The 288,358-nt window shown below is 45.4% G+C and overlaps 1 protein-coding gene across 1 annotated transcript; it reads right to left on the bottom strand.

The window, feature by feature from the left end:
• Positions 1 to 96,289: 96,289 nt before the first annotated feature.
• TTC5 (tetratricopeptide repeat domain 5) lies at positions 96,290 to 266,430 on the bottom strand. Its single transcript, XM_069244282.1, has 10 exons — positions 266,324 to 266,430; positions 241,431 to 241,563; positions 218,339 to 218,550; positions 208,111 to 208,261; positions 191,274 to 191,365; positions 178,288 to 178,344; positions 177,369 to 177,515; positions 153,288 to 153,502; positions 124,904 to 125,048; positions 96,290 to 98,581 (listed from the first exon to the last, which is right to left on the bottom strand). The coding sequence occupies exons 1-10, from the start codon at positions 266,357 to 266,359 to the stop codon at positions 98,462 to 98,464; spliced, it is 1,308 nt and encodes a 435-aa protein (XP_069100383.1). The 5' UTR covers positions 266,360 to 266,430; the 3' UTR covers positions 96,290 to 98,461.
• Between the last annotated feature and the right edge of the window lie 21,928 nt (positions 266,431 to 288,358).

Raw genomic sequence — 288,358 nt, 5'->3', positions numbered from 1 at the left:
CTGGCATCAGGGCCCTTGGTACCAGGGGTACCAGTTACAAGGGACTTACCTGGATGCCAGGGTGTGCCAATTGTGTAAAACAAAAGTACAGGTTAGGGAAAGAACACTAGTGCTGGGGCCTGGTTAGCAGGCCTTTAGCACACTTTCAAATCAAAACATAGCATCAGCAAAGGCAAACAGTCAGGGGGTAACCATGCCAAGGAGGCATTTCCTTACAATATGGGTCAGAACCACTTGGAAATGCAGGTGGGGCAGAAACCTGAATGCCTGTGCTTGTTAATGGCAACCTACTTTCTTGGTGCGAAACTTAGGTAGTTACACAACATAACGTGTATTCAAAGAATATAATTCACATCCGAATGCGGTCCCTACGCACTATTGACAGATAGTTTTTTATTACCCAATTTAATGCCACTCATTTTACTGACCTCCGAAGGATGGAAGACTGAGGGGACCCTCTAGGATTTAAACCAGTGACCAGAAGGTCAAACAGATGCATGAAGTGGATGCATTAGTCACTAACACACCCATTGTGGTTCAAAACTGGGGACCTTCATTCTCTTAACCCAGTATCCCATCATATATCTCAGTCATTCTACACATTCAAACTCCTAGGTAACTTCACACTTCTCCCGGGAAAGTCCAATTACATCTTGCGGATTAAAAGGCCTTCCTCCACAGTTAATCTGCTGCCATGAACAGTTAGTTGTTCCGTGACAGGAGGATGGTAATCAGCCATTGTCAAAGAGATATAATTTTAGATCAATCCCTGCAGAGTTGAGTAGTCTGCTGGTAAGCAACTTGTTTACAAAATCATGGAGAGCACTTACTGGGTGACTCAGGATTTATTTCTTCGGTGCAGGAAACAGTCTGTCAGACAATTGCATCCAGCTTGGCGTGCCATCGTTTTGTTACACCAGGGCCATTCAACCCTTTAATAACATACTCAGTTTTATTCGTACTAGTGCCTGTAGTCTATAAAGAAACCCATACACCTGGCCAAGCCACCCCTCTTTTTAAATACCCCCTGAGGAAAATAAGATTGGCTAAGGGCAGAGGGCTGTATCAGTTTTGTTCAAAGTGGTTTAGTTCTAAGGAATTTAGGGCCAGATGTACTACTGCCAGCTTATGTGACTCACAAATTGCGATTTTTAGCAACTCGCAAGTTCAGAATCGCAAAAGCTGACGTACAAACACTGTTTGCGATTTGCAAATGGGTCGCAAGGGATGTGCCTCATTAATATTTGAGTTTGGTTACAATTTGCTACCCATCTAGTAATGGCCAGCACTCACATGGATGGTGGCCTGCTGAGGCCGGCTGACCACTGTGTTTATGACTGCTTTTTAAATAAAGCAGTATAAAAAAATGCAGCCCTGTTTTCTTAAAGGAAAATGGGATGCGTTACAAAAAGAATGTTACCTTTTCATTTTTTCAGAGTAAGCAGTTGTCCATGGGAACCCCTTCCCCTTTGCGAATGGGTTGTCGTGGTTTGACTCTCGCTGTAGGCAAGACTGCTGGTTTAAGGATGACAGTACTTTTGTTTGTAGGCGACTATGCCTATCCTACAGCAAGTCGCAACTGTTGACCCAACCCTCCCGGCTCACAAGCAGTACCTCACCAAAAACTCAAACAGTAAAAGGTGATTTGTGGTAGCCTTTACACATGGACTCAAGAGAGCGACATCTCAGGGGAGTTTGGTTAAACGAGATTACCGTTTTCTCACATGAGCAACAAGTCTCAGTCACACACAAGCAAAGAAGGAGATGCAGTTCAGTTTTCAGTAGGTTTTATTCACAAGACTGCAATCTACTGTAAATGCATGGGCTGCAATGATTAGGATAATGAACAATGCAAGAAACAGAATTGTAAAAACGAGAGTCATGAATATGAAGACCCACACCATCTTGCAATAACATAAGATGATGAATAGGTGTGAAGTAGGCCCTAAAACCCTAGCATGGAAAACCTAATCTCTAACCTAAAAGAGAGCTAGGTGTGTAAAACCTAGTCTTCCAGGAAAGTGTCCATGAGAAGCGCCCCCCAACCCTTGTTCCCTTGGAATGAGGTCTCTAGGTCAGACTTCTTGGGGACACGAAGGCTGGGTCTGCCTCAAAGCGATGTGCTGCATAGATCGCTTTGATGGAATGTGGTAGGAATCCCTCTGATGGCCGTGTCTGTGTGAGATGTATTTATTCAGATCTGGTAGGACCCCTGATGCAGGTATGTTGCCAAACAGTAGATAAGACATGCTTGGGGCGGCAATTGTATAAACAATTTCTTGAAAAGCACATTGTTTACTGTCAAACGTAATTGGGAAAGTACATGACGTGAATACCTAGGTCTATCATTTGTTTTTTGACGCTGATAATGACGCCTTCACAGAATGACGCTGATAACATGAAATCAAAACATCTTTCGAACTATAAACATGGCAGCCAACTTAAAGGAAATAATTCAATAAATGTACTAAAACAGAGCAAGCTAAGTAGGGTAAAAGTTGCTAGGTGACAGGGGCACAGACCTGCGAGCCAAAGGCTAAGCTAAAGTCCTGATTCCCATTAATATTATATTGGATTCACTACAGGGTTACCACCAATTTGAAATTGGTGGTAACTGTGATTGTGTTGCGACCAGGAATGCGGGCGCAAAAAAAATCATACATCACCCTGCGACTTGCTATTAGGAAGGGATGCCCTTGGCATGCCCCTTCCTTATAGTGATTCTCAAACCCTATTTTGCCACCTGGTAATAGGTTACTGACTTGCAAAATAGGGTTGGAACATGGTTCAGGGCCATTTAGAGGTCGCAAAAGGCAAATTTTGACGTTTGCTACCACTGAATAGCTTTGTATATTAAGTCCTTACTCTCTGAAATACAAAAATTATAATTCTGGAGAAGATGATAGCCATGAATCTGTGAAGTACACAAGCTGCACTTTGCAATCATACATCATCCTGTCAAATAGGCAGCTACATGTCCCTGTGAACAGCACCAAACACCTTGAAAAGTGTAGAAAGAAGATGTTGAGCTCCAGCTGCAGCTACGGTAGAGCTCTGGGTCCATCAAGGATCTAACTGACCTCTTCTGGCACTTCCAGGCTGGGCCTCACAGAAGCTACCAGAAGGCATGATGGCCCTCTACTTGACCACAATAGACTGAGTTGAGAAGACTAAGAAGATACAGTAAAGATACCCTGGTGGTTGGGAATTTGAAGCCTGGGGAGAGCAGAGGAGAGTGGGATCTGCGTAGTGTGCTCCAGATCCAGTGAGAGGGGATGGTTGTGAATGCTACGTCCCTGCCAGCAGTGCTGGTGATCGGATAGAACATGCCAGATTACTTCATCCTTCGCCCCAGGCACTGAGCAGAATAGAATAGGATGGGTAGCAAAACACATTAGGAGTTGACAAAAGATGAAGCACAGAAGGAGGAGGAGAAAACAGCATGACTACTAAGCTGTGACCAAATATTGACCAATAAAATTATAAACAACTTTCAGGGCTCGCTAAATTAAGAACTGGTGGCTTTTCCCCCAATCACCCTTTGGCGGCGGCAGCCATGCTACTACGAAGTCAATCTATTTTATTTTTGCGACATCAGAAGTACAGAGGGTCTGCAGCATAGCGACACAAGGCCTGGAAAAGAGAACCTCTCTCAGTAAGGAAACAGGAGGCTGCAGAAAAAACGTGACCAGATTATGTCAATAGCCAAACTCTGACCACCAAGGCAGACTGTTATAAACCAGAAGCACAATAATCACCATTACAATAGGTGCAAGCTAAAAGCCACACTGGTTATTACTAACTGGCTGAAATTACAGCCTTTACAGCGAATATGGCAAAAGATTAAAAAGGACAGATTTTCAACCATGGAAAACTGGACAAATATGCTAGCAACAAAATTTTGCAACCAATGTTTTCAGAAACTGTGTCTACAGTAGTGATGACACCAGCAACGCTGGGAGAAACATCTGCAGAGCTCAGCCTTCAGGTAATACACTCCTCGAAGACTGCCCTAAATACGAAGAGCAGAGAAGTTGGTCAGGGTGTTTCTCCACTGCAGCAAGACCTGCACCAAGTGGTAAAAAAAAAAAGGGATGAGCAGAAAGTTCAATTTCAATGGTCCAAGCTACAGGCAACCAACAGGAGATATCTTCCAGGATACTAGAAAACAGAGCCAAAGATACTGAAGGAAGGGCCTAAAGGAACAACTTGAGGGTCTTGTGCTTCCCCGGGCTGGTGTAGAAACACCATCACAGATGGTTCTTTAAAATCCGTCTCAAACAAATAATACCTGCAGATAATCTCTCCCACTGCTTTATTGTTGAGAGAGCACACTGCGTTCTAGTTAGAGAGCCCAGAACCCACTCAGACTTAAGAAGCAAAAATCCTTGGAAAGATACAGGGTCGGGGCATAATTCTGCAGAATCACACTGAATCCTGGTCTTCCCAGACAGAAGTTGCAAGTACTTAACACTTATTCCACCAAGCCAAAACTGTATATTTTTTTTTAACACCAGAGGTTGCATGGTAATGTGTTGAGGAGCACACCACAGTGAATGGTAAGAATGTGGGATCAAACCTCCCAAGACATCAACCATTTAAACTGGACACTTGGCCCATATTTATAATCTGTTTGCGCTGAATTTGCGTCAAAGTTTTTGATGCAAATTTGGTGAAAACCTAACACCATATTTATACTTTGACGTCAAAATTCAGCATTGTGCGCCATTTTCTGGATGCGTGAAACCGCCTTGCTTTAATGACATGCAAGATAGGCGTTCCCGTCCAAAAAATGACTAAGGCATGTGCGTCTTATTTATACTCCTGCGTCATTTTGACGCACAGGAGGGGGCGGGCCCTAAAAAGTGGCGCCCAGCCTGATTTGTACTGTTTTTCAACGCCTGGGTCAGGGCAGGTGTTAAGGGACCTGTGGGATCATTTCCATGGTCTCTGACCATGGAAGCAGTCCACAGGTGCCCTTCCCTGCCCCCGGGACACTCCCTGCCACCCTCGCCCACCCCTGGAGGACACCCATGGATTGGGGGGGACCCATCCCAGGTAAGTAGAGGTAAGTCATTTTTATTCTTTTTTTAAGTGGCATAAGGGGGCCTAACTTGGGCCCCCCTACGTGCCCCCCTGCCCAATAACCATGCCCAGGGGATAGAAGTCCCCTGGGCATGGCCATTGGGCAGGGGGCATGACTCCTATCTTTGCTAAGACAGAAGTCATTTCAATGGGGGTTGTGTGTCAAAAAATGGCGCAAGTCCGGTTAGAGCCATGATTTTTTACTCTAACCTGACTTTACCATTTTTTGATGCACAACCGCCATTCTTCCCTACTCCTGCGTTGCCCGGTTAGTCATTTTTTTAATATTTTTTTTTTTACTCTAACCAGGCCACAGCGCCGGCTAACGTCAATCCATAAACAAAGGCGCCTGCCTGGCGCGTTGGAATGGCATTAGCCGGCGGTAACGTTTTTTACACAAACCAGCGCCGGCGCTGGTTTGCGTCAAAAAGTATAAAAATTGGTCTGATGGGCCAAGGAGGCAATCGTGAAAGAGGTGGTGCTCCTGCACCAAACCAAAGAGTTCTAAAGTCATCACTACAAGGATATCCACCTCAATTTGCTTCTGACAGACTCAGACCACACTGCTAAACCCACAAGGGGCAGTACCAGGGTTCCTCCACACCAAGATCAGAGACATCACAGAACCTCCCTCATTATAAATACGCATTGTTTTTGTTTTCTAGTGCAATTTCATTTTAGTATGGAATATATTATTAAACATGCAACAAACAAGTCAATAAATGTGATTCTGTTGAATGCTCTTTTCCAGCATATTCTTCTGTTCTGCCAATGTCATGAAGTTGTAATAAGTAAGCTTATGCAAACACATTCATAATAAGTAAACATCTACATGCCTTGGTTCTTGTTGTCTTCTAGATAGAAATACTGCAAAACAATCCAACAGTAGTTGCAAGGATATTTTTTCACTTTGTTTATAGTTTACTTTGAAAATGTTCAAGAAGCCTCGCCAAGGGCATTTTGCCATTCTGTTTGTTTACTTTAGGAATATTCAGCAACTTCTGGGAGGTGATGGAGTTTATCACACTATATGTGACTGCACTGCTTATACCAGCTGGGTATTTCAAATGCACCTCAGAAGGGTATATGGATAGACATGCAGTGCAGCTACATGTAAAACAATCTGAGCAAGAGAGGTGATGACTAGATTGACCTGTGTGGATATGACATGGATCACACACTGAAAATAAAATATTCTTGTCACTCATTGTTCCATGACATCTACAGTAGATTACATCAGCCTTTTGGTAACATATTGCGGTCAAAATAGACACAGCACAATAGTAATATAGTTTTCTGTTGGACCATTACTTTTTAATAATTATCATAATACTCTGTGTAGGTTTCCAATTTCCTTATGAAGACTATGTCCGCAGGTATTGCAGAATAAGGTGTTTCTTACTGAAACAGTTATTTTGAAACTAACTGTTGTACAATGTCCAATAGAGCTAGTGAATGGGAGGCTCTTAAATGTGTAGTGAGTGATGAATGCATTGGTAAAATAGTGGGAATATAGTAACAACTTAAGAAAGAACTGTCCCAACATAAAAAGTAGTGACCAGTTTACAAAATACGGAGTGGTTAGATGCAGCCACCACAGCTGAATCGATAAATGCCCAAAAAATACTTAGTGATAAATGGGACACATTAAATAATTGGACAATTGGATGTAAAGGATGGGAGGCGGGGCGAATACTGGGATGGGAGAAAAAAAACAAAACAAAAAAAACACTTAATGTTCTCCAACCTCGCTACTCTTCCGGTGTCCCAGCATTCACTGGGACACCAGCACAGGCTCCCCAGCAATCCTGGCGCTGCTTTCATGCCAAACCTAGGATGAAAGCAGCATTAGGATTGGTCTGAGTGGCTTGGACTGCCGCTCAGACACAACCCTGGGTTCTGTGCAGTGTCTCCAGTCCAGCTGTGTACACAGATGGGTAGGAGAAACCTAAGTGCGCATTTGCGTCTGGCCAGGCTAAAACGGCCGGCCAAATACACATGCGCGCTGAGGTGCACTCTCTCCTCCTCCTCCCGTGGCCCAGCCCCGCCCCTCCCTGCACTGCTGGCTGAGCCAGCAGATGAAAAATAAAACAATTGTAAGCTATCTTTTTATTTTTCATCTGCTAGCTCTTAGCCAGGGGGGTGACGCCCCCTGCTCCTCGCCTGATTATTGTTGCATAGACAGTTGCCTCCCGCCCTGATATAGATACTCATTAAGCCAGATGATACACAGCTTTCCATGGAGGCTACTATTCAAGTAGCGCTGCAGCAATATCTAGAACAATTGAATAAATGGCAGCACAGAGGAAATAAATCCACTCCTAAAGATTATTTAGCTGGGACTGCACTTCTAACACTTACAGATACTCAAAAGATAGTGATGGAGCTCACAAAAAAGGAGCCGGTGGCAGCACTGAAGAAAATGCATACAATATAACACCAGGCTTGGATGGGTTGCCTCCAGAAGTATATACATTTTTTTTTAAATCTCTTTATTAAATTTTGCAGTTAACAGCTCTTACATTGATTTAATAAACAGTGTATTTTTATGCAATTGTGAATTTCTTTTTCTTTTTTTTTTCCATTATTTCGCTTCTGGTCATTTTATACATCTTGTTCTACATATTTTGCAGTTAGGAACTTTATTGCATTTGGTTCAAAGAGCATTGTATAAGTAATAAGAAGAACTGGGAAATGGAAAACAAAGTAAAGAAGCCAAAATAGGGCTATGAAGACAAGGTTATATATATAATGGGTTGGGAGGAGGTGAGAAAGATGCTAGTGATGTAGATGCGATGGTGGGGGAGTGGACGGTTTCTTTGTGAATGTTTGTTAGGTTGGTGAGGTCTGTGTGGGTTTGGGGGGATTCTGTGTTACAGTCTTGCGTGCTTCTTTTAGTGGAATATTTAGAGTACTTGTATATGGTTAAGGTTGTAGTGTCTTGTTGCTGCAGTCATTTGCCGTTATCTTGCAGCATTTTCCTAAGGTGGGCGGGTATCATCCTTCTTGAGTAGCTGCTCTACGAAGGTGTCCCATGTTTCCGCATTTTTTACTATAATCCCTATATCTTTTAATGAGTCCAATACATGTTTTTCTGCGTTGGTCCAGTGTATTAGGTCTTTATGCCATCTGTTTATATCCAGAGTGCCAGGAGACTTCCATTGTGTTGCGATGAGGCGTTTAAAGATAATAAACGCTAGGTCTGCGCATCTATGCTTTTGTCTGTCTTTATTGAGTCTGTCGTATGCCCAATATGCAGGATTCGGGTGTAGGATTCAGTTTTAGTCCCGTCCATTTATTGTCTGTTGTGTGACAGTGTACCATATACGAAGTAGTGGTGGACAGCTCCAGGTCATGTGATAAAAATCTGCCTCTGTGGTTCCGCAACGTGGACATTCAGATGTTGCTTGTGGGAACATGCGTTTTATACGGAGTGGGGTTAAATATGTCTGGTGTAAGTAATTTAGTTGGGTGTATCTGAAGCGGGCATTGCAAGAAATTTCTCGGGTGGTCGTTAGGGCCATGGTCCATTGTTTCTCTGTGAGAGGTGTTTGTAGAGCCTTATCCCAGTATGATTTGGCTTGTGTTTGTGTTTTTGCAGGGTAAGCTTGTAGTATGTGGTATATTTGTGATATACTTGGTGTCGTGTTAATACCTGCTAGTAGCTCATGTAGAGCGGGGGCTGTTGGTTCTGAGTTGCTTTGGCTCCATACTTTACGTATCAGTCCTTTGATTGCCCCGTATGTTATAAATTCCCCTGGCCCTAAGTTGTGTGATTCTGCCAATTTTGTGTATGTTATGTATTGCTCGTCTACATATAAATCTCCGACCTGCTGTATATCTTTTGTTATCCACAACGCTAGATATAGAGTTTCGTGCAATTTATTTATTCCTGGTATGGCTAGTAGGGGAATCTTTGGTGAGTATTGTGGTACGCGGGTTCCCTTAGATATATATCGATTCCAGGTGCATATGGCAACTGTCATTAGTACGTTTTTGTGATGTGGGGTGTGCGTCCCTCCTATGAGCCAATCTAGTATCTTTATTCTCCCTAGTTGTGTTCTCACTTTATGGCCCTCCGAGCTTGGGGGGTCTTGTATCCAGGTCATGATCCAATGTAACTGTGCTGCTGCATAGTAATGCTCGAGGTGCGGTAACCCCATTCCTCCCTTTTCCATTGGGAGGTAGAGTTTATCAATAGCTACTCTTCTACGACCATTCGCCCATATCAGTTCAATCAATAGTTTGGTTAATTGTGTGAAGAGTGTTTCTGGTAATATTAGCGGTAGTGTTGTGAAGTAATAGAGTAGTCGAGGTAGTACTATCATTTTGGCCAGAGCCACTCTTCCCATTAGTGAGAGGGGTAGTGAGCACCAGAACGGTATTGAGCTTTTAATTGATCTAATGGCTCTGTCCAGGTTGCCTTCCTTTAGGTCTGTAGCGCTTTGATAGATGTGGACTCCTAAATATTTAAAAGTGGTATGTTCCCATTGTAATGTATCATCAGTTGGCGTTTCGGCGCGTGGTGTTGGGTACGGGCACATAGGGAATATGCATGATTTGGACCAGTTTACGCGCAGACCGGATAAGTCTCCGAACGTGTTAAGTAGTTGTAATATGTGTGGTAGAGATTCTTCATAGTTGCGTAGATATATTAGTGCATCGTCTGCATATAGTGATATTATGCGGAATTCTTCGCCATCTGGGATACCCCATTGTATTGTTTCATTGCGTAGTCTTGCCGCAAGTGGTTCTATTGCGAGTGCAAATAGTAGTGGTGATAGCGGGCAGCCCTGTCACGTTCCTCTACCTATGTCGAATTTCTCTGAGATGATTGCGCCGGTTTTAATCCGTGCTTTGGGGTTAGTATATATTATGGATATCCAGCGTGTAAAGCCAGCGCCAAACTTCATTTTTTGTAATGTTGCCATCAGAAATGGCCAACCTAGAGTGTCAAAGGCTTTTTCCACGTCCAGTGATACCGCCACACTAGATTGATCCTGTTCCTGAGACATGGATATAATGCGTACTAAGTTTCTTATGTTAATAGCAGTATTTTGCAATGGTATAAAGCCAGATTGATCTGGGTGTATCAGGTCAGTCATTGGCGGCAGGAGGCGATTGGCTAGGATTTTCCCCAGAATTTTATAGTCCGAGTTTAATAAAGATAAGGGTCTATAGGAGTGGACGTTTAAAGGGTCGCGGCCTTTTTTGTGTAGGACTACAATTGTCGCCTCCTTTTGCGTTTCTGTGAGTTGTCCTCTTTCATATGCTTCTTGTAGCATATTTTGGAGTGATGTAATTATCTGTGGTGTGAACGTTTGGTAGTATTCAATGGGGAGACCATCTGCTTCTGGAGTCTTATTGTGTGCCAACTGTTTTAATGCCTGTAGTATCTCTTCCCTTTCGATTGGTCTATCAAGGTAGGTTGTTTGTTCTGCCGTTAGTCTTTTCATTGGGGCTTGTTGAAAACTTTGCCAGTTTTGTCGGGTGTGGGGGTGGTTCTGCTGTGTATAGTTTACTATAGTATTGTTTGAATGTATCGTTTATCTCTAGTTGCGTGTTTATCATTGTGCCTGTGTCTTGGCGTATAGCATTTATGGGAGTGACTTTCTGTGTCCCTTTTGCTAGCCACGCTAACAATCGGCTAGAGCGGTCACCTTCAGCGTGTAGACGTGCTATGTAGTGTTTATGATCGAATTTGCGCAAACGTCTCGTTGCGTTCCATTGATTTTTGAGGTTAGCTAGCTCGTTACTTTTGCCTCTCCCCATAGCCAGTTCACATTCTATGTTGCAAATTTTGTTTTCTGTTTCTTGTAGTTCTGTACTTAATGCTCGGCGGACCCCTCCTGCTGTTGCTATACACATGCCCCTTATAACTACCTTGTGACCGTCCCATTCTACAGCATGTGATGTTGTTGTCTTTGTATTAATTGCGAAGTATGTTTCTATTTCTTCTGCTATTTTAGCGTGGAAAGGGGGATCACGAAATTGGGTAGGTTGTAGGCGCCATGTTGGTATGCATGTTAATTGTCTTCCCCATTTTAATGTTACTAATAGTGGGCAATGGTCTGATAGGGTTTTGGCGTGGTATGTTGCGTTATATATCATATGCGCTAGCCCTTTAGTGCATAATAATAAATCTATTCTCGTATGGAGATGGTGTACTGGTGAGTAGAAAGTATTCTCTATCTGTGGGGTGTAAGCGTCGCCATATGTCTTGTAGTTCTCTTTCTTGTATCCATTTATTGAGTGCACAGGACTGTGTCTTGCATTGCGTGTCTCTCGTTGGGGTGTGTGATCTGTCTAATGACATCTCAATTACACTATTAAAGTCACCTCCCCAAATAGTAGGTATGGTCGGATCATATGGGATTTGCGTGGTCCCATGTTGGGTGCATATAGTCCGCTATAGTTAGTTGCTTTCCGTCTAACTCTCCATCTAGACCAGTGTATCTTCCATTGTTGTTTGTATGTACATTTTTGACAGTATACGGTACACCCGGAGCTATCCATATTAATACTCCCTTCGCATATGTCGAGGTTTTGGTTCTGTGTGTTATTCCCGACCATTTTTCATCTATTTCAGACAGTTCGTGTGCTGTGGCATGCGTCTCTTGTAGGATAGCTATATGTATTTTGTGTCGTTTAAGGTATGAGTGTATCTTATGTCTTTTAGACATATTTGCTAATCCCCTTACATTCCAGGTTACTATATTGTATATCGTCATTTTGTGTGGTTTGCTTAATATAGTGTGTTTCACGTGTCCCGGTTCCCAGGCCGTTACACCCGTCACGCCCCAAATCTCCTTTGTGTGGGATATTAAGCATCTTGTGGGAAGGAATAAAAGTAAAAGAGAGAGTAGAACTTACATTGGTTAATCTTACTGGGGGCTGCAAGGCACAACTGGTGCAAATTTTTACATTTGCTACTGCAAGGTCCTTTCGGTTACCCATTGGGTTGGGGGGAGGGGCGTTGTATTGTTTCTCAGAGTGTCTCTGATTTCCAGCCCGGTAGTTTGTACTTGCGTCTCCTCACATGTTCTATTTATGTCAAGTCTGGTTTTTGCTCCAGGCTTACTTGATTTTTAGGGAAAGAGTTTCTGCAATATTTTCATTGTTCTGCTTTTGTTCCTTGAGTTCTCGAGTGCGATTTGAGGATGTCTCATTATTGCAGAGTTAAAGGTCGTCCGCTGAGCGTGGGGTGACCATTAGTCCTGCGGTTAGTCCTTGTTGACTATTCGTTGAGTCTGAATCTGAATTGTTTGTGTCTTGGCTGGGTCGTGGTTGAATGGATGAAAACCTGTTCGGCAGTTTTAAGACTTGGAGCTGTTCCGCCTCTGCTTGTGATTTCGTTGGACCCAATTCTGTTTTACGTGTTGATTTTCTTTTGCGTCGCGGTTGTGGAGTCAGCCACTCTTTTTTTTTTTCGGGTCTCAGCTGTTGGGTCTATCAGTCCTTTCGCATGTATCCAAGTCCATGCATCTTCTGATGTTGGGAATATATGTGACCTTTCGCCGTCCACTACCCGCAGTTTAGCTGGGTACATCAATGAGTATGAATAGTTTTTATCTCTCAATATTTGTTTTGCTGTGTTGAAGGTAGCGCATTTGCGTTGGACTTCAGCTGTGTAGTCTGGGTATGGCGTGATTGTAGTATTCTCTATTTCAATTGGGCCTGTTGTTCGGAAGTTTCTTAGTATCTGGTCCCTGTCTCTATAGTTGAGAAGTCTCGCGATTAGTGGTCTCGGTGGGGCTCCCGGACAGGGAGGGCCTCCTGGAACTCAGTGTGCACGTTCCACTATTAATAGTGGTGGGGGGTCGTTTGTAAATATGTTTTCACTAAGCCAGCGCTCCAGGAATAGTTCTGTGTTTGGGAGTTCGATCTTCTCCGCGAAACCGAGGAATCTTACATTGTTGCGGCGAGAGCGTCCTTCCGCTTCATCGGCCCGTTTGTTTAGTCGTAGTATTTCAGTTTTTTGTTGTTGAAGCCGCTGTTTTAGGTCTATTATGTCTGGTTGCTTCGATTTAAGTGTTATTTCAGTTGTTGCGACCCTTTCTGTGAGTTTTCGTTGTTCCATTCAAATCGTGTTGACTTCAGCCACTACGGTGTCTATTTTTCCTTCTAGCGATGTTTTGGTGTCAAGAATTGCTTGGAGTACCTTTTCCATTTGCACGGAGTGGGCGGCTAGGGTCTCTGTTACTCTGTGTAGGACATTTGGGTGAGGTTCTATGTCCATTTCTGAGGCTGATGAGGGTCCAGTTTCAGTTTGTGTTTTTTGTGCTTTCGGTTTCACCATTTTTATATTAACCTTAAGTTATGTGGGTTGTCCTCCGCTGTATCAACTCGTCTCAAGACCGTTGATTAATAGCGTCGCTCTATCCGGTGGTTTTGATTTTATAATTGCGACTGCTCGTGTGTTTGGTGCTATGCCCCGATTAGGGGATTAGATGTGGTCGAGATCCACGCCTCTCCGTGCGTGCTTGTAGTGGTCGCTCCGCAGGACATCCAGCTCCACACTCGACTGTGTCTATTCTGTGGTATTCAGTCTGTGTCCCTCTATAGCTTTCACACTAGTGAGCCTCTCCGTGTCGGCCGCGGAAGAACCGTAGGAATGCGCAGCTATAGTGTGTCAGCGCCGCGTGTCCCGTCCGATTTATCGGGTTGATTTAAGCGTTGCTGCTTATTGCGCACGATCACCGATGTCGGTGTCGTCTACAGGTTACAGCGCGTTCAACAGCCAAGGCACGATATCACCTCCATCGTTTCTTGAGGCCCTTTGCTCCGTGCCGTCCCGCTGATCACGTCCATGCCTAAGCGATTTTGAGCTCTCGTCTCTAGGTGTTTCCACTTGCCTCGGGCCTAGCACCGCTAGTGGTTTCGGCGTTTGTGGTGGCATTCAGCTCCCCTCTCGGATGTGTCTATTCTGTGGCGTCTGGTCTGTGCCCTTCGATAACTTTCGCACTAGTGAGCCTCTCTGTGTCGGCCGTAAAAGAGCTGTAGAAATGCGCTACTATAGTGTGGCGGCGCCGCGCCGCGTGTCTCGTCCGATTTATCGGGTTGATTTAAGCGTTGGTACTTATTGCGCACGACCACCGAAGTCGGTGTCGTCTACAGGTTTCAGAACATTCAGCAGGCTGGGCACGATCTCACCTCCACCGTTTCTTTAGGCCCTTTTCTCCGTACCACCCTGCCGATCGCGTCCATGCCTAAGCGGTTTAGAGCCCTCGTTGCTAGGTGTTTCCACTCGCCTAGGGTCTAGCTCCGCTAGTGGTTTCAGTGTTTGCGGTGGCGTTAGCAGCGGCTCGAGTCAGGGCCTCGACATGTGTCTTGGGGTCGTGCGCTCCTCACCTCTGTTTCGTCCTGTTTCGGCGGCCGGATTTCACCCGATTCGAGTAGGCCCTCGTGTGGGCGCCACCTCGGCTCCTCCGCAGGTCGTCCGGTCCGCGCTCACTGTGTCGTGGGTTTCCGTTGTACGGTCTTACTTATTGTATTTTCCATATTGAATTCATTTTCAGCAGTTTTCATGTGCAATATCTGGGATTTTGTTGTTTTATCAGGATCTTTTGCCGGCTGTGGACGGAGCTCTCTTTAGAGCGTCCTTTCATGTCGCCATCTTGGCCACTTCCTTTAGAACCCTTAGCAGTAACGTAAAGGGAGGTGCTACGTAAATAGGGGATCAAGATAAGAGATATGACACATGCCATCTCAATGTATATAGATGATAGGTTGGTTTATTTACCTAATACATATGCATCAATGCCCATAATACTTTTCTGACTGAACTGGAGAGGTTTGGAGATGTTGCGGGGCTTTGTATTAATTGGATAAAGTCGGTGGGTTTTTCTCTGGGTAGATTCACTAGAATTGTCCCAGATCTACTCCCAAATATTGGGATATGCTGGGAAAGGGAGCAGTTTAGATATTTGGGTATTCAGGTTTCACCGACACTGAAATTACAATATGCAAATAACATAGGTAGAATTTGTCAGTGATTATGGAGATCAGTTAACTTTTGGAACACTCTCCCATTAACTGTTGTGTCATATCGCACTAGCGAAAATGGTGTTCCGGCCTTTAACACTTCCAAAACACGCAGTGTGAGCTACCACACACAACTTTCAACAAAACAGGCTCACTTCTATTATGACTAGTCTGGACTGGAGGTCTGGAAAATGAAGTAGAATTTGCCTGGGCACCTTAAAACAAGAAAGGGTGGAGGGGTTCTGAAACTCCCTAGTTTGGTTCTATATTACAAAGAGGCAGAGCTCCAACATGCAACAGTGGTGTGATGTCGAAGAAAACTGGGAGACGAGATTATTGAAATTATGCTGTGAGGAAGCACAGATCCCTGTGCTGCTGATGAGGCGGAGAGGGGTTCTACTCCATTACCCTTATGTGGTAGGCCAAACTGCTGCTGTTTGGGACTCCGCAGTGCTTTAGGCTGAATAGACATTCCCTGTTCTCTAGATCTTTGGAGTTCTGGTGGTTGCAGCATTATAGGAAAATGCCAGATACGACCATAGCCCAGCAGTACTAAGATGGGTGTTCTACACTGGGCACCCTAAATCCAGGGGACAACATTTTGACATTTGAGGAAGCACAGCTTAAGTTTGGGACCAGGACAAGTCCTTCAAAATTCAGACTGACCAGAATGACAAGAGACTTGGCTGGATTTCCCTCTGCGGTCCTGACTGAGCTTTGGAGCTGGGCCTTGCTACTCATATGGTGTCCCAACTTTACAAGGCACTGAAGGCTGACAAACAAAGTGATGTTAATGGTTTGGCAAAGATGGCATGTTGAATTGGAGGCACAGCTAACTGAACAAGAGTGGAACCAAACCTGTTAAAATGATCAGTCGATCTCTAGTACTGCTCAGTAGAAATTGACACACTTTAACTTCCTACGCCATACTTATTTGAAACCTTTCAACTGTCCAGAATATGTCTGGATAGAACATCAAAACGCCCCAGATGTGGAGAAAGAAGAGCTGACTTCTTGCAAATGTTATGAAGCTTCGATCAATTACAGGTATACTAGCAAAATGTGATTACTAAATTGCGTGATATTGTGAGCTTAGCGAATAGCCAATTAAGTGATGTATTATCAATATTGAACCTCAGCCTAAGAAACCCAAGTTTGCATATAAATTCACACTGGTGGGACTAGTGTTAGCAACATGCCGGAATGTCATTCGGTGGCTTAATCTACGCAGCCCAAGGATGGCCTCCTGGGAGACGGATCTCTTGGAATGGGGCAATCACAGAGAAATTTAGAATTAAAATGGTTCAAACAGATGAGAAACCCAGGGATGATTTATAAATATGGTCTGCACTGGTTTACACATTGTTGATGGGGACTGCAGAGGGGAGTTAGGAGGCTGGAGATCTCTTAATTGAATAAACCAACCAAAACTGATATCTTTGTACATGTCGTACTGGTCCAAGATACATTCTGTATTGTTTCATATGCTGCTGTTTTTTGTTGTTCGTAATAAAAGCTTAAATTCACTTTTTAAAAACATAAAAAGAATGTTCACCACGCCTCTGTGAGAGCACTAACCATTTCTCTGTGTTTTTTTTGTGTTCAAAGTGCCTCTCTGAGGGCGTTTTGCACCCTTAGTTTACTGTGTATTTTAAGAGTTTTCAACAACACCCTGATCAAATTGTATAAAAATACAGACTAAGAAAGCCAGAGATCGGAGAGGGCTTCATGCAGGCAATCAGGATAGGACGACCATGACCTCAGCATCCACCTGAACCAAAGGCTTCTGCGTGACATTCAGCCTTCGCTTGCCGATCCAGGGCTGTGTTTGTCCATGAATAGACAAGATTGCCCTTGCCTTTGTGACAGGAATAGCAGGACTGCTATTTCATATGGAAAAATAGAAACTGTTGTCCCAAACCAAGTATGCACACTGCATTTGAAGCACAAGAATAGGCTCATTATGTACTAATCTGCTTGAACTAACAGAACACCTAGAAACAGCATAATGAAAGTGCTTGAGTTCTAAAATTCAATAACCATTTTTTATATAACTCTATTTTTATTGATTTTATAAAACAGAACCAAAAAAACAACGGTGCTTATTAATGCAAGACATCACAAATATCGTCTCTGAGGACAGAATACATACATAGTCAAAAAATGTGTATCGACAGCAGCCAAATCGGTAATGGTTCCCCTCAGCCTCCCCTTCTCGATAATATCCTTATGTAACCAATCCATGTGTACACAATAAGTACCAGGGTTTCATCGTAGCTACAGTTGGTTGTCACCAATGTTTCTAACATGTACAATCAATTATTCACTCCTCAGCATTCATGGTCCATTCAGAGCTTAAATCCTCTGTGACCGTAAAGCATTCCAATAAACTTCCCCATGCAAGCAAGTCGATTAGTGCCCCCTCCTCCCTTCATGTTATCCGCATATGTTGTTCCTCTGTGGCTCCCCATTCCAACACATCTCGTACCCAGTAATGAGGTGATGGGCTTCTGGTGCTCATCCAGCTTATGGCCGCCCTGTGCTTAGCCAGGCCCAGGCTGTACCCTCTGACCGTTGCTGACTGGAGAAACGCAGTGAGGTTCACAATCTGTTGCAGACTGGACACAACCAACTTGCTGGACAGAGCGGTTTCAGCAACAGTGGCCCTGTGGGGCCACACCTGGCTGAGAATGTCTTATTTTTTTTGGGGGGGGGGGGGGGTGATGTCCAAACTTCCCTTATGGACATGCTGTTTGATTGAACCTGTCTCTTCGTAGACAAGGAAGTATTGTCACTTGAACACTTCAAAGTTTCCAGGGCTATGGCCAGGTCCTTGGGCTTCGCTGCAGCCCCTCATCCCTCTCAATCTGCCTTACATGGCTATGGAAGGGGCACCCAACTGTGCCAATTCCTGTCCAGCCTCTGTGTGGCCGAGAGCACGGAAGCCACCGACCTCGTGGGTCAGGTTGCCAGGGGTCTGGTCAGTATGCTGACCTTCACCCCACCACAGAATGCTTATTTTCACATCCCTGTCCTGCCTGTCCACAGACGTTACTACTGGTTCGCGGTAGGCCACAAATACTTCCAGTTTACTGTGCTCCCTTTTGGCCTCACCAGCACCCCTCAGGTGTTTAACATGGTGATGGGGAGGGTTGCAGCTCATTTGTGTAGATCAGAGGTTTCAGTCTTCTTTTATCTCAACAACTGGCGTTGAATGTGGGCTCCACCCAGCCTTTTGTCTTCCACCTTCAGATTACGGCAGACCTCTTGCATTCACTCGGGTTCACTATAAACATGCCAAAGTCATAACTGATCTCCCTCAAGCACTCCCTTTCATGGGAGCTGTTCAGGCTTATTCTTCAAATCGGCAAGTCCAGAATATTCAAGCTATGACACTGATGTTTCAGCATCTATCCTAAATTATGATGAGACTGACCCTGAGGCTACTGGGCCTCATGGCCTCCAGCATCCTGCTGGTGACACATGCCAGATACCGGCATGCGGAGGGAACTGCGAAACGCTTGCAGTGGTGGTTAACGAACCTCAATTGGGCCAGAAGCACATCACTATCCCTTCCCCACCCAGATCTGACAGTATTGACAGATGTGTCACTCTTGGGATGGGGTGGCCATCTAGGAGAGGTGGAGATCAGAGGAATCTTGTCTCTGGCAGAAGGGAGACTCCACATCAACTTGCTGGAGCTCTGTAGGATCCAACTAGCATTAAAACCCATTCTTTCCTCTATCAAGTATATAATGCAGGTATTCACGGGCAACACCACTGCCATGTGGCACTGCAACAAGCTGGGCGAGAGTGGTATCATGGACCCTAGGTCAAGAAGCTCTTTGCCTCTGGACATGGCTGTAACAGCAGGGCATATCCTTTGTGGTTCAACATCTGGCAGGCTCTCTGAACGCAAGAGCGGACAAACTCAGCTAAAAATGCCTAGCCGTTCACAAATGGAGTGGTGTAAGATTTCTTTCAACACTGGGGAGAGCCTGAGTTAGATCTGTTCGTCTTTGTCTAGAACACACAATGTCAGCAGTTTTGCAAAATGGAGTTTCCAAGGCGGCACTATCTCGGAGACGCTTTTGGCTGCGGACTGGGCATGGTTTGTCTGTTATCCCAAGTTGTTGAGCATGTCCATTGATCCTCTAATTAGCCTGCCCCTTGGGGAAGATCTTCTGTTGCAGCAGCAGGGGAGGGTTCTTCGTCCAAACCTGTCCACTCTCTGCCTTCTTGCACGGAGGTTGGCCGCTGGCAGTTGACCGCTTTTAACCTTCCAGCAGAAGTCTGTAACATCATCTTGGAAGCCAGGTGTCCCTCCACTAAATTGGTACACGTCTGTTGTTGAAAAAGATTTGTGGCATGGTCCACAGACATGTCTGTTGATACCCTTTCTGTCCCTCTTCCTGAGGCTCTACTGATCATCCTTTCACTTACCCAAAAGAGCTCTGCTTTGGGCACTCTTGAGGGCTATTCAACTGCCATTTCTACCATCTTGCGGTTGCCTGATCAATCTTCTTTGTTCAAGTCCCGTATTGTAGATAGGTTCCTCAAAGGTCATACTCATCTCTTCTCTCCATTCCCCACTCATTATGCCCCAGTAGGATCCTCATTTGGTTCTTACCTTTTTGATGTGTGCTCCTTTTAAGCCTCTTCACAACTGTCCCCTCAGGCTTCTCACATTGAAAACAGCCTTCCTTGCTGCCTTTTCTGCCAAAAGTGGTCAGGGCTTTTCATGTAGGCCAATCTATCACCTTGCCTACTTTTTACACCCACCCCACATGTCCTTCTAAGGAAGAGGAGAGATTCCACCCCCTGGACCCGAAAAGAGCATTAGGGTTCCACCTTGATCGTACAAGAGACTTCTGGGAGAGTGACAAACTCTTCATAGGGTATGTAGGTGGGAAGAGAGGTCGGTCATGTAGATGTTGACCACCTCCAGACTGGTCACACACTGCGTTAAAATCTGCTATGCACTGGCCATAAAGCTACCTTCATAGGGCTTGCAAGCTTATTCTGCCAGAACTAAACCTGTGACCATTGCGTTAGCACGCGGAGCCCCTGGTCCAGGACATCTGTTTCGAGAGCAATGTGGGCATCTCTGCACATGTTTTCCAGACAATACTGCCTGGACAGTCAGGTCCTTCGGGACGGGCAACTTTGCCAGTTAGGTCCTGTAGGACTTTCTAGTTTCAAATTGGTTCATAGACCCATTTCCAGGGATGGTATTGATTATCTATTCAAAGGTAAGGAATCTGCAGCTAGAAGTCTCTATCTGGTAAACAAGTTACTTACCTCCGGTACCACCTTATAAGGTAGAAACTACATGTAACTGCAGATTCCTTATTGACCCACCCATCCTTCCCATTCTGCAAATTGTTTGTTAGGGACAGGGACTGTCCTTTCAGAACCTTAGTTTTGACACATCAGTGGTCAGCGCTTATGGTGTGAAAAGTCGTGAAAAGTAACTGATGTCTGGGTACCTATATGGTGCCTATTTAGGAACTGTGATGTCATTTCTGGTACGCCCGATGACGGAAGCTGAGTGTTTTGTTTAATTGAACTGGTAGTTTCCTAAAACACATCTTAAGCAAACATTGCTCAATGAGTTATGTATTGGCTGCAGTTCTACTGGATTTCTGATTTGGCACACTGACTGAGCCCTTAGTGCCATGTGGTCAGAAATGTGAACCCTGTGATTCTAGATGAGTCCTAGATAAAGTATCAACCTGGAAGCTCAGTGGGTGCAAAGGAATAATGGAGAGGACCATTAATAACCATGAAAGACAATGGTCAACAATGAATCTATATTTGTGAACTAGATAGTGTGAAACACGAGGGATGCAGTGAAACAAGAAACATTAGCTTAAGGGACAAGGTATCCTGTGCAAGAGTCTTTGGAGTCCACAGAACCCAAAGGACGAGACAAACACATTTTTAAAGTAAATTTTGAGAAACTGGTCAAACTATACATTTTAGTGTTGGGATGAAGAGCACATCATGCATTGGTGGTAGGGACAGGGGTTGAGCAGTTCTAAGTCTATTGCATGGAAATGTGTGCAGGGGGGAGTTATGGTAAGTTGGTGGGAGAGCAAATGTGGCGCTAAGACAAAATAGAGACCCAAAAATAACAACCATCCAGCTGGTAGAAGCTAAGAAAACCAGGCATTATGCATCACAATAGGGACACTAATGTGTCTGAGGTGTAGTGTCAGTGGACTACTAACAAATTTATGAGAGCTGATTATGTAAAACATTATCCAACCAAAAATCTAACTTAATATTCCTTTAGGAGGTGCACCGTAAAGGTAATCAATGCAAGTTTATCGGAAGGGGGAAAATATAAAGTCCCATATTTATACTCTGTTTGTGCTGAATTAGTGTCTTCTTTTTATTGTTAATTCAGCGCAAACCTAACTCCATATTTATACTTTGGCTCTAGACACATCTAGTGCCAAAGTTATGGCGTTTACATCATTTTCTGGACGTGGAATATACCTTGCATCAATGAGATGCAAGGTAGGCGTTCCCATGCAGAAAATGACGATATGGCCTAAGCACCATATTTATCCCCCGTTCTAAAATCTAGCACGGGGGATGGGGCCTTAAATAATGGTGCTAAGCTTGCTTAGTGCCATTATTTAACACCCGGGTCAGGGCAGGCTTAAGGGGACCTGTAGGCCTTTTACCATGGTCAGAGACCATGGAAAGAGCCCACAGGTGTCCTTCCCTGGCCCCAGGGATACCCTCACCCACCCCCACCCACACCAGGAAGACACCTAAGGACAGAGGGGACCCCATCCCAGGTAGGTAGAGGTAGGTATGGGTAAGTATTTTTGTTTTTTTTCGAAGTGCCATGGGGGGGGCCTAACTTGTGCCCCCTACATGGCACTGGGCCCAATGGCCATGCCTAGGGGCAAGTCCCCTGGGCATGGCCATTGGGCTGGGGGGCGTGACTCAGTTAAGACAGGAGTCATGTCCATGGGGTTCTAACGTCAGAAAATGATGCTAGTCTGAGCAGAGGCATTTTCTTGTGCCTCTGCCTGTTCTAGCGTCATCCTCTGATGCTAAATCCCCTGTTCCCCCTATGCCTCCTCCTTTTCTATGACGCTAGCTGGGCCTTACCGCCGGCCAGCGTCATACCATAAATATGACGCCCTGCTGGTATCTTGGTATGGTGCTAGCCTGCAGAAAACTTTTGGACGCTGAACCGCGTTAGCGCAGTTCAGCATCAAAAAGTATAAATATGGGCCAAAAGCTCTCAGCCATTCAGAATCCACTACTGGGTCTAGAGTGGCGGTGATCCTAGTGAAAAAATCAGTTTCCACCAGAAGCAAGCCATGGACAGATACAGCAATAGATAACTAGTCAAATTGGGAGAATGAAAGGGAGAGCAGATACTGCTAATAAGTGTATATCTGCCACCAGGCCTATGGAATGGCATGATACAACACAAACCAAATTAAGTGAATTCATTCATGCCATCAGTGTGTGACATAGTAAGAGTACACCATACAGGACAGTGATTCTCTCAATATTCAGGAGCCCATAATTCTTATTCAAGAATTGACTGTTTTCTTACTCTGACAGATTCACAATCAACAGAGTCACAAGTATACTGACAAGGGGTGTTTCTGATCATTCTCCATTATATAAGGTGGTAATAAAAGGGAGGCTGATCTCTGGAGAGATGGGAGACATAAGAGGAAGGAAAAGACCGCCATCTACATCCGAGCACGATATACAAATAGAAGAATATGTACATATCCCCAGTGATAGGCTTCTGACACAAATAATTGCAAAGAAAGCTGAATGCAAATCACCTAACACAAGTGTAGACAAGACCTACTACATTGACAAACTTGGATGTGGCTCAGATATTCAGCCTACATCCAAGATTTCTATAGTTCTAAAACTACTGCAAACCTACGAGATGTGAGGGAATAACCGCTGAAGTGGTTAGCACGGACTTTGCACAACTACAGTCTCGGAGACACCGCCCCAAATAGACTACCTGTAGAATTATGTTTAAAAAAAAAAAAAGTCAGTAAACTTGCAATTTAAACTTTTATATGAAATACCCCCATTTGCCCACACAAATGGAAAGATGCTGGCAGACTTAATTGCAGCATTAATAGTTCTAATCCACAAAGATGGTAGTCCTATAGATGTATGTGAATCATATTCCCCTGCATTGCAGTTCAGATGTGAGACAAAAATCCTGCCCAAATTACTGGCCAACTGGTTGAAACCCATAATTAAGGGATTAATTCATACAGACCAATCTGACTTCATGCCCCAAAGATCTACAAAACGTAGGATGACTCCACAATAACCTTGCTGCCACAATCTGAGTAAAGGGACAGATGGCTGTAACATCCTTAGATGCTAATAAGGCATTCAAATCATATCAGTCTTTATTCAATAATACACACACAATTATAAAAGGCAATGATTCACGGGAAAATATTTAAAATTCTAAAAAGAAATCCCCATCATAAAACACATTTACAGGGCCATCTTTCACAAGGTGCTGCCCGCAAATCTTAAATTAATTCAATGTACAGTGATAAGACCTTTGCCTAATGGCCCGTTGAATATAGGCAGCTGTACTGTGCGAGATCCATGGATTTGGCAATGACGACAGCTGAAAGCCGTTCTGGTGAAACGATTATTAATTTGTTTTAAAAATGTTAAAAGGTAATGTTTCCTTAAGGCCACATAATATTTGCAAAAAAACATAAAGTGCTCTGTGCAGAACGGCCAACGCATGAGCAAGAAAGCACATTTTTTAAATAAGAGCTTTAAGTAGGGAAGGCTGCCAGAAAGTGTACTGGACCCAACCTCAGCCTGACTAACAGGAACCTATGGTGCTGATTCCCTACCCATGTTAAATATGACGCAAAGTTTGTGATCTCTACACAAGCTTGGACGCCTCCCTCTGAAGTCTAGAGTCCGTACAGTCAGCTAAGAATTTGCTTTTCAGTGTAACAACTGGAAGGATAAAATACTACCAGGAGTGACAAAAAGCTGCTCATATCCCAAGCTTCGGAGGGTTTGGTAAAGGTGCTTGATCCATGGGATTTTCAAGTGATAGTCCAGGTGCAAACAATCATTGAGGATGGCCCTATTAAAAACAGTCTGGTCCTTCATCCAAATACACGTCCACAATAATAAATGTAGCATGTTAACAATTCCCCAAGATAGTACAAACCCACCTCTGAATGACCGGTAAGGGAGCTTATGCTAGTGGGGAAGGATAGCAACCTTTAAGAAACCCATTTTCAACAGACTCCAAACCCCCTTAGTCATTATATGAGGTATTTAAATCAACAGAAAGCTATTTGAAATCTGCAATCTAGAGTAAAAAGGATTTGGCCCGAATTTTCACTCCTGGATTAAGCATCATACGATGACTGATTGCAAAAGCGTGGATAATGAAACTCAATCTAGAAGTTTCCCAGTGGGTAAGGAGACAAGACGGGTTCACACTATCCCCAATGGTTTTTGCTGTGGCAACAGACTCTAGCTGAATAGACTATTAAAGGCACCCAATTGAGGATGTGAGACATCCTCTTGTGCATCGTCAACCAACAGACTTCACTCATTAGGCTTAAGAAATTATTTGACACAAATGAGAGATTCTGGGCATTGGGCATAAATGGTGAAAACTCATTAATATTATCAGTTTGAGGATGGTCACCAAAAGATAAGCGCCCCATAGGCAGGGCCACTGGAATTATGCTGCAGTGGAAGACCCAATTATTGGGCAAAGAGGACTAAATTATACGGCAAAAAAGCAAATTAGGCATCGTTATGCAGTAATTTTTATGATTGTATTAATTAATTATCTTCTTATTTTCACACATGTTCACACTATTGTAGCACAGATTCACTTCACCAGTACTGCTTTAACACCCAAGTACAGCAAAAAGCAACTGAAAAGTGACCAGTAAACCTCTGTGAATGGCCTTCCTTTTGGTTAAAATTTGTAAATGATATATTATATGGCAAATCAAGAATTATACAGAAAATGCCAACGCAACAAAACTGCATAATTCCAATTACCCTGCCCTTAGATTATGAAAGGACACTTCAAATATCTTGGGATTGGGATATCGATGCACAAGCATACATAATACAAACATAACTTGGTACCATTAATATAGCGACTAGAGGAAGATGGATCTCATTCCATCACCTTCTGTTATTGCTGCTAGCGTGAACAGCTACTCATAACACGATATCTCCTCTAGCTTCATATACATATTACTAACTATACCATACAGTATCCTGTAGGGACGTTATTATGAAGTTATTATATTATCCTGAAGAGAGCCACCTCTGTACAGTAAATGAATGGGCACAGCCTCCCCTGGAGTAACATGCCTGTAAAATGGAGAGGTATATGATGGCCACAGGCAATAGATACACGTCCTTTTCAATGCTCCTTCTGCAACAGTCATGGTAGTGTGAACATTGAATAAACTAAATAAAGAAATGGGGTAGGAAAGTAGATTGACCTGTAGAATTCTGCTCTGGGTAGAGACAAGACTGAAAGCAGTAGCAACACTTCAGGGATATAAGAGATGGAATGACACTGGCATCTCAACATTAAACGAGGTGTGGGATGCAAATGGAAATATACTATTTACTCATTTACACAACCAGTAGGACGAGGATGGCTCCAAGACCTTCAAACACTTAAATTAAAAATGTACTGACCATTACTATTAGAATAAGTGAAGAAACCAAATAATATTGACCCCTATAAAGAAGACGGACAAAAATGACAAAAAAAAGCAATTTCCTTGACATATGACAAATTAATAGTAAACACCCAGAAGGAACTGTGATCCCTAAGAAATGGGAAAAGGATATCCGGGAGATGGAGGGTGACGGTTGGGGAGATATCATCAGATTCTGCAGTGATCACTAAAAGCTAGCATTAGACTAGTGCAAAAGAAGATATTGCATAGAATATGCTATGCAAGAATGCAGCTTTATAAAATTGTGAATGGTGTAGGCAGAGGGGAGTCTTACAATTTTCCGCGTGGGAATGCCCAGAGATAAAAAGGTATCTGCACCAGATAAAAGAAAGAATTCAGGCAACTGCAGGGCTGCCAATCCGGATGGACCTACCAACATTACTGCTAAGAACGTGAGTGGAAACGGATCCATCAAGGCATGAAAAGTTACTGGTGAACCAAGGACTGACAACCGCCAAAAGGGTTGTTGCAAAGGAAATGGAATGTTGAGCATCACTGAGCATCCAGGAGTTGAAAGGAAACATGAACTGGTGTATGGCTGCAGGCAAAGTGGTCTACAAGGCCAGGTGTAGCCCACAGATATATGATAACAGATGAGGAAACTGAGAAGTAAACAATGCAGAACATCAACAGATACACACTCTGTTATCCTAAAAAAGTGTGCATGGCCTTCGCTAAACAACACAGTAGATGGTGGATTCTGGACCGTGGGACCTCTGCAGATTAAACATTTGGGACACGTTCCTCCGTTGCATTAGGTTATTGTAATAATTTATAAAACTGAATAAAACGTATTTTTAAAAATCAAGCGCTGGGAAGAAGGTGATGGCTTCCTAAAGTGTTCAGTACATCGAGCTGATTGATCTAAGGACTGCTTTTCAGGGACTACAGGCGTAATCAAGACTGGGTTTTGCTCAGTAGGGTACGCAACCTACAATACTGAATCCCTTTGTGTGTGAGGAAATCTGGATACCTTGCTTGTTTTCTCCTGTTTTTGCTCTCCTTAAAAACCTGCATTTTTCTTTTGCTATGCTGTGCTTGTTGGATGAGAACTGTTGGACAGTCCTCCTTGTTCTGACTTTTAGTGGTAAGCTCTGGCCGCTGGGGCATCTGGCACTCGAAGAACACAATGCTCATAAATAACACATTGTCAATTAACAACAGAAGTCGCCATTATTTCACCCGGTTACTAATGTATCAATTATGACACCTTTAATGGGAAATGCCACAAAATCGACGTCTGTGCGACCAAGCTGGCAGCCTGCAGCCATTCCTCCTATAAATGTAGCAGTTGTTTGTCCTAGAATGGCTATTTATATCACGGTGACAGGGAGTAAGGAACAGTTTACTGCATACATGGTGTTATCCAGAAAAGCCCAAATTAAGAAACAGTTTTTTTTCTATTTATGTGATGTAAGAAGAATCACAGTTTATCTTGTTTCAATTCCAGGATGAATTTGCCCTTATGATTGCGACAGAAAATGTAATTTCTAAATTTCGATGGCCTCTTTCAGACCCCTTAGGGCTGACAATCACTGAGGGAAAAAGACCCAGTAAATGTTCTCTTTAAAGTACAAATTATGTGCTCTATGTCTTGCCTTCTCTACTAGTATTGAAGACTTATCCATCCAGCAGTGAAGCAGAAGATCCTCTGTTCTTCAAAGGAGTCTGAAAGGCAAATATGATTACAGCCTTTTGGCCTTTTGGGTATTTTGCTCTTGTGGGTTTTGTATGGCCTCTGGTAGACTTCTGGGCAGAAGAGCAGAAGTACCTTTCTTGGGAAGTAAATGCATCATAGTTGGGAAAGTAAAGTGTGGAAAATTTTGGATCGTTGGGTAGTAGCATCCTTAAAATACACACTGCCAGTGCTGCTATTTTTCAAAATCATTTTGGAACTTGGGAGAAGAGGGGCAAGCTCTGCCCTACAACCTCACCTTTAGGGTTATGCAATGAGGCCCTGTGAATATAATCTCCAGGAACATAGAAATATGCAGCCTATTTGAGCATTGTGATGTGGTAGAGAAACCTACGTCCTGAAAAAGAACGTAGGGCTTTTTTTGTTTCACATTTCTTTATTGATTTTTTTAAAAAAACTGAGGGTACAGTGGGGGAGGGCAAGGACATATAGGGAACTTGACAGTGCAAAAAATGACAGTGGTATTATTACACACCAGCAGTAAGAGGAGGCTGCTTTGTATAGGTCCAAAAAGAGGCACATGTTATTCAATAAAGCCTGAACCCCCGTGCAGAAACCCTCACATTATACGATCTATCATTATGACAGAGGGTGCTTTGAGTGGTAATGAAGGTGGGGTACGCCTGAGTGGGGGGAGAGCAGGGAGGTGGGGCAAGGTAAGAAGAGAGAGAGGGAGGGAGGAAAATATGAAAAAAGAAGGGGGAGGCGAGGAGAGGGATCTGCTCTAGGTAAGTAGAGAGATGGGAGAAGTATTTGTTGAACCTTTGGAGTCCTGTGGAAAGGGCGTCCACATCTGGAGGAAGACCTCAGTCCAGTCCTGGAGGTTATTAATGACACGTTCGTGCAAGGCTGCTAGGAACATTGACGATAGACACTCTTTGTGGGTGGGGGGCATTGGGGAATACCGGTGGTGGAGTACGCATATCTTGGCTGTGGCAAGGGCCGTAGGTAAGAGGCGGTGCTGGGGGCATGGAAGGTCTGTGAGTTTCCCGGGATTGTGCAAACAAATCAAAGGGTGGGGGAGAGAAGACCTGATCAGCAAGGTTTCCATTAGAGTGGACCTCATTGCATCCCAGAAGGCCGTATCGAGGAGCTGTCGTAAATGATGTGCAGTATGCCACACTTGGGCTTAGGGCAGTGCCAGCAATTTGCATGGGGCAGCAGGCCTACCGCTTGTAGTTTGGCCGGTGTCTAGTGCCAATCATGCAGTGTCTTGAAAAGGCAGAATTTCACATGTGCCTCTTTACCCACAGTCGAAATGCCTCCAAGAGTTCAGCCCAGTCTTCTGCCTCGTAGTCTGTGTGCAGCCAAGCCTGCCATTTGATACGGAGATTGCTGAGGAGAGGGGAGGAGAAAAGGTGGCAGGTCAAAAGGCTATAAAAGCTGAGTCCTGGGGAGCATATAGGCCAGTTAAGAGAGCTGGAGGGCCAGAGCATAGAGTTTAACTGAATGGAGCCCTAGGCTGCCACATTAACAATGTTCCAGGAGTTTGGCCCTGGCTAGGCAGGGACGAGCTGAGCCACAGACAAGAGTGAGTACACTTATCCACGGACTGGAGCAGGGATAGTGGTGCCAACAAGGGCATCCTGCCGAGGACATAGGTGAATCTAGGTAGTGTCACCATCTAAACGGCCTGTGCTCTTCCCCACATGGATAGCCCAAGGTGTAACCATTTTCCAAAGTTGAGTTTCATGCGGGCAATCAGGGGGTAGAGATTGTCTGCCACCATGCAGTCTAGGGCCCGAATTGACAAAAATCCCCAGATACTTGAGATGTGAGGGCTTACAGCCAAAGGGGTATCCGGATATCCCCGCAACAGTGGTTGTACATTAAAGGGGCAATGCCTCGCTTTTGTCCCAGTTTACTTGGTAGCCGGACATCGCTGCAAAGTCTTGCAATGCGCATCAAGGCCGCGATAGAGCGGGGGAGGTCCATGAGAGTGAGAAGTATATCATCCACATAATGGTACACTGTGAATGGGCTTCCTGGGATAGGGATCCCAAAGAGGAGTGGGGATTGACGTAGGGAGGCCACAAGCGGCTCTAGAGCCAAGAGGAACAGCAGGGATGACAGCGGACAGCCATGCCAGGTTCCCTTTGAATTGGTAATGTGTCTGACAGCAAGCCACCTCAGTTAACCTGCGCAGTAGGGGAGTCATAAAGTCAGTGGACTTTAGCTATGAAGCTATCCCCTAGGCCAAACTGGTGCAGATTTATGAAAAGGTACTCCCAGCCAATCCTGTCGAAAGCCTTCTTGATGTCCAGTGAGAGGCCAAGGGCTTTCACCTGTTGGTCTTTGGCCGCCAAGAAGGCAGGAGCAAGGGTGCGAAGGTGGCTCCTGGAGAAGCGACCAGGGACAAATCCCACCTCTATGTGGTGAATCATGGACAGAATCACCTTGCGGAAGCGGGCCACCAGGACACTCCTGAGTATCTTGATGTCCCCATTGAGTATGGAGATGGGCGTTTAGCTTCTGAAGAGTAGGGGGTCCCTCCCTGGTTTGGGGAGGACCGTTACCTCCGCTCTATTGGAGATAGCGCAGAGGGAGCCTATCTGATCTGTTTCATTGAAGGCATCGTAGAGGGAGTCGACAACATCAACTTGTAGAACTCTGCATGAAAGCCACCCTCCCAGGAGACTTTGTGATAGGGAAGATTGGAGATGGCCTGTGCGATCTCAATCTTGCTGATCTCCACAGCGAGCAATTCCCTACTAGACTCGCTGAGGCTAGGGAGGCGGATGCCTTCAAAGAAGGCCTCCAATCGGTCGGGGTCAGCATGATCCACTAAAAACCTGCATATTAGTTAACGATATCTTGTCGGCAAGTAAGGACCATGAGGCCTGACAACTCTATAGCAGGAATGTCAGGTGTTGCCTCCTGCTGACGTAGTTCAGCCACTAGAAGACGTCCTGCTTTCTCACCCTGTTTGTAGGGGCAGCCTTTAAGCCTCTTAAGGGCATATTCGGCTTTGGACATGAACAGAGTGTTGGGATCCATGCAGGCCTTTTCCAGGCAGTGGCGAGTGGGAAGGGAGGGCCATGCGGTGTAATGGTGTGTAAGGGTTGCTATCTCACCCTTCGGGACCGGCCACAATACTCTGTGTGAGAACACAAACCCTTGTTTTCCTCTAGGTATGTGGAGATGTGGGACCCAAGCTATGACTTACCCTGGGGTGCGTGGTAGCAGGATACATTCAGGTGCCATGGCTTCCAGCTTGGTGAAACAAGACCTAGGTCCAGGGAGAACAGAAAGGTGGAGTGGTCAAAGAGAGCCGCCACCAGTATCTGGGAGTCCCAGGTAATAGCCACTGTACATTGGGAAACCAGGAAGTAGTCCAGCCTGGAATAAGTGCCATCCACTGGGGATAAAAAAGTATATTCTGGTCTTCCGGGTGTGCAAGGCGCCAATGGTCCACCAGGCCATGATCAGCGAGTAAGTCCGCCAGAAAAGCCCTACACACATCATTAGCTACGTCCAGGGGGCCGATGCGGACTCACACAGCAGCCCATGCCAGGTTTCAGCTCCCCCCCACAGTAAAAAGTGGGAGGCCCCAATTTCTTTGAGAAGACGGTTGAGCTGGAACAGGAAAGGGTGCTTAAGACCTGTGGGGGCGTACAATTAGCCCACACAGATTGTCCATTCTTCAGTATTCAGTTTGGTAAGAACATATCGACCGGACGGGTCCGACCAGGTCTTGTGGTAGCAGGTAGGGACCTGCGAATAAGGATTGCTACTCTACATTGCCTAGTGGGGCCGTGATCCGCTGTCTCTGTTGTCGGGCAGCTGCTGTGGATCACCTTCCCCACTCCGTCTTGGCGCGGTTTCTCTGACTCTAGGTGGGAGAGGTATGTCTCCTGTAATAGGGCCACGTCCTTGCTCCCCTCAAACGCACGCATCGACAGACCAACACCAAAAAACCTCTCTGGTTCTCTGACACCCTCAAAGAATCAAAGAAAACTTGTCGTGCCCTTGAGAAGGCCTGGCGCAAGGACCACACCGCTGACAACATGACCGCCCTCAAGAACGCTACACGCGAACACCACCACCTGATCCGCACTGCCAAAAGGAACTTTTTCACCGACAGACTAGACAAAAACAGCCACAACAGCAGAGAACTCTTCAGCATCGTCAAAGAGTTCTCCAACCCCAGCGCCAGCGCCAACGCCGTCACGCCCTCACAAGATTTGTGCGAATCCCTCGCCACTTTCTTCCATCGCAAGATCAGCGACCTCCACGACAGCTTCGGACACCAGACCCAACCATACACCACTGAACCCGCTTCCCCGGACATCACCCTCAACAACTGGTCCCACATCAACACGGAAGAAACCAAATCCATCATGAACTCTATCCACTCCGGCGCCCCTTCGGACCCCTGCCCGCACTTCATCTTTAACAAAGCCGACGACATCATCGCCCCGCACCTCCAGACCGTCATCAACTCTTCTTTTTCTTCTGCTACCTTCCCCGAATGCTGGAAGCACGCTGAAGTCAACGCCCTACTAAAGAAACCTACGGCTGACCCAAGCGACCTGAAAAACTTCCGCCCCATCTCTCTTCTACCTTTCCCAGCCAAGGTAATAGAAAAGACCGTCAACAAACAGCTGACCACCTTCCTGGAAGACAACAACCTGCTCGACCCTTCACAAACCGGATTCCGAACCAACCACAGCACGGAAACCGCCCTCATCTCAGTCACAGACGACATCAGAACCCTGATGGACAACGGTGAAACAGTCGCCCTCATTCTCCTCGACCTCTCGGCTGCCTTTGACACCGTCTGTCACCGCACCCTAATCACCCGCCTACGCTCCACCGGGATCCAAGGCCAGGCCCTGGACTGGATCGCCTCCTTCCTCGCTAACCGCTCCCAAAGAGTTTACCTCCCTCCGTTTCGCTCAGAACCCACCAAGATCATCTGCGGCGTACCTCAAGGCTCATCGCTCAGCCCGACACTCTTCAATGTCTACATGAGCCCCCTCGCCGACATCGTACGCAAGCACGACATCATCATCACCTCCCACGCCGACGACACCCAACTTGTACTCTCCCTCACCAAGGACCCCGCCAGCGCCAAGACCAACCTACAAGAGGGTATGAAGGACGTCGCAGATTGGATGAGGCTCAGCCGCCTAAAGCTGAACTCTGAAAAAACGGAAGTCCTCATCCTCGGCAACACCCCGTCCGCCTGGGACGACTCCTGGTGGCCCACGGCCCTCGGCACCGCACCGACCCCCGCAGACCACGCCCGAAACCTCGGCTTCATCTTGGACCCTCTTCTCACCATGACCAAGCAAGTCAACGCCGTGTCCTCCGCCTGCTTCCTCACTCTCCGCATGCTCCGTAAGATCTTCCGCTGGATCCCCGCCAACACCAGAAAAACCGTGACCCACGCCCTCGTCACGAGCCGCCTGGACTACGGCAACACCCTCTACGCCGGGACCACAGCCAAACTCCAAAACCGCCTGCAACGCATCCAAAACGCCTCGGCCCGCCTCATCCTCGACGTACCCCGCAACAGCCACATCTCCGCACACCTGAGACACCTGCATTGGCTCCCAGTCAGCAAAAGGATCACCTTCCGTCTTCTCACCCACGCACACAAAGCCCTCCACAACAAGGGACCGGAATACCTCAACAGACGCCTCAGCTTCTACGTCCCCACCCGCCCCCTCCGCTCCGCTGGCCTCGCACTTGCTGCCGTCCCTCGCACCCGCCGCTCCACGGCGGGTGGGAGATCTTTCTCCTTCCTGGCGGCCAAGACCTGGAACTCCCTCCCCACCAGCCTCAAGACCACCCAGGACCACTCCGCTTTCCGGAGACTCCTAAAGACTTGGCTGTTCGAGCAGCGATAACCCCCCCTTTTCCCCCTAGCGCCTTGAGACCCGCACGGGTGAGTAGCGCGCTTTATAAATGTTAATGATTTGATTTGATTTGATTTGTTTGTAAATAGGAGAGCACTTTCTGACGCTTGATGTAGTGTGTCAGGCAAATGACATACCAGGAGACAGTATGCAGAGAGGAGGGGAGTTTGAGGGTGAGAAATGCCATCAGTGTGGGTTATAACTTAGCACCCAACTGAGGGTAGCGGGGTCCACAGGGGGTGATAAAGAGGGAAAAGGGAATAAAGGACAGCAGTGGAAAAGGGGGAAAGAGGGAGGGATGAGTGGAAAGGAAGAAATAGTGTGAACTGGTGATGGGGAGGGAGTGTGGGCGAACACGAGGACACCTCAGGTGCAAAGGAGGGGGTGTGTGACTGACTCGGGGGTGAGGAAGAGGAAATATTCTTGTACTGATCCGAGGATACGACCCAGGAAGACTGGGGACTGTGAACCATGGGTCAAGGTTTGAGGCGCCAGCACAGGCAGAAGTCCTGAGGGGAAGGAAGCTGTTGAGGGGCTGGGGGAACTGGGGAGCCAGAGAGCTAAACAGATCAAACCATGTGGGGAAACAGTGCCCTGGTGTCAAAGACGGGTACCAAGATGGGGGTGTGGAAGTCTGACATACAGCGGATGCCATGCTTTGCCATTACAAGGTTTGGATGTGGGTGTGGGTGGGGGTGTAAGTGGTGTGGTGGGTGGAGGGCACTGAGGGGGGAGGGCATGGGGTAAAAAGGGGAGGGAGGAGGTGTTGGAAGGGGAAGGTGCAGAACAGTGGCTTTGCAGCATAGAATGCAATTTGGGGCTGGGTGGCAATATATGGAGCAGGGCCAGGAGTGGGAAAGGGGGGAGCGGCATCAGAAGATTAGGCCTACAATGGGGGGGGGGGGGTTGGGCAGCCCAGAGTTCCTCCCCTGTGGGCAGGGCAAGAGCAAAACAACCCTATGCTGAGATGACCAGGGCCGCCAAAGTTCAAGAGGGCAGCGGGAGCCAGAAGCATCTGTAGCTAGATAGTGGGACAGTTCTGAAAGGGTGGCCAATGGTGTAGATGCAGCCTCCAGTGTTGCTGTGGTAATTGGGCGGGGGTGGAGGCCATTACCTGGGGAGCAAATTGGGGTGCCCCGGAGGTGGGAACAGCAGCTTTACCTCAGTGTGGAGGGGCTCAAGTGTCCCACTGCTGCCACCAGTGGCGGGCTGCCCGATGCATACAGTGTCCAGGGGGCAGACTGCTTTTCCTGGAGGTGGGCGGCCAGCTTCCCCACTGATGTCTGTCTGTGTGGAAGAGGACCAGGAGACAGGGACGAAGGCACCATGCAGTGACTGCAGGACCAATGTGGGGGCTACGGAGGAAGTTGTTGGCCTAGTGTCACAGCAGCTGGCGGGCTGCTCGATGCCCATTCTATCAGCCAGCCAGTCTGTAGGCCTCAAGATGAGCAGGTGGTGTGCCTCTCGGGCGGCAGTTGGGCCATCCAGTGAGGTGGGCAAAGGTAAGGGCCAGGCAGCAGGTGGGGCCCATCCACGGTAGGCCGTGGCTGGGATGCGTGTCGTCAGTGAAGGCTTTCTGAGTGAACCCAGACAGAACGTATTATGTGTGTCCCTCTCCGGCATGGCAGGCCATGGCTCCTGGCATGTCAGTAGGCCCAGGTGCGCAGCTGCTGTTGGGGGTGGCCGGGGCATCAGAGCCCTGTCCCCAGGGGCCACAATGGGAGCCCGGGTTCCTCCCTGGGACACAGCAGTAGAGAAGTTGATGGGCACTGTCACCCCCATTGCCTTGGAAGCCTTACCACCGCCTCCCAGGACCCTCTGGCACACAGAGCCAAACTTTCAAGCAGCCATCTCCAGTCGTGACAAGACCATGCCCCCCAAATGTGGGCTTTTTGTAAATGAGTCCATCTGTCTTGTTGTGGTAAGAACCTATCCATCAGAATGTTGTGTGGAGACTCCTATAGAGATCGGAAGACACTGACTTAAAGACTTACAGCGACATAGGACCACTTTAAAACTCTTTCTACAAGTCAAACCACTGTACCAGAGTTCAACAAGCCCTCAAGTGAGGATTGCAGCAGGATCACATTATGCATTCAGGCCTTTAAACCAGGCTTAAAAGCATCACAGATGAGATTCCTGCCTGCTTGAATTCAGCAGAAGAAAATTAGCAGCCGGCTTGATGTTGTTTGATCTTAAATGCTAAAGCTCTCTGCTTTCAGCTTGCACCATCTTTGCTGCCCAGTGGACTTGAAGACCCTATTTTCCCACACCCAGCTTACATGTGCATTCAACAGCATGGAGAAAGATACTCTTTGGAATCTCCTCTGGCACTACTGTGTGCCAGATAAACTCGTAAGAATCATCAGGAACTCTTACAAGGGAATGACCTGCAAGATAGTCAATGGAGTACAACTCACAGAAGCCTTGCAAGTGAGGACCGGAGTCCAACAGGGTTTTTTACTCTTGCCTTTTCTTTTGCTGCTGAACTATAGACCGGATCATGAAGAGATTCACAGCAAGGAGAAGTAATGAGATCCAATGGATACCTTGGATGCAGCTCACAGACCTGCACTTTGCAGATGACCTGGTCCTACTCTCCCTTACCCATCTGCAGATGCAAGAGAAGATGAACAAGTTCGCAGCCACATTAGCGCAATTTGGCCTCAACATTCACAGGGGAAAAACAAGATCCTGAAGGCTAACATGGCCAGCACAACTGCAGTCATCCTTGCAAGTGATGCACTAGAAAAGATTGAGGCCTTCACCTACCTGGGCAGTCTCACAGATATGGAAAGCAGGACAGACACTAACATCAAGGCAAGAATCGACCAATCAAGGGCTGCCTTTATTCTGCTAAAGAAGATTTGGAGCTCCAGGGATCTAACGCTGCAAACGAAGATAAGACTTTTTAACACCAACGTTAAATCAGTCCTTCTGTATGGAGCACAATCATGGAGGACAACAGTGACCACCGCAAACAAAGTCCAGACTTTCATTAACACCAGCCTGAGGAAAATCTTCCAAATACACTAGTCAAGCACGATCAGCAACAACAACCTATGGCAGCAGATTTTCCACTTTCCTGCTCATGAAGAAATCATGAAAAGATGCTAGGGCTGGATAGGTCACATTCTCTGCAAGCCCACATTAAACACCACCAGGCAAACCCTGAACTGGGACCCTCAAGGGAAAAGGAAAAGAGAAAGCCAAGAAACATTTGGCGCTGAGGCCTTGAGTCTGACTGCAAGGAGATAAGTTACACATGGAGTCAGATTGAAAGAAAGCCCAGGAAAGACATGGCTGGAGTGTTCTAGTTGTTGGCCTATATCCAAGGGGGGATTGTAGGCTTAAGTAAGTAAGCTTAAATGTGCCTTGATGGTTACAGATGGATAGAGATCCGACTGATCTGAGTATTTATCTCAGGCACTGTAGAGTTTCAAACCAGTACAATGGCAAACACATCTGGTTCAGTGCTTTACATCAGCTTTCTGTGTTCTTCCCATAGGAAATGTGATTGTTATTGCCTAACTTGAACATGGGTAGCCACATGTAAATCCAAATTCAAACTTTGGTCTCACAACGATCCTTTGTATCCAGTTATCCTTTCCCATAAATATGACCCTTGGTTTAGATAAGTTTCGTTTTGAGAAAACTGGGAGGCTGTGATCTGCAAGAAAGGGATGTAATTTTCAGAGCTCCTCCTTTGTACATTACAAACATCTCATAAAATACAGCACTTAGGGGTTTATTTACAAGCCCCTTATGCTGCCAGTGCATCTTTTTTTATGATGCTCCAGTGGTGCAGAGTGCACACCCATATCGTCGAGGCAACGCAAAGCCACTTTGCCTGTCTTTTCATGGCCTCGTATATACGGTGTAAGGCAACGCAGCTCAAGTCGCTGTGCTGCCTCACACTACATCTGGGGGAAAGGGGAGGCCCATGGGCGTTGTAGTGGGTTTTCCCAGGCAACACGGACGGGTTTTGACGCATTCCCAGATTTACAAGGATCCCTTCACAAGGGGAGGCATATCGAGGAGAAATATTTTTATTTCTCCTAGTTTTTTTTCTCCTTCAATGTGTGCTGCATTCTGCAGCACACACAGAGGTAAAAGCTTCCATGGATTGTTTTTGCGCAGGAAGGTGTGTGTGCCTTCCTGCACAAAAACAATCCTGCATGGTGCAAACTTGCCCACGTTGGCGATAGGCAGCAGATTTTGCACCTGCTGAAAGGACAGGAATGCACCGTATCTCATAAATATAGTGCATTCCCGCCCTTTCGAATTAGTGTAGGGCAGCGCAGCAAAAAGACTTGCAGAGCTGCCCTACACCAATTCATTGTAAATATGCCCCTAAGACTGTAACTAAATGTAACTTACTTGGGAAGCAGTTGTGAGCAAATGGCAGCAAGGATTTTGAAGAAGCTCCATTGCTATTTACCCTGCTCAGAGGATTAGCATTAGACTGTATAGTTTAGAGGCAAAGAGAAGATAACAGCATAAAGCTGAGAGAACAAAAGAAGTCTTTCAGAAGGTTACTCAGTAAACGCTTGTACAGGTGATGTGAATGGATACCAGACCTGAATGGATCAATGAGAAAACAGGGCAGCTTTTACTGTCAGATGGTTGTGGGGTCGAGGATGGCTACTATGAATTCTAAGGAGTTCTTCTATACAGTAAACATGATATTGCCTCTTACCAACAAAACATAAACTTTATTAACAACTCAAGCAGTAAAATGTATTGAGCCATGTCTGCATCTCTACCTATTGTAATCTCTGACCATTCTCATCACTTCTGTCAGACCTCACCTTCCAATTTTGCATCTCAATCAATCAGTTATAATAAAGTACTGCACTATCACCCCTGAGAGTATCCAGGCACTGCTGCTCTTAGCTGAACAGCCAGGTTTTGAGTCTCCTTCTGAAGTCTACCAGGGAGGGTGCTGCTGGTAGGTGGCAGGGCAAGTCATTCCAGGTGTGAGCGGCAACGTAGAAGGAACGGCCACTGGTGCGGCTGTGACAGATGCAGGGGGTGTGATCGAGGGCTACAGCGGTAGAGCACAGGTTTCTGGTAGGTCGGTGAAAGTTAAAGTGGTGGTTGATGTATGTTGGTCCTTGGTCCTATAGGGCTTTGTAGGTGTGTGTCACCAGTTTGAACTGGCATCTCTTCTGAGGAGGAGCTAGTGGAGATTCTAGAGGTGGGGGTGATAGGGGTCTGTTTGAGGCGGTTGAGAATTCGTTTTTTGAGGAGTTGAGTTGTAATATGGGAATAAAGTGTGTTGCCATAGTCCAGTCTACTTGTGACGAGGACCTGGGTGACAATCTTTGGTGCTGACGGGGATCCATCAGAAGATTTTTCGGAGCATGTGAGGGTGTGGAAGAAGGAAGGGATGACTGCGTTGATTTGACTCTTCATGGTAAGTTTGCTGTTGAGGATGATGCCAAGGTTGCAGGCATGGTCTGTGGGTCTGGGTGTCTGTCCGAGCTCAGAGGACCACCAGTTGTCATCCCATGGGGAGGTGTTCTTCCAGAAGATCAGCACTTCGGTCATGTCCGTGTTGAGCTTAAGGCAGTTGGTCTTCAGTCGCCAACACAGGTCATGGTGTTGTAGAAGTTTGTTCTGGTGGTGGCAGGGTCTTTGGTGAGTGAGAGGATGAGTTGTTTGTTGTCAGTGTACGATGTGGTGTTGAGTCAGTGAGTTCTGACGATGTCTGCAAGGAGTGTCATGTGGATGTTGAACAGTGTGGGACTAAGGGATGATCGTTGGGGTACACCGCAGATGATGCTCTTGGGTTCTAATATAAAGGGTGGCAGGTGGCTTTACAGCATTCATCCTGTGAGGAATGAGGTAATCCACTTGTGGGCGTTTCCCTGAAGGCCAATGCTGTTGAATCGGTTGATAAGGGTATGATGGGATACGTTGTTGAATGCCACAGAAAGGTCGAGGAGGATCAAGGCTTCTGTTTCTCCATGGTCGAAGAGGAATCTGATGTCATTGGTGTTGGTGATCAAGGCGGTCTCCGTGTTGTTGTTGGCTCAGAAGCTGGTTTGGGAGGTGTTGAGTAAGTTGTTTTTTTCTAGGTGTTCTGTGAGCTGTTGGTTGATAGCCTTCTCGAGGACTTTGGTTGTGAACGGAAGCAGCAAGATGAGGCAGTGATTTTTGAGTTCCCGGGGTGGGTTGAAGGTTTCTTCTGGAGGGATCCGACCCATACATGTTTCCATTTGTCTGGAAAGGCCATTGTTGGAATAGATCTCTGTAGAGTCATCCCAGACTTTTTGCCTTTTCCCTCCACGTTTTGGTGAATTTCGTTTTTGCTGGCTCTAGGACTCTGGGCACTTTACCACTGCTAACGATTGTTCTATGTTTAAAACATGCTAACATTGGCTTATCCACAATTGGCATATTTAATTGACTTGTTAGTCCCTAGTAAAGTGCACTATAGGTGCCCAGGGCTTGTAAATTTAATGCTACAAGTGGGCTGCAGAGCTGATTGTGCCACCCACTACAGTAACACTTTAAACATGTCTCAGGCCTGCCGCTGCTGAGCCTGTGTGTGCAGTTTTAAACTGCCATTTCGACCTGGCAAGTGCAAATACTTGCCAAGCCCAAACCTTTCTTTTAAGGGTCAAGCCTGTGAGTGCATGCGCTAGCGCATGTGTCTTGCTTGCAAGACTGTTCAATAAAGGGCTTGGAGTCCGCCTGTTGCTCACCATTTGTTGGCTTGCATGGCACTCTTCTTTACACCATCCTAGTTCGGAAAGACATGCCTAGCATCATTTCCGTTCCTCTGTGTGGAATAGGGATCAAGCACTGATTGATTCAATTTAATTAGTGCCTGTCTGCTCCCTCAGTCGTAATTGAGGTACTATTTTGTTCTTTTTAACTTCTAGTGCCCCGCAAACATAAGGCTTGTGACTGGCAAAACGTGCCCAGCAAGGCAAACACAATTGCAAAGTTTTATTTTTTAAAGCTAACTTTCCTTTATTTTGCCAAGTCATCTTTTCTCACTTTCAACTCATGTTTTCTTTTGCTCGTGGGTGCTCTTCTCAAAAGATGACAATTAAATATTGCAAAGTGATAGTGTTTCTTTATTATGTGTAACCTCTGAAATGATGCTTTAACACATAATCATGCAGTACACCCTAATCCACCCCACTTTACCCCACACCAATCCACCCCACCCCGCTCCAGCCCACCCACTTCAATCCTCTTAACCCACCCCAATCTGCCCCACTCCAATTCGCTCCACTTTTCTCAAAAACAATCTGCCACACTCCAAAGCAATCTGCCCTACTCCAATTCACCCACTGTAATCAAAAACAATCTGCACCACTCCAAAGCAATCTGCTGCACTCCAATTCACCCCACTCTAATCTAAAACAATCTGCACCACTCCAAAGCAATATACTCCACTCCAATTCACCCCACTCCAGTCCAAAACAATCTGCCCCACTACAATCAAAAACAATCTGCCACACTCAAATTTGCCCCACTCTAATCTAAAACAATCTGCACCACTCCAAAGCAATCTGACCCACTCTAATGAAAAACAATATGCACCACTCCAAAGCAATCTGTCCCATTCCAATTCCCCCCACTCTAATCAAAAACAATCTGCATCGCTGCAAAGCAATCTGTCCAACTCCACTTTGCCCTCCTCAAGTCCAAAACAATCTGACCCACTCCAATCCAAAACAATCTGCCCCCTCCAATCTAAAACAATCTGCCCCACTCCAATCTGTCCCACTCCAATCCAAAACAATGTGCCCCACTCCAATCCAAAACAATCTGCCCCACTCTAACCCAAAACATTCTGCCACATTCCAATTTGTCCCACTCTAATCAAAAACAATCTGCACCACTCCAAAGCAATCTTCTCCACTCCAATTCACCCCACTCTAATCAAAAACAATCTGCACCAATCCGACCCACTCCAATCCAAAACAATATACCCCACTACAATCTGGCCCACTCTAGTCCAAAGAAATCTTCCCCACTCCAATCCTACCTTCTCTAATCCAAAACAATCTGCCCCATTCCAATCTGGCCCACTCCAATCCAAAACTATCTGCCCATTCTAATCCACCCAATCCAGTGCGCCCCACTCCAGCCCAAAACAATCTGCCCATTCCAAACTGCCCTACTCCAATCCAAAACAACCTGCCCCACTTCAATCCAATACAACCTGGCCCACTCCAATCCATTTCAGTCTGCCCCACTCCAATCTGTCACATTTGAATGCAAAACAATCTGCCACACTCCAATTTGCCCTGCTCTCATCAAAATCAATGTGCCCTACTCCAAAGCAAACTGCCTCACTCCAATCCAAAACAATCTGCCGCACCCCAGTCCCAAACAATCTGCCCTACCCCAATCCAAAACAATCTGCCCACTCCAAAACAATCTGCCCCCCTCAAATCCAAGAAAATCTGCCCCACTCCAACCTGCCCCCCTCCAATTAAAAAAAATATGCCCCACTCCAGTCTGCCCCCCTCCAATCCAAAACAATCTGCCCCACTCCAGTCTGGCTAAGTCCAAACTAAAATAATTTGTCCCACTCAAATCCAAAACAATCTGCCTTACTCCAATCTGCCCCACTCCAATCAGCCCCACTCCAAACTAAAGCAATTTGTCCCACTCCAATTCGCCCCACTCAAATCCAAAACAATCTGCCCACTCCAATCCATTTCAATCTGCCCCACTACAATAGGCCACACTTTAGTCCAAAATAACCTGCCCCACTCCAGCCAGCCCCACTACAATCCCAAACAACCCACTTCAATCCAAAACAATCTGTCCCATTCCAATCTGGCCCACTCCAATCCAAAACAATCTTCCCCACTCCAATGCGGCCCTCTGCAAACTGCCCCACTCTAATCCAAAACAATCTGCCCCACTCCAGTTCGCCACACTCCAATCTAGAACAATCTGCCTCACTCCAATCGAAAATAACCTGCCCCACACCAATCAATTTCAATCTAGCCTACTCCAGTCTGCCCCACTCCAACCTGCCCCACTTTAATGCAAAACAACATGCCCCACTCCAACCAGTCCCACTATAATCCCGAAAAACCCACCCCAATCCTAAACAATTGGCCTCACTGCAATCTAATCCACCTCACCCCAATTCAACTCAATTTATCCCAACCCTCCCCACTCCAATCAACCACAATCCACCCCACTACAACCCAGTCCACCCCCACAATCCAGTCCACCCCAGTCCAATCTACCCCACTCCAATCTACTGCAGTCCACCCCACTCAGTCCAATCAACCCACCCCACCCCAATCCAACCCACCACACTACACTCATCCAACCCTACTCCAATCCAACCCATGCCACTCCAACAAACCCCACTTTAATCAAGTCCACTGCTACCCAAACCACCTCACTCTAATACAATCTACCCCACTCCAATACAATCCACTTTAATCCCCCCCACTCAGTCCAGTCCATATTAATCTACTCTTCTGCAGTCTAATCCACCCCCTCCAAACCACCATAATCCACCCCACCTCAATCCAGTACATCCCAATCCAATCCACCCCACATCAATCAAATCCACCCCACCCCACTCCAATCCTATCCACCCCACTCAATCCATTCCTCTCTATCACACCCTAATCCACCCCATCACACCCTAATCCACCGCATCTCAATTTAATCCACCCATTTATCCAATCCACCCCCACTCAATCAAATCCAACCCCACTCAATCCAGTCCATCCACCCCACTCCAATCAAGAGAACCACTACCCGATCCACCCTATTCCTGTCGAATCCATTCCACTCCAAACCACCTTAATATACCCCACTTCAATCAAGGACAACCAGCTCTAATCCAACCCAATCCACCCCTCTCCAATCCACCCATACCATCCCAATCCACTCCGCCCCAACCAAATCCACTTCACTCCACCCTAATCCACTCCACTTCACCCCAATCCACCCCACCCCACCCCAATCCACCTCACCCCATCACACCCCAATCCCGCTACTCAGTCCAATCCACCAACTCAGTCCACCCCACTACAATCCAATTCATCCCATGCCAATCCACCCAAATCCACCTCACCTCAGTGGAATTGACTCCAGTTCAATCCATCAATCCATCCAGTCCAATCCACCGAACCCCAATCCAACCCACCCCATTTCAATTCAATCAACCTCACTCCAATCCACGTCACTCCAACCCAGCCCACCCCATCCCAGTTTAGTCTCCAACACACCAGTTGAATACATCCAGCCTACCCCACTCAAATCAACACCAGCCCAATCCAATCCACCCCACCCCACCCCAGTTCAGTCCACCCCACTCCAGTCCAGTCCAATCCATCCATGCCGCCGCACTCCAACGAACCCCACCTCCATGCAATCCTCCCCAATCCAATCAATCACACTCCAATTCAACGGATACCACCGCACTCCAATCAACCCACCACTTACTCCAATCCACCACTGTACTCCAATTCACCCCACCCCATCCCATTTCAGTCCACCTCACTCCAATCCATCCAGCCCACCCCAGGCCTATCCACCCACTCCAATCCAATCGAATCCACCCCACTCCAGTCCAATCTAATCCACCCAGTCCAATCTAATCTACACCACTACACTCCAATCTACCCCACCCGAATCCAATCCACTCCATCACTCCAATCCAAACCACCCACTCCAATCTAATCCACCTCCCCATTTCAATCCGCCTCACTCCAATCCAATCCACCCCACACCAAACCATCCCACTCCACTCAGTCCACCCCATTCTACTCCAGTCCAATCCACCCCACTAGCTCAAATCCTCTCCAGCCCACTCCACTCTATTTCACGCCATTCCACGCCACAACACCTTCTGCCACTGAACCCTACTCCCCTCTACTCATCTGTACGACACTCTAATCCTCCTACTTCACTCTATGACATTCAAACAAATCCACTCTACCCCCCCACTCCACATCAACACTTTAAGCCACTAAGGGGCAGATTTAAGAAAAGTGGTGCTGCACCCAGTACAGTATGACTTTCCTTGCTCCCCACTATCACCATCATGTGTGCACCGTATTTAAAATACGGCGCACCATGTCGTAGGGTAGGGGGAAATAACGTCAGAATTTTTTACGTTATTGATGTAAGGTTTGGCGTTAGTGCTAACATTTTGGAGCTAACCCTGAACAGTAGATAGGGGCCCATTGTAACCAATGGTCTGCCCCCTTTTAACACATGCTCTGAGCAGGCGTTAACAATTCTGAAAAAAATGATGCAAAGAAATCTTTTAGATTTCTTTGCCCCATTTTTTCACCCCCCAAACCCTCCCCTCAATGGGGAAACGCGCCCCTTGCATACCTGATGCTGGCACAGGCATTATGTGGCGCAACAGCTTACAAAGTGGCACAATGCATACACTGCGCCACTTTGTAAATGTGGCGTGGCGATTTTACCATAATATTGCCATATTAGTGTAAAAAAATGACGCAAATTTGGCGATATTAAAGCGCAAGGGGCGCCTAAATCTGCACCTATGTTTTAGCCATACTGAACAGGAGCCACACTGGTGTACAACATGGCAAAACACATTGCCAAAGCTAATAGCTCTTGCATAGGCGAGACCTATTGGCTTTGCCAATGCTTGTTATTATATGTAAGTCACTCCTAAGGTAGGCCCTAATTAGCTGCAAGGGCAGGGTGCAGTGTTTTTAAAGTTGGACATGTGTCACTCTACGTGGGACAGGTGTGCCCAGAATTCGGTCCTGTGCGCCCCATGCCACTGGAGCCAAGCTAACCTGGTTGATAGAGGGGTGCTACCCCGAAACCAGTCCCAGGATGTTTCTGGTCCAGGGAGGACCTGCTAATAAACAGGAGGGACTGGGAGAGTTAAAGGTCCAGTATACGTGCTCCCTATATATACACCTATATAACAAAAAGTATACTGTTCCAAGAGTGTCTGCCTACGTTAATCATCACGGGCAATTAGTGTCATTAGGAGTACCCTTAAGCATCAATTGCGATGCTGAGCATCATCATCGGGTTGACTCCTCGCCGGACCGGCACTGCAATATCCGACGGGCCACCACTCAAAAGGTGGTAGGCTCTATGACCGAAAATTATGTAACTGATCAAGTAGAGTCAGTGAAATGTGATAATGTATGGTGGAAAGAAAGGAGAGTAAGCGGTGTATTAAAATTGGCTCTGAACACCAAATATCTTTAATACTATATGTAGGAGTCAGGCCAAGATTAAAAAATGAATCAGGGAGTCTATAGGGGAATAATGTACCCCACACTCCTTAACATAAAGTGAGGAAAGGAGGAGAAATACTCGATCCTAACACTAAGGGGTCGACATGTTTCACGCCTAAATGGTCCGTAAAAGATCCAGCGGCGTTTCTTCAGGACCTTAGAAAAGATAACTTCTCCTTAAAAACAAATAACAATAAGTGCTGGAAGGTCACTTACAGTGTATGCATTAAATAGTCGCTGTGAGTCATCTATTAGGTCACCCTGAAAGAAAGAGACACACAGACAGACGTAGAAAACAGCAAAATATGCATTGATATATGCAGGTGAGTCAAAAGCCCAGTGTCAACACAATAAAAATTCATCATTGTTCAAAAAACCGTGATCAAATTCATTCAGCATGGCATAAAAGGGCTTACCATCCCATTTTGAGAAAAGGCCTCATGAGGACGCTAAAATCCCGACCAGAGACGGAACCACTCTATCAAAGGTAAGTGAAAAATAGTACAAAGTATAGTCAAGAGATCATTTTAGTCAAAGATATGGTAAAACAGATATAGTCATCCATTTAATCTTATCAAATAGTCAACAATCCCTTTATTAAAAATGTACTATGAAGGTGGAGCTCGGTGCATCACTCCAACCTCGAACTACAAGCGGACTCATACCCCACACTCGTCTACAAAAACAGTTAGTTGACATGCAAGCATAAATACATAGACAGTAAATCCCGTCTATCTAAGATGTGCAATGTCCGGGGAGTGAGAAAACAGTGTCGATCTAATTCTGCCGCTATGCGAATCGTGGAATATACTGTATCGCGTGTTTCCGTTAGTAAAATGGAATTAGCCATATACTGTTACCGTGCCCGCTTGTTCGCGAGTACGCGAATGAGTAGAAAAGGAAAAACGTAAAGAGGTAACCGCTACAGCTACCTCTTCGTCAATGACTTACTTGAGTATGGTCACTGGTCAGCACTGCACCTACCCTGGGGCGCGTCCCCGAAGACAGGAAAAACACGAAGCCGGTGCGTTTTAAAGTTCCGTTAGTTCAATCGGAAGTGTTTCTCACGACTGACACTGAAGAGGGACTCAAAATAACATGAGAAGGTCTCATGAAAAAATGGCGGCCGCCATATTGGAGTGGTTTATAACCGTTCACAGCTGACAACTCGATCCACGTACTAGTGCGGAGTCTATTTTACTCGACTTTAAAAACACAAACAAAATGGCTCAAACAATTGAATTGTTGTATTCAGTCTGAAGTTGACAACTAGTTCATATTGATAATTGTTCTGGAACCCATTTGTAAATAGTACCATGTTGTATGTCTCAGGATTACTGTAACAGTACTAAACAAGGCTCCAACAAAAAATGTTTTTTAAAAACAAAAATTCTGAATGTTCGTTCTAAAGTTGTCAAAGTGATTCGTACTTATAGTTATTCTGGTCCCCATTAAAAAGTGATACCATATTGTTTGGCTCAGGATTACTTAGACAATGGCAAACAGCTATGGACTGAAGAGACGGAAAGATCGTGAGATCAAAACTGTACGTCATACCAAATGGTAAAAGATCCCTCAAAAGGGTTTTATCTGTCCCACTAACAGGACATCCCTAAGTTGTCTCTTAGATAACAAGTCAGTACAGAAAGATCATGTACAGAACTAAGTTTCTACACCGAACTTCAGTGTCAGTCATTAGGCAGTTACGATGAAAGGGTGCACCAGGGGATCTCATCATTGAGACCTATGTTAGCTGTTTTTAATTTGAAGATCCAGCGTTGTTCAGTCCTCAATAGGTATCTGGGATCACCATCGTTACGTCTGGGTACTTGTAGAACAACCCATCAAAGGTCATTAGGACCATGGTTCGCTTCTAAAAAATGTACGCTCAATTTTGTAGTGATTTTCGAGCATCTAATATTGCTACGGTGTTCGTTAATGCGTAGTTTGACTGGTCTGGTCGTCATACCCACGTACTGTAGATCACATGGACAGGTTATCAAGTGAATGCAATTAAGGGTGTTGCAATTCGTATGTTGAGTCAATCGCCATGAGCCTACATGTTTCAGGTTTAAAATGTCTACCTTTTTGGTTAAGGGACAAACATTGCAGGAACCACACGGATAATGTCCGGAGACAGGAGGTAGATTCCATAAGGTGGACTGCTCATGTGGTTTGTCCTATACAAATGGTCGTGTATGGATCACCATGTCTCTGATATTTGGAGATCTTTTGAAAGAAAACAATGGTTTCTCCAAAGGGACCCCTCCACTCTGTAGAATGGTCCACTGTTTATTGATAAGTTTTTTAAGGGTGTTGGACAACGGGGTGTAAGTAGATACACAGGTCAACCGTGTTAGGTCATTCTGTGTAGTAGGTGCCAGTAAAGCTTCACGGTGATTGTTGCGGGCTCTTTTATAAGCCGGCTTAATGACCTTGATGGGATAGTGTCGTTCCTGTAATTTGTTTTTTAATTCACCTGCTTGTAATTCAAACGCTTCTATCGTAGAGCAATTCCGGCGTAGTCTCAAAAACTGGCCAAAAGGTAAGTTGTCACGTAAAGCTCTCGGATGACGGCTCTCATAAAGTAACAGGCTATTCCGATCAGTGATTTTGTTAAAGGTATCAGTGACCAGTTTACCTTCCACAATTTGAATTCTTAAATCAAGGAACGACACTTGGGTCCTAGAGACATGAGCTGTGAACTTTAGAAAGGGATCTAAAGTGTTGATCCAGTTGGTAAATAGGTCAACAGTCTGTAGAGGTCCTTGCCAAATGATCAAGATGTCGTCTATGTAACGACGCCATAGCTTGATGTTGTCATAAAAGGGATTGGTTGATGGTAAAATGAAGAGTTTTTCAAACTGAAACATGTATAAACATGCCAGGCTGGGAGCGAAAGTGCTGCCCATAGATGTCCCTCTTATCTGATGATAGAGTGAGTCTTCGAATTGGAAGAAGTTTTGTGTCATAGCCAGGTCAGCACAATGCATTATAAAGTGTACCGGGGTCGAGGAAGTCCAAGGTTGATGGAGGACCTGGCCTGGCAATTCAGGCTGGACTGTTCTTATGGTGAGCAGGGTCAAGACTGATTTGCATATGACTGGTTCCAAACTAGAATGGCATGGGTAGCAAAAAAACAGTGGATTTAGGCTAAGATACCTGAACTGGGGCTGAATGTTTGACATTGTTCAGCATTACGATCATCACTTGTTCTTTTTGCATGCCCAGATGTGGGTCCCGTGCCCTCCATGCCACTGAAGTCAAGCTAGCCTGGCTGACGAGGTGTGAGACCCCGAAACTGGTCCCAGGATGCTTATTTCTGGTCCAGGAAGGACCTGGCCTGGAAGTTCGGGCTGGACTGATCCTATTGGATGGAAGGTCAAGACTGATTTGGATATGGCTGGGTGCAAACTAGAATGGCCTGGGTAGCAACAAAAACATGGATTTAGGCCCAGATCTCTGTACTGGGGGTGAATGTCAGATATTATTTAGCATTCCATCCATCACATGTTCTTTTTTAAAGAGTTGGACATGTACTTTTAAGCTTAACATGTCCAGATAGTGAAAAACTGCTAAATTTGTTTTCCACTATTGCAAGGCCTATCTCTCCCATAGGATACCTTTGTGATTATCTGAAACCTCTTTTAAGTGCAACTCCCAATTGGGAAAAGATAGAAATGTGGAGCTTGGTGTCTCTGGACTCACAATTTAAAATCACAACAGATGGTGAAGTCCGATTTTAAATTGTAAGTCTTAAAATGCCACTTTTAGGAAGTTGGCATTTTCTTACTTTTACCATTCTGTGTCTGTGCCTGCCTCTGAATACACGTCTGGGTTGGGTAACAGCTGGGCTCTGTGCATTCTCTCTAGAGATCCACACTTAATGGGAGATTAGGGGTGACTTGATGGGCCTTAATGGACCATTAACTGGCTTGATGGGGGGCAGAGCTTAGCACTGCCTCACTTACACCTGAATAGGCTTGCCCTGCCCACTCACAATAGGGCTTAACTACCCTGTATTGTCACTTCAGTCAGCTTGGAGCCAGGGCAGGGGAGGCAGGGAGTCTGTACATTTCAAAGGCCTGCCTCTAGAAGCTTTCCCACCTTGCAGAACCAGGGCACAAAAGTATAAATACTGGACTCCAAAACCCACCAAATCAGAACTTTACTGGAACCAAGGACACTCTGGCAGGAAGGAGGACTGCTGTGCTGCCAGGAGGGACTGCCACTCTGCAACTGCATTGCTGTGTTGGTCTAGTGCTTGCTGTATGCCATGCTGTAGGAGGGACTGCCAATTTGCGACTTACTTTGCTGTGTTGGCCTGCTTCCTGCTGCTTCTTGCCTCAAGTGAGAAGGACTGGACCTGTTCTCTACATTCTTGAACCCAAGATTCTCCAAGGGCTTGTTGGCTTGCCCACTGTTCTTCTGCAGTCTGAGGGATATCTAAGATTGCTTCCAACATACCTGCTACAGCACCTGGACTCTGCCATCTGTGAGTCTACCCTGCCAAGTTGTGCCACCCCAGTCCTGGACCCTTGCAAGCAGGCCTACGGTACTCTGCCTTCTGTGGTTTTCATTGGAACTGCTGCAAAGCAATGCAAAGCCTTGCAAAGCAATGCCATGCAGACTGAGTACCAGGATTTAAGGTACTATGTTCTGTGGGCCCAAGTGGGTCCCTGTAGCCGGTCCATGCTCCATTGCGGTCGGCCTGAACGTATGACTTTGTCCCGGACAAGTGTGACCAGATATCCACTGTTGGTGCTTTGCGCTTTTATACACTATTTTCACTTAAATCTTTAAAATTGCAAATCTCAGGATCTAATTCTTGGATTTTTGTTGTTTTGGTCTTGCATTAATCAGATAAATATTTTCTGTTTTCTTAACCTGGTGTTACGTCTTGTTGGGGGGTCTTTCACTGTGTTACTGTAATTAAGCATTGCACAAAAACTTCACACATTGCCTCTTAAGTTAAGTCTGAGAGCTCTATGCCAAGCTACCAGGGGTGATTTAAGGTGTGTATCAGACTAGCTGGGATTGTGGTCCCTACTTGTACAGGGTGCATACCTCTGCCAACTAGAGACCCAGGGCCAGATTTATACTCTGGTTGCGTAGAATTAGCCTCAATTATTTTGACGCTAATTCAGCGCAAACTTAACTCCATATTTATATTTTGGCGCTAGACATGTCTAGTGCCAAAATATTAGAGTTAAAGTCATTTTTTGCCTGTGGAAACCTACCTTGCATCAATGAGATGCAAGGTAGGTGTTCGTAAGGCAGAAATGACTCCAAGGCTCTAGAGCCTTATTTATCCTCCCGTGCAAAACTGGTGCACGGGAGGTTGGCGGGCCTTAATAATGTCGCTAAGCTTGCTTAGCGACATTATTTAATGTCTGGGTCAGGGCAGGCGTTAAAGGACCAGTGGGCCATTTCCATGGTCAGAGACCATGGAAAGAGCCACAGGTGCCCTTCCCTGGCCCAAGGGACACCCCAACTCACCCTCACCCACACCAGGAAGTCACTTAAGGGGGAACCACTTCCCAGGTAAGTATAGGTAAGTATTTCTGTATTTCTTCAAAGTGCCATTGGGGGCCCTGGAATGGGTTCCCATACATGGCACTGGGTGCAATGGCCATGCCCAGGGGACCCTTGTCCCATGTGCTGGCCATTGGGATCGTGGGCATGACTCCTGTCTTTTATACGACAGGAGTCATGTGGTATGGTAGGTTTAGAGTCAATAAATGACGCTAGGCTGGTTAGTCATCATTTTTTTGCTGGTTAGTCATCTTTTTTTACTCTAACCCGCCTAACATCATTTTTCAACGCTAAACCCTCTACTCCCATACTGCCACCCCCACCCGGCTAACGTCATTCTCCATGACATAAGCCCACCATTTGTGCAGGATTGGAAGTTGAAGTTTTTGTATATGGTGGCAATCTTACTACGGAAGTAGTTAAGCAGAGTGCCCCAGAGGTCTTGGAGGGGGGGAATGGTGTTCTTAGTGGCTTATGGGCAGAAGTATTCTTTCACTATGTTGAACAGTTCCTTGGTGTGGTTGGTGCTCATTTCAATGCAGTCTGTAAGGGCCTGTCTTTTAGTGTCCTTGATTCGCTGCTGATACTTGTTGAGGGCTGATTTGTAGGCAGCTCAATCACTGGGGTCTTTGGTGGTGTGCAATAGTTTCTTGATTCTTTTGCAGTTGCATTTGATGGTTTCGAGTTCCGGTGTGTACCAGCTTGCTTGTCTAGGGGTTTAGTGGGTTTTGGCTGGCTTGATAGGGAAGACTCTTCTGCATTTGGTGATCCAGTCGGAGAAGTTCTGGACCGCTTGCTCTAGGTCTCATGTGGCTTCGAGCTGTGTGGCATTGAGAGCCTGCGTTCACTGGGTCTCAGTTACTGTTCTCCAACTGCAGTGAGAAGGTCAGGGGGGCAAGGTACTGGCACCCTGGGAACCTGTTATCGTGAATTGGTTGATGGTATGGTTAGTCTAGGCGAGTTCGGTTGTGTGGCTGTATTTGATTCTGTCCCTGATGTGAAGATCGGGTCTAGAATGTGTCCTGCACTGTATGTGGGATCAGAGACCAGTTAGGTGAGGCCGATGTTGCTCATGCTTTCTAGGACAATGGTGGAGTTGGCATTGTTGGGGTCGTCGAGATGGAATCTGAGGTCTCCGAGTAGAATGTAGTGCTTGGAGTTGATGGCAAAAGGGGCGATGACAACGGAGATGGCGTTGAAGAATGTGGGTCTGGGTCCCTTAGGTCAGTATGCAAGGGTGCCTTTGACAGTTGTCTTGGTGCCGATTTGGAGGTGGAAGTTGAGGTGTTCCATGATGGGTGAGGTGTCTTCTTTGGTGGCGGAGCATCGGCTGGTTTCCATGTGGATGATGGCTATGCCTCCTTTATGTTTGCTTATGCGCTGTCAGCGGTGGCAATGTCGGGGTTGCGGAAAGGTTGAGCCAGGTCTTGGTAATGAAAATTGGGTAGGGGTGAGGGAGGTGATAGTGTCACAGATTTCTGTGGTGTGTTTGCAGAGGTAATGGGCATTGAGTAGGATGTAGTGAAGTAGTTCCAGGGTATTTGTGGTCTTCCTGGTGGATGTGGCGAGGGTTTATGTGTGGGCAGGCATGTGTTGCAGGACAAATGGCAGCAGCAGGTGAAGGGTACTTCGGCAGATTGGGGAGAGGAGGTGCAGCAATTGTTGTGGTGGTTGGGGTCCAAGGCCCAGAGCTTGGTGGTGGAGTATCAGTGGGTAACCAGGAGGCCAGGGTTCCTGGCACTGGTCACAGTCCAGGTGCGGACAGGCACAGACGGACTTCCTTTCGGCATGCTTTGGGAAGCTGGTGCGGCTGCATAGTAGCCACGCTGCGCCCTCATTTAAGTATGTCTTGGGGGAGGGAGGGGCGATTGGAGGCAGGAAATTCTTGGAAAAATGGCAGGAAGTAGGGCAGAATCAGGCTAACAGGGCACACACCAGGAAAAAGAAGGCTGACTTAAGACAAAACTGCAAAGTAAAAGTACAAAGATGGAACTACGAAACTGGGTACACAGAACAATGACCAATAATAGCAAAAGATAACAAAAGGAAGCTAAACAGTGCTGACAAAAGGCTGACACAGGTAAAAGGGGAAGGCGCAAGGAGCAGCGATGAAGTGGGAACGCAAGCGGCTATTACAGCGGTGCAAGCGGCTATTACAGTGGCACAAGCAGCTATTACAGTAGCACAACAGAGGTGTTGCTGATAGCAGTGAGGAGACCTGAGGAGGACGGGAGGGGGAGCTGGCAGAGGACTTGCTCAATGGGGTCTTGCTGCAGCCTCCATTAAGTAGGTCCTGAGTGAAGGGAGGGTCGCTTGGAGGCAGGAAACGGGAGGCAGGAATGCTTGAAAAAACAGCGGGAAGGAGGCCAGAAAGAGGCCAACAGAGCACAAACTAGGAAAAAGAAGGCTGCTTTAAGACAAAGGTACAAAGTAAGGCCCATATTTATATTTTTTAGCGCCACATTTGCACCGCTTTTTGACGCAAAAACGGCGCAAACTTGCAAAAATAAAAGTACAAACCTGTTACTACAAACCTGGGCACACAGAACAGAACAAAACAAAAAGGCAACATGAGGGGGCCTAAACAATGCTGATACAAATCAGAGGGGAAGACGCACAGCGAGCTCGGAGAGTGGCAAAGGGGAAATGTGAGCGGCTATTACAGCATCACCACAGAGGTCTCGCTGACGGCAGCAAGGAGTCTGAGGAGACTGCAAGGCAGGGGGAGCTGGCACAGGACCTGCTCAGATCTCACACCCAATACACTGAAAGAGGCTTGAAGAGGTAGGGATGTGACTTGGGTGCAGGTAGGCATGTCTGGCTGTTATGAAATCATCCTTTCATGTGTTTTCTAGGTCAATGAATGTCAGTGGGCTTCGCATCTTGTCTGGAAGGGTAAGGGGAGAATTTTTTGTGGCCGCCAAGCAATTCCCAAGAAGACCCAATAATGACAGGACTTGGAAGAAGGATATCAAAGCCAGTGGTGGTCTGACAGGCCACAATACAAGAACATGGAGGCAAGCTACCCAGCCGTTCACTTGAACAAGCACAAGAGCCCCACTAAAGAAGGGACTGGATAGTGCATACAGCTGATACCTCAAGAAGGAGTAAACATCTAGCAGTTAATGTCCAGGAATCTGGGCGACACTGTAGCTCCACTAACAAGTCAGGACTGTGGTAACTGGGTCCTAGAGACTGCTCGCCGGTCTGCGAACATGAGATGAGAACGTTAGGGGAACAGCAGTTGCACCAGACGATGAAAGAGACAGACACAGAGAGTCGCTGTTAATACGTTATGACCAACTACACAATGAAAGCTCTTCAGGAATCAGCACTTGCAATCCCATTGATCTAGCACTAGCGATGAGTGAGGGCCGCAAAGCTGAAGAACTTGCATTCACTGCTTCGCATTTTCTGAGAAATCACCACTTCTTATGTGTGTCACTGGGCCTGCCTTCTCCTCCTCGTCCCGCGCCTAAAGGTCTGCCTTCTCTCTCGCCTTCAGGACCAAAATACAAAAGACAAGGATAGCAATGCACGACTGATCGTGTCATGGTGATGCACACACCATTTTACAGGTACAATATTATTAGTCACTAATGAATGTATGCATGTACATCTTCATGGTGTGCATACCGTTTAACAAGGAAAGTGCATCTTGGTGATGTACGAACCTTGTCAATATTTATGAATTAACGATGTTATGCGCTCACCTTGTGAATATTTACATATTAACAATTTGCATAACACTGTTGCTACCCAGATTAACTTTCATTGTATCAGTGCATTTTAGTGATGCACACACCTGTCAAGATTACAAATTAATTGCAAAGTACTACGATTGTGCATCTTAGTGACATGCCGTGATGGTTGTACTAAAGTATGCATGACATTGTACTTCTTCATGGCAAAAACAAAAGTGACATTGTTTTATGAATTGTGTGAAAAGGTTCAAAATCAAAGTATGCATTGTAGTATGTATGTTAATGCAACTAAAACATGTACAATACAAAGTAAAAATTCCATTGCACAAATCTCCACAGATGTACATGAACTGATAAATCAACATCAGGATTTATTCAGGCAGTGTTATGGCCTATTAACAAACTTTGGTACTCCTTTACAAGAAAATGACGGAGCATGGTGCAGCGACAAATTTGGCAGCACCGCGCTCTGCCATTTTCAAAATGCAGGGATGCCCTGTATTAACAAGAATATGGCGCACCCATTTGTTTCCCCCTGCATTGGCGCTAAATTTGCTGCCAAGCGCCAACACAGCCACTCTTGCGCCATGGTGCAGGGATGGTTGTTAGGCGGGGGAAATTGTTTTTGTGCCAGAAGGGAATTCTTCCTGCACAAAAACAATCTTCAACCGTTATTTTCTGTTTCTGTGTGTGCTGCAGAAAGCAGCACACATAGAAATAGCCCAAAAAAACGAGGAGAAATGAAAGCATTTCTCCTTGTTGCGTCATGCTAATGCCACCCCTGGAGTGGCGTTAGATTTTAGTGCTACCTCAGATTTCCGAAATCTTGTAAATCTGGGGCAGCATCATAATGCAACAGGTGTTTCTGTGGCACGCCCACAGCAATACCCACTGCACGCCCCTTCCATGCAAAGTGCTGCTTGTGAAGGGCCATATTTCCAAGGTGGCATAACGCCACAAAAAGTGGCTTAACGCCACCTTGTAAATACGGCGCAGTGCACATGGCCACCAAAGCGTCACATAATGTGATGCCCCGATGGCGTTAGAGGTTCGTAAATGAGCCCCTTTGTATTAGAAATAAAACTCAAATATGGGGATATCCTGGTTGAAAACAAATTAGGTAATGCCCTCCTAAGCATAAATCAGGTGTTACCACATTCTTTGCATCAAAAGAAATTTGAAAGGGTAGTTGAAGCTGTCAGTTGTTCACTATGGTTTCCCTTATTGTAGTGACCCAACACTACCTAAAAAAAAAAGAACTCATAGTAAAGTGATGCAACACGCCTATAGCCAGCAGACTTTGGCCCAAATTTATGGCTTTTGGCGCAGGGCAGAGCATCAAGTCTCCTTGCTGTACTGCCATGCGTCAAAGGTAAAGGGCAGGAATGTTTCGTATTTAAGCAATATGGTGCAATCCTGTCTTTTCCCACAGTGCTGGTGCTGTTTTAGCAGTGCAACACCAATGAGGGCACCCTTGCACCAAGGTGCAAGGATGTCTCCATTGTAGGCAGGATTGCTTTTGTGTCGGAAGGGACACCTTCCTGCACAAAAACAATCCTGGGAGCTTCTCCTCTTTCTATGTGTGCTGAAGAATGCAGCACATATAGAGGAAAAAACAAGGAGAAATACAGATGTTTCTTCTCGTTGTGCCTCCCCTGGGGAAGTGTTCGATTTTTGCTGCATAACCAGGTTTACAAGATATTGTAACTCTGGGGATGTGTCAATCTATGGGTGTTGTGGGGGCACACCCACCGCAATGCCCATGGAACGCCTTTGTTGTGCAGAGTAAGGCAACACAGCGATTTGCGCTGCCTTGCCTTACTTCACCTCTATGAGGCCATTCAGAGCCACGCACAGTGGCCCTGAGTGGCCTTATAGATAGGGGCGAGAGGTTTGTGCTGCGTTGCAGCACAAAAAGTGATGAAACGGCAGTTCAGGGGGCTCATGAATACACCCCCAGATCTCCGATAAGCTTATCAGCAACTGCTGTTTTTCAAAGTGTAATGGAGTAAATGTTAGTTAAAATGGAAGGTGTTCCAATGTTCCAAGAATATGTTCTAGGAGGCGAAAGGACTGTACTGAACACAACAGTAGACTTTGCGCAGTTCTAGAGAATGGTTTGGCCCATATTTATACTTTTTGACGCTAAACTGCGCTAACGCAGTTTAGCGTCAAAAAGTTTTGCGCCGTCTAACGCCATTCTGAAGCGCCATGCGGGCGCCGTATTTATGGAATGGCGTTAGACGGCGCAATCAGACCGGCGCTGCCTGGTTTGCGTGGGAAAAAACCACGTAGACCAGACAGCGCCGGCGTAGGGGGAAAATGGCGCATGGGCGTCTTAAAATGGGGCAAGTCAGGTTACGTCGAAAAAATCGTCTTAACCCGACTTGCGCCATTTTTTAACGACGCCCATCCCCCATCAACATGACTCCTATCATTGTAAAGATAGGAGTCATGCCCCCTTGCCCAATGGCCATGCCCAGGGGACTTCTGTCCCCTGGGCATGGTCATTGGGCATAGTGGCATGTAGGGGGGCACAAATCAGGCCCCCCTATGCCACAAAATATTATTAAAAAAAAAAAAAAAAAAAACTTACCTGAACTTACCTGAATGTCCCTGGGGTGGGTCCCTCCAGCCTTGGGTGTCCTCCTGGGGTGGGCAAGGGTGGCAGGGGGGGTCCCTGGGGGCAGGGGAGGGCACTCTGGGCTCATTTTGAGCCTACTTGTCCCTTAACGCCATGCCTGACCCAGGCGTTAAAAAGCGGCGCAAATGCGCCGTTTTTAGCCACGCCCACTCCCGGGCGTCGCTTTTGCCCGGGAGTATAAATACCACGTAAAGGCCTGGGAGTCATTTTTTAGACGGGAACGCCTCCCTTGCATATCATTAACGCAAGGAAGGGGTTCACGCTAAAAAATGACGCACATTCCGGGAACTTTGGCGCTATTCGCCTCTAACGCCATAGTATAAATATGGCGTTAGTTGGCGTTAGTTTTGCGTCGAAATTGCGTCAAAAAAAACGACGCAATTTCGGCGCAAACGGAGTATAAATATGGCCCGGTTTGTGTTTTAGATGCAGTAAATGTAATTTTGAGCAGAAAAAAATGAGAGTACGTGGGACATTTAATCAGTGCTGATAATGTCTGTCCCACGCCTGATGGAATCTAAACTATTGAAAATGCCCCTCCTCCCACAAGCAAAGAACAAGTCATGCCCTTTGTATGACTACACATTTTATACACAATGTATACCCAGCGTTGCTACCATAGCTAAACAGCTGAACCCATAACTAGGCTAGTAACGGAAAGAACATAATTCTTTTGGGGGTAAAGAACAAGAGAAGGCACTCTTACAAACCACTTCTGAGTCATTACGTATACCTCTCATACAATGACTTGTTCCAGGGTAACCTATTAGCATTACGGTTGATTCCAGAGCTAAGGGTTTGAGTGCCGTAGTCATACAGAAAAGCACGACACGAGAAAACACTTTAGATTTTATATCACTAGCAAGAAAAGAGACTGAAAAGTCATATTTCGTTATAGAAATAGAGACGCTAGGCTGTACATGGACAATAAAAAATATCACAATGTTTCTGTGAGGTACACATTTCACCATTAAAACCAAACACAAGGGTGCGTGGCTGGCCTCCAAGTTGGAGAACAACATCTAGTTTAGAAACCGAGCACCACCCTATAAAACCCTTCCTCTGTTCTGTACGGCCATCCAAATTCCCAGAAGGCTCTAAAAACTGACTTGGCAGGGGAAGAGTGGAGACGCCGCCCCCCCAGAACAGATGAGCAGCACCTGTGGCAAAGGGCCCCGAGGAGGCACGCAGGCGCCCACGCACACGGGACAGAGGGGCTCGCCCATAACGGATGGATGGCGGGGGAGAGGTGGTGGAGCCACGCTACCCACCCCCCGCCACTCCCCGTGGGGCAGTAATGATTCATTCCCTAATGTTTGAATCGCCCAAAATATTGATCTTTCTGGTCTATACACAGGTGGAACAGAAGCAGAGACATCTATTTGTGGAAGCGAAACGGAAACTGCACATTCTTAAAAACAGATACAAAGGAATACATCCAGCTAATTTGAGAGTTCTTTTCCAGTCTGGTAATACAGTAGGCCGCTCCGCCCACACACTGATTGAAGGAAGATTTCCCAGCGAAGATGGATGTCAAAATGACACCGTTGGCACAGCCTTAACAGGAATAGATCGTGCTCGAGCCAACCTTTAAGATCACCTCCCTCCATGAGCCACAAAGTCTATTCAGGACTTGCGGGAGGATGACTGAGCAATAGAGATAGACACAATAGAGGGAGATGCAAATCGCACTGTATCCAAGACATGAACAGACTGGCTAGCTGCTATCCTGCGGAGTCCCTGCTGGATCGCCCCACTGGAGTGGTCCGAGGGGGCCATAACTGGAACTGCTCAGAATAAGGTCAATAGACATGACTGGGTCAGGGAGGTCCGGGAGCCAGTATAAATAAGAGTGGAGGGTTCATATTGAGGGAGAAATGAACGTGGACATTACTACACCCCACTTTTTAGGGGGAGCATAAGCGTACGGCCTCTTGTATACTTTTAAGTATATTTCTTCTGTGAGCTTCCAGCTCTTTCATTCATTAGTTCCAGTATGATTTAAAAATCCTTGCTTGCTAGTAGCCAGTCATGCCTCTTTGTCCCTCTTCCCTCTGTGTGGGAGCAGGAACCAATAACTATAGAGTTACGCTTTGTTCTCTTTATCTGTAGGGGACTTTTTTTAAACTTTGTTTCCTGCTCCTCTACAGGGAAACTTCCCTTTTCATTTGCAGAGCATTCTTCCTCTGACCTTAGCTGTAAACAAAGCTATAAAGCAGATTGCCATCTTGGTCACATTTGAACTTTGTGGGCTATCTGCACCACCTCTCAGGTACCTGGCTCCCGCCCTTTCTTGGCTTGGATTTCCTTTACCAAGTGTGCCTTCCTGTGTGCTGAGAGCAAGGGTGGAGGGTCGCTTATAATTGCTTACAGCTTAGGCAACCAGCTGTACCAGGCCACCGCAATCCTTAGAGGCAGTGCCCACTTCTGCTCCATAAGGAGATCCCACTCACAGCTCCATCAGAGCACCTCAGTTCACACACTCCAAGCTCTCAACCATGCCAGGAACCCCACACACGGTATCTGCCAGTGCACCTCAGTTCTTGCACTCTGCTACTCCAGTACTAGGACTTCGCACACAGCTCCATCGGTGCACCGCAGTTCACACACAAAGTCCTCAGCTGTGCCAGTGCTAGGAACTCCACGCACGCTGTCTGCCAGAACACCTCAGATCTCGCCGTCAGTACACTGTGCTGCTCCAGTGCTAGGACTTTGGTCGCAGCTCCATCAGTGCACAGCATTTCACAAACTCCAAGCCCTCAGCCCTGCCAGTGCCAGGAACCCCACACACGCTGTCTGCCAGAACACCTCAGTTCTCGCAGTCAGTACACTCTGCTGCTCCAGCGCTAGGTCTTCGCATGCAGCTCCATCGGTGCACCGCAGTTCACACACAGTCCTCAGCCGTGCCAGTGCCAGGAACCCCACGCACGCTGTCTGCCAGAACACCTCAGTTCTCGGAGTCAGTACAATCTGCTGCTCCAATACTGGTACCTTGGGCGCAGCTCCATCACTGCACTGCAGTTCACATAGTTCTCGCAGTCAGTACACTCTGCTGCTCCAGTACTGGGACCTCGGGCGCAGCTCCATCAGTACGTTGGAGTTCACACACTCCAAGCCCTCAGCCGTGTCAGGAACCCCACACACGCTGTCTGCCAGAGCACCTCAGTTTTTGCAGTCAGTACACTGCTGCTCCAGTATTGGGACCTCGGGCGCAGCTCCATCAGTGCACCACAGTTCAGACACTCCAAGCCCTCAGCCTTGCCAGTGCCAGGAACACCACACAGACTGTCCGCAAAAGCACCTCATTTCTTGCAGTCAGTACACTCAGCTGCTTAAGTACTGGGACCTCGGGCGCAGCTCCATCAGTGCACTGCAGTTCACACACTCCCAAGCTCTCAGCCTTGCCGATGCCAGGAAACCACACACGCTGTCTGCCAGAGCACCTCAGTTTTCAGAGTCAGTATACTTTGCTGCTCAGTACTGGGACCTCGGGCACAGCTCCATCAGTGCACCACAGTTCACACACTCCAAGCCCTCAGCTGTACCCGTGTCAGAACCCCACACACACTGTCTGCCAGAGCACCTCAATTTCTAAGCTTAGCTCTAAGCAAGGCTATAAATCAGGCTGTTATCTTGGTCACATTTGGTCTGCCTGCCTGTGGTCCCTGGTGCTGAGAGCAAGGGAGGATGGCTTATAAATGCTTATAGCCTAGCTGCCCAGAGCTTCTTACATCAGGGACTGCAACAAAATTAGCAGTGTTATCTGAACACCACAACATTGTTTTTTATGAATGTTAAAATGAACTGTGATTGCTTGACATTTCCTGCTTTCTTAGTCAGATGTGCCTGGCCTTTCCTAATTAAGTAATTCAGTGGTGCTGTGAATTAACCTGCTACCTCCACTTTTGTCCCAACAAGAATATAGGTACGTTTCCCCATCCAGAGGCCCCACTACCATATATAATCTGAAGTCACCTAGGAAACCCTTGTATGGAGTCCCTGCTCTTCCAGCTCTGCTACCCACATGTAGCTCAGCCAAAGCTCCTCCTTCCAAGCACTCCGTGTCCACTGCTGTTGCAGTGCCAGACACCTCACACAGTCCTACCAGTGGTCTTCAATCCTTAGAGACAGTGCCTACTTCTGCTCCATACTGGAATCCCACTCGCAGCTCCATCAGTGCACCCCAGTTCACACAGTTGAAGCCCTCAGCTGTGCCAGAACCCCACATGCTGTCTGCCAGACCACCTCAGTTCTTAGTCAGTACACCGTGCTGTTTCAGTACTGGGACCTCAGGTGCAGCTCCATCAGTGCACCTCAATTCACACATTCCAAGTCCCTCAGCAGCGCCGTGCCAGCACCCAACTCACACTGTCTGCTAAAGCACCTCAGTTCTTACAGTCAGTGCACACTGCTGTTCCAGTCCTGGGACCTCGGGCGGAGTTCCATCAGTGCACCCCAGTTCACACAGTTGAAGCCCTCAGCTGTGCCAGAACCCCACATGCTGTCTGCCAGACCACCTCAGTTCTTAGTCAGTACACCGTGCTGTTTCAGTACTGGGACCTCAGGTGCAGCTCCATCAGTGCACCTCAATTCACACATTCCAAGTCCCTCAGCAGCGCCGTGCCAGCACCCAACTCACACTGTCTGCTAAAGCACCTCAGTTCTTACAGTCAGTGCACACTGCTGTTCCAGTCCTGGGACCTCGGGCGGAGTTCCATCAGTGCACCTCAGTTCACACATTCCAAGCCCCTCAGCTATGCCCTTGCAGAACCCCCCACACATGCTGTCTGCCAGAGCACCTCAGTTCTTACAGTCAATACACCCTCATCTCAACCTTACACTGTACGCCCATTATTCCAATACCAGTGGTTACACAGCGCTCCGTTTCTCATTCCTCACCCGCTGCCTTTCTGTTATTCCAGCACTGGACCAGGACACAGCTCTGTCTTACCCCGAAGCCTTATCTGAAGCTCCTCAATATTGCTGTACTGGGGTACTCTGCTAATGCACCTCCTGCTGTTCTGCAGTGCCCACTGGTGTTCCACACTCTTTCTTCTGTTTGAGGACGTGGGGGAGCCAATTAAATCTATTCTTAGCGGTCATCTTTATTTAGGAAGTCTAGTTCATTTATCTCACTCCTGTCTTTCCTTTACTCTGTTTACTCTCAATGTTTTCTTTCTCCCCTACTTTTCTCTTTCCAGCTCTTCAAATCCACACGTTAACAGTTTCGCTTTTTCTTTCAACTGTTTATTTCTACTCCTCTCCCTTTTTTTTTATTTCCCTCTTCATCTTGCTACCTTCTTTTTCAAACTCGCAAAAACTTGTTTTTTTCTTTCCTTATTCCGTTCCTCTCTTTTTTCTTCATCAGGCATTCATACTTTCATTATTTTTTTTCTTCTCTTTATTCTTTCTTTGTCTTTTTTATTTGCTCTTTCCTTTCAGGCGGTATGCATCCTTTCACTTTTTTTTTTTAGATTTCTTCCTTCCTTTCTCTGGTGTTCTTCCTATCGTTTTCTGTCAATTAATGTTTTACTATAAATCCCTCTTTTTCCCATCTGTACGTGGAAGCCACAAATTACTTTTTAGGACCCAAAGTGTCAAAGTTGTTTTCCCATACTGTGTCTGTGGGAAATGTGTCATTGCATACATGCCCTGGTTCTTTCGCTGCTTGTTTCTCTCACCATCTCTCTTTTTCCTCTAATGTTCATTTCTCTCTTTCTTTTCACACGTCTTTCTTTATTTTTTCCTCCTTATCTTTCGTTTGCTCGCTTCCTTCCACTTTTTCTTTTGTCTCACACGTTTGCTCTATTTCTTCTCTTAATTGTGTTTTCATATTCTTGTTCTTTCTTTCCCTTCTTTCTTTTATTTCTTTGTGACCCCTGCCCTTTCTTCCTTTTGTCTGTTGTATTCCTTTTGCCTCTCTTTTTATGCCCCATCCGCTTTCTCTCCTGAGGCCTAGTTATCAATAAAGCAACAAGTGCAGTGGCACCGGGACCCAGAAACCTATGGTCCTCGCTCAACTCTAATTACTGCTGTATTGTCCTACCGAAATTGCACTTGACTATTTTTAGTACAGGGCCCATGACACTGTTACTACGCCACTTGTCTTCTCCATCTTTACTCCCGACTGACTTTTTTCTTTCACTCTCCAATTGGTCCCAAACTATATTTTTGCTATGGTGATCTGAGCATTATAATCTACTGCCAAAAAATTATTTATGCTAAAGATTTATATGATAATTGTATACGTTTTAAGGTAGAGGAAGAAGGGAAATGGAATTGCATTTTTTAAATGTTGGGTCACTTGAATTATATGGCAGGAAAAGACAAAATTATGAGGCAGGGTTAACCAATTTATGTGGCAAGAAAAGTCCAGTTATGAATTTACAATGGTAATCGCTCTAACTCAAGAGAATGCAATGACTTATTGCATTGCAAATGCTTGTTTTCTTTGTTTTTAGGGGTATTTCATAGTTTAGAGACTGTTGGGATAGGAACAGCCATAAAGGGCAGAATGCCCAATTGGCATCCTCCTACGTTCTATCCTGCAACATATGCTTCTACTTCTGAAAGTATGGAAGGGGTGAGGGGGGATGTCAGTTTGATTTGTTGGGTGTACACCACCCCACATGGCTGGTGACACCCACTCCTATGAACCCACAATTACTGGGAGGGAACTGTGGACCCAATTGACATATGGCTAGCATTATCCAATTCACTGCACAGAACCAGCTGCAGCTGATTACCTGGAATGTGAATGTATTGTTAGGTAAGGTCAAGAGGGGGGGCAGTGTTAAAAACAGCCCACAGGCTACACACCAACGTATTGTTTTTGCAGAATACGCACCTTGTGGGATATAAAATCCCGTTCCTGGCTAGATTGGGTTTTACAAGGGTGTTTCATGGAGGTTTCATGATGGACCCTGACTGCTTCCTATTACCCAGGCTGGAAGCGCATGGGGTGATTGGTGTGAAGATCCTGGTTCTCTGATCATTCCCGGATAAAACTGCATTGGGATGGGTAGAATACACCCCACAGTGAGTGGAGACTGAGTACTTGGAGTCTGAAAGACAATGGCAGTAGAAACCACATAGGGTAAGCAATTGATGCTTATTTCACATGCAACAAGGGCATGGTCACTTCCCCAGGAACCATGTGGGAGGCCTACGAGGGCAGATAATTAGCTATCAAACTGGCTGCAAACGTGAACAGACCATGGAGGTGGCCGAACTAGAGGCACACATCCTCCTCTTGTAATCCCAATACCTATTACATCAGGCACCTGAAATGCTCAGGGACATGTATATCCAGATGCTGCTCCGTCAGCTGCTGCAAGGGGAGGCCAGACAAGCCTGGCTGGCCTAACACAGTCATCTCTATCAATGGGGAGACAAGGCAGGGGAGATGTGTCACCATCTATGTCAAAATATAACTCGCCCAACCCCAATTACTCATACCACAGGCCCAGGGGGCAGGAAAGTGACAGTAGGGGGGCATCAGTGACCATTATACACACATAGGGCTGACCTGTCCTGCCAGGACAATAAAAAGGTTGTTGTTGGATCCCCCCCTCAGAGGCCTCTCTGACCAAGAAAAGACCTCACTGGAAAATAGCCTTAGCGCAGCCAAGCTCCAGGACGCACTAACCCACCTGAACTCGATAAAAAGACAGGCTTGAACAGTTATCCAGCAGTTATACCAATTCTGCTTGGGAGAAACTATTCCTGCCTTTAGAAGAGAACATACGCAAGGCTGTAGATGGGGGATCATACCCCCCACAACCTCCATCAGCATGAATTGTGGTTAACCTGAAGCCTCTGGAACACTGTTCATCTTATTGGCCCATCTCTTTGATAAATGCAGAAGTGAGAATTGTAGTGAAGCCAGTGCTTAATTTGTGCTTGTTGTTTCTGGTGCGGAGTACTGGCACTTATTTTGAAGGCCGGAGCTTATTCTTCTGCCTCAAGCATTTGCTGCGAGCAAAAGACATATGTGAAAGACGGATGAATGGAAAAGCGTCAGGTGAAGGTAGAAAGTAGAAAGCTGCTAGAGTGAGCTGAAGGGGTAGGGAGTGGCTTTATATGGATTGAAGAGGCCCGAGATGGCTTCAGGATTATGCCCCCTCAGTATTCCATGTTCACCGGCACCTTTTTATTTACAAATTAAGTACTGAGAGAAGCCCTGGCGAACTGACTGTTGTTGGTCATCCCCCTTGCTGGTCCAACCGGACTTGTCTAGGTTTATGCCTAATGGACTGCTCGACATGACATACGTCAACTATATAATGCATCGGCGGGTAATCTGGGGCAGCCAGTGGCAGTCTTGCTGGCAGATTTTGATTCAGTGTGGAGGACTTATTTAATTGCGCTTCTTCAAAGACTGAAGTTAGGGCCAAAATTCAAATACATACAGCTTTTATCCACAGCCCATTATGCAACCGCCCGACTCAGAGGGACAAACTCAGATCCTGTCTTTATACAGTGAGGTACGCTGGGTTACTCCCCCCCACACACACACATCTATCAAACCCCTGCCAGAATGGGTCTGCAGAGTCACCCAAATGAGAAGGTTTGAATGGGACACTGGGATCTCCAAAAGAGTGGCCCTATATGCAGATGGTGTCCTGCTCTTTCTGACTGACGCAGAAGCTGGACCCCCTTTTCTCACAAATTCTTCGTATGTTTGGGGGAATCTCAGACCTAAAAGATAATACTTCTAAATTCTCCATATTTGCAGCTAATACCTACTCTCAGGACTTTGGCTAGGCTTGGGACATACAGTTGGCGAGTATTTGTGATGAGAAGACTACCTTGGCATGGTCGAGGAACATGCAACCCCTCCTTGACAAACAACATTAATTTGTGGATGACTTTGTCTCTGTTGGGTATATCAGCCATCTTTAAGATGGTAGGTCTGCCTCGCTTTCTGTATTAGTTTCAAAATTTCCCTTATGACTTACCATGCTGCTTCTTTGATGGCCTCCGGTCAGCCCGTCGCTTTCTCTGGAAGCAGGGTTGTCCTCGGATAGCTCTTGCCAACTTTTACCAGTCCACTAATGAGGGGAGATCGTGACCACAGACATATCATACATACTATTCGGCCTCCCAATAGTTAATCATTAATGAATAGATGTACGACGCCCACTGTGACCTGTCCTTTGCCAAAGATTAATGGGCAATGAGGGAGGCATCATTGGACCACTTACTATATGAAGGACAGACTCACTGTTCCTCCTAAAAACTAGACTGGTGGTGCGGCTCTGGAGGGAGTCTCTAAAATCTATGGGCTGGTAGGGGGGGTCTGACTAGAGAGACACCCCTCTGGGGTCAGAAATGTTGGCACAAGTGGCAACGTTGGAAAGCTTTCAGAAATGGGAGATTATTGGGATCTCCACTCTTGGGGATGTAATGCAGGGGGTGGAGATGAAACCCTACCAAGATCTCCTGGAGGAATATACATTACAATGCAGCCAGTTCTTCCTTTATCTCCATCTGAGAGTGTCTCACACCCCATGTAGCAGGGATAGAAGAGATCCCGAATTTCAACCCTTTGGAGGCCAAACTGCTGATGGAATCGGGTGACCATCAAATGGCCTAATTAACAATAGGGTAGTGTCCTTTGCTAGACTGGGACTAGTTTGGGAATGCAACCTGGGTTCCCTAGAAGATGAGGAGTGGGGAGAAGAGAAGGCAGGCCCGAGAGACGTAGCTATAGCTTCGCGGCTCCGCCTTAATCAGCTGAAATATCTCTAAAGGCATAGTTCATGCGGCTCTGGCTATGGAAGATGGGGGTAATTACAACTGCCCAGTGTCTCAGATGCGCCTCAGCAGAGGGGGATTCACTGCACAACATATGGGAATGTAGCAAGCTTACCTCTTTCTGATAATCAGTGTTCTCTGATTTGAGCTCAGTGCTGAGATGGCTGCTGCATACCGACCCCAAGCTTGCCATCCTTCATATTGTGATCGAAGGAGAACCCAATAGATGTAAAATAGCCTTACTCCAAATGGGCTTGGTCCTGGCATAAAGTATAGAGGCTGACTTTTTACGAAATGATTACAATGGTGATTCAGATTATGAGGTGTGAATCATTGTTTCTGTAGATTTTAAAACCAAAGCTTGCATTTCAGCAGACAAATGGAGGTAAGTTGTGTCTGACGAAGCAGGGTTGCATAAAACATTTCCATGGGTCATTTTATCTTAGCCCAAGGAAAAGAATGTGTCTGGTGACCTACAAATCTTTGAAAAAGTATCCCCAGAACTATCTGTAGAGGAAGGTATAATTTTCAGGAGACAGTCAACTCTACCTACCTTTGTCCGATGTAAATTAGTCGATCTAGCAAATACGGGGCACACTGCAATTACACTCAACAAGAAAAGGCTATGTGCAACATACTGGGGGCCCAGAATTAATTCTGAGTTTGCGTTCAAGATTAAGGGATGCAACAACAGCAGCAAACATTTAGTCATAAAGTACTCTCCCATGGTAGCAGTACATCTGCCTGAGAATGTGATGTGAAAATGTGCATTAGATTTTCCTTGCACATTTACTAATCTTGGAAATAAATGTGCCCAGTTCTCAGACAACGAATCGAAAAGTTTTGAAGTACAATTTGTAAGACAACCAAATACAGCTTGTGCTACTGATTTTCTGAGGAGGGAGTTTGCAAAAGAAGGATTGCAAAAAGCTCTAGATACTGACAACGGAGTACAATTTACGTCCTTTTATATTATTACATTCCTCAAGGATGTAGGCACTGAACACAGAAAGACCAATTTACATCACACTCAGGGCAATGGTCTTGTAGAAAGCACTAACAGACTACTAGCAAAACTGTTAGATTAGCTTTAACCAATATATTAAATGTGGATGGAATTATGGTAGAAATGCTATACTCTTATCATTCCACACAACATTCACCAACAGGTATTGTCCTTTTCAAGCACTCAGAGGACACACACTTTTCATATTAGTCAAACCACAAAGAATTAACCGGAAAAAAAGTTGAGAAATGGGAGGAATGTTAAGAAAGAGAAATTAAAAACAAAACAAAATATGACTTGATGAAATGTGTACCTATTACAAGCTTTCAAATAGGTAATGCAGTTAAAATCAAATTACCTAGAATAGTTAAAAAAGGAGAACTAAAATTTAGTCCTGTAAAAAGAATTATTAATATATCCAAGTCAAGTCAACTGTTTGTTTGAAAGGTGGTGGAATTAATTATCTGTTGCACCAGCCTCATACAAACAGACAATGATAACTCACAACAATTCACATTCTACAGCTAGAATGATCAACTTCTGCACAACCAAGCAGATGATTTTTATTCTGATAAAGGTAAAGCCAATAAAATAATACTCCCTTTATGGAATGGTAAAATACTGCCACCTGCAAGGGCGAGAGATTACTTTCCATTTTTCATCCATCCCATTTATTACTAATGCACAGTGTCCCTAATTTCTCTTCTGTTTGACGAGTTTACTTGTTAAACTTTGTCTTGAATTTTAATCACTATTGACTTCATGTGCCATATTCTAAGGGGAAGCATTTTTTATATCTCTATATTGTGAAGCCCACAAGACCAATCTAGTGTTGGCGGTGTGAGGTTCCTTGAGACTGCTCGCCTGCACATGAACATGAGATGAAAGGGTGAGGGAAGAGTAGTTCGCACCTCTTGATGTATGATTTAGTCACAGATGTTCGCTGTTCCTGCTTTGTGGCCAATTACACAATAAAAGCTCTTCAAGACTTATCTCTTGTATTCCTCTTGATTTAGCAGAAACCTATGTTACAAACCATGCACGACTTCCAATCTTTCCCAGGTCAGCTCATTTTCAAAATATTTGGACGAGGGTTTTCCAAGCAGAGAGGTTTCAATGGGGCTCCGGATGGGGGTTCCCCCTTCTAGTCCAGGCAACCTGATTGGGGGATAGAGATAAAAGAAAGTAGGGTTGTAGTAGTGCAGCATATGGATGGGAGGGTGATCGCTATGCCATTTCTGGCTCTGCGTCCACAGTGAAGTAATTAGCACTGTTCAAGATGGTGCAGGGAGAGTCTGGGTGACTATCTCCTCTTTAGAGTGTGTGCCTGGACATTCACACTTTTATTTTGAAAGTGCCTAAGTTCTCTTTTGGAGCAAGAACATTCAGAAAGAGAGACTTCAGGAAGAGCTCGTTTAAAATGCGCAACTTGAACGTTTCTCCTGGTGCACCCTGGCACTTATCCTCCATGAGAGGTCTTAGAGAACTGTGGGGGATCTCGGAGGAAGTTTAGAGCAGAGTTTGCATAGGTTGTCAGCTCCCTAATTTATGCCTGTGGGACAGCATTAAATAATGAAGATATAGGGAGGCCGGGAATAAGGACACTGGGCCATGTGCTGAGGCCCAGCTGCGGTGCGGTATGGTTTTTCAATCAATGGCTGTCTATCATGTTTAACTGCGAGGATCACGTCACAAAAAACCAAAGCTATCCTTATAGGGGTGTGTATTTTTCTCAGCCTGGCCATCCCCTTCTTATGCACAGAATGACAATAGGCCATTCTGGTCAAGCAGGCTATTGGAGCCCTTTGCCGCCTCCGAGTCGATCATGGGCTTGAGACTATGCGTTCTTTCAGATGTCAGGAACTGCACTATGATGAGGACGGGGTGGAGGGGTTTAGTCGCTGAGGCCATGGATTTATGTGGGATGAATCCAGTGAAATCAGTCATGGGTCCCCTACAAACTCCTATATTCATGCCCTTAATGCTGCGTAAAAGCATTTTTTTCTCTCAACAATAGCGCTAAAAGTAATACAGGCCAGCAGTACAATTCCTGTTACATTTCAGTTTTTTGAGTTCCTGTTGTATAGTATACCCAATCCTGATTCCCATGAGTATTTTATTTTCCCACGTTCAAGTATTTTATTTTTTCAAGCAGCTTATGAATCTCGTACAGTGCATCATGCAAGTTGAGCTGCCTCCAAGTGCGTGGGTGACTTCAGCATGTGGATGGGGTTTATGGTGTGTAAGACTGAGGCCCATATTTATACTTTTTGACACAAACCAGCACCGGCGCTGGTTTGCGTCAAAAAATTTACCGCCGGCTAACGCCATTCCAACGCACCAGACGGGCACCTTATTTATGAATTGACGTTAGCCGGCGCTGCGGGCTGGTTACAGTAAAAAAAAAAAGACTTACCAGGCAGCGCCGACGTAGGGAAGAATGGGGGTTGTGTGTCACAAATTGGGGCAGGTCAGGTTTGAGTAAAAAATCATGGCTCTAACCGGACTTGCGCCATTTTTTGATGCACAACCCCCATTGAAATGACTCCTGTCTTAGCAAAAAGACAGGAGTCATGCCCCCTTGCCCAATGGCCAGGCCCAGGGAACTTATGTCCCCTGAGCATGGGTATTTGGCACAGTGGCATGTAGGGGGGCCCAAGTTAGGCCCGTCCATGCCACTTTAAAAAAATAAAAAAATTATACTTACCTGTACTTACCTGGGATGGGTCCCCCTCCATCCATGGGTGTCCTCCAGGGATGGGTGAAGGTGGCAGGGGGTGTCCATGGGGGCAGGGAAGGGCACCTGTGGACTCCTTCCATGGTCAGAGACCATGGAAATGAGCCCACAGGTCCCTTAACGCCTGCCCTCACCCAGGTGTTAAAGAACAGTGCACATCAGGCTGTGCGCCATTTTTTAAGGCCCGCCCCCTCCTGTGCCTCAAAATGACGCAGGAGTATCAATAAGGCGCACAGGCCTTAAAGTCATTTTTTGGACGGGAATGCCTACCTTGCATGTCATTAATGCAAGGCGGTTTCCCGCATCCAGAAAATGACGCTCAAGGAGGAATTTTGACGTTCGCGGGGATGGGCGTCAAAGTATAAATATGGTGTTGGGTTTACACCAAATTTGCTTCAAAAATTTTGACGCCCATTCGGCACAGACAGAGTATAAATATGCCCGAGTGCTTTGAAATTGTGCCTGAAAGCAGTGTTTTTTCCCCGCAGTACTCCTCACTGGGTCATTACGGTGTTCAGAAAACAACCTCGTGCATTCTTTGGCCTCTCTGGAGAGAACAGAGTGAATGTCACATCTGTGCCATTTGGAATTACAATTGTAGAGGAAAGTGCGTTATTGAGACACATAGCTGTTGAAATATTGATAATGAAGAATTAGAGGTGGGAGGGTCAACAAATTAAAAGGGTAAGTCGAACTAAGGTTCTGGCTTGGCTCTAAGAGCCTGTACATGAGTCAAGTCCTGAGAATGTGTACTGTGTAAATTATGCAACAAACATCAAGCAAAAACATGAGACTCTTCAAATTTACAAAATGTGTATTTCTTTAACACACAGAAATGATTCGCCTTAGTCCATCAGAATGTTATACTGCACTTGAAAAAATATTTAATAAAAGTGATTTTAAATATGAACTTGGAAACAGTCAAACGTCCTTCCTGCTTGACAATGCCATTAGTGAACTAATTGGTCTGTTGACATGTGCACCTGATATATTACAGGTGGAGCAACATTATAGTCTATTTAATCAAACACAAGAGATGTTTTGTACAGCACGCATCCTGAACTTACTTATTGCAAGATGCTAGCATATGCACTAATGAAGAAACAAAAGAAAACACAGCGAGATAAAATATTTGCCTAAAATAACACAACTTAATAAGGAAGGGAAGCCAAGACTAAGCTCAGGTATTTTGGTTTCACGCTATGCAATTCTAGAACGAGATAGGAAACGATTTTATCTCTTGCTGTACATCAAAGGTTACTGTTTGTCTTTAATTCTTGGTGCATGATCTTAGATTGTGGGTGGCAGGCAGAAGCTTGTTTTGGTCTTGAGAATCAGAGGACCAAGTGGTGAGTCAGAGCCAGGCACCTAGGCAGAGCCTCTACGAAGTGTTGAGAGTGTCAAATACATTGTTATAGAGTGAAAGCATGGCCCTTTGAGGGGGTAGAGGAAATGCATAATGGAAGATGGCGAGTCCTGGAAAGGCGTAACTTGCTCCACACTCTTGTGGAGGCAATTGCTAAATTGATGGACAGTCAGTGAGATAAGTGATAAGGCACTCCCCACCCTACAAGCCACATGTGTTCTCTTATGGGCGATCAAAAGTAGTTTTGCGGTTCTGGAGAGGAGAACTCTTGCTGCTGTCCTTGGCGACGCTTGGTGCTCCACATCGCCTTTATTGTGGAAAGAACTGGTTGGACTGCTACTACACAGTTTGTGAGGGATGGCCCTGGTAAAAGGGCATACCCTAGGTGCACTCTCTGAACGTACAGTATAGTCTGTGGAACCAAAGAGCAGGGTAAGCCAGGACTAATAAGCGGGCCACAGCACAACCCTGCTTAAAATGCTCCAAGAGCAAATCAGCCTTCTTGCCAAAAACATGAGGATCATCAGAACGTTCATGCATTAGAATCAAATGGACATCACCATACAGTCAGTGAAGTGCATTCAGGCATACTGATATAAGGAAATAAAGAGACCTATGGACCTCACCACAGATTCCTTAGTATGTAGGCCAGAGCAGAAGTTCTCTTTGGCCATGTCCTGACCATCATGCACCACCTCTGCAAAATAGTCCCAAAGGTGATCAGGGAGGTACAGGAGAACATTTGTGCAATTTCCTAAAGTTCCTGAGAGTAACAGGCCAGAAGGCAAGTCGCATTCTTGGGGTGAAAAGGCCAGGCTCTTCGAAAAGAACACCTTCTTTTCCATTGCTTAAATCCTTAGTCTCCCTCTTGGGACTAGTACGGAAAGTAAGGATTCTGTTTGGAGTTAGAGGAAGCCTGTACTGCAAGAGTCTATGGGAATGAGCCATGGAAAGTTGGGTGAAGGATGGTGTTGCTGGGTAACATGATGATTCACCATGTGAGCAGATGACTGTTTACTCCATGTGCCCAAAATGAGATCTATTAAGGCCCTGCTGAAGGGGAACAAGGGATCCACAGCAGAGAAGACCAGATGCAGGATCTCTGCATGGTTAGATTTGTTTTTATCTACAAAGGCATTGCAGAACCTCAGCAACCTTTTGCAGCACAGCCATAAAAGAGACAATCACCTCCATTGGAGGTGCTGATGGACTCTCCAGCTCTACCTCAAGAAAAAAGTCCCAAGTCACTTGCTTTCTGCAAAGCCACCATCTGTGCCAGTAAGTGGAAAAATATTACCTGCTTCATTGTTATCAGCATGGTTGATGACAATGGCCATCTGAATGTGTTCTGAGTGATTGGCAAAAATCTCTTCCATCCTGCAAAAGTACTTATCATGAGGTTAAGGCCTGCAAGGAACTCTTTCTCCATCAACTGTTAGGCATTTCACTGGCCATCAACATGGCCTTTCCCTTTGGGAAATTTGCCACATCTTGTAGCAGATCCACGAGTAAGCAACTGCCACTTGCTTAGGCAGAGAAAGAAGTTTGGCTGGTGCTATTGTGGCGTCAGGAAGAGGCTCAGTAGGGTTGAGCAGGCTCAGGGAAGGAGTCGCTAGTGGAAACCTTATCAGAAGTCCCAAGCGTTCTTGGGGCCTTTAGCTGTACCAGAGAAAGCTGGAGGATAAATAAGCCAGCGAAGATTGGGTGAAGATAATAAACTGCTGTGTCAGCCCCTGGAAACAGAAACTCTAGGTAGAAAGCAGGAAGCTCTGGGCCAGCGCAAGTTGCATCAAGGGCGATGTCAATGCCGAAGAGTCAGGAAATGAACTGGAGCAGTGACATACCCGGTGGCGATCCTAAGCTCGTGCCATGAAAAGCTCCATATTCCACTCCTTCATGGCCTTGGCGGGCATGAAGCTAAACTTTTCACATGACCCAGAGTTATGTTTGGACTCCAGGCACCAAAGGTAGATCTCATTGGGCTCTCAGAGCAATATCTGCATGTGACAAAAAATACAATCTCTGAACCATGACACCTTAGATGGAGAGTGGAGACAAACTGTCAGAACCACTGCAAAACTTATGTTTATGTGGAATGGTTTCAGATCCCCATTGAAGGCATGGCAAGCCCATCTCCTGGTGTCCAATGTCAGGGCAGGGCAAGCTCAACTCTTGCTGTCCAGTATCAAGCATAGCTAGTCATCCAATATCTTTCTGACTTTGCATTCTAGTGCTTGTAGTCTTATTTCTAGAATGTGGTAGGAAAACTACAAGTTATGAAATGGCAAGAAACAAACATGACTGGATCAGCTACTCATAACTGATGTGGGGAACTTAAGAGCTCTGTTGAATGCTTTCCTGTGCTATTCAAAGTAAATTTACTTAATGGTACCAACATTTGAGTACTGTCATTTCTGTACCTGTTGAGTGCAGGTGCGAGTGGAGTGAATGTGACTCTTGTATGATTCTTTTGGGTATAATATGCCTGACTTAAATATGGACATTATATGCAACTAAGAGTGAGGAATTACCCCTTGGCTGCAGTGCAGAGACACCCCTTATTGCTGCATACAGAAGAAAGAAATTAGAGAGTACATTACTCAGCAGACCTTTGAATTGCTTGGATGCCACTTTATTAACTGAAAGATTGAAAGATGTTGCAGCCACTACTTGTTACAGATGATGAAGGCATGGCTCTGCTTGTAGGATCATTTGAATGAACTTTGCTGTATCACCACTGTTGGTAGTCCTCCAGCGGCTGCCAGCTTTAGCAAAGAGAGGAATGAGGGCCACAACCATAACAAGAACGATGGGGAACCATTATGTGTTGATGTGCATTGGCCCCTAATTCATGAAGTCTGACTGACCAGCATGCATGGTAGGTAGAGTGACCATGATGACCTGAATAGAGAAAACTGTGTTGCACTAGAAGGATAGTGTTTGGTGAAAAGCTCTCAGGCTTCACTAACCATCTTGTAGGGAGCATTTCCCCAAAAGAAAGGTACAGAGGAGCAAGGGACAACCAAGAGTTCTTTCATCCTCATGAGTCCTGTAGTTGAGAGATCAAAGAAAGTAGAGTCTTAAAGGGGCTGGAGAGATGTCTCTTGGCGAAGCTCTCCTTACGGAGTAACTGAAGAAACTTACCTCAATAAAAGGTGTTGACCACAGGATGATGGGGATGGAGGTCTACTTAGATGAGTAGGCCTCAGAGATTACTAGGACCGAGTCAAGTGTCCAACGTTTGGATCAGAAATGAAAAGGTCAGGGCATCCAGAATTAGAGTGCTGGGATTCTCTCCATTAGCTGAGGGAAAACTGGTGGGGCTTCTGGTCCTACTCAAGCTTCAGATCTGAAGAGCAATGCATTTCCTTAAGAGGGGCTTGAGAAGAGAAATGCAGGAGTGTCTTTCTGGAGCTGGGTGACCCTTCTCAGAGAGACGCTGAATTCAGATCAGCTGCAAGACATAGGGGGTCATTACAACATTGGCGGTAAAAGCCGCTTACCGCCATGCAGAAGACCGCCAACACACTGCTGTGGCCACAGAATTACGCCACGGCCATTATGACCCACAGCTCGGAATCTGCCAAAATCCAGACACCCACACAAGTCCGCCACACCAAAGGTCAGTGATAAACTGGCGATAACAAAACCTCCACCGTCACGCCAACAGGAATACGCCCACACTATCACAACCCACGAATCCATGCGGCGGTCCATTGGCGGTACACACAGCCACGCTCAAAATACACACACATTTACAAAACACATCCACATTGGGCAATTCGAAATACACACACTTGATACACATACACACACCACTCCTACACACCCAACACAATATAAAACACCCACCAACATCACCCACAAACCCTTACGACCACAATTGCGACTGAAGGCCAGAGAGAGACACCACCTGAAAGAACAATAGCATCCACAGGCACCCTACACCATCACTCACACAACATCCACGCACCTCATACAACACACCTCTAAATATCACCCCACACATCACAACACACACCACCCCACACATCACCCACACCACCCCATGGCACCGCAAAGACACCCCAGGTTCTCTGTGGAGGAGCTCAGGGTCATGGTGGAGGAAATCATCTGGGTAGAGCCACAGCTATTCGGATCACAGATGCAGCACACCACCATAGCTAGGAAGGTGGAGCTATGGCACAGAATCGTGGACAGGGTCAACGCAGTGGGACAGCACCCAAGAACTAGGGATGACATCAGGAAGAGGTGGAACGACCTACGGGGGAAGGTGCGTTCCATGGTCTCAAGACACCAGATTGCAGTTCAGAGGACTGGCGGCGGACCCCCACCTCCTCCCCCAGAACTAACAACATGGGAGGAGCAGGTCTTGGCTATACTGCATCCTGAGGGCCTCACAGGAGTAGCTGGAAGAATGGACTCTGGTAAGTCAAATCTTTCATTACTTCATCCCCCACCCACCTGCATGCTATCACATACCCCGACCCTCGCCCTCACCCCCATCACTCCAACTCCTCACATATGTCCCAATATCACAAACCACACATCCCAAACCCAAGCCCTACATATAACACCAAAGCATGGACACCCATCACCAAAGCATGGCCACTGCACATACCCATACACCCCCCTAAACCATTATCACACAAGGTTCTACACAGGAATGCAAGCACTGGGGTACAGGGTCACCCACCCATTAGATACCATGGCACACACCGATGCAATAATTATGCCTTTACACCCCTGCAGGACCCCTACCCAACGTCACTGGACAGGAGGGTCCAGACATGTCCACTCCACCCACACAAGAGGCCCACAGTGATGACAGCAGCTCTGTCCAACTGGATCTAGATGACCAGCCCGGCCCATCTGGGACCTCGGGACAGTCGGTTCCCCTCACACTGGCACATGCCACCACAGCGCCTCCCCCCTCTGGAAACACCAGCACAGCACCCACCCAGCGGGCCCATACCTCTGTCCCCAGGACACGTCAAGCAGCAGTGTGTCCACCACTACAGGGAACCCAGGCTAACCCACTACCCCAACAACACCAGGGACCTGGGGGCAGTGGCAGTGGGCACACAGTTCAGGGGACAGAGGCCCAGGGAAACAAGGGAACTGGGAGGGCTGCTGTGCGACAGGGGGAGGACAGGCCCAGGGAACCCACTCTCCATGAGGCCCTCTCCAACATCATGGGAGCCTACCACCATAAACGGTACTGGGCAAGTTTCAGGAGACCCAGCGGCTGCAGGAGGAACAGTATTTGGGGTTCAGAGAGGAACTCAAATCCATCAATTCCACCCTGGGCACCATTGTAGGGGTGCTGAAGGAACTCGTCAACACCAGGAGGGACACTGTGGCACAACAAGGGGCCCCTGACACTAGCCTGGACGATGAACTGCCCACCACCTCCGCCGGCACTAGTGGACAGGAGGCACCGCCACAGGACCACGACACCAGCACCCCACCCCCTACAGATGGAGAACCACTCCGCAAGCGGTCCCTGAGATCCAGGACAAAGAAGAACAATGCCAAGACCCCCGCCAAGAAATGAGACCACCCTGATTGTCATCCTTCTGTCCCACTTTGTCACCCTGTCCATCCTTAAACTGCCCCAGCTTCACTTCCTATGCCCCTGTGGACAATGCACCTGTGAGACTAATAGACTGGACTCTGCCATGGACATTCCTCCACCATCAACCCTGACGATTTTACAACCCCCTCCACTATTTAGCACTTAAATAAACACCCTTAAATCACAAAACTATCTGGAGTCAGTCTGTGCTTTCGAAAATGTGTATTTGCAATAACTGTGGAAAAATGGTATACCCATTGTATTGTCAACATACCTATGTCACACAGCTCTAGTCCATGAGGAAACAAAGCAGATGTCACACAGTGGGACCCACATCTGTGAAACCGAAAGGGAAAGTGACAACTCAGGGTCCATACACTGTGTGAAAATGACAGACAGATGAGAGGTAGAAGGATCAAACTGATGTAGCAGGCAGTGTTGTCCTCTTACCTGTGTCTCACTGGAAGTATTGTTGGATCACCGTACTCCTGTTGTCTATGTCCTCTTCTTCTGCTTCCTCGTCTTCACTGTCCACAGGCTCCACAGTTGCCGCAACACCTCCATCTGGACCATCCTCCTGCAGAAAAGGCCCCTGTCGTTGCAAAGCCAAGTTGTGAAGCATACAGCAGGCCACGATGATCTGGCACACCTTCTTTGGTGAGTAGAATAGGGAACCACCTGTCATATGAAGGCACCTGAACCTGGCCTTCAGGAGGCCGAAGGTCCTCTCTATAACCCTCCTAGTTCAACCATGTGCCTCATTGTAGCGTTCCTCTGCCTTTGTCCTGGGATTCCTCACTGGGGTCAGTAGCCATGACAGGTTGGGGTAACCAGAGTCACCTGCAAATATCGAGGGACAACTGTTAGACACACACTAACCCTTAGGGACATCCCCAGACCCAGACACCTAGTCACACTGTATTGGGTCCATATCCTCACCTAATAGCCACACACGGTGCCTCTGGAGTTGCCCCATCACATAAGGGATGCTGCTATTCCTCAGAATGTAAGCGTCATGCACTGAGCCAGGAAATTTGGCATTCACATGGGAGATGTACTGGTCTGCCAAACACACCATCTGCACATTCATCGAATGGTAACTCTTCCGGTTTCTGTACACCTGTTCACTCCTGCGGGGGGAGGGACCAAGGCCACATGTGTCCCATCAATGGCACCTATGATGTTGGGGATACGTCCCAGGGCATAGAAGTCACCTTTCACTGTAGGCAAATCCTCCACCTGAGGGAAAACGATGTAGCTCCGCATGTGTTTCAGCAGGGCAGACAACACTCTGGCCAACACGTTGGAAAACATAGGCTGGGACTTCCCTGATGCTATGGCCACTGTTGTTTGAAAAGACCCACTTGCCAGGAAATGGAGTACTGACAGCACCTGCACTAGAGGGGGGATTCCTGTGGGATGGCCGATAGCTGACATCAGGTCTGGCTCCAACTGGGCACAGAGTTCCTGGATTGTGGCACGATCAAGTCTGTAGGTGATGATCACGTCGCTCCTCCATAGTCGACAGGTCCACCAGCGGTCTGTACACCGGAGGAGGCCGCCATCTCTTCACCTGCCCCAGCGGACGTGCTCTATGGAGGAGAACAGCGAGAAGAGAGTCAACCAACACTGAGGTACGTAAATACAACTTTATATGAACATTTTTCAAAATCGACATATGGCTGTCTTAGTGTATAATCAAGGCCTATATATGTGTGACGCATTTAAAATTAATGCCATGTGGCCCCCTGAAATGGCGGCTGCCTGACCTGTAAGGTGGGACAAGGGGATATGAGGTAATTGCGCTGGCGTTGTACACCGTTGCGGCGATAGGCGGTCAAAGACCGCGGCGCAAACCTGCATTGGTTAACATTGGACCCTATGGGTCCCAGGAGCCAATGACGATGTACGCCGGCGGTGACGGTATGCACCGCTGCGGACGTGACCGCCATTTTCTCTCTGTTCAATCACTTGATACCTGATCTTCGACAGGAGAGGACCTACACTGCAAGTGCTGCTGTGACCTCAGTCTGGAAGAGACAATGGCTCATGTGTCTGGGGAAAGGGCCCCTGCCTTCAGCACGGAGGAGTTGGAGAAACTAGTGGATGGGGTCCTCCCCCAGTACACAGTACTCTACGGTCCTCCAGACAAACAGGTGAGTACACTCTGAGCATGCTGTATGGGCAATGGCTGTTTGGAGTGGTGTGGATGAAAAATGGGGGGGGAATGAGGTGTGCTTGAAACAACAGTGAGTGCATGTGCGACATGGCAGGGTAGGGATGCGGGCCAATGACTGTGACGGTGCGGGCGCTTATATCTTCTCCTTTTCCCCTGTACTATTCGTGTAGGTCAGCGCCCACCAGAAGAAGGATATTTGGCGTGCCATCGCCAAGGAAGTCCGGACCCTGAGGGTCTACCACAGACGGAGCACCCACTGCCGGAAAAGATGGGAGGACATTTGCCGCTGGAGCAAGAAGACGGCGGAGGCCCAGCTGGGGATGCCCTCCCAACGTGGGAGGGATGCCCGTCGCACCATGACCTCCCTGATGTTCCGGATCCTGGCGGTGGCGTACCCGGAGTTGGATGGGCACTTGAGGGCATCACAGCAGCCACAAAGGGGTGAGTACACTCTCATTCAGCTGATTCAGCGCGCAGTGGAGGTGTCTGGGTGGGGGAGGTGGGCTGTGGGTTCCCCTAGGCCAGGGCGAGTTTAGTAGGTAGGGTCCCTTCTTAAGGCAGGTCCTGTGGCACCCCACCCCACCTGTGTACAGAGCCAACTACACCTAGTCTGGTTCCTGTGACATCCATGTGTGCAGCAATCGGGCATAGCCTTGTAAACCATGTCCCTGGGATTGATTAGGGAACTCCAAGTGCACGGCGTAGTGCAGGGGGCCTCTGTGTCTGTAGTGTCCGCCAACGGTAGCGGTATTGCATGCACTCAACATGCCTTTCTTCTGTCCCCCCCCCCCTTTTTGTGGTCTCCCTGTGCTTGTGTGCATTTGCATCAGGCGGAGGAGCAGTGGCACCGGAGCAGGAGGGAGCTGCATCTCACATGGCCCTGGAGGGCGAGACAACGGTGTCAGAAGCCACCAGTGGGACGGAGGGTGAGGGGAGCTCCACGGCAGGGACAGGAGCTGAGACCAGCGATATGGACTCCTCCTCTGATGGGAGCTCCCTTGCGGTGGCAGGCCCCTCTGTGCCCCCGGCATCTACAGGTACAGCCGCCACCCCCCTACCAGCACTGCCCTCCCAGCAGCCCCTCAGCGTTTGCCCCGTGGCCGCTCACCCAGGAGGGTGAGCATCTCCTTTGCCCCAGGCACCTCAGCCCCTGTCACCCCTGCTGCCCTCAGTGAGGAGGCCATTGACCTCCTCAGGTCCCTCACTGTTGGGCAGTCTACCATTTTGAATGCCATCCAGGGTGTAGAGAGGCAGTTGCAAGAAACCAATGCATACTTGTAGGGCATTCATTCTGGTCAGGCAGCCCATCTGCATTCTTTCAGACTCAGGCCTCTGCACTGATGGCAGCCATTGTCCCTGTCTCTAGCATCCCCCCTCCAACTTCCTCCACCCAGACCCAAACCCCTGTACCTCAGCCTATCCCAAGCACACCCTCAGACCAGCATGCACACACCTCAACACACAAGGGAAGCTCAGGCAAACATAAGCACCACACATCCCACAGGCACTCACGCAAGCATCATACACATGCAGACATACCAACAGCCACTGCCTCCACTGTGTCCCCCTCCTCCTCGTCTCCCTCCTCCCTCCCAGTCTCGTCTCCACTCACACCTGCATGCACTACATCCTCAGCCACTACCTCCATCACCAGCACACCCACCACCACACCCTGCTCACGTGCAGTCACCACCCCCACTACCATCCACACATTCCGTGTCCTCTCCCAGTGTGTCTGTGAGCCCACCTCCCAAGGTACACAAACGCAGCCACACACCCACCCAACAGCCATCCACCTCACGACAGCCTCCAGCCCATGCACCTTCACCCAAAGTCACCAAACGTACACCTCCTACAGCCACTACCGCTTCCTCCACTCCCAAACCCCCTCCAGCTACCCGTCCTAGTGTGTCCCAAAAACTTTTCCTGTCCAACCTTGACCTCTTCCCCTCACCTCCCCCACCCTTTCAGTCTCATAGGGCCCGCCTCTCCAGGTCCCAACCCAGCGCCTCAGCCACAACATCAGCGGGAGCAGTGGTGCCTGTAGTGACCGGCTTCTGGAGTGTGCCAGGCAGAAGGACAGCCAGTGTGCCAAGGAGCCAGAGCACTGACAGTCCCCCACCTCAAAAACACCAAAAGTTGGCCAGTGCCCAGCGGGAGAGAGGAAAAAAAATCTTCAAACAAAGCCGCTCCCAGGGGTACAGGTGGGAGTGTGGATCCAGCTGGGCCACCATCCCAGGTGGGGAAGGGGCACACTAAAACTGGCAAGTCTGGGAAAACCTGCACGGCGGACAAGACCGCCACAAGCACCCCTGCCAAAGACACTGCCGCCACAAGCACCGCTGCCAAAGACACCGCCGCCACCAGCACCGCTGCCAAGGAAACCGCCGCCACCAGCACCGCTGCCAAGGACACCGCCGCTACCAGCACCGCTGAACAGGACACCGCCACCACCAGCACCGCTGCCAAGGACACCACCGCCACCAGCACCGCTGAAAAGGACACCACCGCCACCAGCACCGCAGGCCACTGAGCACCAAAGATTCCGACGCTACTGAGGCCGCCACGAGCAGAATGAAGCATTCTGGGCACAAAGCCCCCTCTAGAACCAGTGGAGAATGACATCCACTACCTCTGTCCTTGGCAGGATGAAGCACTCTGGGCACAAAGCCCCCTCCAGAACCAGTGGAGAATGACATCCACTACCTCAGTCCTTCGCAGGAGGAAACACTCTGGGCACAAAGCCCCCTCCAGAACCAGTGGAGAATGACATCCACTACCTCAGTCCTTGGCACAATGAAGCACTCTGGGCACAAAGCCCCCTCCAGAACCAGTGGAGACTGTTATCCACTTGAGAGACTGTGGCTTTGCACTCCCCAGGCTAAAGCAGTGGGCAACCCACCCACTGTAGAGACTTGAGAGACTGTGGCTTTGCACTCCCCAGGATGCAGCAGTGGGTAAACCACCCACTGTAGAGATTTGAGAGACTGTGGCTTTGCACTCCCCAGGATGCAGTAGTGGGCAAACCACCCACTGTAGAGACTTGAGAGACTGTGGCTTTGCACTCCCCAGGATAAAGCAGTGGGCAACCCACCCACTGTAGAGACTTGAGAGACTGTGGCTTTGCACTCCCCATGATACATCAATGGGCATGGAGCCCCCTCGTGGATCTGGTGTTGTGCACTCATCCGGCTGAGGTGCCCCCCCCCCCCCCCTCCCTTCCCCCTGAGGTGCCTGTTTTATTTCTATCTGATGCCCCAGCAGTGTTCTCGCCGTCTTGTTCGGGTATCTTGTGTGGGCCTCGCCCATGCATTTTGGGCCCAGTTGTCCACGGACTATGATGGTAGAATCTCTTGGACTTGTATTCTTGGTGTATATATTTGTTTATAGTGTGAATATCTTTATATATTTCGGATTCATGTCTTTGAATGTATTACAATCATTCGACTCATTTCCTTTTGTCCTTGCATTCTTCCAGGGGGGTTGGGGGGTGTAACTGTAATGTATCATGATGTATTAGTGAGTGTGTTGTAGTGGGTGGGGGTGTTGCGTGTGAGTGTCACTCTCTTTTCCCTCCCCCCTCCCCTGTGTCGTAGGTGAAGTACTCACTGTGGTCTTCGCCGCCGGCGTTCGTGCTCCTGGCACAGGAGCAGAAAGACAAAGGCAGGGAGAATCTGAAGTTCTGGTTCCATGGCATCCTAGTTCCTCATGGGGTGTGTAGAGGTGAGCGTTTTCCCTTCCAACTCCTGTTTCCGCTGTGTTTTTGTTCACGGTGAATCCGCCCCGGAAAAGGTGGCGGATTGGACTGTTGTAATTCTGTGGGCGGTACATTGTCTTCTGCCTGTGTGTTGGCGGTTACCGCCGCGGTGTTTGTTTGTACCACCTTGGCGGTCGGAGTGTTAAAGTGGCTGTCTATGTTGGCAGTTTCCGCCACAGCCGTGATTCCAATTTTTTTTCCGCTGGCCCGTTGGCGGTTTTACCGCCGCTTTAACACCGACCGCCAGGGTTGTAATGACCACCATAGTGATTTGTGCTCCAGAAGTAGCAGAATGTGTCTTTCCCCAAGTGAACAGGTCTACATCAGGAGAAAGAAATGATAAGCATGAAAATTGCTCCATCAATATGGTACTCTGCTGTGTTGTCACTGTGCTTTTTTTATGTAGGTTCAAGAGCCACATTACTTTCTTGATATTAAAAAGTGAGAGGGTGATGGCTCTGTAGTGAGGGTTCTTCTCCCTGAATAGTGTGTGCACCAAGTTGATCAGCCTGAATTCAATCTCGGCCATTGTTGGTGCACTGAGACCGAGATGAAATTAATTCTCATCAGTTGTTGCTGAAATGTGTATATTTGATGTTTTTCTCCTCCATCTCCACCGTTTTTCGTGTTTCAGCACAAAACGTCGGGGCTGGGAGTGTTGAGTGTCCTATTTGTGTGGTGTTAACATGAGGAGTTATCTGAATTTTTGGAGCTTTTAGAATCCATTGTTATGGCGTAGTGTGTGTTATGTCATAATAAGCTAGTGTGGCTAGAATGTGGTTAATGACAGAAATTCCCTCTCTATTTACAAATGATGGTATGAAGTTATGAAAATAACAATGTCAGGCATTTTTGATGTTTAGAGAAAACACCTACCATGTCAGTGTCATATTTTTATTTTATGGTGAGTTACTGGCTATGTAAGAGATGCTTTTATCACCTTTACTGAACATATTATGTCTCAGTGTGATTGGTCTTCAAGGGCCCACTAATCCGATACAAAATGAAGACATAAAAGGATGGGCTAACACCAGGGCTGCCCACAGAAGCCAACAAAGAAATAAACAGTAGCTCGAATCAGCAAAAGATAATAAAATTCACAACGCCGATGAGGAACGGGATTTGGTAATATCACAGAGAATGATTTACAGGAAACACAAACTGAAGTCAGCAGTTGATGATATATCTCTGTATGATAATCTAGACAGTCAGTTGCGTCTAGGAAGGACTCGGCTGCAGTGAGGACTGCCTGTTCCAACATTATTTGCCTAAGAATTATTGGCTGCATACTTTCATAGGGGTCAGTTTTATCCATACATACATACCAAAATAGCAAAACTGATCTTCTAGACCAGTGCTTCTTAACCTTTTGACTTATGTGGACCCCCCACGGAATCATTACTGGCATTAGGTGAATCTCGCCAAGTCATTTTTGGAAGCCGGAAACCCCCAGCCTAAGCAATTTCCATGATTTGAACTTCAAAACAATACAAAAAAATATGAAAAATATACAAAAAAACAAACGCTCAAACATAGGAAAAGATTTCAAATGATCTTCTTTTTTGTAAATACTTTATTAATTTTAATTCATTGGTTCTAATATTATTGAATTTTGTAAAACAGAGTCGCAGACCCACTGAGTAGGCCTTGTGGACCCCAAGGGGTCCTTGAATCATAGGTTAAGAACCACTGTTGTGGACCAAGGTATTGAAAGAGAGGTAAGAATGGTGAATGACAGACATGCCAGAGGTACATTGGAATAGTGGATGAGGAAGTGAGGGGAGCCTGTTAAATACTGTTTAGAAATCTTTACATAGCCTGGAGTGGAATGCTTCTATCCACTGCCAATCAGAAATTATTATAAAGGTTCTGTCTAATCCTCTTCTCTCCCATACAATCAGCAGTCACAATGACATATACACTAGGTGTAAACTGAGGCACACACTAAAATGAAAACAAGAATGTATCTAAAACAGCCTTTTACCACTTCCCCTGCTTTGGGAAGTTGTACTGTTTCTAATCTATCAGGGAAAATTGTACTAAAATGAATGGTTATTCACCACCCACACTAAACACCGTATTGCAGGAGCCTTTGCGCTGGCCTTAAATCACTTAAAAAGCTCTCCAGCCCAGAATCAACCTTCTTACTACATTTTGTGGCATAAAAAACATGATCATATTATACTGGCTTTCAAATCCCTTGATTAGCTGCCTTTGTAAAGAAAGAACCTGTTCAAAACCCTATACTTTGTCCCTAAATTCTTGTATATAAGGCTTTCTGGAATAACTCTCCAAATGCTTCTATCAATTGTAAAATAATGTCCATAGAGGTGACATTTTATAAGAAATGTGGTGGAAAATCCTGCAGAGTTCAAAACGCCTTTTTGAGAGCTCTGTTGCCAACCCACCTCAGACTAAAATGATGGTTCAAATTCAGAAAAAACACATCAATGTAACCTTGTATTTAATCGTACTGTCTCCATTTGTTAACTCATGTCAGCCACCTAACTGGAGTTGTTTTGTTCATCAGAGGCAAAACTAAGACTACCATCTTCAACACTGCAGGCCTACTGGACCTTGCTGAATCAATCAAGGTTTTAGAAAAGGGGTCTCATCAGTGGTCACTATTGCTCTGCTGACAGTCCGACTATTCCGACACCAATCAAACTAGGATCTCATGCTTCTCTTCCTGGATCCCTTCCTAGAGGTCACCACAAAGTGGAATGCATCACTTTACAAAAAAGCCAACTCAAACAAGCACTGGCAGAAATACAAGATGTGGCCTTGGCAAGTGAGAAAGGATTTTCACTTATTTATATGTGCAAGTACATGAAATAGAAATTAAAAATAAAAAGGGGCAAACATGCTGCCATCTTCAAATGGTGTGTGTACTTTCTAAAACAGAAAAAGGTCAAAAGTAAACCACTGCAACGCATTGCCTAACATCCCTGGTACCGAAGAAACCTATTTCCAATGGTGTATTTCAACTGTGATCAGCAAACATGCATTACTCAAAGTGCCATACAGTCAATGTCTGGAGTGGGATGACTCATTTATCCATGCTTTAGGGTGCTGTTGGAAAAAAGCAGAACGTAAAAGATGCAACAAACAAACCAGTGGCTGAAGAGGGCTGACTCAAAGACCTCTAGGTATATATATTTCTAAACTCTTTTCAATTACATGAGGACATTAAAAAGACTACAATTATCTTTGGCCCAGACTTAATGAATAAAAAATAAAACAAATTCTGCACCTTTTGCAAAATCACATTCTAGACTGGCTCTACTTTGAACATCCTTTCCACCAAAAAGTCTCACACTGGTGGAAGCTCTTTCTCAGTCTGGATGGCTAAGCTCAAGATATTGACCTAGAGCAGGGGTACTCGCAAACATTTTCCCAGGGGCCAAAGTGTTTGGTCTGTGATGTGACCAAGGGCCACACCATTGCCAGCGGAATGGTGGTCGGGCAAGGGGGTTGGGAGGACTGGCGGTTAAGTATTGGTAGGTGAAGCAAAGGGTAATACATCTAGTGGCTGAAATGAGCAATATGAAACTAGAAAACCTGGGATTAATCTTAGCTTCCCCACTTTTCCAAATTGTGTGATCCTAGGTAATTGCTTAATTTTAGGTTCAGGGTCTGCACCGTAGAAATCTGCTTCTGTATTTGATTTAATAAACTATAATGTTGTTCATCTATAATAGGAACTCAGGCCACTCAAAAAATGCACATAACATCTGACTTGCTGGTTTAATTCACTATTGGAGTATTTGTCAGTGGTTTAATTTACTATTGGAGTATTTGTCAGGTTAGAAGTGAAAATTAATGTTTCTAAATTCTTTTTTTAAAACTATCACATTTAAATGAATACTTCTCATTGCAGTGATACAATAAAATATACTTAGGTAAAATCGACTGCGTGTTAACTTAATACACTTTTTGAATTTTGAAGTGACTGTTATATTTGTAGACTTTTGCTGCAAGATGTCTTTAAAAATGAACTTGCTTCTAAAGTGAAGGTCAGGACTCTCTGGTTACTTTCTTTCCTTAACACCAGTTAACTTTGAAATAAACAATTGCCTCTTTATTTACGATCGAGTTAGGAGCAACCCTGTACTCCAGTTGTCCAGGGGGCTGCATGTAAAGGTCAAGTGGGCCGCATGCAGTCCCTGGGCCGTACTTTGAGTATCCATGACCTAGAGCAAGGAGATCAATCAACAACCACCTTGAGTTTCAGAGAATCTTACACCCTAGCCTACTTCCATTTGCCAAACATATGATATAGACCTCAGCTAAAGATTGAAGGTAGGGGGTATTCTCCACTTATGACTGTGTCCGCACTTGCACTTTAACTGCACCTTAGACTTGAGCACTGTTACAAGTTCATCATGTCATGATTTTTAAAAAGCATCTGTGTTGCTGCCACCAGGAAAGAGATCTCCGAATCTGGTCCTTGGAATATACCTAGATGATAAAGATATTTCAGTGAAAGTTCTGAAAGACTTTATAATTTAGACTATTTTACACACCCGGTAAGTATCTATTCATAGCGTGTACTGCATAGATTCATAGACTTAGCATATTCCTGTCATCTAGATTTGAGCTCGGACGTTTGCAAATTGTTTTTCTTCAAAGAAGCCTTTCAAGCCATGAGGTATGCTGACTCCTCCTGCAGTTTGTATTGTGCATGGGCATCGGTTCTATTGTTAGAATATTTTTTAGGCTCATCCGGGGAGCTTGGTATAACGGGAATAGAGAGATAGTAAAGATGAACATGCAAGTATAGTTTTAGGTTGAATAGTGTGCACAACAAACACTATCTTCTGCGGAGGAGGGTGGGTCATATGAATCTACAGTACTACATGCTACAAATATATACTTGCAAGGTAAGTAACATATTTCATTTGTAGCATGTGTTGCCTACAGACACATATGCTTAGCACTGAATGTAAAGCAGTACTCCCTAAAAGCGCTGGCTAGCCAATGGTTGATGTAGATGCTGAAAGAGTGTACGTAATACAGCTTGACTGACTCTAGCTTGTTGGTTAGCTAGGACATCAACACAATAGTGTTTGGTTAATGTATGTGGGTTTTTCAATGTAGCTTCCTCACAAATTTTCGCTAGTGGAATGTTTCCTGGAAAGCCATAGAGACTCCTTTGTTACGTGTGGAGTGAGCTCTTGGGACTGCAGGTAGCGACAGCTTAACATTGTTGTAGCAAGTTCAAATGCATTTTACTATCCACTTTGCGATTCCTGCTTTAGATATGGGTGAGCCTTTATCTGGGTTTGAGAAGGCTACAAAAAGCTGTTGAGTTTGTAATAAAAGCTTTTGTCCTCTCAATGTAGCACATTACTGCACTACAACAAAGGTGTGTAGCGCTCCATCAGCCACTGAGTCTGGTTTGGGGGAAAAATACTTGAAGCTCAATAGTCTAGTTTACCTGAAAAGAAGAAACCACTTTAGGTAAAAATTTGGGATTTATTCTAAGTACAAATTTATCTGGATGGACTGGAAAAACATTTTTCTTTAATAGTGAGCACTTGAAGTTCACTTATTTGTCTGAGAGATGGTCTAGCCACTAAATAAGCTACTTTTCATGTGGGGTAATGTAGATCACATTATTGCAATGGTTCAAAAGGGGACCAATAAGGTTGGTGAGCACAATATTAAGATTTCAGGTGGGTGCTGGTGCAATGGAGGGAGGAATGACTCTTTTTAGTATTCCCATAAATGCTTTAATAACTGGAATTTTGAACAAAGACATGTGTTGCTAGGTGCACTCTAACAGAGGTGTAAAGCAAGCCCTGCCTATTGTAAATGGAGCAGATAGCAAACAAGATGTTGTACCATAGGGGAAAGTGGTTTGATTTGTTTTGCTAAACAGTAACGCACAAACCTTTTCCACTTTGCTGTGTAACAAGTTTGTATGATTGGTTTGCAAGCTTGTCTTAGAATATTCACATATACTTGTGGGAAACTGAGTAACCCGAATTCTAGGACTTCAGTAGCCAAATTGCTAGATTTAACTGTTTTGGGTTGGGTTGTGTGACCCTTTCTCACGCCTGAGTTAGAAGATGTGGTCAGATCACAATTTTCTTGTGTGGTACAACCAATAGTTGTTGTAGCATTGTGAACCAAGCCTGAAGAGCCCATGTTGGGGAAAAAAGAATTAGTGTGAGGGATGTTTGCATGAGCTTCTAAAATATGTATGGAATGAGTGAGAGAGGAAGAAAAGCAAAGGTAAACATCCCGGACCAGTTGATCCATAGGGCATTGCCTCTGGAAAGTGGGTGAGGAAACCTGGAGGTGAAGTTTTGGCATTTTGCTTTTGATGTGAGGAATTAGGTCAATTTCTGGTGTACTCCACTGTTGGCAATATGAGCAAAGCAGTGCTGAATCGATCTCCCATTTGCATACCTGTTGGTGCAGTCTGCTAAGCATTTCTGCAAAGTCGTAGTCTACTACCGGTAGGTATTCTGCGAGGAGGTGGATCTTGTGACGTGGCTAGTACAATATGTGGTCTGCAAAGAGCTGTGTGGAATGCATGCCTCCCTGTTTTCGAATGTGGTGGTCAAATTGTTGAATGTTATTGAAACGCTTTGAGAGCTGACTGAATTGCTAGATGCTCTAGGTGATGTGTATATATCTGTGCACTGGAGACTATTAGCAACGTACTGTGAGATCTTGCATTTGTGCCCACCATCCTTGTAAGGTTACGTCTGTTGTAATGGTGACCTGTGGGATAGAGGCTTTGAAGGGACGACCCTGCTACAGATTGTTGCTGTTTCACCACAACTGAGGGATGGATTTCTAGCCCCATCAACTCTAGAACTTGTATATATCCATCTGCTTGGGACAACTGTGACTGGAGGCACTGCTGTACTGGGCGCATGTGCAGATGTGTGTGATACTCTGGAGATGCATGAGGCCATCATGCCTAGTAGGCTGATCAGTCTTGACTGTTATGTGATGATGCGGATGAAAAGAGGCAAAACAAGCTGCAACATCTACACTCTTGCAGGACTGGGATATGCTTTTGCATGAATAGAGTTTAGAGTTGTGCCTAGCGTCTATAAATGGTTGCAGTTGTGAGGGTTCTAGGAGGGATTTTGTAGTACTGAGCATGAAGCCCAGCCTGTGTAAAAGATTGATAACTCTGCGAGTTCTGCAGACCTGGTTTGCTTGCACTCTTGATCAGCCAATCGTCTAAGTATTGGAACATATGTGCTCTCCCTTCTGAGATGCGCTGATATTACTACAAGGCATACTGTGAATAGTTCTGGTGCAGTAGTTACTCTGAACAGCAACACTTTGAACTGATAATGTTGGCCACCTATCTGAAAGTGGGTGAAGCGCCTATGAGCTGGATGTATTGGTATGTGGAAATAGGCATCTTTGAGATCTACGGCAGTCAAGAAGTCTCGCTGCTGTAATAATGGTCTGCTTTCCTGGAGTGTTACCATGTGGAAATTCTCTGATAGGATGTATTTATTCAAACGCCTGAGGTCTAGTATTGGCCATAGAGCCCCATCTTCCTTTGGAAAGAGGAAGTAAAGCAAGTACATCCCCTATCCTTGGTGTTGATTTGTGACGGGCTCTATGGCTCCCTTTTAAAGCAGGGCTTGAACTTCCTGTTGTAAAAGTGAGAGGTGTTCTGTTGACACAGTTTGTGTTTGAGGCAGGATATTGGGGGGAAGATATGCAAGTTCAAGATAATATTAATCTTTTACTATTGAAAAGACCCACTGATCTGATGTAATATGGTCTTATTGTGTGTGGTAGTCCTGTAGTCACCCCCCTACTGGTGTTAAGTGTGGAGGGGGGAGCCGAAGAAAGTCACTGCTTGCTGGGAGTGGTCCCCTTGGAAGAGGATCCACAACCTCGGCCTTTGTTACCCCTCTAGTGTGATCTACAGTAAGACCCTCTGATGCATTGTGCGAGATAGGGGTTTTGTGTTTTTTTGGGTGGTAGATATGTCAGCAGCTGTGGCTGTTTTGGATGCTTCTCTGTACTGGCCCCTCCAAAAGGTAGGTTTGAAGAGTACCCATAGATTGTGCGATGTCAGTGTCCTTTTTTTTATCTTCTTGAGCGTGTCATACTTGGGGTCCAAATTGGTGTTCCCCATCAAATAGGAGGTTCAATATATATTGCTTCACAGGTGTAAAACCAGATACTTTCAGCCAATCATGGCACCTAATAATTTTGCTAGTGTTTACCTTCCTTGCGCTGTTGTCTTCTGAATCTAGCGCACATTGACTTGTGGTGTTAGATATTATTTTGCCTTCCTCTCTTAGTTCTAACCAATGTTGCTTATACTCATCGGGGAGGTGCTGGAGTAAATCCTACATTTCACCCCATTGTGCTGTGTTGTATCTAGGTAGGGGGCCCACTGAGTGTGCTATTCTAAGGTGGTTGGCTGCTTGAGCTGCCACGTTTACCTGCTGCATTATATTTTTTGCTCTTTATCAGTGGGAGAGGGCTCACCCTGCGAGTTGGCCCATATCCTAGCTGTGTGCACTACCAGTGGGTCTGGAGGGACCTGCTCTTTGATGCAAATGGGGTCATTTGGCGAGGGTTTGTACTTTTTGTCAACATGTGGTGTTATAACCCTTGATTTTATGGGCTGGTCAAAGACTTCAGCAGTTGGTTTAAGCATGCCCTTTAACATTGGTAAGAACTAAACGGTGCGCTGCGATTTGGAGAGGAATTCAACAAGAAAATTGTTCTCATCTTATAGGGTATGTAGCTCTACCTTATGGTACGGTTTGTCTCTACAGAGAACCTCATGGAATGAAATAGTGTCAGCTGGGGGTGAGGGTTTAGAAGGATATAAATCTGGATAGGGATCTCCTAGAGGGCTGACATCATGGTCATCCCATGACTGGTCAATATCCCCAGTATCACCTTGTGGATCAGGAAAGTAAGGTGTGTCATAGGACTCAATATGATAAGTAGGACTGTGTTCCCCTAAGGATGATGTTGTGGGTGGCACTTGTGGGTGAGTGTGAGGGGAGCACTGTGGTGATGTTGGTGGTACCAGAGGAGGTGGCAACAGTGGAAGCGAAGAAGGTGAGGAGGTGGACGAGAGGGTAAAGGTAGTGGAGCAGGTGTTGGAGGAGGTGGTAGTTCTGGACGTAACTAAATGGGGTTACTTCTCCTATCTTTTAGCTTGTTGCCTGGAGGCTTTGCTAATTGGGGCCCCATGATCTCCTCTTCAAAACTTGTTTTCCTCTTTGGGAGTTCTTCTGTTGGTGGGATTGGTGGTTTTGTAACACTCTTCCTGCGCGCATGGGTTAATGAGCAGTGTCTCTTGCTTATTATGGTAAAGATAGGCTGTGCTGGCCTTTCCTTTGGCTCTGTGGCTATTTTTAGCTTTTGGCATTGATAACATTGTGGGTGCCGAGCCGAAGATGAGATGGTGAGATGTTGTAGGTGACAAGGGAGTTTTCAGCTCCAAGAGCATAACCTGTTTTTGTGGCATTGATTTTGGCTTTAAAGTCCTAGAGGGCTTTTCAGGCATTGTATGCATTTATAATACCAGCTCCAAAACGGGCTTTGACTTTGTAGTGGTTACTGCTTTTGACTTGTTGGTGCTTTTAGAAGTTTGTTTAGACAGAGGGACAATTGTCTGCTCCTTTGCCTTTTTCTGGATACCTCAATGGTCAGACAGCAGAAGGGTTCCGTGTGTCAGTTTGTAGTTTTTTGTTTGGGCATGAGAGGCTTTTGGTAATGTTGACCTGCCCCATGCAATGTTCAGGTTTGTCGTCCGATCCTGAACCATCCCCATTCCTGGCACCTAGAATGGGAGTGTTCATTGGTGCCCCTCTGGGGTTCATCCTCCTCCTCGAAGTCCTCTTCAGCATAGAGGCTTTGCAGTTGATCTCGGAAGACGTTAGGTGCATCGTCTGGTTGAGATGTCTGCATTGTAATATTTGCTCAGTGCGATGTACTGTAAGATGTTAAACACTTTTCTTTGCTCAAAAGGCCAAGCAGATTAGCGTGTTCTGGATACAGGCAGAGGTTGCTGACCGGGTGTTGGTCTTGCCTGGAGTATTTGGCGTGGCAAAAGCTGAAGGGTCAAAATCTGAAGGGTCAAAAGCTGAAAGGAGTCTTTTCCATCACTCTGTGCGCAATGAGTGAAAGGAGATGACAATGAAGGGCGGAAGCCGAAAACTAAGCCCAAGCCTGGGCAGACCAAACGAAGCGTGTTGAAAAGACCACTAGTTGTTGTTTTCCTGTGGTATCTGTCAAATGGTGATAAGTCGGCCGCTGAAGGTGGCCGCAAGAACGTGTCAGATCTTCAATTCTGGTGCCCCTAGATAGACTTCTGAACCCGATGGTGGGGAAAAACAATTTAACAATGGAGTTGATTACCATGCCCAATGTAGACTATAACAGAAGTCAGTTGCAAACATCAGAGCCCAACACAAGATGGCAGGAGTATACTAAGCATATGTATCTATAGCCAACATGTGCTACAAATATAATTTTTTAGTTTTTCCTCACTGGAACAAGATGCTGTGGTTCTACAAATGTCTGCATTCTTAAATTCCCAGAATCACCTGTATCATCACACACTTTCTATTAAATGGAAATTCAAGGGCACCAATGGAACTTCTGCTTTCAGCTATATTAACTATGTAAATATAGGGGGTATATAACAAATGCTGTTACTTACACATAACTCCAGGTCACTAACCCTGGTATTGTTCATATTTTCACATGCTTGAATTATTCCCCCTCGCCGGGCTTAGAAAGTGCCTTTTCTGAGTACTGCTTTTTTGATATATGGAGGTGGTGGATTTGGACGCTTCTGAAGTAAAAACCAACTAAGGAAGCACCAAATGCTTACTCCTTTGTACTGCTTTTATTGAAGTGCTTGGTGGTGCTCTTTGCATGCAATCCTTCACAAAGAAAGGGATGTCCGCTTTAGGAGGGTGAGCTCTCTTTTTTTCTAGCAAGTAAAGAACCAACCTCCTTTCACTCTCTTAATTGTCTGGCACAAAGAGACACCATATGATATGGGGAAGTGGCAAGAAATGCACTTGTGAGGATCATATGGGTTGATCATCTTTTGTCCGCAGCCCAACGAGGTCTTCAATAGAGATCTTCCTTCCTTTTCAGCCTTAGTGGGAGTTACAGATAGTTGCCATTTCCCTAGGGCCAGTACTGAGGTTTCTTAAACGCAACATTGCTGAAAGAAGAAGATAAGGCTGAGGTCCAAGGAAGAAGAAGTCAAAGATGGAAATGTAACCGATCTAACGCTAAACACAGGTTAAAGCAGAGGTCCTCCCAAGGATATCTTACACAAGACATAAAGCAGAAATCTGAGCTATGGTAGCCCCCAGGTAGGGCAGGAGAGCTCAGCACTTCCAGTTCATTGGCTGACAGTCAGGTTGTTTCAATGAGGTGGTTATACTGCTAAACAAACACTGTTGTTGAGACCTATGTCCATTTTAATACTGTTTACCGAGATTTAAAATTATCAGGAATTCCCAGCCTGTCGACAAGGAATGATTCAAGCATATGAATATACGAAAAATCCAATGCTAAGGAGATACATACTACTCTTAAAATGGTGTAACCCAATTTGCCACAGTTTGAGTGTTTATGGGTGACATTTCTCAAGTGAACGATTGTGAAAATGAACAACATGGAACCTATATTTCAATGATTCAAGTTACTCTCTCCCTCCCCCAACCCCCTCAACTACCTCTTTCACTTGACATACAGTTCTGATGGTTCATATTCATCATATTATGCGGGTTGTCTTTGCTGTGAAAAGTTATCATACAGTCTTAAGGGTGAGGGTTTGGTCCATACTTTACTAGTTATATGCTAGATAAAACATGATTTCCTGCTTTACAGCCAATGAAAATAGAGAAATGACTAAGAAGCACCAAAAATAACTTAACATACAGCCTCTCTCGAACCTGCTCAACATTCAGTCTATCATCATACTTCATAGTGCCGTTCAGGGATGTGCAGGCTGCAGCTCTCCCGACCATTGGAAGTGGGCCTGTCCTAATCCACTGCTTGGGCAGGGTGGCATGCTGACCCCGGCCTAGCTGCTACTCAAACTCCTTGTACCGACAATATCTATTATTTCACCGCGGCAAAGCTCAAAGGCTCATTGTTAATCCCTGCAACATGTATAGTGTTATCTCTTACTAAGTTCACGGTGCACAAACAGAATGGTCTCCTCTTGTGTAGTGAAAAGCTGCACCTACCAAAATGATAAGCAATTATAAATAATTTAAAAAAAAATATTAATGTTTCCCCAAACAAAATAATCATCTTTGATACTGGCTTAATAATAAGATATTTTTGGCTGGTGACTCTCCCATCTCCGAAGAAATGAATAAATCTCAGCACACACCATCAGTTTACCAAAACTGTATTCTTTATGAGACAGAGTATTAACATCTTGAGTATAAAAAAAATATAAATAATTAATAGACAATAAAATATGTCCTTCATTAACACAAATGGAGCCCAGAGAATGCAAAATGAAACGAAAACCGTGTCGCCAGCTGCTTCATTTCAGGAAAGACTGGAATAAGTAAAAGGAGATTCCAGCAAGAATATTTTAAGGATTTTGGCCACCCAAGTCAAATAATTACAGTGCAAATAATCCATTCAATCCATTTAGTAACAAGTAATCCCCTAGTAAAAACAATATGTACACCTCAACTAACGAGAGTTATAAGTTATAAACAAAACAAACTAGGAGGCACAGAATACAAGCACTACTTATAGTAATTTTGAATATAATAATCAAAATGTGTCCCTCTAAAACATGTAGTCATGTGTAACCTTCATTTCGGGAATCTTCAGGTTTTTTTCATCACATCTAAAGAAGTTAGTAAAAATAGTGAGCGAAAGTTTCGTCCTCAAAGCTTTATCAAGTCACACTTTTTTTTTTAAAGCTTGTAGTAGTCCAGTGTTTATAGATGGATATGCAAAACGTTTAATACAGTAGTAAGAATCCTATAGCAAATAATTAAAGTTATCCACATTATGTTTAGGTAGGCTGCATTACAAATGTAAAATTGAACGAAGGAAATAGGGCACTTCTCTGAACTGATAATGTTCTGTTTCTGACCTGATGTGTGAATCAACTACCACGTATGATACACTGTAAATACTTGCTAAGGTTTTTAAGTACTGGATTAATAGATATACTCAATATACAAAAATTAGAACTGTCTGTTTGAGATGTATATGCTGCAAGCTTTATTAAAAGCCAGCAGTGAAAAAGTCTAGACCAAACTGTGGAGTCTGCTTTTTCCAACTACCACTAATGTAAAGAAAAAAACATTAAGCATCATAATAAAAATGATTGAGAATTATATGGAATATAGCCTTGTTTATCTAATATCTTGACTGCCTCTTGGTTTGTTTCGTTTCCAGTTTAGCAGAAGCCAGCTGTAAGTGGTGAAAATCTACAACAAACATGTTTCAAGTAGAAAGTTTCTGCGTATTAAAGGGGCCGAAATTAAGAAGGAAGTGAGAGGAGGAAATTAAACTAATGAGAGTGGGAGAGAAAGGGAGGTACATAATCCCCTGTAGAGACCAGGATACTATTATTTGGGTGCCATTAAACAGTACTCCGCTAGAGCTATGAACTCTCTGGTCCTCAGGAAGGGTCTTTACCCAACACAAAGCAAGTGTTGTAAACAACTACATAAGGGCCACAGAAATAGAACCAATAAAGCATTCCAAGAAGGATAGAAAGTAACACACAACAGAATGTGGCCATATACGGCAAGGGAGAGAGAAATGGACAGGAAGAGAGGAACAGCCATGTTGGGTTCTGAAACACATGGGTGTAGATCAATATGTGAGATTAAAAGGCAGGCATAACAAACGACAGAACAAGTTAGAGTGCGGAGTGATTAAAGAAAGCGGTGGAGAAAACAGGTACCAACAGGTTACAACAGCATTAGTTAGGAACAAAGGAAAGAAGGTAGAAAACCAAAGCGAGAGGGGCAAAAGAAAACAATATAAGAGAGATGGAGTCATGGAGACAAACAGGGGACATGCAGGAGAAGGGCCAGGTGGCTGACCTCCTTAGCAAAAGGAGTAGGTAAAGGAAGGGAGTATGTATGGAAGGGAAGAAAAGGGACAGGAGAAGAGATGATTAGTAAAAAAGGCTAAAAGAACACAAGACATTACAAAAGAATATGGATGCCAGCAAATTCAAGAAAAGAGTACAAAGGACACAAATAAATAAAACGTGTGAGTTGAAGGCAACAGCAATGACCAGGAACACAGAGAAACATCAGCATGTTAAAGACTGGTCTGGAAAAGTTCACTGCAACAGGGAAAAGATAAATAACAGATGGAACGCACAGAAACGAAAAAAGATGCAACAGATCTCAGTGAGTACAGGCGGAAGGAGGAAATGAAAAGGGAGAAACAAGAGTGACTACAGTTTCTGATGTTTTCTTTCGCGCCTTCTATCTTGTCCAGGTTAGAGTTCCCACCACACGCAGCAGGAGTTGGGTAAAACTCAGGAAGGCTTGGGGGAACAAAAGATACTGCAGGGTTTCACTCGCTCTGTGGTCGGTACATCACTTTAGGTGCGGCCTGACAGTTGGCTCCCTGCGCCTTGCCATTCACCACCAGTAGCATAGGGGTCTCTACTCGTAGACTGCAGAAGGAGAAGGTCTGGAGAAGGAAGAAAAAAGCAAAAGTGACACAGAGAGAAACCAAAACAAGGAAAGCACTGCCAAGTGGATGAATAGACTTGTTATGTACCCTCACACCACACTCGGACAAAACCAATCAATAATACAAAAATCTCACACTGTGCTGTCACATATTAGGGCTGGTGGATTAAATGCATATGATGAACAAGCTGCACTATAGATTTAAGACAGTGATGCAGCAGACGTTAGTGGCTATGGTATGCCATTTTGTCAGAGTTGATACTGGAGAGAAGTGGGAAAATAAGGTGTAATTTAGATGCATGGGGATGTCAGAGTGGAACAAGCAAGCCAGGGGAGGTTATGAAAACAACAGCTTTTTAAACATCGAAGAACAATCACCATTTCTGGTAGGGTCAGATATCAGGTTAAGAACCAAATCAGCCTATAAAGCGCACACAGTTACAAGATGTGCATCAATGTGTTTGTCTCCTTTTGAGTCCTCCCAGGCACCAGAATGGATCTGGAAAAACTTTTTTGTTTAATTTGTAAACTTTGTTTATGGATCATTCAATCGCAACAAAAGAAGCAAGACATATTGTGGGTATAGCAAACATCAAAGTTAGAGTGAGGCAACGTTGTATTAGCACTGCATGAGTCTTCAGTTATTACTTCAAGCATAACATTTAGAGGAAAGTCTATCACCAACAACAGTATTCCCAATAATCACATTCAGTCTTGTATTGTTTCAATGTCATGATCTCTCTGTAGCGTCATCCCCAAACTTTCTGCCTTCATCCTCCTGTTTTCAGAACCAGTTTTCTCTGGCTTTCAGGACTCTGTGCACATTCTTGCCGCTGCTAACCAGTGTTAAAGTGCTAGTGATCTCACCTTTAAACATGGCAGAATTGGCTTACACCCAACTGGCCCATTTAATTTACTTGAAAGTCCCTAGTAAAGTGGTATTGCCTGCACCCAGGGATGGTAAATTGAATACTACTAGTGGGCCTACAGCACGTATTGTGCCACTCACTTAACTAGCCTTTAAACATGTCTCAAGCCTGCCATTACAGTCTGTGTATGCAGTTTTAAACTGCCATTTTGACCTGGCATTATAAGCTTCTTGCCATGCCCAAACCTCCTCTTTTAATAGATATAAGTCACTCCTAGGGTAGGCCCTACACAGCCCAGAGGGCAGGGTGCATAATATTTAAAACGTTGGACAGGTACTTGTAAGTTTTATATGTCCACTACTGTGAGGCCTACCTCTCCCATAGGATAACACTGGGACATTGGGTTCCCTTATTATATTTAAAACGTGGCAACTTTCAATTGGGAGAAGATTGGAATGTAGAGTTTGGTGTCCAAAGAATTGTAATTTAAAACGTTCTTTAATGGCAAAGTCGAATTTTAAGTCACAATTCTGAAAATGCCACTTTTAAAAAGTTAGCATTTTCTTGTCCTAACCATTTAGTGCATGAAGCCTGTATCCTCGGTCACATGGCTAGGTGCAGCTGGTCTTTGTGCATTGCTCTCAGACTGTGAGACAAAGGGTGAGTAGGTGTTGGCAGGATTTGCTATTTCTGAATTGATAGGAGGGGAAGCGGTCACCTACCACACTGCACAACACAAAGCCTCTGCCTGCGCACACTCACAAAGGTTTGATACTAGTTTTTTGTAACCCCTAGCCAAGCTGGGGCCAAGGCAGGAAGGCAGGACATTCCAAGCAACTCTGGGGGTGGAATGCTCTAGAAACTTCTCCTACTATAAAGTGGAAACCAGGTATAAATATTGGACCCTCATACCCAACTCTTCAGTACACTCCTGGACTTGTGGATATGACAGAAGGCCTGCTGCCCTGCTGTGCTGTTCGCTGAAAAGGAAGACTGGACCTGCACCCTTCATCCCAGACTGAAGTGACTCCACAGGTCAGCTGACTGACCTCCTGTTCTGAGTTGCAGGGACATGACAATCTCCTGTGGCCTCTCCCAAGAAAAGGAGAAATCTGAAGTTTTGGGCACTTCGCGTCCACTTACAGGCCTGTTCGTGCTTGGATCTTACTGCTTGCGCTGACCACCAATGCAAATCTCAAGTGAACACGACTTTGCACAACAGAGACAAACGGCAGCAAGAGATCTGCACATCGGCAGGCTGTAGTGACTACTAATGCGAAGCTCCAGCAACAACCACCCACAATGCCCAGCCTGCTCTTCGCTCTACATTGACAACTATCTGCTATACTCACCCTGCTCCTCCACCACAAACTGGACTTTTCCCGTCAGACTCTAAAAGGTTAAATTTTTTAGCAGGACTGATCTGGTCCCTCTATCCGGCCTGCTTTCCATAACAGTCAGCCTGAACTGATTTTCACCTAGTCTCACACAACCAGATAGCCGCAAGTGAGCTTTTATATGCTTTACTTACTTGTAATCTTTAAAATTGTCTATCCCTGGTTCTACTGATTGTATTTTTGAAATTTTAGTTTCAAATAATGTATTACATTTTACTTTATTTTTCTAAATTGGTGTGATTTTTTTGTGTTAGGTTTTCACTTTATTATTGTTTGAAGTACTGCATAAATACTTTACACTTTGCCTCTAAATTAAACCTGACTGCTTTTGTGTCAAGCTACCAGAGGGTGAAGCACAAGTTAATTTAGGGTTTGCTTGTGTATCACCCTGATACGAATTGTAGTTGCTGCTTGAGTAGGGTTTGTAAGATGCTGGCTTATTACATAGTTGACCAAAAAGAGGTACACTGTGCCAAGAGTCCAGGTAAACCCCAAAGGAATTACAGAGGCACAAATGACACCAACAAATGCTCTCTTTTGTGGTAGTGTGGGCGAGCAGCTCGGCATATCAGAGGGTAGTGATAAGCGTGCAAGGCACGCAAAAGAAAGTTCATGAAACACACACTCCAGAAATAAATCTGACCCAATTTATACAAATAACACACTTTTATATAAATTTGGATACCAAGATCACCGGAATCAGCTGAGTACTTTTCGAGATAGGAATTTTTAGAAGTTTCAAAAGTCGACAAATTTTTCGGCTAACAGGTACCTCACAGCAACTTACAGGAACAATCTTCTGGACTAAAGGTGAGTATGGGGCAAGGTTTTAAACCAACGGGTCATCTCCAGCAGCATTGGGGCGGCCAGATGCAGTGGTGCATTTCAGCATCAGGTACCCGAGTAAGTCAATGGGGATCGGTCCAGTCACAAAGATGCTGCAGGGGTGGACTGAGAGCCCAGTCTGGGTGAACCACCGGGTGGCGGGGGGTGGGGGGTAGGGCAGTTCTTGCAATCCTTGAGGACATAGGGACACCAGTGGACCTGTTCTCTTTGCTCCAGGGCGGCCAGGTGTAGAGGTGGTTTGGACCATCATATTACCGTCACCGGGGTGGTCACTGTAGAGGGGACACACAGAAACAGGTTTAATGCGTGAACTGGGGGACAAGTTCAGCCGAACCAACATCTGAACTTTGGGATCACGAGCCCGGGGGTCTTAGGGACACCAGTGGTCCTTTTCTCCTGAGTCCGGGATGTCCGGGTGCAGAGGTGTAGTGGACCATAGGGTCTCTCTCACCGGAGGTGGTAGCGTTGAAGGGGGGTCTTCAGAAAGAGGCTGCAGGTGCCGTTGAGAAGTCCGCAGTGGGCAAACTCAAGGTGGGCTTCACCTCTGGAGGGCTTGGGAAACACATTGACACAGTTGGCCCAGTTCAGCTCGGGCTAGGTGGGTCGGGTGCAGTGGTGATGTCTTGCGTCAGATTTTGGCAGTCCTGGGTTCTCACAGTTCTTCTTTTGTTGCCTGCAGATGCAGGGAAGCAGCTCCTCTGCTCCAAGGGAGTTCTTGGCGCTTTACGAAGCACTGGCAGCTCTCCTGGTTTCTTGGATGCCTCAGTGGCAGGACAGGTCACTTGCTCCTCGAGGGTCGGGTGCAGCAGGTAGGCTGGCAGGGTTGGGGCCATGTTCGTTGTGCTCTTCGGTTCTCGGGTCAGGAGGCTTCTTGTCCACCACTTTTGTTTCCAGTGAAGATCTGTCTTCCTGGTATCAAGGGGTCCTCTAAATACTAAATTTAGGGGGCATTAAGGGGAGAGAAGGGTAGTATCCAATGGGCTACTTACCCCTGGGGTCACCATACCCACTAGATGACCTCTTCCTTTGGGGAGTGGGCATCAACCTGTCTCAGAGATCCTAATTCCACCACACACAAGAAGGGAGAATTTCTAAGGCTGTGTTCATTTCAGGCTAGTCATCCTAGGGGTGTGCCCAGTCTGCAAATGCAACACTCCTCCGGCATAGTTAAATTTCCAGCCTGTACAGATGCCCAATGGTGCCGGGGGGGTGGGGGTAGGTTGAGGGGGCAAGGTCGGCATCTCCCTCTGAGGACAGCCAGATCTGCATATCAAAGGCGGTTGGCAGGTTATCCTATTGGGAGGGCTGTGTAATAGCCCTGCCAGGGCAGGCTTTTGTTCCTGACCTCCAGAGAGCAAATCCTCACACCGGGGAGTCAGAAATTTGTCTGTGGCAGGCTGGTTAGAACTAGTCAGTTAGCCCACCAGCAGTTGGTAGGTTTTCAGGGGGCACCTCAAAGGTGCCCTCTAAGTGTATGTATTAATAAATCCATCACTGGAATCACGGAGTGTTTATTAATACGAGATGTCTGATACTGAACACTCCTAATTTCAGTGAAGCCATCATGTAGTTGAGTACTGTAAGTGTCCAGCACATGCATTTAAAATGGCTTCCCTGTTCACTTATTATGTTTAAGAATCGACAAAGACATAGTAGGAGCGTATTTGCTTATGCAGATATATCCTCATCTGTAATATAATGCACCCTGCATTAGGGCTGTTAGGCCTGCTGTAGGGGTGACTTACAAATATTACAGGCAGTGTTAGGGGACATGGCATGCAAGTGTTTTCACTTTTTTGGAGCACCTTGTAACACAGCCTGCAATGGCAGTCTGCATGAGTTTGGTGCTGGGACCTTTAGAGTGGCACTCGTTATGCTGAAGCTCTTAGTGCCCTTCTTTAGTACCTAGTCCCTAGGTACCAGAGGTACCACTTACTAGGAACTTAGAGAGGTGCTAAAGGGCCTGGCCACTTGGGGATCTAGTGACCAGGTGTCTTGTTTTGGGGAAGAATTACTGGCACTGGGGATCCGGTTAGCAGGAACCCAGTGCACTTCAGTCAAAGTAGCATCAAAAACCCAGCAAAAAGTGGGGTTGGGAGCTTATGCAACCAGAACTCAGCTTCCTACAGGGTTTCACCCTCTTCAACCAGAAACCCAATTTCCTACAATCCGCATCTCCTGAATTAGGTAAGGAGCCCCCATCGGGCAATTCACTCACTCTTGTCAGGAACATCCAACATGGTTCCCATATGCCCTTGGGTCTAGAAGTTAAGGGCTGCAAATCAACATATAGCTCTGATCGTCCGTTACATTTGACCTAGTCTTGTATTCAATCATCTTTCTTAGGAGTAAGCATCGTGCTCCAGTGTGTGGCTACCCTGCATTCAGCTAGTAGCAGCACAATGGCTGTAAACCTACAGGACTGTGGTGTCATTTTACCATAGTTTAACAAGGTGACCAGCGGAGCAGGTTTCACTCCGATTCCTAACATACAGGATATATAAAAATACCAACCCAAAAATGTAAATACCGCCCATATAACCATGCTAGATGTATAAAATCGGCGTGGTCTCCAAAACAGCGAGGGCATTAAGTTAGCCTTCTCAGGTCTATCCTGTATTGTTTGCCAGTGTGAAATAGGCCTGGCAAAAGGATTTGTAATGTAATAGCTTATGTCTATAGTTAGGGATACCAGCTGAGTCTGCCCACAGCAATATTCCTTGAGGATAGTTCAATTCCAAGATTAGTCTCCCATGCCTGCCTATACCTCCCAGCATTTGTTATTCTCAGTACTGAAATCCAAAATTATAGTGTAGTCTGGAGACCCATTTAAAAGCTTCTGGGAATCTCACATTCTGAGCAAGCAGTGTAATGCCCTGCGGCTCCCTCAGAAACCATGGCAATCTGTCTTTTGGAGTGTGTCGTAGCCTATAATATGTATACATGTCTAAACCAGTCTTGAATGGTCTACAGTCAAGTAGGGTTATTCAACAATAGTAGTTTTCTTAATTCCTTTCCAGGCTCAGCACGCCAATGCTGCCATAGAAAACTCTGCTCTAGGGTGGGGTAGGTCAACTGGCAATAAGGTGGTCAAGGGCCACGTATCTGCCTATTCTTTTCCTGGCACAGGATTCTCTTATCAGGATGGTACGAGTGTCAAATAAGATGACCTTGTGCCACTAGATAATACAGTTCGAGATCTGGGACCTCAAATCCTACTCCCTCTGATATTATTTCCCAGCTGATCCTAGGCTGCCTTCAGGCCCAAACCAACCTGATGAGTTGTGCCTTTAGAGTATGGAAAAATGCCTTAAATAAAGGGATGGGGATATTAATAAAAAGAAAGATATAGAAACTTAGAGAGTACAATCAACCTAACAAGTACTATTCGAACCTCTACAGAAAGTGAGAGTTTAATCCAGGAGTCTACCTACCTGTTGTGTGCAGTAATCAACACCTGGACCATAGTATCTCCTCAGGATTTAGGTGTAGAATTATTGAGAGATATTTAACAGACTCGTCCGCCCAATGTACTGTGAATTCTATCTCTGGTTTCCATGTGTTTTGAGTATGTGCAAAGTGGAAAGCTTGAACAGAACCTATGCAACGTTAAGTGGCACCACAGGCTTCCATTCCAAGGCTACACGTTTGAAATAGTGATGTAAGAAGATGTCTGTCACGGACCAGCATGATGTCTGACTGTGGTGTCTGCGAGACCAACACGATTCAAGTCGTTGTGACAAATGCTTCCTTACGCCTCCATAGGCGACCAGGCAGTGGGAAACCAAGCTTTACATGGCTGAACAGGAGAAACAAGGACATTCCGCCTTTAAATCTCCAGTGTCACATTAAGTTGAAGTCTAAAAACAAGGCTTCTAAAATGAAAAAGTACAAAAAGCATATGCAAGACTCTTTGACATCAAGACACTCCAATTTGCAGGAGGGGGTTCAAGTTTTGGAAACCTGGGACCAGACTTCGGTTGCTTCTTCTTTTTCTAAACCTATTCCAAACCTGGCAGAAATTCATTTCAATTCTTTTAGGCTGTCTTTGGATCTGAAGCTGGTCATAGCCTTCAAAGAGGCCATGATGCAAGCCCCTATTAGGACTCCTGCTTCCCTGGAGGATGGCTTCTGACTCCATGGAGCCTTTGAGACCCACAATTGTACTTTCACTGCCGTTTGATTTCTCAGACAGCAAATGCCGAATTGTGGTACTAGGCTATGCCTCTAGTCCTTTGCCGAAGGTCTCCGCAAGATTGAGTACAGTGGCATTGATTACAAATCTGCTGGAACTAGCCGTATAGTCTAATGGTTAGTCAACAAGAGTGTGCTATTTATTGTGCTAAACCATTTCAATTTGTACAGCCCGGTGCTGCAGATGATCATGTTGGTTCAGTTTTCACAATGCTACAGTTTCTCCAGAAAAGAAGCCTTTTTTTCAGCTTCAGATGCAATTCAGATGTTTCAAATGGTCCCACATGATGAGAATTATAATGAGGAAGTAATTATTTTACTTTCGGCATATTTTACTGATGCTGGCTTTTACCTTGATTTACAGATTACCAGTAGTTTTGACACCATCCCAAAACTTGCTTACAGAAATTTCCCAGACAGATCCCTCCACATCGGAGCCTCTCACCCTTTAACCAGGCAAAGGCGATCATATCTTGCCAGCTAGGCCTAAGCTCTTTTAGGCCCCTACTTTGTTTGAGAGTTGCCCTACTGGTAGATGTTCTAGACCGACACTTGGAGATCCAAACTTTCTTATGCAGCACCAACACCTGAGACTTTGGTGGTATAGTGGAATAATCCAAATACCTTCCCTAGACAGGTAATCAAAGAAGACTGATGCCACGGACAAGAATTGTTTTTCCTTATGTGGTCTAACATTGTATTCTTTGAATGCTTGTTGCCTTGCCTTTATCAAACCCTTTGGGACATGGCACAGGAAGTTCTACCTACATTACAAGGATCTATGTGTTTCCTGAGCACAGACTGTTTGGGGTGGGCTGGATGCAGCCAAGCATATCTTATTCTCTGTGGTGGATTTCGTAGATTTGGTGGCCCTTGCAATGGCAACAAGAGTTATCATCCCTAAAAATATGTAGATGCACTCTACATGACTTTCTAGAGACGTACAAGCTTCTTTGAAGGACATTGCCTTTTATGGCGTCCGTCTCTTGGATGAAAAGCTGATTGTACCCTATAGAATGGGTCATGCTTTAGCGTGCTCTTTGGGCCTGGCTCTCCAAAGGCACCAGCAGCACCACCAGGATCAGACACCTCCAAGTTATGCAAGGGGCCTTGCTTTTTTATGTCAACAACTGCCATCAATCTAGCACCATGTGCATAATTTTTAGGCCCTAAGTACAGAGGAAGTGTGCTGCGGGGAAGGCAGTAGGAACAGCAATCCTGTTCTTCCTTCCCACCCAGCAACATACCACAACACTTTAGTTTGCCTGTGGGTGAGCAAGAGAAAACAGTGTTTTGTTGATGGTGGTTAACAAGGTGAGGATCAAGATAGTGCCGTAGATGGAAATAGGTTGGTACTCCTGTTACACAAGGACAATGTTTATGGCCAATACTCTACCTCACAATGTTGAACTCATTGCTCCAGAAGCCAAAAGTGAAAATGACAGTCTTTCCTCCAGTCATACTGCCCTTGGATTGCAAGGACTGGATGAAGTCCTTGGACTTCCGAGAGCTACAATTTCATGTACAATTTCATGTCCCACTAGAAATACTTGAGGTTTTTGGTGTGTTCCACACAGTTTCAATTTGCAGTACTTCTCTTAGGACTTACATCTTCTCTTAGGTCTTTACAAATGTCATGTTGGTGACTGCCACCCATCTTTGCAGATCTGGGATAAGCAGGCTCATTCCAGCTGGTCCCAAACCACCTACAGAGAGTGATGGCACGTTTTTTCAACCTGGAGTTCTACATTAACAAGTTAAAATCCCACTGCCAATCCACACAGAGACTGTCTTTTACTGGAGCCATATTGGACACAGGGGCCTTAAAGGCCTTTCTGTCCCCCACATTGAGTCCTGGTTGTTCAGGTTCTGATACTTATGTTTTGGATGAAATCTCTTCTTACAACCTCTACAGTTTTGAAGCTGCCCCCACCATGCACAGTTTTGTAATAAATTATGTAATTTCAGATGTTGCCTTGAGGTTATCAATGGGGTCATTTAACAAGTTATGGGTAATGTAATATGTGAGATAATTACCAGTGCGTGGCGAGAGCATAAGTTATAATTAAGGGCACAAGTTGTACTTACTTGAGATAACTTTAACTGGTGATTTTCATTGATTTTGTTAGTTTAAAACTGTATGTTTTAGCTGTCATTTTAACAAAATAACATTAACATGTCCTTGAGACTTCAAAAAAAAACTTTTTTAGACCACAAGGTGCTCCCTGCAGCACTCCCCAACATTAAAATAAAATGCTTGGTGGTGCTCCAGGAGCCCCTAGCAGCTTCCCATCCAGTTCCCATAGGGAAGGCTGGCGGGGCAGCTATTAATTTTAAGTGGGTGCCCCAGTGTCCACCCAGGTCACACACAGCAAAGCCAGCAGTTTGGGGTGGAGGGAGATCCCCCAGGACCCCACCAGCTCCTCTGCCGGCACCCATTTTGGTTGCCGGCGAGAGCTGGCTTCATGCGTTTGCTCCTACCTGGGTGGGAGCAGTTTTTTTCTGTGCTCGAGTCGGGCAGGAGAAAAGTTGTGTCCCCTGAATGGAACAGTGCAGGCAGGGATTTAAATCTATATTTCCAGCCCACAATTGCTCATGAAGGAAACAGCAGGGATCCCCAGGACACTGTTTTGATCAGGCCGGATTGATAGGGTTCCCAGACACCCACTTTCTCAAAGGGATGGGGTCCCTGGAGCCTCTTTGAGGCTTGGACAGTCGGTGTGCATGCCCCCTGCCCTAAATATAAAAACAGACATGGGGTTAGGGCCCCCAAGGCCTCCAGAAGGTTCGAGGTCGGGGGCTGCACATCTCTCTACCCTAAATTTTAAAGTCAGCCCTGGTGAATGAGGTTTCTTGAGCCTTCAGAAGGCTTGATCGCAGATGGGGCCCCACAACTCCTTCCCCCCACAAAAAAGAAATTGTAGCAAAGCCCCAGGCTCTGGCCCACGCAGGGGGACTATATATTTTAAAAGGCTGAGCACCCGCACTTTTTTCTTTTAACAGGACCGCAGAACTCATTATATGCATATATGTGTGTGTTTTGGGTCTAGGGGTGGGGTTCCACTGTACGTACTCTCAGCACTCCCTATATGTCTTTATTGTTTTTTAGGACATGGGATGGAGCCCTAAAATGGTGCCATCACATCTTTGTTGCTGTAGTAGCAACCAATTAACTCTTATCTTTAAATTGGTCAGCTCCCCTGGAACCTCCGCAGCATGATACATCAATACATTTTGAGCCTTAATGTCTCAAAAACTACTAAACAGTTTTACACCATAAGCAAGCTTTCTGCACCAGGATCTAGCTTTCTGCCAAATTTGATGTAATTCCGTTCAGCCATTTTGGCTGTAGCGGTGTCTAATTTACCTATGGAAAGGTGCATAGGGAAAAGAATTTTGGAAACCCCCCTTTATCTCGGCCTTCACTTGACAGATCATCCCGAAACTTTTTCATGAAGCCGAGTTAGATGAGACTTTTTTGGAATGTTTCATGAAAATGTATCAAACGGTGCAAAGTCATTAGCAAACCAAAAAAATCAATTTCGTATGGAAACGTGGTCCTAATTACAACTAGCAAGTGGTGACTGCCAATGGCTAGCATATCTATCTATTTGTAATTAACTGAGTGAGTACAATTTCCCATAATATTGCTTGAACATAATCAAAATGTTCTGGGATTGTAAACCCACTGTCAGTTTTCAATCTCTACACTGGACATGGTTCTTTTTAACCACCTAGGTCTCAAAATATTTGCCAGTGTTAGACTGGTGCAATTCACTTCTCCACTGGCTTTTGCCAAAGCAAATCTGGTTTGGAATGTAATGTCTCATTCTGTCATTTATTCTTTAAGCAGATGGTAATTGGTATTTTAATGACTCCAGTTAAGAGCATATATCGACTTGAATTTCCCCTGTATCTTTTTCCATTTTGTTTAGACTCTTGAAAGATGCCAAACTGTATGGACTCTCCTCAGATTTTGGCTTTGAATGCTTCCTATATTGTACTATGATTCTGAACTGAACCAAGGGTATCCTTGTGGTAATATGTGATGCCTGTCCCACTTTTCAATTTAAATTCCTAATCTAGCAATGCTTTTGATGGAAACTTCTAGTTATATTGTCATTGTCTCTTCCTAAGAATTTCAAGTTTTAGGACGTGGCGAAAGTTCCTTGTGTTAAGTGTGTGCATTCTTTCACCCATGATGCTTTATCTCTGGACAATAATAAATAATTTGTATGTGAATGCATATGATGTCAGAAAGTACTCAATATCTATTATATACTTGATTGCTTTCACCACTGCTGCGAGTCCCGTGAGTAAGCTGGACCTGACTAGTACTGTGTTAAGTATAAAACTAAAGTCTCCTCCCTACATCACCATTCCGATTTCTAATTTGTTATATCTTGTATAACTCGTAAATTACCTTGTCATATATATATTTTTTAATATTTCCAGAGTCCCTCTTTCTCCCCCTCTTTCATTGTGAATCCCCTGTCAATGCCATTCTCACTTCCCACGTCCCTACTCTTGTTGAGTACCCAACTTAATATTGTCATAATAAATTAATACATCTATCTCCACCCATCACTAGTGTAGAATTAAAGTGGTGGCCAGACATTTACTGTTTCAACAGAGTTTCTCTAATTTGGCTCCCTTGAGATTTAGATGTCTGTGAGCTAAGTTATAAACCATAAGTTGTACTAAGGTGTCTTCTGTTCACACTGAATCTTCCTAGTAGCATTTAACATACGAGTTACGAAAAACACACCTATATGTGTATTATAGGCTGAAACTGGAAATATAGTTGCCTTAGTGAGTTCTATCTACTCTCTATTCTGTGGTGTGACATTTGCAAAAAATATGAATTCCCCTTCCAGTAGAACAGTTTGGCAAGAATGCTACAAGTGCCTTTTAAGGCACTGTCTCCCCTTCTGTTGGCTTCTCTTCTGTTGCCCTCGTCATTAGTTTTATCGCTATAGTCTTTTGTGTGCTTTCTTAGGGTTTCATGGACCAGCTGTAGGTCTGGCAATGTCTGGTCCTTTGCACAGTGAACTGTAGCAAAGCCAGGTACATATTGTAGGTGACCTTCATTGCCTGCAGTTTTATTCTTAACAGCTGTGAAGGATCTGGTTGCCTCTTTTACAGCAACTTTATGTTTTGCCTACTTCTGAGTGGCAGAAAGCTGTTGTTGTTGCTACCCACCTGGAGATAGCGTGCTTTCATACGGAGAAACCATTGTGTGGGCTGGAAAGGGGCACCAGCAATTGGTTTGATGTTATAATGTCATAATATGACTTTATTCGCAGTTAAATGTAGGTAGGGTCCCTTTCTAGTAAATCATTTACTCTTCTTGCAGAGCTGACAGCCAGAAACAAAGCAGTTTTCCATTAAAGATATTTCATATAGGCTTTGTAGCTGGGCTAAAATTGCCACCTGATGAGTTGGCATAATACTCTATTAAGGTCTCATTCCAAATGGCAGCATTCTAGATGGAGGAAAAGCCCTAAATAGACCTTGAGGAAACGTCTTCATGATTCTTTGTGACGATAAAGGAGGTCAGTTCAGAGATCTTCTGCATCTTGCCGTAGCGGTCAAGTGAACTTTAATGAATGTATGCTTCAGTCCTGATTTAGCAAACTCCAACAGATACAGTAGAATCTGATGCATCTGCTCTGTGAGCAGGTGAAAACCCTTAACAGTGCACATATGCAGAACCTTTTCCACTTGGCTGTATGGGTTATATGTTTGGAGAGTGCTCTTACTTGGGCCAGAACCTGTCTACGTTTTTCAGGGCTGTCTAAGCCACAGAATGTATTGACTTCAGGAGCAAGACTTCATAGATTCAGACTAGTGGCGTAGGATCAGCCCCTTGCATCTAGATAGGCGATCTGGCTTGGAATCCAGTGGCATTTGTGGTTGTTTTGATAAGAGAAGAAAGTCTGTGAAACAACACTGCCTCAGCTATATTAGGACAATTAACATTATGCTGCAAGGTTCTCGCTTCAGCTTCGGAACGACTCTAGGAAGCAGGGGAAAATTAGCAAAAGCAAACACAAATGCCTTGTACAATGCAATCAAAAATGCATTCCCACGAGAACCTGCATGTGGATATGTACTGAAATGTCTTGTTCTCAAATTTCAAATAAGTCTATTTTTGGCTATTCCCACACGGTAAGCTGTCTTTTGAATCAAACTGTTTTTTGTTCAGCTCTTATTTGTGGCAATATTGAGATGTCTTGTTGAGTAAATCTGCCTAATCATTTATTCCTGGGAGATGTTTCACCCTTACCAAGATTTGATATTTCATGGCCCATTCCCATAGGACCTGTTCTCCTATTGACAGAATACCGGATCTAGTTCCGTCTTGCTTGTTGATGTAAAGCGTGGGGGTGTCCATTCCAATCAACACTGACAAAGTGGCAAATTCATGGCAAGAACGACTGAAGAGCTGTTCTGACAGCTTGTAGTTCTAAAACATTGATCTGTAACCATTTGTCTTGCTACCCCCACAGACCTTTTGCAGTAACTTGAGGATGTGCTCCCCATCCCTCTAATAATGTATCGAAATGGTTACTCAGCAGCAGGAGAAGATTTACAGGTTGAAAGTTTTCTGGATTCACATGCTGCACATTATTCCGCCATCTAGTGGTTCGGTCCAGAAACATGCCAGTCTTTTTTTTTTCTTCTGGGCGTCGTGGACCACCACTTGGCACTAAGTCAGTCCATCCTCTGTGTGATGTCAGATGGTGCCCTGTACATTCCTGTGAGTGGTCGCCATCCTCAGATTCATTTTTCTTTTATTTTTCTTCTCCCAACTATTTGCTTCCTTTATGGGGAGGTGGTGGGTTGCATTTGAATCTAGACAACTCTTTAAGCTGCAAACCTAATCCTACTGGTAAGTAACTTTTTCATTTTGCAGCATAAACCCTTTTGTGGATTCACATGCTGTGCATTAAATTATACAGCTGTATCCCTTTCCTTGGGTTGTTTGGGATGAAATGCAGAGGAGTTATCAAATAGGTGTTGTAGTACCTTATGTCCCACATGTGCTTCTTCTTTGTTCATCTGAATGTCCACACAGCAGTATTTTGCAGAGATGCCCTTGTTGCTGCTGCACAGATTTCCTTGGGCACTTTTGCTAGGAATGCTAGTGTTGCACCTTTTTTCCTGGTTGAGTGCGCTCTGGGGCGCAGAGGTGTTTTCCAGCTTTTGAGAAGCAAGTTTGTATGGTTCCAACAATCCATCTCGCAATTGTTCCCTTGGGCACAGGTGATAGTTTGCTTGCCTTGGCACAGGAAGCAAAAAGCTGGTTCCCCTTTCAAAACTCCTTTGTTTCTGGTAGGTAACACATTTAATTCCTTTGCATATCTAGAGCTCTTTTCGGCTTGTGCCTTTGGTTCCTGGAAGAAAGACGACAGTTGTAAGCTTTGGATAGTACGGAATTGTGTTACTATCTTTGATAGAAAGTGTGGGTTGGTTCTAAAGACCACCTTGTCTTTGTTGAATTGCAAATACAATTCCTGAATTGTCAGTGCTTGTAACCCACTGACTCTGTGTAAGGATGTGATTGTTATTAGAAAGGCTATTTTTAGAGTGCGTGATCTTAGATCCAATTTTTGTATGGGTTCAAAGCATTCTGACATCAACTGTGTTAATATAGTATTCAGGTTCCATAACTGGGTTGGAACAGATTTGGATTGTGCCACCATTTTAGAGCCCTCTAAGAATCTCTTCGCTACTAGGGATGTGAAGAAGCTGGTGCCTGACATACTTCTAATGTAGGCCACTATCGCTGTTAATGAACCTTCAGTGCTGCTTAAGTCAGGCCACTGTCCAGCAGATGGGTGAGATAAATTAGCACCATCTCCTGTTGTGTTCGAGTTATTCAGGAGCTATGCCGCTAGGCTGAGTGAGGCTGGCTTGGGGTGGGACTCCTCCCTGTGGTGCATTGTCAGAAGGGCATTTACTGATTTGATTGTGATTATCTGACCCTTGGACACTTCTTGTAGTACCAGATCTGCCTTGCCTTGCTATGAGGATGAGTTTGGTCCTCGACTGCCTGGCCTTCTCCAGTACCGTCACGATCAGGGCAATTGGAGAAAAGGGATGTGCAAATTTCCCTGATCAACTTATTGACAGGACATTTCCTTTTGATGGGTGGGGTGAGAAAAAGGGGGTCAGGCAAGCTGGAGGCAAATGTGGGCATTTTGTGTTTGTTGGTGTGGCAAACATGTCTATGCATGGTGTGCCACAGATGTTGAAAATCTTTTGTAGAACTTCCTGCTTTATCTCCCACTCCTGTGAGGTGGTTTTATGTCTGCTAAATGTGTCCGTCTCTGTATTGAGCTCCCCTGGTAGGTGTACTGCCTGTAGAGTTATATGTTGTTCTATCGCTCACTGCCATATCTCTTGGGCTAACTTTGATTGGGTGAAGGATTTTGTTCCCCTTCTTTGTTGAGGTAGAAAATGGTGGTTGTGTTGTCCGTTTGTATCAATACAGTTAGGCTGGTCAAATGTGCCTGGAATACCCTTAGGGACAGGTTTCCATCTCCAAGTAATTGATATGCTTCACTGTTCCATAACCCTCGTACTTTCAGGGTTCTTGTGTGTGCTCCCCAACCTTCGTGGGAAGCATCCGTTGTTATGGTCACAGTCGGGGCTGGTGTTTTGAATAGTCTCCCTACATTTATGTTTTTTGAGTTCCACCATTGTATGTCCTTCCGTACTCTTGCTGTGGCAACCACTAGATCCTCCCAGCTCCATGAAACTTGTGACCATTTGTTGAAGATCCATTCCTGGATGGGATGCATGTGCAGTCCTGTGTGTGGAATCAATGGGATGCATGATGCCATCATGCCCATGAGTTTCCTGACAGTCCTCACAGTTAGAGACTGACCCTTCAGGTAGAGGGGAGTCTGTTTTTCAATCGTTTCTTCTCTCTTCTGAACAGGGTATGTTCTTGGTGTCTTGGAGTCCAAGGTAGATCCTTGAAACACTTTCAATCGCTCTGGTTGTGGTGATGACTTCCTGTGGGTTATTGTGGTGCCTAGGTGTTGTAGCGTGTGAATGATCCTTTGTATGTCCTTCTGACACTTCCCCATTGATTGTGCTTTTACTAGTCAATCGTCTGTGTACGACTACACATGAATTCCCTGTCTTCTTAGGTGTGCAGGTACTGCTGCAAGGACTTTTGTGAAGACTTGGTGCAGACTAGCACTATGAATTAGTAGTGATTTTTGTCTAGGACAAATTGGAGGCATCATTTGTGTCCTTGATTAATAAGTATGTGCAGGAATGCATCATTTAGATAAGGTGGGCATGTAATCCTCTTCTGTTAGGAGTGGTATAACTTCCTGCAAATGTTGTGTTTGAATGAATTTGTTTATAAATCTGAGGTCCAGAATTGGTTGTAAGGTTAGATCTTGTTTTAGGACCACAAAATATGGTGAGTAGTTCCCCTTGTTTTCGTCTTATTTTGGTACACGTTCTATGGCCTTCTTTTAAATTAATTATCTGACCCCTTTTCTGAGCTGTATTAATTCCTCTCCCCTGAAAGCCTTCAGTTTAGGAGGTGCTTGTGGAGGTTGTTTGTTTAACTCTAGGCAACACCTGTGACTGATTATATTTAAGATCCACTTGTCTGATGTTATTTTCCTCCACTCCTGGAGGAATCCGTTTATGCTGTCCCCCACTCGTGGTACGTGTTGGTCATTTTCATTACATGAATTACATGCTTGATGTTACTGTGCCCTTGGGGGTGCTGGCCTCTTCCTCTTGCTTTTCCATGAAAGGGCTGCCTCGCTGGGTGTTGCCACTGCTGGAATGTTGGTGGTTGCGTGGCCTGATGCGAGCTACCTTGCTATTGTCCTGTGTTGAAAGGCGCCCTACCTGTGGGCCTTCTGTTTAGGATTACCCTCCGGGTGTGCCCCTGAAATGGAGTGCTCTTACTGCTCTTGTTGGCTCATCCTTCTTTATTTGCTGAAGGGTGTCGTCCACTGCCTGTCCGAATAGGGTGTCCCCTGTGAAGGACATGTTCATTATGGAAGCATGTACTTCCGGTTTAAACCTGGATACCATGGGCAAGGTGTGCCTCCTTAGAGTTGTTCCTATGCATCTTTCTGCTGGCTCTATCTGCTGCAACTAGTGCTGACTTGAGGCAGGTGCTTGTGATGTTCTTTCCCTCCTGTATGACTGCCTCGGCCCTTGTGTGGGGTTGTTGCATGAGACTTTCTATCTAGCGACTGCAGGAACATTTCATTTGATGTACTTTGAATCCTAAGTTGAATGTTTGTATTTCTTCTCTACTCTAGGTGTGGCCGCCCTTGCAGTGGCAGGTTCTTGGAAGGCCTCTTTACCTTTGTCAAGGATGCTAGGCAGCAGGGGCAGGTACCAATTTCCCCTCTGGGCTAGCATCAAGGTCTCCAGGAGAAAGCATGCTTCCTCTGCCTCCTCTAGCTGGACCCATAGGTCTCTGCCACTCTCTTTACGAGGTTATTATACATCGATAGGTCATCAGGTGGTGATGGCCTCGAAAGGTAATTGCCTACACCCTCTTTGGACGATTGTGCATTGGGGTCCTGCCATTTGTCTTCAAAATGGCTGGAATCGTAGAACTCCAGCACATACTTGACCTCCTCGAGCTCAAAGAACTCCTCTTGGTCCTCATCATGGGGTTTCCCGATTGCTGGTGCCTCCAGGGCCGATTGGTCATTTTTGGCTTTCATTACTGCAGAAGTTTTCAAAGAAATTCCTTAAAGGAGTTGTCAAATGCCTTTTATCTCTATATGAGGGAGGCAATTTCAGCCTCGAGTCTCCTTTTCTTCTGGACCTCAAGAGCTTTTTGCCAAGTGTTGTTTAATTTTTGGCATTGACAGTTCCCCTGTCTCCGCTGCTCTCACCTTCTCTCTTGCTTCCTCTTGAGCAGAGGTCTGAGTAAAACTTTTCGATGGTGCCTTTGGCCCTTTGATATCCTTTGTTTGGGATCTGTGTGGCTCTTTTGACTTTAGTTGACATATGCTCTATGACTGCTTCGGTGCCCGGGGTGCTTTATGAGGCTTATGGTCTGAGGACTTAGTGTTCGTGCCTTTCGGCGACTTTACCTTTTTTCTGTTAGTATCCTTTTTCCCCCTTTTTTAGTGCCTGTGTTTTTTCAGGGTTGGCCTCGAATATTTTGACATCCGAATCTCCTCCTCTCGCCCTTTTGGCCTCCTCAACGTTCTCCTCCTCGTTACTTGAGAGGCCGAGGAGTCTGAACGATTCCTGCTCCTGTGTCGTCGCCATGGTGTAATGCTCCAGCCTATGTCAACATCGTATCATGCGCTTCTTTGGTAGGAATTCTGCGCAGGCCTCACAGTCTTCGTCTTTATGGTCCTTCGCAAGGCAAAGATTGCAGACCTCGGGGGGGGGTCTCTCTTGGCAAACTTATGATGGCAATTGGGGCACAATTTAAAAGGGGCTTTTTCCATGACCCTTGACAATCCCTTCTCTCTATGTTCTCTGACAATGGTAATCGTATGGCAGGGATCCTTGTGATGGCTGAGAAGGTTCCCCCCTCGCTGTAGTTTTTCTCACCTTCGAAGATTTCTCCAGATTTTCTTCAACTTGAAGAAAATCTGGGGGGGGGGGAAATTCTTCGGAGCTCCTTTGTCGTGCTTCCAGACCCAACAGGGGAAAAAAAAAATCTGAAGATGGCGACCAAGCACAGAAAACTTCCTGGGTACCGTATGACATCACGGAGAGGATGGACTTGCCACCAAGTGGTTGTCGGCAACACCCAGAAAAAAAAAAAACGTTTCTGGACCCAACCACAAGATGGCGGAATAACGCAAAGCATGTGAATCCAGAAAATGGTCACGCTGCAAAACCATTGTTCTACAAACTCTGATGGATGTGGAAGGAACGACAATTCTGCTACAATGTTTTGTGCTGCTATCCACCATGGGAGTGAATCTCATTATTTTAGTGATTTGTATGCAATTGTTGAATGACCCGCTTACTTGTGACCACATTTTTTCTAATGTACCCTGTATAGGCTGCATCATTGGGGGCAGAAAAGGAGAAAGAGATTAGACATATGCAGGATGACATAATGGCTAGAAAACATTCAAGTAGCATTTTGTTACCTCGGTTTGGTTCTGCAACTGGGTAGACAACGTTTTAAGAGCTTGTTGCCTGCCTTGGAATGGTCTATAACAGCCCCCAGGAACTGACTCCTTGTTTTTGAAAGCATGAACGGCTTGTCTCTCTTTAATATGGGGCCCAGCTCTTCAAAGAATTTGAAACACTAACTGATCTTTTGATAGATTGCATTGATGAACGTATGTGTATACTTGATGACCTAACTTCCAGAGGTGGGCTGCGACTGACACCATGCACTTGGCATAACTCCTGGGTGCCTATTTGAGTCCAAAGGGAATTATCTGGAACTGAAAATGTCCAACAGCTACCTCCAACATGAGATACCTGCAGTGCCTAGGATGTATAAGCATATAAAAGTATCCCTCTTTTAGGTATGGGTATCCCAAATGCTTGTTTTTAATACGATGTTATGAAACTTCTTGTAGGGTTACCATTCTGAAAGACTGCTTTCTCAGGAAAGTGTTCAGTTGTCTTAAGTCCAGAATGGGTCTCCAGTCTTTTGAAGCTTCTTTACGAGGAAGAATCTGGATATGTGGATGATGATTTGGGATTGGGTTTCTTGTGCCCTTGTGGAGCATGTTGAGTATGTCTGTTTTGACACAAAGCTGATGCAAGTGCTTGATCTTGACTGGTGGTGTTGTAGGAGGCTTTTGGAGGAATTCCAATGTACTGAATGAGATCTAAAACCCATCTGTTGGTTGGTGATATTTTTCCACTGTTTGAAGTAAGCAAAGGGTTCCCATCTTCCAGGGTCCATATCACACTTATGGTGCAGCGTCCCTGTATGTGCTGTGGTATCACTTTAATAGAAAGCACAGCAGCTGTTTAAAGAAGCCACTCTATCTTTCACAGGGCATTCGGCACCTGGCATGCCATTTAAAGATGAGACAGAGACTCCCATGTGTGTGGCTGCAATGAGTAAATGCACCTGCTGGCAGATGTATGTTTGGGGTGCCCATGGGCCCCCTTTTAACTCCTTTCAGATGGTCCCGAAGGGAGTGCACTGACTGCGCAATTTCTTTGTGGTGAACAGTGCATCTCCTGATATCCTCTTTGCCTCTGTGCACACATCCATTATATGGTATAGAGGCTGAACTTTCCTTCATTAGCCTGGAGCCACGCCCCTTTGCTAAAGAGGGAATACTCTTAAGACAGCACTGATGGGATCTATATCACAAGGAACTGAGCAAGGGTCTCCATCTCTTTATGTAATAGTACAGTGCCGCATTGCCACAGAAAGAGCAAAGACTCTTGAGCCCCTAAGGGCAATGTATGTAATAGGGCCCTATGTCGTGCAGAGCGCACAATACGGTAGCTGGTGCCAGTAGTTAGTCAGTTTAGTTTTGCCTGTGTCCTGCAGTTTTGCCTGTCCTCCCCTTCTGCATCTGGAGGGTGCCCTTGATGTGTTTCCCCAGACACTGCTATGTAAGGTGTCTGCTGATGTTGCCCGTAGTATTGTATAAATTGTGGCTGAGGCTGGTAGAGGGGATATTTGTACAGCTGGTAAGATCCTGAATAGGGTATGAATCTGCCTCTAGCTCCATCCGGTATTGTTGGCTTTGACACTCTGGAGTGCGTCATCAATGTGTTTGCCGAACAACACTACCCATTCAAAGGGTATGTCGAGGATTCTGTTCTGCACTTCCAGTCAAACAGAAGTTTCTTGCAGCCTTTCCGAGTCTCCTAAGCACTGTTGTTCCTGCTAGTTGTCAAAACCCTAAGTCCGCTGCGCTCATTTATTTAGCAGTGGATGTTGTAAATGCTCCCCCTGTCTTGCTGTTGAATGAATATTTCCTCCCCGTTTTACTATCTGATAAGAATTCCAGTTGGTGTACAACATATGGCCACATTTTTCGGTCTTAGAGGACTGATATAGCAATTGTGTTAGTTGTTCTAATTGACACCCTTTTCTTGAAAGCGCGTATTTTACAGCCTTCTCAATACGGAGAAGCAGTGCACAATGCTCAAGAGTTTCTGGATGTACTTTGTGTTACTTGCATCATTACAGAGCTTGGTATGGATGGCCTAGAAGAAAAAAGTGTTGTGTTGCTTGGCGCCTTATGTTTCTTAACTATTCTTGGTACAACTGTGGCTGCCGTTGCATCAATTTTATGCCCTCTGGCCACAAATGGTCTATAATAAGGGTTACTTCGGCTTGTCTTCTAAATCGTCATTCCCAAACTTTTTAGGATGACCCACTTTTTAGAACAACAAACTTTCACAACCCACTTACCTTTACTCAACAAAGCATTGTGTGGTAGTGCACTGTCATTTACAGACAGCACATTTTCCACTGAAATGACCACTAATGTTTCACAGACGTACAGTAAGTGTGGAGATGTATAGAAACTGGGTTCCCATAAATATTTAACATTTAATACATGTAAGTAACTAACTGTGATACACAAATGACAAACATTTATTTATGAATGTAAGTAACTAAAGCATTGTATTAGTACATTGTCCTTCACAGACATTTGTTGTTAATGATAAATATGTCATTTACCACAACAATTTGAGCAACACCAAGTAAAGTGTCTTGATTTATCTAGATCCTATAAAAATCCGTTTTCAGCACACTTTGAAATTGCAATGTGCTTAATTTTGCCTCCCTAACTGCTGAATGCATACAGATCCATTTACAGGTATTTACACTTTGTGTGTTGCAAAAAAATGACAACCGACAGCCTTTTCTTTCACACTCCCCGTACTCCAGCAAGATTATCACACAATCCACTTTAGAAACGTGTCTACATTTGCAGTCAGAGAAAGAAAAGTAAACACCATTCCCGTCCTCCAAGAACTGACAAATGTGACAAGAAAAAGGCGGAATTTAAAGGAGTCTTTAGTTGTTCATTGGATTTTCTCAACCTACCAAACATCGTCTAGCCAACCACCAGTGAGTCGCAACTCCTTTTAAGTACACTGTTCTAGATGGTTCTCTGTCTGAACCATCTAGAACAAAAACAGTTAGTTTCTTTGGATGTCAGTGGGATTTTGAAACTTTCTGATGCTCTTTCGACAAGGGAATGGAACCTGAAAACATTGAGATTTTCGATTGGGGTATTGGTGGTTCAGCCGTTGGTAATGTGTACTCGTCCCATTCATTGTCTCTTGCCCTTAAGGGCTGTAGGTTCACCTTCTTCTATGACTAAATATAGCTTGTCATCTGATGTGATGATTTGTATTTTTTGCAAAGGTATATGCAAGAACTGCAGCGTAAGGACGATCTACTGATACAATTAAAGGGGCAAATGCTGGAGACAGAAAGACTCAGAAGGCAGACATGAGGAGGTGTGATGTTTTTGATTCCTCTGAATGATGTGTGTTTGATGAAGGCTTTTGGGAAAGAGGGCTCTGAGGAAAATGCAAAGCTATTTGCGCAACCAAATCCTTTCATGACGAGAGACCTGATAACACTGTCTTGAAGGAAATAATTTTTACATGTGCACAACCCTTTTATAGCAGTTGCAGTTCGAATGTCAGTGCACCCAACCACGAAGCAAGTTTCAAATAAATGCAAAATGCTTCTAGTCACCTATTTGACTTGGCAATGGATATCCTTAAGTAATGAAAAAGAGGCCTTAAAACAAATATACATTGTGTGAGGGATTATAATTGTATGGTTGTTATGTTATGGTAAGTTGATTTGTAGAAAACTCCAATCACCTGAGGGAATCCAGGCATTTCGTTCGCTTCCCAACATCCTGTTCCTGCAGTCTTACTTATATTTTTATGATTGTATTTCACATTTATTAGTCCTGTTTATGTTCCTAAGTAGTGTCAAAGGGAAGGGAAGACTCCTGCAGGCACATAAAATGCTGGCTGCAAGCCTATATTTTATCTGTCTTCACACATTCCTTCACTCAGGCATTTTATTGCCTCCAGAGCAAAACACTTTAGTGGCTGTGCTGGCCACGCCCCTTAACCAGTGTCCTATAAGACTGATACTGCTGCATGTTGGCGCCTGCGGTGTACCAAAAGCTATTCCAGGGGAACGTATTTGCGCCAAGCGTCAGGACCACTTGTCCACTTTGGTCGACTTGCTTCCCACTAATTCCTTTTATGTTTTCCTGTTGCTTTGCCAGCCAACTAAATGCCATGCTCCATCTATTCTGCACACTGACTGGTCCTGTCACTTGCACTCACTGGTATTCTCCTTACACTAAGAGTGTCTCAATAACGTACTTATCTATCCTTTGTGCTTGAAAGCTACTCTGTGAGAAGACACCTGTCCTCCCACCTAACTTCTACTGTGTGAAAGTCAAATAATTTCCTAAGCATAATCTTGACATCTTTGGTTTCATTTCTATCAGCAATGCTTACACAGTTTTCCTCACCTAGGGCCTGATTTAGAGTTTGGCAGATTACTCTGTCACAAACACGATGGATATCCCATCCGCCGTATTATGATTCCCATAGGCTATAATGTGATTGTAATATGGCGGATAGGATATCGTAACCCTCTCTGCCAAACTCTAAATTAGGCCCTGAAACTTGGCTAAATGAGGCATTAGCACCCAACGTTATTCTTGTGGCTCCTGATGGATAGTCCGCTACCCACCAAACTATCCCCACTGCGCTGATGGTGATTTAAACAATTACGAATCCAAAAAAATACACAGAACAACCATTAAAAACTACGACAACTTGAGCCACATGTTCCACCACCTGTTTGAACACCTGCTAATGACCTGAGAGAAATTTTCAACAATTCCTGATATTGCCTCAGGCTAGTCTTTAGACTATTTGCACGTCTAATACTCTGAGATAATGTCACCTCTTTTTAAATAAAATTGCCAATAATCCTTTGAATTTAGTGAAGTGGCCCTCTATGGATGATCTGGCTAGCTTAACAATCATCACTGTCACTCCTTTTGGTTCCTCTTTGTCCAATTTCTCTAGGGTCTCTGTTCAGGAAATGCAGGTTGCAAATCTGGCTCACCGGCTGATTCTTGTTCTGCTCACATTTTGGTCACTGCGCTCATAACTATATTGGTCCAGTTTTGGGTCAGCTAATCAATACTTATATTTTGAATGCTTCTGTTACGGAGATTGAAAACAAGTCCAGGTTGTCCCCTTGCTCAGGAAATCATCATCTGATCTGTCAGTAACGTGAAACTGTAGGCCCATCTCTCTGCTTCCTGCCACTTCCAGAAATTCGGAAAAAGCTTTAAATTCTCAGCTTTCAGAATACTTCAAGCCAGTTCTTTACTTCACAAATTCTAATTTGGATTCAAGCTCATCGTAGTACCGAATAACCTTTGCCTGCAGTGTCGGAGCTTATTAGAGCAATTGTCGATCAGGAAGGTTCTGCTGCACTAGTGTTGTTCAACCTATCTGTTACCTTTGGTACAGTTTCTCAAGACATTCTGCTGAAAAAGCTTTTCAATCTGGGAATCTGTACAGTAGCCGTAAAATGGTTGTGTTCCTGCCTTCCTAATAGCCTCCAAGCAGTTATCCCCTCTCTGTACAAGTTTGCTGCATTTGACCAGAACATGGGTGTTCCTCGGGGCTCATTCTCTTAAATATATATACAGCTCTGGTAGACATCTGGTCCAATCTTTTGGGTTCAATGTTATTTCTTACATGGACTATATTCAATTAATCATTTCTATCTCTGATAATATTTCTGTGGCTCTTAACTCCTTCAGTGAATGCATATTCTTTTTTTAACTGGATGAAGGACTGTTATTTGAAACCTAACTCCAAAAACAATTCTCGGTGCCAGTCTTGGTGGCCTCCCAAGCATGGACAACCTCCTGCCCTAAACAGTGCGATTAGAAACCTAGATGTCAAGTCTAATTAATATTGTTGCTGCAGTTCCCACTTCTCCCCTGTGTGTGCTGGTTTTCTCTATTCAAACTGCTAAGGAAAATACTCAAGACATTAGCCTTGTCAGGCTGTCAATGCGCTTCTCTGGGCCTTCCCAAGTACCTGGTTCCCCATCTACAAGAAGTTCCAAATGTTGCCACGGGGCTTATTCTCAACCTTCCAAGCTGGCAGCCCATTTCCCCATATCTCATGGAGCTTCATTGGTTTCCCATCCACAAAAGAAAGAAGTTCAAATCCCTCGCTATAACCTTTAGAGTATTTTCCAACAAGAGCCCACTTCTTATTCAAAAGCTTATTTGGCCCTACTATCCCATTTACCCCTCATTTTCAAGCCAGAAGCTTATTCAGCTCCAGTGGGTGACTGCTCCTTTGTCTTTGCGGCAGGCAACTTTCGGACCATCTCAAACCTTGGCTTTTCCGTACAGAACAGATATTTTCTCTTCACCATCCCCACACCACCCTAGCTGGCTCATTAGTCTTCTATGTTTAGTGCCAGGGTGCCACTTCGGGTAACTGCTGAGCTGCACACGTTTTTCATTTATGCAATCATTACTGACTCACATTTTAAGCAACTAATTCATCCATCTGCCCTAATATTACATCTGCTACCTTTTGTCCACTGGAAGAGAATTGTTTAAAATATCAGTGATTGAAGGTGAAATGCCCGCTCTTCTGTGGCGGCATAGTAATGTTGTCCTATATTAGAGGATAGAGGATTATGGGGATGATGGGGTGGTGAACACAGAGTATGCTGTAAGGAACTAATATAATGCAGATGGTGAGGGATGTGAATAGGAAGAGGTGTGTGCAGTCCTGCTGCCGGGCTACAGGTTTCCACTTGGATGCAAGAGTTAAGGTGTGAGTTGGTTCCAGTGACTAGGAGTCGGGTATTATGTGTCTGGGCTAAGGGGGCATGTGTTTGTCTTTCTGTATTCAAGTACTACAGTCATACGTGTTGACAATTCAAGTTTCATGAATTCTGTGAGAGGCAATAATTGACCTGTATTGGCAGACTGCATGCAAATGGCGAAAGATACTTACTTGGCCTTTGTGCTCAATTTCATGCTGTTTTAAATAAGGCTCTGGGATGGCTACTGAGTCTCCGATGAGCACACCCCAGTGATCAGCCAAGTTGTAAACCATCACCGCGTAACAGGACCCTTCAGAATCCACCAGACCAAAAGAACTGTGAAAGTAACAAAGAGGCAAAAAGGGGCAGATGAAGAAAAAGAAACAGAAAAATTAGGGAATAAAATAAGATTGTACAGTGAAAGAATAATATTAAAAAACGATGGCAAGATGAAATGGTGAACAGAAGACGAAAGGGAAAATAATAAATAAATAACATTATGTGAAACCAAGATATATAGAAGCAAGAAAAAATATAAGGACACGCAACCACAACATTAATGAAGAAGACAAGAAATGTTACTGACCTGGTATTAAAGCTCCCCAATGCTGGTATCTTTAATATATTCATGTGCTTGAATCATTCACCGTTGTCAAACTGGGAAGCCCATGGCATAACTATCAACAGTAGTAATTAAAAACATGTATTTTAAACCATTAGAAGCAATGTTACTTTAGTTGCACACCCACCTCATTTGAAAAGACTCCAACTGTAGACAATGAAGTGAGTTCACTGGATTCCTTTTCCCTCAGAGGATTCAATATATTAAATTTCGACAGCACTAGAGTGAAAGGATGTTTTGAAGAAGAGCTTCTGACAGGGGAAAAGGGGGAATTTGGTGTAAATATATGAAATATAAGGGTGAAGAACTGTAGTAATAGGTAAGTAACTTATTTATTCTCCAACATTGGATCTTACATAGATATGCATGCTTGAATCAGAATAGCAAGCAATGTGGACGAAAAAGTCCATATGTATTAAATAGATAACATAATTTGTTAACATTCTTAAGACTAACAATGAGTAGAAGCTTACCCTAATGGAAAATATATCGTAAAACCCCCTTGCCAAGAGTCTCTTTCTGCGTCTACGTCCAAAGAGTAGTGTCTCATAAAAATGTGGGAATTCTTCCATGTCGGTGCTCTGCGGATGTCGGACAGAGGCACTCCAGCATAAAGCGTCTCCCTAAATAGTAAGGAATGAGACGTTTTAGAGTGACAGAAAACAATATTTGAAGTCGTCCTTCTTGCAATCCCTTGCCTAGAGAGTAGTCGCCCAATTTGTGGATGGCCGAAAGCCAAGAAAAGTTGGTTTGATTGTCAATGCTGATTTTGGAACATGAACAGACATCCAAGGAGTGCAGTGCTCTTTCCAAAATTGTAGAGTGATTTTGAAAGAAAACTTTGTGTATGACTGGTTCACTGAGACAAAAGTCAGCAGGCTCAGTACAAAAGCGTAAGAATGCATGAATCTTACAGACTCTTCTAGAGGATGTAACTGTTAACAGCAAAGTTCTCTGTCATGATACATACTTAATTTCTGCATTATTTAAGTGCAAGAATGGATCGTTCATCAGCTGTTTAAGGACTGCACTGACCTCTACTGAAGGCAGATTCTCAGGCAAGAACTCCTGAAACAAGCAGGTAAATAGAGTCCACAGTTCTGTGAACCAATACTGTCTGGCCCACACTGGGACGATTAGTATTTATGGACGTGGTTGTTGTCTAAGTTTTGTGTTTGTGTCCCAGAACAATTTCTTCAATCTTTCTCCTTCTTCTGGGATGGAAAAACCTTCAGAATACACACACACGTCTGGCAATAGAAATAGTATCTGCACTGTCCAACTAAGTAGAGGTTTTCTTTTGTTAAGCATCATGTCGAAATTTTTTAAAGACACAGTGTCGGCTAACATGCTTCTGAGGTTTGGCGCAGCAACTGAGCTTTGATGTGCGAGCTGTCAAGTTAGAAGAAGACCCAACACTCCAAATGTGCAGCCACTGGAGCTAGATATTTTGTAAATGATCTGAGTGCTGACTCAAAGCCAAAAAGGAGTGTTTTGTACTGGTAGTGAAGGCCAGCCAGCACAAAGCACAGGTATTGTCTGTGCCATCAATGAGCTTGAAGATGGAAATATGTATCTTGTAGACCTAAGCAAGCCAAACAATCCTACTGACTGATGGACTGGAACACTCAATAATGAGATCATCCTGACAGTTTGTTTCTTTATAAGCTTGTTCAATGCCCTCAAGTCTATAAGGAGGCACCTCTCCTCTATTTTATACTGAATTAAAAAAAATAAGTCAAACAAAAATTCTGCTGTCTTTCAAATTCCAACACCGGCTTTTATAGCCAATGTTTAGGCCTTTGTGGAGGTTTTGACATACATCCAATAGAGTGTTCATGCTCTATTACATTCAGCAATTTGATGACATTTTTCACAGGGCCGAAAAAGGTATCAATACCTTTTCCCCACAGCCATGAAATGTGGAGGGGGATGGGCTGCACAGAAAATCCATTACGTTGGCTCCAATATTAGCAACTTGTGTTTGACAGTCGCAGTGTTAAATCTTCTGACTTTTGTCTACCATGCTGAGTAGCAGGTTGGTTCTGGGGACAGTATCCCTGCCTGAAGGCATGAAAATCTGTTAAAGATTCTGCCTCAAACATACCTTTCCAGGCATAGAACTGTCTTCTCTAATAAGAGTAGTGTAGGAAGTTGGCTCTGTATGTACTATTTCAAAGTAAGGAATAGTATGCACAGAGTCCAAGGGTTCCCCTTAGAGGTAAGATAGTGGCAAAAAAAGATAATTCTAATGCTCTATTTTGTGGTAGTGTGGTCGAGCAGTAGGCTTATCAGAGGGTAGTGTTAAGCATTTGTTGTACACACACAAGCAATACATGAGGAACACACACTCAGAGACAATTCCAGGCCAATAGGTTTTTGTATAGAAAAATATATTTTCTTAGTTTATTTTAAGAACCACAGGTTCAAGATTTACAAGTAATACTTTAAATGAAAGGTACTTCACTTAGGAACTTTAGGAACGTTAAATTAGCAAAATAGTATATACAGTTTTCACACAAATGGCATATAGCTATTTTAAAACTAGACAGTGCAATTTTCAACAGTTCCTGGGGGAGGTAAGTGTTTGTTAGTTTTTGCAGGTAAGTAAACCACCTACGGGGTTAAAAATTGGGTCCAAGGTAGCCCACCGTTGGGGGTTCAGGGCAACCCCAAAGTTACCACACCAGCATCTCAGGGCCGGTCAGGTGCAGAGGTCAAAATGGGGCCCAAAACGCATAGGCTTCAATGGAGAAGGGGGTGCCCCGGTTCCAGTCTGCCAGCAGGTAAGTACCCACGTCTTCGGAGGGCAGACCAGGGGGGTTTTGTAGGGCACTGGGGGGGGGGGGGGGGGGAGGGGGAGGGGAGGGACACAAGTCAGCACAAAAAGTACACCCTCAGCGGCACGGGGGCGGCCGGGTGCAGTGTGCAAACAAGCGTCGGGTTCGCAATAGGATTCAATAGAAGACCAAGGGGTTTCTTCAGCGATGCAGGCAGGCAAGGGGGGAGGGGGGGGCTCCTCGGGGTAGCCACCACCTGGGCAAGGGAGAGGCCCACCTGGGGGTCGCTCCTGCACTGGAGGTCAGATCCTTCAGGTCCTGGGGGCTGCGGATGCAGTGTCTTTACCAGGCGTCAGGTCTTTGAAGCAGGCAGTCGCGGTCAGGGGGAGCCTCGGGATTTAATCTGCAGGCGTCACTGTGGGGGCTCAGGGGGGTAAACTTTGGCTACTCACAGTCTCGTAGTCACCGGGGAGCCCTCCCTGTGGTGTTTCTTCTCCACAAGTCGAGCCGGGGGCGTCGGGCGCAGAGTGCAAAGTCTCCCGCTTCCGGCGGGAAATGTGTGTTGTTTCAAAGTTGCTTCTTTGTTGCAAAGTTGCAGTCTTTGTGGAACAGAGCCGCTGTCCTTGGGAGTTCTTGGTCCTTCTAGATGCAGGGCAGTCCTCTGAGGCTTCAGAGGTCGCTGGTCCCTGTGGAACGCGTCGCTGGAGCAGTGTCTTTAGAAGTGGGGAGACAGGCCGGTAGAGCTGGGGCCCAAAGCCGTTGGTGTCGCAGTCTTCTCTGCAGGTTTTTCAGCTCAGCAGTCCTTCTTCGTCTTAGGTTGCAGGAATCTATCTTGCTGTGTTCTGGGAGCCCCTAAATACTCAATTTAGGGGTGTGTTTAGGTCTGGGGGAGTAGTAGCAAATGGCTACTAGACCTGAGGGTGGCTACACCCTCTTTGTGTCTCCTCCCTGAGGGGAGGGGGGCACATCCCTAATCCTATTGGGGGAATCCTCCATCTGCAAGATGGAGGATTTCTAAAAGTCAGTCACCTCAGCTCAGGACACCTTAGGGGCTGTCCTGACTGGCCAGTGACTCCTCCTTGTTATTCTCATTATCTCTTCTGGACTTGCCGCCAAAAGTGGGGGCTGTGTCCAGGGGGCGGGCATCTCCACTAGCTGGAGTGCCCTGGGGCATTGTAACACGAAGCTTGAGCCTTTGAGGCTCACTGCTAGGTCTTACAGTTCCTGCAGGGGGGGGAAGTGTGAAGCACCTCCACCCAGAGCAGGCTTTTGTTTCTGTCCTCAGAGAGCACAAAGGCCCTCACCACATGGGGTCAGAAACTCGTCTCTCAGCAGCAGGCTGGCACAGACCAGTCAGTCCTGCACTGAACAATTGGGTAAAATACAGGGGGCATCTCTAAGATGCCCTCTGTGTGCATTTTTTAATAAATCCAACAATGGCATCAGTGTGGGTTTATTAATTCTGAGAAGTTTGATACCAAACTTCCCAGTATTAGGTGCAGCCATTATGGAGCTGTGGAGTTCGTTTTTGACAGACTCCCAGACCATATACTCTTATGGCTACCCTGCACTTACAATGTCTAAGGTTTTGCTTAGACACTGTAGGGGCATAGTGCTCATGCACCTGTGCCCTCACCTGTGGTATAGTGCACCCTGCCTTAGGGCTGTAAGGCCTGCTAGAGGGGTGACTTACCTATGCCACAGGCAGTGTGAGGTTAGCATGGCACCCTGGGGGGAGTGCCATGTCGACTTAGTCATTTTCTCCCCACCAGCACACACAAGCTGGCAAGCTGTGTGTCTGTGCTGAGTGAGGGGTCCCTAGGGTGGCATAAGACATGCTGCAGCCCTTAGAGACCTTCCCTGGCATCAGGGCCCTGGGTACCAGGGGTACCAGTTACAAGGGACTTACCTGGGTGCCAGGGTTGTGCCAATTGTGGAGACAATGGTACATTTTAGGTGAAAGAACACTGGTGCTGGGGCCTGGTTAGCAGGGTCCTAGCACACTTCTCAGTCAAGTCAGCATCAGTATCAGGCAAAAAGTGGGGGGTAACTGCAACAGGGAGCCATTTCCTTACAAGTAGCATTGTCTCATTAGCAGCCCCTCTAAGGAACTTGCTGTGTCTGTACCTGTTTTTGTGGCCTGCAAGGCATCATCCATGTGTTTCCTGAACAACTGTTCATGCAGAATGGCATATCCAGTACCACTGACTGGACTTGTGGACAAAAGGTAGGCAGCTGCATTTCCTGAAGACTGCTCCAACAGCCATCCCTCGGAAGCCGCTGTCAGAAACATTCACTGATGCATCTTTAAGGATGTATGGCGTTCATTCCCTTTCTTTTAAAATGCTCTTTGTCTTCTCTCAAACGTAATCCAGGAGTTTGCCACTGCAAGAGGCAATGTCATCTCATAGCTGCCTGTCGTAGCACGACAAGATCGCATATGCTATTTTGACTGCTGATACTGCAAATACTTCATTTCTCTCTTCAACTCTTGCCTTCACCATCCACATGGACAAAACATGTAGCTGCTGGGTTTCTAGAGCGCCTTTTCACTGTGGTCGAAATAAGTCAGTTTTAACTTAATTTAACAAACTTACTGGTGCTCTGTTTGGTGCGGTTTATTTCTTTTCCAGCCTCAAAATCAGAATAGAACCTATACCGGTACCAGACAGGCCTTCTTCTTTTAAAATGTAGTCAAGAATTGGGATAGTTCTTACTGAACCCCTATTTTTGTTTTTAAAATCCATTGTACAGGCAGGTTACATTTTTGTACCACTCAGTCAGCCATCATGTGGAAGCTGTAAACATCATCTGGTGTGTTGATTTCTTGGGACCGGTTCTGGGCTGAGTTGTTCAGCTGGAACATGATCCTCAAATTGTCTTCCTGTGTGTCACTGTCTTGCTGATCTGAGGGTAATCATCATCCCCATGTCTCTATCATCAACATCTGATAGTATGTCTTAACCCAAATCTCATCTAGGTAAAAGAAGGTTGATTTGTAACCTCTTCTCGAATAAGCATTTTTGGTGAGGGGTGGAGGGGCACTAAACAGAAGGATTGGTCTTCTGAGTGTCACGTGAACTGGACAAGGAGTCAAATCGTCTAGAGAGGTCAGGGGCAGGTAAACTGGGCATGCTGGAGGTAATTTGATATAGAAATCCACGATTAACTTATTCATGGATTTAAAAAAATCTATGGGTGCTTAAATCTTATGTATCCCTGAACCGGTTGGCACTTCCATCTCCTAGGCACTGGCAAAATATGGTAGTTCTTGGTGGTGGTACTTCTCTTCTTCTAAGTCACCAGCTATGTAATAGATATCTATTTCAGGCGGGCTCTCTACTTGTAAAGCAATTTCAAATAGCAGCTCATCGTGTGAACATATGGATGCTGATTATCTACACCAGTCACTATCACTGTAAGCCTCACTATCTGTAGATGAAGATGAAGGATCACCCACAAAATGTGCGGATCACTCTAGATTGATATTTATTGGTGATAGGAGTTGCAAAAGCAGTAAGTGGATTAAACTGGTGTTTGGGGCAATACTGTGGTAACTGTTAGTTATCTGTGAAGGCTACAGTGTTGTTGCCAAAGTTATTGCCAGGATAGAGGTTGCCACTCAACATTCCGCTTAAAAAATGCTGTGGCGTTGATGACAGGATCTTCATTACAAAGCAACTTTGGCTTCATCAACAGGATGGCAGTTGTTGATGGCATCTTCATCAATTATTTTATCGTCAGCAGTACAAATGTAACAATCATCCTTGATGTAATCGCCGGCGACGTGATTTTTGTGGAAGGTTTTTGTCTTTACTTGCTAATGGTGATGATCTTGAAGGTGTTGAAAAGGGCAAATCAAATGTATGTGACTTAACTGTGGATTCTGCCACTAAAACCACCGGCATTCTTCTCCAATTATTTTCCTGGAGATTCAGGAATTAAACATTAAGCCTTTAAAAGATGCAGATGACCCTATCTAGCCTTATGATTCTTGCTTAGTACTGAATGCCTCACCAATTGTTTTCTATATACACAGCCTTATGAAGAAAAATATAATGTTGTGTGCGAGTCCTCAGTAAAGATCTTATTGCTTCAAACTCCTCACATGGCTGGAAAAGAGATCTTGAACAAAAAGCTTCAAACATGCTCATACTTGAAGGTAAAACATTTTTACTTCAGCCTTCCAGTAAATACAGAAGCAAGTATTGCCTACTGTCTGTATTTGAAGTGAAATAGAGATCTTGCTGGAGGAAGAAGTTCAAAAGGTCAAATCTAAAGAAAAAATAAGCAGAACTCAGGATCCCTGTTACCTGATAAACATGCAATAGAAAACATCAGAGTGGAAGCCTCTGACCAAGACTGGAGCTCTGGGCCCCATCCACCTTATTGGCTAAACTAAATTCAGATTATAAACTGAGGTGGATGGGTTACTGTATGGCAAGGTCTCAACAAGGATCCCAAGTGGCACTATTGGCTTTATTAGTAAAGCTTGATCAACATTGCCTGATGAACTTTATACCAATGGTCAACTTATCTTGTTCTGTTACATTCAGTTTAGAAGTAGGCCCAAGTATATCACTTTGTTTTGAAGAGATGTTGATAACCTAAAGAGACCCCCCCTGAATATACAAGGACAACCTTTATATTTAACATCGGATTGTCTACAAGTTCATGCCTAATTATTTATTATTTGTCATTTATACCCATGTTATCTCTGGACTTTAAAAGGACACTGTTTTAACTAGGCTTGTCATATGCAAAGCTATTTCTATTGTATACGAGCACTTCTCTCTTGTTATTTATCAGCCATTTGTTTCAGTCACGAGTACATTTGTCTTTTCTTTTTTCTCCAATCACACAACTTACCGTGAACATATCAAAGTCACATCTAAATTCTCTATATATTAGGATAGTTAGTGGCCCTAAACATAGTCAAATCCAAGCTCATGTTATTGGTCCCCAATTTCACACTTTATTAATGTATTAATATCAAGATCACTCTCCCAGGATTTTTTTGGGCCAACCATACAATAACTCATATTCAGGAAGTTTATAATTAGTCACCCCCCTACCCCCTTTTGGCCTTAAGCATTCATTTTTATTACACACACAACATGGCCAACGTTTTAGCCATGTTTTGTAATTGCACATTTTACACCACTGTAAATATGCTAGCAATATAGTGTTAGCCCTTGAATAATCTGTAAATACAGATCCATTCAGTCACCTAAGACAAGATGATCAACCTATATGGCAAAGTACGTGCTTGACATGCATCTTTGGTAACATGCCTACTCGCGTCTTTTACCGTTTCTAACATGGCGCTCCATTTACATTTCAGTTTTCTTACATTTCGTGTTTCAAAAACAGAAGTAGGACTCGGACGCAATCTTTAACTAAATAAATCCTATTGCGCGTGTTCACGTTTCAGACGTATCCAATATGGCACCCAACTAACGCTGCATTGTCAAGCCCGTGTCGATTCCGTCCCGATTTTGCTAGTGGTATTTGGGTGAGTTTCAGGAGATACGGCTATATTGCTATACTTGCAATTACCTATTTAGACCAATCCATGTGGGTTTCTTTGATAATATTATAAATAACTTGTAATTTCTATCAGCGAATAACACTAAATGTAAAGTTTGTAGATAATTGAATAGCAGTAACCTACTAGTGATGACTGCAAAATTCACATGATATCATCACCTCATCTTCTCTTACAATATTATTCCTTTAGTATTGTACTTTAGTGTTACGCAAATTATACTTAATTCACCTTGGAATATTATCACAACTATCTTAGAATACTTACTGCCGATTAAACTGCTTAGCGCCCAGTCTGTTTTTGCAAATTTCTACAATACTCAATGTAAACTAGCCGTTTATTTATTTTTGGCATATTTCTTGTATTTAGACCACACATATCTTTACCATGAACAATTTGAAATGAATATCTCAATTGTATGACTTTCCTTTGTTTTCTTAGAAAATCTTTAAAATGGAGTGCATGACTAATTAACCTTGTGGGACTATCTGGACATCTTGGATAATTTACCTTCACATTACATTTTAGTTTGTTGTGCCAGCACCACTGTCAACTCTATACTCGTCTATTGATCTTTTGGTCTTCTAATCTTACTACTTGAACCGGTTTTCTTGATATTTGTTCAATTTTGACTAACAGGGAAGGGGTTATATCAAGTAAACACTCTCCTGCCTCTTTTCCTCTAAAGGTGCTTCAAACTAGGTTCACAAGGCTCACTGTTAGGCTTTATTCTTTGTACACAATTCCACTATCTTTGCACAGTCTACTGAACACCAGCACGGATGGGTGAGAGCCCTGCATGACCTTCACTTGTTTCTAATTCACTAATACTTGGAAGGTTCCTTTTTAATAGCTGACTCGCTCATTTTCTATCACTTGCAGCCTTGAGAAAGCCCTAGGTGAACACACCATAAGGGGCGAAACACATGTCGGCTGTTTTCTTCGTGCAACCTTCAAGCTTTTTCCAATACTGGATATCAACGAATAAACCAATACATATACTTGAATCACAACACGTGGACTTGATTAATTCTTAACTGCTTGCAGATTGCACTATGCAAATCTATCTTTTCAACATTAATCAAGTGGGTTCTCAAATCCAGTATTTACAGACTTTTGTTTCCCTAGGGGATTTCTGGTCCATACCCCTACTTGAGTTCCCACCACCAAACCTTTAGCCTCTTACTGGGCATTCTCACAGGAAGGACATTTGGACCTTCGCTACTCATGGTAAAATTACTTGTTGTCTATGGCTGTTTTCAGTTAGTTTTTGATGTAACTTGCGTACTGGAATACTGCTCTGTTAACATTGATAATCAAGAGTTCCCAGCCTTACATTGAAGGAAAATTCAAGCATGTAAATCTATGAACAATCTAGTGCTGGTGAATCTTGCATAATCCACTGGAGACTATTGACGAGGCCTACGGAGACAAAATCACTGATATATGTTTTGGGGTCAATGACAGCTGTTTAATTGAGGAAGGTTCCTTCAGTGATCACTGTGAGTTACTCATCGAGGACTGGTTTTTACTCACTAGTGGTGGGGTTTTCATCCATCACTGTCTGCTATTCATTGACTGTGGGCTTCTCATCTATAATGATATCTTACTTGTTGATGAGGGAGCCTCTGCTCACTAATAAGTCTTTGGTACTGACAGCATAATGTTTGTCAATGACAATCTTTATTGGTATATCTTTGGCTTTAGTTGTCGATGGAGATGCAGGTGGTGGTGAAGCCATTCTTGAAGGCCTTCTGTAAAAGAAGTTAGAGGTCCTTCCAGAAAAACACTCAAATTGTATATATAAGGAAAATATTAGCAGCGCTCATGTATTCCTGTTGCCTGATACCATGTGGAAGAAAATATGACAGTTGGAGATTCTGAGAAGGATTAGAAACCTAGCCCCAACCACTTGACTGTTTAGTCTGTGGGTCATAGATTTAGGGCGAAGGGCTAACTGGTGGTATATTGCTGATTTCCATGTGTTTTCAATGTCAGTTGTTGTGCTGAAATACTGCTATGGTAATACTGACTATCGAAGGGTCGCAGCTTGACGATTAGGAATAACTCAAGCATGTTAACCTAAGAAAAGTATCAGTGTTGGAGAACTAGTCATTATCTCTACTTTCGTATGACAGCATTTCTTCCAGTGCTGCCTCTGTGTTTTCCTCCGCCACGTTTATGTTCTTTGTAGTTTATGGAAGTGGGGGAGGTAGACTATTCTTAAAATCTTGTGTAAGGCCATGTAAAGTATCCTCTCTTCATGTGTGGTTTATGAATGGATTAGTTGTTTCTCATTACGGAACTTCACCTAGACAGAAGTCCTCCTGTTTCCATCTTTCTGTCATCTTTCTCAGACATGGTGATTCTGCTGTTGTACCGATGATGAAATAACATGTTTTAACTATTATGACAGTAACAGAATGTGTCTCTTGAGTTTACCAAATTTAATTAGGTTTGGGGGGAAAACACCTTCTGTCTGCCATACTATCCAGTCATGTTTTGACGTTGGTGTAATGTTACAGCTAGGAAACATTTTCCTTACTGTTCATTTCCTATTTGAATTCTTTCAATTACTACTCTTCTCAGCATGCTTGTTACAGCCTCCTTTGAGGCTGTTTTGTATCTTCTGACAATTCATTACTCTACTCATTGTCCACCCTCTTAATATCATCAGTGTCTATTCCTTCATTAGCTTTGCTGCCCCTTCTGAACCAGGGGTTTTCTGGATTTGTAGATTGCATGAAGAGTTTCCAGGGGCTAAGTGTAGTGGCTGGACAAAGAAAAAAAGGAACCACAGATAACTCTTGAAAGGAGGGTGTTTTAGATTTAAAAAAGAGGTGATTTTGGAGGTGGAATTGATTCTTGAAGAATTGTGCAGCACTAGTAAAGGTCATGCTACAGGCTCATTACGAACACACCCATGACGAAAACCTTTTAATCTAAATAAAATGCACTTTTTGAAGGAAAAATTAAATTGTAGAAGCATTAAAAACATGTGAATCTGTAACGGTTCTTGTTGAAGAAAAGGGTGAGTTCAAGGAAGTTTTAACAATCTCACTGTAATTACATCCACGTCTTGTGAGGCAATTCGGCGCATGCATCAGCACTAGGTAGTGCTCTTTAAGTTCTGTTCTTTTCCAGACAGGTTTTTGTAATGGTATACAATTTTGCAGGTTAGATTCTAAGTGCGTAACTAAATATTACATTTTAATTTTCTTCACTTACATTCACTTCTGTCTACTTCACAGCATCACTTTTCACCAAAAAGATTCTATAACCCATTAAGAGGACAAAGAAGGAATCATAAGAGTGCACGGGGCTGAGGAGAAGTGAAAAGGTTATGTATCTGAAGTCCCAGTTCGGTTTCACAGGCATTTTTAAACTAACATTTTTATGAAAAAATAACCCCATCATTTTGCTCATTTCTAATCGAAATGTTTTAGGTTTTACAGCTTGAATCAATCAATCAAGAAAGCTTCAGGTGTGCCGCACTTTTCTCATAAATACAGAACGTTTAGTGCTTGCTTTCATTAGAACACGGTGGGAAGCTGCAGTAGAGCACTTGGGAGTTTACTGCTGGTTTTGAACTTATAACTTTCTGTGTGCATGTCAGAATGTATTATTGACATGAGAAGGATGTTTGAGAACTCAGAAAATGTGTCCTCATTTCGATTTTGAAGAGCATGAACTGTAATTTCTATGGTAAAAAGAACCCCTTTGTTTTGTTAATTTCTGAGAGAAATAATTTAGGTTTAAGGTACTTTCAGTACTTTAGGTTTTTACAGCTTTGATTCCATCAAGATGGCTTCAAGTATGCAACACTGGGAGTCATCATTTTTACCATGGTAAATTCCTCTGCAAACTCAGAATAATTCCTAAAATTAGTATGACACCATCAATAAATGATTTATATTGTGACTAAAGTTGTCTATATGTGCTCCTTTTTGTACTCTCAAAACCTGCCACTCACTACAATCAATTTCAAATGAGGACCATGACCCAGAGTCCTATAATGGCTGCCAAAACATGTTGCACATGCTGTGGCCTGCCAATAAATGTGGTGGTTACTTTGAGACCCCCAACATGCTTGTGGGGATGAGGATGTGCATCCTGCTCCATATTTGTATTTTCGTTAATTTTCAGGACTTTTACCATGTCTCTTAGTACTGTAATGACTGACACAACATATTGTTTATGTTGTGCCCAGCCAATCAGGATTGATTAGTTCCTTTTAAAGTGGCCAATCAGAGCATATCTAGATGTCAAGGGTCCAGATACATCTATTTTTTTAAACCCTTCCTGACCACCACAGCCACCTCTTTAAACATAAGTTTCTCAAAAACGTCTGAACATATTTACACCAAATCATAAAAAGTACACTATGTAAAGTTCTAACTTTTTGAAAAATGTGGGTGTATTCTGTTTAACCGTTTTGTTTTATCTATCTACCACAGATGTTTTCTGTAGGAATTAACATAAAAAACAACAATTTGAAAACTCCTATTTTTCTTGGACCCACTTGATAGATCACCCCAAATCTTTCCAGGAACAAGATGAGATGGATGATGTTTTTCAGTACGTTTTGTGCAGTTTCATCAAACTGCGTCAATGTTATTTGCAAAACAAAAATGCTTTTCCTATGGAAACTCTAACCTAACTATAATTACATATATATTACCTCCTGGCGGTCGCCAGTAGGTGGTTATAGTTAGATTGAAAAAACATATTTTGATTTACCTATATTTGTGGCACCACTTGACGATTTTTCACAAAACGGTCCTAAAAAACTGCTCTCTAGAATCTTGTTGTGTATGGAAAGTTATCGGGTGACCTGTTAAGTGGGGGCCGAGAAAAGGGGGGAGGGGTAAAAAACAAAAAAAAACAAAAGTGTATTTCCCATTTTAATTCCCATTGATATTTTAGACACAACTACAGCCTGAGCTGCTGGACGGAATCACATTAAATTTGGCTGGAAAGTAGCTCTTGGTCCAAAAGGAATATTTTGTGTTACATGGTGTAAATCCAATCAGTATTTTAGAAGAAATCAAAGGAAATCCAAATTTGTATATTTAGGGTCGCGTCAAATTTGTGAATACTGCCGATCTTGTGCTGAGATCTGATTGGCGGCAATCACTTCAACCAGGAAGTGTTGATAGCCATTTTGAGAGAAAAAAAACGGAAAAAAAAACGAAAAGGGGGCAGGGTACAGTTACCCTAGCCCCCTAGCTTCAGTGCAGGGGGTCCTTCAGGGTCACCGCCTCACCCGAATTTTGCCATGATTTCAAAAAGAAAAAGGAAGCTTGTCGACTGCACTTGCTGTTATTTTTGCTCCCGGGTGGGCCAGGGGGGGGTGAGGGTGGTGGGGGGGGGGGGGGAGGGGGAAATCACAACAGTTGTGTTTCTCATGTTAATTCCAGCAGGAAATTTGAACAAGGTTATAGCCCGAACCACTAGACGGAATTACACCAAATTGGGCAGAAATTTAGATTTTGGTACGCAAACTGCACTTTTGCATATTTGGTGTAAGTCAGTTCTATAGTTTCTGAGAAATTTAAGAAAAAAGAAAATTTGTATATCTGAGGTTGTGAATAATTCATGAATATTCACAAATTTTTGCAAATGCACGTGAATAGAAGCACGGAAATTGGCTGGCTACAACCCAAACAGAAAGATGCGGCCGCCATTTGAAGGTATTGGGACAGTTCACCGGGGCTGAAAAACAAAATGAAAAGTAGCATAAGGGGTCATATGGTGGAGGTACCCTGACCCCAGGAGTCGGGTATAGAGGTGTTTGAGGGTCAAATTATGGGTCTAAAACAGGGGTTTCCAACCTTTTCTGTAGATGAAGCTACTTATGTTCAATTTAAACCATCCAGAGCTACAAATATTATCCGATTTTTAATACTGACCACATCACACAAGTTTAGATGTTTGTTTGAAATATACACTTTTCTGTTTTTGTAGGCTGGGCTGCACACAGGAGACCTACTTATGGGTTGCTCGAGAGCTTCTAGTAGTTCATGAGTTACTCGTTGGAGACAACTGGTCTAAAATGATTTTTCTTCACCACAGGCGATATTCGCAAATAATCAAGATTAATCACGAATAAGCAAAAAAAAGTTTTAAATTAAAAGAATCACTCATACACTAATTCATTCATTCATACTCATGCTCTCACTCACACACCCAGTCAGACACTCATGTACCCACTTTCACACCCAGATTGACACTCTCACACCCAGACACCCTCTCACACCTATTCTTACACAAAGAGAGACAGACCGTTCCGCTGTGCAAGGTGCGAGGTTGGGTGGTTATGGGGGTTGGCTGCATGGCCAGGCCAAAGGCTAGGCCCTGTGGCCAACCTCCTCTGTGCATGGCCGAAGGCGGTGCACGGCACAGGGTTGGGTGGTTATAGGGGTTGGCCTGCTCGGGCCTGGCCGAAGGATATGTGGAGCATGGGGTTAGGTTGTTATAGAGGGGTTGGCCGCATGGCCTCCCGGCAGGCCAGGCCTTGCAACCAACTGCTGCCGCACACGACCCAAGGCCATGCGCAGCAGTGCTTGGATTAACGTATAGTACAGAAAATTACTTTACGTTAAAAACAAACATAGAAATTCACTGAAACAACCAAAGGTTACAGGGATGTTATAGTCAGGAAATCGAATTTTAAAAAAACATAGAAATTCATTTAAAAAAACTAAGATTACAGGGACGTTATAGTTGGGCTCACATTTTAAATGCACAATACCATAGAAATGGCCCTGTTATAGTTAGAGTTATATCAAGTAACTGTAACTTGTGCAATAAGGTAACTATAACACCCTCTCCATGCACTGCTGATTACCCACCAAATTAGGCACTCATTACATCTTTGATAACATCATTGATAACAGCAATGTAGTATTTGCAGCAAACATTTTGACAAAAAACTGTGCATGGTGGGGGCGCAAGCTATATTTACTTGAAAGAACTCTAAGTTTAACTGCTGAATTTCTATGGTTTTGTACGAATAAATTTAGAACCCAACTATAACGTCCCTGTAACCTTTGTTTTTTTCCAGTGAATTTAAAAGGTTTTATAAATTCTATTTCCCAACTATGATGTATCTGTAACCTTTGGATTTTTAAGTGAAAATTATATATACACATATACATATAAATGGCACTTACCCAGTGTACATCTGTTCGTGGCATGAGACGCTGCAGATTCACATGCTGTGCATTATCCTGAGATGTAGTGTTGGGCTCGGAGTGTTACAAGTTGTTTTTCTTCTAAGAAGTCTTTCCGAGTCACGAGACCGAGGGACTCCTCCCTTTCGACTTCATTGCGCATGGTCGTCGACTCCATCTTAGATTGTTTTCCCCGCAGAGGGTGAGGTAGGGGTTGTGGATATAGTAAATGTGCCCATGCAATGGAGTAAGTATGTATGTACATAATGTGTATAAAAATAGTATTTATTTACAAATTTACAATTTTCATTCAACTTATAACGGCTACAGGCTCCCGGGGAGGTGGGAGGGCGCATGTGAATCTGCATCGTCTCATGCCACGAACAGATGTACACTGGGTAAGTGACATTTTCAGTTCGATGCCATGTGTAGCTGCAGATACACATGCTGTGCATAGACTAGTAAGCAGTAATCTCCCGAAAAGCGGTGGCTTAGCCTGTAGGAGTTGAAGTTGTCTGAAATAATGTTCGTAATACAGCCTGTCCTACTGTGGCTTGTTGTGTTGTTAACACATCTACACAGTAATGTTTTGTGAATGTATGAGGCGTAGACCATGTGGCTGCCCTACAAATTTCTGTCATAGGTATATTCCCTAAAAAAGCCATTGTGGCGCCTTTTTTCCTAGTGGAATGCGCCTTTGGTGTAATAGGTAGATCCCTTTTTGCTTTATTATAGCAGGTTTGAATACATTTCACTATCCACCTGGCAATGCCTTGCTTGGATATAGGAGTCCCTGCATGAGGCTTTTGGAAGGCTACAAATAATTGTTTTGTTTTGCGAAACTGTTTTGTTCTGTCAATACATTAGTGCTCTTTTGATGTCTAATGTATGTAAGGCTCTTTCGGCTACTGAGTCTGGTTGTGGAAAAGAGACTGGGAGTTCCACTGTTTAGTTTAGGTGGAATGGTGATATAACTTTTGGTAAGAATTTGGGATTTGTACGGAGAACCACTTTATGTTTATGTATTTGTATAAAGGGTTCTTGTATAGTAAATGCTTGTATTTCACTTACTCTTCTAAGAGATGTGATAGCTATCAGGAAGGCTACCTTCCAAGTTAAGTATTGCATTTCACAAGAGTGCATGGGTTCAAATGGTGGTCCCATGAGTCGTGTTAATACAATATTGAGATTCCACAAAGGGACTGGTGGTGTTCTCGGGGGTATGATTCTTTCTAATCCTTCCATAAATGCTTTGATGACTGGGATTCTAAAAAGCGATGTTGAATGTCTAATCTGCAGATAGGCAGATATTGCTGTGAGATGTATTTTAATAGAAGAGAATGCTAGTTTAGATTTTTGTAAGTGTAATAAGTAACTTACAATGTTTTTTGCGGAAGCATGAAGCGGTTGAATTTGCAGGAGTAAACAAATCTTTTCCATTTGTTTGCATAACAATGTCTTGTAGTAGGTTTCCTAGCTTGTTTAATGACCTCCATACATTCTTGTGTAAGGTCTAAGTGTCCAAATTCTAAGACTTCAGGAGCCAGATTGCTAGATTGAGCGATGCTGGATTCGGGTGTCTGATCTGTTGTTTGTGTTGAGTTAACAGATCCGGTCTGTTTGGTAATTTGACATGAGGTACCACTGATAGGTCCAGCAGTGTTGTGTACCACGGTTGGCGAGCCCAGGTTGGTGCTATGAGTATTAGTTTGAGTCTGTTTTGACTCAGTTTGTTTACCAGATAAGGAATGAGGGGGAGAGGGGGAAAAGCGTAAGCAAATATCCCTGACCAACTCATCCATAACGCATTGCCCTTGGACAGAGAGTGTGGGTACCTGGACGCGAAGTTTTGGCATTTTGCGTTTTCTTTTGTTGCGAATAGGTCTATTTTTGGTGTTCCCCAGCGTAGAAAGTAATCTTGTAGGATCTGGGGATGAATTTCCCATTCGTGTGTTTGTTGGTGATCTCGACTGAGATTGTCGGCTAACTGGTTTTGAACCCCTAGGATGTATTGTGCTATTAGGCGAATGTGATTGTGAATTGCCCAATGCCAAATTTTTTGTGCTAAGAGACACAGTCGTGACGAGTGTGTCCCTCCTTGCTTGTTGAGGTAATACATTGTTGTCATGTTGTCTGTTTTGACAAGAATGTGTTTATGGGCTATCAGTGGTTGAAATGCTTTCAATGCTAGAAACACTGCCAACAGTTCTAAATGATTTATGTGCAGTTGTTTTTGTTGAATGTCCCATTGTCCCTGTATACTGTGCTTGTTGAGGTGTGCTCCCCACCCCATCATGGAAGCATCTGTTGTGATCACGTATTGAGGCACTGGGTCTTGGAATGGCCGCCCTTGGTTTAAATTTATAGGGTCCCACCACTGAAGCGGGAAGTGTGTCTGGCGGTCTATCAACACTAGATCTTGGAGTTGACCCTGTGCTTGTGTCCATTGTCTTGTTAGGCACTGTTGTAAGGGCCGCATGTGCAGTCTTGCGTTTGGGACAATGGCTATGCATGGAGACATCATGCCTAGAAGTTTCATTACAAACTTCACCTGGTAGTGTTGGTTTGGCTGCATGTTTAATATTATATTCTGGAACGCCTGTACCCTTTGTGGACTTGGAGTGGCAATCGCCTTTTGTGTGTTGAGTGTTGCTCCCAAGTATTGTTGTATTTGGGATGGTTGTAGATGTGATTTTTGATAATTTATAGAGAACCATAGTTTGTGTAGAGTTTCTATAACGTATTGTGTGTGAAGAAGACACTGTTGTTGAGTGCTGGATTTTATTAACCAATCGTCTAAGTATGGGAATACGTGCATGTGCTGTCTCCTTATATGAGCGGCTACTAATGCAAGGCATTTTGTGAATACCCTTGGGGCTGTTGTTATCCCGAATGGTAACACCTTGAATTGGTAATGCACGCCCTGGATTACAAACCTTAAGTATTTCCTGTGAGAAGGAAGTATGGGTATGTGGAAATATGCATCCTTGAGATCTAACGCTGACGTGTAGTCCTGTTTTTTGAGCAAGGGAATCATGTCTTTTAGTGTTACCATGTGGACTTGATCTGATTTGATGTAGAGATTCAGCGTTCTGAGGTCTAGTATGGGTCTCAACTTTTTATCTTTCTTTGGAATTAGGAAATACAGGAAGTAGACACCTGTTCGTTTTTGATGGTTGGGTACTAGTTCTATTGCTTGTTTTTGTAACAATGCTTGGACTTCTTCCTGTAACAGGTCTAAGTGTTGTTTGGACATATTGCTCTTGGGGGCACATCTGGTGGGAAATTTCTGAATTCTATGCAATAACCATGTTGGATAATGACTAGGACCCATACGTCTGTAGGAATGTTTGTCCAGTTTTGGTAGTATGCAGTAAGTCTCCCCCCCCACTGGTGTTGAGTGTTGGGGGTTTGTGACATTAAGTCACTGTTTGGCTTGAGGTGTTTTAGGGCTTTGGAATTTCCCCCTTGCTTTTGGGAATTGTCCACCCCTGTATGATCCTCGAAACACTCCTCTCTGGTACTGCCCCTGATAGGTGGGTCTGGCTTGTGAGGTGGAAGGCTCTGGGGTTTGTGTACGAAACCCCCCTCTAAACTGTGGTCTTCTAAAAGTGCCTCTGCTTTGTGGGGAGTAGAGAGCGCCCATGGCTTTGGCCGTGTCTGTGTCCTTCTTTAGTTTCTCGATTGCCGTGTCCACCTCTGGCCCGAACAATTGTTCCTGGTTAAACGGCATATTTAACACAGCTTGCTGGATTTCCGGTTTAAACCCTGAGCTCCGTAACCATGCATGCCTGCGAATGGTTACTGCAGTGTTCACTGTCCGTGCTGCTGTGTCTGCCGAGTCCGGTGCAGACCTTATCTGGTTGTTGGAAATTGCCTGTCCTTCCTCAACAACCTGTTGGGCACGTTTCTGGTGTTCCTTGGGCAAGTGCTGTATTATATGTTGCATCTCGTCCCAGTGTGCCCTGTCGTAGCGAGCCAGCAGAGCCTGTGAATTGGCAATCCGCCATTGATTGGCTGCCTGTGCCGCCACTCGTTTGCCCGCAGCATCGAACTTCCGACTTTCCTTGTCAGGCAGTGGTGCGTCTCCTGATGATTGGGAGTTAGCCCTCTTTCTGGCCGCTCCCACGACCACCGAATCTGGTGTTAGTTGCTGTGTTATAAACACAGGGTCCGTTGGGGGAGGTTTATATTTTTTCTCCACCCTAGGAGTGATAGCTCTGCCTTTCACTGGGTCCTGGAACACCTGCTTGGCGTGCTTGAGCATGCCTGGGAGCATTGGCAAACTTTGATAAGAGCTGTGGGTGGATGCCAAGGTGTTAAATAAGAAGTCATCTTCTATTGGCTCCTCATGCATTGCTACATTGTGGAAAGTAGCTGCCCTTGATAACACCTGCATACACGCAGTGCTGTCTTCTGGAGGTGACGGCCTTGCCGGGTAACAATCGGGACTGTTGTCGGAGACTGGTGCATCATATAAGTCCCATGCATCCGGGTCATCCTGTGTCATCCCCGTGTGTGTTGGTGACTGCATTGGGGGTGTTGTTACCGGGGACAGCTGTGGTGAGTGCAGTGGAGAAGGCTGTGGCGAAAACCTTGGTGGTGGTGTTTTGTCTCTTGCCACCTTTGCCTTTGGCTCATTTCCGACTCCTGAAATGCTAGCTTTCTTTTTATTTTTATTGGAGGAAGAGTTTGAATTTTACCAGTCTCTTTCTGGATGTGCAGCCTCCTTTGAGTATGGTCTGGCTCCCCCATACTTAATTCCTGCTCAAATCTGTGCTCTTGCATTTGGCTGGAAAGTCCATGCTCTTCTGTGTAGGAGCCTATTTTCGGCTCCGAGGCTGCCTTTTTCGACACTGAAGGTTTCGGAACAGTCTTTTTCGGCTCAGAGGAAACCTTTTTCACTTTGGGTGTGTCGAACTCTCGGTGCTGAGATGGTTCGGAGCCGGTATCTCGACCGGAGTCGGATGTGTTCGGCTGTTGGGAGGCCTTTTTCGGTGCCGATGGTTGGTCACCGTGTTTTCGGGTTAAGCCATGGCCTGTTGGCGGTGGCATCCCCTTGGCCTTTATAATTTTGGAGTGAGTCTTGGCCATGACCAGGGCAGTTTTACTCACAGTTTTTTGCTGTGCCGTCGGTTGCTCACTTTCGGAGTCGTCAGAGTCCGATTCTTGTATGGAGATTCTCTCCTCCTCCTCGATGTCGATCTGTTCGGCCGGTGTCGACGCCATCTGAAGTCTTCTGGCTCTTCGATCGCGTAGGGTCTTTTTCGATCGAAATGCCCGACAGGCCTCGCAAGTATCCTCCCTGAGTTCCGGTGATAGACACAGATTACAGACCAAGTGTTGGTCTGTATAAGGATACTTGGCGTGGCAATTCGGGCAGAAGGAGAAGGGGGTCCGGTCCATGAGTTTCGGCGATGGACGCGGTCAGGCCGACCAGGCCCCGGTGAAGAGTGGAAATTCCGAAGGGCCGCAGGAGCGCTTCTACAATCGGTGTCGATGTACTAACACTAAACCGCTACCGAGCGCGAACAATACCGTCGCATTTTCGATAATTAGCTAACTTTCCCGATTCGAAATATGGAGCGAAGAGGAACACGTCCGAACCCAATGGCGGAAAGAAAACAATCTAAGATGGAGTCGACGCCCATGCGCAACAGAGCCGAAAGGGAGGAGTCCCTCGGTCTCGTGACTCGAAAAGACTTCTTCAAAGAAAAACAACTTGTAACACTCCGAGCCCAACACTAGATGGCAGGATAATGCACAGCATGTGTATCTGCAGCTACACATGCCATTGAACATATATATACACACACACACACACACACATATATATATATATATATATATATATGGAAAATGTCACTTACCCAGTGTACATCTGTTCGTGGCATTAGTCGCTGCAGATTCACATGCTGTGCACATCCCGCCATCTGGTGTTGGGCTCGGAGTGTTACAAGTTGTTTTTCTTCGGAGAAGTCTTTTGGAGTCACGAGATCGAGGGACTCCTCCCATTTCGGCTCCATTGCGCATGGGCGTCGACTCCATCTTAGATTGTTTTCCCCGCAGAGGGTGAGGTAGGAGTTGTGCATGCTAGTAATAGTGCCCATGCAATGGAGTGAATACGTATGTACATAATGTAGTTTAAAGTAATATATTTACAAATTTACAAATGTTCAAGATCAACTTCTAAACGGCTACAGGCTCCCGGGGAGGCGGGTGGGCGCATGTGAATCTGCAGCGACTAATGCCACGAACAGATGTACACTGGGTAAGTGACATTTTCCGTTCGGTGGCATGTGTAGCTGCAGATACACATGCTGTGCATAGACTAGTAAGCAGTTATCTCCCCAAAAGCGGTGGTTCAGCCTGTAGGAGTTGAAGTTGTTTGAAACAATGTTCGTAGTACTGCTTAACCTACTGTGGCTTGTTGTGCAGTTAACACATCTACACAGTAGTGTTTGGTAAATGTATGAGGCGTAGACCATGTAGCTGCCTTACATATTTCGGTCATTGGAATATTTCCTAGAAAGGCCATGGTAGCACCCTTCTTTCTAGTTGAGTGTGCCTTTGGTGTAATATGCAGTTCTTTTTTTGCTTTAAGATAACAGGTTTGAATGCACTTTACTATCCATCTAGCAATGTCTTGTTTAGAAATTGGATTTCCTGTATGAGGTTTTTGGAAAGCAATAAATAATTGTTTTGTTTTTCGAATTAGTTTTGTTCTGTCAATGTAGTACATTAACGCTCTTTTAATGTCTAATGTATGTAGTGCTCTTTCAGCTACAGAATCTGGCTGTGGGAAGAACACTGGTAATTCTACTGTTTGATTCAAGTGGAACGGTGATATGACTTTTGGTAAAAATTTAGGATTTGTCCGTAGAACTACTTTATGCTTGTGTATTTGAATAAATGGTTCTTGTATGGTAAATGCTTGAATCTCACTTACTCTTCTTAGAGACGTGATGGCAATTAAAAATGTAACTTTCCATGTTAAGTATTGCATTTCACAAGAGTGCATGGGCTCAAAAGGTGGACCCATGAGTCGTGTTAAGACAATGTTGAGGTTCCATGAAGGAACTGGTGGTGTTCTTGGTGGTATAATTCTCTTCAGGCCTTCCATCAACGCTTTTATGACTGGTATCCTAAATAGTGAAGTTGAGTGCGTAGTTTGCAGGTAAGCTGAAATTGCGGTAAGATGTATCTTAATGGAAGAAAAAGCTAGCTTTGACTTTTGCAAATGTAGTAAGTATCTTACGATGTCTTTGGCAGATGCGTGTAAGGGTTGAATTTGATTATTATGGCAGTAATAAACAAATCTTTTCCACTTATTTGCATAGCAATGTCTAGTGGTAGGTTTTCTAGCTTGTTTTATGACCTCCATACATTCCTGTGTAAGGTTTAAATGTCCGAACTCTAGGACTTCAGGAGCCAAATTGCTAGATTCAGCGATACTGGATTTGGGTGTCTGATCTGTTGTTTGTGTTGCGTTAACAGATCTGGTCTGTTTGGTAGTTTGACATGAGGTACTACTGAGAGGTCTAGTAGTGTTGTGTACCAAGGTTGTCTTGCCCATGTTGGCACTATTAGTATGAGTCTGAGTTTGTTTTGACTCAACTTGTTTACCAGATATGGAAGGAGTGGGAGAGGGGGAAAAGCGTAAGCAAATATCCCTGACCAACTCATCCATAATGCATTGCCCTGAGACTGATCTTGTGGGTACCTGGATGCGAAGTTTCGGCATTTTGCGTTTTCCTTTGTTGCAAATAGATCTATTTGTGGTGTTCCAGTGTTCAGTACTTGGGGGTGAATCTCCCATTCGTGGATCTGTTGGTGATCCCGAGAGAGATTGTCTGCTAACTGATTCTGAATTCCTGGAATAAATTGTGCTATTAGGCGAATGTGGTTGTGAATCGCCCAATGCCATATTCTCTGTGCCAGGAGACACAAATGTGTTGAGTGTGTCCCTCCCTGTTTGTTTAGGTAATACATCGTTGTCATGTTGTCTGTTTTGACAAGAATGTGTTTGTGGCTTATTATGGGTTGAAATGCTTTCAGCGCTAGAAATACTGCCAATAGTTCTAAGTGATTTATGTGAAACTGTTTTTGCTGAGTGTCCCATTGTCCTTGGATGCTGTGTTGATTGAGGTGTGCTCCCCACTCTATCATGGAGGCATCTGTCGTTATTACATATTGTGGCACTGGGTCTTGGAAAGGCCGCCCTTGGTTTAAATTTATACTGTTCCACCATTGAAGCGAGGTGTAAGTTTGGCGGTCTACCAACACCAGATCTAGAAGTTGACCCTGTGCCAGTGACCATTGTGATGCTAGGCACTGTTGTAAGGGCCGCATGTGCAACCTTGTGTTTGGGACAATGGCTATGCATGAGGACATCATGCCTAGGAGTTTCATCACCATTTTGACTTGTATTTTTTGTTTTGGATACATGGCCTGTATTACATTGTGAAATGCCTGAACCCTTTGTGGGCTTGGAGTGGCAATCCCTTTTGCTGTGTTGATTGTCGCCCCTAAGTATTGCTGTGTTTGACACGGCAGAAGGTGTGACTTTGTGTAGTTGATTGAGAAACCTAGTTTGTGGAGGGTTTCTATGACATACTTTGTGTGTTGTGAACACCGTTCTAGCGTGTTGGTTTTGATTAACCAATCGTCTAGGTACGGGAACACATGTATTTGCTGCCTTCTGATATGTGCAGCTACGACTGCCAGGCATTTTGTAAAAACTCTGAGTGCAGTTGTTATTCCGAATGGCAACACCTTGAATTGGTAATGTACCCCTTGGAATACAAACCTTGTGTACTTTCTGTGTGAAGGATGTATCGGTATATGGAAATATGCATCCTTTAGGTCTAGCGTTGTCATGTAGTCTTGTCGTTTGAGCAGTGGGATTACGTCTTGTAATGTCACCATGTGAAAGTGATCTGATTTGATGTAGGTATTTAATGTTCTGAGATCTAATATAGGTCTCAGACTCTTGTCTTTTTTGGGTATGAGAAAGTACAGAGAGTAAACTCCTGTTCCTTTCTGTTGTTTTGGTACTAATTCTATTGCTTCTTTCTGTAGCAATGCCTGAACTTCTAGTCCTAGAAGATCTATATGTTGTTTTGACATATTGTGTGTTTTCGGTGGGACGTTTGGAGGGAATTTGAGAAATTCTATGCAATAACCATGCTGGATAATTGCCAGTACCCAAGTGTCTGTTGTTATCTCCTCCCAATGTTTGTAAAATTTGCTTAGTCTCCCCCCCACAGGTGTTATGTGTTGGGGATGTGTGACTTGGAAGTCACTGCTTGTTTTGAGGAGTTTTGGGGCTTTGGAACTTCCCTCTATTCTTTTGGAATTGTCCCCCTCTATATTGCCCCCGAAAACTTCCCCGCTGATATTGGCTTTGATAAGTGGGCCTTGCTTGTGAGGTTGTGGCCTCTGTAGGTTGACCTCGAAACCCTCCCCTAAATTGTGTTTTGCGAAATGTGCCTCTGCTCTGTGGGGAGTAGCGTGCGCCCATGGCTTTTGCCGTATCAGTATCTTTTTTGAGTTTCTCAATAGCAGTGTCGACTTCCGGCCCAAACAACTGCTGTTCATTAAATGGCATATTCAGCACAGCTTGTTGTATTTCTGGCTTGAATCCTGACGTACGCAACCATGCGTGTCTCCTTATCGTTATTGCAGTATTTACTGTCCTTGCAGCCGTATCTGCTGCATCCATTGCTGACCGTATCTGATTATTGGAGATACTTTGTCCTTCTTCCACCACTTGTTGTGCCCTTTTCTGGAACTCTTTGGGTAAGTGTTCTATGAAATGCTGCATTTCGTCCCAATTAGCTCTATCGTATCTTGCCAAAAGTGCTTGTGAGTTGGCAATGCGCCATTGGTTTGCTGCTTGTGCTGCAACCCTTTTACCCGCAGCATCGAATTTGCGACTCTCCTTGTCTGGAGGTGGTGCGTCTCCCGAGGTATGAGAGTTTGCTCTCTTGCGAGCTGCCCTGACAACCACAGAGTCTGGTGTTAATTGCTGCGTAATATAAACAGGGTCTGTTGGCGGTGGCTTGTACTTATTCTCCACCCTTGGAGTTATAGCTCTGCCTTTTACAGGATCCTGAAATATTTGTTTGGAATGTTTTAGCATTCCCGGGAGCATAGGTAAGCTTTGGTATTGGCTATGAGTGGAGGATAGTGTATTATACAAAAAGTCATCCTCAATTGGTTCTGCATGCAAGGTGACGTTATGAAAAGCAGCTGCCCTTGAGACCACCTGCGTGTAGGATGTACTGTCTTCAGGTGGCGACGGCCTCGCAGGGTAACAGTCTGGGCTGTTATCTGATACAGGAGCATCATAAAGGTCCCATGCGTCGGGATCATCTTGACTCATTGCAGTATGAGTCGGGGATTGCATCAGTGGTGGAGTGGCTACCGGTGATGTGTGCATTGATGGTGGTGGAGATGGTGGTGGAGTTGTTTGTCTTGCCACTTTTGCCTGTGGCTGCTTGTCCTTTTCTTGAAAGGCAAGTCTTCTTTTCATCTTAATTGGGGGAAGAGTGCTTATCTTCCCTGTGTCTTTTTTAATGTGGAGCCTTCTTTGAGTGTAGTCTGGCTCTACTGATTCAAGTTCTTCTCCGAACTTATGTCCTTGCATCTGGGAGGACAATCCCTGTTCCTCTGTGTAGGAACCTGTTTTCGGTTCAGAGGCTGGATGTTTCGGAATCGAAACCTTTTCGGTCGCCTTTTTGGGCTCCGAGGAAACCTTCTTTATTTTCAGCGTCATGGTGTCTCGGTGCCGACCCATTTGGGTGCCACTGTCTCGGTGCCGAATCTGCTCGGAGCTGCTGTCTCGGGCCCGAGATTGCTGTGTGGCGGTATCTCGACCGGAGTCGGATGACTTCGCCACAAGCGTGCCCTTTTTCGGTGCCGATGATCGGTCACCTATTTTTCGGGTTAAGCCATGGCCTGTTGGCGGTGGCGTCCCCTGGGCTTTTGTTGTCTTCTCGTGAGTTTTATGTTTCAACGTCTTACTCACGGTTTTCGGTGTTTCTTCGGGATCAAGCTCGTCCGAGTCCGATTCCTGGATGGAGAAGGTTTCTTCTTCCTCCTCGAAACGCCCTTGTCCTGTCGGTGCCGACGCCATCTGCAGTCTTCTCGCTCTTCGGTCTCTTAATGTCTTCCTCGACCGAAACGCTCGACAGGCTTCACAGGTATCCTCCTTGTGCTCTGGAGACAGACACAAGTTACAGACCAGATGCTGATCTGTATACGGATACTTGTTATGACATTTTGGGCAGAAGCGGAATGGGGTCCGTTCCATCAGTCTTGAAGAGACACGTGGCCGGGCTGACCAGGCCCCGACGGGGGATCGAAAAAACCCCAAAGGGCCACTGGAGCTCTTCAAAAGTCGGTGTCGATCTGTTGTAACTAACCCGATACCGAACGCAAACAATACCGACGATTTTTCCGAGATTCTAACTAACTTTCCGACCCGAAACACGGAGCGAAAAGGAACACGTCCGAACCCGATGGCGGAAAAAAAACAATCTAAGATGGAGTCGACGCCCATGCGCAATGGAGCCGAAATGGGAGGAGTCCCTCGATCTCGTGACTCGAAAAGACTTCTTCGAAGAAAAACAACTTGTAACACTCCGAGCCCAACACCAGATGGCGGGATGTGCACAGCATGTGTATCTGCAGCTACACATGCCATTGAACATATATATATATATATATATATATATATATATATATATATATATATATATGTGTTCAATTTTCTATACCGTTTAAAGAGAACTGGTTCTCGGTGGCGACAGCAGGTATAATCTACTCTGGACAGGGTTGCCCTTCTTAAAAGGCCAGGCTTCTTTTTCTCTCTTTACAAAGTAAGCCTATCAGGCTGCATTTTTCTACCTTAATGCTGTCTGCGGAAAAGTGTTTTCTCCCTATTTGGATGCTGCAATACAGTTCTATGACATTAATCTGTAGGATTATTTTGAACAGTCAAGGAAACATGAGGCACGTATTAGGCTTTCATTCCATAGACCTGAATATGAGCTTGTGAAAGAAGATATACTATGATGCTCTTTCTACTGAAGAAAACTTTGCAAAAATGTGTTCCAAGGTCTGTGCATGCAGTGAGAATTATTCAAGCATTTATGACTATCACTGAAGATCATAAAAAGCAGAAGGAAGTATTACCCGAGGAGAGAAGGAAGAAAAGATGATGAAGAGAAAAAAGGAGGAAAAAAAGCAAACTGAAAAAGAGGAAGGGCGAAAAGGGAGAAAACAGCGTAGAAAGGGTTAAATGGGATGAAACAAAGTTGCCTCATTTTTTGTACCTTCAAAAAAGCAAAGGCTGACAAATCATCCCATCTGGGGCAATCTAGAGCCATTTCCCTTCCTCGCCCTCTTTTTCTCAGATGGATTCTATATGTTCATCATACTCACAAGGGGATCTTCTCCTCAGTGGTTAGACTGAAGACCACCTTCCCCAATACTACAGTTCCAGTGTTGACTCCCGGTACCAGGGCACTCAGGGGCTTCTGCTCCAACACTACCTTCTTGCCTGTTGAACCTTGATACTTCCCATCCCCACAGGGGCCGAGGTGTGATGGCTTCAGGCTACCCAGCATGCTCTGGAGCTTTTTGGCCTTGACCTTTCCCTGCATGTGAGGGAAAATCAGAATTAATTTCACTTCCATTTCAAGCTGCACACGTCATTCTGGCAACCCTGACAGATAAAACTTGGAAGCGATACAAAAATAAATAAATGAATTAAATGAAAAAAACAAAAACCAGTTTCTATTTTGTACAATACATTGTAGACACGCCATGGGTGTTCTTGTTTGTTAGCCACTGACATGAGATTTGCTTAATAAGAATGACAATGGCAGATATCTTCATCTGTACAAGGGAACTAAGAATCCTTGCTGCTCTTCTATTCTGCTCTACTATAAATGTGTTCAGCCATGCCTCAACCTCTCAAGTCCTAGCTTTTGTTCTAATAATATCAAGTGTCTAGCCATGCCTTAACCTCTAAGTCGCTCCAAGGATGCAAGGCAGGGTAGTGGATCCAAGGAACACTTCTCACCACAAGGCTGAAAACACATAATGAAGCATAATGAAATACATCACAATATTTACTGCATTTCATGAGCACTCCATAATCCACATCAATGATAATGTGGACATTATCTTTGTCCGCCAGGATCAAGCTATCAAAAAAACACCAATACACAATTTCATCTGATTGGTGGCTTTATATCTTGTTGTCTTATTCAGAAGCCTCATAGAAACAAAGATGCCAAACAAGAAACCACAGACATATAGAATGGTAAATTGAGGACTAATTATATTCAGGCCGTGAATAGAACCTCAGGCTTTACCCTTCTTTACAAAGTGCTTGCATTCAGTGTCCATATCAGGGTGTTCGCAACTGCATAATTTAGCATGATGGGAAAAGGCTCTGAAACACTTACCTAGAGAAAATGTGTGAATAACTGAGGATAAACATTAGAGAGTGAAGGTTTTTCTAGAGATCAGTTTGTAACCCTGCCTTATAAGACCCTCTATATCTATGTATGTAACTCATGTCACCCACCTTACTTTCTCTTCATAGTCATCCTTTTTACTGTGTGCTTTTTTGCCTGTGCCATTGGCAAAGTGGTGTATTCTGCCTGGTTAGAAGTTTTGGTTCTTTGCGTTACAAACCATAACTGGCAAACTTCAGGCTTTTATTGGGTATGAATTAGCAGAGCAATAACTAACTTTTAATTTGCTTTTTCTAGTCAAATTCTATCTTTTTTATGATGCACCTTGTTCACCTGTCATATACCAATTTGGTGTTGAACACAGACAAAGGCTCTGCGTGAACCCAAACTCCCACAGTCAGCCAATGACTATGGTAAAAGGCCTTTAGCTGTGAGCAGCAGAGGTTAGCCACATGGTCTGATTTTCAGACAGATTTGCAGGCCCTGCCTGTGCATATTACCATGTTATTTCAGAACCATAGTATTTTGGGGCAAATATTTTTATGAAAATCACATTTTTTTATTTGTATTTTTTACAAAATTACTTCCTTTTTCCCAAATACAAAATGGTGTCCTTGGGATCACCCTAGCAGGCTTTTTTATGCCCCTATTGGTAAGGCCCCCCTAGGAGTTCTGCAGTGGAAATTGTTTTCCGGAGGGCAAAAATCATTTACTTTTAAAATATATCGTGATTTTCAAGAAGGCAGTAAGAAATTAAAGCCCCTTCATTAGCAAATCACATTTTCCAAAAATTCAAATGTGATTGACAAGATTCACGATTTTCGAAATCACATTTCTAAACAGTAGAAACATGCAAAAGTATTAACTGTTTATCTCCAAAAAACCTTGAATGGGTTTACAGCACCCCAACAAAAGCACACTTTTAGAGTAAAGTTCTACTTCATGCCAAGTCTGGCATAAATCTGTTTAGCGATTTGTACTGAGGGCATAAGCAAAAATTCCCACTGAAGCTACAATGGGAAACAGCCCTTTTTTCAAATTTTTAACCTTTTTTGATTTCTGTCCTCTGCATCAAACTGCAGAAAAATTGGCATGCCAGAAATTAGCTGACTATGGTAAGATATTACCAAATATGGTACAGATTCATCCTCTCCACAGAGGCCACGGTTACAGGCAAATCAAGAAAGTCTTCACAATGTGAAGGTCAAACTAACTTTAGAGTGAGGTGGTGAAATGAGTTAAAAATTAACACTTAAAAAAAACACCAAACACTGAACTTAGTATTTTATAGTTCAGCAAGCTAATTATAACTTGCGCCCCCTCAATGGCTTCTGCCTTCGGCCATTCGTAACAATTTGTTGGCACAGGCCCACCCTCTGCTGAAGGCAAATCCACCACAGCCTGTCCTCTTTGGTCAGCCTGCTGCCCCTGCTCCCCTCCTGCTTGCCCTCCGCTCCCCTCCTGTGTGCCCCTGCCCAACTCCTGCCTCCATGGTCACCATGCTGCTCCTGCACCCCTCCTAACTGCCCTCTATTCTCCTTTCTGAGTTCCCAGATTCCTTCCGTGGTCAGCTTCCTGCCCCTGCCCTTTCTTTCCTACCCTCTGTGTGCCTGCCTTGTCCTCTCTCGACTGCCTGCCATGGTCCATTTACTTGCCCCTTCCAGCCTGCCCTAAGTGGGCAGCTTGCTGCCCCTACACCTGCACCCCACCCCCACTCCCTGCCTTCCGACCTCCATGTGCGTGACCCTGGCCTTGCTGCTGCCCTCCATGATCCATTAGGTTGCCTCTGTCCATGACTGACTTTCCTCTGTGTTCAAGCTGCTGCCCTAGCCCCCCTCCTTCTTGCCCTGAATTGCATGACTATGTGTATATAACCAATAGGAACACCGAAACGCGCGTAGGCCTTTGGTTCCCTAAGAGTATCCCTGTCTCAACACCACTCTAATTTAATTTTTTCTAAACATCAATCTATATATATATATATATATTTATTTATCAGTATGATATCAATGTACATTTATGTATTGTTGGAAACAATCTTTACATGTTTGTATGTACTGTATTTCAGACACGTTAGTTTATTCATGTAGATTTATATGTTAATTGTTTTTTCATTTACCTCATATGTCTTTCTTATCCATTCTTTGTCGTCTAGTTTGATTGTGGTGTGCCTGATTTAGAATTTTAACGTTATATATATTTCCATACATGTATTATATTTCTTGATTCTTTGTGTTTTGTTATATTGCTTCATTAAAATGTGTTCAGTTGAGATTTAGTTCCCTGTTATCGTTTGTCATTCCTTTAATTCTTTCAGCAGCTGCATATTGTTTTCTCATACGACTTTGAATTATCAATGGATATTTATCAGTCCTTATAAGGCTTTTTCTCTGAAGTGTATCTGTTACTTCAGATATTATATTATTTAGGTAGCTCACGTTGTAGTTTCTCTTATGTGCCCTGTCCCCTCATCCTACCCTGAGTAGTCTTTTGTACTGCTACTGCAGCTCCTGCTTGCTTTCAGAGATTAGCTTGCTCCCCCTCCCAACCTCCTCGATGCCCTTCATCATCCATGGGTGTGCCTTTTCACCACCGCCTCTCCTCTTCATGGTCCACTGAGCAGACACGGACCCTCTTGCCTGCCCAGCATGGTCAACTTGCTGCCGCTGTCTCTGCTACCTCCCACCTGCCTTTTATTGTCCAAGTCTATGCTCCTATGCACTCATGCCCTTGATTGTCTATTGCACTGCCCCTCCCTTTTGCCCTCCATGATCTGTTGAGCTGGTCCTAACCCTTCCGCCTGCCATACGTGGCCTGTTGTGCTGCCACTGCAACTCCCACCTGCCCTGCATGGTCAAGCTTGCTGCCCTTGCCTCCCTCTCCCCTGCCATTTGTTGTCCTTGTGCATGAACCTGCCTCCTTCATCCTGCTCTCCAGGTTCCATTGTGTTGCCACTATCCTTCCCATCTGCAGTACATTGTCTGATATGCTGACGCTGTCCCTCCTGCCTGCTCTGTGTGGTCATCTTGCTGCCCCAGCCACCTCCCCCTGCCTCCATTGTCCGAGTCTGTGGCACTGCCTCCAACACTCTGGCTCTAAATGGTCCATTGTGTTGCCACTGTCCCTCCCTCCTGCTCTCCATGGTCTGCTCTACTGCCACATCCCCTCTTGCTTACCCTCCATGATCTGCTGTTCTGTGACTCCATCTCCTGCCTGCCAGGCATGGTCATTTGCTCCCTCTATCCCTTCTCTCTGCCCCTTGTCCTCCGTTGTTCGGGTTAATGCCCTGTTCCCTCCCTTCCCACAGTGTTCTAATGAACAAGTGCTGAATTTCTGACAAGCGTGTGGCACACCTGAAGTCATCTTGATGGAATCAAAACTGTAACACCTAAAGCATTTCCTTTAGAAATTAATAAAATAAGCAGGTTTATTTCTCATAGAAACTATGGCTAGCCCTCCAGAATTCGAAATTGTGGACATATTTTCAGAGATCTCAATTAGCAACAAGGGGCTTTTAAACTAGTTGCTATTTTTATGATTTTATCCCATTGATCACTTGATTATTTGATGCACCAGTTACTTAAGCGTTTGGCATACTTCTATCAGTGGGCTATACTTCAGTACTATATCGGATGTATTTAGGCTCTCTTTGTCTAGCGAGGCAATCTTGAGAGAGTTTTTTTTGTTATAAAGCTCACTCATTTCTTTATTTAGTCCAATGTCCTCTGTGGGAAATGGTTTCAGTTTTACAGCACTGATTCCATCAAGATAGCTTTGAGGTGTGCCACACTTTTGTCATAATTACAGAACGTTAGCACCCAAGTTTCACTTTAGAACACTGCGGTAAAGCTGCAGTTGGTCACCAGGGAATTAACTGACAGGCTGCTGCTGGCGTTCAAAGTGTATACTTCAGTCTGCATTCCAGAATGTTTTACTGAAATGGATGAGGAAGATATTTGAGAACTCAATTTGCATGTGTAAGGCAATGCCTCCTTGGCATGGTTACCCCCTGACTGTTTGCCTTTGCTGATGCCAAGTTATGATTTGAAAGTGTGCTGTGGCCTGCTAACCAGGCCCCAGCACCAGTGTTCTTTCCCTAACCTGTACCTTTGTTTCCACAATTGGCACACACTGGCATCCAGGTAAGTCCCTTGTAACTGGTACCCCTGGTACCAAGGGCCCTGATGCCAGGGAAGGTCTCTAAGGGCTACAGCATGTCTTATGCCACCCTAGAGACCCCTCACTCAGCACAGACACACTGCTTGCCAGCTTGTGTGTGCTGGTGGGGAAAAAATGACTAAGTCGACATGGCGCTCCCCTCAGGGTGCCATGCCAACCTCACACTGCCTATGGCATAGATAAGTCACCCCTCTAGCAGGCCTTACAGCCCTAAGGCAGGGTGCACTATACCATAGGTGAGGGCATAAGTGCATGAGCACTGTGGCCCTACAGTGTCTAAGCAAAACCTTAGACATTGTAATTGCAGGGTAGCCATAAGAGTATATGGTCTGGGAGTCTGTCAAACATGAACTCCACAGCACCATAATGGCTACACTGAAAACTGGGAAGTTTGGTATCAAACTTCTCAGCACAATAAATGCACACTGATGCCAGTGTACATTTTATTGTGAAATACACCCCAGAGGGCATCTTAGAGATGCCCCCTGAAACCATACTCGACTACCAGTGTGGGCTGGCTAGTTTTAGCAGCTTGCCACACACCAGACATGCTGCTGGCAACATGGGGAGAGTGCCTTTGTCACTCTGTGGCTAGTAACAAAGCCTGTACTGGGTGGAGGTGCTTCTCACCTCCCCCTGCTGGAACTGTAACACCTAGCGGTGAGCCTCAAAGGCTCACCCCCCTTGTTACAGCACCCCAGGGCACTCCAGCTAGTGGAGTTGCCCGCCCCCTCCGGCCACGGCCCCACTTTTGGCGGCAAGGCTGGAGGAGATAATGAGAAAAACAAGGAGGAGTCACTGGCCAGTCAGGACAGCCCCTAAGGTGTCCTGAGCTGAGGGGACTCTGACTTTTAGAAATCCTCCATCTTGCAGATGGAGGATTCCCCCAATAGGATTAGGGATGTGCCCCCCTCCCTTCAGGGAGGAGGCGCAAAGAGGGTGTAGCCACCCTCAGGGCTAGTAGCCATTGGCTACTAACCCCCCAGACCTAAACACACCCCTAAATCGAGTATTTAGGGGCTCCCAGAACCTAGCAAGATAGATTCCTGCAACCTAAGATGAAGAAGGACTGCTGACCTGAAAGCCCTGCAGAGAAGACGGAGACACCAACTGCTTTGGCCCCAGCTCTACCGGCCTGTCTCCCCACTTCAAGAAAAACGGCAACAGCGACGCGTTCCACAGGGTCCAGCGACCTCTGAAGCCTCAGAGGACTACCCTGCATCTAAAAGGACCAAGAACTCCCAAGGACAGCGGCTCTGCTCCAAAGAAGAAACATCTTTGCAACAAAGAAGCAACTTTTAAAGAACACACGTTCCCTGCCGGAAGCGTGAGACTTTGCACTCTGCACCCGACGCCCCCGGCTCAACTTGTGGAGAACCAACACTACAGGGAGGACTCCCCGGCGACTACGACCCTGTGAGTAGCCGGAGTTGACCCCCCCCAGCGACGCCTGCAGAGGGAATCCAGAGGCTCCCCCTGACCGTGACTGCCTGCTTCTAAGAACCCGACGCCTGGTAAAGACACTGCACCCGCAGCCCCCAGGACCTGAAGGATCCGACATCCAGTGCAGAAGCGACCCCCAGGTGGCCCTCTCCCTTGCCTAGGTGGTGGCTTCCCCGAGGAGCCCCCCCCTTGCCTGCCTGCTTCACTGAAGAGACCCCTGGGTCTCCCATTGAAACCTATTGCAAACCCAACGCCTGTTTGCACAATGCACCCGGCCAACCCCCTGGCCGCTGCGGGTGTACTTTTTGTGCTGACTTGTGTCCCCCCCGGTGCCCTACAAAACCCCCCTGGTCTGCCCTCCGAAGACGCAGGTACTTACCTGCTGGCAGACTGGAACCGGGGCCCCCCCTTCTCCATTGAAGCCTGTGTGTTTTGGGCACCACTTTGACCTCTGCACCTGACCGGCCCTGAGCTGCTGGTGTGGTAACTTTGGGGTTGCCCTGAACCCCCAACGGTGGGCTACCTTGGACCCAACTTTGAACCCTGTAGGTGGTTTACTTACCTGCAAAACTAACAAACACTTACCTCCCCCAGGAACTGTTGAAAATTGCAGTGTCCAGTTTTAAAATAGCTTATTGCCATTTGTGTGAAAACTGTATATGCTATTTTGCTAATTCAAAGTTCCTAAAGTTCCTAAGTGAAATACCTTTCATTTAAAGTATTTGTAAGGAAATGCCTCCTTGGCATGGTTGCCCCCTGACTTTTTGCCTTTGCTGATGCTATGTTTACAATTGAAAGTGTGCTGAGGCCTGCTAACCAGGCCCCAGCACCAGTGTTCTTTCCCTAACCTGTACTTTTGTATCCACAATTGGCAGACCCTGGCATCCAGATAAGTCCCTTGTAACTGGTACTTCTGGTACCAAGGGCCCTGATGCCAAGGAAGGTCTCTAAGGGCTGCAGCATGTCTTATGCCACCCTGGAGACCTCTCACTCAGCACAGACACACTGCTTGCCAGCTTGTGTGTGCTAGTGAGGACAAAACGAGTAAGTCGACATGGCACTCCCCTCAGGGTGCCATGCCAGCCTCTCACTGCCTATGCAGTATAGGTAAGACACCCCTCTAGCAGGCCTTACAGCCCTAAGGCAGGGTGCACTATACCATAGGTGAGGGTACCAGTGCATGAGCATGGTACCCCTACAGTGTCTAAACAAAACCTTAGACATTGTAAGTGCAGGGTAGCCATAAGAGTATATGGTCTGGGAGTCTGTCAAACACGAACTCCACAGCACCATAATGGCTACACTGAAAACTGGGAAGTTTGGTATCAAACTTCTCAGCACAATAAATGCACACTGATGCCAGTGTACATTTTATTGCAAAATACACCCCAGAGGGCACCTTAGAGGTGCCCCCTGAAACTTAACCGACTGTCTGTGTAGGCTGACTAGTTCCAGCAGCCTGCCACACTAGAGACATGTTGCTGGCCCCATGGGGAGAGTGCCTTTGTCACTCTGAGGCCAGTAACAAAGCCTGCACTGGGTGGAGATGCTAACACCTCCCCCAGGCAGGAGCTGTGACACCTGGCGGTGAGCCTCAAAGGCTCACCCCTTTGTCACAGCCCAGCAGGGCACTCCAGCTTAGTGGAGTTGCCCGCCCCCTCCGGCCACGGCCCCCACTTTTGGCGGCAAGGCTGGAGGGAACAAAGAAAGCAACAAGGAGGAGTCACTGGCCAGTCAGGACAGCCCCTAAGGTGTCCTGAGCTGAAGTGACTCTAACTTTTAGAAATCCTCCATCTTGCAGATGGAGGATTCCCCCAATAGGGTTAGGATTGTGACCCCCTCCCCTTGGGAGGAGGCACAAAGAGGGTGTACCCACCCTCAGGGCTAGTAGCCATTGGCTACTAACCCCCCAGACCTAAACACGCCCTTAAATTTAGTATTTAAGGGCTACCCTGAACCCTAGAAAATTAGATTCCTGCAACTACAAGAAGAAGGACTGCCTAGCTGAAAAACCCCTGCAGAGGAAGACCAGAAGACGACAACTGCCTTGGCTCCAGAAACTCACCGGCCTGTCTCCTGCCTTCCAAAGATCCTGCTCCAGCGACGCCTTCCAAAGGGACCAGCGACCTCGACATCCTCTGAGGACTGCCCCTGCTTCAAAAAGACAAGAAACTCCCGAGGACAGCGGACCTGCTCCAAGAAAAGCTGCAACTTTGTTTCCAGCAGCTTTAAAGAACCCTGCAAGCTCCCCGCAAGAAGCGTGAGACTTGCAACACTGCACCCGGCGACCCCGACTCGGCTGGTGGCGATCCAACACCTCAGGAGGGACCCCAGGACTACTCTAAGACTGTGAGTACAAAAACCTGTCCCCCCTGAGCCCCCACAGCGCCGCCTGCAGAGGGAATCCCGAGGCTTCCCCTGACCGCGACTCTTTGAATCCTAAGTCCCGACACCTGGGAGAGACCCTGCACCCGCAGCCCCCAGGACCTGAAGGACCGGACTTTCACTGGAGGAGTGACCCCCAGGAGTCCCTCTCCCTTGACCAAGTGGAGGTTTCCCCGAGGAACCCCCCCCTTGCCTGCCTGCAGCGCTGAAGAGATCCCGAGATCTCCCATTGACTTCCATTACAAACCCGACGCTTGTTTCTACACTGCACCCGGCCGCCCCCGCGCTGCTGAGGGTGAAATTTCTGTGTGGACTTGTGTCCCCCCCGGTGCCCTACAAAACCCCCCTGGTCTGCCCTCCGAAGACGCGGGTACTTACCTGCAATCAGACCGGAACCGGGGCACCCCCTTCTCTCCATTCTAGCCTATGCGTTTTGGGCACCACTTTGAACTCTGCACCTGACCGGCCCTGAGCTGCTGGTGTGGTGACTTTGGGGTTGCTCTGAACCCCCAACGGTGGGCTACCTTGGACCAAGAACTAAGCCCTGTAAGTGCCTTACTTACCTGGTTAACCTAACAAATACTTACCTCCCCTAGGAACTGTGAAAATTGCACTGTGTCCACTTTTAAAACAGCTATTTGTGAATAACTTGAAAAGTATACATGCAATTTTGATGATTTGAAGTTCCTAAAGTACTTACCTGCAATACCTTTCGAATGAGATATTACATGTAGAATTTGAACCTGTGGTTCTTAAAATAAACTAAGAAAAGATATTTTTCTATAACAAAACCTATTGGCTGGATTTGTCTCTGAGTGTGTGTACCTCATTTATTGTCTATGTGTATGTACAACAAATGCTTAACACTACTCCTTGGATAAGCCTACTGCTCGACCACACTACCACAAAATAGAGCATTAGAATTATCTATTTTTACCACTATTTTACCTCTAAGGGGAACCCTTGGACTCTGTGCATGCTATTCCTTACTTTGAAATAGCACATACAGAGCCAACTTCCTACATTGGTGGCAGCGGTGGGATACAAGACTTTGCATTTGCTGGACTACTCAGCCAATACCTGATCACACGACAAATTCCAAAATTGTCATTAGAAATTGATTTTTGCAATTTGAAAAGTTTTCTAAATTCTTAAAAGACCTGCTAGGGCCTTGTGTTAGATCCTGTTTAGCATTTCTTTTAGAGTTTAAAAGTTTGTAAAAGTTTGAATTAGATTCTAGAACCAGTTGTAGATTCTTAAAAAGTATTCCAACTTTTAGAAGCAAAATGTCTAGCACAGATGTGACTGTGGTGGAACTCGACACCACACCTTACCTCCATCTTAAGATGAGGGAGCTAAGGTCACTCTGTAAAATAAAGAAAATAACAATGGGCCCCAAACCTACCAAAATACAGCTCCAGGAGCTTTTGGCAGAGTTTGAAAAGGCCAACCCCTCTGAGGGTGGCAACTCAGAGGAAGAGGATAGTGACTTGGAGGACAATTCCCCCCTACCAATCCTATCTAGGGAGAACAGGGTCCCTCAAACCCTGACTCCAAAAATAATAGTCAGAGATGCTGGTTCCCTCACAGGAGAGACCAACACCTCTGAAATCACTGAGGATAGCCCCAGTGAAGAGGACATCCAGTTAGCCAGGATGGCCAAAAGATTGGCTTTGGAAAGACAGATCCTAGCCATAGAGAGGGAAAGACAAGAGATGGGCCTAGGACCCATCAATGGTGGCAGCAACATAAATAGGGTCAGAGATTCTCCTGACATGTTGAAAATCCCTAAAGGGATTGTAACTAAATATGAAGATGGTGATGACATCACCAAATGGTTCACAGCTTTTGAGAGGGCTTGTGTAACCAGAAAAGTGAACAGATCTCACTGGGGTGCTCTCCTTTGGGAAATGTTCACAGGAAAGTGTAGGGATAGACTCCTCACACTCTCTGGACAAGATGCAGAATCTTATGACCTCATGAAGGGTACCCTGATTGAGGGCTTTGGATTCTCCACTGAGGAGTATAGGATTAGATTCAGGGGGGCTCAAAAATCCTCGAGCCAGACCTGGGTTGACTTTGTAGACTACTCAGTGAAAACACTAGATGGTTGGATTCAAGGCAGTGGTGTAAGTAATTATGATGGGCTGTACAATTTATTTGTGAAAGAACACCTGTTAAGTAATTGTTTCAATGATAAACTGCATCAGCATCTGGTAGACCTAGGACCAATTTCTCCCCAAGAATTGGGAAAGAAGGCGGACCATTGGGTCAAGACAAGGGTGTCCAAGACTTCAACAGGGGGTGACCAAAAGAAAGGGGTCACAAAGACTCCCCAGGGGAAGGGTGATGAGACAACCAAAACTAAAAATAGTAAAGAGTCTTCTACAGGCCCCCAAAAACCTGCACAGGAGGGTGGGCCCAGAGCCTCTTCACAAAACAATGGGTACAAGGGTAAAAACTTTGATCCCAAAAAGGCCTGGTGTCATAGCTGTAAACAGCATGGACACCAAACTGGAGACAAGGCCTGTCCCAAGAAAGGTTCCACTCCAAACTCCCATCCAGGTAACACTGGTATGGCTAGTCTCCAAGTGGGATCAACAGTGTGCCCAGAGCAAATCAGGGTCCACACTGAAGCTACTCTAGTTTCTGAGGGTGGGGTGGATTTAGCCACACTAGCTGTCTGGCCGCCTAACATGCAAAAATACAGACAGCAACTCTTGATTAATGGGACTAGAATAGAGGGCCTGAGGGATACAGGTGCCAGTGTCACCATGGTGACAGAGAAACTGGTTTCCCCTGGCCAATACCTGACTGGAAAAACTTACACAGTCACCAACGCTGACAATCAGAGAAAAGTACATCCCATGGCAATGGTTACTTTAGAATGGGGAGGGGTCAATGGCCTGAAACAGGTGGTGGTCTCCTCAAATATCCCAGTGGACTGTCTGCTTGGAAATGACCTGGAGTCCTCAGCATGGGCTGAGGTAGAACTAAAAACCCATGCAGCAATGCTGGGTATCCCTGAACTGGTGTGTGTGAAAACAAGAGCACAATGCAAGGCACAGGGTGAAAAAGTAGAGCTGGAGTCTGGAAAAATGGCCCAGCCTACCAAGAGAACAGGAAAGTCAGTTGGGAAACCAACTGCAACACAGCAAAAGAAAGGGAACCTCTCTTCTCAGGAAGAAGTTCTGCCCTCTGAGGGAACTGAGCCTTTGGAGCTTGAACCTTACCAGGTTGAGCTCTTAGGCCCAGGGGGACCCTCAAGGGAGGAGCTGTGTAAGGGACAAGAAACCTGTCCCTCTCTTGAAGGCCTTAGGCAGCAAGCTGCTGAAGAGTCCAAAGGCAAGAAAAATGGAACACATAGGGTCTATTGGGAAGATGGACTCCTGTACACTGAGGCCAGAGACCCCAAACCTGGTGCCACTAGGAGAGTGGTAGTGCCTCAGCTGTTCAGAGAGTTCATCCTAACATTGGCCCATGACATTCCCCTTGCTGGACATTTGGGACAAACCAAGACGTGGGAGAGGTTAGTCAACCACTTCTACTGGCCCAATATGTCCACCATGGTTAAGGAGTTTTGCCTCTCCTGCCCCACCTGTCAAGCCAGTGGTAAGACAGGTGGGCATCCAAAGGCCCCCCTCATTCCACTTCCAGTGGTGGGGGTGCCCTTTGAAAGAGTGGGTGTGGACATAGTTGGTCCACTAGAACCTCCCACAGCCTCAGGAAATATGTATATCCTGGTAGTAGTGGATCATGCTACCAGGTATCCTGAAGCTATTCCCCTTAGGTCGACTACTGCCCCTGCAGTAGCCAAGGCCCTCATTGGTATCTTTACCAGAGTGGGTTTCCCTAAGGAGGTGGTGTCTGACAGAGGTACCAACTTCATGTCAGCATACCTAAAGCACATGTGGAATGAGTGTGGAGTGACTTATAAATTCACTACACCTTACCATCCACAAACTAATGGCTTAGTTGAGAGATTCAACAAGACATTAAAAGGCATGATCATGGGGCTCCCAGAAAAACTCAAAAGGAGATGGGATGTCCTCCTGCCATGTCTGCTTTTCGCTTACAGGGAGGTACCACAGAAGGGAGTAGGGTTCTCACCCTTTGAACTTCTGTTTGGTCATCCTGTAAGGGGACCACTTGCCCTTGTTAAAGAAGGCTGGGAGAGACCTCTCCATGAGCCTAAACAGGACATAGTGGACTATGTACTTGGCCTTCGCTCTAGAATGGCAGAGTACATGGAAAAGGCAACCAAAAACCTTGAGGCCAGCCAACAACTCCAGAAGTTTTGGTATGACCAAAAGGCTGCACTGGTTGAGTTCCAACCAGGGCAGAAAGTCTGGGTTCTGGAGCCTGTGGCTCCCAGGGCACTCCAGGACAAATGGAGTGGCCCTTACCCAGTACTAGAAAGGAAGAGTCAGGTCACCTACCTGGTAGACCTGGGCACAAGCAGGAGCCCCAAGAGGGTGATCCATGTGAACCGCCTTAAGCTCTTCCATGACAGGGCTGATGTGAATCTGTTGATGGTAACAGATGAGGATCAGGAGGCAGAGAGTGAACCTCTCCCTGATCTTCTATCATCAGACCCAAAAGATGGCACAGTAGATGGAGTGATCTACTCAGACACCCTCTCTGGCCAACAGCAAGCTGATTGTAGGAGAGTCCTACAACAGTTTCCTGAACTCTTCTCCTTAACCCCTGGTCAGACACACCTGTGTACCCATGATGTGGACACAGGAGACAGCATGCCTGTCAAAAACAAAATCTTTAGACAGTCTGACCATGTTAAGGAAAGCATCAAGGTGGAAGTCCACAAGATGCTGGAATTGGGAGTAATTGAGCGCTCTGACAGCCCCTGGGCTAGCCCAGTGGTCTTAGTCCCCAAACCTCACACCAAAGATGGAAAGAAAGAGATGAGGTTTTGTGTGGACTACAGAGGGCTCAATTCTGTCACCAAGACAGATGCTCATCCAATTCCAAGAGCTGATGAGCTCATAGATAAATTAGGTGCTGCCAAATTCTTAAGTACCTTTGACTTGACAGCAGGGTACTGGCAAATAAAAATGGCACCTGGAGCAAAAGAGAAAACAGCATTCTCCACACCTGATGGGCATTATCAGTTCACTGTTATGCCCTTTGGTTTAAAGAATGCCCCTGCCACCTTCCAAAGGTTGGTGAATCAAGTCCTTGCTGGCTTGGAGTCCTTTAGCACAGCTTATCTTGATGATATTGCTGTCTTCAGCTCCACCTGGCAGGATCACCTGGTCCACCTGAAGAAGGTTTTGAAGGCTCTGCAATCTGCAGGCCTCTCTATCAAGGCATCCAAATGCCAGATAGGGCAGGGAACTGTGGTTTACTTGGGCCACCTTGTAGGTGGAGGCCAAGTTCAGCCACTCCAACCCAAGATCCAGACTATTCTGGACTGGGTAGCTCCAAAAACCCAGACTCAAGTCAGGGCATTCCTTGGCTTGACTGGGTACTACAGGAGGTTTGTGAAGGGATATGGATCCATTGTGACAGCCCTCACTGAACTCACCTCCAAGAAAATGCCCAAGAAAGTGAACTGGACTGTGGAATGCCAACAGGCCTTTGACACCCTGAAACAAGCAATGTGTTCAGCACCAGTTCTAAAAGCTCCAGATTATTCTAAGCAGTTCATTGTGCAGACAGATGCCTCTGAACATGGGATAGGGGCAGTTTTGTCCCAAACAAATGATGATGGCCTTGACCAGCCTGTTGCTTTCATTAGCAGGAGGTTACTCCCCAGGGAGCAGCGTTGGAGTGCCATTGAGAGGGAGGCCTTTGCTGTGGTTTGGTCCCTGAAGAAGCTGAGACCATACCTCTTTGGGACTCACTTCCTAGTTCAAACTGACCACAGACCTCTCAAATGGCTGATGCAAATGAAAGGTGAAAATCCTAAACTGTTGAGGTGGTCCATCTCCCTACAGGGAATGGACTTTATAGTGGAACACAGACCTGGGACTGCCCATGCCAATGCAGATGGCCTTTCCAGGTTCTTCCACTTAGAAAATGAAGACTCTCTTGGGAAAGGTTAGTCTCATCCTCTTTCGTTTGGGGGGGGGTTGTGTAAGGAAATGCCTCCTTGGCATGGTTGCCCCCTGACTTTTTGCCTTTGCTGATGCTATGTTTACAATTGAAAGTGTGCTGAGGCCTGCTAACCAGGCCCCAGCACCAGTGTTCTTTCCCTAACCTGTACTTTTGTATCCACAATTGGCAGACCCTGGCATCCAGATAAGTCCCTTGTAACTGGTACTTCTGGTACCAAGGGCCCTGATGCCAAGGAAGGTCTCTAAGGGCTGCAGCATGTCTTATGCCACCCTGGAGACCTCTCACTCAGCACAGACACACTGCTTGCCAGCTTGTGTGTGCTAGTGAGGACAAAACGAGTAAGTCGACATGGCACTCCCCTCAGGGTGCCATGCCAGCCTCTCACTGCCTATGCAGTATAGGTAAGACACCCCTCTAGCAGGCCTTACAGCCCTAAGGCAGGGTGCACTATACCATAGGTGAGGGTACCAGTGCATGAGCATGGTACCCCTACAGTGTCTAAACAAAACCTTAGACATTGTAAGTGCAGGGTAGCCATAAGAGTATATGGTCTGGGAGTCTGTCAAACACGAACTCCACAGCACCATAATGGCTACACTGAAAACTGGGAAGTTTGGTATCAAACTTCTCAGCACAATAAATGCACACTGATGCCAGTGTACATTTTATTGCAAAATACACCCCAGAGGGCACCTTAGAGGTGCCCCCTGAAACTTAACCGACTGTCTGTGTAGGCTGACTAGTTCCAGCAGCCTGCCACACTAGAGACATGTTGCTGGCCCCATGGGGAGAGTGCCTTTGTCACTCTGAGGCCAGTAACAAAGCCTGCACTGGGTGGAGATGCTAACACCTCCCCCAGGCAGGAGCTGTGACACCTGGCGGTGAGCCTCAAAGGCTCACCCCTTTGTCACAGCCCAGCAGGGCACTCCAGCTTAGTGGAGTTGCCCGCCCCCTCCGGCCACGGCCCCCACTTTTGGCGGCAAGGCTGGAGGGAACAAAGAAAGCAACAAGGAGGCGTCACTGGCCAGTCAGGACAGCCCCTAAGGTGTCCTGAGCTGAAGTGACTCTAACTTTTAGAAATCCTCCATCTTGCAGATGGAGGATTCCCCCAATAGGGTTAGGATTGTGACCCCCTCCCCTTGGGAGGAGGCACAAAGAGGGTGTACCCACCCTCAGGGCTAGTAGCCATTGGCTACTAACCCCCCAGACCTAAACACGCCCTTAAATTTAGTATTTAAGGGCTACCCTGAACCCTAGAAAATTAGATTCCTGCAACTACAAGAAGAAGGACTGCCTAGCTGAAAAACCCCTGCAGAGGAAGACCAGAAGACGACAACTGCCTTGGCTCCAGAAACTCACCGGCCTGTCTCCTGCCTTCCAAAGATCCTGCTCCAGCGACGCCTTCCAAAGGGACCAGCGACCTCGACATCCTCTGAGGACTGCCCCTGCTTCAAAAAGACAAGAAACTCCCGAGGACAGCGGACCTGCTCCAAGAAAAGCTGCAACTTTGTTTCCAGCAGCTTTAAAGAACCCTGCAAGCTCCCCGCAAGAAGCGTGAGACTTGCAACACTGCACCCGGCGACCCCGACTCGGCTGGTGGCGATCCAACACCTCAGGAGGGACCCCAGGACTACTCTAAGACTGTGAGTACAAAAACCTGTCCCCCCTGAGCCCCCACAGCGCCGCCTGCAGAGGGAATCCCGAGGCTTCCCCTGACCGCGACTCTTTGAATCCTAAGTCCCGACACCTGGGAGAGACCCTGCACCCGCAGCCCCCAGGACCTGAAGGACCGGACTTTCACTGGAGGAGTGACCCCCAGGAGTCCCTCTCCCTTGACCAAGTGGAGGTTTCCCCGAGGAACCCCCCCCTTGCCTGCCTGCAGCGCTGAAGAGATCCCGAGATCTCCCATTGACTTCCATTACAAACCCGACGCTTGTTTCTACACTGCACCCGGCCGCCCCCGCGCTGCTGAGGGTGAAATTTCTGTGTGGACTTGTGTCCCCCCCGGTGCCCTACAAAACCCCCCTGGTCTGCCCTCCGAAGACGCGGGTACTTACCTGCAATCAGACCGGAACCGGGGCACCCCCTTCTCTCCATTCTAGCCTATGCGTTTTGGGCACCACTTTGAACTCTGCACCTGACCGGCCCTGAGCTGCTGGTGTGGTGACTTTGGGGTTGCTCTGAACCCCCAACGGTGGGCTACCTTGGACCAAGAACTAAGCCCTGTAAGTGCCTTACTTACCTGGTTAACCTAACAAATACTTACCTCCCCTAGGAACTGTGAAAATTGCACTAAGTGTCCACTTTTAAAACAGCTATTTGTGAATAACTTGAAAAGTATACATGCAATTTTGATGATTTGAAGTTCCTAAAGTACTTACCTGCAATACCTTTCGAATGAGATATTACATGTAGAATTTGAACCTGTGGTTCTTAAAATAAACTAAGAAAATATATTTTTCTATAACAAAACCTATTGGCTGGATTTGTCTCTGAGTGTGTGTACCTCATTTATTGTCTATGTGTATGTACAACAAATGCTTAACACTACTCCTTGGATAAGCCTACTGCTCGACCACACTACCACAAAATAGAGCATTAGTATTATCTATTTTTACCACTATTTTACCTCTAAGGGGAACCCTTGGACTCTGTGCATGCTATTCCTTACTTTGAAATAGCACATACAGAGCCAACTTCCTACAGTATTGTTTGTAAATCTTGAACCTGTGGTTCTTAAAATAAACTAAGAAAATATATTTTTCTCTATAAAAACCTATTGGCCTGGAATTGTCTTTGAGTGTGTGTTCCTCATTTATTGCCTGTGTGTGTACAACAAATGCTTAACACTACCCTCTGATAAGCCTACTGCTCAACCACACTACCACAAAATAGAGCATTAGAATTATCTCTTTTTGCCACTATCTTACCTCTAAGGGGAACCCTTGGACTCTGTGCATACTATTCCTTACTTTGAAATAGTGCATACAGAGCCAACTTCCTACAGCATGGCAAAATTATCCTCATTTTGTTAATTTCTAAATGAAATGTTTTAGGTTTTATAGGATTCATTTAATCAAGATCGCTTCCGGTTTGCCACACTTTTGACACACACAAGAATGGTAGCGCTCTAGTTGTTCATTAGAACCCTGTGGGAGGCTGAAGGAGAACACTGGGGAACTGACAGGCTGCTGCTGTTGCAAATAGATTTTTTGTTCTGTATGCTAGACTTCATTGTCATGTGTCTGAGGAAGATAGTGGGAATTTACAGAAAATAGAATCTTAGTTTGGCATTTGGAACACATTCTGAAATAGATCAGCCAAAACAGATCTTGAAGCTTTTTTTGCGATCAGGTCACTTTGTGCATGGATTCAAAAGGAGAGCCCAATAATCTGGAAAGAACAATGTGAAGCTCTCAAGGAGAAGAAAGCCTCCAGACAGGGAGAAAGACTTTCCTCTGGCCCGCTGGAAAATACTTTATTACCAAACTGGAGAAAGAGGACATTTCTATATGCAGTGATGGCAGCCAAATGCATTTTAAATGAAGTGACCTGGGGGCCATATTTTGCCAAATAAAGAAGGTAAGGTGATACCGTCTCTGCTTGACAAGCTATTCTTTTAACTGATTCTTAAGGCAAAGCATGAAGAACCTATTTCACTTAAATGCATATGAGCAGTGAATTGACAGTCCCTTTGTTCCCTTCAATATCTTTATATACTTATATGGAACATTCTAGAAGATATTTTGTAGATGCTCATGAGCCAGGCAGCGAAGTTCATCAAGTGCAGGATGGGATTGAAAATCCTTTATGACATCCTAGAAAAGAAGTCTGTTGTGCCAGACTACAGAGACCACATATGACTTTTGGATCTTTATCACGACCTGAGGCTCCAATACCTCAATCACCGACGCCTGTCCAGGTGAAGTCGGAGACGCCGGAGAGGGCAACGGCGTCGAAGGATGCGGCGTAACCGTGGGACTGATCTCCCATGTCCTTCGGCGCCGATCCGAAGACCTGGAACGAGTCTCCTTCGAATGACGCCGAGATTCTCTACGGCGCCGGGAGTCTCGATGACGCCGATGTCTTGGAGAAGAAGACTTTTTGTGATGCTTCTCCTTCGATTTAGCCATAAACAGCTTCGCCTCACGTTCCTTGAGGGCTTTTGGATTCATGTGCTGGCATGAATCACAAGTCGAGACGTCGTGGTCGGAGCTCAAACACCAAAGGCAATCGGAATGAGGATCCGTCACCGACATCTTGCCTCCACACTCACGACAAGGCTTAAATCCAGACTTTCTCTGCGACATTATTACCACAGCGAAAGACTACGCAGCAAAAATACACTGTAACCAAAAAAGTAACAGTTGCTCCCTCGAAGATAACCGTTTCGAATGCACGGAAAAAAGGGAACTGACGTCCGCACGTCGTCGAGGACCTCTTATTGCCTGTATGACGTCAGACGGCGTCGAGTGGGCTAGAGTGACGTCCTCGTCGACGTGCAGAGACTAGTAAGAAGATTTCCGTTGAATGCTGGCGCCATGGGAGTATTCATTAGGTGAGGAATCCACAGGTAGTTGTATCCATCAGAAGAAAGACATTACTGGCCTACTCAATAACCTTTATTTAGTTCTACTTCCTATGCCAGAGAGAGTTACAACCAGACAAAATTTCTTTAAGCATTCTCGATCAACGCTTAGTTGAAAAAGCCCCAGAATGTATGCAGAATCCAACCATAAAATCTGCAGTCTCATCGCTATTCGTTTCTATTGCATAAACTTTAATGTTACTGTTACTTGCTTCAACTGGGCATTATTCCCACATCTAGCTTGTATAGTGCAAGCACCCCATTTCTTGTCCGCAACCTTTGAATGTCCTCAACCAATTTATATGTGGGCATTGGTCACTGATCTGAGCTCTGTGTGAACTTGGATGTGAAGGTGGGGCATTTTGTGTTTTATCCTGTGGAGAAAGAAATTGATGTTTGGAGTGCTGCAGTCATGAAAGGTTTTTGAAAAACCCTAGCTAGCATTCTAATAAAAAAAGAATAAGGTGTTCTATATCTACTACAAATGATGCAAGATGCCTAGTCCATAACCCTGCTAGGAATACCTTACAGAGTTATGAAAAGACTGTCACACACAGATATGTGGTGTGCTTCATTACTGGGTCCCTCACCCAGAACAATTGTATATCTAGGTGAGCATTAACTGGTTCAGGGATTGCTTGTTAATGTAGGGGTCAGGTATATATACATAATTATTTAGGATCTAACTCTGCTATCTAAATTTATTACAGATCTGTCTGATAAGATGGAAAAACATTGTAGCACTGGTTAGTAGTTTTAGTGGATTCTAGAGGCTGATTATGGTCCTTGCACAACAGATCTGGTCTACATCTTACAGCTATCAGGATTGGCACTAATGTGTAAGGTAGCCTTCATCAGAACCAAAAATGCCCTTACATAACCTAATCAGATTTTTCCTAGCAGAGTTACAAAACTGGGCATCTTCCACTGTTCCTACTAGACAAAGGCACCTTATCCTTTTCTTATTAGGATTTAACTATACGGAGATAAGACGTCCCTAATAATTATACGTATTCCCCCTTTTATTGATAAAAAAATACATTGGCTAGCAACCATTCATGGAGTTCCAGACGATGCCTGGTGAGACTGTCTGCACTCCTGTTTTGAAAACTAGATGTATTACTGTCAGAAATATGTTCTTTGTTAGCAAACTATGCAAACTGTGTTTCCTTTGACAGAACTATTGCTCTTATTTCTCCTTACTTGTTGATTTAGTGCATGATAACTGTGTCATCTGTTTGAATTAGTACCATCATTACAGATACGGACAGGAGCAAAGACTTCAAACCTAGATAAAGAGATCTTAACTCTGAGCATGTTCAAGTGCTACAGCTTCTATTAGGAGAGTATCTGCCTTGAGCAAAGAGATCCTGCATGCAGGCAACCCTGTCCAACTAATGACACATCTGTGACCACTGAGAAAGGATTGGGAGATTTCTGAAAAAGGGCTTCCTTCTGTTTGTTCACTCTGTTATACCACTACCCATAATACTCATCATACCGAATGGCCGTGCTGTTCCAAGTTATCCTCCTCCAAGTTGTCCGTCCTCTGGTACCATACTCTTAAGTATACCTATAATAGGTACATATACAGTCTTGGCATTGGGAATTATTAAACTCCATGAAGCCATGCTGCCCAGGAGAGCTGATACCTGACTCGCTTATAAGGATAGAAAAGAAACAAAATAAAGTATTAGATTGCAGAAGTGTGAATATCTTTTCTTGACAAGGGTCAGTTGATTTAATAGAGGCAGGCGTCAAAAAGACATGCATGATGTATTCACAAAGACAGAGAACCACAGCAACTGTGGTCTTGCTTGAGACTTTGAAAAGGGATATGCTTTGATGTTCATTTTTTTAGCTGCCTTGTTCATAACCTATGAAATGAGGAAACATCATTCACTGAGGATACTCTAAGAGGTGGTGAATATGGAGATACCACAAAGAAGTCACTCATTTCAGGTCGATGTGATCCTTCTCAGATAGGTGTGAGATCCAGAACTTCACAACCTGTCAATTAATTTCTTTCTAGAACATCTACAGTGAAGTTTCTTCTTTTTTCCGAGTGGGCTCATCTTGTGATGTAATGCCGAGGTCTTGTCTCTTCTCCGGAACTGGTGGAGGAGTCATTGGAGGACTGTCACCCACAGGAGGCAATGCGGATGGCACAGTCAGAGCCTCTTGGACCTCTACGGAGATGTACGTCACCAGCCAACAGTGGCACTGCTGGGAGCTCTTTTGTACAAGGTTGTGGCTTCAGGAAAAATGTAATATCCATGACGCACAGGATCTCAACTTCCGGATTGATGTTGACATCCGACCTGGCAGTTCAGGCTGGACTGTTATTGGAACAAGAACACGATTGATACTCATAAGGCCTGCTTGTCTCGAATGGCAAATGGTTGAAAAACGATGGTGTAGGATATGGCTCCAAGCACCTGCCAGTGGCTTAACGATTCCTTCCATCAGCTTGTTGTTTTGTAGTAGATGAAGTGTGATGGTTATGCCCAGCGGTGGATCCTGTGCTCACTGGGCCATAGGACTCAAGCTGTACATTGCTGACGAGACACAAGTAGGTCGAAACCAGCATGGGTTGCTTGTGTTCACCCTTGGAGGGGACGTGGCTTGACAACTCAGACTGGATGGCTCCTACTTGAGCAGGACCAAGACTGATGTGCATAAGGCGGGTCTCCGTATAGAATGGCACAGTAGGTGAAAAATGATGAACTGGAATGTGGCCTGAGCGATTGCCACTGCAGTGGCTGAGATTAATTCAAGTATACCTTCCATCACCTTGCTGTTTGTGCATTCATCCTCTTGAGAGGATCAGTCTGAAGAATTTCCGAAGGAGTTCAGGCCTGGTTTCCTCTCGAGCTGGTGAACTGCAAAGACAAGCAGTAACTTTACCCCACTTTGCCTTGAGGCGAACCCAAACATGAGAGACAGATGACACAAACGTTGTTTTGACTTCCAAAAACCTTTTACCTAACAAGGGGCTCCTGTCAAGAGCCAGCATACTGTTCGAAGGAAAGAGTGGAAAATGACAGGAGAAAAAAAACACTGCAAAACAAATACACAAATATAAAGGGAATTGAAAAAAAACGGAGGTTTTTGGTGATCTTTCTCTGGTAAGCAAGAAAAACAAACTGCACCACTGGCCGCATGATGAGAAGAGTATAGAGTTCCTTAAGCTGCAGTGTCTTAACTGGCAAAGGGTGTGCCCAGCCTATTAAAGGTTACGTTTCCCCTTCGTGTTGTAGTTTTAGAAAGGGCGCAGTACACTGGTGTTTGTTTTCAGCCTTTATTATTGTATTGCCAATATGGCTAACTGGGATAAAATTTTAAAGGCAAAAATAAGGTGACTAAGTAAAAAATAATGCCTGTTATCAGCACGTTTTCATTGTAAAAAGTATGTTAAAAATGATGTTCCGAAGATCCTGCACCTGTAGGGGGATATTTCGCTGTTTATAGATAATAGAGAGACGCCCATAACAGGGAATAATCGGTTGTTGGGAGACCAAAAGGAAAGCAAGCTACAAAGTTTGTATTCAGGGGTTTGTGAGCTCGTGCCCATTGAGACAGTCAGTGTGGGCTGCTTTCAGCCACTCACTGAAGGTGTATGTGTGGGGGGGTGGGGAGGGCTCAGCGGAAGCATTAGTACACAGATAGCACGTATTGGGAAGAGACCCCAACGGCGGGTCAGACCTATCTTTAGGCCCTTTTTGAACTTCTGTTTTGCTAGCAATGAATGTTCGGCTAATCCATCGTCCAGCCAGGCCACGCCTATAATCCTGGATGAAGGATTCAAAGTGTCCTTCTTGAGTCATGAATCACTTAGAGATTAATCTTCGATAATTAAACTCAGTCATTACTGCCAGGCTCCGCTTTTTAAGTTGTTTTTTACAAATAAGTTTCTGTTTTGTTTTTGGGAATACAAAGATTAATATACTGTTTGTAACTGATTTATTTGGGGAAATCCCCTTCCTGGCTCTTCTCTTTTGCTTTAGTGTAACCCTTTAATCCATTGATTCTCAACTCTTAATAATTTCCTTGACTGTTTCTGTTGTATTTAAATTGTGTTTTAAAAACATTTTTACTTAGAAGAGGAGACCTCGCTTATCGTGGCTTAACTTTTTTTGTCCAAATCACTTCATTCTAGGGAATATCCTACCATTACCATCTCCCTCGGTATTCTCTAAATTCCTGTACTCTTCACAATTTTTGCACCAAATGATTCTCTTATCCTCAGTTTAATAAGCTTAGATTGTTGTCCTCCAAAAGCATGTCACTTGAAGATTGGGGTGCGAGTTAATTCCTTAATATTTACATTTGCTTGGACTCGTTCTGTTCCCTCTTCCACATTACCTTATTGGTCAGCAGAGTGTTGAGTTTGCCCAGAAAGTCCAGTAGCTGGTGCTCCCGGGCACTGGGCTCCGGACAGGCAGGATCCAGCTGGGCGGCCCTCGCAAAGCCCCTCAACGCCTCGCTGTAGCTTTGCTCATATGTGAACAGCTGGAATGAAATGAATAAAGAAGAAATACAAATCACAACCACACTCTAACACAGCTACACACCTCCAGGATATTCCCACTCACACGTGACCAATATGGAAATCTACAGGATGGTCCACCTTGAAAGTATTAGTGCTGAGGCAAGCAGCAGAAGAAAGGGCCTAGCAGGCATGCAACTCTGTCGATGCGCTGGGTCATCTGTCCATGTTCTATATTTGTGCCTCAGTGCTTTGTTTTCAGTATGTGAGAGCTTTGATCAGAACACTTTTGCAAACAAAAGTGCTTCGCTTTTACCAGATCCACGTTCATGCTTGTGAAGGAGCACTGCAGAGCGAAGTCATTAACAGCGGAAGGGGATATGCCCTGCTACATGCCAATGCAGACCAACACTGCACGGGAGGTAGCTCGGGGAGCTCCTGAAAAAACATGTTGCCACCTTGCTGATATCCCTGGGAGAGATGTATTTAAAACACATATTGGTCAAGGACATCTTAAGCATTCAATACCCATAGCTAAAAGGATGGCTGACACCTTTCAAGATTAATTATGAGAGGCATATTAAAATAAACGCTATAGATCTAAAGCACCTAAAAACAAAATGGGAGGAGAGTACACATTTCCAAAAAAGCAACTGGACGCCTGCCCTGACAGTGAAAACCAGAGGCGCGGGTATCAGAGTGCCACACTACAAGTTATGCAGTGGGACGGGAGGAAAAGCCACAACGCCGGAGGTCTTCAACGGAGCCTTAAAAACGGGAAGCAGGAGTTCTTACCGTGGCCCGATTCAGGTGAAGGTCTGCGTTGCAGGTTGCAGTGGGGTCCACCTTCTCCTACAGAAGATACAGGGAACCGTTTGTCAATCGGGGCAAATGATTCAAGAAGGTCGTTAACACACTGTCTGGCAAAGAATATCTTTAGTAAGTATTGGCCTGTCAAATGTTAAGCACTGCAAAAGGAAACATCCAGGTCTCACTTTTCATTTCGCCCATGAAACGGGATAAAATAGCCCCTCTGCTACTATTTGTAGGATGGGCAGAAACAAAACAGAAAACCATTTCACCAGATTGAAGGCTGCCAGCAGTCCCCATCCTTCTTACACAAGGGTGCCCACTGACCAGTCCCTTTGCCGACCCACAATGCGCCCAACAGTGCACTAAACCTGTCTCCGTCCCTACACTTAGAAAGCCTGCCCAAAGATGTCCATCCCTTTCCTAGGGACCAGGAGGCATAACAAACCTGCAAGTCCCCTTTCTTCTCCCATAGTAGTGAAGCAACAGTCCATCTGTGTCCCTCACATCCCTGCCCTTTTTCTGTGAGAGCCGATTGGGAACCGCTGATCCGCCAGCTCCTTCTGTGGCCCAAAGAAGCCCAAGGCTGGCCTGGCAATGTTTCAAAACTGGGAAATCTAATATTCTGGTTATGGGCAGAACAGCAGAGGCAGCAAGAGTCGTAACATAAGCTGGTCTCAGGTGGGAGCAGGGACATTACTACAAGGTTAAGCATTTTTTTAAAGTGTGTAAGAGTGTGCGTGTGTGTATGTATGTGTGTATACGTGTGTGCATTACCGGGTCAATTATTGGCACCTTATAGTATGCATGGCATTCAGAGAACACTTGTTAAAATACTGATCCTGGAATAATGGCTGCAATACTTGGCAAACTGAAGACAACAATGGCCTGATGCGGACTCCTATTAAAATAAAGTAGAATTAGGGCTCTTTAAATCCCTATCGCTCTAATTTAACATTACCCAATCTCTGCCAGCCTAGCTATCTCACCAATCATTTACATTAAATCATAAAGCATCCATTAATGATCACAATAACCTGGTAATAATATGATCTATCACAAAGTAACTGGAGTAAATGCATGCAATTTTTCTTGAGAGCACGTGACTAATCACAGTAACCACTGGATTATCTTCTAACCTTTGCTTCCGGAGTAGTGAGCTACTCGCCGTGAAGTGCTTCAATACCTCATCAGGGATGGTAAATGCTTTATAAATACAATTTAAATGCAATGCAATGTATAATGCTGGCCATGGACATAATGCTGGTAATTCTTGGCATATTGATGAACGGGCCTGTAGAATAATGATGGACCTGCCAGAATGGTGGCAATTCTTGATATATTTTTGGCATCCATAGCTAAATGATGGCCACCTATAGTATGTAAGCAGTGCTTTAAGAATGCTGCTTCTGGCTGTGGTGCCCACCTGAAGTACCACAGGTGCTAGGCAAAAGGCTAACTGGTCGACCAGATATGGACTTATTTCAGTATGCCTTGTCCCTTCTTCCCATATTAGGGTAGAATAGTTTTATTTATCCAGAAACAGCAGCAGCAGACCAACTACGCACTGATCCTCGAAATAGTGAAGGGGGTCCAAACAGAGTTGTATGTATCGCTGAGGCAATGTCTGATGCCAAGGTCAATCACCTTCTCAGTCAAGATGTGCTACACCAGGAGCTGATGGCTTTCCAAACTAAAGGGGGATTGTTCGTTCACCAAAATGATTCATGAGCAACATACAACAGGGACGGATGGTGCATCTGGATCAGGAGGATGCCTACATGATGGCTTTTATTTATTCCCATCACCACGGATCCCTTCAGTTTCAAAGAAGGCACCAGGTGTATGGGTTCAGGGCTTTGCCCTTTAGCCTAGTTTCTCGAAGCACATTGGGTGAGACTAATCATTTACTTCAACGACATTCAGATCAGTGCTCACAGTAGTTCAAACACCATTTATTTATTGCAAATCCTCTCCTGTAGAATCTGGGGTTCACAATAAATGAGGAGGAATCAGAGCTGTTTGCTCAAAATATATTCTTTCAGGCCTTCAAAATAGACTCCCAGGCAATTTTAAAACTTCTAAACAAGATGATGAGGAATATCAGTAAGGAGCCCAAGAAGGCCTTGATGAGATCCAAGATATCTCTGCTGCAGTTGGGCTTCCTGGGTGGACTCCTCAAATCAACCCTCTAGGGCACTTTAACAGGGCCTCTTCAATTTTGGGCTCTCCAATGATTAAATGTACCCCATCTAAGGAGGGATATGATGTATTCCAAACAAGTGGATCTTACAACAGGTGCCAGGGAAGAAACCCAATGGTGGCTAAAGCACACAGAGGTATGCAACACGATTGAGCACAAGACCGAGTGATAGAGTAGATGCATGCAGGTCAAGTTGGAGTACCAAATGTGGAGAACTGTCTACCGGAGGAAAGTGGTCAGAGAACAGATGACCTTATACATCAACTGTTTAGAATTTCTGGCCAGGTTGTGTGTGGTCAAGTGATGGACGAAGGTCACAGCAAAATGTTGGGTGTTGATGAAGATGGATAACACCTCAGAAATATGTTAAATAAACCATCTGGAAGGAACAAGATCAAAAGCTTATATGGAACTGGCAAACAACCTTTGACCCTTCTGTCTTGAGAATCAAGTTACAGTAACAGCAGGGTATCTGCTGGGGCATTGGAACAAGACTGCAAACTTGGTGTACAGGCACTTTGAGGATTCCAGCACATTAATGCTGCACATGAAATCTTTTTGGTGCTAATGAGAAGAATGGGTCCATGTCTGGTCAACGACTTTGCCTATTGCCTAGCTCCTGAAGTACTTCAGCTGGACCCGACATCTAGAAGCAGCAGCGATTAATGATTTTCTGTAAGACTAGGGCAGAGTGCACCACTTTGCTTTTCCACTGTTTACCATGATAGAGAGAGTGGCAGTCCAAATGAGGAACATGGTTCTCATCACAACAGACTTGGGGTTCCAATGTGGTTTCCAGTTCTGATGAAACTTACCTGGGATTTAGAAAATTCTAAAGGATCCACAATGATGCTTCCATCCCCTGGTGGAAAAGAGGGATCACTTCACTTTATGGCATGGAGGATTACAAAAGTTGCTGAACAATCTCAGGCCTTTTATGATGGGCTGAAGAAGTCCTCATGGAGGTATAGTCCCCAGAGTGCTGGCCCAGTTGGTATCTAGAATGGCGCCTGGGTTCAACTGGGTCCCACCAGGTTCATTTAAGTGGGCCATTCCTTAGCGGAAGATGAGGCAGTAAGTTAGCATTCCATGGTATGAAGACTGTTGAGAGTGGTTACGCTCTCAGGTCCCCTGGAGCACCGAAACATTAATAAGGTCCTCCACCTGTTCCTCTTGTGGTAGCATAACACATCTTTGATGTGGAAGGAGTTATCAGGTAAGCTGATCATGCTTCAATGTGTGGTGTCAGGAAGGGATCTCTGATGTCCAAGCTCTAGCTGTATAAGGGAGAACGGCTCCACCTCAGGAGGTCATTTTTACAATATTTAGCTGCACAAAAGTTACCACCAGAGCGATTTGATACCCAAAGTTTAGGAATTCACCTAAATTACATGTGCATACAAAGCTGTGACAGAAGACATCAGACCCCCAGCGTGGGGAAAACTGTAGTTCTCCAGCATTGGTATCTTTCATCCATTCACATGCTTGAATAATATCCTGTTGTCCATCTTGTTGAAAAAGAAACACACTTCAGCCAATTAGGTGGGACTGCAGAGAGAGAATGCAGCCAGTCTCATCCCTCCCAAAGCTGATCAGTCCTTAGATTTCTAGCCTGAGAGTGTAAAGTATAGGTTAAACAATGTGCAGGAGGTCAGTTTCTACTTCTAGAGCAGGGTGGGGCACATGTGAATCTTTGAAAGATAACGTTGGAGAACTACATTTAGAGGCAAAAACTCTCTTTCTTCTCCAGCATTGGATCCTTAATACACTCATGTGCCTGAATTATAATAGAAGCAGTAGTGACGGTTTAAAACACAAACATTAAGAGGAAGGTGGGATAAAATGGATAGGCTCATCTCATTTATAAAGAACCGCCTGACACAACTGCTGTCTCTCTGCCAGTTACTTCTTCCAAGCAGTAAGGATTTGTGAAGGTGTGCTTGTTTCTCAATGTTGCACCTCCATAGTGCGCTATTGCCTACTTTTAGTGGAGTGGGCTTTTCCTGTTGCAGTGAGTGGACTCTAACTTTCAGACAGCAGAAAGCAATCACTGCAAAAGCCCATCTAGAAATGTCTTGTTATGAGACCAAAAATACTTTATGTGGTTTGAAGAAGACTAGTAATTGGTTTGACTTTCTGAATTGTTTGGCTCAGTCCAGGTGGAATTTGAAACACTTTCTGACAATGAGCAAGTACAATGCTCTTTCTGGTGTATTTGGTGAATTTTGGAAAAAAGCTTTTAGGATTTGTAGGGACATGCAGATGAAATTCCATTGGAACTTTCCGTATGAACTTTATATTAGTTCTAAGAATACTCTTGGCAAATTGTAAGAAAGGTTCCTACTTGCGAAAGCCTGAATCTTGCTTATCCCTCCTTCCTGACTTACTCTATTTGCCCAATGTTATGGACAGTAAAGTTGCTGTCTTCCAAGTGAGATATTTTATAGGTAATTGTGGGAGCTGAAAGGGGCTCAGATATCTTCTGGGTAGAGACAACATATGGTATCTGGGTAGTAGACAGAGTGGCTGCTATAGTGATGTGCCATAGGTCTGTGTACCAGAGTGTTCTCAGCCACTCCAGGGTGATGAGAATGACTTGAGCCTGGTCTTGGCAAATGGTCCTCAGGAATCGAGGAAATAAGGGTAAAATACTTTTCGGCAATGAGTTTTGCTTCAAGCTGCGAATAGGTCTACCTTAGGGCTGCCACACAGGCTGAAGAGGTCTGGGGCTACCCCTGGGTGAAGACCCCAGGATGTTGGTTCCTTGAATCAAGGAGCCTGCCAAGTGGTTGTAACCAGCCACAGACACTGGCTGTGCCCAATTCCAGACTCTCAGAGCTTCTCAAGAGAAAGCCGGAAATCCCATTATCCCTTGTTTGTTTAGCTAGCCAGTATTTGGCCTTTGCAACCTGCCTGCTAGCACTGTTCATCAGAAAAAAGGTTTGTGGATGATATATCCCTGTTGATTTAAGTGTAGTGACTTTTTCTAAAATTGGAGAGCGCTCTCTCTCTTTTCCTATGCTTCACTGTGAGTGCAGTGTGGGGAAAAAACATCCCTTTTATCTACAGAACACTCAGCCCCCTTGTCCGAGGTGAGGAAACCCCTGATGTAACATACAGCCAAAATAATAGACCTAAATGTGGCCTGACCTCCTTCATCTGCCTTCTTTTTTGAACCAGAATGTACCTTGCATCATTGTCTTTCCTCTAGCGGAAGGAGGCACTTTTCTATTACGAGCTTGTATAATAACAGAAGCTTGTGCGGATCCATCAGAAGTAGTTTTGGCAATGGCTTTGGGGGAGGTGCCCTGAAAAGTAGCACATAACCATCTCTTACAATAGTCAGACTCACCAGTTGTAATTGACTTTTTGCCACTGTTCTAAATGCAGTTATATCTCCCCTTCCCCACTTGAGTGGATAACGTAGGGGGAGGAGAAAGACGTCACTGGCTACTGTTTGATGGCTGTCTCCCTGCTTAGTGGATTGGGACTGAGGTGACTTGTTCCTTATAATGTGTGGTTGGTAGTAGGAATACCTTTGACCCTGCTGCCATTCATTTATCAAAACAGCGTTTACATGTTTAAATGATTTAAAAATATAACTATTGCAATTTCTGAGTACTACAATGGTGGGGATGCTTACTGAGCTCTCATTCTTTTTTCAACTATGTTTTTATTAGTTTCACTGTTATAAAACAATATGCCTGCATTCAAAGTCATCAAAAACTCAGTATTCAGTTTCATCATAATCCTACCCCCATCGGCACAGGTGTACCATGTCCCCCCATGTTAGATCATAAACTTAACTAATCCTTTTCCTCGACCTGTGAAATTACAAGAGAACCCCTCAGCCCCGCAATTGCCTTGTGTGTCCCAGCCTTGAAACTACTTTTCCAGTGCAGCAGATTCTACTATATCCGTTCAGTCACCCGCAGCTGCTGCGTCCGTGTATTGTGTATCAGTGTCTGCATTCTAAGTCTGTGTCCCCGGGTGCTGAGTTCTTGGGTACCCCTGTCTGCTTCTTGGAATGCTTCTAGAGTCGCCGCCCAGGTCTCTCAGTCTTCCATCACTTTGTCATTGCGTCTGGTCTGTGTCTCCTCTGCCAATTCCCACTCAATTGTGCCCCTCCTCCACAATGATATTGAGGGGGCTCTCTTTCCTAGCCACCCCATGGCTAACCGCATTTTAGCAAGACCAACGCAAGCTGTAGGAACTTCCATCACATTTCCCCCCTATGGGGTTTCTGAATAATGCCCAGGGGGCAATGTTTTGGGGTGTTCTCAAGCTCAATTCCAGTCAACACCCCTAGACTCGTCGCCATTGTTGCCCAAAAAGCATGCATTGTCTGACACAGCCAGGCTATGTGCAGAAAGGAAGCCTCATCCGTTCAGCATTTCAGGCAGGTCGCTTTCCTTCCCACATACATTCTTTCCAATTTGATTGGCGTCAGTTAGGTTGGATGGACATAATTAAAGTTTATTAATTTGAACCTGACGTTGCACGACACTTTGTCAATGGATCTGTTAAGTAGTTCATCCATTCCTGTTTTATGGTTCGCCCCAACCCTGTGCTTTATAGAGTATCGACACCAAATGTCAAATTGAACAGACAGTCAACATCATCTGCATTGTGTCAGACTGCCGGGTGGTTTCAGGGATCCATCTATATTTCCCTTGCTTTACCTGCGATTATAGCCTACTGTAGGAACTGACCAGTTGCCACTGAGAATTCCTTGCAGGCTTCCTCAAATGTAAAGAAATGCTCTCCTGGGTACAGGTTTCTCGGCGTTCCAAATCCACCCTCCCTCCAGAGAGCAACTGACATCACCTCACTAATATGTTCAAATTGTACCAGTGCCCACAAGCTGCACTCTTTTGAAAAAGGGGTTTGTTTCGCAACTCTGTGAATCATCCTCTCCCTGATGTCTGCCATTTGTTGCACCAGATAGGGATATTATCCTAGCACCCCTCATAAGCAACTCCATTAGGGGAGTGTTCCCGCCTGTGCCCCACAGCATTCTCTTCTCCCAGTTGTCTCCTGCTGTCACCCACTGAGCCGCATGTTGCAGTTGCATAGTAATGCAAGTAGATATCAGGGAATCCCATACCATCATCTGCCATATCCAGTTTAAGGGTGGCAAGAGCCACTCTGCTTTTCTTACTTGCCCACACTAAGGTTATCTACTGTCCTAAGTGTTTCTCGAGTGAGCATGTGTAATGAGTTCGGAACTATATAGAGGCTTCGGGTAGAAAAAATATCTTCACATTTGGGATTTCTCCCGCCACTGAAAGCAACAAATATTCCATAAAACGATGGACCATGACGGACCCTCAACCATATTATCTATGTTATGGGGTCATTGCCCTTCTGTAGTATGTGCTATCATGATCCCAAATATCAAAGTACATCAGTTTCCCAATAAAAACCCAGGTTAGGCAAATCATGCCCAGGAAATGCATACCACTCTCCCAACAGCCCATTAATCTGGAGGCCTGCTACTGCTCCAGAGTCATCTAATTTGGTCAGCATCTGTGGAACAGTCTTTGAGTCTACTCCGGTAGAAAAGAACATCATCTGCATACACTGATCGCAGATGCATGTTATAACCAGTCTTAATAACAGTCTCCCATGTCTCTCCTACGTTTTGCTGCCAACACTTCCATTGCCAGGGCAAATAACAGAGGACACATTGGACATCACTACTGGGTGGCCCATTCCAATGCCCAGGCTGCAGAGACTATCCCACCGCTTCTGACTCTGACCTGAGGGGCATTGTAAAGGATCTTCACCCAACCACAAAGGTTTGGTCCAAAGCCCAATTGACTCAGGACCTGCAGCAGATATGTCCAACCAAGTGTGTCAAATGCTTTTGCGATATCCACAGAAACCAGCAGAAGCTCCTCTCTGCTATTCTCCATGACTGTTGCAGAACATACGTCAACCTACGCAGATTCATATCCGTTTTACAGCCCAGTCTGAACCCACACCAATTACCATGGATCAGTGTCCTCACCATCACATACATTTTTTCATCCAGTTTCTTGCATAACAACTTAGTGTCTGTAATAAGCATAATCAGAGGTCTACATGAGGGGGGGAGCCGCTGTCCCTCATCCCGGTTTAGGTACCATACAGACCACTCCTTCTCTGAGTATTGGGGGATTCTTCCCATGATTTGCTTCCCTGTAGACCCTTAACAATTGTTCCATCAACTGCAATGTAATAATCTAGTAAGACTCCATAGGGAAGCAGTCCTCACCAAGGGTTTTCCTTCCAGACATCAGGCAGTGCCTCCCTCAGCTCCTCCAGTGTGATCTCCACATCCAGCGCCTTATGGGGGCGCAGCAGGACCACAGGGAGGTCTATCTGCACCAAATGGGTGGCAATAGACTCCACATAGAGTTCTGCTGGATGGTCTCCAAGTAAGTCATTGATCGCCATCTGTGTTGTTGCTAGAGACTCATTAAGTCGTCTCAGAGTCATAACAAGAGGTCTAGTCACCTTCCATTTCAGTATCCAAGCCAGCAATTTGCTGGGTTTATCGCCTTCTCTGTGCAGCCTGTCGATACTCCCGTCAACTAAACGTATTCAACCTGTCCCACGTTTCCCCCAACACGTCTAGTGCTTGAGAGTTCTGTCCTCACCACTGGGTTTTCTATTTCATGTTTCTGTAGGTCCATCAACTTTTTCTCCAATGTCCCCCAACTCCTTGGTAAGTTGTCTTCTAATGCCATATACTCTACTCATGTACTCTCCCCTCATCACTGCCTTCATTGCCTCCCATTCAGTGGCTCTAAAGGTAGCCATACCCTTATTCCCATGTAGGTATTGTCACAGCCTTCCCCACGGTTTCCCTGCATGACAAATCTAACAAGGCCTCAGATGGCAGTCTCCAGCGACATCCTACAAGTAAGCTCAAGGAGCAGGGGGTGAATGGTCTGATAAACATTGCCCCAAATATTTAGCTGACTATACTTCAGAGGACATCACCACTGTCCCCACTGCTCTATCCAGCCTGCTATAAGCATGGAGAAAGGAAGTGTCATGAGTATTCCTTAACTGTCGGGTGCACTTCCCTCCATGCATCCACACAGCCCACATTCTGCATTCCTAAGAGTAATGTCTCAACCATACCCAGTTTTGTTAAGTGTTTCGGAGGTGACCTATCTAGATTTCCATCCAACACACAATTAAAGCCACCAACCCCAGTATCCTGGTTGCCATATAGTCAGTCAACAATTTCTGCATTTGAAGGTTGAAGTCCTTGTCGTTGTTGTGAAGGCATAAACATTTAAAATACTGATTTGAGCCCCATCTAGTGTTCCCTGAACTAAGACATATCTGCCATCTGGGTCCGCCTCAGAGTATGCAGCTTGAATGGTATTCCAGAAGCCACCCAGATGGCCATCCCATGGGCATAGGCAGAGTCCATAGCCGAGAATAACTGACCTCTCCACTTCTTTTGTAGATTATTATTTTCCTCATTAATTTAGTGTGTTTCCTGTAGACAAGCTATGCTTATCCCCTGTCTACGCAGATAAGACATCACCCTTTGCCTCTTCATATATCCTCTAAGGCCTCTGATATTCCAAGTGACTAAATTGTATCCTTGTCCCATGTTTGTGTGAACATTGTCTCCTGAGGCATTCCCCATGCTTTCTCTACTGAGCGAGAATCTTGTCCCCTACCATGGCAACTTGCAGCACGCACATCCAGTACCAGTTATCAATATGTAATTGCCTCTCTTTTTCATTTCCATTAACTTCACATAACAATATTACATCTACAAAACTCCCCTCCACTCAATCCCCGCCCCAGGTAAACACTAAATAATTAAAAAAAACATTGTGCTTACCTATCCTGTTAGGTCAGAATATGTTTACTAAGCCTATCACTCCCATTCCCATGATGCAGAAGAAACAAAAAAAGTAGTAAGCCTTACACAAGCCCATGTGTTTACTAACTGATGAAATATGCACAGGAGCAAGGCAGTACCCAGCAGATCTCGAGTCCAAAAGGTACAAAACACAACTAGGAGCCACATTCCAACTACCCTATATATCCCTATGTAATTGTCTCGGTAAGTCCCACAGTTGCATAGTGGAGCTGCTCCCGCTCTCAAAATGGGTTGTTGCGTCTCATCCACCTCTTACCTCTATACCCTTAGACCCCCCCCAACCCCCATTTGGCCCAGACATCAGGCATATTCGGCAGCAGCTATGATAAAGGACCTCCCCCACCAGTGAGTTGATTTAGTGTTCATCTACTCCATCCATTCTTTGTTCTCCCATCTCACATTCATCATCAGTCGTCTGCTCCTTCTCTCTGCTACTTCCAGCTCTCTCTCCGATGTGCTGTCTTGTCAGACTAGCACTCTTGGTGTAAGCTGCGCCTGCAGTGTCTTCAGTCTGTGGGACCTTTCTTTGGCACCGCTGCTACCGTTACAAGCGTCCCTTGCTCAGGCCTAGGGGCTCGGTTCACAGTTCCAGCCAGGTCACATGTCATCCTGTTTCTAAAAGAGTGGATCTTTCCATTGGCTATTACTTTATGCCTGGTAGAGTACACCAGCATGTATGAGAGATTCATGGCTTTAAGTTTCTATTTAACATCTAAAAAGGATTTCTTTTGAGTCTGTATCTTGTCTGTGTAATCTGGGAAGATAGCAGTTGTACGATTGCCTCCCGCTGCTAAGTCAGCCCTCAGGATGCTGTCATGGTCCTTGTAAGAAAATATTCTGGCTATCATTGCCCTCAGTGGTGCCCCCATTAAGGCCATGTAGGCTCTCTCAAAAGCGAACATGGTGGATAATCCTTTTAGCTTTAGTGTATTTATTACCCAGTCCTCCAGAAAATATTTGGCAGAGCCACCTTCTGTTCGTTCCATGAAGCCCAGGAATTGTAGGTTATTCCTGCAGGATTGGCCCTCTGCATCCTTTGCCCTGCTCTCCAGTGCCTTAGGTACCACTGTCAGCCATGTTACTTGTTCCATAAGTATATTTAGTTCTGTAGTCAGATCAGTAATTGAGTGTTCCGCGTTTGTGGTCTGCCAGCCAGTTTCTGTAGGTGTGTGTGAAGCAGGCCCACTTCTATGGAGACCAAAGCTATTTTTCCCTCCAAGGTTGTGTGCGTGCCAATCATAGCCTCAAGTATTGCAGCATGAAATGGCTCTTCCTCCTGCTTTGTTGCATTGGACCCCATGAGTACAGTAGTTTGTAAAGTAGGTCTCTGAAGGGCGGTGCACTGCACAATGGTATTGCCCTTCTGTCTCCCGGAGCTCTTTTCTTTACCCATGCAGAGGGTGAGTCACCCCTTCAATGGAGGCCAGTTCTTCTCGGGCCCGGAGCAAGTGCTCCTGTGAGGCGCAGGAAGGAGGAAGGTCTTTCAATCCCTGAGAGTCTAAAGTTGCCAGGCAGCTGCCCCACCACCTCCTGTATAAAGTGACTTAGTTTGCAAATCGTGCAACACTGACTGTGCCCTTTCTGCAGCTCCACGTGCAGATTATGGCAGCATCCTAGTATATCCACATTGCCACACATGTGGAGGTTGCCCATTCGTCACTCTTATCTCTGACGTTTGGGTTCCACGAGGCACTGTGCCTCACTGTTCTCCACCCAGGACCCAGCACTACCCAAGCCGGAGCAAAGGTTTTCCCCCATGGAAACTCAGGCACTCCACTATGTCACAGTTCACCACGTTGAGTTCTCACTCCCCAGCTGCCACACTTTTCCAGCCCTGGCACTGGGACTGCCAGGACAGGCCCAGGCGTGCAGCAGACTCCACTGTTTTTATTTGTGGGCCTGCACTTCCCTGCTGATGGTCCAGTGCAGCTGCAAGCCACAGTGTTGGTTCCCCTACCAGGACATGCTCGTCGTAGGACAGGATGCAGGGAAACTGACCTGGCATAGCCTTCCCCACCGACAGTGGAAGCAAGGCGGGCAGCAGCATGAGCACCAGGAACGACAGGGATCAACTGAGTGCCCCATCTTGCTGCAGCAGCCCCAGCCCTTTATAGTCCCCAGCTGCTACTCCTCACTCCTGGGTCCTCCATAGGGTCAAGCCCAGTGCCACCCTGGTCGCCGTAGATCCTTCTTCCTCTGCACGCGTGTATCTTCATCACGAGACAGGCATTAAAGGATTCAGGCCTGTCGGAGTCTTCACTACCAGTGGCAGGCGCCAGGCAGGCCGACACGCGTGTCCACAACACCAGTGCCCTTGCAGGGTTTCAGTAATATCCTACAGAGAAGGCTCCTAGCAAAGCAGGTTTATTAACATCCTACTACAAGCCATGCAGGATTCCATCAAGCAGAATTATGTAAGATTACTACTTGGGGCAGTGGAGCACTCTAATCACGCATCTGATCTGCTGCCTTGCCTGGCCACAAGTCCTCATTCTTTTTAAAAGAGTCAGCACAAATCTTCAAGTCATGTACATTGAACAGTGGAACAAACAAATACACGTTTAACATCTTGCTTTCCTAAATTACACAGGTTACTAATTATTCTTCATCTTCTAAAAAGTCTCTTGTAGAGGAAATCCATCAGTGCATACATTTGTTAAAAAGTGGGGCACAGAGAAAGCTAAAGATGCTCCTTATAAAACTGTGATCAAAATGATGTTATCAATTCAAAAAGGTCTTGGAGATATCAGATTTTGCACAAATTCTATAATCTTTTTTAAAGCTTAGAGATGCACTGCAGATTTTATCATTTGATTAACTATGCAATTTAAGTCCTAATTAACATGTTCTAGTACAAAGAGAGGTACTTACCGCCCTGGCATAGGAGTTCAGGGACTGCTGGGAGATCTTGGTTGGTTGCCCCGATCTGAAGAAGAGAGAGAGGTAGGCGTTGCCCAAAATATCTATGAGTGTAAAAAGAGTGAGCAGAGCTGCATGAGGCGATTAATAATTAGTTGCTCTGACTGTAAAATGGTAATTATTTTGTCCCAGGGTACTAGAACCTGCAACAGATCTACCAATTAGGATAGCAATTTGAATCATCTGGAGGGCTTGGTTTAGGCTGATTCAGCCTGCTATACCTTGTACTTCATACCACAGGCAAACTTTACATTGTTTGCTTAGGTTCCTTACTTTTAAGAAAAGAGACCCATAAATGTATATGTCAACTCAGGATATTACTTGCGACAAATTCATGTATTAAGGGTCTTAGGGAAATTTGAAGGTTCCAGGAACTCAAAGAGATGGCAACAGTGAATATCTCAAAACAGAGCTGCAGATTTCAAAGATGCAACCATAAGTTGTGTTCTTACAACTCTCCTGCTTTCTTTATTTTAACCTTCTTCCTCTCTTCTACTGAGGAACTAAACCAGTTGTCTAATCAGACTTAAGTGTGCCTTATGGAAAGCCCCAACATATATAGTGAAATAAAGTATATGAACATCAATCACTTTCACTGCTGAGTGTATCCACCAACATTAGAACGTCGCCTCTCAAACTGCACAAAGCACTCAAGGAACACAACATTGGCATCACTGTGAGATTTTTAATAGAAGGTGATGGCAGTCACATGAAATCCTCTGCCATTCCATTTCATATAGCCAAACCCCTGATTAACTCAGTACTCTGGAATTGGTATATTGCAAAGGTTTAATATTCTCTCCCAGAATACTATTTCCTCCAACTGGTCAATATTGTCACCTGTACTATCAGAACGATACACAACCATCCTAAACACACACCCATCTCAACTGACCGCCAGCAAGCTGCCTGTCTTTCTGCCAAAAACATGCCATTATTTATCACCAGGTTACTTTTCCAATTCCCTTTGTCAGCTACACTTTAATCAGAAATATAAGACCTACAAATCAGAATCCACTAACTTTACCCAAACCTACACGTGACAGATTCTACTTATTCTTCTATCATTCCCTGATGTTGATGGGACATCTCAGCTCAACAATGGGGATGATTTGAGCATGTGAATCTATAAAAGATACAAAAGCTAGAGAAGAAAAGGTTACTTAGCTGTAGCCTTAATTCTGCATCGTATGATGTTCATTGATAGTCAGATATTGGAATAATTCCCTGCTGGATGAATGCGTTTCGGCCGTAGCCTTAATCAAGGCTACGGTCGAAACATGTTGGTGTGGAGATATTGGGTTAATAAACTGCTCACTGCAATTCTGTGGTGTCTGTGTTGCCCTTTAAAAAGGGATGTAAATAATTGCATTGTTGGGGCTTCCAGAACTGGACACGACTGCTGAGCTCTTAGGCTTGGAATCCAGTACTTTTTGGAGTATATATATGGAAAATGTCACTTACCCAGTGTACATCTGTTCGTGGCATGTAGTGCTGCAGATTCACATGCTATGCATATCCATTCCGACATCTAGTGTTGGGCTCGGAGAGTTACAAGTTGTTTTTCTTTGAAGAAGTCTTTTCGGAGTCACGAGATCGAGTGACTCCTCCCTTCGGTTCCATTGCGCATGGGCACCGACTCCATTGTTGGATTGTTTTCCAGCAGAGGGTGAAGAAAGGAGTGATACAGTGTATAAAAGAAAAAGAGATGTCCATGCAAATGTAAATGTATATACATATGTACAAATGTGTTAACTTAAACGACTACAGTCTTCCGGGGAGGAGGGAGGGTGCATGTGAATCTGCAGCACTACATGCCATGAACAGATGTACACTGGGTAAGTGACATTTTCCGTTCAATGTTGTGTAGCTGCTGATACACATGCTATGCATAGAATACAAAGCAGTTATTTCTCCCCAAAAAGCAGTGGCTAGTCTGTAGGAGTTGAAGTTGTTTGAAATAATGTTTTTAAGACAGCTTGTCCTACAGTGGCTTGTTGTTGTGAGAAAACATCAACACAGTAGTGTTTAGTAAATGTAGGAGGGGTTGACCATGTAGCTGCTTTACATATATCAACCATTGGTATGTTTCCTAAAAAAAAGCCATTGTTGCACCTTTCTTTCTTGTAGAATGTGCATTAGAAGTGATTAAAAGTCGTCTTTTTGCTTCGATATAACATGTTTGTATACATCTAACAATTCATCTTTCTAAACCTTGTTTTGATATAGGATTGCCTGTATGTGGTTGTTGAAAAGCAACATAAAGTTGCTTTGTTTTCCTAAACTGTTTAGTTCTGTCTATATAATACGTAAGAGCTCTTTTTAGATCTAGGGTATGAAGAGCTCTTTCTGCCACAGAATCTGGCTGTGGAAAGAAGACTGGCAATTCCAGTGTTTGATTGGTATGAAAAGGAGATACTACTTTTGGTAGAAATTTTGCACTTGTTCTTAGTACAACCTTATGTTTGTGTACTTGGGAAAAAAGGTTCCTCAAGAGTGAATGCTTGTATTTCACGAACTCTTCTTAAAGAAGTAATAGCCACAAGGAAGGCAACCTTCCATGTAAAAAATTGAATTTGGCAAGAGTGCATGGGTTCAAAAGGTGGTCCCATGAGTATTGTAAGTACAATATTTAAATTCCATGATGGAACTGGTGGTGTTCTGGGTGGGATGATGCGTTATCATCCCTCCATGAAGGCTTTGATAACAGGAACTCTGAATAAAGAAGTATGTTTAACAGTTTATAAGTATGCAGATATTGAAATAAGGTGTTTTTTATGGAGGAAAACGCTAAATTTATTTTCTGTAAATGAAGTAAATAACATACAATATCTTGTATAGATGCTGTAAGTGGATCTATGGTCCTAGATTGACAGTAGTAGACAAATCTCTTCCACTTGTTTGCGTAGCACTGTCTAGTAGTGGGTTTTCGTGCTTGTTTAATGACTTCCATACATTCAGATGGAAAATTTAAGTATCCATATTCTATGACTTCAGGAGCCAAATTGCTAGATTGAGAGCATTGTGGTGTTGATGCCTTATTTGACCTTTGTTTTGTGTTAACAAATCTGGTCTGTTTGGGAGTTTGGAGTGAGGTACTACAGGTAGGTCTAGTAGTGTCTTGTGCCAAGTCTGACGTGCCCACGTTGGTGCTATGAGTATCACGTTGAGTGACGTTTGACGCAACTTGTTGACCAGAAATGGAAACAGTGGGAGAGGGGGAAAAGCATGAGCAAACATCCCTGACCAATTGATCCATAGAGCATTGCCCTGGACAGGGGATGTTGGTGTCTGGATGCGAATTTATGGCATTTTGTTTGGTGTTCCCCACTTTTGAAAGTACTTTTGAAGTACTTGGGGGTGAATCTCCCATTCGTGTGTTTGTTGGTGATTTCTGCTGAGGACATCTGCCAACTGATTGTCTATGCCTGGATTGTATTGTGCTATTAGGTGAATTTGATTGTGAATTGCCCATTTCCAAATTGTTTGGGCTAGAAGGGACAGTTGAGATGAATGTGTCCCTCCCTGTTTGTTGAGATAATACATGGTTGTCATGTCTGTCTTTATGAGAACATTCTTCTGTTTGAGAAGAGGTTGAAATGCTTTTAGTGCAGGGAATAGAGCCAACAATTCTAAGTGGTTTATATGTAGCTGTTTCTGTTGGACATTCCATTGCCCTTGAATGGTGTGATTGTTTAGGTGAGCTCCCCAACCAGTCATTGATGCATCTGTTGTAATTATGGTCCAAGGCACAGGATCTTGAAACGACCACCCCTTCATTAAACTGCTACTATTCCACCATTGAAGGGACATATGCGTTTGGCGGTCCATCAACACTATGGTGGTCATTCTGAGACCGCCAGGGCGGAGGACCGAGGGAGCACCGCCGACAGGCCGGCGGTGCTCCAATGGGGATTCCGACCGCGGCGGTAAAGCCGCGGTCGGACCGGCACCACTGGCGGGGTCCCGCCAGTGTACCGCCGCCCCATTGAATCCTCCACGGCGGCGCAGCTTGCTGCACCGCCGCGGGGATTCCGACCCCCCCCTACCGCCATCCAGGTCGGACCGCCGGGATCCAGATGGCGGTAGGGGGGGTCGCGGGGCCCCTGGGGGCCCCTGCAGTGCCCATGCCACTGGCATGGGCATTGCAGGGGGCCCCCGTAAGAGGGCCCCTACATGTATTTCACTGTCTGCTGCGCAGACAGTGAAATACGCGACGGGTGCAACTGCACCCGTCGCACAGCTTCCACTCCGCCGGCTCGATTCCGAGCCAGCTTCATCGTGGAAGCCTCTTTCCCGCTGGGCTGGCTGGCGGTCTGAAGGCGACCGCCCGCCAGCCCAGCGGGAAAGTCAGAATTACCGCCGCGGTCTTTCGACCGCGGAACGGTAACCTGACGGCGGGACTTTGGCGGGCGGCCTCCGCCGCCCGCCAAGGTCAGAATGAGGGCCTATATCTTGAAGTTGACCATGTGCTTGTGACCATTGTTGTGCAAGGCACTGTTGTAAGGGCCTCATGTTTAATCTTGCATGTGGGACTATTGCTATGCAAGATGCCATCATTCTTAAAATCTTCATTATAAATCTTACAGTGTATTGTTGATTTGGCTGTATGAGTGGGATTAGATTTTGGAAAGCTTGTATCCTTTGGGTATTTGGATACGCTAAAGCTAGTTGATTATTTAGGCTAGCACCTAAATATGGTAGTATTTGTGCTGGTTGAAGGTGTGACTTTTGGTAGTTTATAGAAAATCCTAGGGTGTGTAGTTTCTATCACGTAACGTGTATGTTTTTGGCATTGTGTACGATTGTTTGACTTTATTAGCCAATCGTCTAGATATGGAAAGACATGTGTTGTCTTCTTAAGTATGCTGCTGCTACCGCTAGACACTTTGTGAACACCCTTGAAGCTGTTGTTATGCCAAATGGTAACACTTTGAACTGGTAGTGTTTTCCTGCTATGACAAACCTGAGATATTTTCTGTGAGCTGGGTGGATGGGTATGTGGAAATACGCATCTTTTAGGTCTAGAGCTGTCATAAAATCCTGTTTTTGTAGCAGTGGAATAACATCTTGCAGAGTTACCTTGTGAAAATGTTCTGACAAGATGTAGAGATTGAGGGGCCTGAGGTCTAATATTGGTCTGAGGGTGCCATCTTTTTGGGGAATTAGGAAGTATAGTGAGTATACCACTGTTCCTTGTTGGGACTGTGGAACTACTTCTATTGCTTGTTTGAGTAGTAGTGATTGAAACTCTTGTTATAATAGAACTGTATGTTCCGAGGATAATTTGTGATATCTTGGTGGAATATTTGGAGGGGTGTTTATCAATTCTAGTTAATAGCCATTGCGGATAATTGATAATACACAATTGTCTGTGGTGATATTTTGCCAATGAGAGTGGAACTGCTGTAGTCTTCCCCCCACAGGAGATGTGTGGAGTGGAAGGGAGTGAAGGAAGTCACTGCTTTGGTTGTGTAGCTGGCTGTTTAAAGGTTTGGAATTTACCTCTATTTCTAGAGTATTGACCTCTGTATGTTCCTCTATTCCCACCTCGCTGGTACTGTGTTTGATATGGTTGCTTTGTTTGTGAGGTAGAAGCCTCAGAGGATTGTGCTCTAAAACCTCCTCAAAACTGAGGCTTACTAAATGACCCCCTATATGGTGTGGTGTACAGAGCATCCATTACTTTTGCTGTATCAAGAGTCTTTTAGTAATTTCTCTATTGTAGTGTTCACTTCTGGGCCAAAGAGGTGCTTTTTATGAAAAGGCATGTGTAACACAGCCTGATAAATTTCTGGTTTAAAACCAGAGGAGCGTAGCCATGCATGTTTTCTGATTGTAATGGCTGTGTTAACGCTCCTTGCAGCTGTATCAGCAGGATCAAGGGCAAATCTTATTTGATTGTTACTAATGGCTTGCCCTTCCTCTACTACTTGTTGAGCCTGCTTTTGGTGTTCTTTTGGGAGATGCTGTATAATATCCTGCATTTCATCCCAATGTGCTCTATCATAGCGGGGTAGCAGTGACTGAAAATTAGCTATTCTCCATTGATTTGCTGCTTGGGAAGCAACTCTTTTCCCTGCAGCGTCAAATTTTCTGCTGTCTTTATCAGGAGGGGGTGCATCTCCTGACGACTGGCTATTTGCCCTCTTTCATGTTGCACTAACCACTACTGAATCTGGAGGCACCTGATTAATAATATAGTCTGGGTCAGAGGGTGCAGGCTTATATTTCTTTTCTATTCCAGGTGTGATAATTCTAGATTTCACAGGCTCACTAAAAATTTGGTCTGCTTGTTTTACCATGCCCGGTAACACTGGGAGGCATAGGTCCCTAGAATGCATTAAAGATAAAGTATTACATAAAAAATCTTCTTCTAATGGTTCAGAGTGCATTGTTACCCCATGATAAGCTGCAGCCCTGGCTATGACCTGGTTGTATACTGTGGTATCTTCAGGTAGAGATGGTTTGGATGGGTAAGTATCTGGGTCATTATCTGGGATGGGATCAGGATCATAAAGGTCCCATGGATCTACTATGTCTTTTTGCGAATAAAAAGAGTGTGTTGGACAAGGCATTGGATGAGGGCTGGAGTGGGGAGAGACAGATAGCTGTGGAGAATGAGGAGGAGAAGAGTGAGGAGGTACTGGCTTCTCCATTTGCACCTTTGCTGGTGGCTGTGCAATGTCCAGTTCCTCTTGGAATACCAGCTTTCCTTTTGTTTTTAAAGGAGGTGCTGTAATAATCCTTCCTGTCTCCTTATGGATGTGTATTCTAGATTGTCTCTCATCCATAACTTGTAGAATGGGCTCAATGTCTGACTCTTCCTCAGAGGTTTAATGGCTTTCTCTTAATTTCTTGGAAAGTCCTTGTTCCTCTGTATATGATGTATTTTTCGGTTCCGAAGTCTGTTGTTTTTTTCGGTACCGAAAATGTTGTGGAAGGTCTCGGCTCCGAAGCTGCCTTTCAAATTTTCGACTCCGAAACTTGGTGTTTCCTGCTGGAGTCCGAAATGGAGCCCTTTATAGTTTTACTCGACTCCGAAGTGGACGGAGGAGTGGCCTTTTTCGGAGCCGATCCAAAAGGTTGCTCGCCGACAGTCTTTTTTCAAGCTGAACCATGGCCTTCCGGCAGTGGTGTACCCAAGGCCTTAGGATGTTTCTTGTGTGGGGGTGCAGGGGCAGACGTACTCACATGCTGGCCAGCTGTGATGGGTCTGTTGTCTTCGGATTCCTGTTCGGAGTCTGTGGATAGAGACTGCTGTCTGCGCCTGCTCTTCTTCGGTGAAGTTGAGATGTTCACTGCTTTTCGACGCCATTTCAAGTCTTCGTGCTCTTCGATCTCTGAGAGTCTATTTTTTTATTGAAAATCGAAAATCGACAGGCCACACAGTTTTCCTCCCGATGGTCTGGAGAAAGGCACAAGTTGCAAACCAAATGCTGGTCTGTATAGGGGTACTTCGCATAGCACCGAGGGCAGAATCGGAATGGAGTCCGATCCATCAGGCTCTCCATGCGGTAAGCCCGATTAGGCTCAAGTTGGGTGCGCGCGCCCCAAAGGGCGAACAGAGTGATTTTCCGACAGTACTACCGGTTCGATGCTAGATGGAGAACGCGATCTAAACAATACCGATGAAAAGGAAGGTTTTCTAAAGTTTTCCAAATCAAAATCTCGGAGCGAGAGGAAACATGTACGAACCCGACGGTGGAAAGAAAACAATCTAACAATGGAGTTGATGCCCATGCGCAATGGTACCGAAGGGAGGAGTCACTTGATCCCGTGACTCCGAAAAGACTTCTTTGAAGAAAAACAACTTCTAACACTCCAAGCCCAGCACTAGATGTCGGAATGGATATGCTTAGCATGTGTCTCTGCAGCTACACCTGCCATCGAACATATATATATATATATCTTGGAAGGACACAGGTGGCGAGGAAATACCAATTTCCTCCCTGTGTACAACACGCTTAGAGACGGAGAAATATGAAACTTCAAATGCGCCTTGCGCCATCCTGTAACTAGTGGGACATCCTTATCAAGAGGTTTGGTGAGTTGACATCCTGCAAGTATTGTGCCACAACACCGATGCAGCCCTGACTGAACATCGATTCAGGGTAAAGGGCCTGAGGCAATGCAGTAAATCTTAATTTTAAGAGTTAAGGTGCTTGTGAAGGTGTTATTTTGAACAACGTGCCTGAACGCTTTACTGAAATGTTTGAACACATGTTATGTTAAGAAAGTAACTCTATGTGAATGTTGTCTCTATTAATCAAATTATGCCTATAATAGGATTGAGCATAAATGATACAGAGACTTTTATGACCTCTCATAGTGTGTGTTTTTGATATTAGCAGAACGCAAAAGCCACAGTGAAATAAGGACGCTGAGAGCATCACTTTGAACTACAACTCCCAGGATGCCCCTGTGACTGTATAAGGCAGGCAAATGAGAATCATTTGTGCCTTCAAACGGAAACCACCTGAGGAAGACATGATGTTGAAACGCGTTGTGGTGTTTGATAAATTACTCTGTGAAAAAATGGAATCTGCTATTTCGTACCTCTGGGAGTGCAGCAATATATATTTACATTGCCTAGTGGCAGTCGTCACTATCTATAGTTGGATCACTTTCCATAGTGAAAGCAATTTTTGTATTGCTAATATTTTTGCAACCGTTAACAAATCTCCACAAAACCTTACAAAAATGTGCCTCTTTTTTTACCAGTTTGTGCATGGAAAGTTTTGGGTTATCCATCAAGCAGTGGGCTGTAAAAAGAAAAAAAAAAAAGGGGGGGGGGCTCCCAAAATGCAAAATCCCCATGCATTTTCCATAGACTTCTTCAAGACGGGCTACAGCAAAAACTACTGAACAGAGGGACACCAAATTTGCGGGAAGCTAGATCTTGCTCCGCAAATTGTGCTTTTTGTGTAAACTCGTTCAGTAGTTTTCAAGAAATTAAGGTTGAAAAATAATTATATAAATGGACGGTTAGGTCTGCAAGAGTCTAGAGAGAATCTTGTGGGAGCACCAGTTCTGATTGATCCAGGCAGCTTTATTTCCATTGGACCATCTCACTCCTGTTCGACTCAGACTCCTGCACAAGCATGCACTTTGACTGACTGCCAACCACATGAGAAAAATGTTGCTGGCAGCCATTACAGGAGATGGCCTGAAGAAAATAAAATAGTGTAAGGGAGGAGGGTAGGGCCCCGGAGCCAAAGGGAAAAAGAATATGCCAAAAATGCTGGGATCCCACGGACCCCAAAAAAACAAAAAACAAATAGCAGCCAGGCCACATTTAACAACTTTATGCCCCGGGGAGCCCAGCCCCGGGGCAGTGATCATAAAGTGTGGGGGGGGGGGGGGGGGGGGGGGGGGCGGGGGCTTGGGCTGCATGCTCCCCCTACTCCACCTGAGCAGAGTTCCAGCGGAGCCCACCCCCAGGGCCAAAACCCTTTTGGATGGGGAGGGTGGCCACACATCCCCCCTCCATGAGCCTACAGAGGCCCCGGGGAGTCCAACCCTCAGAGTTGAAATTACTTTATAAAGGGAGTGGAGCCACGTGGCCCCTCAAACCCTAGCCTCCGTAGGCCCTCTGGAACTTAAATTCATTAATATATACTGGAGGCATGGCCCCTCTCCCCAAGCCTCCAGAGGCCCCGGGAAGTACCACCCATGGGCCAAAATTTAAAAAAGGTAGAGTAGTTCACATTTACAATCAACCACTGCTATATGAGAAACCCTCATTGAATTTGGTATTTAATCTGTACACAACTGTTCAGAGAAAGGCATGTTCCTAAAAACACTGAACGTTTGTTCCAAAAGGAATGCCTTACTATGGACAGCTTTTATCTGTATCAAACCCCTGACAGTCAAACCCCTGACAGTTACCAAACCTACATTGGGAAATAAAATTGATATCAGTAGAGTTGTGGGTATTGTAAACATTATGGAGTGAGTTTACCCTGTACCAGACAGTAATACTCTAAAGAAAAAGATACTACAGAGTATTAAGAAGTATCTACTAAGAGCAGTGTACACTAAAAGCAACAGTTGACAAAAAAAGACTATCCGCTTAAAATAAGCAATGCCTGAAGGTGCTAAAGATTATACTATCTTGAGCCTCTATGCTGTGGTGAAAACTTTACAGACACACATGCAGAGACGATTCTGTCTAAATATTCAAGAGGATTTACAATACTTTGTATGTAGTACAAATAATATTTGCCCTGCTGGAAACTTTTTCTGCAGTACCATAAAAACTTGTGTGGATTATAATGAACACAAACCGTCAGCTGTCACCTGCACACAGTTACTCTTCAATACAAAGATTTATAATGTGTTCAATACCTTTACACATCTTTGATCCATTAGGAGCACATGCGTTTTTTGTAAACACACCCACTTCCTGGAGATATGCTGTAGAAAATTAGGTTAAGTAGTAATATGCTAGATACCTGCCAATGTATGAACTATGAAACAAACTAAGACACTCAATGGATGATGTCATCAGTGATGTCAACAGTTGTCATTGAGATAGCATCACTGATGTCATAAATTAAGTAATAGAATACGTCAGTGATGTAATATATAAGGTCATAAGCAGTGCATGGTGGGGCGTACGTTATTGTTAGCTCTGCTAACTATAAGTGGTGAATTTTTTTTGTTCAAAACTTTAATGTTGTGACTGATAATTTCACCTAACTAGAACGTTATGTTAACCTTTGATTTTTAAAATGAATTTCTACGTTTTTTTTTTTTTACGAAAACAGATCTTTTAATCACACCAAACGTTACTTTAACCTTTGTTTTTTTCATATATATATGTATATATATATATATATATATATATATATATATATATATATATATATGGACACTCTGAGGGACTTGGTACCTCCACCCACCCTTACCCCTTATGCCACTTTTCTCTTAATTTTTCAGCCCTGGGGACCGTGTACAGTTACCTAAAATGATGCCCACAACTTTTTGGTCAGGTTGCAGCCAGCCAATCAGAGCATCATTCCTGTTTCCTATTCTACTTTTATTTTGGACATTTCATGAAGATTCAAACAGTGCTGCTCCCATCATATGATGAGTCACACTCTCAGGGAAGGTTACATTTCTTTTCATTTCAATTATACAAAGGTAAGTAAAGCTCCCAAAGCATTTCGGTTCGTCTGAGACCTTGCTCTGGGACAGAGCGTAATAGTCCTTCATCAGTTTTCAACATGATTAAGAACGTTTTCCTCTCGCCCCATTTCCACAACTTCCTGTGACAAGGGAGTTGCAGTTCCTTAGTAACCATCTATTTTTCATTGACTAGTGAATTGCTCTCTATAATTTCATCTAAACTGCGACTCGGTGGGATCACAATAGAAACACATTTTTCATGTTCAGTCATATATCTAGCCAACAGGTATTACAATAGTCTGTCTATGGGAATTAACATGGGATATGCACATTTTTTGACCACCCCTTTTGATCTGCCCCCACTTGACGGATTACTACCAAACTTCCCATGTGCAACAAGATTCACGTGCACACTTGTTTTGGAAATTTCGTGAAGATTCAGCTAACGGTGCCAAAGAAATAGGCAAGTCAAAAAACGCTTTTTTTATGGAAACATGGTCCTAACTATATCAAGTGTTTCAGCAGAGATTTGCCTTTCTCTGTGCTGGTATTGTGTGCAACATCACGTAATAGATTTAAATATGTTTCAAAACACTACTATTGGGTAATATACCGTCAATAGCAAAGATAGACTCTTGTTTCTCTGTACACTCCTTTAGCCAACATGCTGCCATCACAGCATGTCTTTTTTTAATTACAGTGCCGGTGCACTAGTTGTCACTTCAGTAGAATTGTACGAAATAAACGCACTGTAGCAAATATAAAACATGAATATAATGCGTCGAGCCCAAGCAGAAACCACACAGCCTTTCGTAGTTAGAAACCAGTTTAGGCCTAACCTTCTCACCGACACGAGCACGGTGAAAGGCTCAGTTTAGGACATACTGGAATAAGAGTTATAAAAGGTTTTCTGTTAAAGGCCAACTCATGTCTAACTGACCCGTAAGCATTTACAGCATCAACACACGAGTCCCCCAGCACACTCTGCAAACAGACTGCAACCTGATAAGCCAATAGGTACCTAATTGAATTAGCCCATGGCACACAGGTGTATGATTTAACAATGGGTGGAAGGAAAAGACCAGATTCGGAGCTCATGGAGATCTGAGACACACAATGCCGCCAGCACACACTTCAATTACAGCCACAGCGAAGCATGTACACATTTATGGGTCAACTAATATCCTGAAATGAAGTAATGTCAAAAGTATACTAAAGAATGTGCAGTGTATTCACTAAGGAATTCAGGGTTATGGGGGGGGTCACGTTTTCCAGTGCTTTTTTCATTCTAAAGCTATAACTAGCAAGTTAACTGGTATTTACAATGTGTAATAAAGTATTTTGTCAAATTGTATAAAATGGCCAGTCTGTGAACAGGTATTTATGAAAAACCACAGAGGCAAAGTGTGCCGGGCTGGGGTGCAGTCTGCAGTGTTTTTCTCCCTGTAGCGACAGTTAGTAAATCAGGTCTTTGGATTGCCAGGAAAAGTCTGCATGGTTATTTGCGTCTTGGGAGTGTTTTCGTTCACCTCACAACAGTTGGCAAGCCACACTAGGAGATTCCTTTGACGGCTGGCACCAGAAGACCTCCTACCCCCTGCTGCGGAGAAACCAGTGCTCACACTCTTGATGAGGTAAGCAGAAGCCGAGGTTAAGAACTGAAATTCTGCCTGTGCACAAGGGGTTGAGAAGGTTCCGGGGACCGCCATCTCTTTAAGGTGAGCACAAAGCGGATCACGATCCTGGTTTGTGAATAAGCGCTTTCTGCTTGGCAATGTTAAAGGCAGATGCTAAGTAAGGTAGAATAGATTTTTATGTTGTTTTATCTGTAACTGAAGATAAAAGACAGAAGAGGTGCAGCATGCAAATTATTATTTTTTGGAGCATTGTATACATGTGTTGCACAATCAACACAGGCTTACGCAACTTTTTTTTTATTATTGTTATTGGAGGATTGTGTAAGTGTTGCACAGTCAGCAAAGGCACATACATAACTAGCTGACCTGTAATTCCCAACAACGGGTTGAATTTGGCCTGTGGGGTAGCTTTAAAATCGGGAGGTGCTGAGATGTGCTCCATTTGACACCGAGGGACAGCTAAAAAGCTGGGGTCGCTAAACTTTACCTCCAGTTAAGAGCACTCAAAGTTCCCATCTTGGACCTAATGTCCGGCAGTCATTCTGTGTTTTCTAAAGCACATGTTCTGAAGTGAACCTCCTCTGGGGCTTGGAGGAAAGAGACCAGGGGTTGCTAGTTGCATTTACTGTGCAGCAGTTTAGGGATGTGGTTATCGCCCTAGAATAGAATTTGTTTTATGTGGGGTAATTGAAGCTGAGCGCGTGCATTTGAATCAAGCATTACTTATGCAAAAAAGGAGAGAGAACTCGGAGTAGTTCCCAAGTTTAGGTGGAGAGAAGCTCCACTAAAGAGCAAGAGCACCCTGCAACACGAGCGTCACTCTAGATTTTCCTTTCAGGGTCCTGACAGGTGATTTTTTTCTCTGAATGTTGCATCTACAACTGAAGAAATACCTATTTCAAGTCAGCACTGTAGCATCTTTAATGCTAAAAAGGATTGAAATTGAATATCAGGAAGGCAAAAATGCAGTCTGATAGGCCTACCCTGTAGTTGTGAAAAAATGTATCCAGTATCTAAGATTCTGGGAGCTCTGTCTAACCACGATCCTCTTTACTGGCAGTTGTCTCAAAGAGACAGTTCTTTTTTAATGGAAATATATGAATTATAAGTATTTAACCATGCAAGTCTTAATTCTCTATTCGCACTAGTGCAGAGAGCCTGATGTACGAAATTTCCTTTGCCAACGGGGGGTCAGAAATTTTGCACCGACTTCTGCAACTGGAAAAGTTTGCCAAACGACCTACATTCTAATAGACCTGCTAACAAAATTATGAATTGTTATGAGTCGCACTCCAACCTACTTCATAAATATTTGTGAGAAAGGTCACAATTTCAGAGTAGTACCATTGAATGTTTTTTAAACGTACTAAATGTCAGTTCCCACCCACCCTCACCACCGACCCCAACGACGCAGCTCTCAACCTCACAAACTGGATCTCCAACTGCGCTGACAACCTTGCTCCCCTCAAACGCACGCATCGACAGACCAACACCAAAAAACCTCTCTGGTTCTCTGACACCCTCAAAGAATCAAAGAAAACTTGTCGTGCCCTTGAGAAGGCCTGGCGCAAGGACCACACCGCTGACAACATGACCGCCCTCAAGAACGCTACACGCGAACACCACCACCTGATCCGCACTGCCAAAAGGAACTTTTTCACCGACAGACTAGACAAAAACAGCCACAACAGCAGAGAACTCTTCAGCATCGTCAAAGAGTTCTCCAACCCCAGCGCCAACGCCGTCACGCCCTCACAGGATTTGTGCGAATCCCTCGCCACTTTCTTCCATCGCAAGATCAGCGACCTCCACGACAGCTTCAGACACCAGACCCAACCATACACCACTGAACCCGCTTCCCCGGACATCACCCTCAACAACTGGACCCACATCAACACGGAAGAAACCAAATCCATCATGAACTCTATCCACTCCGGCGCCCCTTCGGACCCCTGCCCGCACTTCATCTTTAACAAAGCCGACGACATCATCGCCCGCACCTCCAGACCGTCATCAACTCTTCTTTTTCTTCTGCTACCTTCCCCGAATGCTGGAAGCACGCTGAAGTCAACGCCCTACTAAAGAAACCTACGGCTGACCCAAGCGACCTGAAAAACTTCCGCCCCATCTCTCTTCTACCTTTCCCAGCCAAGGTAATAGAAAAGACCGTCAACAAACAGCTGACCACCTTCCTGGAAGACAACAACCTGCTCGACCCTTCACAAACCGGATTCCGAACCAACCACAGCACGGAAACCGCCCTCATCTCAGTCACAGACGACATCAGAACCCTGATGGACAACGGTGAAACAGTCGCCCTCATTCTCCTCGACCTCTCGGCTGCCTTTGACACCGTCTGTCACCGCACCCTAATCACCCGCCTACGCTCCACCGGGATCCAAGGCCAGGCCCTGGACTGGATCGCCTCCTTCCTCGCTAACCGCTCCCAAAGAGTTTACCTCCCTCCGTTTCGCTCAGAACCCACCAAGATCATCTGCGGCGTACCTCAAGGCTCATCGCTCAGCCCGACACTCTTCAATGTCTACATGAGCCCCCTCGCCGACATCGTACGCAAGCACGACATCATCATCACCTCCTACGCCGACGACACCCAACTTGTACTCTCCCTCACCAAGGACCCCGCCAGCGCCAAGACCAACCTACAAGAGGGTATGAAGGACGTCGCAGATTGGATGAGGCTCAGCCGCCTAAAGCTGAACTCTGAAAAAACGGAAGTCCTCATCCTCGGCAACACCCCGTCCGCCTGGGACGACTCCTGGTGGCCCACGGCCCTCGGCACCGCACCGACCCCCGCAGACCACGCCCGCAACCTCGGCTTCATCTTGGACCCTCTTCTCACCATGACCAAGCAAGTCAACGCCGTGTCCTCCGCCTGCTTCCTCACTCTCCGCATGCTCCGCAAGATCTTCCGCTGGATCCCCGCCGACACCAGAAAAACCGTGACCCACGCCCTTGTCACGAGTCGCCTGGACTACGGCAACACCCTCTACGCCGGGACCACCGCCAAACTCCAAAACCGCCTGCAACGCATCCAAAACGCCTCGGCCCGCCTCATCCTCGACGTACCCCGCAACAGCCACATCTCCGCACACCTGAGACACCTGCATTGGCTCCCAGTCAGCAAAAGGATCACCTTCCGTCTTCTCACCCACGCACACAAAGCCCTCCACAACAAGGGACCGGAATACCTCAACAGACGCCTCAGCTTCTACGTCCCCACCCGCCCCCTCCGCTCCGCTGGCCTCGCACTTGCTGCCGTCCCTCGCACCCGCCGCTCCACGGCGGGTGGGAGATCTTTCTCCTTCCTGGCGGCCAAGACCTGGAACTCCCTCCCCACCAGCCTCAGGACCACCCAGGACCACTCCGCTTTCCGGAGACTCCTAAAGACTTGGCTGTTCGAGCAGCGATAACCCCCCCTTTCCCCCATAGCGCCTTGAGACCCGCACGGGTGAGTAGCGCGCTTTATAAATGTTAATGATTTGATTTGATTCCTCAGAGTCAGAAATTTGAAAATTTCCAGTACAATTATAGAGTATGATTGACAAGATATATGACACTAAACGAGCGACTAACTTGCAAAACAAGTACTGGTCAAGTGATTTAAAAAAAAAGAAGATTCTGAATGATAAAACCTTTAAGACTTGGACTGGAGAATGTGCCCCTCTTTTTTTAATGTCATTAGGTATATCAGTGAAGGCTGACTGATATAATCAGAGGGAGCATATAAGCTGGTCTATTATCTAAAAAAGCCCCAGTGCCTATTTTGACCTTGCAAATACGCTTTGTTTTCAGCTGCTTTGGTTTACCTCCGGTGATCATTCAGAATATGAAAAGCCTGTTCAAGCTCTGGGACACATAAGTAACAATGAATGTATGCAATAGATAAGCATGTTTATGGTACACAAGGGGTATAGAAAGTGCTATACAAATACTCATTGCACTACAATGTACTTGTTAATGATTTGTTTCTTGTCACAGGAGCTCTTGCTCATACTTACACCAAGACGTGCCATCCTTCACGTCCATCTGCACAGCCTCTTTGGCATGCTTCACACTCTCCATGACATTCTGTGAGCGCTCCTCCTCATCCTCACAAGGCACCTGCCGTAGCACCATGGACAGGTTCCGGAGGGACACCTTGTTCTTACACTGCAGAAAATGGAAGTAGATGATGTAAAACTGTTAACTGTCCGGCACAGATCCATCCCCTATATATTCTGCATTCTTGATACCAGGCATCAGCGAGTCGCCCCTGGATCACCCTCCTTTTAGGGAAAAAAAACCCTCACTCCGAATTCCGTATAATGTTGTAAATGATTGAATGACTCGTTTTACAATTGGTATTGTTGTTGATAATTATTCTGGCCCCATCAAACAAATAAATAGATAAATAAAACAAATCATTGCACTACTATTCTAGACGGACTTGTTTTGTGGGTTTGTTACATTACAATAGATATGCACTGCATGTGTTTCATACTCAACAGCGCCTCTGGAAGGGTGACTCAATCATCAGATATGAAGGAGAGGAGATGACACACGAGGCCTATAAGAGAGTGTTTTTGAGGGTGTACCTCAAGTGAAGTGCAGTGATTACATTTTTTTTTAAATGCTTGGAACTATAAGTGAATGTCAATGCTTGATGTTGCCTCCTAACACAAGATACACCTGAAATTATATCAGTTCATAGAAAAGATGCAACTGTGTGGAGTTTGTGCTTTGCTCTAATGGATACCAACGTTGTCACTGAAAGCCTTTGGTATGAGCTGTGGCACAGTGAGGTGATCCATTTGGGACCTCTGCAGTGACTGCTGCTGCTGTTTTTACAACAGGACTTTTGAATGGATCTGTAACGCAGTCACTGTAGAACTCCAGTTAGACACCAGATTGAGGTCATGATCACTAAACAGAGATGCAATAGCTGCACAAAACACTGCACTGTTTATTCCTGCAAAACTTTAGTGCAGACAGATTAACTGAAAGTATAAAATACATTTTATATGACGACTGCAGGGATCAATGTCAGATTATAGTACAGACCAACAGAGAAGAAACTACTGAACTTTATAGAACACTAGAATACATAGTGATATATGATTATGAAGGCATCAGAAAATAGCAGTAAATCAGACTATTGCTACAGCTATAGTAAGTTTTGTAAAACTCATTTGAATAGGTGGCCATTAAATATAGAACCAACTATGTAAGCTTAAGGACTGTGGTTAAATCAATGACGTTCGTTCAAGGCCTCATCAGGAATGTGAGAGCAGGTTGGTAGATAACTCGAATCATTTATTTATGGACTTGAACTGTAAAAATATAGCATGGTTTACTGCCCATTCATATAGTCACTAAATGTCCTAATATGAAGTGTGGATTTGCGGTGATTTAACTGAAAACACAAACTTGTGGGGAGCCTTTCAGAAATACACAGAATAGTAAAGCTTCAATTTTATAAAATGCCTGAGAGAACAGTAATAATTAAGCATTACAGGTCAACCACATGCATGATGAGATGTCCCAAAGGTGAAACAAGAAGGCATCCCAACAAGAAAAAGTTATTTACTTTATTATAACTACATTTCTTCAGCAATGGCATCCTTCATTGATTTACATGCTTCAATTATTCCCCCAAGCCATGCTGGGAATCCTTATTAGTCAAGGTTAACTCAGCAGTATACATATACAGCAAATAGCACTGACACAGCTGCAGCCATGTAGCCAATCCACCTCATTATAAAACTCGTACTCCAGCCAATGAGGTGGAGAGAATCCAACCCTCCTCAGAGGCTCGAGCTGCCAGATTTTCATAGCTTGTCATAGCTACTACACGGGGCCTCATGAATGAGGAGGAGGGTAAATTCTTGTGAACCTTCAAAAGAAAAGAATTCCGAGGAACTATGGTTATGGGTGCATGACTTCTCTAGCATTGAGCTTTTCATACATTCACGTGCTTGAATTATGTTTACCAAAGCATTAACAGAGACCATATTAATATAGGCAGAAATGAGGCCCGCTCAACCTCGGCAAAAGTATGGATAGAACTGTACGTTGCAGCCTGGCACATGTATTTAGGAGGCACACCAGCAAAGAGTGTTCCTGTGGCATTCTTGTTTCTGGTAGAATATGCTCTGACTGTGTGTGAGAGCTGTATGTGCTTTTCATATTAAAAAAATACAAGCTGTGATCTAGTGAGCAATATCTTGCTTAAGTGAGGACAACCTTCATTGAAATCCCCATACAAGATGAAAAGCTGATTTGATATATATACAGGGAGTGCAGAATTATTAGGCAAATGAGTATTTTGACCACATCATCCTCTTTATGCATGTTGTCTTACTCCAAGCTGTATAGGCTCGAAAGCCTACTACCAATTAAGCATATTAGGTGATGTGCATCTCTGTAATGAGAAGGGGTGTGGTCTAATGACATCAACACCCTATATCAGGTGTGCATAATTATTAGGCAACTTAACAAAAAACAAATATATACCCATTTCAATTATTTATTATTACCAGTGAAACCAATATAACATCTCAACATTCACAAATATACATTTCTGACATTCAAAAACAAAAAAACAAATCAGTGACCAATATAGCCACCTTTCTTTGCAAGGACACTCAAAAGCCTGCCATCCATGGATTCTGTCAGTGTTTTGATCTGTTCACCATCAACATTGCGTGCAGCAGCAACCACAGCCTCCCAGACACTGTTCAGAGAGGTGTACTGTTTTCCCTCCTTGTAAATCTCACATTTGATGATGGACCACAGGTTCTCAATGGGGTTCAGATCAGGTGAACAAGGAGGCCATGTCATTAGATTTCCTTCTTTTATACCCTTTCTTGCCAGCCACGCTGTGGAGTACTTGGACGCATGTGATGGAGCATTGTCCTGCATGAAAATCATGTTTTTCTTGAAGGATGCAGACTTCTTCCTGTACCACTGCTTGAAGAAGGTGTCTTCCAGGAACTGGCAGTAGGACTGGGAGTTGAGCTTGACTCCATCCTCAACCCGAAAAGGCCCCACAAGCTCATCTTTGATGATACCAGCCCAAACCAGTACTCCACCTCCACCTTGCTGGCGTCTGGGTCGGACTGGAGCTCTCTGCCCTTTACCAATCCAGCCACGGGCCCATCCATCTGGCCCATCAAGACTCACTCTCATTTCATCAGTCCATAAAACCTTAGAAAATCAGTCTTGAGATATTTCTTGGCCCAGTCTTGACGTTTCAGCTTGTGTGTCTTGTTCAGTGGTGGTCGTCTTTCAGCCTTTCTTACCTTGGCCATGTCTCTGAGTATTGCACACCTTGTGCTTTTGGGCACTCCAGTGATGTTGCAGCTCTGAAATATGGCCAAACTGGTGGCAAGTGGCATCGTGGCAGCTGCACGCTTGACTTTTCTCAGTTCATGGGCAGTTATTTTGCGCCTTGGTTTTTCCACACGCTTCTTGCGACCCTGTTGACTATTTTGAATGAAACGCTTGATTGTTCGATGATCACGCTTCAGAAGTTTTGCAATTTTAAGAGTGCTGCATCCCTCTGCAAGATATCTCACTATTTTTGACTTTTCTGAGCCTGTCAAGTCCTTCTTTTGACCCATTTTGCCAAAGGAAAGGAAGTTGCCTAATAATTATGCACACCTGATATAGGGTGTTGATGTCATTAGACCACACCCCTTCTCATTACAGAGATGCACATCACCTAATATGCTTAATTGGTAGTAGGCTTTCGAGCCTATACAGCTTGGAGTAAGACAACATGCATAAAGAGGATGATGTGGTCAAAATACTCATTTGCCTAATAATTCTGCACTCCCTGTATATATATATATATATATATATATATATATATATATTTTTTTTTCTATTGATACAGAACTTCAAACAGTAGTTGAAATCTAAAGAGTGAAGCTCTCTTTCTGCAGACGTAGGTGGTTCAGGAAACAAAGTCTGTAAGTTAATTTTTTCATCCGGATGGACCGGCACTGGCCCTTAACACATGAAAGGAAGTCTCACAGTCTCGCTATATTTTTGTCAAACATTAGGGAAGGTGGTTCAATGGAAACTCCTGGATGCCACAAATGCATAATGTTGATGAAATGGCCATAAAGAACGCTATTTCCCATGAAAGCTACTAAAATGGAGCATTCATGTCTAGGTTCAAACGGTTCTTTAATGAGAGCCCCTTGCACAATGTGTACCTGCCATGCAGGAGTTTTTGCTGGGAGTTGGGCAGTATTAAATAGTCAATTACTTAATTTCTTTATCACTCTAGTTGAGAAAGGAGATGATACATATATAGTTCTGAGATACCTCCAGGTATCACACAGGCAAACTCTAACAAGAAAAATATTTCAATCCTAGTTCAGCAAGGCAAAAAAGTGTTTTATTTGATGGAGACGCATTTTAAGTAGCTTGATATAGAGAAGAGGCCCACATACAGAAACACTTCAGCTTCTGGGAGTAAGTCTTAACAGAGGGAGCTGACCTGGCTGCCTGAAGTATCTTCTGGCAGTCTGGTGGAATATTCCGGACGCCAAACTCTAGGTTCAAATCAGCCAGACTGTCAGGTGTAATGACGCTAGCTTGTGGTGTATAATCTGGCCTTAGTTCCAAGAGAGGAGATATATTCAGATTAAACTGGATAAGTGTCTCTGTCCTGAGATCACAAAGGTGCTCATGTCAAAACTGTGTGGCCCACACCAATGCAATTACATGACTACCTCTTCAGCTTGTGGAGTAATGTAAAAATCAGGGAACTAGAGGGAAAATGTAAGGAAAGATTAATGACCAACGAACGAAAAGCACATCCCCTTCTATTCAGCGATGACACCACCATCAAATTTGGAGGTCTTACTGGTGTAGAAATCCAGTGGATCATGCCTTTTAAGACACTGTGACAAAGGATATTTTATGGAAAATGTTACCTACAGTAAAGTAACATCACCAACACACAGCAATGCACTCCTCCAACTATCAGGCAACATCGGAAATTCTAGTGTATAACCATTCCAGGTAACATCACAAGGCTCTTGGCTACATGGAAGAGTTCGCCTCAGTACAGGGAGAATCAAGACAGAAACAACAGAAAGAAAAGTAAGCCATGAATCCTCCTCTTCCCCAGTAAACCTACGACAAAGAGAAGAAGAATGCTCATAAGGAAGGAAAAGTTTTATCTCAGTAACCCTAGGTCTCTTCCAGGAGAATCCATGTCAAAGTCATAAACATTGAATTGTCCCACCCATGTGCGGAAACGCAGAGCACTTTGCAAAAAAGAATGCATAAGCCTTTTTTGTAGGGAAAAGTGGATATACATATAAAATAATTGTCTTCCTGGCCTAAGGACGGCTAGTAACAGCCACATTTCATTTACATTTTCTTTCACATAATCACTACCACTTCATACTTCTACCTTAGGGGCTGAAGTTGGCTCCTCGCTCTTTTTCGCAGTGTATGACAGTAGTGGCTGCTTACCTCCTGAGGTCCTAAGGTTCAAGATCTTTGTCTACCCATACCTCAATGACTGGTTATTAAAAGCAAACAAAATGTGATGGACGGAATGCTTGAGTTAATCTCAACCACAGGTTATCACTCGGGCCACATTCCAGTCCATCACTACTTTGCACACCATGCCACCTCAGGTTGGACTCAGCCGAACAAAAATCAGTCTTCACCCTGCTCCAATAGGAACAGTGCAGATTGAACTGGCAGGTCAGGTTCTCCCTGAAGTGGAACACAAGCAACCCTGTGCCAGCTGTGCCCAAGGTAGGGCTCATCTGAAAGGCAGAACTATGATGTGGTCTTGATTTTGTCCTTTCTAAGTTTCTTTATGATCAGAATGCTGAAGTAAGCATCTTGTAGATTTATTGCACACATCCAATCCCCTTGATGTAAGTGAGCGGTAAATCTGCTGTAACAGCAACATTCTGAACCTTTCATTTCTTATCCATTTGTTTGCTAATCATAGATCAAGAATGGGTCTGAATTCTCGCTTCACCCTTTCATTTGAATCACAAAGAAACAGGAATGAATTCTTGTTCCTTTTGGTAGGAAAGAACTTCCTCCACAGCATGCTTTTGAAGTACGGTGTTCATATCCTTTCAAAGCACATCTTGATGATGTTGGAAAGATTTCTTTGGCAGTACAGAAGGTGGAGGAGACCTGAACTTGAGTGAGCATCCATTATGAACAATATCCAAGACCTATTTGTTACTCATACTCTGCCAGTCTTGCAGATGAATTGTAAGAGGGTCAAATTCTAGCACTTAATGCTTTTTCAACAGCCTGGTATGAGCAGATTTTGCAGATGCTGGAGAGAACAATAGTTGCACTGCTGGTTCCAAAAGACCTGTAACCAAAGGAAATAAGGGTCTAGATAATGCCTTGTGATGTAATGTTTGGTGGCAGGAGTCAAATAGGGAAGTTCTGCCTTTGCTGCAATCCTTACCAATGCCTGATTAAAAAAACAGACGTCAACCAGCAATATTAATTGCAGGACAGGAGTCAGAGAAGGTTCAACAGTCTCTGATAGGGGAGAAGTCCTGAGAGAACTTGACCTCTAACCACGGCCTCTATGGTGCCTTGGAAAACAAGGCGACCTAAGAGATCAAGCTCTAGTGTGTGATCTTCAATTTCGTGATTGTCCTTAGAAGCAGACTTAGGTGGCACCTGAGGGGCCACTGGTGACTTCAGCCATGGCGATGACCTTAAGGATAGAGGAGTAGCAGGTGGTGCTGGTGAAAAACATGGACAGACCTCAGTGGTGAAGGAGCATGTGAAAGCAACCACAGGCGTTACATCTCTGGTGGGTTAGTATGCCCTAGAGACTTCGGAGTCTGAAGAAAGTGGCACTTTTCTGGTTTTAAGTGACTGAGCAAATCCACTGAAGGACACTAAGAAGGAAAACCAGAAGCTGTTCTTGACGTTGATGGAGAGGGTCTCCTTGGTGTGGACACTGAAGGAGGCGCTACCGACGTAGGTGTTCTCAATGTCCACTTCCTTTGCTCTCTCGACATCAATATCTTCAACATCATGGATGCCCCATTTCTCAACAGAGAGCAGGCTGGCACAATACCTGTTCTCAACATTCAGGACCTTGACATCAAACAAAGATTGTCTTCCTTCTTTTCTTCTATGCTCCAGAGATCTACCTCCCTTGAACAAGTAGATGTCACTGAGGAAGACGATAAAACTCCTCACCTTTCAAATGTGCTGAAGTGTGCTGCTTTCTGAAGCTTCTCTTGCAGGCCGAGAAGCGTGATCTTTTATCTGTCTTTCAGGGTTCTCCTGATCATTTTTTGACAGTATTCACAGTCTACAGAACGGTGATCTTCCGGAAGGCAATAAAATACAGAGGACATAATGGTCTGTCTGGGGTGTTTTCCTGCCTCAGACAGGGCGCTTCACAAAAAGTGAAGGCATTCTTATTGGACAAATAGAAGATCTGAGTCGGAAAATAGGTTAAAACCTCTCTAGTCCTAAGGAACGTCAAGTGAGGTTGATTAACCTAGGTTTATTTTTTATTTCTTTAAGAGAAAATATCATAGAAGGCAGACCTCCATGCTCCAGATTCCTGCTTACATGGGCCACAAAATTAACTAACCTAACTGTGACATCTGGGGCAAGATGGGACACTGGGGGATAGTTGAGGCTGCAAACGCAGTTTTTAGCTTTGCTTGCGCAATGTTCCTGCTAACATTATTGCCCTGTATTCCCTTTATTTTTCACTTTTGAAAAGAGATTTGTGAGTGATATGGTCTAATCACTTTAAGTGTACTAACAATTGTTTTATAATTGGAGATATTTTTATAAGAAAAAATATATGTGCTTTTTTCTACAAAAAAGGCTAATAAAGATTACAGACATTGGACTTGCGCTGGGGACTCCAAGTCTCAGAATCACAGGCAGCTGAGGAGGAGGCAGGCCCTCACCAAAACTCGTGCTACAAAGCGCTGCTACCTGCCCCGCTGTGCGGGAGACATCAAATGTGTGTTTGGGGCTCCCAGTCTCAAAGTCAATGGCAGCTCAGGAGGAGGCAGGCCACCACCAACAGCTTGCGCTATAAAGCGTTGCTACCTGGCGTGCCTGTTTTTGCCATCATCGCCCAGGAAAGGCTAGGCTCAGCCAGGGCACCCCCTTTGGCTTTACTCAGTGAGGTGGACACCTTTTTTTGGTGAGACAAGCAACCCTTGGACACAATCCACAAATTGCTCATAGCGCAAGCTGGTGCCAAAAGAGCTGACACTGTAACTCAATTTTTTAGCTGACAGATTTAACAGTCCTGGAAATGTAATTACAGTATGAAGGGACAAAGGCCATTCAAAATAGGTCTCTAATAGTAAAAGTAAGTTCAAACGCTCCAACACTACTACAAATAAAGGGAGGTGTGTCTATAATGGAATAGATTGTCTACAGACACAGAGCCACACCGCTTTAGGGGACAATTTCACACGTTGCCAGAATGCAAAGCATGGAACTGTGTACCTGACTAATGTCGCTGAACTCCCCCCTTTTATTAGACAGGATAAAGATTTCCCAATAAACAAATTAATTCACTGAATTAAGAGAGTCCGTCATTGCTATTTTGTGATACACTCATAGCTTAAAGGCAAATAGCGATTCTTCCAACTGAAACAAGTACAACTGTATTGCATTAAATACTAAAAAGTGCAAAGTTAGTAGATGGTCTGGTGGCATTAGATGCATGCTTGTTCTCCAAACCAAACTGTTTGATCCAATTCAAATGTAACTACCCATTGAGAAGGCCTCAAGAGTTATCCCCCGAATCATTTGTCCTAGATACACCCAGCATTTGTGTGACAGGGATTCAGAATTTGTGGGAGTGGACTTTCTGGGAGTCAAAACTAGTGGCAACACACGCCTGATCCCTCAAAAAACAACTATAAGAGCAATGAACACTATATGTAATAATTCAGATGCCACCAATAAAAGTAAATGCAATTTACCAGAAAACAAATCTAATGGTAATAACATCGATATCCTTAGCGACAACCAGGCAGCTCGGATGGATGCAAAAACGGATAGTGTCCTAGAATATATCCGAGATGAATTATAAGTTAGCTGACCCTGCACAGTGTATTGTTATAGAGCAGTATTACATCTGTGTATTCCAAGAGTTTCACCACCCCAGTTTTTCAATCAGGACACACAACTTTTAGTGCAGACGCACTTGCCAAAGAAGTGGGAGGCCCATATGGGGTCTAGCAATGTGGGTACAAATTGTTTTGAATTGAAGATCAAGCAAATAAGGATTAACTTGCATAGTATTTTAGGTATTAATGTAACATCAATCAATGTAAAAAACTCCAATATCTATAATATTTACAATCGTACACCGAGGGAAAATAGAGAAAATGAAACATTGCACCATTTGGAATCAAAGAACTAATATTAATGGGCCACCAACTGTTTCAGGGGATTTCAATACAACCAACCAACCTCTGGCTACTGTTGAGATGTCAATTACTGAGGCAGAAGATGAGCTGCCGGCCATTCTATAGAATTTGGCACTTAGAGCTTCTGAGGAAGGGGTGGAAAATGGAGTCCCTCTATATGGTTGGTCGGAGTTTGGGTCACATAATCAGATGGATAGGCTACACATGATCTATTTCTGTTCGTCCATTCATTTTCAATGTTGACTGCTGTACTGATAATCTACTATACTAAAACTGACTACTAAGGGTAGTCAGGCGTGTGAATCTATGAAACTATGAAAGATCCAAGCTATTGTAGTGAAGACCAGACTGAGAACCGATACATACGTGGAAATATTTTGAAAGTGGTCCAAGCATGCTGCCCTGCTAACTGCAGTCATTTCAATAATACAATTACTACCTATTTATTGATTCACTGTTATGGTCACAGTTGTCATTTGTTGACTCATTGCAAACAATGCGTAAATGATCAACTTTAATTACTGTGTATATCAGCCAACTGTACATCCACCATGTACATGTACAGTTTATTTACAAATCAGCAGAAAACATGTTTAAAAATAGTGACTCAGATAGGTAACAAACACTTCCCTAGAGAAGCGTCACTCTGGTTCACCCTGTGTTCATAAAGGAAGGAAGGAATAAAGGGTAGGTCAAAAGGAAGAATGCAAAGTCCAAGAGAAGAAAGGAAGGTTGGACAGACACAGGGTTAGAAAGGCTAAAATGGTCTGTTAGGTGGATACGAGCATGCAGGTGCATTGATAATACTCACATGGTTGAGTGCACCCAAAAAGCAGGTTCTTGCAGTGGTGATGTCACCTTTTTTCCAGTATACCTCACCAAGTTGGTTCCAGGCATCAACTAAAGTTGGGCTGAGTTTAACCGCCTTGGCCAGGGCTTCTTCTGCCACTTGGCTGTATTCAGGTGTCACATTCAGAGCTTTGCCCTTCTGTAGCAAATACAGGGACTTGTTCTTGACAGAGTCTAGAAGGGAGATAAGAGAAACTTAAAAATGTGGGATTAAATGCCAAAGATCAACAGGACAAAGAAATATAAATGATATAAGAGAACGCTTTGAAGATCTCATCAACCACTTTTCAAGTTTGTCTTGTTTTGCTGCATTACACTACGAAGTTACTTACCTATGGGTCTAGTTTTGTGGCCTTGAATCTGTAAAAATAAATTCATATGCTTTGCATACTTTCAATAACTGGTGATTGAATTTCGAGGAGTTTTAAAACCTCTGTACCTAATCCTGTGTACCTCATCCTAGTGCTAAATGTACAAACCCAACTGCCCATCGTTTGAAAGGAAATGGAGCCTGAGAAAATGTTTGATGTCAGGGCCCTTTGAATGGTGACACGAGGTGTGATAGTTCTAAGGATCAGAGGCAGTACAGTGCAATTTAATGAATGTTTTGCCCTCTAATAGACGGCTGTCTATCTTTGAAAAACACTCTTAATCCTGTGGATTCAGATTAAAACAGGTCCGAAGATCGGAATGAGCAGACTGAGTACTCTGGAATTTTATTTTTTTTTGGGGGGGGGGGGGGGGGGGGGGGGGAGAGGTGGGACGGTGGGGGGTATAGTGGAGGGGCTTCAGCTAAGCAGGGCCCATACCCCTGTATGGGACCACAATAATGATACAGGCTGTAACGCTATACGTTCAGAGCTACCTTCACCTGTTGTGTCATATAAGTCACATAATTCAGTGTGCCTTTTACAAGTGACGGTGACACCTGACAGGGGCTGAGACTTTCTGTTCAAGTGGCAGTGCACGGCCACCTAGAGAGTTCAGTAGGGGCTCACTAGGCTGAAACAAGCTTGGCTGGCTGCGGAAGTGGTTTGCGTAGTCACGGATGCAGCTTGCAGCCTTCAAGCTAAGCCTTCTGGCCTTTTTGGTCACACCAATTCTGTATTTCACCATAACCCCGACTTTGATAAGAGTCAAAACACAAACATGAAGCAAGATGAAAAGGCTGTTGCAGTATACCTCACTGCGCCCCAGTACCACCAGCAAATCATCTAGGGCCTCTAAACACCGGGTGAAATCAATGCTTCCAACAGCTCCAAGGTGGTTTCAGGACACAAAAATATGGGGGATTTAGCTAGCCCAGTCAGCTCTGAGACCTCTCTACAATCAGTCTCACCAGAAAGCACCCAGCCGGATAACACTAATATTTCGCCAGTTGAAACTCCTGTGCTTCCAGGACCTACTGCTATCAGGAACGTTGCAATGCCCCATGCAAAAATATCACAGGTCTCAGGTGAGAAAGTCCGTACGCAACATTTTGCCTCAAAAAGAATGGAGAGAATGGGGCAAACTGGGTTTGCTGACAAAAATGATAATACAGAAACTGTTGTAGAACAAAGGCTAGAAAATGTTTCAACATGTGGGGAAAATATATCAAGGACCCTATTAGCATATCCCATATTCTCTGTCGCAAATACAAGGGGCCTGCAGGCTCAGCAGGACCAGTTAGTAGAACAACCAGCCACAGGCAAGAGGGGGCAAGAAGGAGCCATCGCACCATAATGAACAGCTGATCTGGGAATATCAATGGAATCCTCATACAAACAACTCCCGGTAAAGAAGCCGAGTCTTCTAATTTTGCAAGGAGGTGCCCTTGCTCTAAGAAGGCAGGAGACCGAATGCTCCATCGTAGGCTCCTTCCTTGCATACAGCCTTGGATCATGCGGACCATGGAAAATCTCAACCCTACAGAAAAAAAGTGGCCATGCTTGCAGGTTCGCACCTCCTATACGTGGGTGTATAACATATTTGGGAAATCATGTCCATATGTCACAGATAGTACTCCGAGGGTGCCAAACTGGCACAACACCCAACCACCTCGGGTGCAGTTGTGTCGATAGAAGGATCAATCAACACAAAGAAGTTCTATCTTGGTTTACCAAGGCACACCACAGTAGTCCAATAAAGTCAATTTCTTTGTACACTGTATCAATCAAAGTTCCAAATACGCATCTGTATAAAGTAGACATTTTATTCATCCAAGGCACCATGAATCCAATGAACATCAGCAGACATGTGTTTCGTCACCAAGACTTTCTCAAGGCATAGGTTCGTGAGCAGTATAATGTCATAGAAATGATGCGAAATTTCCAACATCGAGGAAACGCAAGAATGTTGGGTTGTTATGCTAAGTACTGAAGGGTTAATAAGTATTACCGGTAGACACGGCCATGATAAGCCGTGGCAGGTTGGTGCCGCGTACGGCCTTATGGACTACTGTGGTGTGCCTTGGTAAACCAAGACTGAAAATCTCAACCCTGTTGTCTACACTCTCAGTAGAGACTCTTCTGCATCAGATCTTGCGAGAAATTTGTGAGATGAAGATACCTCATGAAGAGACCTATAAGAAAACAAATGAACAACTCGGCCAACTTAACTCAAATATACAGTTTCTAAATACCCAGATGTCCCAGGCAGAGCAAAGAATTTCAGGCTTGGAGAACTTTAAACAGAAGACAGATCCAGCAACTCCAAAATTACTGTCAGAGTTGGCCGATATTCAATGGAAGCTTGACGATATTCAATGGAAGCTTGAGGATTTGGAGAACCAATTTCTCAGGTCCAATTTGCACTTAGTCGGTGTCCCGGAAGGGCGCAAAAATGGGACCACTGTTTCAGCAGTTGCATCAGAGCTCATTCACAAGTATATGTGCCCTGACATGCAATTAAAGAAGTGGATCTTATTATTTCGAGAGTACATTGTGTGCCTCCAGATCAGAATTCTAACTTCCAGCACCCACAAACCATATTGGTTAACTTTGGAGATTTGCTGATAAAATAACAGATCCTATCTAGCGCAATCAAAAACAGGGTGTATCACACTGCAGACAATTTCTCGTTGAGTGTTTTCTGACATGTCACTCATGGCAGCTCATCGTCACAAAAAAACTGAAGGTATGATTGACACCTTTAAAACACTAGGGGCACTAATGGGAACTGTCCAACAGTCAAAACTGAAAGTCCTATATAAGGGAAGCGTCTATATCTTTCAGTCTGTAGAACAAGCCAAGACTTTTTTTGGGCAAATTCGCCTGAACTGACCAACTATACAATGGAGGGGGGAGGAGGAGGGGGGGGGGGGTTATCTTTTCATGAATTAGCCTTTTTAGTGTAGCAGGTGGCAATAAGGGTTAAATGCGTCAGGCTCATAAGGGCAACTAAACAATATCTATCCAAATTGCTGACGGCTGGGAAGCTTGGACCATCCTCTGACCTTACTTCTCCTTGGAACCTGCCCCAGGCACCATGTCAGTGTGCCACAATTCAGGGCAGGTATTGGTATTTTACCTACCCCAACATTCGCGGGGAAAGTATTACAGGTGGTGCGCGATCCTCAAGTTTTGATAGATTTTGGTGTGCATAAGAACTAATAACATAACTATCCATCTTGTTAGTTTTTATGGACCTATAGAAGATGAGCCGACATCACTTCAGAAAATGTAGCTTAATTGACGGGGGACTTTAACCTCAATCAAGAGACCACTCGGAATTGCTCCAGGCAAGGCAAAGTACAGCACAAACCAAAATCATTAAGAGAACTGACACGTGTAAAACAGGATCTTGCCATTATATATCCTTGGAGATCTGTCACTCAAATCTGTGATGCCCTTGTAGGCCTGGTGTGTCACTTCAAGAAGGGCATCAGTGCGGAGCAGCATGGCGCCACGTACCGGCACGCAGAGGTACTACTGAAAAGTTTTGTGATCCACTCGGATGCCTGGGGAATATTCAAAATGTAAGGTGTCTACGGTTATAAGTCTCTACTAGAAAATACAGTTTCTCTATCTAAAGAGCTTTCTCATGGTTTCCTGACCCATTCTAGGAAGTGTGTAAATCTTACCAATGTCTTGTGAACGTGTGGATTGATTGTCCTATAGTGCTGCCTTGCAGATATCAGCAATTGGTATATTTCTAATCCAAGCTGTTGTAGGCGCTTTTCCTCTGGGTTAAGGCATCCCTGGAAGAGGTTTTTTCGCTAGTTGGAAGCATAACGTAATAGGTTATGTTTTGTTATGTGTATTTGTAAAGTGCACTATCACCTGCAAGGATATTCTGGTGCAGAGCAGGTGTGTGTGTGCCTAGGACTGGCTGTGGTCGGCTGGTTGAGTGGAAAAATGGGTCTTCAGCTTCTTGAAGAATTCAAGAGAGAAGAAGGCTCCGATGTGGTATACAAGGCTGTTCCACACTTTTGAAGTGATGTAAGAGAACATGGGATGCGTGCGACTAGGAGTCCTTCTGTGTGTAGGAATCTAGTTAGTGGGTAGTTAATAGAAGGAGATGCAACTGTTGGGACATGAGTATTGTAGCTCCTTGGATGTGTGTGTGAGGAGTTTAATCTTCAGCGTGTTTGTGTATTGGGATTCAGTGGAGCAGACGGAGGTGTACTGTGATATGACTTCTGAGTGAGAGGTTGAGGATAAGTCTGGTTGCCAAGCTCTGGATGGTTAATAGTGTTCTAGTGAGCTGCTAGGTGATCCTGGCATCATGGGTGTTCCCATAGTCCAACATGCTGGTGACTAGGGTGTGAGTGATAGTTTTTCTAGTGTTGCTTGGGAGCCATTTGAAGCTCTTCCTGAGAATCTTCGGGATATGAAAGGAGGATGCATTAAGAGTATTGTGTGTGGTTATGTTCAGTTTGCTGTCCGATTATTCTGAAGGTCCTGGAGTGGGTTCTGCTGGCAATCATGTGGTATCTAACGCTGAGGTGCCCTTGCCAAAGCTCAATATTTCGGTCTTGTCCATGTTGAGCTTGAGACAGTTGACTTTAATCCAGTTAGCAACTTTGGTCATGCAGGTGAAAAACGTGTTTCTTGTGTTGGAGGTCTTGTTTGAGAGAAGGAGTAATGAGTTGTGGTTCATCAGCGTAGGAGAGGAAGTTGATGTTGTGTGCACGGAGGACTTTGGCCAAAGAGATCATGAATGTGTTGAAGAGGGTCGGGCTGAGTGAGGAACCTTGAGGAACTCCACAGAGTAGTTTGCAGGCTTCCATAGGGTAACATGCCAGGCTGGCAGCTTGGTTTCTGTCTATTAAGAAGGAGCAGATCCAGTGGACAGCAGGTCCTTCTGTCCTGTGGTTGGGCCTGAATCTGGACTGCGCAATGCTGAGGAGGTGGTGGTTGCTGAGGCGTCGGTTGATCAGTTTCTCAAAGACCCTGTAGCTGAAAAGCGTGGCTGGGTCAACAGTTGGTTTCTTGAGCAGGGGCATGACGATGGCACGTTTCCAATTCTCCATGAATATGTTGATGAGGCACTGAGGATGGGTATTAATGATTTGCTGATCAGTAGCAGTCCTCTGGTGAAGGTGTGGTGGTGACAAGGGTCAGATGAAGCCCCGAGTGATGGTCTTCATGGTAGCAGCAGTTTGGAAGTGGACAGCAGGTCACGAGGTCAGGGTTCGTTCATCAGCCGTGAAGGGAAATTGAGTTGCAATGGTGACTGGGTCTTGTTGAAGGTCGAAGTCGCTGTATATGGAGGTGATTTTGATACAGAAGAATTTTGAGAACTTGTTGCAAAGACCACATCACAGCAAAGATCTAGAGCAGCCTCCCCACAAAACTCCAGACCATCATTTCAAATCCAGAATTCAGTAGGGCCCTCAAAACTTGGGTGTTCAAAAGAGCCTCCTAGGCCTGCAAGCACCTGTATACCCCATCAAATAATTAGATGTGCTTTATAAATGCTGACTGACTCTGACCGATTGAAAGGGTGTGTGTGTGTGTGTGTGTGTGTTGGGGGGGGGGGCGGTAATAATAGAGGTGCAGTGAAATCTTGGGTGATGACAAAAGATTTCTTGCTGCTGTTAGCGCAGAAGTTGTTGCAATCTGCAAGAGCCTTGCACTTGGTGTTCCGTATCTGCTGGTAGTAGCACCTTGGGGTTGGTTTGAAGATGTTCTTTATCTGCAGTGTCTTGACTTGTTCTCCGTTTGCACTCCAGTTGCTTGCAGTGGTGTCCAGTCAGCCTGAGTTCCTCTGTGTACCAGCTGGCCTGTGGGCAGGCTCTGTCAGTTAGGTTGCACTTGAGGGGAGCCAGAGTGTTGGTGCATACAGAGAGCCAGGTGTTGAGGTGTTTGATGGCTTTTGGCTGGTGTGCTAGGGCCAGGTCTAGCGAAGGATGAAGTCCATTCCTCTTGTGAGATGCTTTTCCAGCTGCAGCTGGTGGTTCGAGTGGTGGTAGGCATATAGATTCCTGAACCAAAGCACATTGAACTCAGTCCTTGTGTTATAGGTTTAGCAGGTCTAAACCTGTACACTTAGGGTACATGCCTATAATATGTAATAGTAGGGCTGTGGTGGTGTAGGATGAGTATGCTTAAACTAACAAGGGTGTGATCTGTCCCGGTCATAGCTGCTGGCTTGTCGACTGCGATGTTGCTGATTGAGGAGAAAATTGGGTGCAATAGTTGTCTGGTGGTATGGGTGGTTCAGTAACGTGCTGAGTGAGGTCAGTTTTCAGAGTTTTCCTAGAAGGGTCATAAAATTTGGGTCGGTGTGGTCTTCTATGTGAAACATAAGGTCTTTGAGGAGGATGAGATTAATGTGATGGGGTTGATGATAAGGCGTGCGACAAAGTCCATGATGTTGCAGGCGAAATTGGTGCTGGGTCATGGTCATCTGTATTCATGAGTTCCACCCAAGGAGAAGCTGCCTGCAAAGATTATCTTGCACGCTTCCATGTAGCTGGTGGGGACTGTGTAAGTTGTGCAGCTGATGGTATCTGAATATGAAGTAGACTCCACCTCTGGACTTGTGCTGCCAATCCTGCAGCTGGGTGGAAGGGGGATTATTGTGATGTCTGGTGTAGAGGTTCGGTTCAGCCATGTTTCCATGAGAAAGAGCATGTCTGGAGCGTGGTTGTGCAGTAGGTCCCATATTTCCATGGCATGCTGGTGAGCAAGCGGGTGTTAAGAAGCATGCACTGGAGTGTGGTATGTTGTTCGGATGGTGTCTCGTCTATGTGAACAGGTGGCTGGTTTGTGAGCGAGTGGGGTGATGGGTTCTGTTAGATGTGGATTAGTGGGTGAAGGGAGTGAGAAAGTGCATGGAAACTAGCAGATAGCACATGTGAACACTTGTGATACAGGCTACTATCCATCTTGTCATAAATTATTTGGATGTGGATAGATCTTGCCTGATTTGACAATAACTTAAAGTCCTTATTTAACGAACTGTAGCTTTGTTTCCTCAGGTACTTTGTTATGTCTAGATAGAAGCAAAGATCTCTTCAAATATCTACAGAATGGAGGGCATGATCTGCAGGTGAGAAAGGATGTGCAATGAAAGTAGGCAGAGTAATAGTTTGATATGAAAATCGGAAACAACGTTTGGAAGAAAAGAAGGATCTGTTCTCAGCATAGGATTTAACTGCAGATAAAGTTTGCAACTCGTTCATTCTCCTAGCAGGGGTGATGGTAACTAGGAAAGCTTTCTTCCAGGAGAGATGCTGCAATGTAGCCTTGTGTATTGTCTCAAAAAGGGGAATCCCATTCATTTTGACAGAAAAATATCCAACTACCTTGGTTGAAAAGGAGTTCTAATTGAAGGGAACACTTTCTTGACTCTTTCCACAAAATCTTTGATGGCAGCCATTAAAAAAAATTATAGTTAATTTGGAGATTTTCTGTAGACTGTTTAACCCCTTCGCTGCCAGGCCTTTCTCCTGTAAGGTGCCAGGCTATTTGGAGCAGTTTGAGCTTAGGCCCTAATAACTTTTTGACCACATAAGCTACCCACGCCAAATTTGCGTCCTTTTTTTTCAACATCCTAGGGATTTTAGAGGTACCCAGAGTTTGTGGGCTCCCCTGAAGTAGACCAAGAAATTAGCCAAATTTTGTTTTTTTTTTTAAATGGGAAAAAGGGCTGCAGAAGAAGGCTTGCGTTTTTTTTCTCCTGAAAATGGCATCAACAAAGGGTTTGTGGTGTTAAAATCACCATTTTCCCAGCGTTCAGGAATAGGCAGACTTGAATCAGAAAACCCCATTTTTTAACACAATTTTGGAATTTTACTGGGACATACCCCATTTTTACTATTTTTTGTGCTTTCAGCCTCCTTCCAGTTAGTGACCGAAATGGGTGTGAAACCAATGCTGGATCCCAGACAGCAAAACATTTCTGAAAAGTAGACACAATTCTGAATTCAGCAAGGGGTCATTTGTGTAGATCCTACAAGGATTTCCTACAGAAAATAACAGCTGAAATTAAAAAAATATTGAAATTGAGGTGAAAAAACCTGCCATTTTTCTCCACGTTTTACTCTAACTTTTTCCTGCGATGTCAGATATTTGAAAGCAATATACCGTTACATCTGCTGGACTCTTCTGGTTGCGGGGATATATACCGCTTGTAGGTTCATCAAGATCCCTAGGTACCCAGAGCCAATAAATGAGCTGCACCTTGCAATGGGTTTTCATTGTATACCGGGTATGCAGAAATTAATTTGCTGAACTATAAAGAGTGAAAAATAGGTATCAAGGAAACCTTTGTATTTCCAAAATGGGCAAATGATAAGGAGTTGAGAAGCAGTGGTTATTTGCACATCTCTGAATTCCAGGGTGCCCATACTAGCATGTGAATTACAGGGCATTTCTCAAACAGACGTCTTTTTTACACACTGTCTTTTATTTGGAATTAAAAAATGTAGAGAAAGACAAAGGGGCAATAACACTTGTTTTGCTATTCTGTGTTCCCCCAAATCTCCTGATAAAAATGGTACCTCACTTGCGTGGGTAGGCCTAATACCCGCGACAGGAAATGCAACATGGACACATTTTCCCAAAGAAAACTGAGCTGTTTTTTTGCAAAGTGCCTAGCTGTGGATTTTGGCCTCTAGCTCAGCCGGCACCTAGGGGAACCTACCAAACCTGTGCATTTTTTAAAACTAGACACATAGGGGAATACAAGGTGGGGTGGCTTGTGGGGCTCTCACAAGGTTCTGTTACCCAGAATCATTTGGAAACCTCAACATTTGGCCCCCAAAAAAACTATTTTTCCTCACATTTCGGTGACAGAAAGTTCTGGAATCAGAGGAGCCACAAATTTCCTTCCACCCAGCGTTCCCCCCAAGTATCCCGATAAAAATGGTACCTCACTTGTGTGGGTAGACCTAGTGCCCGCGACAGGAAATGCCCCAAAACAAAACATGGTCACATCACAGTTTCCCAAAGAAAACCGAGCTGTTTTTTTTTGCAAAATGCTTAGCTGTGGATTTTGGCCTCTAGCTCAGCCGGCACCTAGGGAAACCTACCAAATGCATTTTTGAAAATTAGGCATCTAGGGGAACCCAAGATGGGGTGACTTGTGGGGCTCTCACAAGATTTGGTTACCCAGAATCATTTGCAAACCTCAACATTTGGCCAAAAAACTATTTTTCCCCATATTTCGGTGACAGAAAGCTCTGGAATCTGAGAGGAGCCATTTCCTCCCACCCAGCGTTCCCCCCCCCCCCCCAAGTCTCCCAATAAAATTGGTACCTCACTTGTGTGGGTAGGCCAAGTGCCCGAGAAAGGAAATGCCCCAAAACACTATCTGGACACATTAAAATTATCAAATACATAACTACCTGTTTTTGCGCAGGGTGGGGGTGCACCTGCGTTTTTGGTCTGGGGCTCAGCAGCCATATAGGGAAACCTACCAAACCGAAACATTTCTGAAAACTAGACACCCGAGGGAGTCCAGGGAGGTGTGACTTGCATGGATCACCCAGTGTTTTCTTACCAAGAATCCTCAGCAAAGCTCAAATTTAGCAAACAAATCACATTTTCCCCACATTTCTGTGTGGGATCACCGCATCGGAAAAAATTCCTACCACCCAACATTCTCCTCAGTCTCCTGGTAAAAATGATACCTCACTTGTGTAGGTGGGCTGTGACAGGGAAGAGCCTAAAACATGTCGAAATTGAGGGGGGACCAAAGCAGATCCAAAAGGGCAATTTGGAAAAAAATATTTTTAGGCTGACAAGTGGGGCCGAATATTTATCGGTATAGATGCAACAATGCTAGGTGGTAGGAAGTTTGTGGATTCCTGCAGATTCCGGAAGTTTCCATCACAAAAAATGTGGGGAAAATGTGTGATTTCCAGCAAAATAGGAGGTTTGCAGGGCATTGTGGGTAAGAAAATGGTGCGGGGTGAATGTGAAGCACACCACCCTGGACTCACCCAGATGTGTCGTTTTCAGATGTGTCTAGGTCTTGTGGATTTTTCTACATGGCAGCATCCCAAAGTCCAACAAGTGCAGCCCTCACGATTCCAAGTGGGACGATTTTAAGAGTTAGCCAATCTCTCTTGGCCCAAATGTAACACCAAAACCAAAAATAATCAAAAGTCCTCTTGCTTGCAGTGGGATAACATGTTTTAGTGTGCAGTGGAGAGCTGAAAGACTGTTACCGAATTCAATTGGGGTGGGGGCATAACCGGTGGGCAGAACAACTTTGTCCTCATTTATGTGGGGTGGGGGTATGGCCATACCCCCACCCTCTTTTTTTTTAAAAAATATATATATTCCCTGATGTCTGCTGGGGTTCCCCCCCTTCCCCCTGGGAGGCAGATGAGCCTCACAAAAATAGGCCGATCTGCCCCCAAGTGGGGGGGGGGGCAGAAATGGCATAAAATTAATTTTCCACCAGGGGTGGGACCCTTTCCTAAGGGGTCGCTCCTCTAGCGTGAAATTGGCAAAAAAAAATAATCCCTGGTGTCTAGTGGTTTCTGCCCCCCTTGGGGGCAGGTTGGCCTAATAAAAGTAGGCCGATCTGCGCCCAAGGGGGGCAGAAATGGCCTAAAATAAATTTTATCCCACCAGGGGAGCAACCCGTGCCTAAGGGGTCGCTCCCCTTTCTTGAAACTGACCTAAAAAAATCCATGGTGTCTAGTGGTTTCATTGGCCTAATAAAAATAGGCCAATCTTTCCCCACGGGGCAGAAATGGCCTAAAAACAATTTGCCTAGGGGTCGCTCCCCTTATCAGTGTAAACAAATACAAAAAAAATCAGAGGCGAGCATATGGAATCTTTTGTTCTTGATAAAGTTGTTTGTGAACTGTAAGTTTAATATTGGTCTGTAGTCCTCTTTTGAGTCTTTTTACTGAACCAGGAAAAACCTGATAAGATGTGAATGGACTCACGTGCACACTTCCTTAACAGTATAGATGTCTCTTTTCCTGAGGGTAGATATTACATGCATCGGTGTTGGAGAAAATGGTGGTGAAGCAGCCTTGAAACTTAGAAAATAACGAAGACCTACAATACTTCCCCTTTTGTCTTATCGAAGGCCACTGACAGATGTAGAGTATAGCTCCCCACACTGGAGAGGGAAATGGAAAGGATGGAGGAAACGGTTTGAAACTGTTACGCCTTCCTCTGGAAGGGGAACATTTTGTCAGTGTTGATTTTGGTTTCAATGCTCTTCTCTGGTAAGCGCATTTTTGTCCTTTGGAAAATGCTGTTGTTGAGAATGAAAAGAAAGGCCAGTGAGGCAAATGAACTGTGTTGGTAATATCACAGATCTTTGGCTTTGAATTGCTGTCTGAACAACTTTTTCCTTTATTCAAGGCTACTGTTTTCAGTGTGCCCATCTCTTCCTTCAAGTAAGGCAGACCTTGAAAACAGGAGGTTTATCATTTTTAGCCATCCCTCTGGTTTTAAGATGGGAAGACGGAGCAAGTAGGATCTCCATATAGATGCACACCACAGTATCCTGTAGGTACCAATTCCAGAGAATCAACTGCTGCACTTACAATCTGGTTGCAAAACCAGTGCATTTTCATGCAGCATTTCACTGATGGTTGCAGACCATTGATAAAGCTTTTTATACTCTCCCTCGGATAGCTTCTGAGGAGTGCTGTAGCACTTCATTTATTTAGATAGTTAGCTGCCTAATGCCTGTCCTCTTGCCAGTAGCTTTCATTCATTTCCTTTTTTGCTCCAGCAGAGCTATAGTTTCTGGACCTGTGGCATGTCTCTGTATTACCGAAGTCACTATAACAGAATCAGGCTTCGCCTCAGCTTTTAAGAACGCTGGATCTTGTGGCGTACTAACTTTTTTCTAGAGGCGCCGAGTGTCTTCTTTTATAGTGGTATAGGTAAGAAATTTTTCCTTTGCGATGTCAAGTGTGCAAGGTACTAAAGACACCAAAGGTTTTGGATCTACTCTCGGCTGTAAACTTTCTTAAAATCAGTGAATTAGTCTGCTGTGGAGACTCAAGAGTAATATTCAACTTAGCACTCCACTGAATAGGACTTCCAGCAAGGTTAAAATGCATCAGTATGAGAGGGAGATGCAAAAATGAATGATTATCATCGGCATCAGGAATAGAACACCTGGATCTGGAAGTAAACCTGTGTCTTTTTGTTCTCTCAGTAGTATGATGAGAAGATGCTAGAGACTGGTGAGAAGACATTGGATTTGGTCTCTTTTTCTGTAGTGGACACACTGATATTGACCTCAATACTATTCTGGGAGGCGACATCAGTAATGGTTGTAAAGGAACCTGAACTGGGTTCTGCAAAAGGGATCACTGGTCTTGGTGGTTTGAAAGAAGGCCGATGCGGATCAGGTGTAATAGGATAAGGCATAGCTTGAAATCAGAGTTGGTAACAAGGTGGAAAAATGTGGCGTCACATCAGGGGACACACCTTGTTGAGGTAATGACAGTGTGGAGAATGTAGTTGCGAAGTTGAAACAAGAGTGACAATCGATGGCGATCGAGTAGTTTTGTCATTGTCAAACTGGAGTAGTCTTTGACAGCAAAGGCCTTTCAGGATGCACGTTTTTGCAGTGCTTTCCATGACACTGACGTTAAACCCACCTTAGATAGAGAGCAACTCGGAGCTGATTCTTTTGATGCTGAACAAAGGTGAGAATTAAACTGTTGGTTTCTTTCTATTCCTGGAGATCTCTTGTCTCTGGATCTCCTTCTGTGGCAATCTTTTTCAGGAGAAGGCTCTCACTTAGAGGAAGCACGAGTAGTTGATTTCTCCAGTCTTTTTTTGCTCTGCCTGTCTTCCTCCACTCTTCTGACCTGCATATTTCCTCTGAATCGTTTGCCCTTCCGAGCTTTCTAGACCCTTCTGGACATTTTTTTTGTTTAAAGATGTTACAGTCTTTGACTGAATAGGAGACAAGTAGACACACCACAAAGACCTGGTTGGGGCCAGAGATAGCCTTCTTCCTCCCCCCCGCAGATGGGACACGTCCCAAAAAGATAATGCATTTCTGGAGAGAAAATCTGTCAAAAAACAGCAAAAAAAACAACAACAAAAAAACAATCGAATTAAGTTAAAGACGCTGAGTGAAAATAACAAAAAAAAACTTTTAGGTAAAAAACACAGAGTTGTGTGAAATATCATATGTGCTCCAAGATCCCACCCTTGGGATAAGGCAAAAAAGAACAGACTGGATGAGGCAACGGCAAGTACAGAGCATTATGGGTAGGTAAGGCACCGGGACTCTTAAAAAGACAGGACCCTTTTTCTCACCTTTCAACATAAGCCTATCAAACTGCATTTTCTTCTTCATTAACATACACTTCCACACTTTTAATGCAGATCACATGCTGTGTTTGAAACTGCTCATTAGAATGCATTGGGTTCTTTCCAGGAAACAATTTAGCCTCAGATAGGGTATTACAGGTGCTATTCATCATAAGGACAGATGGACACAAGCACCTTAAGTGACATTTCGTTGAACAATACATCTCTTAAGTGAGCGATGTGGTCCACAAAAACAGCGGGGAATAATAGGCTGATAGGTGAGTATACATGACCAGCTAGCTCAGAAAACTAACACGCAAATATATTTACAAATGTATACACTTCAGCAGCAGGTGTTGCTTTGAGGAGCATTGGGATGACCAAGAATCCAACCATTAAACCCTAGCATGCTGCAGCAAACAAGTCGCACAGAACAACAGAACATACAATGTGGCAAACACACCAACAGAAGCAGGCAAGGTAAACAGGGTAATTAATGGGGAAACCAAGGGAAATGAAAGGGGAAAACACAACAAACACGAGGGATGAATACAAGTGCAAAAGGGTGCGTACATGGACAACCAAAGCAACCAATTATATGTTGCCAAGTGAAGGCCATGAGCCTTGAATGGTCTTAAAGAGCTATCTGCCATCATTAACAGTAATGTGGCCTTAATCCAGGAAGTAGGTGAATGATCCTGCAATTAGTGGTCTAGTGTTCCTCTTTGCCTGCGTTCTATTGATTTGTCTTCCATCTTTTCCAGCCTTCATGCACTCTAGGATGCTTGGGTTTGCCAGGATCCTGAAGCCATTCTGATCTGCCAAACCACGTGCCCTGGGAATGCAACACAAGAATACCCAGATGCATATCTACCTAGCTGGACCTCATCAGTGAGAAAAACCTTGATTCTGAGAGAGCCAGGGATGCACGTCTAGGTATACCAATGCCCCTTTGGACGGCTCAATAAGGTGGCAAAAAAGTGGTTAATCAAAATGATCTAAACACATGCAATTACTCTGAGACCACTCCCTTCCATCAGGCATCCCTCAACACACTTTTTCTGAAATCAGCTTCAATCGAGATGCAGCGCCTGCGACCTGTTAAACCTTTTACTTGGGCCCTAGTTTCCATTACTGCCAAGAGCATCAGCACTGTCTACTTCAAAGACAGTTCATTTTGTCCTAAGATAGAGTCCTGTCTTGTCCTAGCTGAAAATCAGTTTCAGATATCAATATTCTTACCAAGTGGCACCTGATCACCACCCAGCCATTTAGCCTGACTCCTTGCAGCTCTTTAGTGCCTCTCTCCAGTCTAAGTCTTCCATGGGGCCAACCCAGCCCTCCCATTTCCAGCGGAGTTCCTCGAGGGGGGGGGGATGTGTTATCAGGGATGGAGCGATATATTTGGGATGTGCCCCCTTTGTTTAAGTACCCCATCATAACTTTTGCTTCCAGTGGGCTATACTCTGGGATGTTGTCCCCTGGTCGTACGTGTACCAGTAGAGCGTGTCTGAGCTGTAGATATTTGTGGAACTGGGTGTTGTTTAGGGAGTATGTTTTCTGGAGCTCTTCAAAGGGCTGAATGTGTGAGTCACCCCAGATGTCACCAAGTGTAGTTATCCCAATATTGTCCCACTTTCGAAAGCCCTCTAGTGTGGAGATTTCCTTTAGCCATTTCCACTGCCAGAGAGGTGTCAACCCGTGGCCCTCTGTGCTGTTCGCCATCCTGTAAGAGCCAATCTGGTCACCTCTGGGATGGATTGCGGGATCACGCCTCCATACAGGGTGTTGAAAACCCCGTTGTAGCCCATCTCCTGAAGTTCCAATCTGTACGCAGGGTCGGACCATCCCCCCGACAGCCAGTCGTTAATCACCAGTAGGTGTGTGGCTAGGTAGTAAAAATGGATGTTGGACATTCCCAGACCCCCCTCGTATATGTTTCTGTGACATGTGGCAAAGGCTAGTTTGGGGTGGGAACCGTGCCACAAGAATTGGCGTGCCGTAGTCTCGACTTCGTTGAACCATTTCCGTGGGATTAGGTGTGGGAAGTTTTGCAGTTGGTATAGGAATCTGGGGAGCACCATCATTTTGTATAGAGCTATTCTCCCCAGTGTGTTTTGTGGCAGATTCTGCCAGCGCTGAAGGTCTTTTCTGGAGTTTTTAAGGAGATGTGTAATATTTAGTTCCCAAGCCAGCTCAGGAAGAAGAGCTATGTAAACCCCCCAGGAATTTAAAACTATTGCGACGGATTGGGATGTTTTTCTGCCAGCTTACACAGTCTCTCGAGGGGTGGAGTGGGATCAGTAAGGATTTGCTAGAGTTCAGGGTAAGGCCCGAGGCTTGTGAGAAGAGCTCCAGGAGGTCTAGGATTCGCGGGCCACTCATTGCCGGGTTAGAGAGATAAAGGAGGAGGTCGTCGGCATACAATGCTACTCGGTCCTACGGGCCATACCCAGCCTGTTACTAGTGGGTCTTCTCTCAGTAGCTTTGCCAATGGTTCAATTGCCAGGGCAAAAAGTAGCGGCGATAGCGGGTCCCTCGACGGATGGGGAATGGATCGGATGTCACCCCGTTTACTTGAATGCGAGTCGTCGGGTTGGAGTAAAGCAGTTTTACTAGGCCTCGGAATTTGGGTCCAAATCCGTTCTTCTTTAGAACTTGTTCTAAGTACGACCAATCCACAGTGTCAAAGGCTTTCTCAAAGTCTATTAGAAGGAGGGCAAGAGGGGACCTGGTCAAGGTATCACGGCGAGCCAGAGCATTATGCAGTCTCCTAATGCAGTGTCTGGTGCTACGTGAGGGCATGAAGCCACATTGGTCTGGGTGTACCAGCGAGGGAAGCACTACCTTCAGTCTGGTAGCGAGTAGTGTTGAGAGCACTTTAATCTCCGCATTCAACAGGGAGATGGGTCTGTAGGCTGAACGGTCATGCGAGGGTGGACGGGTCTTCGGAATCACCACTATTGTGGCTTGGTCTATTCCGGTGGGGAAGTGGCCTATCTTCACTGCTTCATCGAACATGTTGAGCAGATGAGGGCTTAGAATGTCCCCGCATTTGTGGTAGAGCTCGGACGGGAAGCCATCCGGTCCGGGTGTTTTGCCTGACGCTAGACCAGATATGGCCGTTGTTATTTCGGCCAGGGTTATGGCTTCCTCCAGGATCTCTCTGGTTGCCTGCGGGATTCTGGGGAGGGTTATGTCATCAAGAAGGGGGGATTCCCTCTCGGTTCGTGGGCGGGGGCGCGCAGCGTATAGCTGAGCGTAGTATGATGCGAAGCTCATAGCGATTTCTCTGGGGGTCCTTGCGATTGAGCCTGTCTCGTCCGCGATCTCTGGGATAACTCTGTCGGCTAGCGGCCTCGAGGCCAACCAATGGAGGAGTTTGCCGTTTTTGTCACCCCATCCATACACGCGTGCCGCTGACGCCCTCCATGTGTGCTTAGCGGCCTCAAACACTAACTGTCTTATTTCTTCTCTAATCACTGTTAGGCGTCTCAACGCCGACGCTGATGTTGCGGTAATCTCAGACCGCTCCAGGACCAGGGCCTTGGCTTCGAGGGTTGTCACCTGTGAGTCTCGTGCCTGTTCACGGGCGCGCACACAGTACTTGGCATAGCCTCTAAGCGTGGCTTTACATGCCGCCCAAAGTGTGCCCGGGGATTGTACGGTTCCTAGGTTTTGGTTAAAGTACTGGGTAAGGTGGTCCCTTATGTCGAGAGTGAAATCGTTATTTTGTAGGTACCATGCATTCATGCACCATATAGGACGTTGATTTAGGGCTGTGTCTCCTACCCGGATTCGTACTGGGGAGTGGTCCGAGACTCCTCGAGGTAATATCTCAGCGCCAGTAACTCTAGGGACGTCCAGGGCGGGCATGAGCACAAGGTCAATCCTTGCCTGTGAATGGTGAGCCGCTGAAGTGTGCGTGTATTGTCGTGTTTTGGGGTGCCAAGTCCTCCATACCTCGCACAGGCCTAGGCTTGCTGTCCAACCCTTTAATTTGGTTGCTCTCCCAGTTCGGGTGGTCGAGATAGGTCCGGATACATCTAATTTAGGGTCTAGGACCGAATTAAAGTCGCCCCCAATAAGTGTGATTCCCTGCGGAAGTCCTATAATCATGCGGCGGAGAGTTAGTAGGAAGGTATCAAATCCAGCAGGGGGGGCGTACACACAAACTAAGTTGATCGGTGACCCGTGTAGCATGCCAGTCACCGTTACAAATCTATCCTGTGGGTCTGACTGGGTGGCTGTTACCACTATGGGTAGCGACCGGTGGAATAAGATGGCTACCCCTCTGGAACCTCTCGAGAAGCCCGCATGGAAGGCTTTATCAAAACCTCCCCGTGTTAGGATTGGGCAAATGGTCCCGAGTAAGTGGGTCTCCTGGACGAGGACCACTGAGGGGGCATATCTGCTCAAGGTATTAAACACTGCTGATCTTTTAATTTTATCTAGGAGGCCGTTAACGTTCCAGGAGAGAATCTGTGTCAATGCGGAGGTGGTGTGTGCCATCTTTGTGTTACGAGAATTCGGGGACCTGACCGAGGGCCCCAGAAACAGGCATATTGACTGGAGGGGAACCAAGTGGCAAGTGTAGGCTTTGCTATGGTAACTTATTACAACTACTTCACTAAGCCCTAACGTGAGCTTCAAACTCCCTAACTTGCCCCCACCCCATACTTCTACCTTTGAAGCATCTGTCGCCCTAATGCCCAACGGGGGCAACACAGCCGTGTAGACTGCCATCGAGTGGAGTGGTGGACCCCTCCTTTGCGTCGGATCTATTGCAATTAACTAACGAAAAACCCCTGCCCTTAATAAAGTCGTTGGGGTGCTCGGCGTGATGCCGTCGTGGATGTGCTTTAGCACAAATCGCATAGAATGCCGTCCATCTCCGCCAGTGTGTCCCAGTGTGGGGGAGCTCAGTACATGTAAGGCCAGTGTCAACCAAGTTCGGGAGATTGGCTCAAACGGTCCACTCCTTGCTCTTCTTTCGAGGTCTGGTCTCTGGGGTGACCCATCGAGTCTCCTCCCGGCGGGGGGTCCGGGAACGGATGGGCGTCCTCGCCTGTTAGGGCGTTAGAGTCCCTCAGCCTTCCCCTCCTGGACCTGGTGCTTTTGACCTCTCTGCATGTTCGTTAGCGTGCCTGGGTGTGTCTCTCGGGGTCCCCCAGACGGATCAGTTGGACCTCTTCGGTTTCCGATGCCTTCCTCCGTCAGCCAGTCCCATGCCTCCTCAGGTGACTCAAAGAAGTGCGCCTTGCCGGCGAGGATTACTTTAAGGCGGGCTGGGAAGAGGAGCATGTAGGAGAGTTGCATCACTCTCAGTTTCTGTTTCACCTGTTCGTACGATCGGCGCTTGGTTTGAACTTCTAGGGTGTAGTCTGGGAAAACTAAAATTTTCCGATTGTCCCAATAGAGGTCGGGGGAGGATCTGGCCTTTCTGAGGATCGCATCACGATCTTTGAAATTGAAAAAGCGCGCTATCATGGGTCTTCGGGGGCCGCCCGGGGGGGGGGCCCGCGGGGCCAGGGTTCTATGCGCTCGTTCTATCACGAACCATGGCGAAAGGGAGTTCTCCGGCATCCAGGATTTAATCCAGGTCTCCAGAAATTCAGTAGCTTTGCCATCTTCCGCCCCCTCTGGGACGCCCACGAATCGTAGATTGTTGCGTCTGGAGCGGTTCTCTGCATCCTCCGCCCTGCGATGGAGTTCGCCGGTCCGAGTTTGTAGCTGAGCCACCTTGGTTCTAAGGTCGGCCAAGTCATCTTCTGTCTGCGAGACACGGTTCTCCACCTCTGTAATACGGCCCACAGCATTTCTGAGGTCTTGTCTTACGAGGCCCATCTCCTCTCTTACCTCTCCAATCTTGGTTTCCATTGCTTGTTGCGAGGTTTGAATTGCAAGCAGGAAAGTATTGACCCCGTCTGTCGTCTGTTCGTTGGGCGAAGCGTCACCTCCGGTTCGGGGGACCGATGGCGTGGTAAATTGGTCGATCCTCTGCTGGGACGGCTGCGTCTCTCTGGAGGCTCTGTCTTTACCCATGTTGTCAGATGTGTCAAGCAACCGCGGATATAGTCTAGTGGGAGCAGAGCAATTCCATGGCAAGGGTCCTTTGATACCCGCCTGGGTGGGTCCGAGTCGGGAACTCCACCCCAGGGAAGGGGTTCCATACAAGGGGCGACCAGAGGCCGAGCAGCACCCAGAGGCGAGGGCCCCAGGCTCTTCACCAGATCAGCAGAGGACGATGGGATCCTCTGTTCCCCTCACGGTGTGTCTTGGGATTCAGTCGGCAGGGAAGGGAGCTCTCCCCCAACAGGACCGGAGATGTGAAATCGTCTAGTTGTCGGATTCCTCCGGGGCGATCCTTCATCGGGCGAACCGGCCGATGTCTTGGGGCCCCCGTCGCGTGTCCATGACGTTCAAAGTCTCACAGGGTGCGGGGTATCCGCTACCCGGGGTCACCCCGAGGCCTGTCTCCCCCGGGGGCCCGAGCCCTCGTGGTCCTTGGCAAGGGCGAGCCCTTGGTCCCCACAGTGTTCCTCACGGAGTTGCTGTGCCACTCAGGTGTTGTCCCTCGGTGGGCCAAGTTTCACCCTCCAGGCGCGGTCTCAGGGACCTCGTTAAACGGGTCCACATGTGTCAGGGCCCCTGTCTTTCCTCCACGTCGCCCCCGCCTCTACGCGGGGGAGTTCGGAGCTGGAGCCGGCAGATAGTCCTCCGATGGGGGGGGTCCCCCCTGGTCCACGGCCAAAAGTCCAGCAGATCCCGGCGATTGGGCCCCAGGCCCACCCGGTGCCGTGTTATCTCTCGGGGCTTCTGAGGTGCGGATTTCCAGTATGCGTCCCTTTGTGCCTCTCACCTTACAGGGTCGCTCCGCCTCCTGCGGAGTACAGGTATTCAGGCTCTCGGTGCCGGGTCCACCGATCCACGGGGCCCCGATCGGCCCCAGAGCCCGTCATGTCCGGATCCGCTCGCCTCCGGCGTCGCCAACTCTGCACGCGGCCGCCCGCCGGACTTCTCTCCGGGCGCACTGGACAGCGCCACGTCCCCAGCGGCGGCCCCGGTTGGTCCCGGCCGGCCAGGACAGGTGTGGTGCTCGTCTGATGGCCTCGGCCGCAGGGCGGTCCCTGCCCTGGGTGCGGCCCAGCTCCCGGGCCGGCGCCGCCTCCCAACGATTACAGGCACTCCCGAGCTCCGGATTTGAGCTCCCGGAGTCCGGGGGCGCCGAGGCACCCCTCGAGTCCCGGTTGGGACGGAAGAAGGTTCGGATGTGGCAGTGGATTTGGGCGGATGACGGAGGGGTCCGGAGCACTCTTAGAGTGCGACCGCCATCTTGACGCCCGTGGCCATGCCTCCCTGTTGCACTGATCTTAAAGACTGCAAGTACACCCATGAAATCCAATTCATGCTCGGATTCGAATAGGTGTCTACCAATTTTATCAATCAAGGAAGTGTTTGTTTGAGATAAAGGGATGTGTGACTTTGCATCTGAGTGCTCTATGTCGAACCAAAAAATGTATCTTATTCAGTGTGGCATAGTGAAGAAGTGAAACCACCTCAAAGAAGGAGGTTGCTAGGTAACCACAAGTTGCGTTGTACGGTTCGGTGTCTCAAACAGCATGTTAAAAAAGAGGCTGTGGAAGGTCTTTGTCACCCAAAGCAGAATCTAGGGTCTGCTCTCTAAAAGTCATCGAAAGGTACTGTATTTTAAAATCACTGCGTGGCCAATTCTTGTTAATCTCTGCTCGCCAGTGCAGATTATTATTGTTGAACATTGTTCCTAACCATGATTTATAATTGTTCACCTAGCGCCCATAAACCGTGTTGGGCTAATGTCCTGCCCCCATTGACACTATAATTGCTCTGACCGGAAATATTGGACACACCTATTGCTTTGAATCATGGTATATGTCTACTTAATACATATCATAACTGAAGTAAGGGACTTCATAAGACATGTTCTGGCTCTCATACACCTAATCATTTTCGAACTTTTGGTTTTCTTTCTTTAACATAATGCATAACTATGAGGTATGTACTGGTACAACATGTATATGTTTTTTCTATAACACTGTGCTCCACTGTGTCCACCCCTCTAGTGCCACCATTACACTATAAATATGTAACAAGTTAATTTATACTATTGTTTCAGACGTATAAATGTATTTATACAAATGCCCTGATATTTGATAATCGCGTAGTTGTTGTGATACCCCCAACCTCAGATTGGGCTATGACGTTGTGTTTCACCACCAATATAACATGAAAACCTTCTACAATTTGCATGATGTAATAATGGTTGTTGTGCATCAACATGTTTTGTTGTGATTACTCTGCAAAATAATTGCCCCTACTACCGCCACCATCACATTGATAAGAATTATGGTACATAGCTATTTATTGTGCACTGTTACTCTAAACCTTGTGGTACTATGCATCAGATTATTGCTCCCAATAGGGCCACTCTCGTAGCCCATGCAGCGCTGCAGCAAACCTGTGCTTCTTGACATGGCCTGACTGATCTAGTCTGCCGTCACCCCATCGTACTGCTAATTCAGCAGTCCTTGCCACATTCGAGTTGTTGCTATGTACCCCAGTATTGTGTGACCCGCTCCCATTCTTTCGTTTGTTGGAACACCTCCCTTTTTCCATTCACTGGAATATTTATCCATTTTTGGATCCTTTCCTAACTGGTAAAAATCTTCTCTGCAATCAGAGTGGGCTCCATCAGTAGGCTAGTTGCCTCTCAATTAACCAACCACGCAGACACCATTTTCGCTATCAATAACAATTATTTACCTGTATTAATCAGTGAGAGGGAAGGTTTTGGGTGATTCATTTTTTAACTTAAACACTGATAAGTCTTAATAATAACCCCTTTTCCATTGTTCCAATATAGGATCAGTACATAATTTTACTTGTGAGCATAGTATGTTTGTACTAATTTAGGTACCTCTCACTCTGTGCTCTTTCTACTTATTTCCTAACCATAATCATCATAATTCACACCACTGATTTCCTAGCTGGGGTGAGGAACCTACTCCTTAAATTGCTTTCCTTCCACCCCCCTTACCTTTTCTCTGGTGATTTATTACCTATACCCTTTCCTTACTTGCAGGTCCTTCGTCAACGTGTACCCCCTCCAACATCAAATTGTTCTTCAGTGACCTTCTGGCCCTTGTAAGTGTCTTCCATGCTATTCAGTTCTGACCAACTTCCCCCCCTTTATAAATCATTAATTCGTTTTGAATTATTGTTTCCACTAGATTACCACTGGCTTTTTGTGAAAGGGGGTTGCTGCCATGCTTTGTGTCAACAGCATCTGCCCACTCCTGTGTATCAGGGAACAGATCCGATTTTTCTTTATACCTTCATATCTTTGCACCTGAAGCAGTGTCTTTGCCATCTTGTCAGCCACATCCTGCTGCTTCTTCCCAGCATCATCCACGCTGTGCGTCTCAAAATAGTGATCTCGGAAATGGTACAATTCATCAACAAGTTCCTAGAGAGAAAAAGTGTCCAAGCAGAAATTAGGACTAAAACAAAAGGATTGCCAACAGACTCTCTAGTTCAATGTTCACAGCGTTATAGAAACACCGACCTATGACACATCAAATGAGTTTTCCACATCACCCACATCATTTGAATCAAACTATTTAATGAAGGCTCATACAATTCACTCGAACCTCCTCCATTCCCCACATCTCCAGTGCAACAAGTTTCCAACATCTTCAATCATTCCCCACCTGACTGGCATAGTACTAGTTACTGAAACCCAACTTAGTGGCCACCTCAAAGGCCTCATACACTTAGGTTGCAGTTGGGGTGCCCTGGTATGCTTTGCAATATTTATCAAAGGCAATAAAATCTGATACCGTGGGGTTTCGGAATTTATTAGATGCGATAAAAAGCACTTAATATGGGTTTGGCACTAAAAATAAGCTATGTCTCAGTACTTTTCAGTTTACTGCCAGTTAAAACTTGGCAGGGTCAACCTGCATAAATTCAGTTTGTTGGTGAAGACTCTACTGTACCAATAATTACCAGATATGGTAAACTCCACACTACTTGTAATTGTGATCAAAGGGGTTGGATGAAAAAAAAAATCAGCACTCACTCATAGTCCAGACCTTGGAGGAAGTACCACTCATTCACACATCACTGTGTCTTCCACAGAGGTCTAGTGATTCTATCATCTGTGGGTTTGCACTGGCTGGCCTCTGAATACACAAATACTGGCATCATTACACAGCAAATATCCTGAAATGTTTAGTGGTGGGAAACCAAGAACTAGCTCTGCTTCATATAATATGCCAACATTTCTAAGCGAATAATGATATGTAACCTTCTCTAGAAACAAAAAGAAAACTACAACTGAATGTTAAACACAACAAAGCAATTTCAACTCAAGACTTCTCTAGCGATGTGTTCTGTTCTGTCAGTAGATAGGCACCAGTCTTTCAAAGGAGCAGAATAATGTCTGGTTCCCAATGCCTCACCAGACTCCTACTCAGGAGGTACATAGTATGAAAACCGTGAAAGGAAAAACTTGGGGGAGGGATAGGGATTAGAGAACAGACTGCCTTTGTTTTCCTTAAGGCTCCCTAGCTTTCCACCCACGGCTGCTGTTAGTTAAAATCACCTGGCGGCTGGTTTGCTGACAAACTAAAATAAAAATGTTAGATTCAGAAAATAATGCATACAACATTACCTACAATTACCATTACATTTGTAAAAGGATTTGGTCTCTTCTAGCATACCCAGGAAACACTAGATTTTAGCTTCTCTTGTTTGTGTGTATTTCTGTATCGTCTGTAGACTCTCAAAAGTATTTTGGTTTTCATAAAACATTGCATATAACAAACCTATTTAATATAGTTAATCTGTTCTTAAATTCTCCTTTTCATTTGGCTAGCTAATTCTAGAGTGGTGCCAAACTTTCCATCCTTCCATCTAAAGTTCATTTAATGGATTTTTAGAGAAAAGTTTAACACTTCTGGGATCCAAATAAAACCCATTACAGCTTTATTATTATATCAATGCCGGTAAAAAAAATAGCCTCACGAATTTATCAAATGAGCGCTCGCCTCAGGCACAAACTTTCTCTCTAAATCTGAGAGAAAAGCTCATCTCAGAATCTCCCAATGTGGAAAGGCACTTGCAGACTTGAGTAGAGCTTTAACACAGAAAATTCTGAACGAAACTAACCCAAATACGAAGGAGGAACATGTGTCATGAGGTAAACTCTAGTGAAATGTGACAACTGTCTTGCACGGAGCTTTTGTTTTTCCTTCATCAAGCATCACAAGAGCTTGCAAAGCTTCACAAGCAGCAGCAGATCTGCAGGCCATCTTGAATGCCCTTTTCCTCCACAACGAATCCGAGCTGGGAGATTGAATTTTGAGAGAGGTCTATTTTTTTAATGAACACTGTTGGCATATTTCTGAGTATGCTTTCAGATTAGAGGAGACTCCAAGGGTTCCTCTACTCTACTGTTTTCTTGAACCCTGAAATGATGTGAGTATATCTGAGTGGCAGGTTTTGTAGATCGGCGCAGTCATGGTCTTTCTCTAAGCACACAAGGGGCGCACACATTTAGCATGGCCTGACAGCTGGACAGATACTTGCGCCTGGAGGAAAACGAAAACTGCCCCACTATGTGTCTAGGTTGAGTCTTATTTGTACCAACTAGTGAGTGAATGCGCGACTCCATACAAGAGTGGACAAGCATGCTGTGATGCATCAAACTTTGTGTGGCTTTAAAAGGAAGCTTTGTGGGGTTTAGAAACAGAGAAACTGGGTTCTGCCCCACAGCACCGACATGGATGCCTTGAAATCCTTCAATGAAATTAATCCTTTGTTAGAAAACTCTTTCTACTCAAAAAGAAAGCACATCAAACCCCCTTCACTTCTGTAAAAAGCTACAATGATTCATTTTCCAGATCGTTTATTACTTCTGAACTCATCCTCCCTCCCCTTGCCCCCATACTTTATGTGGATGATACAACTATCTACTTTCACAAATTGCTTCTGAATAAATGTATTTGTTTGTGTATATATTTTTATCCAACGTAAGTTTTTCTACATCTGCTCCTAAAATGCTTGTTTACTTTTGCTATACACAATGATTTCTTCAAAGCCAAGTTATCTGGAATTTGTTATACATTAGTGACACAGCCTCTCCCCACCCACAAACAAGGTAAGGGTTACACTACAACAAAAATCTCTAAATAAATAGAATAGGATGAAATGGTCCTATGGTATGGTGAGCTTCCTTCTGAAAGCCTTACTGAAATAATAAACTCTCCAGAAAATGAGAAAGGACCCTTGGGGACTACAGTTTGAATTTAACAGTACAAAGATTGCTTGACACGCCAACTGTCATTGCCCCTAGAGACTCCATGATCTCATACAGTGCTTACAGGGAAGAGCATGGTGGGGTGAAGATAGGGCAATGGAATCTAAAGTCCCTGGACTTCTAGTGAGGCATTAAGTGGGCAACAGACACAAGGGGGAGGGGATCACTACTCTACGACCACCATCCTAGGTGGCTGAGAATGTGCATAAGTGGTGCACCACTCATTTTTCCTGGGGTAAGAGTCACCTTGGACCCAGCACTCAGTTATCTTGCCGCCTTTCTCCAACCCCCTTGCCTACCTCCACTGGACAAATAGGCAAATATTTGTATGTATCTGTAAGGGATGAAGGTTAGCCTCTCACACCAGCTCATGTATTTGTTTTGCAACACTGTCTCACTCTCTCCTAGGGTGGAAGAGATCAACCCTCTTTTCCCAGCCTCAGAAGGGTACGTGAACGAATCTAACACGTCAAATGGGAAGGATGGAAGAATCCCTGAACCCAGAGGAGGAAAACGTCTTCCAAAGAATGAGCTTACAAACCTAAACCCTGGCAGATTTTTAGATCTGCCTCTGTCAACAAACATTTTGATATCCTTGAGAGTGATACATACTCTTATAACCTACTATCCAAATAGCTGTGTTTCTAAGCTCTGCAGATATATTGATTTGTAAATTAACACTTGCCTGTTTCCAGTGAGACAGGCTATATGCTTTGTTTCTTGACGCAAACCGTGGTGTGGCACATAACCAGCTGTGTGCGTGTAATACTGTCTTGTTTTTTAATAGCATGCAATAACGCAAACTATTGGTACTAAATGCAACACTGAAGTAATCTTTACTTATTCATGAATGATCAGATATATGGTCAAGTCAAATTGGAGCTGCCTCAGGGTTTCTATGTACATGCAAGCTAATGCACAACCTCACAGCATTCAGGACTCAAGCAATTATTCCTTTCTTGCTGACAACCAGGCAGGTCAGCCCCAATGACATGCACCACTACCAAGGGAGAAGGAGATACTTGATGAAGGGAGCACCTACCTATATGAAAGAATGCAGAACCAACAGTTGAACTAAGTTCTTTTTCATGTCAAAAGTCTCATATTACAAACGTTTTATAAAGAGAAATGTACTTTAAAATCCAAACCTGTCGTTTTGCACCATTTTGAGGCGACAAGTTCCAGATTTAAATCGGCAGAACTGAGAACGTTGCCAGATAGTTTCATTTTGATATCAGTGGTCTTTGTTGGAGTGCATTCTTGCGAGCATAGGGACGAAACAAATCTCGAGATTACTTTACAAAGGTGAATTACTGCTTTACTCACTGCAGCTTCACAAATGTTTGGAGTGGCTTAAAAAAAGAGACTCTCTTTATAGGGAGAGCTTGGACTAGTTTTGGATACAAAGAGAATCCAGAATTAATCAATCCTTTTGAAACACGGTATTTTTGAACTGCGTAGATGGTAATGATCATATTCGCCAAAATTACGTAGTTGGTGATGCATGAAAAAAGTTCTAAATATGAATTACACTACATCAGAAATAACAGAACCTGGTATAATAGATCCACAAAAGGGCCGAACAGCAAACACCTCTATAAAGACAGAATCGAAGCCAACACCCACACTGACAATTTCTACCCAAAAGAAATCACCCTTCAAAAAGACTAAATAGCCTGCGAACTGACCAGACCAAATATCTGAGACATTAAGAAGAAACAGTCACAACAAATAAGGGGGAATGACTGCGGTCAGGTCCTGGTTTCTGCTGGATCGTTTACTGCTCACTATCCATGTCTCTGGAGTATACTTTCCGCATGGGCGACAAACGAGATTCTAGAAGGCAGGTCTGTGAAGAGCACGGGCTACGTTCTTCGGACTGCTGCACGAGCTGGCTTGTGACGTGCTTGGCCGAGTACTAATAGGGAAATGCAGGCTGCATGCTATTTGCTCCATTTACGGTCACCATGGATGTTACAGATAAGCGGTCTCAAGCATGGAATACTGCAGCTGAGACTTGGTAAGGCCAGTAGGAGGTGCTGCGGTTGAGCGAGTGGATACATCCCTATGCAGTACATGGTGGGCACATTATCTGCAGTCACGCACAAGACCAAGAGTTAGTGCATTTTGTCTCTAAGTAATTATATATCATACCACACGTGGGCACCAACTGTTGAATTATATAGATTGAGTGCAACCTTTGCCTAATCTTCATGAAATGGTTTCTGTGTTAATACTGCAGTTTCTGTTTTCTTCCCTCGATATGCTAGTGCATATGGTCAAACTGATCTGGATATGGAGTCTAATCAATTAACAGCACTTGTAAGGCATGAGGATCTGCTCCGGTATTATAAAAATCCCTTTGGCCAGACAAGCGCTGCCTCTGTGTTATAATAAGTAATGAGAAAGACTTTGAAGAAGGTCTCCATATCTGGTGTCTGAAGGTGCTAACAGAACAATGGTTGACTTTGAGTCTGTCAAAGTGTAAATTTAGATGTCAGGAAGTCGAGTATCGAGGTCAAAAAATTTAAAGTTTAGGCATAAAATCTCAGCAAAACCACATGGACCCAGTCTTGAAAGCTCCTGAACCTCAGTCAATGGAACAATTCACGTCACTTCTGGGGTTAACTGAACCTTATGCTCAATTTGTTGAAAGTTGTGCAAGCAAAGTCGAACCATTATGAAGAATCTTCAAGAAGAAAGCACAGTTTATTTGGGGCACTGATCAGCAACAGTCATTTCTAAAAACTGAAATGTGAGACAGTGAAGGCATTCTTCTTAAATTCCACTGTAAAGGGTAAACAGTGAGTAGTCGCTGACGATGAGAGCAGTTATGGAGTGGGATGATTCTGATGTAGAAGTCCTTTGGACATGAATGGGTTGGTGGTTATGCTTCCAGGATTTTCAAGGAATCGGAATGGAATCACTCTGTAAGTTAGAGTTACTTGTGTGTACCTTGACAGCTGAGATTTTTAGCACAACCTTGTGGTAAACTCGATTTATTTTTCGGATTGGACACATTTTGCTTGTGAATATGTGACTACCTGAAGATGGTAGGCATCTTACAGCACATTTGGCAAGGCTTGCTGCAAGGAAGGCGTGTTGCAAGCACTCCAATTAACGTTACAGGAAGAGGCAACATGCACAATGACTGTATGCCATTGTGTCATGTTTGCCCTAAAAGGAGTACGTCACAAATGTAGATGAGGCAGAATGTAAGATGGCATTCAAGATCATGGACATGAATTTATGCGATGGCAGTGTCAGATCATCTGTGGTATATGTAGATGAGTGGGCAAAGGAAATGGCTAGAGATGAAGAGATGAATTTGGTTTTGAAGTTCAAGGCTGAGGGTTCACCAAAGGAGAAGAAACACTTGGTGAAGAATTGGGTTATTTCGACAAAATAAAGGAGGAGTTAATGATGAATGACAATGACTTGATATGTGCAGACAAAGGTGGACCTACAAGAAAAAAATATTTTTTTCAGTAGGCCATGCACGTCATTAGCAATCTCATGAACAAAGAGGGGGATTAGAAAACACTATTGGTGGCACAGGATAGACAGATTGGTTAATGGAAGGGTGAAGAGTTTTCCGACATGTTCTAGTAGAGCTAAATCAGTTACTTTGAGTGTTGCCAAATCTCTACAAGTGTAATTTCCTAACAGACACTGCAGGACATTAAGCCCAGATATGAATGGACCGTTTCCTGTAATTCCTAAGAAGGAGGCTTTGATTTTAGTATTGGACCAGTTCATTTATTGGCCTGAGGCTAATTTGGTAGGAAAGAGGACACTTAGTTGAGTCATTTAATTTTTGGAAGATGTTTTTAGGAGAGAAGTGTTACAAAAAGTCTTAATTTCAGACAAAGGACCATAATTTACCAGCAAGAAATTGGAGAATTATTTGGTTGGCTGTAAAAAGAAGTTCAAATTATTATCCATTATTATATTGCAGGTGGAAAGATTCATCAAAAAGTAACTAAGGAATCAACCTAATTGGCAGTGAATGGGAGGACTACATTGGAAGTAGGCTCTACAGGCCACAGTGCTTAAGTACCATGGCTAGACTGGCCGTACCAGGCATTAGGCATTGCCACAGGAGGTTGGAGGGCCACTTTTGTTATTGGGAGCCAGTTTTATAGCATTGCAACAGTTTTAAAAGCACTGCAGATTTCCTTGTATATTCAACAGTTTTCATGCAACAATAAAAGTGCCAATATAACTCTGGTGATTAATCTACCAGCTGGAGAGAGATCGGGATTTTGTCTAGTGGCAGTTTTGATTCATCTAAGGTAGAGCAGTGGGTTAATATGCCTGCTGTGAATGTATTCCAACCCCCTATGGTGGAAACAGCGGTGCTATAAACAAATGAAATACATGTGGGAGAGTGGCGCTGATGGTGGGGGAATCATTGAAGAACCCCAATAAATATTGCTGTATCCTGGTGCACTGTAAGGTCATCATTTACTATGGTTTAAAAACAAATACAACTGAATATATAATGAAAAATGTTTTGCAGAATGCACCATTTTTGGCAATATTTTTTTTTTGGGGGGGGGGGGAGGGGGACCCCCACTGTAGTGGTCAGGGTCACTCGCTGTGTACCCTATGGGGGCTGGTCTGACAAAATATGACCGTGCTGCTTTGGGTTTCCAGTCCACTGCTGTTAAGTACATAACACCACCAAATTCAGAGACTGAGTAGTGCCATTTGCATTTTTGAGGGGAAGAGAACTAATTCCATGGTGACCAAGGAAGAGAGTTCTTTTGGGGAAGAGCAGAAAGGTGTGAATTTTGAGACTGTAGGACAGAGGGGTGAGAGTGCACCAGTATAAAATTAAATATTATATGAATCATAGGAGAGGAAAGATGTTCAAGTACCGATTTTATATTGGTAACTCGGTTTGTGTCACATTGCAGTTTGCACAGGGAACGTCATGGTCGAACCGGTCAGAGATGTGAAGGTGTTCAATAGCAGAATTTGGAAACTTCCTGAAAGTGATGCGCTTAATGGTCCTGGTTTAGGAAAAACATGAAAATAGGTCAATGACGGCGATGTTGTCTAGGATGTGCCTTATGAGGAGGTTTCTAGTGCAGATGCAGCAGATCCGGAGGGAAGGGAGTTGTGAAGGAGCATAGTTGTATTCTGGTAATCTAGTCAGCTCCACTACACACTTAGCAGTTGTTAGGTGCAGTACGTCAGAAACAAGCTTCACAGAAATAGTGATTTTGTTCTGTTTAAGTCTTAGCTGGTTGTGTTGTTGCAATGTTTTTTTTATTAACAAACAGATGGGAGATATGAGTTGTGATTTAAATGTGCAGCACTCGGATGTGGAAGTAAGCAGGCATGAGTGCGCCTACACAATGAAGCTGGAGAACACTTATTAACTAGAGTGCTTTATCTGCTGCTGGTCTTCTTGTTAGTAAATGCTTTACTGCTCACTCCGAATGTGTCGGCGAGTTCTTTCAGCACTGACAACAGACAGGCACCACCATAAGCAGGAGCTCTCTTCACGAACAAGAACATCAAGCTACAAACAAAAACCCTACAAGAGGCCCAAACCCAGTTAACAGCAAAAAAACAAACCAAATATGGGAAAACAAAAACTCAGGACTGACTACAACCTTGAGGATTTGTTCGGAGTGATGAAGTTGCGGCACACTCATTCTCCATGTCTTCTTCGAACTTCTACATTTATAAGCTAAATTCTGATGTTGTGGTCTGAATAATGTCATTTATAATCAGCTCAAAGCTGTTTTGCACTATACCTACCAGTGTCTTGTCTGTCCAGAGTGCTGGATTTCTGAACTAATACAAGGACGCTATCTCCGGTAATGTGTGTTGAGTAACAGGAAGCAAGGTTTTACGCTGCTAGATAAAGCTGCATGAGCACTGTATCCTGACAGTTTTGGGGCCCTGGGCGGGTGGGGGCAAAGGCAGTGTGCATAGGGTGAATGGCAGTGTTTGCGGGGGCCTAACTGCCTGAACCTCTACATGATTATGTCTGAGTTAGCCCAAAGTATTAAGGTGCCAGGAAATTCTGTGGTGTGTGTGTAGGTGGGGATGGGAATACAAGAAAAGAAGGCCAGACTTCAGCTGTGCTGCACACTGGTGGGGAGGGAGTGTAATACGACACTGGTGAGGGTACACATCTGGAATGGACCCTCACTAAAGAAAGGATGGGAGCCTCAGCAACCCAAGGACTGGTCATCTCAACACTAGAAAGGGAAACTGAGCCACTGGCCTTCTTATGAAGCACTAAGTAGGCAATGCCCTGACCTGTGTTTGTCCTCCAGTGAGCTCAATCTGCAAGTCCATAGACGGTGCTCCATAGGTTTTCACTGAGCTTTGGTAGCTGAGCTAGGTTCTTCAAACCATGGGTCACCAAAAGCATCCTCCCCATCAATGATGGAGACTAACTCCTCATCATCAGCTGTGAAGTGACTGACAACAGTGGCTGTGATTATAGTTCATGTTTATTACCACCACAGCAAGTGCGGAGACTGCCTACCAGGTCTCCACTGTAAAAGAACAACCGGTTTTCCTTAAGTTGCATGCTTTGGTGAAAATACTAGCCTGCACAACTCAGTACTTGTGATTCCTTTCACTAAACCATTCTTACCTACGTTGGAAAAACCTGGACTTCTCATTAAAAGAGAAAAGAACTCGGATTTCATATAAAGCATACATTGTTTAGCTCAGGCTTTCGACCTGTTCCCCCAAAGTGCAGATTCATACTGTAGCCGTACAGCCAGTAAATTGTACCTCGTCTAGCAATCTAAGTGACTGTGCAACAGTTCAGAGAAAGCACATTTTCACAAAGAGTACCTTGGTTGAGTTGCTTTCTTCCTTTCTGCCAGGGTACGGCAAGGCTGGGGTGGCCGTACCGAGCATTGGGCACTTCCCTGGGAGGCTAGAAGAGTGGGATTCCGCTTTTGTTACTGGGGGCCATTTTTATAGCAGTGCAGCAGTTTTAAAAGCTGGGCAGATTTTTCTTGTATATCCAACAGTTGTCAGGAAACAATAAAAGTGCCAAGATAACTCTAGTAATTTATGTACTTGCTGGAGAGAGATGGCGTTTTGTCTATTGGCTGGCTCATCCAAGGGTGATATGCATGCAGCAAAGGACGTGTACTATGCAGACCACAGAACAGTATTTTACATGCAATGCTCAGTGGGATACTGCTTTGTCGCAGAGTTCCTTTTGCTAATGTGCATTTTGTAAGATACAGTCACAATCTAGCAGTGAGCTACGAACTGCCATCAAAGATCTGCATGCAAACTGCATGGTACAGGTTGCTAAGTTGGGCCTTTGATTATTGTAATTTTACTAAAAAGGTTTTGTTTGGGTAGAAATACATTGTTATTATTGAAGTCAACAATAAACGCTCTGTTATGTTCTGAATCCTGAGTTAATGCTTTCCCAGAACAAGCACTCCTAAAAATGCCTACCAGTACGGATGACATGTGAATTCTACACCTCGTAGTCAGGGCTGGAAAAGCAACCCAAAGCAGCACGGATACATTTTGTCAGACCAACCCCCACAGGTTGCACAGTGTGTAAGCCTGACCACTGCAATGGGCTTTTGGGGAGGGGGGGAGGGGTCTTTTTCACCCATGAAAAGTTGGGAAAAAATAGTTAAAATCGTGCATTCTACAACACATTGTTCATTATATACTCAATTGTATTAGTTTTTAAATCACAGTAAATGATGACCTTACAGTGCACCGGGACACAGCAATCGTTATTCTGGGCTCTTCAATGAGTTATTCACCATTCCCCTGTAACACTGCCTGTCATCTCTCCATAGCCCTCTCTTATGTATTACATTTGTTTTATAGCATCTCTTTTACTAATGTAGGATGTTTGAGCACTTTACATCACAGACATACAGAGACAATCAATCATGTGTAAATCAGCCACAAAATCCATCCAAAAGCAGCCCGAGTTGTGGCACCATTGACATGGTTCCCTTATTCACACGTGGGAGCCCTCCATTGTCACCGACAAAGACTCTTCGAATGCCTGCATTCGCAGTTTTGCAGTCTCAATTGGGAACTGACAGAACTGGAACATCACATGGGAGTCTGGTGCTTGTGGCAGGAGTAGAACGTCCTCATTCCGGAACCGCTTAACCATCTTGCAAGCCCACATTGTTCCGGAAAACAGGTAGGTCACAGCAGGTGCTGATCCACAACACCTGCCCCTCTGAAAAATAGTAAGACCAGTTGGAGAAATCACTTTGCTTGAAAACAGGGATGTGGCCAAGCAACATGGTCGACAGGACCTGAATCCCCAAGCTCCTAGCCAGCCGTACACCATAATCCTTTAATATTCTTGAAAAAATAGCAAATAAAACCTCAATGTAAGCAGCCCTGGGACAGTAATTACCTGTGAACCTGATGCGGTAACAAGAAGTGAAATGTGGCTGCAGAAGGAGCCATGCCAGAGCCCAGACAGAGGCCTAAGTAGCAACGCGAGGCAGAGCACTGCACCAGTTGGCGGTGGGTGGGGATTGAGTAGCTCGTCCCCGTCACGGATAAAATGGCCTCTGTGCATTCCCAAGGCACGCTTGAAGCCAGTATTGGAGAGAGGCAGGAGCCCTGGAGACGCAAAGAGGCACTGGGAGACAGTCTTCGAGGCACAGGACTGAGGTGCTCGTGTTTGCTGCGGTTGTGGTCCAGGAGCACACCACATTATCACCACACAGCAAAGACAGTGATGGGGTGGAGGGGTCCAAGCAGAGACTATACTAACCCATTGGAGGGCTGACAAGGCCACCACCTGGCCTTTGGAAATACCAACACCAGGCAGGAGCCCCTGAGATTAGCAGATGGCAGGACGCAGGCACCTGGCCCCTTCCGAACACGTGGTGAAAAGCTATTGGATACAGGCAGAGGTGTTGGGGAGGGGCATTGGCAAATACCCCCTCCCGGCTCTATCACCCGGAGCTTACCCAGCAGACCAGCACAAAGGAGAGCAGGCAGGTGAGGACCCCCAAGAACATCAAGATTAACTCTGGGCCTCACAGGCTTGTGTCAACCGCAGGGATCAGGCGGTCAGTGGCCAAAGCACACTGCTCAGGCAAAAATGGCGATAACACCCTCATCGGCCCCTGGAACACGAGGGGAATCTAGCCCATAGCCTGCAACCCCAGAGGGAGAGGGGAAAGAAAAGTTGGTACCCCGCCCAGGAGATAAATAAGCGCCCTCAGTAAGCCCTCTCCCCAGACAAGGTGTGGAGCTGCACCCTATGCCCCTACACCGGCCGCAGTACGGGGGGAATCACTGTTCGCGGGTGGGTGCCCGGGCCCTACACCCCTGGACACTGTCAAGGAGAGCAGGAGTGCACAACAGAGGAGGCCCCAGGGATTACAGGGATAACATCCCCTCAATGACCCGATAAAAGGGGAGGCAGGATAAAGTGCACCACAGAAGTGGAAGTAACGCTCGGGTGCTCCCCTGACAGCACAGTGGGGCCACTGGTGCACAACCAGAACTATATTGTCTCACACTGGCTCATGGCACCCCAGATTGGGCTTGCAATATACTGGGGGCGTGTGTAAATACAGAACTGTGCTCTGCAAATGCTAGAAATAATGCTGTGTGATCCGAATGACAGTAGGAAACAAATCTGAACATAAGCAAGAGGCCAAAGGAGGGGGGACTCCCTTTCCCAAGGGGAGAAGCATGGGCAAGAACAGATCAGCTCATTCAAACAACACCAACACCATCACTTAAGATACTACGCCACGGCACACCACACAAAGGATCACAAGGTAGAGGGGCCCCAGCGATGAGGGGGACACACCAGAAGGACATACAGAGCCTACTCAGGCCAAACTACTGGCTTCGATCCAGGCCAGAGCAGTTCTAGAACACAAGATCGAAGCAGTATCAGTAGATGTCAACCTCTTGTGGGAGGATCTGCGCAAAGTGGCAGACAAAGTTAAAATGGCTGAGGGCAACATTGCAGAATTACAAGGAGAGGTGGTTGCTCTCAAACCTCAAATGGCCCAGATGGCCACGTCACAAAAGACTTAGAAAGGTGAGCTGAAGACTCTGAGGGCCAATACTGGTGCAACAGTATACGAGTGCTGGGATTTACAGAACGGGTGGCAGGGGCCCCGCTGAATAATTCCTTGTGAAATGAATGTGCACCGAACTACAGCCAATAGGATTCTCTGATTTCTTCATAGTAGAAAGAGCACAATCAGTCAATCAATCAGTATTTGTAAAGTGCAGCTACTCACCCGTGAGGGTCTCAAGGCGCTGGGAGGAGAAGAGGGGGGGGAGCAGAGGGGTCTCATCCGAAGAACCACGTCCTGAGGTTCTTCCTGAAGATGGTGAGCGACAGGCTTTGCATGAGGTGCAGGGGGAGGTTGTTCCAGCTCCTCACTGCAGTGTAGGTAAAAGATCGTCCTCCGGCAGTGGTTTTGCAGATGTGAGGGACGGTGGCCAAGGCCATCTGGGCGTAGCGGAGGGATCTGGCGGGATGTGGAAGGAGACTCGGTGGTTCAGGTAGGCTGGTCCTGCTTTGTGTATGGCCTTGTACGTGTGGGTGAGAAGCTTGAAGGTGATTCGCTTCTTGACCGGTAGCCAGTGGAGGGTCCTCAGGTGTTGGGAGATGTGTTCTCGGTGTGGGAGGTCCAGAATGAATCTGGCTGCAGCATTCTGGATGATTGTAATTTTTTTGATATTCCTAGTTGATGTGCTGGTGTAAAGAGTGTTGCCGCAGTTGAGCTTGCTCGTGACTAAGGCGTGGGTGACTGTCCTGCAACAGTCTGCTGGGATCCATCTGAAGATCTTCTGGAGTTGCGAAGTGTGTGCCAGCAGGAGGAGGTGACAGAGTTTATAGTGTCACCAGGTGCCACCCTGGTGGCCTCTCTGAGAGCCATATTAACCAAAATACTCAACTACTGGTACTGGACCGCATCATTCGCGTGACCCAAGAAAGGTTGATTTACCCACATGGCAACAGCAAGATAACCATATACTCCGATTACACTAAGCAGGTGCAGGTGCAGGAGCAGGGCAAGTCCTTGGTCACAGTTAAAAAAAAACAGAGGGCGCTCCAACTCCAATACATGCTCATGTACCTGGCAAAATTGAAGGTCTTAATACAGGGGAAAGCCAATTTTTTTGATAATCCAGGAGAGTTGTGGGAGTGGCTGGAAATTCAAGGAGAGGCAACATTGTCACATGCTGGACGAGTCAGAAGAGCCTTTGGGAAACATGAACTGAAGGAGAATCGTGGAGTCATAATCCATCAAGCGACAACCCCAACATTATCCCACTGGGACAACGGAAAGTCACAGTGTAGGTGTACGGCACCGTACAACTCAGCACAAGAGAGGCAGAGGAAACCATGCAGAGCATGGATACGACCCTGGCGGCTGATGGAATGGAGACAGGGGCCAAGAGCCCCACCCTGGATTTTGTTCCGGACACTGATTGCAACAAGGGAGGGGAACGGGAGACTGGGTAGCTGTAATCTCTCATAGAAAGGCTAGTAAATGTATGGTGTGGCTGGTGGAGGACAAATGGAGACAGGGGAACAGTGGGGAGGGGGTTCTGAAGAACCATATATTCAACACACATACAGTAAGTTGGGGAATGTCAGGCTGCTAGCCTATTGTCTCTAGCAAACTAATTCTGAACCAGGTTAGTTAAGAGAGCGCGACATTGACACGGGCCCTACGGTGCACATTTATAGTCCCACATTGCTTGCAGATGGATGGCTGATCGAGGAGCGATACAACTTATGTCAGTTCACAGGTCCCCCTTGGACTGGTCGGGTACCTGTGCAAGTCCTGACACACGCTTGGGGTGGGCATGAATGGTCGCAAAGTTGTACTATGCTTGTCCGTGGGAGAGGTACTGTTATGCATTTTATGTTAACGTTATGGAGTTCACAGTAGTTGGGGGGATACAATGAGGTGGTAAGGGAAGTTGTCGTGGCACTACAACACACACTATGACAGAAGCAGATTTTTGAAACTTTTGATGTGGAACGTCAGAGGGATGGGAACATATATAAAGTGGCACAGCGTCCTCACGTACCTAAAGTGACATAAAGTAGTTATAGCCTGCCTACAGGAAACTCACCTTGATGATGCGGGCGCTATGCGCCTCGCCAAAAAGTGGTGTGGACAAGTATTTCACTCCTCCTATTATACTTATGCAAGGGGAATGCTAATTTGGATCACCCCAAGGGTCCCTTTCTCCCACATGTACATGGATAAAGATCAGGACGACGATTTGTCCTCTTGCGGGCGACACTGGACGGATGGGAACTGACACTATTTATCACCTATGCCCCAACGGCCCGCCTTTTTCCACACTATCCAAGATCTAGTAATACAGCATACGGACGTACAGCTGTTGTTGCTAGGAGACTTCAACTGTATATTCGACTCGACCTAGATAGGGCCCCACCAAAGGCGGGCACTAAACCATTAATGACAACAGCACTGCATGGAGAGCTGCAAAACATAAATGTTAAAAGAGATCTGGCAGCTAAACCACCCAACACAGCGAGTCTGTACCTATCACTCTGCTACACATCACACCTACATCAGACTAGACAGGGTGATAGTAGCAGGCCTCCCTTGAGCGTAAGATAGAGGTGACAAGACATGCTTCCTGTCGGATCATTCCCCAGTAAGCTGTGTATTGCCATGGGGGGCGCCGGCATAAGAAACTAGGTCCTGGAGGACGTCGGCCGACATACTAGAGGACAGGGAGGAAGAGAAGCACTCACACAAGAACTGACAGACTACACGGCCAACATCTGGGGGACCACCAGTAGCAGGGCCACAGAATGGGAGGTGCGGTGCTCAAAGCAGTATTAAGGTGCAAGTGTGAGGGCTTAACATGTGGAGTGCGAAGGCAACTTTGGCAGGATCTAGATCGAGAGGAAGCACTACAGGCCACACTGCAGACAGAGGAACTAACGAGTTCCGGCACAAACACTAGGGAGCAGGCAGCACAAAGAAGGATAGGGGACCTCTGGAACAGACTGGATAAATACACACTTAAACAGTATAGGCAAAAACTGCATAATGGAGTATATAAATCGGGTTGATTACTTGCATGGATACTCCGAATGGAACAGCTGTCACCACTAACTACATATCTATTTTCAAAAGAGGGAACCAGGGTCACCACCAGGGCAGGAATTGTGGGGGTATTTCAGCAGCATCTACAGAGTGTATATACGGCAGACTCAAACATTACACTGGCCAGACATGGTCCATTCCTGGAAGGCTTGGCCCTACCACAACTAGCACAGTCTGCAGCTGAGGAGCTCAGGAACTATGCTTGGTGCTGAGCTTCCTACTGGGAGCCAAGGCACCAGGTAGCAACGGCATATTTGGCAACAGCTTATTTGAGAGGCATACTTGGAGACGGTAACGCAGACCCTCTTGGAGGTATTTTTGGAGGCACGGAACAGCGGGGAATTGCCTCTTACCATGGGGGAAGGGGAAGTATGCATGTTTCTCAAGCCGGGCCAAGTCCAATCCCTCTGCCTACGGGCCGCTCACCATGATCAAGACGGACATGAAAATACTATGTAAGTTGCTTGCCAACCGACTGGCCCCATATATGTCCCAGTTAGTCCACGAAGAACAGTGGGGGTTCATTCCAGATTGGAATCCTGCCCTGGTCTCCATAAATTTCGAAAAAGCATTTGACACAGTGTACTGAGGCGATCTCCTTGAAGTTCTCCAGGCTATGGGAATCAGGCTGCACTTTTGGGAATGGGTACGGCTGCTGTATACCAGTCCCAGTGCTACAGTGCGCGTGGAAGTAACCAGGTCTGAGTCATGGGCACTGGAATGCGACAGGGTTGCCCCCGTCCCTTCTTTTGTTTGCCATAGCTATAGAGCCTATGGTGGTATTGGCATGCCATGGACTTAGACTGGGGTATCCAATTGGGATCGGCTCGCCATATCATCTACCTAAATGCAGATGATGCGCTTTTCTATGTAGCCTCACCACGAGATACATTGCCCAAACTTTTACAACTCCTGGATGAGTTTGGGGATCAGTCCGGACTTTGCCTAAATCACACTAAATCACTGATATGTCTCCTGGTTGGTAAAGCCCCAGACAGTCTTCCTCACTTGGGATTATGCTGGGAGCTGGCGCACTTCCAAAACTTGGAGCTGCAGGCAGCCCACACCGAAACACAGCAGCAATGTTTCAATATAGAAAAGATCCTAGGCATTCTACAGAAGTCAGAATCTTTCTGGAACACATTGCCGCTGTTGTTAATGGGTAGGCTTGCTATAGCCAAAATGGTTTTGCTGCCCATGTGTCTGTATACCTTACAGAATACACTTTGCCCCATAGCCAAACGGATATTTAAATAACTAAATTCCATACGTATTTCTCTGTTGTGGGCAATTCGCCTCAGTACATTGGCCCTGTCCACCCTGACAAGACGATATGTGGATGGAGGCGCAATGGCTAGACCTAGGGTTAGGACTAATGCTCTATATTTGTAGTAGTGTGGGCAGGCAGTTAGGCTTATCGGAGAGTAGTGGTAAGCATTTGCTGTACTTACAAAGAAAATAAATGAGACACAAACCCAATTAATAAATCTGAGATCAACTTAGAAAAATAATTCTTTTAAATATGTTTCAAACCCAAGAACTTCATAATCAGGTAAGTAGACTTTTAAGCATGAATACTTTACAGTTTCAAAAATAGAAAGTGCAATTTTCAGAGTTCCTTCAATGTTATCCTATGGAGGAAAACAATGTTCAGCAAACACAGGTATACCAATGACTTTTTATCTCAGGGCGTATGGGTAAGTACCACTGATCAGAACCAACAGGTCACACCGGGTTGCACTGGGGCGGCCGGGTGCAGAGGTGTAGTAAGGCATTGGGTGCGCAATGGTTTCCTATGAGAGTTTAACCAGGTGATAAGCAGGCTGCAGGCTCTGGCTGGGAAACCAGTCGGGGACAACAAACAGGCAGGTAGCAGACTTTGGGTGCTCAGGGATGTAGGTGACCCTTTGGTCCCCTTCTCCTGTGCCCAATGGCGATGAATGCAGGGGTGTCTTCAGGCATCCTCACCTGGGTTCACGGGTCACGGGTGCAGTGGTTGCTGGGGATGTCGGATTTTCTCACTCCACAAGGCTGTGCGAGAAGGGGCCTGCGTGCAGAGGCTGCAGGCGTCTCATGAAGTCCAAGATGGGTAAGACCACAATGGACTTGGTCTCTGGGCAGCTGGGGATCCGCGTTGGCACCGTCGGGTGGCTTCACCTTGGGTCGTGGACGTCGGGTTCAGTGGTCACTTCTGGTGTGGGGTTTCCAGGGTTCCAGCCGCTGCAGAGTCTTTTCCATGGAGTTTCTTGTTGCAGGGCAAGTCTGCTTCCCACAGGAGTCTTGAGTCTTTATTGAAGGCAGGACGAGTTGGCTTCTTGTGCAGGATCCTTTGATGTCAACAAGCGGGCCGGAGGGTCTGGTTCCAGGTCAGCTGCTTCTTCTTTTCCTCTTCTGTGGGTGCAACTCTTCTTTGTCCGGGTCTTCTCGGGTTGTTGAAATCTGAGATCTAGGGTTCAGGAGTGCCACTTAAGTATTCAATTTAAGGGCATTACAGGGAGGGCCAGGTAGTAGCCAATGGGCTGAAGACATTTAGGGTGACTACACCCTTCTAATGAGAAATCTGTTGTGAAGTAGGCATAGCCCAAAACTCTAGTGGCCTAATTGCTTCCAAGCAAGATAGAGGAATTTGAAAAGTAGTACCCACTTCAGCTTGTCCACCTTAGGGGTGCGATGGCATGAAGTGGGCACTCTTCCTAATTTAACTAATTTTCCCACCTGTGCTGCTGCCAAAAGTGGGGTCAGGACAGGGGGATGGGTCATCTCCGCCATCTGAAGAGACCTGGGTAACATTACAAAGGCAGCAAGGCATTTGAAGCTCCCCACCCTGGAATGTCCATTTTGCCTGGGAGAGTTCACACCTCTGCCAAAAGCAAGCCTTTGTCTCAGGCCCTCAAGGGCACTGGCTCTCACCTTGGGGGGCCTGAAACCAGTCTGTGGTTGCTGAACGGGTCAAGACCAGTCACTCAGTACACTAGTAATTGGTAGGTTTTCAGAGTCACCTTTAAGGTGCCCTCTGTGTGCATTTTTTAATAAATCCATCACTGAGGTCAGTGAGGGTTTATTATTCTGAGATGTTTGATACCAAGCATCCTAGGAATCAGAAGAGCCATCATGCAGCTGAGGAATTCGTAGTGGCCAGTGGCCAGCACATGCATTTAAAATGACTTCCCTGGACACTTACTATGTCTGAGAATCGACAAAGATATAGCAGGGGCATATCTGCTCATGCAGATATGCCTTCATATTTAATATAATGCACCCTGCCTTAAGGCTGTAAGGCCTGCTAGAGTGATAACTTACATAAATTGCATGCAGCATTTAGGGGACATGGCACAGAGGATAAGTGACATGTTTTGTACTTAATTTTGGAAGCACCTCGTCACACAGCCTGCAACGGCAGTCTGCATAAGGTTGGCACTGGGTCCCTCAGAGTGGCACAAGTTGTGCTGCAGCTCTGAGAGGGCCTCTTCAGTATCTATGGCCTAGGTACCAGGGGTACCATTTACTAAGGTCTTATAAGGGGCTGAAGGGCCTCATTACTTGGGGATCAAGTGATCAGGTGTCTTGTTTTAGGGAAGGAACATTGGCACTGGAGACATGCTTAACAGGAACCCAGTGCACTTCAGTCGAAGGTGCATATAGAAACCAGGCAAAAAGTGTGTGTGGGGGGTACTGCAACCAGAACCCAACTCCCACACACCACATGGCGGTTTGGTAACTGTGGATCAGTTCCTAGCAATACTAATGGAAGGTGCAGGTGTAGCTAGGGACCGGCCATATGCTCTCTGACAAACAGCGTACATATGGCAAGTCTTTATTGAAGTGACACTGAAGAAAGCTCCATTCCATAGGGAACTCCTGCTATGGATATTGGTGTGGATACATAAAATGATTGAGAATAAGTCATTACAGGCTTGGAGGGGGGGCGGTACACATGATGCTAAGTAGACAAGATGAAAAGCTGCAGGAAAACCTACACACATGGAGGGACATTTGTGATACATTCCACATCCCAGACGCTGATAGGGAACCCGCGGAATGCGAAGTGAGGATGAGGGTGCACACACAGATGGAGGTAACGACTAAGGGTGGGTATGGACATCCGAACAGCATTCGCTTGTGGGGTTTCGCAAAACAAGGGAGGATCCTGGAGAGAACATGTCTATGTGTACAAAGGCTAGGGCGAGACCCTTTTCACCATGAACGGTCATGTATTGTATACAGTGCTTCTCCGACTGCTGTTTATTGTTATTGCAATCCGAAAACCATAATAAAGGTTATAAAAAATAAAACAAAAACTTTGCTTGAAAACTGCACTGTGTCCAGAATAGAAACTGGTTATGGGATCGCTGCTTGCCATTCAACTGGACACAAATACTCCTGGCGCTCTAAAACTTCAACACTGTTTTCGAGAGTTTTAAACTCTTGCTATTTGGTTGGGCAAGGAGTTTATTGAGGCAGTTAGATTATTACTGCTTTTGAGCCTAGAACTCAGCAGCTGGAGCTTTAGCCCACTGTGAGGTCCAGAGAAGGACGCAAAAAACAGAAACCATTTAAGCACTGAATTTGTAGCATGGTTACTACACTGCATTCCTTTTGTCTGGCATCTCTAACTCAAGGACTTAAAGCTTTGCATGCAAACATCGTAGGAAACTCAAACAGTACAGAAGTCCACTGATGACATCAAAGTGCAGTTCCACAAGATTGCATTAGTAACCGGGCTATTGTTATAGAAACACTTGTGCTGTAAAAATGTTTGGGGTCGTAGTTCGGCCCAGGAGGGTGCCAGCACCTTCTAGTTTTCTTTACGTGTCACGTTTTACCCCCTCTCTCTACTTTCCTTCAAAAAAGGTCTGTTCTTTAGTAAAAATAAAGCACCAACTACATAACGAGGTAATGATTTTGAGTGTTGTTTACTGTGTGATGCTAATCATTACTTTCTAACCTTTACCACCTCCTTTAGTATGTGTTAAGTGCTTGGCAAGCTCCGAAAGGGAGTAACTTAGTTATCTGACTGAAGTGCAGTAGTAGTCATGGCCTAAGGGCACCAGAGAAAACAATAACACTCACAAAAGGTACTGTTAAGAGCCCCAAGAAAACGCAGATACAATTTATCGAAGAGAGCTTAGCTATCATCAAGGACTTCACTGCACCAGCATTCACCACCAACAGAATCACCCCCTCCACAAGACCTATGCGAATTCTTCTGAAATAAACTCAAAACTATCTACAGCAACATCGACCATTAACCGAACCCCTACAGCCACACCTCCAGCCTACCCACAAAAAGCTCAGGAAACTCCATGATTACTTGTAAAAAACAATCATCACAGAAGAAACAGACAATATGAGAACCATCCACTCCAGGGCCCAAAGGACCCTTGCCTCCACCATATCTAAAACATGGATGCCTCCCCAATCAATTACGCACTTACCTGCCTCCTGAATACCTTCATCGCCACTGCCACCTTCCTAGAAGCCTGGAAACATGCAGCAGTCAACACAGTACTAAGAAAAACTTTGGAGACCTTCCTCAGCTAGCAAACTGCAGCTCGATCTCCCTATTACCATACATAGCCATAGAACAACCAATCAAGTCATTGACTAAGTAATCAACAAGTGACTCTCCATCCACCTCGACCTACACTAGCAACTGGACACCATTCAATGAGGTTTCAGACCCAATCAGAGCATCAAGACAGTCCTCATTGCAGAAACAGACATCAGGATGATCCTTGAGTAAGGGGGAATAGCTACCCTCATCCTGCTCGACTTCTTCGCAGCCTTCCATACAGTCTCCACCTCCATCCTGATCAGAAGACTTCATAAGGTGGAATCCAAGGTCCCACCCTCAACTAGATCTGCTCATTCCTAACTGGAAGGATCAAGAAAGTCACCATGCTACCCTACACATTGGAAGCCAGATAACTCACCTGTGGAGTACCCAAGGATCATCTCTAAGACTGACCTTATTCAACTTATACATGACTCCACTGGCTAACATCATCAAGTCGCACAACACCAATATTCTCTCTTACACAGATAACACACAACTGATACTTTCCCTTATGGACAAGGAACCTGTGATGAGAACGCCCTTCGTCACTTGCATGACTGCAGTAGGCATCTGGATAAGATCCAGCTGCCTCAAGTTCAACTCACACATGATTGAAGTTGTGATTATGGAAAAAAGACCTCTCCATGGGACTCCACGTGGTGGCCAGCAGACCTAGGACCCACTAACACCCTCAATGCTTATGCAAGAAACCTGGGAATCATCATAGACAAACTTGACATGACAGGCCAGGTCAACTCTGTGACCTCCACCTGTTTCCACGTGCTGAGGCCACTGTGAAAAATCTTGAAGGAGCTACCAGAGAATACCAGGAAAACAGTCACATAGGGACTTATCTCCAGCAGACTTGACTATGGAAATGCACTCTACGCCAAAATACCCAAACAACTCCTCACCAGAATTCAGACCATCCAGAAGCCAGTTGAAAAACTAATCCTAAGAACCAAGCCACTCACAGATCACACCATACCTCAGAGAACTACAATGGCTCCCATACACAAAAGCACTCATTCAGACTTCTCACACATACATACAAATCACTCCACAACATCAGCTCTGCATACCTGTCCACTATCCCTTCAAAGACCTCCACTCAGCTGGACTCTCACTTGCAACGTACCCTGCATACACAAAAACAGAGACGGAGGCTATGCCTTTTCGCACTTCTCCCCCAAAGTATGGAACAACGTCCTACAGAACATCAGAGCCTTCTTATTGCTTCTTGAGTACTGCAAGAAGTTGAAGACCTGCCTCTTTGGGGGGGGGAAACTCCTGGGAGTACTCCAAATCATTTGGAAACCTTCACTGGTGATTATTAGGGCGCCATACAAATACGCATAACAGAACAAGGCACTAGAGAGCAATAACCGCTAGGAGGCCTGCCTTGGATGTAGAAATGCACAAGATCCTCTTTGAGAAAATAGGAACACAACATTAAGGATAATATAGCGTAAGAAAGGGAAGCATGGGGGCTACTACGGTAAGGGGAATCTGGGAGAGTAGTGCTTTTACAAAGGAACAGTAAGAAAATGTTTGTCCCGGCCATCGAACGCTTTGGTTTTAGTCCTTCCCCCAACATAGTAGCTCTCAATTTTCCCTGGTGGCCAGCAGCATCGCACTTATGGGCCTATCTCTACCAAACAACGTTTATTACAGGCACAAGCGCGGCGGACAGACATTTGTGTGTGCGCCTTCTTTAAAATGATAACAAAGGGGACTGATGTTTGCTTGGCAGTGTAATCTAGGTGAAGACACTTGTGTGTATACTGACAAGCTGTAGGATTGGGAGAGGGTCTGCCCAGAACAATGGCGTAACATAAATGAATCGGGCCTAACTGCAGAATGTGGTTGGGTACCGTGAGTCTCCCATAGCTCCGAGAAATGCATTGACCTTAGGTTGGAAGGGGGAGCCCCCTACACCGCAAGGTCTGCAGGACCCTGAATGATCTCAAGAACTGTCCGTTCTTGAGTACTATTGTTCTTTCCCGAGTCCTGGGATCCAGTATCCACTGCTGCAGAGTGGCAAGTGATGCTTGTTTGGAGTAGAGTGCTGTGGTACTACTGTCATTCGTGGTTAAATATCGTCTCGCCTGGCGCTAGGGTGTTTTGGTCTCACGTGCTGCGTTTTAATTTCGACAGATGTGTTTCTGTCCTGGGTGGTTCAGGTCTGCAAGCGTGCTATACCTTTGTTCGGAGTGCAATGGGTCTGTCCCAAGTGCAGTGGATTTCTTCTGGTCGTTGCGGTTGTGTCCTTAGTGCGACTTCAGTGCTGTAATGGGTAATAGGGTCCTACCTCATAGTGCTGTCCTTTTCAGAGGACTGTGTTCTTATTCCAACGATGCTGTTCATGCTAGTTTGCTGGCCGTGGGCCTAACCTGTATACACCTGTTCTGTCGCGAAATCAGTGGTCCCCAGCAGCTCTGGCACTGCCTGTTGAGTTTCTTAGACTAACCAATCTGCTTGTGATTTTGATTTTAATAAGTTCCTTGGATGTCCTTCACAATACAGGTTTCATAAAGATGTAATCATCTTTCAGTAATGTTTCGAAAAGATCTTCGTTTTAAGAAAGGCTCATTCTTGCTGGCAAATACATTTTCACTATAGCAGAAAGCTGTACTTACTGTTCAACTTGTGAATGACCTTCAGAATCGTGGATAAGAGAATGACGTATTTCCCGGCTTTCAGAAGTAATGCGGCTTTCGACTGGATTTTACTTTTCAACTACACATTGGCATTCATGGTATTGTGCAACATGATAGGTCAGAGATTGGATTTCAGTTTTTTTTTTTTTACTGTAATCGACTATTGGGGATTGTGGGGATGTGAAGAGGGGTGCTCGTTGTTAAAAGGTCGTCAGAATGATAGGGGTTAGATCACCAGAAGGTGGTTTTCCAGGGGGACAACAGAGAGCTGTTGTCAGGTTGTTATAGTAACACAAGCCTCAGCCAAGATGCGATGAGTATGTGCACGTGGCTCCGTTCGTTTCACGCACGGGAGAGCTACGCAGAGGGGGGCTCAAGGCTGGGGTCACCCCCTGCAGGTGACCACGCCCCTCTGCAAGAATATGACCACTACCAAAAGGTGAACATGAAGCGAGAGTGAGTGTCGGTGTCCGTAGGGGTTCCGGGACCCCCTGGCACGCACGAGGGCTGTTTAAGCGGAACCTGCAAGCTCTGTGCAGGAGGTGCTGAGCGGCGCTGCATACCTGCAATCCACGTTCACTTCCAGCCTCCTCTTCCATCCTCACTCTCAATCAACTAGTCCCTTCTCCGATCTCTGTCTCCTAGACAGCCATAGAGACTGGAGGTACCAGAAGCACAGCGACCTCTAGCGCATGGGAGGCCTAGCGGCGGGCCTTTAGCTGCCAAAGCATTGTTGACAGATACGTAAGTGATGTGGTCTCGTCATGGTGTTTAACCGTTTCGCCAGGGGCATAGTTTGGTCAGTAAGATTGAGGATTGAGTTTCAGGTTTCCAGACAATCATGCTGGCATATAATGTTAAAATACATTATATGACAAGCGTGGCGCATGAAAGGGGCTTAAACGGCAGAGTAAAGGGAGAGGGGACAGGAATGCGAATTGGTATAAGTACTAAGTCAGAGAAACACAATATTTTGTAATATAATTAACATTTTATAGGGCTTTCAAAACGTAGATGAGAGAGAGTGTGTGTGCGCTTTTGTCAGTGTGTGTGTATAAATGCCAGGTGAAATCCAACAGACACCTCACCATACCTGAATGAAAGCAACTGTACTCGACTATTCATCAGAAAATACATTTATTAGGAGGTGTAACAACCTAAACACCCCACTAAAGCTACGCAACCGCCTTTTGCTTCTAAGCATCCCCCATCCCTCCCCAAGCCATTTTTGGGCTATTTGGAGTAGTTTGGGCCTAGGCCCCCATAACATTCTGTCCACAAAAGGTATCCGTGCCAAATTTTCATCCTTTTTTTAAACAACATCCTGAGGATTCTAAAGGTACCCAGAGTTTCTGGATTTTTTAACACAATTTTTGCATTTTACTGGTACATAGCCAGTTTTTCCTATTTTTTGTGCTTTCAACCTCTTTCCAGTTAGTGGTAGAAATGGATGTGAAACCAACGGTGGATTCCAGAAAGCTCTACATTTGCGAAATTCTGAATTAGGCAAGGGGTCATTTGTGTAGATCCTTCAAGTTTTTCCTATAGAAAATAACAGTTGAAATAACAAATATTGAAATTGAGTTGACAAAAACATTTGTATCTATATGTCTATGTTTTCATCTGTAGCTTTTTCTAACTATGGCAGATTTTCGGAAGCAATATACTGTTAGGTCCTCTGGATCCTTCTGGTTGTGGGGAAATATAGGGCTTGTATGTTCACCAAGAACCTGAGTATCCAGACCCAATAACCGAGCTGCTCCTTGCAATGTTTTTTCATTGTATACCAGATATACAGCAATTTATTTGGTAAAATATAGAGACTGAAAATTAGTTGTCAAGGAAACCTATGTATTTCTAAAATAGGTACAAAATATGGAGTTTAGAAGCAGTGGGTATTTGCACATCTCTGAATTTGTTAGTACCCATAGTAGTATGTGAATTAGAAGGCATTTCTCAAAGTGACTTATTTCTTACACACTGTCTTATATTTGGAAGGTGCAAATGCAGAGAAAGACAATTGGTAATAACACTTGTTCTGCTAGTCTGTGTTCCCCCCAGTCTCCAGATAAAAATGGTACCTCACTTGTGTGGGTAGGCCTAGTGCAGGAAACAGCCCAAAACACAGCATAGACACATGACATTTTTCCACTGAAAACTGATCCCTTTTTTGCAATGTACCAGCTGTGGATTTCCGGCTCTAGCTCACTGGCACCTAAGGAAACCTAGCAAACCTGTACATTTTTAAAAACTTAGTGGAAACCAGGATGGAGTGACTTGTGTGGCTCTCTCTAGGTCCTGTTACCCAGAATCCCTTTAGACCTCAAATATTGTCTAGAAAACAAATTTTCCTCACATTTATGTGATGGAAAGCTCTGGAATCTGAGGAGAGCCACAAACTTCCTTCCACCCAGCGTTCCCCCAAGCCTCCCGATAAAAATGGTACCTCACTTGTGAGGGTAGGTCTAGTGCCAACAACAGGAAACGTCCCAAAATGCAGCATGAACACATCACATATTTCCACTGAAAATATACGCCTTCTTTTTTAATGTGCCTATCTGTGGATTTTGTACTGTAGCTTAGCAGGCACTTAGGGAAACCTAGCAAACCTGTACATTTTTGAAAACTAAACACCTAGGGGAATTCAGGATGGTGTGACTTGTGTGACTCTCATCAGAATTTCTCACCCAAAATCCCTTGCAAACGTCAAAATTTGTCAAAATCAAATCACATTTTCCTGACATTTTTGTGATGGAAAGTTCTGAAATCTGAGTGTGCCACAAATTTCCTTTCACTCAGCATTCCCCCATGTCTTCCGATAAACATGGTGCCTAACTTGAGTGGGTAGGCCTAGTGCCCGCAGCAGGAAAAGTCCCAAATGCAACATGAACACATCATATTTCTCCATTGAAAACTGACTGTTTTTTTTGCAAAGTGGGTAGCTTTGATTTCTGGGCCCTAGCTCATCTGGCACCTAGTAAAACCTAGCAAACCTGTACATTTCTGAGAACTAGATACCTAGGGGAATCCAGAATGGGGTGACTTGCATGGCTCTCACCGGGCTGTGTTATCCAGAATGCCTTGCAAACTTCAAAATTTGACTAAAAACACTTTCCCTCACATTCTGTGATGGAAAGTTGTAGAATCTGCACAGAGCCACAAACTTCCTTCCACCCAGCAGTCTCCTAATACTTCTGATAGAAAAGGTACCTCATTTGTGTGGCTGGGCCTAGTGCCAGTGACAGGAACTTGGGTCTGGTATGTTTTTCTAGGTGTAGCTGTTCACCATTGCAAGTGGGATGATGCTGGGAGTTAGCCAAACTCTCCTGGCCCAGTTGTAAAAACAAAACCCAAAAGAATCAGGTACCCTATTGCTTGCCATTGGGATGAGACTCTTTAGTCCACAGGGGAGCAGAAAGACTGTTTCCCCATTTTTGAGGGGGTGGGGGCATGGCCAGGCCCATGTTGGGCAACCCCCACCGTACCAAAAAGTAATTAATGGTATCTAGTGAGCTTTCAGAACCCTCTGTGGCAGATGGGGATATTTGCCCCCATATGTACTACCCCGGGGGACAGAAAGGCTTTACCTTTTTTGGGTGGGTCAGTGGGGGCAGCCCCCCCATTCACATATCATTGTTTTTAAAAGTATTCCCTGCTGTCTAGTGGGCTTTCTACCCCTCCCCAAGGGGGCAGAAGGTGGTCATTGGCCCCACCTGCCCTCCACCCCCCGGTAGAGGGGGGTGTTCCCCTATTTGGGCAGGGTTAGGGGCATGCCCATGTCCATGCTGGGCAGCCCCCACCAATACAAATAAAAAAAGGAGTTCCTGGTGTCTAGTGGGATTTCTGCCCCTCCTGTGGCTGAGGACAGAACAGTTCTGTCCTCAGCACCGAACCAGTTAAACAAGTCGATATTTATTTTTATAGTTATTTAGTTGTGTAATATACTTAGTTATGCATTATTTGCAGGCGTCTTTTCAGCCCTTTTTTTATGTAGCTCCTAAATGTTTACTTACCTATTCATTCAAAGAATTAAATGTTTCTGTGTAATTGTTGTGCATGTTTTTAGCGACTTATTAGGCAAAGCACTTTTGGTTCCCTTTTTCACTTGGCTCTATTTCACAAATTTGCATTGTGGGTTCAAGCTGGGTGTGCAAGAGCCTACAAGGCACCATGGAAGTAGGGAGGTAACACTGATAAGGGCATACAGCAATGTAGTGCTTTGGGAGGGTGCACAATTTATTTATGTATTCTAATATAGCGTGGACATTACTCAAAAGTGCTAAAGCACTTTACAATAGAAAATCATCATTCCTTAAGGTAAACAGATGCACAACTAATAAATGGGGCAGGTGGTGTTTCCATCTATTTGAAAAATGTAAGTGAAAAAAAAGAGTTGTTAAAAGTAAACAAAAAAGTAAATTGTGAAGAAGCCGTTTCTTTTTATTTGGTATAATAACAATATTAAAAACAGCCATTTTGGACAGTTGCAGTCTTATGCAATCAAAACAGAACCTGTGCATTAGCAATGAAACCCTCCGCAGACAGCTAAGTAACTGTCAACTGCATTTGAAACTGTAACAAACCCAACTCATGTGGAACCTGGTACTGGAACAGAGGCCTCCCGAGTAAAGAACAACAATGACTCAACCCTCAGAAGGGAATAAATCATGGTCTTCTCAACCCCCACCAACAAACTGGTTTCCTTCAATCATTTTGGGACTTGCATATTTAGAAAAAATGACTCAAAGGGGGGCAGCAGTCCAAATATGTACAAATATGAGTACTACTTTACTCCTTACCCCTGTATCTTTCCCGATTGATCACATTTTGATTGCCAATGGGTTCTTTTCTTACCTGACATTTCAGCTTGAAGCTCCTGACTGGTTGACTTCTCCGTGGCCCAGGGTTCCAGTGCATGGTATGCTGAGAGGAGGTTATGGGGCCTACATCCTGTTGTCTCCGGAAGTCTTGGTGCCGTCTCAAGTCATTACCTGGTTTCCTTTCAAACTGAAGGACTTCTCTTGAGTGTGGTTGCTATAGCCCATGGTCATGAGCTGTGACATCACACAGGTGATGACATCACAATGTCTGTGATCTCAGAATTCAGGCCACTGTGTACATCTGAACCATCACATGGACGACTGAAACTTTGTCAGAATATTGAACAGTAAAATACTGCTAGGGAGTATTTTAACTAATAATGTTCTTGAAACATTATGCTCAGCAAGTCAAGTCAAATAACCATTTATTGTTTGATTAATTAAAATCTTTCAATAAGTAAAAGACATAGATTTTGTTCGTGCAACTGAGGGAACATTTTAAAAATAGATAAACATTAATGCACCAATGTGTAGAATTAACATGTATGTCTCAGATGAAAATGCAATGATTTAATTTGAGGAAATGCAGTAGATAGGAAAATTTACATGTATTAGGCTTGAAAATCCGATGCTGCAGTTCGTAAACCTGACCTAGGTTAGGAATGTAAAATGTTAAGCTTGTGATAAAGCTAACGTGCTGAGAATATGATGACTTAATGTAAGAAATGTCAGTCGGGGCCGGCGTTAGGACTGGTGGCGCCCTGTGCGACAGTTTATTGTGGTGCTCCCCACCTATGACCTCCTCCTCGGTTTCAATCACTACCACCCGGCAAATGTGCCTCTCATCTCTCCATCGCTCTCCTTTCACATACATTCATGTGTTTTAAAGCACTTGTAAAGGCTGGCTTTTCTAATCCACTCAGCTAGCCACTTAAAATATAGGGGCATATTTAAGAGCCCCTAGCGCCATTCTAACGCCACATTAGCATAATTTGATTACGCTAATGAAGCATTAGAAGGCCAAAAACTCTGCGCCATATTTACAAAGTGGCGCAATGCATGCATTGTGCCACTTTGTATCCCATTGCGCTACATTATGCCTGCGCCAGGCATAATGTATGCAAAGGTGGCATCCCCCCATTAGGGGGATGAAAAAAATGGTGCAAAGAAATCTGACAGATTTCTTTGCGTCATTTTGTTCCGGCACTTTTAACGCCTGCTCAGAGCAGTCATTAAAAGGAGGCTTCTGTTGGTTACAGTGGGCCTCTGGGTACTTTGCAGGATTAGCATCAGCATTTTTTACGCTAATCCTGCAAAGCGCCGGACTAGCATCCAAAATTCTGACACTAGTTCCCTAACTACCGCCATGTTGCGCCTTATTTTAAATACAGTGCACACATGGTGGTGTTAGGGGAGCACAAAGTGGCACAAGAGAAGTGGTGCAGCACTGTGTGCAGCACCACTTTTTTCAAATAGGCCCTATAGGGCAGTGCTTAATTTGTAAATAAAAAGGTGCCGGTGCCCAAAGCTTTCCTCTTAAACACGTGGCTGCTGCAATTAAATGTGTGAACCCCAGAATACAGAGGCAGCGTAATCCTGAAGCCATCTTGGGCCTCCTCAATCCATTTACAGGCACTCCCTGCCCCTTCAGCTCACTCTTGCGAATTTCTGCTTTTTCCCATTGTGACGCTTTTTCATTTTTCTCTTACTACGTCTTTCCCATATGAGTCTTTTTCTCGCAGTAAATGCTTGAGGCAGAAAAATAAGCGTCGGCTCTCAAAAATAAGTGCGGGTGCTCCGCACCGGAAACAACAAGCACAAATTAAGCACTGCCATAGGGGCATATTTAAGAGCCCCTAGAGCCATTCGAATGCCACATTAGTGAATTTGTTTTACACTAATGTGGCTTTAGAACGCCAAAAACGCTGAGCCATCTTTACAAAGAGGCGCAATGCATGCATTGCGCCACTTTGTAACCCTTTGCACGACATTATGCTTGCGCCAAGCATTGTGTATGCAGAGGGGGCATCCCCCGTTAAGGGGGGGGGGGGCAAAAAAATTACACAAAGAAATCTGTCAAATTCTTTGTGTCATTTTTTTCCAGGACTTTTAACATCTGCTCAGAGCAGGCATTAAAAGGAGGCTTCCATTGGTTACAATGGGCATCTAGGTGCTTTGCAAGATTAGCGTCAAAGTTTTTAATGCTAATCGCGCAAAGGGCTGGACTAGCGTAAAAAATTCTGACGCTAGTCCCCTAATTACCACCACGGTGCATCATATTTTAAATATGATCCACACATGGTGGCGTTAGGGGGGTGCTAAGGAGTGCAGGAAAAGTGGCGCAGCACTGTGTGCAGCGCCACATTACTTAAATATGCCCCATGGTTCTGTTTTTTTGCAGCAGGCATATTAACCCCCTATGCTACTTTATGTTGAGTCAAAGCTGCCACTATGCAAAACTCCCATCTCTCTCTCTCTCTAGCAGGAACGTTAATTGCAAGAGGTATCTCGACATTTGAATTGTTTCTTGAAAGATAAACGCACAAGGAACTTTTCAGCAGGTGCTTTTAGATCACAAGTTTCGGAAGTTATTGCTAAACACAGCGCCCCCCTGAGGTCAGCGCTTGGTGCGGTCGCACCGCTCGCACCACCCAAAAGCCAGCCCTAATGTTAGTTTTACCCTTCCCATAGACATATTTTGTAAAATTATAATAGTTTTTAAATGTGTTAGCTTAATTCCGCTAATTGTTTCAAAATGAATGATGGCTTGCTCTTAGAATCAATAGCTAGCTTGTGATTTAATGCACTGGTGTAAAAACGTAGCCATGAACTGGAGTTTTCTCTAATTGGAAGTAAATGGTGAGAACTCTCACACATGTATTTAACATTCTGATAAAAATGTCCTAGTTGAACACTTGTGTATGACCTATTGTTTCCATTGTAAGAAGATTATGATATGTGCCTGTTCTCATGAAAACATTGCTTGCTGAGTGGATAATGATACTTGTTGCAAAAGTTTAGATATGTTAGTGCGTGTTCCTAGAGAAAATGAGGCACCATTCTCTAAAATCTTTTCCCAGACTTTCGGCAGGAGATTTCCTCAGCGCCATTCTATGTCACTTGTCCGAATCTTCCTACAGAGACTCTACTGAATTTCTTGAACATCTCTTTATGGGAAGTTCTGCTCTGGTTTATGTTTGAGATTTGATTCTGAAGCTTCATGCTTTAACCTCTCAATTTGGAGCTTTCTATGGGTTCTGACTGACACCTTTTTCTCGTTCTGCCCAATATAATTCTTAGACTAACATTAGTCACTTTATGCGTTTGCTGTGATGGTATTAAATTATTGCTTTTTCAATAAAGATTTAACCTTCTAAAAGATTTCTGAACAAAGATTTTGAACTCATACCAACTCTCATCAGTCATTGAAAAATAATGACAGAAATTGTGATGACCAATTGATTGATGTACAGCTCTGGTTAATCTCACTTACGAACGTAGGTTAATTGGCCTTTGGTGCAGTGGTCACAACCCAGGTGAGTTGGTAAGTCCTACCTCGTAAAACGATGTTTAACTGATATCCACGTGCTCCAGCACAACCATAACAACTGCTTCATATTCATGATTAAACATAAATCTACATGCTAACATCATATGCTTGGTTAAAAGTAAATCAACGTACTGTTAAGGGAAAAATAGTAACGACGCAGAAGCAATTATGAAGATGTGGCAGAAAATGCAGTTGCAAAGCTGCACATATTTGTTTGAATGATTCTGCTTGGCCACAGAGTGCATAAAGACATTTAAGCATGCAGACATGAGAATTACTACATAAGATTGGTTAAACATTGTTGAGGGTAAAGTTAGAGACAGCTGCTGAAGATGCAAGAGCAACTGTGGAAAGTATAACGAAAAGTTCAAGTGCAAATATATTGGAGGATCTCTGTTTGACACCAAGGTACACAGAAAGCAGATTGGAAACATAAAGTACCATTGAGTAAGGTCACATAAGAAGCTGAGCTGCTCCCCGTACATTGTTCTCCTCACGAACCGAGCAATAGTCTAAAATTTGAGTATATAGTTAAGACACTGTTTGCTTTTTTCATTTATCTGCATCCTAATTGGGTTAATTAAGAAAATAATTTTTTTCACATTTGTCTACGGCCAGGAAGTATTTATTAAATCTGCAGCTGAGTTGAATGGCTTTTACAGGTGAAGTTTCTCCTACTTAAACTCTGAGCACATGCACACTAGGTGGACTGTTGACTCATGATGGTAGTCACAGTATCATTGTCAGTTCCCAGGGAGTGGCACAATCCTTTGAAGGTAGTAGACCAAATCTATGGAGCAGGAGCCTCTTGTTTAGGACAGAGACTACCAGACAGTGCAACTGTCTGGTTTGCTAAAGACACTTTGGGGACACTCAGAAAACTGACCTAGGAATGCATTCTGACCATTGCTTACCATTGACTTTGTGGTATGCAACTCACATTTTCTGGCTTTCTATCTGCTGGCTTTGTTTGTTTTATGCTGTCCAGCTTGAGTTATTCCCCCTTGTTACCCAAACCTTTTTTACTGTCTTCTTTCACAAACTCCCTTTCTGTAAACAGGCTTTTAAATCATGTTCTTATCTTGTCACATTTGCTGTGCATTTCAAAGACAGGTCATATGTCAGGCATTCTCCTCCAGGGAGTTTGGTGTTTATTTTTCTTTCTCTGACTTCAAAGTGAGAGCATTTATGTGACAATCATGCTGACTACCCATGCAAAATGAGAAAGGATGTTCTTTATTTCCTAGCACGCAACAAAAAATGAAATGTGTGATGTTTCAGAATTAGTACAAATGAAGCACATTTTTTGTAATCCTGAAGTGTGGTGAAAACAAATATTTGAATATGTTAAATACACATCAGTACACAGGGGCTTGGCTAGGTGCACGGCAATGATGGCGGCTCTGCCTTAAGCTCCGCAGTGCCTCCAGTGTACATGCAGGATCTCACTCTTAGCATGCTTTTCTTTGTGGTTTCTGTTGGTCCTTTCACAGTTGATGCTAGTACTCCTCTCTACTCAAAATGGGAGTGACTGCTTGGGCCTAATCCTATTGTACTCCTCTGCTCCATTCCTTCACCACTGTGGCTCTGCTTACTTTGAGAACTGACAGCATTGGAGCCCTTAAGAAGAGTTGTGAAATTATTCTCTCTGCTTTACCTAATTTTCTGAAATTAATACTGGTCCTTTGATCTTCACAAATTTTTGCTGGACCTATCACAAAAAGTGTTTTGGCCCTAGCATTGGTTTCTAGTGCTGCCACAGAATGGCAATGTTTGTTTGTGCACAGCTCTTCTGACCTGGGATTGGGCATTAACACAATAGGGGCTGCTGTTTAACCAAAGGGGTCCATTCTCCAGAGTATGCCCAAGGGAGGTTTCTTTTTCACGCTGGACCATCGTATGTTGAAGTCCATTAAATCCACAAACCCACAGAACCCACAGAAGAAGCCTTATCAGTGCAGGGTTCCAGAAAAGAGGGCTAAATCTGCGAGGGCTGACATCTGCCCCCACGCCAAGGTGTGATACTCTGTGTTCAAGCTCTCAAAGGAGGCATCGTTACCCATGTCTAGTCTCAGCCATTACGTTTGATTACTTACTCTTGGGTCCTTTATTTGTGCAGAGGTGTCCTCATAAGGGTAGAGCGCCAGAGAAGAGCTTCATACCTGTGACAGCCTAGGTTTTTGCAAATGCGTTGAGCTGCCGCACTGTACTCAGTGTTCAAGATCCTTACAGGGAGCATCTCCACCCATGCATAGCCCCAGCAGTCCACAAGTTTAAGTAAACATCACTCTCCAAGTTGGATCTGCGGTACCACACCTCCACAAAGAGTTAACAGAACTACTGCCACAATATGTCAAGCATCGGAAATGGGAACATGAATGACAGAGGGGGTCATTATGACCCCGGAGGTGAGTGTAAATGTGGCAGTGGTACCGCCAACAGTCTGCCGGTACATACCGCCACATTATGAGAATGGTGGGTTGGCTGCAGCCAACCCTCGACTTCTACACTCATACCGCCATGGCGGTATCAGCCGCCGGGCCGGAGATGTCAGTCTCCAGCCCGGTAGCCGGCATAGTACCGCCGGTGGCATTATGAGCCTGCCTACCACCATGGTTTTCGTGGCATTAGCAATGCCGCGAAAACCATGGCGGTAGGCCCTACTGGTGACAGAGAATTTGTTCCCTGTCACAGGTAGGCGGCTCCGCCACCCCCCTAACACTCACCTGACACCCCCAATCCATCCACACACCCCCACTTCTTCCGATCCTCACACACACACTCCCACCCCCTCTGATCCTCGGACACATCCCCCACCCCTTCCGACCCTCACACACCCCATCCCTTCCGATCCTCAGACACACCCCCAACCCCTCCGATCCTCAGACACACACCCTCACCCCTCCGATCCTCACACATGTCCCCCCACATTCCATACACGCACACACCCACAGACATGCACCACGCATACACCCATTCACTCACTCTGGCATACACGCATTTATACACGCATACATCCAGACATGCTCACACACATTCTTACAACGATCACAATGACATGCAGACACGCACCTCACTTCACCATTCTTACACCCTTTCACTCACACGCATAGAACCACGCAAACAATACAACACACGTAGACGCATTCACACACTCGCTCACACATTCATGCACACACTCAGACACACACACAACAGCAACCTCCCTCCCACCCACCTCCCCTGTCGGAAGACCGACTTACCTTGAGCGAGGAGGTCTTCCGGCAGGAAACAGGAAGGGGCGCTTCTACCACCAGCAGCGCCCCGCCAGCAGAACACCGCCAGGCCGTATCAATTGTCATAATACAGCTGGTGGCGTCCAACTGGCGCGGAGGTGCTGGTGGTAGCAACACCACCTTACCACTGTCCACCACCATGAACACTGCCGGATTTCTGCCCTTCTTGTGGCGGAAGTCTGGCAGTGCTCATAATATGGCGGACGGATGGTAGCCGTGGTGGCGGTATTTTGGTGGCCGTCACCGCGGCGGTAAGCGATTTTTACTGCTGATGTCTTAATGACCACCAGAGGTACTAAGGCGAACCTGAAAGTGTTCTAAGCCGTCACCACCCATTTCGGAGTCACCTGTGAAAGGTAGCCCTGATTCCTTCTCTACCTTAGAGGCAATACTCCTTAAACTCAATACTATGCCTGATATAGCCCAGAGCACTAAAAGAAATTAGGACTTGCTTCAGGTTGAAGTGGCTGGGATCCGCAAAACCCTTAAAGACCTAAAAATAAGAATCTCTAATGCTGAGACAAGAATAAGTAGAATAAGTGGAAGACTATACGAATGCTCAATCCAAGCACGTACAAAACCTTGAGCGCTATATTTCCTCACTGAAGTGAGAGCTCATGGAAAAGGAGGTCTTCGCATCTTTGGTTTGCCGGAAGGTGTTGAATACTCTGCCCCTTCGGCTGCCAATTTGTTAACTACTTGGATCCTAGAGGCCCTCCAGGTTTTTCTTTCAACAAAGACTTTGAGATCAAAAGAGCCCATAGGGTTCCAACTTTTAGACCAAAAACATGTTGACTTCAAGACCTCTGATCTTTAAACCCTTACGCCACCAACATAGGGAGCAAATCTTGGCACATATGTGGATGGTGGGGATGATCCAGGCAAAGACCACAAAATTTCCATCTATCAGGACTATGGTAAAGAGACTGTCATTCATCGAAAGGGCTTCCTGAACTTACGGAAGTGGCTCACAGACATGGAAATTCTATTCTCAATTTCTAGCCGCTTGAAATTTTGAAATACCTTAAGAGGCCAGACCAAAATCTTCTTGGAACTGGAGGATCAAGCAGTCTTTCATGACAACAAATCAGAGTTACAGATGGACTCGGACTCTCATCCTGGCACCTCATCAAGTCTTTGCCTTCCATTGCCTGCCGGAAGATGTTTATGTGCCAGAGTCACTTGTTGTCAGTCACATCTCTCTTGGTAGACGTTGTTTGTTTTCTGTTTCCAGGTCACAGGACCTGCTCTGCATTAACACATTCCCTATTGGTTTAAATGCCTACATGTTTTCACATATCCCTGTCATGCCTGTCTCAAGCTCAGATGTCCTAAGCTCTCATCGATCTCTTTCGGATAATTACAGTCACACATTTGGCAACATACAGAATGTATCAGATGCAGAAATAAGACAAATCCTAACTTCTTAGATGTTTTTCTGCATTTTCACTGGGGCACATGGTCCAGCTGGTTTTGTGACGATTCCCCAATAAGCTGGGTTAATATCAAGTCTGTACGCTGTTACCAGTTGTGGACAACACATTTACTCTCCTGACCCAAACATTAGATACTCCCTGCAACTTTACAGGAGCCTATAACCATAGTAACATGTGCTGACATGCTTTTCTTAGCATAAAGAAGTTTCAGTCATTAGCATCAGATCCATTGCTATTATACCCACTCACGGGTATAACCCTGGGTTGGTCAGAGGGTCAGAATTGCATCCTTACAAATTGGTCCGATGTCTCTCCAGACAGTTTGATTAATGGCATATCACTATGTATATTTTAGGCATGATCACACACCCACTCTCCTGTCTAAAACATCAGACATACCCTCTAATATCATAGGAGAGGGTTTTAATGACATCACATGCCATTAATTGTCTCTTTCTGTACAGGGAAGTCTTAGCCATTGTCACTGTTAGAAATGGGGTCTCTAGTTGGCAGTCGGTTTGCACCCTGTCCAAGTAGGGACCCTCATTCTAGTGGGATAAGGGAGATACCCACTCAGATAACCCCTGCTCACCACCTTGATAGCTTGGCACGAGCAGTCAGGCTTATCTCAGAAGCAATGTGTAAAGCATTTGCACATAACACACAGTAATAAGTGAAAACACTACAAAAGGACACCACACCAGTTTTAAAAAAATAGCCAATATTTATCTATCTAAAACAAGACCAAATACAGTAAAATATGAATTATGCAAGATTTACTCAAAACTACAGTTCCTTGAAGTCGATAGCTCCACCTGGGGCTATCACGGCGTTGTGATCAACAAAACCAACAGTTCAGGCGGGCCGCGGCATTGCGGGCCAGGTACGGTGTCGGGAAGACCCGCAAACAAAATCTTGGATTTGCAGGGCGTCGTGATCCTCGTGGTGAGCTCCGGAGGGCGGCGTCACTGACGTCGCAGTGTTGGGTCCGGAGTCGGTGCAGGAGTCGTCAGGCCCTTGAGGTCACACGCGTTGCAGACTGAACTCCAGGCTGTTGAAGTCAGGTGCGCCGCCGTGGATGGCGTCGGTGCTGCGGTGCAAAGTGGGACTATGCGACGTGCGGTGCCCACAGGTCACGGTGCAGGCAGTGGCTCGGTGACGGTGTCCAGCGACATCGGTGAGACCAGGGCTGCGGTGTGACCCAGGGGGGTGCGACATGTGGTGTCCACAGGCAGCGTCGTTGTTGTTGCTGAAGCGCTGTCGTCGGTAGGCCCAAGCCAGCAGTGCGGGACGGGACAGTGCTTCTTGACCCTCACAAGCGGGGTCCACAGACCACGGTGCAGGCAGGATGCCTGGTGACGGCACCGGAGTCGATGGTGCTGGCGTCGGTAGACTGGGGCTGCGGCGCGGGACGAGACGGTGCTTCGTGTACCTCACGAGCGGTGTCCACAGGCCACGGTGCAGGCAGCGGCGCCGGTGTCAGCAGGAGCGGCGTCGTTGGGGATGCCCAGGCTGCGGTGTGAGCAGGCGATGCCGGAGTGCAGGGCCCACGGGTCGCGGTGCAAGCAGCGACCCAGTGAAGTCGTCCGATGACGGCGACGGTGAGACCAGGGTCGCGGCGCGTAGCAGGGCAAGGCAACTCCGTGTGGCGTCAGCAGGTCACGGTGCAGGCCAGCGACGTCTTTGGCGGCGGCACGGTGGGTTCTCCTCTTGAACAGCACAAAAAACACAGTTCCCAGTGCTGCAGGTTGAGGAAACTGAAGTCTTTGGTGTCCCTGAGACTTCCAACAGGAGGCAAGCTCTACTCCAAGCCCTTGGAGAATTTTCTCAAGCAGGACACACAGCAAGGTTCACCCTTTGCACTCTTTTCAGGCAGAAGCAGCAACTGCAGGCCAGCCCAGCAAAGCAACACAGGAAAGGGACAGTACTCCTCCTTCAGCTCTTTAGCTCTTCTCCTGGGCAGAGGTGCCTCTTGATTCCAGAAAGATTCTAAAAGTCTGGGGTTTTGGGTCTGCTTCTTATACCCAGTTCTGCCTTTGAAGTTTGCAAACTTCAAAGCAAAGTCTCAAGTGTTTGCAAGATCCTTTCTTGTCCAGGCCAGGCCCCAGACACTCACCAGGTGGTCGGAGACAGCATTGTGTGAGGGCAGGCACAGTCCTTTCAGGTGAGAGTGACCACTCCTCCCCTCCCCTCCAGCACAGATGGCTAATCAAGATTTGCAGGCTACACCCCAGCCCCCTTTGTGTCACTGTCTAGAGGAGAGGTGTGAACAGCCCAACTGTCAAACTGACCCAGACAGGGAATCCACAAACAGGCAGAGTCACTGAATGGATTAAGCAAGAAAATGCCTACTTTCTAAAAGTAGCATTTTCAAACGCACAATCTTAAAATCAACTTTACTAAAAGATGTATTTTTAAATTGTGAGCTCAGAGACCCCAAACTCCACATGTCCATCTGCTCCCAAAGGGAATCTACACTTTAGTCAGATTTAAAGGTAGTCCCCATGTTAACCTATGAGATGGACAGGCCTTGCAACAATGAAAAACGAATTTAGCAATATTTCACTGTCAGGACATATAAAACACATTACTATATGTCCTACCTTAACCATACACTGCACCCTGCCCTTGGGGCTACCTAGGGCCTACCTTAGGGGTGCCTTACATGTATGAAAAGGGAAGGTTTAAGCCTGGCAAGTGGGTACACTTGCCAAGTCGAAATTACAGTCAAAGCTGCACACACAGACACTGCAGTGGCAGGTCTGAGACATGATTACAGAGCTACTTATGTGGGTGGCACAACCAGTGCTGCAGGCTCACTAGTATCATTTGATTTACAGGCCCTGGGCGCCTCTAGTGCACTTTTACCAGTAAATCAAATATGCCAATCATGGATAAATCAATCAACAGTACAATTTCTATAGGGAGCAGTTGCACTTTAGCACTGATTAGCAGTGGTAAAGTGCGCAGAGACAATAAACCAGCAGAAAAACAGACTTGAAAAAATAGGAGTAAGAAGGCAAAAAGTTTGGGGATAACCCTGCAAAAAGGGCCATTTCCAACAGTCACCACTTGCAATGTTTATTTTACACACTTATAGGTGTAGGCAGGGGCTGGTCAGAAAGATAAACTACTTCCGTACAATTTTGTCAGACCACATGCTGCTTAATTACAGAGGATGTAGACCATTGATCCCTGCCTATTAGGGCTCCACCAAGAACAACCTGTCAGAAAATGCAAGCACTCAATAACTTCCCCAACAGCTCAGGTGATTAATATTATAATACTGTGCTAACTGAGAGCCGGTATCTCTACCCACCTAGCTACTGGTTCATCCTAGGTGTACATGTATTTTAATATCTGGACATATGTTTTATGTGCAGATTGCTCCGCTCCAATTGTATTCTAAAGTATATGTATTTTAATATCAGACAATATGTTTTCGTGCATATTACTAAACTGTACTTTGCTCTCCATTTGGATTCAATGTGTGCTGAACTTTGTTTGTGTTAATCCCCTTGCGCAGAGTTCAATTTTCCCATGCTGCCCTAATTTGATCCGTTCTGATCGCATCATATGTACTTTCTCTACACAATTGTCTGATTAAGATGTTTAAGTTATGGGTGCCATGCACATTGGTAATTCACATGCCATCATACTTACGTCCACTCTTCCCAGCATGAGTTCTTACCTGGCCAGCCTCCTACGCAGGCATAGCCGCTGCATCTGGACTCCCCTACAACTTTCCCTAAGCACCACGTCTCTTGGAAGGCAAGGGGACCTTGCTTGACTCTGGGATACTCTGGAGCCCACGAGGACCCCTGTAGTTATTTGTTCTCTCCCCCTAGCACCCCACCCTAGTGGGTTATCTGGCCGTGGGAAGAACTGCCTACGGTCGCCTAAGGCCTGTTTAGATCCCCAACATCAAGACGTGCATCAGCGACCCAGGAAAATGCCCTGGGTCTTCAGTAAACATTGTCTCCTTGAAAACCAAGGGGTTGAACCATCCAGTCAAAAGATCCAAAATCGTGGGCTATTGTAAGGAGTTTGGGGGCGACTTAGTACTCCTCCAAGAGACCAAGAAAGGTATTAAAGAAGCCCTGTTAATGAGAAAAGGTTGGGTGTCAGACATGACCTACGCTGAAGCCTGCAGAAAAAAAAATCAAGTCATTACCCTAATATCCAGGTAGTCTGGTTTAAATATAGTTGCTTCGGAGCCCAACACCAATGGCACATGGCTACGTACTAGGGTAAACAATGGTGCTCATGATCTCTATGCCATGAACATATAAGCCTCCAAAGTAGACGGCTCAAGTTTTTGGCCCATCCTTAATAAAGCAGACATCCCACATGACTCCAAAACAATAGTGGGAGGGTTTTTTAACCTTCCAATGGACCCCAATCTAGATCGACACTCAGCTTTCAAATATAAAACTCCAAGGGTACATAAACCTTAGCTCCTCACACCACCTCCTAGATATTACATGTTACACAACCCTACGGGCAGCAATTAAAAAAAAATCTCTTCACCACACTCTAGTTTCTCTCGTATTGATTAACTCATTGTAGGTGCATCACTTTGAAAGGCCACTTTCGATGCTAAAATCTACCCCAATCCTCGTCTCAAACCACGCTGCAATCTCAATGTCCATTCTTAAACTTTCCGACAAAGGAGAAATTAACCTGGCGATTAAACACTGAAATTCTATAAAATGCACCAGACATTGCAGACCTATCGAATGAAATAGAACTCTCCTTTAGAGAAAACGAACATTCATTCAAATCCCTGGTAATTTTATAGGATATGTTTAAATGCACCATAAGAGGTAAATCATTAAACAAATGTCCAAAAAATTGAGAAATTAAGAGAACTCTGCGATTGCTAGGTGCTGAAATAAAAAATAAAAAGGAAGCGTTTAGACAATTTAGCAACAAGTTTCTACTTAAAGACATAAAGCAGTTAAAATGGACCTTTAACTCCATAGACAGTAAAAGGGTCTACCTCTGCATACATGCCCAAAAGTCCATACAACTCCTACTCTGCAACAGAGCCACCAAATTGGTTGCCTCCACTCTCAAATGTAACAACCTCAACAACCAAATTACTCATATTAAGGAGCAATACAGTTCCCAAAAATTTGAAACCAAAGAGATTCTTGAGGTTTCTAAAGAATGTTATTGGAAGTTCTAAACCCCCAATCGTCATGCAATAAAACAAAGTGTCTAGAGTTTCTCAATTCCCTCCTTATTGCACCAGTTTCCAAAGAAGATAGGACATGCTTGAATAAGCAATAGAAATGGAGGAGATTGTTAAGGCAATAAAATCTATTCGTTCAGTGAAGACACCAGGACCCGACGGCTTCCCCATTGTTTTTATGCAATCTTTACTTCCTCGTTTATCAAACACCTCAAAAATACTCTTGATCACTTTGCTCTCCATGGCAAGATCTCTGACACAGCCTCTGAAGCCACTATTGTGATCATTCCAAAGAGAGCAAAGATCATTCTGACCTCAATAATTTTTGTTCCATTTCTCTTCTAAGTATGGAAGCTAACTTTCTGCCAAAATCATAGCCAATAGGCTAGAAAACTGCCTTCCCAAACATATTCAAAGGGCGCCTTGCCAGAGACAACTTTGTTAATTCTACCACATATTAGAGAAGGCCCGCCTTTCCTCACTACTGACATCGACAATCGCACTGGATGCTGAAAAGACTTTCGATAAAGTATCCTGGTCTTTTCTTCATGCTGTGCTTGAGTCCCATAAACTTGGCACCTCATTTAGTAATATGGTTTTGGCGCTCTACACGAATCCCAAAGCAAATACAATGATTAACAGTTCCACCTTCACATTTTTTGATCCACACCAAGGTAAAAAACATGGATGTCCTCTCTCTCTCCATTGCTCTTTTTACTATTGACCCCTTACTCAAACTACTTAATGCTGCCACTAGTATCAAAGGTCTCCAATTTGACACAAATGTATATAAAACAACAGCATACACGGATGACATCCTTATCTTCTCAGAGGACATTGAATTTGCTATCCCATGTATCATCAATACCATCCATATGTTTTCAGAGGTCCCTGGATATATCATAAATAAGGACAAAACAGAGGTACTTCTCTTAAACCCACTATGCTTCCTTTCACACGTAGGCAACTCAGGACTTAAGTGGCAGTCCAAACGCCTCAAATATCTGGGGATCTGGTTCTGTTAAAAACCTAACGGACACATTACTCTATACTAAATCACAGACAATCGCCAAGGTTAGAGATCTCCTGAGCGCATGGTTACCCAAATTCATCTCATGGTGGGGTAGACTTCAAATGCTCAAAATGATGATCACTCCAATAGTGAATTTTCTATCATCAATGCTACCTTTGAAAATCCCCCCTCCTTTTTCCAGAAAATAGATAAAGTCACCTCAACGTTCCTCTGGAATGATAAAAGAGCGAGGATCTCATATAAGTCCCTTAGGAGGAGCTTCTCTCTTGGAGGCTGTAACCTACCAAATTGGAACCTCTACCAATCAGCCTTTCTGGCAGCTCAGGACACTGTCTGGCTAATCCCAGAAACACCAAATACCCTACTTTGGTTGAAGATTGAACATGATATATGTTTCTCTTTTAGTACTTCTTCTTTTATCACAATGTTGAAATTTATGCCACCTCAAGCCCATCACATACTTATGGACCCCAGGGTAGGTCGCTCCCCTGCCCTCGCGGCGCCACCAGATCCTCTGTGCCTGCCCTCTGCTCTGTTGTTGTGCTGACTGTCCCCCAGAGTGTCTGCCTTTTTCCCCTGTGTGTGATCGCGTCCCCTTTTGCTTTATTGTATCCCAGAGTGCCTGCTTTCCCCGTGTGATCGCGCTCCCCTTGCCTTCTGTATCCCAGAGTGCCTGCTTTCCCCGTGTGATCGCGCTCCCCTTGCCTTCTGTATCCCAGAGTGCCTGCTGCCCCTCGTGCCCCCGCCGTCCCCCTCCGTCCTTCCGCCGATTTTTGTCGTTCTTCTCTCGCTTTTCCGGCTTTTTTGTACCCCTTCTAGGTACTTTTCGGCTTTTTTGTACCCCTTCTAGGTACTTTTCCGCTTTTTTGGGCCTCCTCGCCTCCCCGAGGCCCTTCGCCGCTTTTCCCGCTCTTTTTCCCCCCTACCCGCCCTCCTCCCGCCTCCCAGCTGTCCCCGCCTCCCTGGCTACCCCTTATATGGCGGCCGCTGCGAGGCAGTGGTAGCGACCCTTGACCCCAGGGTAGGTCGCTCCCCTGCCCTCGCGGCGCCACCAGATCCTCTGTGCCTGCCCTCTGCTCTGTTGTTGTGCTGACTGTCCCCCAGAGTGTCTGCCTTTTTCCCCTGTGTGTGATCGCGTCCCCTTTTGCTTTTTTGTATCACAGAGTGCCTGCTTTCCCCGTGTGATCGCGCTCCCCTTGCCTTCTGTATCCCAGAGTGCCTGCTTTCCCCGTGTGATCGTGCTCCCCTTGCCTTCTGTATCCCAGAGTGCCTGCTGCCCCTCGTGCCCCCGCCGTCCCCCCTCCGTCCTTCCGCCGATTTTTGTCGTTCTTCTCTCGCTTTTCCGGCTTTTTTGTACCCCTTCTAGGTACTTTTCGGCTTTTTTGTACCCCTTCTAGGTACTTTTCCGCTTTTTTGGGCCTCCTCGCCTCCCCGAGGCCCTTCGCCGCTTTTCCCGCTCTTTTCCCCCCTACCCGCCCTCCTCCCGCCTCCCAGCTGTCCCCGCCTCCCCGGCTACCCCTTATATGGCGGCCGCTGCGAGGCCGCGCAGCGGACGCGCGCAGCGTGCGCGCCGCTGGCGCGCCGCCAAAGGCGCGCCTAAGGCAAGCCCGTCTGCGCCCGACCGCGCCCAGCGCCCGAACCCCTGGCACCCGCGTCCCCCGCCTGACCTACGACTCTGCCTTCCTCGCCAACCTCAACCCAGGCCGCACGCCGGGCTGCTACCGCGCCACCCCGAAACGTACCCTCGGACCCTTCACCTGCAGCAACTGCTGCCTCACCTGCCTCCGGACCCTCTCCGCTCCTGCCAAGAACTACTCCCCCGGAAACAACCTCCACTGCATCCTGGTCAACACCCGATCCATCCACAGGCACGCCATCGAACTGTGGAACCTCATCAACTCTATGAACCCGGACATCGCCTTCCTCACCGAGACCTGGATGAACCCCTCCTCGGCACCCGACATCGCCATAGCCATCCCCGACGGCTACAAAATCATCCGGAAAGACCGCACCAACCGCATCGGAGGAGGCATCGCCATCGCACACAAAAACTCCATCCGCATCTCGACCGACACCGACAACTCACTCCCCGACGCCGAACACCTCCACTTCACGATCCACAGCGACCCCAAAACCACCCTCAGAGGCACCCTCATGTACAGACCACCAGGACCTCGCACCAAGTTTAGCGAAGACATCGCAGACTTCGTCAACCCTCACGCACTCTCATCCACCGACTACATCCTCCTAGGAGACCTCAACTTTCACCTGGAGAACCTCACCGACAACAACACCACCGCCTTACTGGACAACCTCGCCAACCTGGGACTGAATCAGCTAGTCAACACCCCCACCCACTACGCCGGACACACGCTCGACCCCATCTTCTCCTCCAGCAAACACATCACCTTCAGCCACACCACCGAACTCACCTGGTCGGACCACAGCTGCGTCCACTTCATCTTCAAGAAGACCACCGTGCTCCACCACACCCAGCAACCACCAAGAAGACACTGGAATCGTATCACCACGGAACAGCTCGCATCAACCCTCTCCCAGAACCAACCTACCAGCACCACCGACCCCAACGTAGCCGCCAACAACCTCACAAACTGGATCTCCAACTGCGCCAACCTCCTGGCCCCCCTGAAGAGTCAAGCCAGCACCAACAACCACAAGAAAAACTCCTGGTTCACCCCCGACCTCAAGAACTCCAAGAAAGAATGCCGCGCCCGCGAGAAAACGTGGCGCCTTAACCAGACCGAAGAGAACATGTCAGCTCTCAAGGACGCCACCCGCCAACACCACCAACACCTCCGCGCCGCACGAAAAACAGCCTACCGGAGCAGACTTGACAACAACGCCCACAACAGCAAGGAACTATTTGGCATCGTCAAAGAGCTCTCCAACCCGGAAGCAGAAAACAACTCCATCCCTCCCTCACAGGACCTCTGCGACTCACTCGCAACCTTCTTCCACCACAAGATCACCGACATATACAACAGCTTCCCGACCGCCGACACGAGCCCCCCCCCCAGAACCCGCCACCGACACCACCACCATCCTCACCTGGAACCCTACCACCACCGAGGAGACCACCCGTGTAATGAATTCGATCCACTCCGGATCCCCATCGGACCCCTGCCCGCACCACATCTACAACAAGGCCGACGACATCATCGCACCGCACCTCCGAGACGTCATCAACGCCTCCCTCACCGCCGCCACCTTCCCGGAAAGCTGGAAACACGCAGAGCTCAACGCCCTCTTAAAGAAACCTACAGCAG

The sequence above is a fragment of the Pleurodeles waltl genome, chromosome 7 (genome assembly GCF_031143425.1).
Source record: "Pleurodeles waltl isolate 20211129_DDA chromosome 7, aPleWal1.hap1.20221129, whole genome shotgun sequence".
Taxonomy (NCBI): Eukaryota; Metazoa; Chordata; class Amphibia; order Caudata; family Salamandridae; genus Pleurodeles; species Pleurodeles waltl.
This window is presented reverse-complemented; position numbering and strand designations above follow the sequence as displayed.

Coding starts and splice junctions, on each gene's coding strand:
- TTC5 (XM_069244282.1), bottom strand. CDS start 266,359: ATGGAAGAGGAGGCTGGAAGTGAACGTGGATTGCAG. Junction 218,551..241,430: donor TCAGGTGCAAAGATATGAAG/GTATAAAGAAAA, acceptor TCTCCCTTCTAG/ACTCTGTCAAGAACAAGTCC. Junction 191,366..208,110: donor GAAGGATGGCACGTCTTGGT/GTAAGTATGAGC, acceptor TTACACTCATAG/ATATTTTGGGCAACGCCTAC.